General features: G+C 38.3%; 3 protein-coding genes and 2 pseudogenes across 10 annotated transcripts; 4 read left to right on the top strand and 1 right to left on the bottom strand.

Moving 5' to 3' along the window:
* The first annotated feature begins 18,272 nt into the window (after positions 1–18,272).
* LOC148777079 (neuropeptide Y receptor type 6-like) lies at positions 18,273–20,497 on the top strand (annotated as a pseudogene).
* A 32,311-nt stretch (positions 20,498–52,808) lies between these two features.
* MYOT (myotilin) lies at positions 52,809–121,805 on the top strand. Of its 4 annotated transcripts, none has more exons than XM_055429250.2 (17): positions 52,809–52,827; positions 90,620–90,692; positions 91,067–91,184; positions 91,849–91,911; positions 93,689–93,830; positions 95,092–95,115; positions 95,928–96,047; positions 96,150–96,390; positions 106,231–106,797; positions 110,950–111,124; positions 111,936–112,040; positions 114,916–114,962; positions 116,172–116,304; positions 117,792–117,999; positions 120,073–120,238; positions 120,734–120,867; positions 121,187–121,805. In XM_055429250.2, the coding sequence occupies exons 2-17, from the start codon at positions 90,685–90,687 to the stop codon at positions 121,357–121,359; spliced, it is 2,424 nt and encodes an 807-aa protein (XP_055285225.1). In that variant the 5' UTR covers positions 52,809–52,827; positions 90,620–90,684; the 3' UTR covers positions 121,360–121,805. The 4 variants fall into 4 exon arrangements, with proteins under 4 accessions (XP_055285225.1, XP_055285224.1, XP_088694774.1 ...); XM_055429249.2 differs by lacking the exon at positions 52,809–52,827 and adding an exon at positions 55,110–55,152; XM_088838648.1 differs by lacking the exons at positions 52,809–52,827; positions 90,620–90,692; positions 91,067–91,184; ... (3 more) ...; positions 95,928–96,047; positions 96,150–96,390 and adding an exon at positions 103,531–103,680.
* Positions 121,806–123,375: 1,570 nt separating this feature from the next.
* PKD2L2 (polycystin 2 like 2, transient receptor potential cation channel) lies at positions 123,376–174,397 on the top strand. The gene is made up of 14 exons (XM_088838647.1): positions 123,376–123,406; positions 124,083–124,184; positions 126,212–126,345; positions 126,895–127,151; positions 132,015–132,236; positions 134,942–135,170; positions 149,981–150,151; positions 151,154–151,335; positions 157,399–157,519; positions 158,542–158,643; positions 159,984–160,048; positions 160,671–160,725; positions 173,746–173,858; positions 174,301–174,397. Exons 1-14 carry the CDS (start codon positions 123,376–123,378, stop codon positions 174,395–174,397), a joined length of 1,881 nt encoding a protein of 626 aa, XP_088694773.1.
* A 2,904-nt stretch (positions 174,398–177,301) lies between these two features.
* Positions 177,302–260,212, bottom strand: FAM13B (family with sequence similarity 13 member B). 5 transcript variants are annotated; one of them, XM_055428736.2, is made up of 25 exons: positions 260,074–260,212; positions 249,422–249,588; positions 247,560–247,751; positions 246,929–247,141; positions 240,704–240,881; positions 240,256–240,397; positions 235,336–235,431; positions 232,645–232,805; positions 212,289–212,330; positions 211,394–211,549; positions 209,495–209,627; positions 198,074–198,138; positions 195,669–195,717; positions 195,121–195,268; positions 192,340–192,405; positions 190,733–190,943; positions 190,040–190,169; positions 188,619–188,700; positions 186,536–186,765; positions 183,934–184,017; positions 183,610–183,705; positions 181,450–181,533; positions 181,189–181,352; positions 180,453–180,554; positions 177,302–178,345 (listed from the first exon to the last, which is right to left on the bottom strand). In XM_055428736.2, the coding sequence occupies exons 3-25, from the start codon at positions 247,714–247,716 to the stop codon at positions 178,222–178,224; spliced, it is 2,913 nt and encodes a 970-aa protein (XP_055284711.1). In that variant the 5' UTR covers positions 247,717–247,751; positions 249,422–249,588; positions 260,074–260,212; the 3' UTR covers positions 177,302–178,221. The 5 variants fall into 5 exon arrangements, with proteins under 5 accessions (XP_055284711.1, XP_055284714.1, XP_055284712.1 ...); XM_055428739.2 differs by lacking the exon at positions 183,610–183,705; XM_055428737.2 differs by lacking the exon at positions 192,340–192,405.
* On the top strand, positions 254,213–260,215 carry LOC148777078 (uncharacterized; annotated as a pseudogene).
* Positions 260,216–288,358: the final 28,143 nt, after the last annotated feature.

Below are 288,358 nucleotides of genomic sequence, written 5' to 3'. Positions count from 1 at the left end.
TGGTGTGTTGGAGACAGAAGGCAAACAGGGTGGACTGAGAGGAAATAAGAAGTGAGTCAAAGAAGTTTTGTTGTTAAGGATTGCAGAGAAACAGGTTAATGCCATAGAGAGATGTGAAGTAAAGAGAGGGTTTGTTTTCATAAGATGGGAGATAATGCAGCATGTTTGTTGATGAGAATGAATCAATGTGGAAGGAGAAATTGACAGTGAAAGAGAGAAAATGTACTGTTGAATCAAAGTCCATGAGAAAGGGATGACTAAAAAGCACAAATGAAAAGGCTGGCATGCCTTCAGACTTCAACAGGGAGAAGGCAGACAGTCGAGGCACACATGTCAGTAGACTGTGAATACTGTTAAGAAGACAAGAGGTGTGCTGCTATTTTCTACATGAGGCCTGAAGCAAGGTGACCAACTTAGGGTAAGGATGTGAAAGTATATTACTTATACTGCTGTATAACAAAATTACTCCCCCAAACTTAGCAGCTCATGAGATCATGTCTTTCTTCCCACAGTTTCCTAGATTTGATCTTTACTTAGAAGCCAGTTCTTAAACTTAGAATCGTTTGCTTTTTGGAGATGCTAGAAATATTTTTAAGACCAGTAAGTCCTGGCTTCTTTCTGTTTAACCAGTTTTTCTTTAGCCTCTCTCTCTCAACATTTTACTATAAGCAACAAGAAGAAAACAAGAAACACCTTCAACAGTCTGCCTGGAAATTTTCCTTGGCTAAATTAACAAGTTATTTATGTAATTTGCTACCTTCCATATTAACACAGCTGACAGTGTTGATAAACTCTCTGCCTACATATATATGACCCTCTTTCCTTCATTTTCCACTGATATCTCCTTACATTTTAAGACTTCACCCGCAGTCTTCAGAAAGGCCATAATGCTTTTTCTAACAAACTAATCAAGACACTTCAACTATTAGTCTGTCCAGATTCTGCCTACTGCTTCCTAAACTACTTCCACAGTTTTAGGTAGAGGAATGGTACTTCCAGGTGCCAAGATCTGTATCAATTCCCTATGATGAATCACCTTAATTCTGCAGCTTAAAATGGCAAAATGTATTATCTCATAGTTTCCGTGAGTCAAGAATTTGTGAGGCACTGACCTGGGTGATCTGGGCTCAGGGTCTCACAAGAGGTTGTCATCAAGATGTCAGTCAGGGCTGGAGGACCTGCTTCCAGAGGAGCTCACTCACATCTATCATTGCCATAACACATTATCTCAAACCAAGTAGTTTAAAATAGCACAACTTATTATCTTACTGTCCTATAAGTCAAAACTAGACTAAAATTAAAGTGTTAGCTGGGCTGCATTCCCTTCTGAAGGCTCTAGAGGAGAAACTGTTTCCTTCTAGAGGCCCTTTACATTTCTTGGCTCATTCCCGTCTCTTCTGTCTCATTGGTGAGTCTGTTTCCTTTCACACTTCCATTTTTTCCTACTGCTTCTTTCACTGTCCTATCTATCTATCTATATCTTTCTCTCTCTCGCTTTGGCTTCTGACTACAACCAGCAAAGGAGCTCATATGATTAGACTGTTCCCACCCAAACAATTCAAAATAGTCTCCCTATCTCAAGGTCCTTAACCTTATCACATCTATAAAGTACTTCTTGCCATGTAAGGTAATGCATTCACAGGTCTAGGGATTAGGATGTGGATACAATTGGAGGGTCATTATTCTTCCTACCACAGGGCTACAGAGACAGAAGAGGAGAAGCACAGGGAGGAGTAAAGGAGGCCACACATTTGTACAGGTCATAAAGCCAACACTGATTTAATTAAAAGAGTCACTGAAGGAAAAATTTAACTTTGATTACTCAGTTTACTTAGCACTACATATGAGGTTGAAAATGCTAGATGCTGAAGCAGGGCAAGGTAAAATAAAGTAGGTAGAGAAGCTAAAAAATTCCACAGACAGACAAATTTCTGTGCCCTCAAACTACCGTTGAGATTTGGTGGTTTCAACAATTTACTGCTTCTCTTCAGTATATAACATGTTTTCAGTATAATAACTATTATGTTACATATTTTTCAGTATCATATGATATATATTCAATATTATTTCAAAATAGCTGAAATTCCTTATTTTCTCTCCAAATGCAATGTTCTATTCATACACCACCAGATGGCAGAGAAGAGCAAAGAATATATTCCCACATACCAAAAAAAAAAATTTTTCATATACTTGAAGAAGACCAGCCCTCAGCTAAAGATGGCAAACTCTTAACATCTTAGACTAGAAAAGCACCTTATTTTTTTAATGTTTTCATTATGGAAAATTTCAAACATACACAAAACAAGAAGCAGTGTAATAAATCTCCATGAATCATCAATTAGCTTCAAGAATTATCAACACATGGCCAATCTCATCTCATTTGTATCTGTTCCTTGTCCCCTTCTACTTTTTGTATACAGCAGGTCCTTGTTGGTTATTTATTTTAAATATAGCGGTGTATACACGTCAATCCCAAGCTCCCTAATTATCCCTCCCTACCAGGTAACCATAAGTTCGTTCTCTGTGAGTCTGTTTCTGTCTTATAAATAAGTTCCTTATATCTTTTTTTTTCAATATGGGTATCTTTTCTTTTTTAGATTCTACATATAAACAATATCATAAAATATTTCTCTTTGTGACTTGACTTCACTCAAGTTATGACTATCTCCAGGTCCATCTGTGGTGCTACAAATGGCATTATTTCATTATTTTTAGTGATTGAGTAACATTCATTGTATATATGTACTACAACTTCTTCATATATTCCTCTGTCAATGGACATTTAGGTTGCTACCATGTCCTGACTATTGTAAACAGTGCTGCAATGAACACTGGTGTACATATATCCTTTCAGATCATGTTTTTCTCCAGATATATGCCCAGGAGAGGGTTTGCAGGCTCATAAGGTAGCTCTACATTTAGTTTTTTAAGTAACCTCCCCACAATGGCTATACCAATTTACATTCGTACCAATAATGTAGGAAGGATCCCTTCTCTCCACACCCTCTCTAGTATTTCTTGTTTGTGGATTTTTTTGATGACAGCCATTCCAACCAGCGTGAGGTGATATCTCATTTTAATTTCGACTTGCATTTCTCTAATATTTAGTGACATTGAACATCTTTTCATGTGTCTCTTGGCCATCTGCATGTCTTCTTTGGAGAAATGTCTATTAAGGTTTTTTTGCCTATTTTTTGACTGGGTTGTTTGTTTGGATGATATTAAGTCTTATGAGCGGTTCATAAATTTTTACAGACTAATCCCTTGCCGGTCATATCATTTGCAAATATCTTCTCCCATTCTGTAGGTTGTCTTTTGGTTTTGTTTATGAAACTCTAATGTTTCCTTTGCTGGAAAAGCACCTTATTTTTAAAGGCTTGCAGAGACATGAGAATTTCACAATTTTCCTCTAAATGATATTTGGACAACCTGTTAAAAATGTGTATTAAGACAATATAACCAGGATGACCTCAGAATAGTTAGACAAGATCATAAGTTCAGAGAGAACTAAGAATCACAGTAGTTTAAAAAGAAGCTACTGAAAACAAAAAATAAAAGGTCAAAAACCAAAACCCCACTACTCTGGCTCTGACCTCTTTGAGAAAACCCAGTGGTTGCCTCCAGATGAATCCAGCTTGACTGGCTCTCAAATTCAACTTGTCCCACACTCAACTCACCCTCTTCCTTCCACATTCTCTCTTCCTCCTATCTCCTGTTTCAGCTAAGGATGCAATCAGAAATCCTCAGGTTATTACTTCCATAACCCTCACACTGTAAAGAATGGCTGTTATCCCTTTTTCTCCATCTACTGGTTTGGAATTAATGCACTGTTTTTATTTTTTTTAGTAGGTGTCCCAGAAATTACTGAATGCATATTTAACTTATCAGAAACAAAATTAATCTTATCTTTATCCTATTCTTAGGTGACATGAGGATCATTTAAAATGCATTATCACCCTCCTGGATGATATTATTGTTGTTACTGTTGTATATTTAAATTTTTTAACTTTACTGGGACATTATCCTTACTGTTTTGTATAATCAGTGCTCATTAGATTTACTTCTATGTTTGCCACCTTCATTTGTTCTTCTTCCCTTCTTAATCGCAGATCTTCCCTCAGCATCACTTTCCTTCTCTCTGAAGGGCACCTTTTATTTTTTTTTTTGTAGTTAATTTATTTTTTATTGGAGGCAAATTATTTTACAATATTATATTGGTTGGTTTTGCCATACATTGATATGAATTTGCCCCGGGTTTACATAAGTTCCCCCTCCTGAACCCTCCTCCCACCTCCCTCCTCCCTTTATCCTCCCTCTGGGTCATCCCCGCATGCCAGCCCCGAGCATCCTATAACATGCATCGACCCTGAACTAGTGATTCATTTCACATATGACAACATACGTGTTTCAATGCCATTCTCCCAAATCATCCCACCCTCACCCTCTCCCATAGAGTCCCAAAGACTGTTCTATACATCTGTGTCTCTTTTGCTAACTCGTATACAGGTTTATCATTTGCATCTTTCTAAATTCCATATATATGTGTTAGTATACTGTATTGGTGTTTTTCTTTCTGGCTTACTTCACTCTGTATAATAGGCTCCAGTTTCATCCACCTCATTAGAACTGGTTCAAATGTATGCTTTTTAATGGCTGAATAATACTCCATTGTGTATATGTACCAAAGCTTTCTTATCCATTCATCTGCAGATGGACATCTAGGTTGCTTCCATGTCCTGGCTATTATAAACAGTGCTGCAATGAACATTGGAGTACACGTGTCTCTTTCAATTCTGGTTTCCTCGGTGTGTATGCCCAGGAGTGTGATTGCTGGATCATATGGCAGCTCTCTTTCCAGTTTTTTGAGGAATCTCCACACTGTTCTCCATAGTGGCTGTACTAGTTTGCATTCCCACCAACAGTGTAAGAGGGTTCCTTTCTCTCCACATCCTCTCCAGCATTTATTGCATGTAGACTTTTGGATAGCAGCCATTCTGACTGGTGTGAAATGGTATCTCGTTGTGGTTTTGATTTGCATCTCTCTGATTATGAGGGATGTTGAGCATTTTTTCATGTGTTTGTTAGCCATCTTTGTGTCTTCTTTGGAGAAATTTCTGTTTAGTTCTTTGGCCCATTTTTTGATTGGGTCATTTATTTTTCTGGAATTGAGCTGCAGGAGCTGCTTGTATAATTTGGAGATTAATCCTTTATCAGTTGCTTCATTTGCTATTATTTTCTCCCATTCTGAAGGCTGTCTTTTCACCTTACTTATAGTTTCCTTTGCTGTGTAGAAGCTTTTGATTTTAATTAGGTCCCATTTGTTTATTTTTGCTTTTATTTCCAATATTCTTGGAGGTGGGTCATGGAGGATCCTGCTGTGATTTATGTCGGAGAGTGTTTTGCCTACGTTCTCCTCTAGGAGTTTTATAGTTTCTGGTCTTACATTTATCTCTCTAATCCATTTTGAGTTTATTTTGGTGTATGGTGTTAGGAAGTGTTCTAGTTTCATTCTTTTACAAGTGGCTGACCAGTTTTCCCAGCACCACTTGTTAAAGAGATTGTCTTTTCTCCATTTTATATTCTTGCCTCCTTTGTCAAAGATGAGGTGTCCATAGATGCGTGGATTTATCTCTGGGCTTTCTATTTTGTTCCATTGATCTATATTTCTGTCTTTATGCCAGTACCATACTGTCTTGATGACTGTGGCTTTGTAGTAGAGCCTGAAGTCCGGCAGGTTAATTCCCCCAGTTCCATTTTTCTTCCTCAAGATTGCTTTGGCTATTCGAGGTTTTTTGTATTTCCATACAAATTGTGAGATTATTTGTTCTAGTTCTGTGAAAAATATCTTTGGTAGCTTGATAGGGATTGCATTGAATGTATAAATTACTTTGGGTAGTATACTCATTTTTACAATATTTATTCTTCCAATCCATGAACATGGTATATTTCTCCATCTATTAGTGTCCTCTTTGATTGCTTTCAGTAGTGTTTTATAGTTTTCTATGTACAAGTCTTTTGTTTCCTTAGGTAGATATATTCCTAAGTATTTAATTCTTTTCGTTGCAACAGTGAATGGAATAGTTTCCTTAATTTCTCTTTCTATTTTCTCATTATTAGTGTATAGGAATGCAAGGGATTTCTGTGTGTTGATTTTATATCCTGCAACGTTACTGTAATCATTGATTAGCTCTAGTAGTTTTCTGGTAGAGTCTCTAGGGTTTTCTGTGTAGAGGATCATGTCATCAGCGAACAGTGAAAGTTTTACTTCTTCTTTTCCAATTTGTATTCCTTTTATGTCTTTTTCTGCTCTGATTGCTGTAGCCAAAACTTCCAGAACTATGTTGAATAGTTGAAGGGCACCTTTTAGAATTTCCAACTGTAAGCATACACTGTAGATGAACTCTTACCTTTAGTCTATCTGGAAAAAATGTCTTTCTTTTGCCTTCATTCTTGAAAGATAATTCTGTTTAGTATAAGTTCTAGACTGGCAGATATTTTATGTCAGTCCTTTAAAGATAACCATTTCATGGATAAAGAAGATAGGATACATGCAGACAGACAGACACAGATATATACATGCAGATACACACACAAAACAGAATACTACTCAGTCATAAGAAAGGTAAATTTTAACACATGCAACAACATGGATGGCCCTCAAGGGTATTATGTTAATTGAAAGTCAGATGAAGAAAGACAAATATTGTGTGATTTCACTCACATGCAGAATATAAAAAAACATACACACAAAATAAATAAACAAACCAAACAAAAATAAACAAGCAGATATAGAGAACAGGGCATCTGGTCCCATCACTTCATGGAAAACAGCTGGGGAAATAATGGAAACACCGACAGACTATTTTCTTGGGCTCCAAAATCACTGCAGATGGTGACTGCAGCCATGAAATTAAAAGACCCTTGCTCCTTGGAAGAAAAGCTATGACCAACCTACACAGCATATTAAAAGCAGAGACATTACTTTGCCTACAAAGGTCCATCTAGTCAAAGCTATGGTTTTTCCAATAGTCATGTATAGATGTGAGAGTTGGACTATAAAGAAAGCTGAGCACCGAAGAATTGATGCTTTTGAACTATGATGTTGGAGAAGACTCTTGAGAGTCCCTTGGATGGAAAGGAGATCCAACCAGTCCATCCTAAAGGAGATCATTCCTGGGTGTTCACTGGAAGGACTGATGTTGAAGCTGAAACTCCAATACTTTGGCCATCTGATGCGAAGAGCTGACTCATTGGAAAAGACCCTGATGCTGGGAAAGATTGAAGGCGGGAGGAGATGGGGACAACAGAGGATGAGATGGTTGGGTGGTATCATCGACTCAATGGACATGAGATTGAGCAAACACTGGGAGATAGTGAAGGACAGGGAAGCCTGACATGCTGCAGTCCATGGGGTTGCAAAGAGTCAGACATGACTGAGTGACTAATATGAACTGACATCAGGTATAGATGAGGCTCATTTGAATTAATAGTATACATTATCTGTTCCACCCTACCCCAATATATATACAACAGTGGAGCAGGGTCAGAATAATTGCAATGAATACTTCCATTCATTTGGAAAGAAGAAAGATGGAAAAAACAATTCTAAAATCCCCCTGGGCAGATGATTACAAGGGGTTCCTACTCTGGGGGAGGGTGGATATTTTTTGAATAGGTCCTGATTTCCATTATTGATTGTTCCACTCCCTAATCCATTGTTCACATGGCCCTTTGTTCTGTCCTTTGACAGAACATGCTTTTCAGTTATTCTTGATCACTGTAAAGACGGCATTGGAAAATATGCCCTCCTGTTGGAGAAGACTCTTGAGAGTCCCTTGAACTGCAAGGAGATCCAACCAGTTCATCCTAAAGATCAGTCCTCAGTGTTCATTGGAAGGACTGATGCTGAAACTGAAACTCCAATACTTTGGCCACCTGATGCGAAGAACTGACTCATTGGAAAAGACCCTGATGCTGGGAAAGATTGAGGGCAGGAGGAGAAGGGGATAACAGAGGATAAGATGGTTGGATGGCATCACCGACACAATGGACATGGGACTCTGGGAATTGGTGATGGACAGGGAGGCCTGGTGTGCTGCGGTTCATGGGGTTGCAAAGAGTTGGACACGACTGAGCGACTGAACTGAACTGAGGACTTAGCAGCTTTCTTTGCATGTTTCCTTCCTGTAGAATGTTGGGGCCAACAGTAGGAGACTGTTTTAATCCAGGCTGGTGGCACTTTGAATGTTACAGTTCTCTCACAAATGAGCTTGATATTTTTATTTACTTTAATCAGCTCCATATACTAATAGCCACATTCACAGCTGTTGTTTTTTTTAAAACAACCCCTCCTTCATTGGAATCCATTCAGATACCTGAGTCCATCAAGCTTCTATTCGGATAGACACATCTCCAATCTCTTTTTTAATTATTATTTTGTCCAACAATTAATAAAAAGGACTTGATAAACCTCACTTTAATCCATTCATAGGCTTTTAACAATGAGTATATGTTCACATCCTTGATATGATCCTTGCTTTAAAGGCCAAGCATTTTTAATCAAACTTTATCATTCAAAGGTCTTAAGTTTTATCTTTCACCAGATAGAAACAAACCTGCAAGTTTTGGATATCCTCCAAACCTGCAAGTTCTTAACATCTTTGCTCTCTTAATATACTCTCAAATTAAGAAATTAAATTCTTTTTGACCTGCAAATCAACCAATTCTTTTTCAAGCCTCTCTTTCTTGTCATATCTTATCAAATGCAAACAATAGTAACTGACACGTAAACACTGTTTTTCCCAAAAATCTTCCCACAAAGAAAACTATAGGCCCAGATGACTTCACCATCAGTGTCTACAAATATTCAAGTAAGAAATAAGCCTAATAACATACAAATTCTTTTAGAGACAAAAAACAGAGTATACTTTTTAAATTTATTTTATGAGACTAATATAACTTTGATACCAAATCCACTAAGAAGAGTAAGAAAAAGAACTTATAGGTAAGCTCACTGAAGAACATTTCTACCTAAACAAATATCACACAGAAAACTACAATGTATAAACAGGATATGGTATCACAATTAATTTGTGTTTATAGGAATTATACAGAATCAATCTAGCAACAGAATATCTATCTTATTACCCAAACAGAATAAAGGAGAAAAATATGATTATCTTAAAAATGACGAAAAATGTATTTGATTAAAGTTAATACCTATCCAAGATTTTTTTTAACTAAATCTCAGTGAACTGAGAAAAGAATTTTCTTATTCTGAAAAAGGCATTTCAGTTCAGTTCAGTTGCTCAGTCGTGTCCGACTCTTTGCAACCCCATGGACTGCAGTACGCCAGGCCTCCCTGTCCATCACCAACACCTGGACTTTGCTCAAACTCATGTCCATTGAGTCAGTGATGCCATCCAACCATCTCATCCTCTGTCATCCCCTTCTCCTCCCACCTTCAATCTTTCCCAGCATCAGGATCTTTTTCAATGAGTCAGTTTTTTTGCATCAGGTGGCCAAAGTATTGGAGTTTCAGCTTCAGCATCAGTCCTTCCAATGAATATTCAGGACTAATTTTCTTCAGGATGGACTGGTTCAATCTCCTTTCCATCCAAGGGACTCTCAAGAGTCTTCTCCAACATCATAGTTCAAAAGCATCAATTCTTCAGTGCTCAGCTTTCTTTATAGTCCAACTCTCACATCCATACATGACTACTGGAAAAACCATAGCTTTGACGAGATGGACCTTTGTTGGCAAAGTAATATCTCTGCTTTGTAATATGCTGTCTGGTTGGTCATAGCTTTTCTTCCAAGGAGCAAGGGTCTTTTAATTTCATGGCTGCAGTCACCATCTGCAGTGATTTTGCAGCCCAAAAAATAAAGTCTGTCACTGTTTCCATTGTTTCCCCATTTATTTGCCATGAAGTGTTGGGACCAGATGCCATGATCTTAGTTTTCTGAATATTGAGTTTTAAGCCAACTTTTTCCCCACTTCCCTTTCACTTTCATCAAGAGGCTCTTTAGTTCCTCTTCACTTTCTGCCATGAGGGTGGTGTCATCTGTATATCTGAGGTTAGTGATATTTCTCCTGTCAATCTTGATTCCAGCTTGTGCTTCATCCAGCCCAACATTTCATATGATGTACGCTGCATATAATTTAAATAAGCAGGGTGACAATATACAGCCTTGACGTACTCCTTTACCAATTTGGAACCAGTCTGTTGTTCCATGTCCAGTTCTAACTGTTGCTTCCTGACCTGCATACAGATTTCTCAAGAGGCAGGTCAGGTGGTCTGGTATGCCCATCTCTTGAAGAATTTTCCACAGTTTGTTGTGATCCACACAGTCAAAGGCTTTAGCGTAGTCAATAAAGCAGAAGTAGATCTTTTTCTGGAATTCTCTTGCTTATTCAATGATTCAACAGATGTTGTTAATTTGATCTCTGGTTCCTCTCCCTTTTCTAAATCCAGCTTGAAAATCTGGAAATTCCTGGTTCACGAACTGTTGAACGCTGGCTTGGAGGATTTTGAGCCTTACTTTGCTAGCTTTTGAGATGAGTGCAATTGTATGGTAATTTGAACATTTTTGGCAAAAACTTTCTTTGGGGTTGGAATGAAAACTGACCTTTTCCAGTCCTGTGGCCACTGCTGAGTTTTCCATATTTGCTGGCATATTGAGTGCAGCACTTTCACAGCATCATCTTTCAGGATTTGAAATAGCTCAACTGGAATTCCATCACTTCCACTAGTTTTGTTAGTAGAGATGCTTCCTAAGGCCCACTTGACTTCGCATTCCAGGATGTCTGGCTCTAGGTGAGTGATCACACCATCATGGTTATCTGGGTCATGAAGTTCTTTTTTGTATAGTTCTTCTGTGTATTCTTGCCACTTCTTCTTAATATCTTCTGCTTCTGTTGCTGCTGTTAGGTCTCCTTATTGCCAAATTTAGACTTAAATTGAAGAAAGTAGGGAAAACCACTAGACCATTCAGGTATGACCTAAATCAAATCCCTTACGATTATACAGTGGAAGTGAGAATTAGATTCAAAGGATTAGATCTTATAGACAGAGTGCCTGAAGAACTATGGATGGAGGTTAGTGACATTGCACAGGAGGCAGTGATCAAGACCATCCCCAAGAAAAAGAAATGCAAAGAGGCAAAATGTTTGTCTGAGGAGGCCTTACAAATAGCTGTGAAAAGAAGAGAAGCTAAAGGCAAGGGAGAAAGAGAAGATATATCCATTTGAATGCAGAGTTCCAAAGAATAGCAAGGAGAGATAAGAAAGCCTTCCTCAGTGATCAAAGCAAAGAAATAGAGGAAAACAGTAGAATGGGAAAGACAAGAGATCTCTTCAAGAAAATTAGAGATACCAAGGGAACATTTCATGCAAAGATGGGCACAACTAAGGACAGAAATGGTATGGACCTAACAATACAGAATAACTAAGCCAATTATACTTTTATAAGGCCATGAAAAGGTAAACTTTTGTTTCTTAGGCTTCTTTGGTTACTTAATACTGTACTTTGTTTTTAGGGAAAGCTCCAATATGTATCTTTATGAAGATTCTAGTTCTACTTATTTTCATGAAACACAAATAATCAATTTGATTGATTTTTAATAAATGAACAAAATAAACTAGAAATATTACTTTGTGTATGGTTTAGAAAGCAGAAGTCTCATTCCTGGCCCTGCTATTAACTATTAACTACGCAAGTTACTGGGTCTTGGTTGCCATGTTTGTAAAATCAGAACTAGAGTACAAGACTGCTGTTGAGATCAAAACAGTCCACTTTGTTGTCCATCAAATTCTTTTTTTTAAATTGTAATTTAAGTATAGTTTATTTACAATATTGTGTTAGTTTCAGGTATACATCAAAGGGATTCAGTCATATAAACATTTTTTCAGATTCTTTTCCATTATTGATTATAAGATATTGATTACTGTTCCCTGTGAAGTGAAGTCGCTCAGTTGTGTCTGACTCTTTGCGACCCTGTGGACTGTAGCCCACCAGGCTACTCCGTCCATGGGTTTCTCCAGGCAAGAATACTGGAGTGGGTTGCCATTTCCTTCTCCAGGGGATCTTCCCGACCCAGGGATCGAACCCAGGTCTCCTGCATTGCAGGCAGACGCTTTAACCTCTGAGCCACCAGGGAAGCCCAACCGTTCCCTGTACTATACAGTAAATCCTTGTTGCTTATACGTATTTATGTATAGTCGTTTTATTTGTTAATTCCATACACCTAATTTATCCCTCACCCTCTCCCTTTCCCCTCTGGTAACCATAATATTGTTTCCTACATCTGTGAGTCTGTTTCTGTTTTATATATAGATTCATTTGCATTATTTTTTAGATTCCAGACGTACATGATATTTATCTTTCTCTGTCTGACTTACTGCAGAGTATGATATTCTCTAGACTCATCCGTGTTGTTGCATATGACACTGTTTCATTTTTTTCTTATAGCTAAGTAACATTCCATTGTATATATGTACCACATCTTCTTAAACCAAGCGTTGATGGGCACTTGGGTTGTTTCCACTTCTAGGCTGCCATACGTAGTGCTGCTGTAAACACTGGAGTGAATGTATGTTTTCAAATTAAGAGTTTTTTTTTATCTTTTCTGGATATATGCCTAGGAATAGGATCGCTGGATAACATGGTAGCTCTATTGTTAGTTTAAGAAATCTCCATACTGTTTCCCAAAGTGGCTGTGCCAATTTACATTTCCACCAGTGTAGCAGGGTTCCACTTTCTCCACACCCTCTCCAGCACTTATTATTTGTAGACTTTTTGATGATGGGGCTTCCAGAGTAGCTCAACTGGTAAAGAATCCGCCTGCAATGTGGGAGACCTGGCTTTGATCCCTGAGTTGGGAAGATCCCCTGGAGGAGGGCGTGGCAACTCACTCTAGTATTCTTGCCTGGGGAGAATCCCCATAGACAGAGGAGCTTGGTGGGTTACAGTCCTTGGGGTCGCAAAGACTCAGACACAACTGTGTGACTAAGCACAGCACAGCACAGACTTTTTGATGATAACCAGTCTGACAAAAGTGAGGTCATACCTCATTTTGATTTTCATCTCTCTTATAATTAGTGATGTTGAGCATCTTTTCATAGCACTTAAATTCTTGAGTGAATAAATAAATGGGGTAGTACTTTAAAGGGGCTTCCCAGGTGGCACTAGTGGTAAAGAACCTACCTGCCAATGCAGGAGACATAAGAGACTCTGGTTCAATCCCTGGGTCAGGAAGATCTCCTAGAGGGGGGCATGGCAACACACTCTAGTATTCTTGCCTGGAGAATCCCCATGGACAAAGGAGCCTGGTGGGCTATGGGCCCTAGCATCACAAAGAGTCAGACATGACTGAAGCAACTTAGGATGCATGCATGCAATACTTTAAAATAATTAAGCCCTAAGCAAAATGTGAGATATTATTTGCATCAACACAGCCATAGAATCTATATTACTAGAGGCCTAAGGAAAAGGAGAGAGAATTCTTGTAGGATGATCCTGCCTTATTTTGGGACACTCATCTACATACTTAGAGGGTGAGGGTGTATAGTTTCACTTTGCCCAGAGACACAGACTCTTTGAAGTTACATAAGGAAATTTTTTAGTATAAAAGAAGTAGAAAATGTTCTACTCACCTGCTTTTAAAATTAAGAACAACAGATACAGAAATTCCTTCAAGAACTATAAAATAGGAGGTGGCAGAAAATAGTAGAAAGAACACGAAACTCTCCAAGAAGCAGGGGACTAAGACTGTGGTTCCTGATCTGCCAGTAATTAACTACAAAGTCACAACATCTGTCAAATTGGAGGTGTGTATTAAAATACCTATAGAGTTTCTTCTAGGTCAAAGCACAATAGCACCAAACGAAATATAAGAGATATTCTAAAATATGCTTTAGTTTTTCTCTGTTAAGGATAATTAAGGGAAAGGAGGAAACAGAGAACACAGTGAGGCAGATAGGCAGAAAGAAAGGAAGACAATTAGAGGTAAGGAGAAAACACACAGAGACCAAGGGGCAGACACACATAAACTACCCCTAACAACCCTCCTCAGCCAAAAATAGAGTTGTACCAATAGAGACAAAGACATAAACTAACAAAAAGACAATTTAATATAGAAATAAATATGCATATGGAGACTTTGACACCTTGAAACTTTTAAACACAAAACTACCAAAAAATGTGTAATGTAATGCTGTAATTTTGCATTTAAAGGCATAAATAGAGCCAGTTCAAGGCATGTGCTTCATGAGCATATCTAGATACAATCAAGCTGAAAGATTGAAAATTACCTATCTCGACCATATGTTACTCATATTTGGGGGCAAAATATCACTTGGTAATTTGAGATCTCACATCTTTGGGTCATTTCTAACCAAACAGGCCAAGATGACCCTGCCAAAAACAGAAGCATATTCCAAGAATTTTTTATGAATCAAGGCCCAGTATTACGTTGTTTCCAGATAGGCAAGATTTAAATGTTTTAACTTAGTAGTTACTGATTACATAAAGTGTAAATCCCACATTGCCATTCAAAGTCAACAATGGGGATTTACTTGTTAATCTTCTCTAAAGTGTGCAGAGGGCACTGGATAATATAACTCCAGCACTTCCCTTCGATTCCCTCCCAGATGAGGATCATCTGACCTCTTGGCCTTTCTGAGCTTCCAGCCTCTATAGGAATTTATAAACTGGAGAACTAATTTATACTTTGCAACTAATCATTATAGAGGAGAGTAGAGGGAGCTCTACTAAGTTTTAAACCTGCTGTTGCAGGGTGGTGAGTGATACTCATTCACTCAGCCCAGACAACCTAGATCAATAAGAATGGGCAACACAAAGGTTTCTGATGTTTATTCCCATCTCTACCAATCTGTTAGAAAACCTGCAAACTGTATGAATTTCCACATCTGTTAAGAGAAAACTATTATTCAGACCTAACTTTGTAAGGCGGTGCTAGTGGTAAAGAACCTGCCTTCCAATGCAGGAGACACAAGAGACACATTCAACCCCTAAGTTGGGAAGATCCCCTGGAGGAAGAAATGGCAGCCCACTCCAGTACTGTTGCCTGGAGAATCCCACCGACAGAGAAGCCTGGCAGGCTACAGTCCATAGGGTTGTACAGAGTTGGACACGACTGAATCAACTTAGCATGCACACAACTTCGCAAGAGTCATAGAAAGCTTTTCTTTATTATAGACAGTAACAGCTAGGAAGCACAAAACTTTGCTGGTTTTGTGAAATAAGCCATTTTTTAAAATCTGATTTGATACAAGCAACTCCTGAAGCTCAATTCCAGAAAAATAAACGACCCAATCAAAAAATGGGCCAAAGAACTAAACAGACAGTTCTCCGAAGAAGACATCCAGATGGCTAACAAACACATGAAAAGATGCTCAACATCACTCATTACCAGAGAAATGCAAATCAAAACTACAATTAGGTACCATCTCATGGCGTCAGAATGGCTGCTATCCAAAAATCTACAAACAATAAATGCTGGAGAGGGTGTGGAGAAAAGGGAACCCTCTTACACTGTTGGTGGGAATGCAAACTAGTACAGCCACTATGGAGAACAGTGTGGAGATTCCTTAAAAAACTGGAAATAGAACTGCCATATGATCCAACAACTGCACTCCTGGGCATACACACCAAGGAAACCAGAATTGAAAGAGACACATGTACCCTAATGTTCATCGCAGCACTGTTTATAATAGACAGGACATGGAAGCAACCTAGATGTCCATCAGCAGACGAATGAATAATAAAACTGTGGTACATATACGCAATGGAATATTACTCAGCCATTAAAAAGAATACATTTGAATCAGTTCTAATGAGGTGGATGAAACTGGAGCCTATTATACAGAGTGAAGTAAGCCAGAAAGAAAAACACCAATACAGTATACTAACACGTATATATGGAATTTAGAAAGATGGTAATGATAACCCTATATGCGAGACAGCAAAAGAGACACAGATGTACAGAACAGTCTTTTGGACTTTGCAGGAGAAGGCGAGGGTGGGATGATTTGTGAGAATAGCATTGAAACATGTATATTACCATATATGAAACAGATCGCCAGTCCAGGTTCGATGCATGAGACAGGGTGCTCAGGGCTGGTGCACTGGGATGATCCAGAGGGATGGGATGGGGAGGGTGGTGGGAGGAGGGTTCAGGATGGGGAACACATGTAAACCCATGGCTGATTCATGTCAGTGTATAGCAAAACCACTATAGTATTGTAAAGTAATTAGCCTCCAACTAAAATAAATAAATTAAAAAAAATAAAATCTCATTTGACAGATGAAGAAATTGAGGGTCAGAGACGGGGAGTGACTTGTCCAATATCTAAAAAAGCTAGTTAGCATGAGGACAAGTCTCCTGACAGAATAGTGCTCATTCTAGCATACCCATACGTATCTGTACATTGCCTATTTCTTTTTCATTGCTTTTCTCCTCCAAGCAAAGCTTGTTTGGTGGCAAGTAAACAATCAAAGTATTCTATTTCTCATTTATAGTTCTAGTCCACTGACTGTCATAAAGGGCTTGAATCTATCTTGACATTTCCCTTCAGCCAATATTTGTGAACTCTAATTCTATTGAACCCCTGAATCATCCAAGTCCTAAACTGCATTTCAAATACCTCTACTTACAAATTTTACTATTTCTACTTATCACCACAGCACATCTGAGCTGCAGATCAGCTCCTTGGGCCCTTCTATATCAAATATACTGTCTCTGTCAACACTTTATATTCATCTGTGGTTTCTCATTGTGGGTATCTATTGTTGAAACCACAACAGACACAAGTATTCTTGCAGTGATTTCTTTCCTTATAAGAATCTTCTAAGCCTTTGAACTCAGAAAGAATGTGAGAGCAGGCCAGGGTAATTTCAAACAGTAAACAAAAGTTTATTCTCTTTCACTCCTATTGCTCAGCTTTTAATCAATACCATTTATGTTGTTTTCTTCAAATTTCTAAATAATAAACCAAGATAAGGGGTATTTTTTTTCATTTGCTCTCTTTCAACATGTCCTCTTTGGGCCAGAAGTATCACCACTTGGAATGGCAGGGCATTCACCATGCCTATTGTGTATCCTAGGATGAATAATTCACTGAGTATGATCACCATAAGCTATGCTGAGCCATAAGATTAAGGACCCCCTTTCCTCTAGAAGTCAGAAAAAGAAGAGACCCAAAGGAAAAGAAACTAAAGGAATGCTTTCTTTTTAAAGTTAATTCTGAGTAATAGCTCACTAGGCACTACCTACCCTGCTTAATCTCTAGAATCTGAGTAATGTACCCAGGAACTGCTTGTGCCAAGTCTGGCTTCAGCCCCAGAAAATGAAAGAAAGAAAAAGAGGGGAAGGCATATGCTATTTCATAAGCAGGCATGGTCTCGGAGTCTAGCCCCCAGACTTAGGGATATAGATTAGCTCTAGGGAATGGAACTGACAAATTTTATTCTGCACACATATACTAAATACATACTACATACTCTATGATGGCCGTGAGCAACAAATTCAGTTGCATTATCTCATTTAAACCTCACAATGACTCAGAAAGACATTGTTTATCCTCATTTTACAGAGTTTAAAAATGTAGCCAGAAGGGTAATTCAGTTCAGTTCAGTTCAGTTCAGTTGCTCAGTCGTGTCCGACTCTCTCCGACCCCATGAATCACAGCACGCCAGGCCTCCCTGTCCCTCACCAACTCTCGGAGTTCACTTACAGACACCAAACAGTGATGCTCCAAGTAGAAATCAATTCCAAACATAGTACTCTGGCCTCCACAGCACACATATACAAAGAAAAAAAAAAAGACAGAAGGTGATACAGATGGAAAGATACCTTTGAGATACCTTATACAGTTAACAGAATGCTATCACATTCCTTTCCTCATTATCTCTAAAGGCTGTACTGTTGGGACAAATAAAACATCCTAAGATGAAAGAAAGGCAAGGATATCTCACTATTCTATTTCCTCTCAGGGACACTCTTCCACCTACAGAACTGTCCAGATTATTAAGAACTTGGATTAATTTTCTGGGTTCTGTTTAATTTTTTAAGATTCAAGAGCTTACTCAAGTCATTCATGCATTTCCATCAAGCAGACAAAGAGGAAGACTAAATCCTAATAACTATTCATAGGAAGATTCACAGCAAAGTTCTTTCTAAGAACTGATGGTCAAAATATCCAGCCATAATACAAGTAAGCTTAGAAAAGCTCTTCTTACAACCCTGACATGATGAAACTTTTCCTAAACTATCCAATCTAATAAAACCAATATAAAGAGCAACAACTCTGCATTTTTCTACTTTGAGCCCTGTAGGCTCCCTTTCCTAGCCTTGCTCCTATTACTCATAGTCTCTCTACAGTAGTCTTAATTGTGGACTTTTTTGGAAACCTCTCTCTCTCGTTACTATCATCTTTAAGAAGCAGAGAGAAGTTGAGAATGCCATCAACATAATGATCGCCAATCTCTCCCCCTCTGACATCATAGTATGTGTCATGTGTATCCCTTGTACTATCATCTACACTCTGATGGATCACTGGATATTTAGGGACCTCACAAGGAAAGTCACCTCCTATGTGCAGAGTGTCTCCATCTGTGTGTCCATATTCTCACTTGTGTTAATTGCTATTGGAAGATATCAGCTGACTATGAACCCCAGTTCCAGAAAAACATCTACTTCTGCTTCATTGACTACGCCAAAGCCTTTGACTGTGTGGATCACAATAAACTGTAGGAAACTCTGAAAGAGATGGGAATACCAGACCACCTGACCTGCCTCTTGAGAAACCTACATGCAGGTCAGGAAGCAACAGTTAGAACTGGACATGGAACAACAGACTGGTTTCAAATAGGAAAAGGAGTACGTCAAGGCTGTATATTGTCACCCTGCTTATTTAACTTATATGCAGAGTACATCATGAGAAACGCTGGGCTGGAAGAAGCACAAGCTGGAATCAAGATTGCTGGGAGAAACATCAATAACCTCAGATATGCAGATGACACCGCCCTCATGGCAGAAAGTGAAGAAGAATTAAATAGCCTCTTGATGAAAGCAAAAGAGGAGAGTGAAAAAGTTGGCGTAAAGCTCAACATTCAGAAAACTAAGATCATGGCATCCAGTCCCATCACTTCATGGCAAATAGAGGGGGAAACAGTGGATAACTTTATTTTGGGAGAGCTCCAAAATAACTGCAGATGGTGATTGTAGCCATGAAATTAAAAGACGCTTACTCCTTGGAAGGAAAGTTATGATCAATCTAGACAGCATATTAAAAAGCAGAGACATTACTTTGTCAACAAAGGTCCGTCTAGTCAAGGCTACGGTTTTTCCAGTAGTCATGTATGGATGTGAGAGTTGGACTATAGAGAAAGTTGAACGCTGAAGAATTGATGCTTTTGAACTGTGGTGTTGGAGAAGACTCTTGAGAGTCCCTTGGACTGCAAGGAGATCCAACCAGTCCATTCTAAAGGAGATCAATCCTGGGTGTTCATTAGAAGGACTGATGCTAAAGCTGAAACTCCAATACTTCAGCCACCTCATGCGACGAGTTGACTCACTGGAAAAGACTCTGATCTGGGAAGGATTGGGGGCGGGAGGAGACGGGGACGACAGAGAATGAGATGGCTGGATGGCATCACCGACTCAATGGACATGAGTTTGGGTAAACTCCAAGAGTTAGTAATGGACAGGGAGGCCTGGTGTGCTGTGGTTCGTGGGGTCGCAAAGAGTCAGACAGGAATGAGCGACTGAACTGAACTGATGAACTCCAGGGGCTGGAAAATCAGGGTAGCTCACACCTACTGGGATAGCACATTGATCTGGCTATTTTCCCTTCTATCTATTCGCTTCCTCCTATCCTTCTTCCTCACCAATGAGCCTTTCCAAAACTTCTCTCTTCCCACTGACCTCTACCCACACTGGGTTGCCTGTGTAGAGAACTAGCCCTCCAAAATGAACCAGCTCCTCTTTACCACCTCCCTGTTTATGCTGCAATATTGTGTCCCTTGAGCTTCATCCTTGTCTGCTACCTGAAAATTGTTACCTGTCTTCACAGGAGAAATGGGAAAATAGACAAGAAGAGAGAAAGTGAGAGCTGACTCAGGGAAAACAAGAGGATCAACGGGATGCTGATTTCTATTGTGGTAACCTTTGGGGTCTGCTGGTTTCTCTTGAACATTTTCAGTGTCATCTTTGACTGGTATCATGAGATCCAACGAGCTGCCACTATGACCTGGTATTTGTAGTATGCCACTTGATTGCTACGGCTTCTACATGTATAAATCCTCTCTTCTACGGCTTTCTCGACAAAAATTTCCAGAAGGACATGGTGTTCCTAATTCACCACTGCTGGTGCTTTGTACCTAAGAAAAGACATCAAAATATTGCCATCTCCTGTGTGCACACAGATGAATACAAGGGATCATTAAGATTAGCTCATACATCAACAAGTATATAAGATCTGGTAACACTTCATGCCATAGACCTTCTTATGTGGGAGATAGAGGGGTAATGACTGAAGCTGGGCAAGATGCCAAGGAAACCAGAACTAAAAAAAAAGAGTAACTTTATGCTAACCAGTTTTGCTTTAGGCCAGATCTATATGTCTCATATATCCACCCAATGCAAACATACACACACACACACACACACATACACACTCTCTCTCTCTCCCCACCCTATTCTCTTCAGAGAATAATAACTCACACATCCAGCTGTCATCACTTGTGGCAAAAAAATGACAGTAAGAAAGCAAGAGAGACCAGGAATACTGATGGCTGGGGAACAAAATTCCCAGATATTATTATTCAATGGAATATCCACAAAAGTTATTACTAATGATATGTCCACTAAAACAATGCTATATCTCCTTAGTGTTGAAGCAATTCCACTTTCAGAAATGGAAATTGTAACTTTTAACCATGTAACTATTTAATTAATTAGCAATGTCAGAAAGACTCATTATAATTTACTAATTAGCTAAATAACTGAGTTTGGATTGGAAGTTGAAGGAATGGTTGATTTCACTTAATATTTAAACTAAGTATTTTAAATACAATTAATTCACGTGCCTGAGTCAGAGTCTCTAGTTTATGGAAATAATACATTTTCTTCACTAACAATGCTATTAGTGCCACTCGAATTGGTCACAAACTCTTTAGCACTCCAATTATGCTTTAAAATAATTTATTAATGGCCAATGTAGATAGATCTTTCATTGAAAAATGACTTTTTATCTCTAACTCTTTATATATATTAAGTAGGGGTTATTACAACTCTATCATTGAGTCTGATGAACTTCATCAGTAACACACATAGTTAGCTCCAGATTTTTTAAAACCTCTTGCGTAGCTTATGATTTAAACATTTAAAAACTATCTCTCATCCCTACAGAGTCATTTATATTGGAGAATCGCTAGACTGTCTTCAGAAAGGATACTAAGCTACTGGTCAAATTAGCTCAGTGACTTTTACAAATGATGACCAGTTTCATCTCTTACTCAGATACATATTCCTTATACTTCCTTATACTATTAAACTTGGGGCTGCATCTTATTTGTATGTTAAAAATATAACACACAATATATTGTCCTCTTTCTTTTGAATAAAAGGTCATGTTTCTCTGAATAACTGTGATTTTTCTACCGTGTGTATAGTTTTTGTTTCCACATGCATGTTTGCTAAATTGCTAGTCATGTCCGACTCTTTGCAACCCTATGGACTGTAGCCCGCCAGGCTCCTCTATCCATGGGATTCTCCACGCAAGAATACTGGAGTGGGTTGTCATTTCCTCCTCCAGGGTATCTTCCTGACCCTCTTATGTCTCCTACATTGGCAAGTGGGTGCTTTACCACTGGTGCCACCTGGGAAGCCCTTTTGTTTTCACATTAGCCTCCATATTTTCCCTCCTGAAAAATTTTTTCTTTCTGTCTCCTCTACTTCCTTCTGTCTCTGTTTCTTCCCCCATCTAGCTTTTCCTTGTCTTCAGAATTTCTGGTCTCTCTGTTACATCATTTTGGGGAAAATGAACAAGAAAGCACAGAAGGAAAACCAGAGGAAATAAAATGTAACAGTATCACAGTACTGGGCTTTCCAGGTAACTCAGTGGTAAAGAATCCTCCTGCTAATGCAGGAGACACAGGTTCAACCTCTGGGTCAGGAAGATCCCCTAGAGAAGGAAATGGCAATCCTCTCCAGTATTCTTGCCTGGAGAAGAGGTGCCTGGTGGGGTTGCAAAGAGTCAGACACAACTGAGCACGCAAGCATACATGCATCACAGTATTAGCTACAAATAAAAGCTCTTATCTAAAAACCAACTTCAAACGCTGTCAGTTTAGAATCCTAAAAGTACAGATGCAGCTCCTTAACCCAGAAAACAGCTCTTCCTAGATATCATTTCTATCTCTTCTGACAAACAGTGGTTAAGACTATAATTAAGATCCAATGTGATATTTTACTTATAAAGATATGTTGAAACTAGTTTCCATTACTAAAAAGATTTAGACCAAGCCACTGAAAGCAGGAAAGGGCTTCACCCCCAAACTCTGATATCACCCTCTCCCTTCACCCAAACACAAACACCCTGGCTTCTCTAACCTTAGCACCCCATCCCAAGCACTCAAAAGAAATCTCCAGTCTGTTACTAAATATTATAGTGTCCATTTTGGCTCCATGATAAGAACAATTTCCTTCTCCTAAAAAGTCCATTCTATCTTTACTTTGGATATTTTCTTGAGCTTTAATGAAACAAAAGTCACTAACGATATCAATAGTAGTCTTTCTTATAATGCCATTTGCAGCAATGTGGATGAACCTGGAGACTATCATACTAAGTGAAGTAAGCCAGACAGAGAAAGGTAAATATTACATGACAGAAACACAGACTTAGAGAATGAATTTATGGTTACTAGGAGGAAAGGGAGTGGACAGATTAGGAGTTTGGGATTGACATGTACACATTACTCTATTTAAAATGATAAACCAATACAATAATGTAATTAGCCTCCAATTAAAATAAATAAATTAAAATATATATATATATATATAATTTCCAAAAAACAAAGAAAAATAAATAAATAAAATGATAACCAACAAGGACCTATTATATACCACAGGGAACTCGGCTCAATATTCTATAATAACCTAAATGGGAAAACAATTTGAAAAAGAATGGATCAGTATGGGTATAACTGAATCACTTTGCTGTACACCTGTAACTAACACATCATTGTTAATCAATTATACTCCAAAATAAAATGAATTTTAATTAAAAATAATAATAGTCTTTCTTTGGTTTATTTTTATCTCATAAAGTAGTAACTAGTTTTAATGCATGCCTTTACTTGTAAGGGACTTACACTTCTGACAAGTGGGAGAGCACAGGTCTATAAGTAGCTACTTAGGAAGATATAATGAGAATAAGACCAAGTGTTGTGGGGCCACAGTGGAGACAAAACATATTTTTGAGAGTAAACAAAGATTTCGGGAAAGTCCACCATACTGTTTCTGTAGTATTTGTGGACGGTATATACCAATTGGTCTTCGGTAGAACTACTTGGTGAATGAAATAAGACCTCCTTTTCTCATTTGCCTCTCCCCCGTTGCCAGATGTGCCTGTATTCTCCTTGCCATGAATCTATCTGAGACTGAAACTTGATGGTGTTTGCCTGATAGACATGCAAAAACAGTTCCCTCTAGCCAGTGCTCCAAGTATCTGTTCCTGTCTCCTGAACACAAATCATTTTGGATTGACAGTAATTTATCTTATCTTTAAAAGTTTCCAGAAAACATGACTATTAGTGGGATGTACATATCGGCCTACTGAATCAGAGCTGAATGACAAAATGCTAATACATCCTGCCAGAGTCCCATAGGTTTTCTGTCTGATTGCTTCTAAAGATCTCCCAGACAATTTCTAACAGAGAATCAACAACATAAATGATTCAACGTAAAGAACACCCAAATGTGGGTTTTTATACCCAACTGTGGGTGTAAAATATGGTGTATATTTTTCAACAATGGAAATGTAATATTCTGAAAAAGATGTAAATAAGCTGACAGAGCAACAAGCATGAGGCTTCATTTTTGTGTATGTATGAATATTTTCTCCCATTGTATAGGCTGCCTTTCCATCTTGTTGCTTTTAATATTTCATTTTTTAATAGTCATTACTTTTTATTTAATTTTTATTTTATACTGGAGTATAGTTGATTACAGAGGCTTCAATTTAAAGAAGCTGCTCCTTACTTGGTACTCACGAGGAACAGTATATAATTCATCAGCCCAGTAAAAAGTCAACCTCTCTTCCTATAAGCTTTGTTTTTGTAGAACAATAAATCAAAAAAATATATTAAGTCCTCACTATGTCTTTAGCAGTGTGTTAGGCACAGAATAAGTGTAAGACACAGCTTTAAGAGTTTACAATCTAGTTGAGGCTTTAAAGAGTTTACAATATACCAGAGGAGTAATTTCATGTCTTGGTTTTGAAGGCTTTCCTTATGGCCAGGTAGAAAACTGCCAAAACAAAAGCAAAGAGTAAATAAAGGCAGAGTTGATATCAAAGAAGGACTCATTTTATCTTTATACCCATAAGAGAGAATATGTGTGTGTGTGTGCTAAGTTGCTTCAGTTGTGTCAGACTCTTTGCAACCGCATGGACTGTAGCCTGCCAGGCTCTTCTGTCCATAGGATTCTCCAGGCAAGAATACTGGAGTGGATTGCTATGCCCTTCTCCAGGGGATCTTCCCTACCCAGGGATCAAATTTGCATCTCTTATGTCTTCTGCATTGGCAGGTGGGTTCTTTATCACTAGCACCATCTGGGAAGCCCTAAGTAAGAATATACTAGGGAAGAAAAGAGGAAGTATTCTAGAAGAGGGGTCAAGGAGAAGTATTCAAGACTAATGAGCCCAGGAATTCCTAAAATCCTCCCTGAAGTCACCTATGCAATAAATGTGCTCACGCAATAAACCAGAGAAATAAGAAGATGAGAATTTCCAGTGGGTTAAGGAAGGCACTTTCCCCTGTTTCTGTGCCCAAATCAAACTCCTTGTTGATGGTGGGATGGTATTTGTCCTGTGGGAGAAGTAAAAGGATGTGTGGTGCTGGTGACAGGAATGCATCCATCTTCCATCTGGTCACTGACCATTTCCTGTGATCCTCTATTTTTAGGTAGATAAATCTGTCCTTCTAGACTGTGAACTTTCAGAGACTTTGATCTACATTTTTTATTCCTTCTATACCGGCCCCACACTCAGAGTACTTAAGATAGGACTAGGCAAAAATAACAGACCCTGATGCTGGGAAAAACTGAAGGCAAAGGAGAAGGAGGTGGCAGAGGATGAGACGGTTAGATAGCATCACCAACTCAGTGGACATGAATTTGAGCAAACTCTGGGAGATAGTGGAGGACAGAGGAACCTGGCATGCTGTAGTCCATGGGGTCCCAAAGAGTCAGACATGACTCAGCAAACAACAGGCAAGGAAAAGCATTTAATATAGATTTTTTAAATTATTTCTTAAAATACAAGGTGGGCAGTCATTACTCACAAATTATTGAATGCCTGAATGTTCTCAAACCTACGTTTTATTAGTTATCCAATGAGAGTGTAAAGACATAAGCCTCATTACACAGACTATCGTAATATCAACAATCTGCAAAATCCCGAATGCTTTGGGTCTCAGTTGAAATGTTTTTGGAAAATCTTCTCTAGCCACCCGGGCCTGTGACAATCCCCTAGTCACTGCTTTCGCAGTACTCTATGTATAGAGAGCTACCATGCAGAATGATGAAGACCTGTTTGCATCTGAAGACATGAGCTTGCAGAAGGAAGAGACTGGGTCTTATTCACAGTAGGGGCTCTAGTACCAAGCATAGACTCTGGCACGAAGGAGGAGTTCAGTCAGTATTTGCAAACTGCAGATGTATTGACAGAATAAATCAGGGTGAAACAAACCTTTGCTTGGAAGTGGTGTGTGGACCTGAATACTAAGTGGAGCCTGTATTCCTGGAATTCAGTACTTAAAGAAACAGAATGTCAAACTTCTATCTGAAATACAAGAGCCAGTACTCAGAAAATCTGCACGAACAGGAGAATAAACATAAACATCATGGTTCCAGGGAAACCTCAAGGGCAAGGTGAGTTTTTATGGCCCACGTGTTACTTGTCTATACAAGTGGAATAAAAAGAATCAGCTAACTGAGAATGTCCTAAAGGTGGAAGAAAATGCCCTATTAACTTCCAATGAACTAAGATGGCAAAGTTCTTTGAGCAAACAGCTCTTAGAAATGAAAGGCCAGTCTTCCAGGGCAACCAGCCTCTAGGAGAGTGGGCCTCTTTATGACTCCACTAGAAGAAAAACCATACTCTCTATAAAAGGCCAAGGGAGGTCAGAACGTTGTCTTTTTCAATGAGCCACATTGTTTTTCTTCTCTGCTACTGCTAAGTTGCTTCAGTCGTGTCCGACTCTGTGCGACCCCACAGACAGCAGCCCACCAGGCTCCTCCATCCCTGGGATTCTCCAGGCAAGAATACTGGAGTGGGTTGCCATTTCCTTCTCCAATGCATGCATCCACGCTAAGTCGCTTCAGTTGTGTCCAACTCTGCGACCCCATGGACAGCAGCCCACCAGACTCCTCTGTCCATGGGATTCTCCAGGCAAGAATACTGGAGTGGGTTGCCATGTCCTTCTCTGTCTTCTTCTCTAAGGGAACATAAAACCCGAAAGCAAAAGTTATTGCATTACTGATTTGGAGGCAGTCTTTGTCATCCAGGGATCCCGGGAGATGCCCTCTGTTTTTATAACAGCAGCAGGAGTCCCTGACTCCTAGACAGTCACCAGTTAGTCATCTCCTGAAGATTCAAGTTTACACCTTTCTATTCCCTTCAAAGCTTCTCAATTTAAGAACAAAGACAGGGACTGCCCTTGTGGTCCAGTGGCTAAGAATCTGCTTTCCAAGGCAGGGGATGCAGGTTCAATCCCTGGTCAGGGACTAAGACCCCACACGCAACGGGGCAACTAAGCCCACGTGCCACAACTAAGACCAGGTGCAGCCAAAATGAACAGATAAACAAATATTTTTACAAAACAAATATTTTAATATGTGCATGTGTGTGCACACACATTTCTGAACAGCACTTAGAAAAATGTCTGAAAGGGAATACTCCAAAACGTTAACAGTGTTTGTCTCCAGGTGATAAGACTTTTGGGTGATCTATCTTCTTTAGTCCATCTTACCTTCTAACCTCCCTTTCCCTCTCTTTCTTTTGGCCAGTTTGCTTATCTATAATTTATAATAGTCTACTATGAATATACATTATTTGTATAATTTTTTCCAAATGGGTAAGAAAAGGTAAAAACCTTAAAAAAAACAACAACTAAGAATCCAAAGTAACTGTCCATGAGGCAGATGTGGTACAAGAAGTTAAGAGATATGGGCCTAGCTTGGAGTTTGGGCAAATTGCTTATCCTTTCTAAGTTTCAAGTTTCCTCATCTGTCAAACGCATCACTCATTGAATAAAAATTTAAGAAGCATCTACTAACTGATTAAATACAATAATGAGCAAGACTGACATAGTTCTCTACTCTCCTGGAATTTACGATCAAAGACAATACTTTTTTAAAAGGTAAATTGCGACAAGTGATGTAACAGACAAAATGTAACATTAAGAGGGCACTTAGCAGAAGGAACTAACTTCATCTAGGGCACAGTGATATAACCTATATCAAATCCCTTACGATTATATAGTGGAAGTGAGAAACAGATTTAAGGGACTAGATCTGATAGATAGATGCCTGATGACACTGTACAGGAGACAAGGATCAAGACCATCCCCATGGAAAGAAATGCAAAAAAGCAAAATGGCTGTCTGGGAGGCCTGACAAATAGTTGTGAAAAGAAGAGAAGTGAAAAGCAAAGGAGAAAAGGAAAGATATAAGCATCTGAATGCAGAGTTCCAAAGAATAGCAAGGAGAGATAAGAAAGCCTTCCTCAGTGATCAATACAAAGATATAGAGGAAAACAACAGAATAGGAAAGACTAGAGATCTCTTCAAGCAAATTAGAAATACCAAGGGAACATTTCACGCAAAGATGGGCTCAATAAAGGACAGAAATGACAGGGACCTAACAGCAGTAGAAGATATTAAGAAGAGGTGGCAAGAATACACAGAAGAACTATACAAAAAAGATCTTCACAACCAAGATAATCATGATGGTGTGATCATTCACCTAGAGCCAGACATCTTGGAATGTGAAGTCAAGTGGGCCTTAGAAAGCATCACTACGAACAAAGCTGGTGGAGGTGATCGAATTCCAGTTGAGCTATTTCAAATCCTGAAAGATGATGCTGTGAAAGTGCTGCACTCAGTATGCCAGCAAATTTGGAAAACTCAGCAGTGGCCACAGGACTGGAAAAGGTCAGTTTTCATTCCAATCCCAAAGAAAAACAATGCCAAAAAATGCTCAAACTACCACACAATTGCACTCATCTCACAAGCTAGTAAAGTCATGCTCAAAATTCTCCAAGCCAGGCTTCAGCAATACATGAACCGTGAACTTCCAGATGTTCAAGCTGGTTTTAGAAAAGGCAGAGGAACCAGAGATCGAATTGCCAACATCTGCTGGATCATGGAAAAAGCAAGAGAATTCCAGAAAAACATCTATTTCGGCTCTATCGACTATGCCAAAGCCTTTGACTGTGTGGATCACAATAAACTATGGAAAATTCTGAAGGAGATGGAAATACCAGACCACCTGACCTTTTTCTTGAGAAACTTATATGCAGGTCAGGAAGCAACAGTTAGAACTGGACATGGAACAACAGACTGGTTCCAAATGGGAAAAGGAGTATGTCAAGGCTGTATATTGTCACCCTGCTTATTTAACTTATATGCAGAGTACATCATAAGGAATGCTGGGCTGGAAGAAGCACAAGCTGGAATCAAGATTGCCAGGAGAAATATCAATAACCTCGGATATGCAGATGACACCACCCTTATGGCAGAAAGTGAAGAACTAAAAATCCTCTTGATGAAAGTGAAAGAGCAGAGTGAAAAAGTTGGCTTGAAGCTCAACATTCAGAAAACTAAGATCATTTCCACTCCATGGGAAATAGATGGGGAAACAGTGGAAACAGGGTCAGACTTTATTTTGGGGGCTCTAAAATCACTGCAGATGGTGACTGCAGCCATGAAATTAAAAGACGCTTTCTCCTTGGAAGGAAAGTTATGACCAACCTAGATAGCATATTAAAAAACAGAGACATTACTTTGTCAACAAAGGTCCGTCTAGTCAAGGCTATGGTTTTTCCAGTGGTCAGGTATGGATGTGAGAGTTGGACTAAGAAAGCTGATTGCCAAAGAATTGATGCTTTTGAACTGTGGGGCTGGAGAAGACTCTTAAGAGTCCCTTGGACTGCAAGGAGATCCAACCAGTCCATTCTAAAGGAGATCAGTCCTGTGTGTTCATTGGAAGGACTGATGCTGAAGCTGAAACTCCAATACTTTGGCCACCTCATGTGAAGAGCTGGAAAAGACTCTGATATTGGGAGGGATTGGGGGCAGAAGGAGAAGGGGAGGACAGAGAATGAGATGGCTGGATGGCATCACCGACTCTATAGAGATGAGTTTGAGTGATGGACATGAGTTTGGGAGTTGGTGATGGACAGGGAGACCTGGCGTGCTGTGATTCATGAGGTTGCAAAGAGTCGGACACAACTGAGCAACTGAATTGAACTGAACTGAACTGGGCACAATGGGAACAGGAAGTAGACAAGGGAATCTTCCTTGAAGAAATGTTAAAACTAAGATCCAAATGGTGATTAGGATTTAGCCAGGCAGGGATGAGGCTGGTTATGCTCTTAGTTGCTTTGTAATTCTGTGATTCTGTGTTCTAAGCTGTCCAGAGAGCCATTCTGTCTCTCCACTCATTAACTCACTTAATCCTCGCCCCCACCAAAAAAAAAACATTCTTGAAGGTAGATGTTACTCCAGTTTACAAATCAGGAAAGTGTTAAACAGTTGCCTAAAGTCACACAGTAGTAAATCGTTAACCTATCCAGCTTAAAATTTGATCATCTTTCATTCATCATTTAACTAGCATTTAATGAGTACCTGCCCAGTTCTCTGCCAGACATTAGTCATAAAGAAATGACTAAGATTGGGTCCCTACCCTTGAGGAATGCACTGTAAGCCAAACAATTACAACATGGTAAGAGTTTAGAAAGAGACAGAGTGGGACTGTGCCTTCTCATCAGGATCCAGTTCCCTAGCTCCCCAAGGACACTGAGAGGATACACAATCACTGACAAAGACTACAGATTGGAAATTTTGCAAAGCTGTAGCTGAAGCCTGGCATCCCTGACTGACACTGACCAGCAGCTCAGACTTCTATACCATTAGGCCTGGCCAGTCTGTTCATATGAAAATTTTCCAGGGGCATGGGTGTCCAAATGGTTCCCATGCACCTTACTACACAGAATTAGCATGCTCTCAGCATCTCAAACTGATGAGGAACTTCAGCAGTAGCATTAGGGGCTCCTAGAGAGAGACAAGTAGAAGCTAAATCATGTCAGCTGTAATCACAGAAAACTTCATCAAAGTTTTCAGGCAAATCCCCTGCTTAATATGTCTTCTTAAAAAAAAATACCCTTGCTCTCTGATTCCAGGGAGTTGAGAAAGAAATTACAAAACAGGATTTCAGAGCTGTTTCTAAAAGAGCTTCTGCAGGAGCTCTTAGAAACAGAAGTTAAATCTAACTTTGGAGCCTAATAAAATGCTGGGCATCTATCAATAATCTGTTAGAATGAGTCTGGGATATAACTCATAAGTCAATGATTCAGTGGAACCTAAACCTACAGTATTGTGTGGAGGGACTTCAATTCCTCCTCAGAGCAGTTGGTGGGAAACAGGTCACAGAGCTCAGATGCTTACTCATCCTCCTGAGAGGCCACAAGAAGTAGCTACTTGCTCATACATTCAAACTTAACAATAAAATTGTCTCTGATGTTGGTGGGACATGAACTGTCAAACAATGCCCCTGGAAGCCAGGATTTCTGAGACTCCCACCCCAACTCTTCCAAGGACTTATCTGTAGCCCTAAGCATGTCACTAACCCCACTGTGTCGCCTCAGTTCTGCCATCTATGGACAAAGATTCCTGCTGCCTTCCTTTCCACAAGAGATGTAGAGATGGCACTGGAATATTCACCTCCATGCTTCAGCCATTACTTGATGATATTGCTCCCAGGTGGAAAGGGATGGACGGGAAAGGGGAAACACATTATCAAAGCATAGTATAAAAAGTTTTGAGCCATCCAGGCCTGGGTTTGAATTCTGATCCTACCACTTACCAGCTGTGTGAAATGAGACAAGCTTTAACATCTCTGACCGTGGAGTTAAACATATAAGATAGAGAATAATTTCTGCCTTGTAAGACTGTTGTGAGGATTCAAGATAATACATTCATGGTTCCAGGCACAAATAGGGGCTGAAGAAATGGCTGAAAACTTAAAATTTCTGACACCTACTTAAACCTGGAGGAGGGCACTCTTCTACAAATTCACACCAGTCAGAATCAGCCCACAAATCAGAGAACTGGGCTAAAAAATCTATGGAGGAATCTAACTTCCTAAAGATGATGGGAGGAAAAAAAGCAAACCGTTCCACACTGCTTTCAGTATCCTTCCTCAACCCTGGACACATAGAAAGAGAATTTCCACCTTCACTAAGCCATGGCCTTGGTATCACTCTGACAAGCAAACTCTTGTCACTCCCTGAGACCTGGCTTCATATCCTGACAACAGAGTACTACAGGGAAAGGGCATGTAGGTTGTTGGAAGAAGGGGTTGCAAAATTTTAAATATGTGGTTTGGGAAGTTTTCACTGAGGTGACATTTGAAAAAGACTTGAAAGAAGTAAGGAAGTAAGACATGCAGATAGCTGAGTGAAGAGAGTCTAGGGAGAGAGCAGAATAAGTTGTAAGGGCCCTAAAGCAAGGAGGCCTGGCATGCTGTGATTCATGGGGTTGCAAAGAGTCGGACACGACTGAGTGACTGAACTGAACTGAACTGAACTGAAAGCAGGAGTACACCCGGTGGATTCAAGGACCAGCAAGAAGACTGAAGCAGAGTGAGCGAGGGGAGAATAATAGGAGTGTGAGGTCGGGGAAGAGAGGGCCTTCACGTGGGATCTTTAGGTGATACTCCTCTCTCAGGCCTCAGTTCTCCTGAAAAATTGCACAATGGCAATACTCAGGAACAGCATCCTGAGAAGGGTAAAGTAAAAAGACAGTAATAGTGAATAAACTAATAAACTGGGAATCAGAAGACTCGGGTTCTGGGTCTACATCTACTCTAACTGACAATGTGGCCTTGGGCAAGTCACTTCTGTAAGTCTGTTTTCTTATCTGTAAAATGGGATGATCTGGATTAACAGATTTTTTTTAATCTGAAAAAATTATATATAAAGTTACTTTTCAACAAATTGCTGGGACAACTGGATATTCATATGCAAAAAAGAACAGTGATTCAATACCTTGTTCCATATAAAAAGTCAAATTGATCGTAGACCTAAATGTAAAATGAAGTTCTAAAACTTACAGAAGAATACAAGGGCAAAAATTAAGAACCTAGGTCAGACAAAGATTTCTTAGATACAACACTAAAAACATGCTCCTTTAAAGAACAAATTGATAAACTAGACTGCATCAAAATTTAAAACTTCTGCTCTTGAAAGGCACCGATAAGAGAACGAAAAGGCAAGCCAAACTGGGAGAAAATATTTGCAAAGCACATATCTGATATAAGACTTTCTGCTGAAAATATACAAAGAACTCTCAAAATTCAATAACAGGAAGCAACCCAGTTTTACAAATGGGCATTAAAAACTGAAGAGACATTTCACCAGAGAAGATATATGGATGACAAATAAACACATGAAAAGATGCCCATGCTCATTAGTCATTAGGAAAATTTAAACGAAAGCCACATATACTAACACTACACATCTGTCAAAAGGGCTAAAATTAAAAAAAGAGACACAGAAAGAGCAGCAAGGATGTAGAGGAATTGAACGCTTACAAACTGCTGGTGGGATCTAAAATGTTAAACAGACAACTACCATTTAAAAGTTAAACAGACAACTACCATTTGATGCAGCCATTCCACTCCTAGGTGTTTACCTAATACGAATAAAAGCATTCATCCATGCAAAGATTAATACATGAATGTTCACAGCAGCTTTACATTAAATAGCCAAAAATCAGAAACAATCCAATGTCCAACAGATGAATAAACAAGCAAATGCAGTATATTTATATAACGGATACTACTTGGCAATAAAGAAGAATGAACAATTAATATAGGCTACAAGCAGAGATATTACTTTGCCAACAAAGGTACATCTAGTCAAGGCTATGGTTTTTCCCGTGGTCATGTATGGATGTGAGAGTTGGACTGTGAAGAAAGCTGATCGCCGAAGAATTGATGCTTTTGAACTGTGGTGTTGGAGAAGACTCTTGAGAGTCCCTTGTACCGCAAGGAGATCCAACCAGTCCATTCTAAGGGAGATCGATCCTGGGTGTTCATTGGAAGGACTGATGCTAAAGCTGAAACTGCAATACTTTGGCCACCTCATGCGACGAGTTGACTCACTGGAAAAGACTCTGATGCTGGGAAAGGTTGGGAGCGGGAGGAGAAGGGGACGACCGAGAATGAGATGGCTGGATGGCATCACCGACTCTGTGGACATGAGTTTGGGAGAACTCCGGGAGTTGGTGCTGGACAGGGAGGCCTGGCGTGCTGTGATTCATGGGGTCGCGGAGAGTCTGATACGACTGAGCAACTGAAATGAACTGAACTGAACTGAACAATACAGATGGATCTTAAAATAATTACAGTGAGTGAAAAAAGATACATCCTCCCCCCAAACAAAGAGTACCTACTGCATGCCATTTACATAAAACCATAGAGAATGCAAACTAAACTACACTGACAGCCAATCAGTCGTCATTTGAAGATACAGGATAGAAGGGAGGTTTTACACATGGAGACATGAGAAAACTTTGTGGGGAGATGAATATGTTAATTGTCTTGACTGCACTAATAGTTTCATAAACACACTGTGTCAAAACTTATCAAACTGCACACTTTAAATGTATGTATTGTATGTTAACATACCTCAAAAAAAATTGTAAGAACACAAAGTATTCACTCCATCTCAAGTCAGCAAACATTTATTAAGCATCTACTTTGTGGCAAGAACCATGCCAGGCACAGGACAGGGCAGAGACAAATGAAACCAGGTCCTCAAAGCACTTACAGCCTCCAGAGAGGAAGCTTGAAAGCAATTTCATGAACATACTGCACTGCCATCATCCTCTGCAGGAGGGGAGGAAGCAAGGGCAGTCTCTGATAATGTGAAGAACCAAAAGGTAAAGCGTGGATCAGAGTTAACTCTCTTCACTCTCTCTCTCTAGAATTCTCAACCCCAAAATTGGGAACATTCTTCTACACTCCTTCATCTCAGAACTTTGGAACATTAGGGCTGAAACAATCTACTGGGAGTAATGAAGCTCAAGGAAGGAAGTGACTTGTTGTCTACTACAAAGTTTGTCAGTGGCAGAACTTAATTGAGCACACTGACCCCTGACTTCTGTTGAGAAATATTTTTGGAGTAAACTGCGTTATAACAATATTGATTCCCTACCTAAGCTGACTTTAGTGATTAATGATTGAGGATTCTTAAATTCACACAGAAACTTCACAAGAAACCGAGCTGGATGAGCTGGTTTATTCCTCCATTGTGAGCCTTCAAAGCAATTCTGTGAACACCAGGGTCAGAGCCACTGGAAATTCTGCTGACCATGAATTTAAGTGTCAAAGCTTCCAGATCAGCTTTCTCCTGCTCAGGCACCACTCACAGCCTTCTCAGGAGAAGGTCTCCATAGGTAAGCTAAGAGGTGGACATGGGAAAACCTGTGCAGATAGCGTAACACCCATGGAGATGATGAACAGATTGTACAGACCTCTTAGTTCATCCCTTCTTCCTTCTTCTCCTTCACCTCTCCATCTGAAACATAGTTCTACAACTCTTTCACCCCACACCCTAGGGGTGAATCCAAGCTTCTGCTAAGGCCAAAGAAAGAAGAGAAGAACAAGGAGAGAAATGTACAGGAAGAATATATTTGTCAAGACAGGCTTGCATATGCTGCATGTGCAAGCTCAGTTGCTCAGTCACGTCCAACTTTTTGCGACCCCATGAACTGTAGCCCACCACGCTCCTCTGTCCATGGGATTCTCCAGGCAAGAATACTAGGTGGGTTGCCATTTCTTTCTCCAGAGGATCTTTCACATATAAGTAAAAATAAATACCATTTTATTGAATGCCTATTCTCTTTTTAGAAAACCTTTACATACACTAATTTAATCACTACAATAACCCTGTATGGTGGTAGTGTTAATAAAAAGAACAGTGATAACTAATACTTTCCAAACTGTTGATTATGTGCCATGCATGGTTGTAGATAATAATTTATTAGTCATTAATCATTATAAAATCCATGACTAGGGCTTTTCATTTTACTATTATCCTCATTTTAATAGACGATATAATGGAGGTGAGTGCATGCTCAGTTTCTCAGTCACATCCAACTTATTGCAATCCCATGGACTATACCTTACCAGGCTTCTCTGTCCATGGAATCATCCTGGCAAGAATACTGGAGTGGGTACACAGAGATTAAAGAACTTGTCCAAAGTTACATAGCTAATAAGGTAGATATTATTATATCTATTGTACAGATAAGAAAATTGAGACTTAATGAAAATTGCCTATAAAGGTAACTAATTGGGGCAGGCTTTGAATCAATACCTGTGAGACTCTTAATCTACATTACTTTGTTCTACCTCTCTGCCAACTTTATGTGGATTTTCTGCGTACAGAGAATGCCCTTTATAGGTAGCAACTGGTTAAGGCTGACTTCCCTCATTCTTGCCTTTTTCCATAACTCAGAGGATACTGAGAACTGTCTTTTAACATATGGCTCTGAGGAGAATATAACTGGGAAGGCAAGCCTAACATGACAGCCCATAGACTGAAATGTATCCTTTAAAATGATTTTCTTTCTTTCTCCAGAGGCGTTATGTGTCGTAGTCCTTCAAGCATGCGTACCTGAGAGTTTCTAAGGCCTACCTTTCAGATAGTTGGGGATTCCTAAAACAGGTGCTTATGGCAACACTTCTTTCAAAGATTTTTTCAAATGTTTGCTACCGAAAGATTTCCTATTTCCCTTTACCTCAGAAAGTGCTCAAAATTCTCACCACTTGGAGAAACAAAAGTTGCTTTGAGCCTCCCAAAACACCTAGGAAATATCTACATTCATAAAGAGACTGAACCCACAGGAAGAAACTGGGACTGAAGTTTTCACTCTTCAATAAACTGATCATTTATTTCATCTTGGACAAGTTATTTCCCTCTCTATGCCTCAGTTTCCTCCTCTGCAAAATGAGCAGCTGGATTAGATGGTTTTCCAGGTCCACTAGAGCTGACTCTAGGATGAAAATTAAAGTGAGTTTGGAGTCTACAGCAGTGCCACCCCTAGCAGGCATGGGGGTGGGGAAACAGTTGTATGAAAGCCCAAAGCCCAGAACAGATTTGCAACCATTAACTGAAACCTATTAGGGCTGGTTTAACTTCAACAAGGAGGAAGGAAAGTGCCCTGGGATTTCGCTTTAAGAATGCAAGTCAGGGAACTCCCTGGTGGTCCAGTGGTTAGTATGCTGTGCTTCCACTGCAGGAGCCATGGGTTTCATCCCTGGTCACACACATGTGTGGCCAAGAACAAAAAAATTTTAAAAAGAGATACAAGTCCTCTGAGAAATTATTTAATATGGACTTGAAGGATTTAGTGGAGTTAGGAATTTAGGCAGTGATAAAGGAATAAATCCTCTTCTTCATCTTTGCAGAAAAGGGCAAAGCAGCATCCAAATCTTTCCTTTCTTTCCCCTTTGCTAAGGATAGGCGCTAAGACAGGCTCCTTCTGCCACCTTGTGGCACATTGGACAGCTCAGAAAGATTTACTCAATCTGGATTCCTTAGTGTAAAATGCCCTCAAGAAACCATGTCTTCTTTCTCCTTTACAATTACACAGAGCTTGATAACCTACAAAATACTTTCAACCCTATGATTAACTTTATTCCCCCAGTAACTATGTGCAGTGACAGGAAGGAGGTATAACACCACTTTACCAGACAATGTGATTTACCTGGAGTCACAGTAATTGGCAGTCAAGACTTGAACACACATCTCCTGACTCTAAATGAGGCAATTCATTCACTACTATGTAGGGGCAGGGATGAAACAGGTTTAGGTATGTTCTGTGCTAAGTCACGTCAGTTGTGTCCAACTCTTTGCAACTCTGTGGACTATAACCTGCCAGGCTCTTTTGTCCATGGGATTCTCCAGGCAAGAACACTGGAGTGGGCTGTCATCCTTCTCCAGAGGGGATCTTCCCAGCCCAAGGAGGACTGAACTCTTATGTCTCCTGCATTGGCAGGCAGGTTTTTTTAAAACCACTAACACCATCCAGGGAGTGGCGATGAAACAGTTTTAGGTTTTGAGAGAGAGAGAGAGGCTTGGGAAAAGGAAAGTTCAATTTCTTCTGCAGATACAGCTGGCCAAAGGCTACAATCAGGCTGCATGTCTACAGAAAAACGCAAGCAAATAAGACTGGATTCCTGTCTTCCTTTCCGGTTTTCACATGCTTGTTAACATCTCTAGCCTCTCCAGTTGGCCTCCCTCCTTCTGCTCCCCAACCCCAGGCTAGACATTGGGGCTCAAGACTTATTTATAGCTAAATGCTCAGTACCAAATAGATCCCAGGCAAGGGAGCCACAACATCCAGAAATGACAAAGAACTACTGTCTCTGGGTTAGACTAATAAAATTTGTGACTCAGATAAAATCTCCTTGTAAGTTTTCATGGGAAGCCCAGTTGGCTTGTCTCATAAGGATGTCATGCTCGCTGAAAGCTGAGGAGCGATGCTCGGGTTATATGATTTACCAGTTGGCATATAGGAATGGCCTAAAATTAATCTGAGTTTCCAGTTACTTCAAGGAAACCATAACTTTTTTATATGGAATTATAAAGCCCAGTGCCTAAACCTTACACTACCATAGGCATTCTTTTAGGTTCATTCATTCTTTCACTTCCAAAGTGAATAGAGCACATTCACCAAGTGAGTAGGGCACTGTGATAATCCTTTGATTAAGACTTTGTTGCCTAGTGATGAACAGAGGAAAATAAGGAAAAAAAATTATAAATGCATGTGAGATATAAATATTAAGTACATAGGGGTTAAAAAGAAAAAATAAAATTCCTTTGGCTTGGTTGTTAGGCGGTTAGGGGCAATAAAAAGTGGATAAAGAATAATTTTACAGATACAGAACACAAAAACATTTGCAGTCTGGCCTTTACAAACCTTCCCTGCCCTCTCTCCAGCTATAACTTTGTTCTTACCCTATCATATTCTGAACGTAAATTATTTTCAGTAATTTAAGGATTAGGGTTTAGGCTTTGGAATCAGATAGATCTGGGTTCTAATCCCATCTCTGGCACATTAGACAACCTCGGGCAAGGCTGGAACTTTCCCAACCTCAGCTTCCTTATTTGCAGAATAGATATTATAATATTGAGCTAGCCAAAAACTTTGGGTTTTTCCAAGCATCATATTGGAGAAGGAAATGGCAACCCACTCTAGTATTCTTGCCTGGATAATTCCACGGACAGGGAGCCTGGCAGGCTGCAGTCCATGAGGTCGAAAAGAGTCAAACATGACTGAGCAACTTTCACAAGCATCTTAACCTGAATGAACTTTTTTTCCAAACCAATAATCCTCATTTTAAACAGTTTTTGTAAGAGTCACCTGATATAATGCATGCAAAGGACCTAGCTTTGTGCCTGACAAACAGTAGAAACATAGCAAACAGCAATCAACATTGTTAGTTATTTCTGTGCTTTTGATCTTGTTTTCTTTGCCCGAGATTCTCCTCATCTTCTCAACTGTTTTACCCCTATTTCTCCTTTAGATCCATCACAAAAGTCTATTTTCTTGAGTGCCCCAGATCCTGCTAGCTGTACCTCACTGAGGTGAACCTTCATTCATACCTACCTGACTATTTCTGTGAAGTCAACCTGTTATTGTTCAGTGGTTCAGTCATGTCTGATCTTTGCAACCCCATGAATTACAGCACACCAGGCTTCCCTGTCCTTCACTATCTTCCAGAGTTTGCTCAAACTCATGTCCATTGAGTTAGTGATGCCATCCAACCATCTCATCCTCTGTCACCCCCTTCTCTTCCTACCCTCAATCTTTCCCAGCATCAAGGTCTTTTCCAAAGAGTTGGCTCTTTGTGTCAGGTGGCCAAAGTATTGGAGCTTCAGCTTCAGCATCAGTCCTTCCAATGAATATTCAGGACTGATTTCCTTAGGTTTGACTGATTTGATTTCCTTGCAGTCCAAGGGACTCTCAAGAGTCTTCTCCAGCACCACAGTTCTCAAGCATCAGTTCTTCAGTGCTCAGCCTTCTTTATGGTCCAACTTTCACATTGGTACAGGACTACTGGAAAAACCACAGCTTTGACTATATGATGTCAACCTGTGTTTGTTTACGTCTGTCTTTCACGTATATGAGGCTCCAGAGGGCAGGAGCTAGGTCTGATTCATTATACCCTAGCACCTAGCATAACATATGACTCACGGTGCCACTAGAGAAATTATTGTTAAATAAATAAGATTATATTTGAACTGGACCTTAAACAGATAAGTAAGAATTAAAGCATATTTCTGAAAGGACTTTTAAATGTGAATATTAACCTATTAATGTTGTACACTAAACCACTGGAACCAACTAGAACTGAGCATCAAGCATTATCCTTAAGATAGGCTGACAGGACCAAAGTGGGTCAAAATTTCATTAGTTAAGGCTGAGGTGGCTGCAAAGATGAATAGAAGAAGCCTGGAGCCCAGGGGGATGCTCAAGAAACAGGTGCAGGACTTCCCCAGGTAGCCAAGGGCAGTTTGGGGGTCTTTAATGGAAGATATCAAGAAGAGGTAGCAAAAACACACAGAACTGTACAAAAAAAGGTTTTAATGACTCAGGTAACTACAAGGTGTGATCACTCACCCAGAGCCAGACATCCTGCAGTGTGAAGTCAACTGGACCTTAGCAAGCATTACTATGAACAAAGATAACAGAGGTAATGGAACTACAGCTGAGTTATTTCAAATTCTAAACGATGATGCTATTAAAAGTGCTGCACTCAATGTGCCAGCAAATTTAGAAAACTCAGCAGTGGCCACAGGACTGGAAAAGGTCAGTTTTCATTCTAATCCCAAAGAAGGGCAATGCCAAAGAATGTTCAAACTACTGCACAATTGTGCTCATTTCACATGCTAGCAAGGTCATGCTCAAAACCCTTCAAGCTAGGCTTCAGCAGTACATGAACTGAGAAATTCAGTACAAGCTTAATTTAGAAAAGGCAGAGGAACCAGAGATCAAATTGCCATCATCCATTGGATCATAGAAAAAGCAAGGGAATTCCAGAAAACATCTATTTTCACTTTATTAACTATGCTAAAGCCTTTGACCATGTGGATCATAATAAACTGTGGAAAATTCTTCAAGAGATCAATTAAATATCTCTGGTTTAATTGGGACTGGTTAAACATTGGGAAAGAAGTACATCAAGGCTGTATATTGTCACCCTACTAATTTAACTTATATGCAGAGTCAGTTCAGTTCAGTTTAGTCACTCAGTCGTATCTGACTCTCCGCGACCCCATGAATCACAGCACGCCAGGCCTCCCTGTCCATCACCAACTCCCGGAGTACACTCAAACTCATGTCCACAGAGTCGGTGATGCCATCCAGCCATCTCATTCTCCGTCGTCCCCTTCTCCTCCCGCTCCCAACCTTTCCCAGCATCAGAGTCTTTTCCAGTGAGTCAACTCATTGCATGAGGTGGCCAAAGTATTGCAGTTTCAGCTTTAGCATCAGTCCTTCCAATGAACATCCAGGATCGATCTCCCTTAGAATGGACTGGTTGGATCTCCTTGTGGTACAAGGGACTCTCGAGAGTCTTCTCCAACACCACAGTTCAAAAGCATCAATTCTTCGGCGATCAGCTTTCTTCACAGTCCAACTCTCACATCCATACATGACCACGGGAAAAACCATAGCCTTGACTAGACGGACCTTGGTTGGCAAAGTAATGTCTCTGCTTTTTAATATGCTATCTAGGTAGGTCATAACTTTCCTTCCAAGGAGTAAGCGTCTTTTAATTTCATGCCTGCAATCAGCATCTGCAGTGATTTTGGAGCCCAAAAAAATAAAAATTGCCAGGCTGGATGAAGCTCAAACTGGAATCAAAATTGCCAGGAGAAATATCAATAACCTCAGATACGCAGATGACACCACCCTAATGAAGAAAATGAAGACGAACCAAAGAGCCTCTTGATGAAGGTGAAAGAGGAGAATGAAAAAGCTGACTTAAAACTCACCATTCAAAAAACTAAGGTCATGGCATCTGGTCCCATCACTTCATGGCAAACAGATGGGGAAAAAACGCAAACCAGTGACAGACTTTATCTTCTTGGACTCCAAAATCACTGCAGATGGTGACTGCAGCCATGAAATTAAAAGACACTTGCTCCTTGAAAGAAAAGTTATGACAAACCTAGACAGCATATTAAAAGGAAGAGACATCACTTAGCTAACAAAGGTCCTTATAGTCAAAGCTACAGTTTTCCCAGCAGTCATGTACCGATGTAAGAGTTGGACCGTAAACAAGGCTGAGCACCAAAAAACTGATGCTTCAAACTGTGGTGGAGAAGACTCTTGAGAGTCCCTTGGATGACAAGGAGATCAAACCAGTCAATCCTAAAGGAAATCAATCCTGTATATTCACTGGAAGGACTGATGCTGAAGCTGAAGCTCCAATACTTTAGCCACCTGATGGGAAGAGCTGACTCACTGAAAAAGACCCTGATGCTGGGAAAGATTGAAGGCAGGAGGAGAAAGGGACGACACAGGATGAAATGATTAGATGGCATCACTGACTCAACGGACATGAATTTGATCAAGCTCCAGGAGATGGTAAAGGACAGGGAAGCCTGGCGTGCTGCAGTCCAAAGGCCACAAAAAGTTGGACTGAGCAACAGAACAACAACGACAAGTAAAAGAGGGAATGGAGTCCTCTTTAAGAGTGGATAAGAGATTCAAGGATGAAAAGAAGAGGATTCAACTACCAATTTATAAGAAATGCAGAAAACAAAGGAACATATTAAACTACAGAAATGCAATCAACAAAATAAAAATTGCAGGAAACTATAGGAGAGTTTTTTCAACAACATGAATTATAAGATCATTTAAAAGGGGGAAGGAAAGCTATAGATTAAATGAGACTTAAAATAAAAAGCAGAGACATTACTTTGCCAACCAAGGTCCGTCTAGTCAAGGCAATGGTTTTTCCCGTGGTCATGTATGGATGTGAGAGTTGGACTGTGAAGAAAGCTGATCACCGAAGAATTGATGCTTTTGAACTGTGGTGCTGGAGAAGACTCTTGAGAGTCCCTTATACTGCAAGGAGATCCAACCAGTCCATTCTAAAGGAGATCAATCCTGGATGTTCATTGGAGGGACTGATGCTAAAGCTGAAACTGCAATACTTTGGCCACCTCATGCGACGAGTTGACTCACTGGAAAAGACCCTGATGCTGGGAAAGGTTGGGGGCGGGAGGAGAAGGGGACAACGGAGAATGAGATGGCTGGATGGCATCACCGACTCTGTGGACATGAGTTTGAGTGTACTCCGGGAGTTGGTGATGGACAGGGAGGCCTGGCGTGCTGTAATTCATGGGGTCGCGGAGAGTCGGACACAATTGAGCGACTGAACTGAACTGAACTGAACTGAAAAAGTACATCAAAGTACTGTAATGTGTAAACCTTATTTGGATACTGATTCAAGCAAACAAACTGTAAGAAAAAATTATAACACTTTAGAGACAATTGGAAATGTGAATTCAGACAAGATAGTTTCAAATTTTGGTTTGCAAAATATTACCAATTTTGTAATTTAAATATTTTTATATTTAAATAATTATAAAAATATTTTATAGTTAAAATACTAATAATTTTGGTTCACCTAAATTATTAAATATAGATAATGGTATTATGATTATGCTCTCTGAATGACTTGTCTTTTAGAGAAACATTCTGGTGTATTTACAGATGAAATAATATAATCTTTAGTATTTGCCTCAAATCAATACAGTAGAGGGTAGGAGAGTAAAAATACAGATGAAATAATATTGATCATGAATAGGTAACTGAAGAGGCTGATTAATATATCTGTTTAGATTTTCTATTACAAAAGAATTACAAAATTTTTTAAGACATAAAATTGAGATACAAGTTCTAAATCTGGCTCTCACATCATTCTGTTCTACACCTACAGACCAATCTTTTCTCTCTGGGCTTTAATTTTCTCTGCAAAATATGAAATGTAAAATCCATTCCAATATACTTTCCATATATCCACTTATGAGCTATGTGACATGAGAAAGTTCTTTAATCTTTTTACACCTCAGTTTCCTTATCTGTAAAAAGTGATGAAAATAAGTAGCTGGTGTTTGGGACTACTGTGTTAGTTAAATTACTCTGTTAAAGCCCTCATCATGGTGCTTGGCACAAAATAAGCACTGAATAAATATCATTTATCATTATTATTACATCTATCGCTGCATCTAAGAAATACCAATAGAAGAGTTCTATTTTTTTAATGAAAAGACTTTATAGTTTACTATTCCCTTACCCTTACTCTCTATCTCCTTTCTTTGGGACGAAGGCAGGAAGATCTGAAACTTCCCCTCAAAAATCTTTGCAAAAATGTGTCCACTATCACAAGCCAGGAAAGAAAGAGTTTGGCTCTCCTTCTCAGAGTCACTGCTCTGGGTCTGGAAAAACAGAAGCGTCACTTTCATCATTTTCAGAATATAGTATGCAGCTGTTCTTCTGGTATGCCACACATCCTGAGGTTGCTCCCAAGGGCTAAAAACAGAGTTCAAGCGATTAGCCCAGTGCAGCCAACATCATTCTTTTTCAAAGTGGCCACATTTCAAATATAATGAGCACTTTGAATGTACCCCTTTTCTAACAAACAGTTGGTCTTCCCCACCAGACTATGAGCTCCTGGAGGGCAGGACTGTGTCTAGCTTATAGCTTATGCTCCTAGCATAACACCTGGGACAGAGGAAGTACTCAACAAATATTTGCTGAATGAAAGGATTAACTGTTTGTTCTTTAGTTTTATTTAGTGTGGGGCAGGAATGGGAAAGAAAAATAGATAAGCACACAAAGAAATAATTGTTGGAAAAATCTGTTTTTGTCAGGGTAACTTGTTCACAACTTCGAATTCTTTTCTTCTCCTTATTTCCCACTACTTCCCACTATGCATCTTTTTAAACTTTCCTCCACCTCCATAAACTACCAAATACACCCTGAATATTCTTCCTCCAGAGCAATTTTCATGCTGTTCCCTCCATCTGTTAATATTTCTCTCTTTCCATCTCTTTCTCTCATTCTAATCTTAATATAATATATACAGCCTTCAAGATTTGGCTCCATATCTCCCCTCCCAAGAGTCTTTTCTAAATCACTATAGCTTAAAGGGGTATCTTCTTGACTTCCTTTAACACTTCAGATTTAGCTTCAGGCACTCGTGACATTATATCATATGCTGTGGTTAGCTGTATAGGTTTCATAACATTTACAAGATTGAGGGAAAGAGTCATCTTGGAATTTCTTCAGCATCTAACATAGTGTTTTGTACACAACAGGTATGTGATGGGCGTTTAGTGAATTTACTGGTTAAACTTTGCAGAATAAGTAATATGATCATTTGATCCAATTTAAAGTATAAAACAAGTATATAAATAAAACAAGGCTTTAAGTAAGCCTTTTGTCTATAAGATCTTTTTCCTAAAAAGTTAACACATTGTTTTGGAAGTTTGGTACTCTTTTATTATCTGTTTTATTAGGCAATATCCTCTGTTTTTAGAAACCAAAGGAAAAGTGTCATATAGCATATACATTTATATATTTTTAATCAATTGATTTTTTTTAAATTCACATTATTAAAAAATAATAATTTCACATTTTATTCAAATCCCAGGATAAGGTAGTATCAAAAACTCAAGATTGAGAATCATTAAACAACTGTATAAACCTGGCTAGGCCGTCGTTTTTCCCAACTATCATCCCTAATCTTCTGCTGTTGTTCAGTCACTAAGTTGTGTTCAACTCTTTGTGACCTCATGGACTACAGCACTCCAGGCTCCTCTGTCCTTCACTATCTCCTGGAGTTTGCTCAAATTCACTCCACTGAGTTGGTGATGCTATCTAACCATTTTATCTTCTGTCGCCCCCTTCTCCTTTTGCCTTCAATCTTTCCCAGCATCAAGTCTTTTCCAGTGAGTTGGCTCTCTATATCAGGTGGCTAAAGTATTGGAGCTTCAGCATCAGTCCTTCCAATGAAAATTCAGGGTTAATTTCCTTTATAACTGACTGGTTTGATCTCCTTGCAGTCCAAGGACCAAGCTACTTCTCAGCAAAGTTATAAGACACAAAGGAAAGGAGAGCATTGAGAAGCTATATAAAATACTGAATATCTGTAGGCTATTATGCTTCTCAGAAGTGGCCACAGGACTGGAAAAGGTCAGTTTTCATTCCAATCCCAAAGAAAGGCAATGCCAAAGATTGTTCAAACTACTGCACAACTGCACTCATCTCACACGCTAGCAAAGTAATGCTCAAAATTCTCCAAGCCAGGCTTCAACATTATGTGAACCAAGAACTTCCAGATGTTCAAGCTGGATTTAGAAAAGGCAGAGGAAATAGAGATCAAATGGCCAACATCTATTGGATCATAGAAAAAAGCAAGAGTTCCAGAAAAACATCTACTTCTGCTTTATTGACTACACCAAAGCCTTAGACTGTGTGGATCACAACAAACTGCGGAAAATTCTTCAAGAGATGGGAACCACCTGACCTACCTCCTGAGAAATTTGTATGCAGGTCAAGAAGCAACAGTTAGAACTGGACATGGAACAACGGACTGGTTCCAAATTGGGAAAGGAGTACGTCAAGGCTGTATATTGTCACCCTGCTTATTTAACTTAAATGCAGAATACACCGTATGAAATGCTGGGCTGGATGAAGCTCAAGCTGGAATCAAGATGCCAAGAGATATATCAATAACCTCAGATATGCAGATGACACCACCCTAATGTAGAAGGTGAAGAGGAACTAAAGAACCTCTTGATGAAAGTGAAAGAGGAGAGTGAAAAAGTTGGCTTAAAACTCAACATTCAAAAAACTAAGACCATGGCATCCAGTCCCATCACTTCATGGCAAATAGATGAGGAAACAATGGAAACAGTGAGAGACTTTATTTTCTTGGGCTCCAAAATCACTGCAGATGATGACTTCAGCCATGAAATTAAAAGACACTTGCTCCTTGGAAGAAAACCCACGAAAAACCTAATCAGCATATTAGAAAGCAGAGACATTACTTTGCTGACGAAGGTCAATCTAGTCAAAGCTATGGTTTTTCCAGTAGTCATGTACTGATGTGAGAGTTGGACCATAAAGAAAGCTGAGCGCTGGAGAACTGATGTTTTTGAACTGTGGCGTTGGAGCAAACTCTTGAGAGTCCCTGGAACAGAAAGGATATCAAACCAGTCAATCCCAAAGGAAACCAACCATGAATATTCATTGGAAAGATTAATGCTAAAGCTTAAGCTCCAATACTTTGGTCACCCAATGTGAAGAACGGACTCATTGGAAAAGACCCTGATGCTGGGAAAGATTGAAGGAGGGAGGAGAAGAGGATGACAGAGGATAAGATGGTTGGATGGCATCACCAACTCTATGGACATGAGTTTGAGCAAGCTCCGGGAGTTGGTGATGGACAGGGAAGTCTGGCATGCTGCAGTCCAAGGGGTAGAAAAGAGTCCGGACATGACTGAATGACTGAACTGAAATGAACTGATTATGTTTCTCAAAGGTAAGGGTTAAGATAGAAACAAATCCTATCTTAAAGGGTAAGTTGAGGCTTCCTTGTTACTTGGATAGTTGCCTTATTTTCTCTTCTAGATGATACACTCTGCCACTGCCATCATATATCTATCACTTTGTTGCCCTTTCCCTTTTTTCACTCCTTGTTCATTAAAGATTAAGGTATATACACCAATTACATTCCCCACTACCCCTATCCTCAGGAAACAAGTTCATTGTTGCCTTATCAGTGCCATTTCTTAAAGTTATCATAGTTTATTGCAGGAGCACACTTAGATTATCTAGGTCCATTTTTCACATGAGAAATCCAAAATCTAGAAAGAGTATATAATTTATTCAAGTGAGTGTCAAAATCCATAATAGAATCTCATTTTCTTAATTCCCAGTTCTCAACATTACACCCAACAAATGTCTGAGCACACAAATGGCTATTAATAAATATCTTCTTGAACTGAAATGAATTATTGCTTCCTCTATGCTTGACAAAAATACCTGGTCACCCTGTGAATCTGGAAGGAAGAGGTGAAAGTGAGGCTCTGATTACTATGGCTTAAAAGGCAACTTGCTATAGATTCTGGAGTGGGCTGCCTGAGTTCTGATTTAGGCTCCACCACTGCCCATCTGTATGAGCTTGGGAAAACTGCTTTACATTTCTTAGTCTCAGCCTCCTCATTTGTAAAATGAAGGTAATCACAGAAACTACCTCAAAGGGTTGTTTATTAATTCAATGACATTTGTTGAAAACCTGCTCTGTAACAGGTACTCTGTTAGATGCTCTTAGAAGCATGGACAAGAAAAATGAGAATCAACTCTTAGAAGCTAATAGTCTACCAGGATTAAGTTATATAAGCTACATAAAATACCTAGTAGAGAGTCTGGTACCCAATAAATAGTCAACAAATGTTAGTCATTGTTACGGTTATTATTTAAAATATACTACTTATCCACATTTTAAAAGCAAATTAGCAAATAAATCTTACAAAGAGACGGCTCCAAGCAACACTTTAATGCATGAAACAGCTCACATGGTGGTGTTTCACAAGGACAGACATTATCACCATGGCAACATTTCTCTGAGTTTCTGAAGAGCTCTTGCTTGGTACTGTGAAGGTTCAGGTATGGTTTATGAAAATACCCTATAAAGAGCATCATGTGGGGAGTGGAAAAATCCTCTCTAATTTTGTACAAAAATGATAACTTTCTCTATAGAATCATTAATAAATTTACTGTATAAAATCTTAAATTAAAAAAGCGTAAATTAAGGGATAATTACTTACATTGCAGTGGGAGTTAGCAAAGATTTCTTTTTAATAGCCAGCTTACCTATCATATTCAAAACATGATGTTGTTGTTCAGAATTAACAAGAACATGAAAAGATATGCAATATCTTTGGTCTTTAGGGAAATCAAACTCAAAATCACAATGAGATACCACTTCATACCCAGTAGGGTGGCAATGACTTTAAAAATGGAAAATAACAAGGGCCATTGAGGGTGTGGGGAAATTGGAACTCTCATACAATGCTGGTAGGAATGTAAAATAGTTCAGTCTCCATGGAAAACAATTTGGAGGTTCCTCAAAAAGCTAAACACATAATTACCATATGATGTTACACTGTTGCTCCATGATACATACCCCAAAGAATTGTAAACAGATGCTTAAACAAGTAGATGGTCATGTATATTCACAGTACCTCTATTCACAATAGACAAAAGCATAGAAATAGCCTAGATGTTTATCAATAAACATATGGACAAACAAACTGTGGTATATTCATACAATGGAATATTATTCAGTCATAAAAAGGAATAGATTATAGATATATGCTACAACATGGATTGTTGCTTGTCTTAGTTGCTAAGTAATGTCTGATTCTGTGACCCCATGTACTGCAGCACACCTTCTTTGCTATCTCCTAGAATTTGCTCTAACTCAGGTCTACTGAGTCAGTGATGCTATCCAACCATCTCATCCTCTGTTGCCCCTTTCTCCTGCCTTCTTTCCCAGCATAGGGTCTTTTCCAATAAGTTGGCTATTCACATAAGGTGGCCAAAGTACCGGAGCTTCAGCATCAGTCCTTCCAATGAATATTCAGGATTGATTTCCTTTAGGATCAGTTGGTTTGACCTCGGTGCTATCCAACAGACTCAAGAATCTTCTCCAGCACCACAATTTGAAATTATCAATTCTTCGGCACTCAGCCAACTCTCGCATCCATACATGACTACTGGAAAAACCATAACTTTCATTATATGGACAGTGTGGATAGATTTCCAGAATACTATGCCAAGTGAAAGAAGTCAGATACAAAAGGTCACATAATGTATGATTACGCTCATATTAAATATACACAATGTATAAATCCATAGACACAGAATGCAGATTTGTAATTTCCAGGGGTAAAGGGGAGGGAAAAGTGGGGGGAAACAGTTTAATAGATAAGGTGTTCTATCAATACTTGGAATGATGGAATGTTGTGGAACTAGATAGAGGTGTGGTTGTACAACACTGTGAATGCACTAAATGTCACTGAATTGTTCATTTTTAAATGGTTAGTGTTAAACATTCTAAAAAAGAAAATAAAGTTATTTTATGTTACATGAAATTCATTTCAGTGAGGTTTTTTAAAGATGTTATCCAAGTGGCCTTTAAACATAAAAATGTGACCAAAAAAAAGTTATAAGTGATAGCTTGGCCATCTCAGAAACCCATTTAAACAGAGCCTACATCTATTCACAGGAAAGGAAGGAACAGAGAGCCTTTACTAAAATCCTAGTTCCTTCCTATTGAAGAATAATTATTTAAGGTAAAATTATGACTTTCAGATAAATATAAAATTAATATATGTCAAAGACTTTATTTAACTAAATAATTAAATACAGAATCATAAAATGTAAAAAACTGGTTCTAGAGATAGCCAGAAATGCTTAAATTAATTTGTTAATTAGCAAAACTAGTCCCTTGGAGGGAGTGGTCAACTGCACCTTCCACAAAGCAAAATTGGTTTACTTTTTTATAAACAAGAATAATTTACATTACTCTCAGTTTTCTACAACTTCATAGAGTTTAAAACAGTTCAAAGGCATTGAAAAGTACAAATCACTACAGGATCAAATAACCTGGAAGAAGCTACAGTCAATGCATAGCTTTCTAAAGGATTCTCAGTAATTTTTTTTTACAAATTTCACAATTTTTCCTGACATTCTTCTGGCATTCAAGGTAATTCACTACTTTGGCAAATGGTTTCTCTTCTTTGGACTTGAGGTCCTTGTCTGGTTTTTGAAAGTTTTTTAAAGAGGAGCTGGCTTGGATGACCTGAAGCTTGCCTTGATCTTTGACAGCCTGAGAAGAACCAGTTTCCAGGGGCCAGATGCTGAGTCACATATTCCTACAGCTAACAGAGCCTTTAAAGCCATCAGCACCCATGATTACATCACATAAATTTCTTCCCTTCTGATGGGACATGCCATCCCTTGATGAGGGAGACCATATTTCTAATGAATCATTCCAAAACAATTTGCCTTTTTGCACTACTACTGGAAATAGGATTATACTGAATTCCTCTAGCTTCTGTCAACCAAAAAGCATCATTTAATTTTTAAACAACTTAATAAAACTAGACAGAGAAGTAGTCTAGAACTGTGAAAAGAAAAGAAGGTAGTTGACCTACATGAGATATTGGCTCAAAAAATACTGGCTCAAAAAATACTGGCTGAATTGAATGGCTTTGGAAATTTTATACCCTGCATGTGGAGTTGCGATCAACTGCACTTACTAGTTTACTGTACTGTACTACAGTACTGTTGCATTATTTACTTTTGGATTCCTTACTCAGGGACTCTAAGGACTGAACTTGGGATTCACTTAGTTTACTGTAAATGCAGCATGACATCTATGTTTCTTCCTTTTGTTAGCTCTTCCATAGCATTCTTTAGCTGCTCAGTACTGGGCACATAGCAGCTCCTCAAGAAAGCTTGCATTTAATCGTAATTTATGACAGAGTGAAAAAGTCTATACTTATCACAGAGCTCTTCAGCTTATTCATGATAACAAGCAGTTTCTCCATTTATTGGATCTAAACTCTTTATATTATATTTTAGGTGTATTGATCAATCCAGCACAATCAAAACATATCTACAAACAGCATGTAAAACAGAAGTCTTAAGCTTCAAAGAAAAAATGTGCTGTTCCACATACCACCTCAAAAAGATCTACAACCCCTACATAGATCCTCCACCAAAGTCAATACTGAAATTAATATTACATTTCTGAAATCAGTAAAATTGTAATCCTGACCCAAGCAACTGTAAGCTATCTCCTGTCTTCTGGATTGAGAGGAAGGGCAGCTTGAATTTCCTTGAAATGCCAATACCAAAATTCTTTACATTCCAGCTAAAAATGCTTCGCTCACCATGAGACTTTGGCTTCTGCCCTGTCTTTTATACCCTGGTTTCCATTTAGATTTGATGTATAACTATCAGTGGTTAACTCAGGGTCACATATTCTGCAGTCTTCTGTTGCAAGGATGGGTACTCCCCAGTGTGATTAATAGAAAGCTGGGGCTGCACCAGATACAGTGGAATAGGGAGACCCTTCCACAGTCCTTACAGTTGATACCCTAGCCTCTCTTCTGACAGCTGTCATTCCAGTTTATGCCCCTCCTTGCCAGAGAGCAGGGATCTACCTCAAACAAGCCCAGCCGCGAGGGGCTCTTCCTGTGAGGACATCAGAAGAAAAGCAGACAGACAACGTGGAGGCTGTGAGTACCTTTGAAACCAAGGCTGCTGGTTGGCTGGGTTTTTTCATATCATAGTGATCCTACAGATGAGGAAAATGAAATATTTCTAATTCCTTGGGCTCAGGACATGGGGAATACAATCCCCATGCTTTTATCCCCATGCTTTTAATTTATAGAAGTCAGTACAGTGACTTTCCACCTCAATTCACCGGACCAAATACATCCACTCACTCACTCACTCATACACTTGTCAAAGAACACTTGCCTAAAATTTATTATTAAATCACTAAGAAAAACACAGGAGAGAGTTCAAAGATATACTGGAACTCAACATTTCCTGGCTCCAAACATCTGGAGCTGCTAAAGTCCCTGCACTTTCCAGCTGTCCTCTTGGTCAGATGTACCTTTTCAGTGCCAGGTCAAGGGCATGGCATACCAGAGAAAGAACAGCCCTTTCATCGCATCAGTGTTACCTGGCCCTTCACTCTACTCTGAAGAAGCCAGGCAGAATTTGAAGAAAGGTCTGCAAAAATGCTGCTGGTGACTTTAAGACTGGAAATAACAACTAGCAGGGTGAAAGGTGAAGAGAGGCAGTACTGACATAGCCAGAGGAAAGGAAGAGGGTTTTGTGGAGGAAAGGAAAAAAAGAGTAATGAATGGACAACAGTGAATAGCTGGTCTCCACCTGGGATGGCACTTTTTAAAGCTCAGTTCAAAATGTCTAGCACAAACACCTGCCTGCAAAGGATCCTTGGAGGCAGCTTAACTAAAATGTCTATAATATATATTATGCTAAATGCAGGGAAATGGGTAGACAGACATCAGCATTACTGAATATCTATTTCATCTCTCCTTCCAGCCCACAGATTTAGTCAAAAACCTAAGGAAACCAAAGGAATTTGTTTTTGTGTACTTGGGTGTGTGGTTGATTTTTCTCTCTCACTTTTCTGCCATATTTTTCAAGTTTTCTAAAATTAAAATGCATTTTTATAGAAACATTCAAATATATTATTTTATAAAAATAGAACAAATCTCCAGGCTTGGAGAAAGGGCCCTGGGTCAGACTGCACTTTGCTGAGTAGACCAAGAAATTCCAGAGCTCCCAGGACTCTTAATACCAATCATTGCCAATGTCTCAATCTGTTGGCTTTTCTAAATCTAATAGTTAATAAGGGGATAATAACATCTGCCTTCCTTAAAGACTTGTTCTGAAGGTCACAAGACAAATGCGTGAAAGTGTTTCTTGAGTATCAAGTACTTAATGAGTGTGAGACAGTATTATTCCAGTATTACTCCAAAAAGACAACTTTCTATAAAATGAAAAAAGAATAGGGATAAATATAAAGAAGGTAGTGATTTACATGAATTTCCCCTCCATTTGAGTTCAAACAAAATCCACAGAGGAATTCTGACCAGGAAAGCTCTCTCCTCAAGACATCTGAAGCAACAACAGAAAGAGAAATTCAGCATCAAGAATCTATTCCATGTCAGGTAACTTGATGATTATGAAACCTTCCAGTCCTAGGATTGAATATGTGAGAGGTCTTCCCACTTTGCAGCCCTGGTGGACTCTGACCCCTTGGGGGAAACACTGAAAACCAACTGACACGGAAGAGACCTAGCAAAGTTATATTTGAAACTGGAAGAGATTGAGCGATTTCCCCTGAGACTGGCCCTGAGTTTGTTTCGAGTTCTCACCCTGAGGTATTTAGCTCTCTCCCACGGGAGTTGGAGAAACTAATTAATTAAGTCTGACAAGAAGCAGCAATAAGTACAGGGCTGCAGACTTTTCCTGACACTAGTCCATGGTCAAATGTTTCTCATTCTGGCTCCTATTTCCAGTGCACATTAGAATAGATGATGTCAACACCAGCCGAGAAGACAAGTTATCTCAATACTCAAACCCTGGCAGGAGAATCTGTGCCCTGACTTATTTTTAGCGCTTTTCTACCTTAGTAATCCATTCAGCTAAAGAAAAGCTAGTAATGGGACTGTTCTCTGAGCTCACCACCCTTATTTATCCCTTAGCAATTAGCAAGACATTTAATCACCTGGGGAGAATCTATTAGTAGTGTGGGGTCCCATCACTCGCAGATTTTTAGAGGCCACAGAGGATTATTACCCTAACCCAAGTGGAAATGTGGGCCTCACTATCTCACTGGTAGCAATTTTTACTCAGAGGAGAAAGACACAAAAGAAAGGAAGCTAACAAAAACAGATATGGATAGCCTATCATTTTTATCAGCAGGGTGGAAGATGGCGTGAAAAGAAAGAATTGTGTTTTACCTTTAATGAAATGTTAGAACTTAAACCAGTGCACACATTCTCCCTATCTTAAATTTCAAATTGGACTGTTGTCAGGAGTTCACAATGAGTAGTTAGTGCCTGTTTACCAAGATGCAGAAAGCAAAGCATCAAAGATTAATAAGCACTTTCCACATTTTTGCATTTGGATTTAACCCCAAATATTTAACTTTATTTCAATCTCATACAGCTTGTGAGGACAGATTTATCCAACACCAGCTGTCCTCATATTTAAAAGCTGCTCCACAAAGACAAATTTAGAATCAAGGAAGGATCATATTCCTCAGCAAGAATTCTGCTCTATGCCCTACTGATGCCCTGAGCCACAAATGACAAACCAAATACCAACATTATTGTTTTTCTTGGACATTTCTTTAGAAGCCACAATGTGGCAGAAACAGCATACACCACACAAGGCATGAGCCCTAAACTCAGAATTGTCCCCATGGGTATAAATTTATTCCCAAGGTTATTTCTCACCAAAGTGGGAGGAAGGTATGTATTGTTTTGACAGAGCAGGGAATGAAGTCACCTATTACACATACCCACCCCCTTACTTTTTCTTTTCTTTTCTTGAGCTTTCCACTCCAGGAATTTTCCAAACTTGCACAAGGCTCAAGTTAGATTGAAGTCTGGGTAAGATACAACTGTTCATTAAATCAAACAGAAAGATTAAATGTCATCGTCTTGACATTAGATATGTACTATGACAACATATTACATTAAAAAAATAATGAAAAATAATCTCAAGATTCTAAAAGATCATTAAATATTCTCTTTGAATGAAGTCTAACTGTAAAAGTATAGCTGTAAAAATACATTAATCATTAATGTTCTATGTGCAATTTGTATGTCTTATGTCGCTCAGTTGTGCCCGACTCTTTGCTACCCCATGGACTGCAGCCCGCCAGGCTCCTCTATCCTTGGGGATTCTCCAGGTAAGAATACTGGAGTAGGTTGCCATGCACTCCTCCAGGGGAATCTTCCCAACCCAGGGATAGAACCCAGGTCTCCCACACTGCAGGGGGATTCTTTACCGATTAAGCCACCAGGGAAGTCCATGTGCAATTTGGAAGATCATATTTCTCAACAGGCATTTTACAGGAGTAAAAAGCAAAAGTGACTAATAAACACACAAAAGATACACAACCTCATTCAAGATTAAAGAAATGCAGGTTTCCAAAATGATAAGATGTCAAATTATAAGGATTGTAAGGAATGATTCTCAAATAACTACTAAGAATGTATCATTTTAGAAAAGGGGAATTTGGCCATAACTATTAAACTTCGAGGAGATCCAACCAGTCCATCCTAAAGGAGATCAGTGCTGGGTGTTCATTGGAAGGATTCATGGTAAAGCTGAAACTCCAATACTTTGGCCACCTCATGCAAAGAGTTGACTCACTGGAAAAGACTCTGGTGCTGGGAGGGATTGGGGGCAGGAGGAGAAGGGGACGACAGAGGATGAGATGGCTGGATGGCATCACCGACTCGATGCACATGAATTGAGTGAACTCCGGGAGTTGGTGATGGACAGGGAGGCCTGGTGTGCTGCGATTCATGGGGTCACAGAGTCGGACACGACTGAGCGACTGAACTGAACTGATTAAACTTCAAAATGCATATTTTTCCCCTGTAATTCCACTGCTATAGGTAAACTTACAAAAGCATTCAAAGGTGTATTTATAAAGATGCTCACTTAAGTATTGTTTTTAACAATCCAGATATTCTTCAACAGGGAAATGATTACATTAACTATTATAAACCATATAAAAATTCTATCTAGGAATTCAGAAGAAATGTATTAGATTTTTGTTTGCTATTATCAAATGATGACCCAGATATACTAAGTGGAAAGGCAAAGTGTAGAATACTATAAAAAGTATGATTGCATTTATGAAAAAATAAAATTATATATATATATATATATATAGCTGTTTGAATGTATAATTACATATATAAGGGCTTCCCGGTGGCTCAGACGGTAAAGAATCCACCTACAATGCGGGAGACCTGGGTTTGATCCCTGGGTTGGGAAGATGCCCTGGAGAAGGGCATGACAACCCACTCCAGCGTTCTTGCCTGAAGAATCCCCACAGACAGAGGAGTCTATCAGACTACAGTGCATGGGGTCGCAAAGAGTCAGACACAATTAAGCACAGTACAGCACATAAAGGATATAAAAAACTGTTAAAAATAGAAATTAGAGACTAGAAGGGGTCAGCTTTTTTAATTTTTATTTTTTATTGAAATATATGTGATTTACAGTATTTCAGGTGTACAGCAAAGTGATTTAGCTTCTTTTTCAGATTCTTTTCCATTGTAGGTCAGTATAAGATATTGAATATAGTTCCCTGTGCTATACAGTAGGTCCTTGTTGTTTATTTATTTTATGTATAATAATGTATGTATAATCACAAATTCCAAATTTATCCCTCCCCCCACTTTCCTTTTTGGCAACCATAAGTTTGTTTTCCATGTCTGTGAGTCTATTTCTCTTTTATAAATAAGTTCATTTGGATTACTATTTTAGATTTCACATATAAATGATATCACATGGTATTTGTCTTTCTCTGTCTTACTTCACTTGGTGGACTTACTTCACTTAGTATGATAATCTGTAGATCTATTCATGTTGCTGCACATGGCATTATTTTGTTCTTTAATGACTAAGTAATAGTCAGTTATATTTATACACACCACATCTTTTTCCATTCCTCTGTTGACACTTTAGTTGTTTCCATGTCTTGGCTGTTGCAAGTAGAGATGCAATGAACATTGGAGTGCATGTACCTTTCTAATTAGAGTTTTCATCTTTTCTGGATATATGCCCAAGAGTGGGATTACTGGATCATATGGCAGTTCTACTTTATTATTTTTTGAGGAACCTCCATACTGTTTTCCATAGTGGATGCACCAACTAACATTCCCACTAAGAGTGTAGGAGGGTTTGCTTTTCTCCACACCCTTTCCAGCATTTATTTGTAGACTTTTTGATGATGGGCTTTCTGATTGGTGTGAGATGATACCTCATTGTGGTTTTGATTTGCATTTCTCTAATAATTAGCAATGTTAAACATCTTTTCATGTGCCTTTTGGCCATCTGTATGTCTTCTTTGGCGAAATGTCTATTTGGATCTTCTGCCCATTTTTTAATTGAGCTGTTTGGATTTTCATATTGAGTTGCATGAGCTGTTTGTATTTAGAAATTAATCCCTTGTTAGTTCCATTATTTGCAAATATGTTCTCTCATTGTGTAGGTTGTCTTTTTATACTATTATGGTTTCCTTTGCTGTACTGAAGCTTCTAAGTTCAATTAGGTCCCATTTGGTTATTTTTGGTTTTGTTTCCATTACTCTAGGAGATGTATCCAAAAAATATATATTTCTGTGATTTATGTCAAAGAATGTCCTGTCCGAGTTTTTCTCTAGAAGTTTTACAGTATCCAGTCTTACATTTAGGTCTTTTACCTGTTTTGAGTTTATTTTTGTATATAGTGTTAGTTGTTGTTGCTGTTCTGTCACATCCAACTCTTTGCAACTCCGTGGACTACAGCACAACAGGCTTCCTTGTCCTTCTCCATCTACCGGAGTTTGCTCAAACTCATGTCCATTGAGTCAGTGATGCCTTCCAACCATCTCATCCTCCGGCGTCCCCTTCTCCTCCTGCCCTCAATCTTTCCCAGCATCAGGTTTTTTTTCACTGACTCAGCTCTTCGCATCAGGTGGCCAAAATACTGGAGCTTCAGCTTCAGCATCAGTCCTTCCAAAGAATATTCAGGACTAATTTCCTTAAGGATTTACTGGCTTGATCTCCTTGCAGTCCATGGGACTCTCAAGAGTCTTCTTGAACACCACAGTTCAAAAGCATCGATTCTTTAGCGCTCAGCTTTCTTAATGGTCCAACTCTCACATACACACATGACTACTGGAAAAACTATAGCTTTGACTAGATGGATCTTTGTTGGTAAAGTAATGTCTCTGCTTTTTAATACGCTATCTAGGTTGGTCATAACTTTTCTTCCAAGGAGTAAGCATCTTTTAACTTCATGGCAGTCACCACCTGCAGTGATTTTGGAGCCCAAAAATATAAAGTCTGTCACCGTTTCCATTGTTTTCCCATCTTCTCTGCCATGAAATGATAGGGCTGGATGTAATTTTCACAATATTGATTCTTCTTACCCAGGAACATGAAATCTCTCTCCATCTGTTTTATGTCATCTTTGATTTCTTTCATTAGTGTCTTATCATTTTCTGTGTACAGTTCTTTTGTCTCCTTAGGTAAGATTATTCCTAGATATTTAATTCTTTTTGTTGTAATGGTGAATGAGATTGATTCCTTAATTTCTCTTTCTGATTTTTCATTGTTGGTATACAGAAATGCAAGTGATTTCTGTGTATTGATTTTGTATCCTGCAACTTTGCTAAATTCATTGATTAGCTCCAGTAATTTTCTGATACTATCTTTAGGGTTTTCTACGAACAGTATCATGGCATCTGCAAACAGTGACAGCTTTACTTCTTCTTTTCTGATTTGGATTCCTTTTATTTCTTTTTCTTCTCTAGTTTGCTGTAGCTAGGACTTCCAGAACAATGTTGAATAACAGTGGTGAAAGTGGACACCTTTGTGTTGTTCCTGATCTTAGGGGGAATGCTTTCAGTTTTTCACCATCGAGAATGTTTGCTGTAGGCTTATCATATATGGCCTTTACTATGTTGAGGTAGGTTCCTGCTATACCCATTTTTTGAAGAGTTTTAACTGTGAAGAAAGCTGATCGCTGAAGAATCGATGCTTTTGAACTGTGGTGTTGGAGAAGACTCTTGAGAGTCCCTTATACTGCAAGGAGATCCAACCAGTCCATTCTAAAGGAGATCAATCCTGGATGTTCATTGGAGGGACTGATGCTAAAGCTGAAACTGCAATACTTTGGCCACCTCATGCGACGAGTTGACTCACTGGAAAAGACTCTGATGCTGGGAAAGGTTGGGGGCGGGAGGAGAAGGGGACGACAGAGAATGAGATGGCTGGATGGCATCACTGACTCTGTGGACATGAGTTTGAGTGTACTCCAGGAGTTGGTGATGGACAGGGAGGCCTGGCGTGCTGTGATTCATGGGGTCGCGGAGAGTCAGACACGACTGAGCGACTGAACTGAACTGAACTGACTGAATCATAAATGGGTGATGAATTTTTTCAAAGGCTTTTTCTGCATCTATTGAGATTATCAAATGGTTTTTATCTTTCAATTTGTTAATATGGTGTATCACATTGATTGATTTGCATATATTGAAGAATCCTTGCATCCCTGGAATAAACCCAACTTTATCAGCTTTTTGATGTGTTGCTGAATTATGTTTGCTAAAATTTTGTTGAGGATTTTTGCATCTATGTTCATCAGTGATATTGGCCTGTAGTTTGTGTGTGTGTGTGTTGTCTTTGTCTGATTTTGGTATCAGGGTGATGAGACCACCTTTTCTTCACTGTATATTCTTGCCTCCTTTGCCACAGATTTATTGACCAAAAGTGCGTGGGTCTTTTGCCATCCTGTTTCGTTGATCTATATGTCTGCTTTTGTATCAGTACCATGCTGTTTTAATTACTGTAGTTTCAAGCATCAGTTCTTTGATGCTCAGCCTTCTTTATGGTCTAACTCATATCCTGTACATGACTACTGGAAAAACCATAGGGTACCTGATTCCTCCAGCTCCATTCTTTCTCAAGATTGTTTCAGCTATCAGGGGTCTTTTGTGTTTTCATACAAATTTTAAAAATATTTGTTTCAGTTCTGTGAAAGACACCATTGGTAATTTTGTAGGGATTGTGCTGAATCTGTGGACTACCATGGGTAGAATGGTCATTTTAACAGTACTGATTCTTCCAATCCAAGAACATGGTATATCTTTCCATCTGTTTGTGTGGTCTTCAGTTTCTTTCATCAGCATCTTATAGTTTTCAGAGTACAGGTCTTTTGCCTCCTTAGGTAGGTTTGCTGCTGCTAAGTCACTTCAGTCATGTCCGACTCTGTGTGACCCCATAGACGGAAGCCCACCAGGCTCCCCCTTCCCTGGGATTCTCCAGGCAAGAACACTGGAGTGGGTTGCCATTTCCTTCTCCAATGTGTGAAAGTGAAAAGGGAAAGTGAAGTCGCTCAGTCGTGTCTGACCCTTAGCGACCCCACGGACTGCAGCCTACCAGGCTCCTCCATCCATGGGATTTTCTAGGCAAGAGTACTGGAGTGGCTTGCCATTGCCTTCTCTGTAGGTAGGTTTAGTCCTAGATATTTTATCCTTTTTGATTCAATGGTAAATGGGATTGTTTCCTTAATTTCTCTTTCTGCTATTTTGTTGTTAGAGTACAGAGATGCAACAGATTTCTGTATATTAATTCTGTATTCTGTAATTAATTTTACCAAATTAACTGATGATAGTTTGTTTTCTGGTGGTGCTTTAGGATTTTCTTTGTATAGTATCATGTCATCTGCAAAGAGTGACAGTTTTACTTCTTCCTTTCCAATCTGGATTCCTTTTATTTCCTTTTCTTCCCTGATTGCTGTGGCTAAGACTTCCAAAACTATGTTGAATAGAAGTGTAAGAGTGGCAATTCTTCTCTTGTTCCTGGTCTTAGAGGGAATTCTTTCAGCTTTTCATCACTGAGTATGATGTTAGCTATGAGATTATCACATAAGGGTTTTATTATGTTGAGTCAAGTATCTTCTATGCCCACTATCTGGAGTTTTTCTTTTTAATAATAAATGAATATTGAATTTTATCCAAAGCATTTTCTTAATCTACTGAGATGATCACATGGTTTTTATTCTTCAGTTTGTTAATGTGGTATATCACATTGATTAATTTCTGGATACTGAAAATCCCTCACATCCCTGGGATAAATCCCACTTGATCATGGTGTATAATCCTTTTACTCTATTGTTGGAATTGTTTGCTAGTATTTTGTTGAGGATTTTGGGCATCTATGTTCATCAGTGATACTGGCCTATAATTTTCTTTTTTGTGATGGTTTTGTCTAGTTTTGGTATCAGACTGACGGTGGCCTCATAGAATGAGTTTGGACGTGTTCCTTCCTCTGAATTTTTTTGGAATATCTTCAGAAGGATACGTATTAACTCTTGTCTAAATGTTTGTTAGAATTCACCTGTGAGACCATCTGGCCTTGACTTCTATTCGCTGTGAGGTTTTAAGTTACTGGTTCAACTTCAGTACTGGTGATTGGTCTGTTCATGTTTTCTATTTCTTTCTGATTAAATCTTGGGAGACTGAAACTTTCTAAGAATTTGTCCATTTCTCCTAGGATGTCCATTTTATCGGCATACAGTTGATCACAGAAGTCATTTATGATTCTTTGTATTTCTGTGGTGACAGTTATAACTTCTCCTTTTTCATTTCTGCTTTTATTGATTTGGCTTCTCTCCTTTTTTTCATAATAAGTCTCATTAAGGTTTATCAATTTTGTTTATTTTTTCAAAGAATCAGCTTTTAGTTTCATTGATCTTTTCTATTGTTTTTTCAATCTCTATTTATTTCTGCTCTTATCTTTTTGAGTTCTTTCCTTTTAATAACTTTGGGTTTTGTTTGTTCTTCTTCCTCTAGTAGGTTTAAGGAGGAAAGGATCAACTTTTGTTTTTCTTTTTATACCTTCTATACTCTGAATTTTTAGAGTTTTTGCCCTAAGCATCTACTACTTTTATCATTTTAAATCTTTTGGCACTCATAGGTTTGTTTCAATTCTCTGAAAGATTCAGTTGCATAGAATATCCCAAGTTCCTAAAAATACTTTAGGAATCAAAATAATTAAGTTATACTCAGGGTAATTTTGGAAAACTCAGCAGTGGCCACAGGACTGGAAAAGGTCAGTTTTCATTCCAATCCCAAAGAAAGACAATGCCAAAGAATGCTCAAACTACCGCACAATTGCACTCATCTCACACACTAGTAAAGTCATGCTCAAAATTCTCCAAGCCAGGCTTCAACAATACATGAACCATGAACTTTCAGATGTTCAAGCTGGTTTTAGAAAAGGCAGAGGAACCAGAGATCAAATGCCAACATCCGCTGGATCATGGAAAAAGCAAGAGAGTTCCAGAAAAACATTTACTTCGGCTTTATTGACTATGTCAAAGCCTTTGACTGTGTGGATCACAGCAAACTGTGGAAAATTCTGAAGGAGATGGAAATACCAGACCACCTGATCTGCCTCTTGAGAAACCTGTATGCAGGTCAGGAAGCAACAGTTAGAACTGGACCTGGAACAACAGACTGGTTCCAAATAGGAAAAGGAGTGCGTCAAGGCTGTATATTGTCACCTTGCTTATTTAACTTATATGCAGAGTACATCATGAGAAATGCTGGGCTGGAAGAAGCACAAGCTGGAATCAAGATTGCCGGGAGAAATATCAGTAACCTCAGACATGCAGATAACACCACCCTTATGGCAGAAAGTGAAAAAGAACTAAAGCGTCTCTTGATGAAAGTGAAAGAGGAGAGTGAAAAGGTTGGCTTGAAGCTCAACATTCAGAAAACTAAGATCATGGCATTTGGTCCCATCACTTCATGGCAAATAGAGGGGGAAACAGTGGCTGATTTTATTTTGGGGGGCTCCAAAATCACTGCAGATGGTGACTGTAGCCATGAAATTAAAAGATGCTTATTCCTTGGAAGGAAAGTTACGATCAACCTAGACAGCATATTAAATAGCAGAGACATTTGCCAACAAAGGTCCGTCTAGTCAAGGCTATGGTTTTTCCAGTAGTCATGTATGGATGTGAAAGTTGGACTATAAAGCTAAGCACCAAAGAATTGATGCTCTTGAACTGTGGTGTTGGAGAAGACTCTTGAGAGTCCCTTGGACTGCAAGGAGATCCAACCAGTCCATCCTAAAGGAGATCAGTCCTGGGTGTTCATTGGAAGGATTGATGTTGAAGTTGAAACTCCAATACTTTGGCCACCTGATACGAAGAGCTGACTCATTTGAAAAGACCCTGATGCTGGGAAAGATTGAGGGCAGGAAGAGAAGGTTTCGACAGAGGATGAGATGGTTGGATGGCATCACCGACTCAATGGACATGGGTTTAGGAAGACTCCGGCAGTTGGTGATGGATAGGGAGGCCTGGCGTGCTGCAATTCATGGGGTCGCAAAGAGTCGGACACAACTGAGCGACTGAACTAAACTGAACTGAACAGGGTAGTTTTAGCACCTCGCCTTTCCAGGTATCTCAGTGGTAAAGAATCCGCCTGCCATACAGATGCATGTTGGATCCCTGAGTCAGGAAGATCCCCTGGAGATGGAAATGGCAATCCACTCCAGGATTCTTGCGTGAGAAATACCATAGACAGAGGAACCTGGTAGATACAGTCCATGAGTCACAAAGAGTCGGACATGACTTAGAGACTAAAACAACGCATTTTCATGTATCCTACTTCTCTGAAAATTGGTTATTCCTATAGCTTGGTAGAATTGGTCAGAATTTCATTCACTTTCTAGGACAGATAACAAAGAGGAAATTGTGTTCATATAACCCTTATATTTTGAAAATGGATTTGACCCTCCAGGTTATATTTATGCCTTGTTGTCATTTCAATGATTAGGAAAGATTTACTATCACACAATCTAATTTCAGGCGAATATTAAGTATAACAATACTTTGAGCACATTAAATCACCAAAGACATTCATAAAGGGACCTATGATCTCAGGTTCAAGAATCCAAGGAGGTAACACTGAATAAATGGCAGGAAAGCATGTTCTGATGTGGGAGAGCACTCTGTAGATTATAAAATGTAATATAAATTTAGACAGTAGAATGTCAGAATATTTTGTTGGGGCTGCTGGCTAACCTGATTTCACCAAGCCTTAGGCTGGACATAGGATAATTACTCGAATTTTACTGCAGAGAAAATCCCACCACAGATGTAGGCTGATGTGGCAATTTTAATTTCCTTTTGGAAGACCCTATAGGATGGATTCTCTATAATATTTCTTTTCAGTATATGTGTGTGTGTGTGTGTGTGTGTGGTTTTTTAATGGACATCAGGTACATAACACATAATAACTCATATTTTGAAACTATGAATTAACATACATGATACTCTTCTACTTTATCTTATTTACTGGTTCATTTGCTTAATGTTATAAACCCTTTATTCAACCCAAGAACTGGAACAAAACCAATAACTTACAATATCTATGTGCTCCTCCCCTATCTCTTCCCTTCACTGTTTCTCAATTGTTACCATTATCATATTTTTGTGTGTATTACATCTTTACTTTTTAAATAGTCCTATCAAGGTATATTACTGTACCTTAAATTAAAATAGGAAAATTAAGCAGAATAAATTTATTCATCCATTAATAGTATAATGAATTTGACGAAGGGCAGGATTCTGCATTAGACATTATGAGAGATATACAAACACCTGAGAAAGCAAAGCACTGTACCTGGCACTCAATATATGTTTTGCTGAATTGTATCAAGCAAAAAATTTACCAAGTGCATATAACATGGCTGCATTCTTAAATAAAGAAGGGATTGTCAGGGATCTCTTGAATTTGGACAAAGAGATCTATGATCCAAACAACTTCCCAGGGCCAGTTTTTATGCAAGTAGCTTCCTTTTTGCCAATCTCCTCCATTTTTCTTTCTGCAATCTTCTTCATCTAGCATTAAAGGGCCAGGAGTTGAGTCTCTGCTACTTGATACCCAATAAGAAACTTTTACCCCATCTGTTCTATACATGATGACAGATAAATCTCCCTTAAGTCCTATCAGGTCACTCTATACCCAGTACAGACCTGCAATGATTCCTTAGCTCATTATGTGATCTAAAACCTTCCCCTGACATTCAAGGCTCTGAGGGATTTGATACAAACCAATCCTTCCAACTTTCTGTCTCCTGTCAAAATGACTTACTTATATTTCTTATGAATGCCTCACACTTTAACCAATGTTAAGACGCTGTGCCCTGCTATTTGTCAAAATGTGGTCTATGGATCAACAGAATCAGTTGTATCTGGGAGCTTGTGAGAAAAGCACCATTTCAGGTCCCCACCCAAACCTACTGAATTTGAATCTGCATTTTAGCAAGATTTTCAGGTGATGCATATGCACATTAAACTTTGAGAACCACTGTAAAATTATAAAGTGCTTTCCTCTGGTGCTTAAGGAACTGTTATCATCATTATTTATTTCCCTACAGAACATGTATGCACCTAGAAAGCAAAGGGTTATCTAAATTATGTTATCCAATTATGCTGTCCAGCCCTCAGAAACAAAGGACTACATTGGATTGACTAATTTGGTGTCAGTTCTGCAGCTAAAAAGGTAACTAGAATCATCTTCCTTCACTCTATTGTCTGACAAACCAGACCCAACATGAACAACACACCCACACAAACACACAAGAACATACACACATAGGGTCTTCTGTTAATAGGATTTTTAGCAGAAGAGAAAATTGCAAAAGAAAGGGATGTCAGGGACTTCCCTGGTGGTTTAGTGGCTTGGAACGTGCTCCCAATGTGGGGGACCTGGGTTTGTTCCCTGGTCAGAGAACTAGATCCCACATTCCACAACTAAGACTGGCGCAGTCAAATAAATTTAAAAAAAAATTTTTTTTAAAGAAAGAAAGATATGTTAAAGCCTGACATGAGTATTAAAATTGTTTTGAGATCAATTAGTCACTGTTCAGTTCAGTTCAGTTCAGTCGCTCAGTCGTGTCCGACTCTTTGCGACCCCATGAAAGTCCCCTTTAAACTAAAACTGAGCGGCTAGATTTACTTGATGTACTTACAGTCATGGTCAATAGTCTATGATTCCAGAGGACAACACTTTTGCAGTCCCAGAAGTGACTGTGGGGACCAAGGACAGCCCTGAGATTAAGTCTGAAGCTGCAAAGCCTGGCTTCCTGTCTCGGTCCTCTCTAAACCCCAGCTTCCTTATAAGCTCCTCGAAAAGCATCTGCTCTACACACGTGTCTACTGTCTTGACACTTTCATCTCCTGACATTTCTAACTGCGCTTGCCTCCATAAGCTCATCACTGTCAACACTTCTCCTACTCTCTACTCAGCTTCTTGGTCTCTCACAGGGTTCAACATTGCCAAGGGGACAACAAGCTAATTAAACTGTGCTAAAATAAGGAAGTTAGGGAAGAAATATGTCCTGATTAACCTATGCTAATCACCTTTGCCCCTTCCCCTTGTGCATTCTTTGGTAACTTTCTTTGTTTTTATTTTTTACTGAAGCATATTGAATCACAATGTTGTGTTAATTACTGTTGTATAGCAAAGTGACTCAAATATTTGTGTCATATTTTAAATTCCACACATAAGTGATATCATATGGTATTTCTCTTTCTTACTTCACTAAGTATGATAATCTCTAGTTGCATTGATGTTGCTGCAAATGGCACTATCTTGTTCTTTTTATGGCTGAGTAGTATTTCACTGTATATATGTACAACGTCTTCTTTTACTTCAAAAGATTTCATATTAATTGCACAACATCTTCTTTATCCATGCATCTGTCAATGAACATTTATAATAGGTTGTTTTCATGCCTTGGCTATTGTGAAAAATGCTGCTATGAACATGGGATGCAATTGTCTTTTTAGATTAGAGTTTTGTCTAGATATATGCACAGGAGTGGGATTGATATGGTAATTCTATTTTTAGTTTTCTGAGGAGCCTCCATACTGTTTTCCACAGTGGCTGCATCAACTTACATTCCCATCAACAGTGTACGAGGGTTCCCTTTTCTCCACACCCACATTTAATGATGGCCATTCTGATCGGCATGAGGTGGTACCTCACTGTAGTTTTAATTTGCATTTCTCTAATAATTAGCAGTGTTGAGGATCTTTTCATGTTCCTATTGGCCATCTACATTTCTTCTTTGGAGAAATGTCTCTTTAGTGCTTCTGCCCAATTTTTGATTGGGTTGTTTTTTTGTTGCTGAGTTGTATCTGTATATTTTGGAAATTAAGCCTTTATGGTTGCATTGTTTGCAAACATTTTTGATAACTTTCTTGCGAGAACTGACCTGGGGTATCATTATACCATATTCTGGGGCAAGGGCTGGACCTAGTGAGAATTTGTCCTTTGGGTCTCAATATTTTTATTTATTGAACACACTTTCAGCTCTGCCTCTGCCAAGCTCTCTGATATGGATCTTTGGAGTTTTGACCCAAAGCTATTTCATATCTCCCAAATGAAATCAATACAGTTACCATACAACTCTCTCACACTTTGGAATAAGTTTTTTATACACCACCCAGTTTGATTAATCTCAACACCACATCTAACTTCTTATATATCTAAGCATATATATATATATATATATATATCTTATATAGCTAAGATTTCTTATATATCTTATTTATTCTAATAAACAAGACCACTGTCAGAGTTAAGTTTCTGACTCAGTGTCCTGTATATGAGAAGATTATTACTGGACATCTCTGTTCATATGCTTATAAGATCCCTCCTAAACCCAAAGTTATATAGATACAGTAAGCAAGACAGTGGGGGTATTAGAAAAGAGACAGAAACACAGAAGAGAAAATCATGAAATAGATTCATACAAGTAAAACAAACCTGAATTTTGACAACGGCTAGGCTTTTCATTGGAACCTAGGTCCCCTTTCCTCCTATTTCTCAAGAAGTACACAGGTCAAGAAAGTATATTTCATATAGTAGAGGTTAAAGCTCACTGCTCTAGAAAAGGACTGTGTTGATTTTATTCCTGACTTCACTGCTTATCAGCTATGTGAGTTTGGGCAACATGTATAACCTCTTTAAGCTTACGTTTCCTAATATATAAAATGGAATAATATGTCTATATCTTGGGATTTTTGTAGGAGTGAATGAAATAATGTGTATAATGTGATTAGTACAGTGCTAGTGATCAATCTCATTTTAAGTTGTTAAAATCAGTCTCAGAGAGGACTACTGTATGTGATCTGGTTTGGTCGGTTGTTTGTTTTTTTTTTCCTCTAATTTGCAAAGCCAGCTTAATGCTACAGATTCTCCTCTCTAGGACTCTTTTAGTTACACATAGCTCTAGCACATGCCGCTGTCCATGTGGTGGGTAACCTGACTCCCAGCTAAGGACAGTATGTGGTCTTAACTGTCCTTGTGCAACCAACATTCCTCTTGGCAATAACTCTGCATCTGTGTGATGAGGGCAAACAGAAATGGAAGAGCCTTTTTTAAAAACCGAGCATGATCTTATAACATAAAAACTTATGTACTTAAGCCACTGGTATCAAAGAGGACAAACATCCTCTTTCTATTTTAGGCTAAATACCAAAGGAAATAAAAATTTTAGGATTAAATATCAGTCTCTTATCAATTTAGCAGGATGTGAAAGACATTAGAAGGAATCTAATCTCCCCCACCTCTAAGATGACTCGACAAATGGTCTGTCTGCTTCAGAGTGTCACCCCTGGAGAGGGTGTCATTTGTGTTAAAGTAATGGCTCTTCCTGTTTAAAGACAAATGGAGGACTGGAATGTCTTCACAGAGAAATCTGTGTCTTTGTGTGAACCAGTCTATCAAAGGATTGGTATAAAACAAGTCAGTGTTGATGTGCCTTGATGGTGTGATAACTTTGGAAGTCTAAAGGAAAAAAAAATTAAAAGTGTGTACAAGAAAGGGTTATACTCTCTGACATAAATTACAGCAAGATCCTCTATGACCTACCTCCCAGAGTAATGGAAATAAAAGCAAAAATAAACAAATGGGACCTAATTAAACTTAAAAGCTGTTGCACAACAAAGGAAACTATAAGCAAGGTGAAACAAGGCAGCCTTCAGAACGGGAGAAAATAATAGCAAACAAAGCAACTGACAAAGAATTAATCTCCAGTGTATACAAGCAGCTCACACAGCTCAATTCCAGAAAAATAAACGACCCAATCAAAAAATGGGCCAAAGAACTAAGCAGACAATTCTCCAACGAAGACATACAGATGGCTAACAAACACATGAAAAGATGCTCAACATCACTCATTTTCAGAGAAATGCAAATCAAAACCACAATGAGGTATCATCTCATGCTGGTTAGAATGGCTGTCATCAAAAAGTCTACAAACAATAAATGTTGGAGAGGGTGTGGAGAAAAGGGAACCCTCTTACACTGTTGGTGGGAATGCAAATTAGTACAGCCATTATAGAGAACAGTGTGGAGATTCCTTAAAAAACTGGAAATAGAACTGTCATACGACGCAGCAATCCCACTGCTGGGCATACACACCAACGAAACCAGAATTGAAAGAGGCACATGTATCCCAATGTTCATCACAGCACTGTTTACAATAACTAGGACATGGAAGCAACCTAGATGTCCATTGGCAGACGAAAGGATAAGGAAGTTGTGGCACATATACACAATGGAATATTCAGTTCAGTTCAGTTCAGTCGCTCAGTCGTGTCTGACTCTCCGCGACCCCATGAATCACAGCATGCCAGGCCTCCCTGTGTATTATTCAGCTATAAAAAAAAAAATAACACATCTGAGTCAGTTCTAATGAAGTGGATGAATGTGGACCCTGTTTTACAGAGTGAAGAAAGTCAGAAAGAGAAACACCAATACAGTATATTAATGCAAATATATGGAATTTAGAAAGACAGTAATGATGACCCTATATGCAAGACACAGATGTAAAGAACATTAGATTTAAAGAGACACAGATGTAAAGAACAGACTTTTGGACTATGTGGGAGAAGGTGAGGGTGGGATGATTTGAGGGAATAGCATTGAAACAAGTATATTACCGCATGTAAAACAGATGCCCAGTGCAAATTCGATGCATGAAGGAGGGCACTCAAAGTCAGTGCTCTGGAATAACCCCAACCAGAGGTATAGGGTGGGGAGGAGGTGGGAGGGGGATTCAGGATGGGAGGACACATGTACACTCGTGGCTGATTCATGTTGATGTATGGCAAAAACCACCACAATATTGTAAAGTAATTAGCCTCCAATTAAAATAAATAATTTTTTTAAAAACAGAAAGGTTCTGGGGGTGAGGAGAGTCTGTAAAATACAAATTTTGTCAATCTGCCAAAGCTGGATTGAAAGTTGCTGTTTACCAGACAGTAAAACTCTTAACTCTCGGCAACAATCTCTGACCAGCAATCACTGCAGGTGCTGGAGAATGAGACCAGAAGTATTCTCCTAGAGTCTAGGTTTCTGTCACCACTGAGAACTTCAGTTTCAGTATTTTATCCTCAAATAAGAGAAAAAATGTCAAGTCCAATCTTTAGCTAAATTTGAAAATTCTCTAACAAAGTAAAAAGTGGTTTGCCATATAATTCAAACCAAATATCTGTTTATCTTAGTATTTGAGCCCTAAGGTCTGAATATTTTGTATAGAAGAACTCTATAAACTGGGTCTTTTAAAACTGGTTCCTATACCACCATAAATAAGGGTCCAAAAAATAAAAACAAAACCAATTTTTTCTTTAAAAGAGAGATATTCTTAGAATACTTGCTCTTAGAGCCCTAAGCCTCCATGTGAGAAATCCAACTACCCTGAGGTCACTATGCTATGAAAAGCCCAAGCTGTACAGAAAGGCTCAGCCCAAGAGGAAAAGATATCACGTGGACAGAGAGAGAGAGGCCAACTATCACCAGGATGCCAGACTTGTGAGTGAAGGAACCATCTTGCAGACATGTTCTCTCAAGGCCCAGCTGCCCGAGTTGAAAACACATGGATCAGAGATTAACTGCCCAGTTGATGCTTCTTCAATTCCTGACCTAAAACATCAAGTCACAGTAGAGAGATCGTATGCCCCAAAAGAACACCTCAGTGAGCAAGTTGCAAGATAAGTCCCAGTTGTTTCCAAGCCCATTTAGGGTCTCAGCATCAGGGGGAGGAAGTAGTAACATTCCTAACACATGATCAGGCATCCTATTCTTTGATGGAGAAGCAGTCTGAGAAAGGCCATGAGCAATGTGGACCTTGACAATAGGAAAACAAGTATGGTGCAGATATCCAAATAGAAACCTGTATGCTAGTTATGTATGCTAGTTGGGATCTTCCCAACCTAGAATTCAAAGCCACGTCTCCTGCACTGGCAGGTAGATTCTTTACCACTGCACCACCTGGTAAGTAGAACTAGCATGTAACAGTTATTCTTTAAAACAGCTTTATATCAAAATACCATTTAGCCACTGGAGAAACCATGAGAACCAGGACAGTGAATATTTTACTTTAACATGAAAAAAACGTAATTGATAATCTCTTTGGCACTATATAAAATAGAGAAATTTGACAAAACATTAGGAAGAGGTAAAACACTGAATGTGATTAAGTAAAATTTCCAGTCATCTAGAAAATAACAACCCACTCTTAACATTAGTGTGTTGAAAATAAAAAGAAGAGATTTATTTTTCTAGAAAGCAAGAGAAGGGTAATTTCCTAGTGATCTAGTGGTTAGGACTCAGTACTTTCACTGCCATGACCCTGTTGCCCTGGTTGGGGAACTAAGCTTCTGAAAACCATGTGGTGCAGCCAAAATAAACAAATAAACTGATACAAAAAATAAATACAAAGGATTCTTCCCTGGTGGCACAGTGGAAAAGAATCAGCCTTCCAATGCAAGGGACATATATTTGATCCCTGGTCTGGGAAGACCCCACATGCTGTGGAGCAACTAAACCTGTGTACCACAACTACTCTAGAGCCTGTGAGCTGCAACTACTGAGCCTGCATGCTGCAGCTACTAAAGCTCTAGCACCTACAGACAGCTCTGCAACAAGAGAAGCCACCACAATGAGAAGCCTGCTCACCACAACCAAGAACAGCCCCCCACTTGCAACTAGAGAAAGCCCACACTCAGCAATGAAGACCCAGCACAGCCAAAATTAATAAATACAGTGTAAAAATACATACAGTCATGCAAACAAAGCAACAAAGAGAGAACAAAAGACAAAGAAACAGCCAAACACAAAGACAGTATGATAAATGATCAAGAGATCTGGAAAAATAAAAACCCACTGTTACTGAGGAATGGTCTAGATCAACTGGGGAGGAAATGATATGGTGCATTTTTAGAATTTCCTATGTACCTCCTCAGAGAAGCCAGAACAGCCATCATCAAAAAATCCACAAACAATAAACGCTGGAGAGGATGTGGAGAAAAGAGAATTGTCCTACACTGTTGATGAGAATGTAAATTGGTACAGCCACTATGGAGAACAATATGGAGGCTCCTTAAAAAACTAAAAATAGAGCTACCATATGACCCTGCAATCCCATTCCTGGGTATATATCCAGAGGAAAACATGATCCAAAAAGAAATCTGCAACCCACTGTTCATTGTAGTGCTGTCTACAATAGCTAAGACATGGAAGCAACCTAAATGTCCATCAACAGAGGAATGAATAAAAAAGATGCGGTACATATATACAACGGAATATTACTCAGCCATAAAAAAGAATGAAGTTAATGTCATTTGCCACAACATGGGTGGACCAAGAGAGTGTCAAATTGAGTGAAATAAGTCAGACAGAGAAGGATAAATATCATTACTAATATGGCATCCCTTATATGTGGAATCTAAAAAGAAATAATACAAATGAACTTGCTTACAAAAGATAAACAGACTCACAGACTTCAAGAACAAGTTATGGTTGCCAGGGGGAAGGATGAGGAGAATGGATAGTTAGGGAGTTTGGGATGGTCATGTACACACTGCTGCTGCTGCTGCTGCTAAGTCGCTTCAGTCGTGTCCGACTCTGTGCGACCCCACAGACGGCAGCCCATCAGGCTCCCCCGTCCCTGGGATTCTCCAGGCAAGAACACTGGAGTACTACATTTTAAATGGATAACTAACAAGTACCTACTTTATACCACAAAGAAGTCTGCTCAATGTTATGTGGGAGCCTAGATGGGAGCAGGATTTAGGGGAGATTGGATACATGTATATATATATGGCTGAGTCCCTTCATTGTTCACCTGAAACTGTCATAGCATTGTTTGTTAATCAGCTATACACCCAAATAAAATTTAAAAAAAAAGAATTTCCTGTGTACCAGAATATCCTCAGGAACTTTTCAAAACCATCACCAAAATAGTCAGTTTATGTCAAATACTATCCTCTCTGCAAACAGCTTAAATATGTTCATATGTCAAATTCATTTTTGCAGAGACTAACAACAGTGGGCCACAGAGCACAGAAGCTCTAGACTTGTTCAAAAATGACAGAAATCATTAAACACACAATTCACAACACCTTTTCTGACTTAACTCGTGTATCTCCTTCCTCAACTATTTTGCCTCCCTCATTGTGCATGAAAAATACATGTCTTCCACAATAGTTGTTCCTTTGTGGACAATTCATACTAATTATCATTCTGTAAATAAAGGTAACTTATTATTTAAAATACATACTAAATCATAAAACAGGCAAACAAAAAAACTGGAAATTCAAACTCATCCATCAAATATCTTAAATAACATTTTAAAAGAATGCACCAAATTTAGCTTATTGTGTGAATTTTCACTAAGTATTCCCACTAAGGTGACACTTTGAAGCGTTTGAAACATTTTATGTTGCTAACCTGCCTGACCTCCCTTCTCTTTCCTCAATTTTTGCCTAATTGTAGCTACTATCAGATTCTTTCACTGTGTACTTTTAAACAAACCTGATGTTCTACTTCTCAGACCACTGAACTTACATTACATCCAAGAAGCTAGTCTAACTCTGCAGACATCCTACTCAGGCAGTGTTATGAGAATCTCATCATTGTTCCTGATCTCTATGTATCTTGTCATCTTTCCAGGGTAAGACTGCCAAGGTCTTGGACTCTTCATTTGGTGGAGTCTAATTCTGTTCTCTTTACAAAGAGCTAGGGTTACACTCAGCAAAGGTTACCATTTACGTGAGACGTGAAGCCTGCTAGCATAACTCATTACCAAACTGAAATCCCTAGCTATTTTTTCTCTCAAGGACATCCTCAGTGCTACCTAAAATCAAGAAGGAACACTTCAGGACAGGTCACACATAGGGCCCACACATATTCTGAATCCACCATATCATTTTGACAACTCTAGAGTTTAGTATTATTTCACAGAAGTTGGGCAAAAGGGTTTTTCTCCCTGAAAACCTCCTTTTCTATCTCCTAGAGGAAAATACATGAGTATCAAATGTAATGACTTCAGTGGGTTTAGCAAGAGAAGAGTGAGCTTTCTTTTAGAAATATTCCTTTTCTGGAAGGAAGAGGGGTGGTTCTCATGCTTGGTTTGGTTTTATAACTTACCCAAATGAGTTCTGAAAGATCTATTTGCATAAATAAATCACATTTTAAGCTGCTACCTCGGAGAAGGCAATGCAAGCCACTCCAGTACTCTTGCCTAGAAAATCCCATGGATGGAGGAGCCTGGTAGGCTGCAGTCCATGGGGTCGCTACGAGTCAGACATGACTGAGCGACTTCACTTTCACTTTTCACTTTCACACATTGGAGAAGGAAATGGCAACCCACTCCAGTGTTCTTGCCTGGCGAATCCCAGGGACGGGGAGCCTGGTGGGCTGCTGTCTATGGGGTCGCACAGAGTCGGACACGACTGAAGTGACTTAGTGGCAGCAGCAGCAAGCTGTTACCTAAAGCACAGCTCATCTTTCAAACTTCTACATTCTGGAATGGCAATCTAAGCCCCAGTCCTAAGTGCTGACTGCTTTTGTCTTTAGTGCCAATATTCATTTTTTTTCCCCTCATCTTCTGATGGAATTTCATCTATTCCAATAAATATGAAAATCAGAGATTTTAAAAGATCAAATTTTTAAAAATAAATTTATTTTATTGGAGGCTAATTACTTTACAATATTGTAGTGGGTTTTGCCATACATTGACATGAATCAGTCATGGGTGTACATGTGTTCCACATCCTGAACCCCCCTTCCACCTCCCTCCCCATTCCATCCCTCTGGGTCATCCCAGTGCACCAGCCCTGAGCACCCTGTCTCATGCATCGAACCTGGACTGGCGATCTGTTTCACATATGGTAATATACATGTTTCAATGCTATTCTCTTAAATCATCCCACCCTCGCCTTCTCCCACAGAGTCCAAAAGTCTGTTCTTTACATCTGTGTCTCTCATCATTATTATCTTTCTAAATTCCATATATATGCATTAATATACTGTATTGGTGTTTTTCTTTCTTACTTCACTGTATATAATAGGCTCCAGTTTCATCTACCTCATTAGAACTGATTCAAATGCATTCTTTTTACTAGCTGAGTAATATCCATTGTGTATATGTACCACAGCTTTCTTATCCATTCATCTGCTGATGGACATCTAGGTTGTTTCCATGTCCTAGCTATTGTAAACAGTGCTGTGATGAACATTGGGGTACATGTGTCTCTTTTGATTCTGGTTTCATTGGTGTGTATGCCCAGCAGTGGGATTGCTGGGTCATATGGCAGTTCTATTTCCAGTTTTTTGATGAATCTCCACACTGTTCTCCATAGTGGCTGTACTAGTTTGCATTCCCACCAACAGTGTAAGAGGGTTCCCTTTTCTCCACACCCTCTCCAGCATTTACTGTTTGTAGATTTTTGGATAGCAGCCATTCTGACAGCCGTGAGATGGTACCTCATTGTGGTTTTGATTTGCATTTCTCTGATAATGAGTGATGTTGAGCATCTTTTCATGTGTTTGTTAGCCATCTGTATGTCTTCTTTGGAGAACTATCTGTTTAGTTCTTTGGCCCATTTTTTGATTGGGTCGTTGGTTTTTCTGGAATTGAGATGCATGATCTGCTTGTATATATTGGAGATTAATTCTTTGTCAGTTGCTTTGTTTGCTATTATTTTCTCCCATTCTGAAGGCTGTCTTGTTTCACCTTGCTTATAGTTTCCTTCGTTGTGCAAAAACTTTTAAGCTTAATTAGGTTCCATTTGTTTATTTTTGCTTTTATTTCCATTACTCTGGGAGGTGGGTCATAGAGGATCCTGCTGTGATCAAATTTCTAAAATATTTTGAAAATGCAAATACACCTAGAAGAAACCTTCCCACTTCTTATTAGATATGTGATAACCAAGACTCCAAAGGGTCTTGGCGTAGGAAATGGCAACCCACTCCAGTATCCTTGCCTGGAAAATTTCATGGACAGAGGAGCCTGGTGGGCTACAGTCCATGGGATCGCAAAGAGGCGGACACGACTGAGTGCACGTGCACATGCATATACCAGAGAGTCTTGTCCAAGGCATGTAACTAAGTAATGATAGATCTAGGACCAAAATCCAGATTTCCTCAATCCTGAATTAGTGCTCTCTCTCCCACTCTACCTGGTGTCTCTATATTTTTATCCATTTCCATATCGTCTTCAGACACAGATGGTTTAATTCATGCTAACCAATAGTATATCCCAAAGTAAGATTCAGGACATCTCATGGCTCTATTAGTTATCACTGTCTCCTTCTATCAGCTGGAAGATCACAGACAGAAGATGGGAAATCCTGCCTGGCCTCTTCACGCCACTGATGAAATGACAGTACAGGCTGTCTAGTGCCTGTGCATGAAGTTTCATTGTTCATGCTTAGAACAAGAAGCATCTGAGATGTTGGGGGGGCCTTCCCTTTATAAGAACTGGATTTTCTCTTTTTTCTCATTAGCCAGGGAGCATAGGACAATTTGAAGGTGGGCAAAAACTTGAATTTCATTCACCACCAGAACTATTTTGCTGATGTTTTCTAGCTTTTACTTCAAAATATGCCAAGAGGCTTAAACGAAATTCTAGCCTTTTGAACCAGTTCAGTTCAGTTCAGTCGCTCAGTCGTGTCCGACTCTTTGCAACCCCATGAATCACAGCACGCCAGGCCTCCCTGTCCATCACCAACTCCCAGAGTTCACTCAAACTCATGTCCATCGAGTCAGTGATGCCATCCAGCCATCTCATTCTTTGTCGTCCCCATATCCTCCCACCCCCAATCCCTACCAGCATCAGACTCTTTTCCAGTGAGTCAACTCGTCGCATGAGGTGGCCAAAGTATGACCTTTTATTTATAAGGTATGTTTCTTCCAAGAAGTCCCAAATGTTTCTTACACTTTCTCTTAATTCTTCTCTTCCCATGAGGGGAAACATTTCATTTTTATCTTCCTGCCACAGCCAGAGTTTCTCTGCTGTTTCTAGGGTTTCTTTCCAGGGTCTGATACTTAAAGGTTAGAATCTCCAGAAGTCACAAACATTTTCAACTGATATCTCAGCCAAGATTGCTAACAAATGTGTTCATTCAACAAATATTTATTGAGTGTCTATGTGCCTGGCGCTATTGTAGGTGCTAGGGATACAAGAGTAAACAAAACAGACTCTAACACACAAATTAAAAAGATGGTTTCCATTACCCAGTGAATTCCGAACCAAAAAAATGCTCTATTCTGTTAAAAAAAAAAAAAATCACTACCATCTCAACTACTCAGACTAATATCCACAGTTTTACATTTATCCGGTAATATAGAGTTCATTTGCTGCAGGCCTATATGGATTGCATTAGAAAACATGAAATTTGGATTCTAATCCTGACTCTTCCACCAACAGATTGAATGATCTTCCACAAATACATAACCTCTATGACCCTTAGAGTTTTGTTTTCTGAAGATGTTAGACAAGATTTCCCATGTCTTAGTCTGCAAGTCTGTGATGGGTTAACTTCACCTAAGATGACTATATTCCATTTTTTTTAATTGGGATATAGTTGATTTACAATGTTTTACTAGTTTCTGCTGTATAGCAAAGTGAGTCGGTTATATACAAACATATATCCACTCTATTTAGATTCTATTTCCATATAGGTCATTGCAGAGTATTTAACAGAATTCCATGTGCTACACAATAAGTTCTTACTAGTTATCTATTTTATATATAATAGCATGTATATGTTAATTCCAGCCTCCCAATGTATTCCTTCCTCCCCCTTTCCCCTTGGTAACCATAAGGTTTATCAAAATCTGTGACTCAATTCTGTTATATAAATAGGTTCATTTGTACCACTTTTTTAGATTCCATATAAGTGATATTATATGATATTTGTCTTTCTGACTTACTTAACTCAATATGAAAATCTCTAGGGCCCATCTATGTCTCACGGTCCCATCTATGTCTCACAAATGGCATTAGTTCATTCTATTTTATGACTGAGTAATATTCTACTGTGTATATGTACCACATATTCTTTATCTATTCCTTCATCAGTGGACACTGAAGTTGCTTCCATGTCCTAGCTACTGTGAATGGTGCTGCTATGAACACAGGGATGCATGTATCCTTTCAAATTATGGGTTTTTCCAGATATATGCCCAGGAGTGGGATTGTTGGATATAGTAGCTCTATTTTTAGTTTTCTAATGAATCTCCATACTGCTCTCCATAGTGGCTATACCAATTATTATTCCAACCAACAGTACAGAGGTTTCCCTTTTCTGGAAGAGGAGGAATCTTTCTATATCAACTGCTTTTATTTGTGGAGTAGCATTGAGGGAAATAACACAAACTAACGCACACCTCCTAGGACGACTGTTAACAGCATCTGCTTATGCAATAATCTATAAAATCAATCAGCTCCATGCCTATTATGTGTTCAACACTGGACTAGATACTTTGGGGATGGGAGACACACGGAAAGACGCCTGATCTTAGGGAACCTGATGTAAGATGAAAGTACACAACAGTAAAGAACTGGAAACAAAAGTGTATTATAGGAGCTCCCTTGTGGGCTACTGGATAGGATTCTAGGTTTTCACTGCTGTGGCCCCAGATTAATCCCTGGTTGGGAACTGAGATCCTGCAAGTCACATGGCACAGCCAAAATAACAAACACAGAAGTGCACTATTAATATAAGGATTGTAAGTTCACAAGAGAAGAAAAATCAAAGACAACTATATTCAAACCCTCTGAGGAAAGGTGGAACTCTCCCTGGATCTACATATAGCAATCACCATAACAATAATGATGATGTCCAACATATGGACATCACCAGATGGTCAACACCGAAATCAGATTGATTATATTCTTTGCAGCCAAAGATGGAGAAGCTCTATACAGTCAGCAAAAACAAGTCTGGGAGCTGACTGTGGCTCAGATCATGAACTCCTTATTGCCAAATTCAGACCGAAATTGAAGAAAGTGGAGAAAAACACTAGACCATTCAGGTATGACCTAAATCAAATCCCTTATGACTGTACAGTGGAAGTGAGAAACAGATTTAAGGGATTAGATCTGATAGAGTGCCTGACGAACTACGGATGGAGGTATGTGACACTGTACATGAGACAGGGATCAAGACCATCCCCAAGAAAAAGAAATGCAAAAAAGCAAATGGTTGCCTGAGGAAGCCTTACAAATAGCTGTGAAAAGATGGGAAGCAAAAAGCAAAGGAGAAAAGGAAAGATATACCTATTTGAATGCAGAGTTCCAAAGAATAGCAAGGAGAGATAAGAAAGCTTCATCAGTGATCAGTGCAAAGAAATAGAGGAAAACAGTAGAATGGGAAATATTAGAGAAACTTAGAGATACCAAGGGAACATTTCATGCAAAGATGGGCTCAATAAAGACAGAAATGGCAGGGACCTAACAGAAGCAGAAGATATTAAGAAGAGGTGGCAAGAATACACAGAAGAACTATACAAAAAAGATCTTCACGACCCAGATAATCACAATGGTGTGATCACTCACCTAGGGTCAGACATCCTGGAATGTGAAGTCAAGTGGGCCTTAGGAAGCATCACTACAAATAAAGCTAGTGGAGGTGATGGAATTCCAGTTGAGCTATTTCAAATCCTGAAAGATGACGCTGTGAAACTACTGCACACAATATGCCAGCAAATATGGAAAACTCAGCAGTGGCCACAGGACTGGAAAAGGTCAGTTTTTATTCCAATCCCAAAGAAAGGCAATACCAAAGAATGCTCAAACTACCACACAATTGCACTCATCTCACACACTTGTAAAGTCATGCTCAAAATTCTCCAGCCAGGCTTCAACAGTACATGAACCATGAACTTCCAGATGTTCAAGCTGGTTTTAGAAAAGGCAGAGGAACCAGAGATCAAATTGCCAACATCCGATGGATAATCAAAACAGCAAGAGAGTTCCAGGAAAACATCTATTTCTGCTTTATTGACTATGCCAAAGCCATTGACTATGTGGATCTCAACAAACTGGAAAATTCTGAAAGAGATGGGCATACCATACCACCTGACCTGCCTCTTGAGAAACCTGTATGCAGGTCAAGAAGCAACAGTTAGAACTGGACATGGATCAACAGACTGGTTCCAAATAGAAAAAGGAGTATGTTAAGGCTGTATATTGTCACCCTGCTTATTTAACTTATATGCAGAGTACATCATAGGAGACGCTGGGCTGGAGGAAGCACACACTGGAATCAAGATTGCCGGGAGAAATATCACTAACCTCAGATATGCAGATGACACCACCCTTATGGCAGAAAGTGAAGAGGAACTCAAAAGCCTCTTGATGAAAGTGAAAGAGAAGAGTGAAAAAGTTGGCTTGAAGCTCAACATTCAGAAAACAAAGATCATGGCATCTGGTCCCATCACTTCATGGGAAATAGATGGGGAAACAGTGGAAACAGTGACTGACTTTATTTTTCTGGGCTCCAAAATCACTGCAGATGGTGATTGCAGCCATGGAATTAAAAGATGCTTATTCCTTGGAAGTTATGACCAAACTAGACAGCATATTAAAAAGCAGAGACGTTACTTTGCCAACAAAAGTCCGTCTAGTCAAGGCTATGGTTTTTCCAGTGGTCATGTATGGATGTGAGAGTTGGACTATAAAGAAAGCTGAGCACCGAAGAATTGATGCTTTTGAACTGTGGTGTTGGAGAAGACTCCTGAGAGTCCCTTGGACTGCAAGGAGATCCAACAGTCCATCCTAAAGGAGATCAGTCCTGGGTGTTCATTGGAAGGACTGATGTTGAAGCTGAAACTCCAATACTTTGGTCACTTGATCCGAACAGCTGACTCTTTGGAAAAAAAACCCTGATGCTGAGAAAGATTGAGGGCAGGAGGAGAAGGGGACGACAAAGGATGAGATGGCTGGATGGCATCACTGACTTGATGGACATGGGTTTGGGTGGACTCCGGGGGCTGGTGATGGACAGAGAGACCTGGTATGCTGCAGTTCATGGGGTTGCAAAGAGTCGGACATGACTGAGTGACTGAACTGAACTGACTGATCACAATAAAAATAGCATCTAACATTTATTGAGTGATTGATGTGTGGCACAAATATGACTTCAGTGCTTTTGTAGGCTATCTCATTTTTCCTGAAAACAACCCTAGAAATAAACACTACTATTGTGCCTGTTTTACAGATTGGGAAACTGAGGCTTATAGAGAAAATAGAGGTAAACCTAATATACCTAATAAATGGTAAATCCAGGCAATCTGATCCTAGAGCATTCCATATCACTGAATGGTTATTTCCCCACACAGGAGATAAAGAGAAAAGGACAGTATTGGCACAACAGTTCAGTTCAGTCACTTAGTCATATCCGACTCTGCGACCCCATGGACTGCAGCACACCAGGTCTCCCTGTCCATCACCAATTCCCAGAGTTTACTCAAATCATGTCCATTGAGTTAATGATGCCATCTAACCATCTCATCCTCTGTTGTCCCCGTCTCCTCCTGCCCTCAATCTTTCCCAGCATCAGGGTCTTTTCAAATGAGTCAATTCTTTCTTCGCATCAGGTGGCCAAAGTACTGCAGTTTCAGCTTCAGCATCAGTCCTTCCAATGAATATTCAGGACTGAATTCCTTTAGGATGGACTGGTTGGATCTTGGATCTCTGTGCTCTCCAAGGGACTCTCAAGAGTCTACTCCAGCACCACAGTCCAATGTCCACAGTCAATTCTTCGGCACTCAGCTTTCTTTGTAGTCCAACTCACATCCATACATGACTACTGGAAAAACAATAGCCTTGACGAGACAGTCCTTAGTTGGCAAAGTAATGTCTCTGCTTTTTAGCATGCTGTCCAGGTTGGTCATAACTTTTCTTCCAAGGAGCAAGCATTTTTTAATTTCATGGCTGTAGTCACCATCTGCAGTGACTTTGTAGTGCAAACAAATAAAGTCTCTCACTGTTTCCACTGTTTCCCCATCTATTTCCCATGAAGTGATGGGACCAGATGCCATGATCTTTGTTTTCTGAATGTTGAGCTTTAAACCAACTTTTTCACTCTCCTCTTTCACTTTCATCAAGAGGTTCTTTAGTTCCTCTTCACTTTCTACCATAAGGGTGGTGTCATCTGCATATCTGAGGTTAGTGATATTTCTCCCGGCAATCTTGATTCCAGCGTGTGCTTCCTCCAGCCCAGCATTTCCCATGATGTACTCTGCATATAAGTTAAAAAAGCAGGGTGACAATATGCAGCCTTGATGTACTCCTTTCCTGATTTGGAACCAGTCTGCTGTTCCATGTCCAGTTCTAACTGTTGCTTCCTGACTTGCATACAGATTTCTCAAGAGGCAGGTCAGGTGGTCTGGTATGCCCATCTCTTTCAGAATTTTCCAGTTTGTTGAGATCCACACAGTCAATAGCTTTGGCATAGTCAATAAAGCAGAAATAGATGTTTTCCTGGAACTCTTTTGCTTTTTAGATGATCCAACGGATGTTGGAAATTTGATCTCTTGTTCCTCTGACTTTTCTAAAACCAGCTTGAACATCTGGAAGTTCATGGTTCATGTACTGTTGAAGCCTGGCTTAGAGAATTTTAAGCATGACTTTACTAGCGTGTGAGATGAGTGCAATTGTATGGTAGTTTGAGCATTCTTCGGCATTGCCTTTCTTTGGGATTGGAATGAAAACTGATCTTTTCCAGTCCTGTGGCCACTGCTGAGTTTTCCAAATTTGCTGGCATATTGAGTGCAGCACTTTCACAGCAGCATCTTTCAAGATTTGAAATAGCTCAACTGGAATTCCATCACCTCCACTAACTTTGCTTGTAGTGATGCTTCCTAAGGCCCACTTGACTTCTCATTCCAGGATGTCTGACCCTAGGTGAGTGATCACACAATTGTGATTATCTGGGTCGTGAAGATCTTTTTTGTATAGTTCTTCTGTGTATTCTTGCCACCTCTTCTTAATATCTTCTGCTTCTGTTAGGTCCATACTATTTCTGTCCTTTATTGTGCCCATCTTTGCATGAAATATTTTCTTAGTATCTCTAATTTTCTTGAAGAGAGCTCTAGTCTTTCCCATTCTATTGCTTTCCTCTATTTCTTTGCACTGATCACTGAGGAAGGCTTTCTTATCTCCTGCTATTCTTTGGAACTCTGCATTCAAATAGGTATATCTTTCCTTTTCTCCTTTGCCTTTAGCTTCTCTTCTTTTCACAGCTATTTGTAAGACCTATTGAGACAACCATTTTGCTTTTTTACATTTCTTTTTCTTGGGGATGGTCTTGATCCCTGCCTCCTGTACAATGTCACGAACCTCCGTCCATAATTCATCAGGCACTCTGTCTATCAGATCTAATCCCTTGAATCTATATCTCACTTCCACTGTATAATCATAAGGTATTTGATTTAGGCTATACCTGAATGGTCCAGTGGTTTTCCCTACTTTCTTCAATTTAAATCTGAATTTTGCAGTAAGGAGTTCTTGATTATACCAGTCAAGCTCCTGTCTCCTTTGAAGTCGTAGCACTTATTACCAGCAGCCTGTGGGGTGATTACATGCTGTTTTGTGATGTCGCTGGCATTATTAAGTATCTTATGTCTTGTGGTATTACTAAGATGTTGTTGCTGTTGTTCAGTTGCTAAGTCATCCCCAGCTCTTTGCAACACCATGGGCTCTAGCACACCAGGCTCCTCTGTCTTCTACTATCTCCCAGAGTTTGCACAAATTCATGCCCAGTGAGTTAGTGATGCTATCTAACCCTCTCAACCTCTGTCACCCACTTCTTTTGCCTTCAATCTTTTCCAGCATCAGGGTCTTTTCCAATGAGTTGGCTCTTCGCATTAGGCAGCCAAAGTATTGGAGCTTCAGCAACAGTCCTTCCAGTGAATATTCAAGGTTAATTTCCCTTAGGATTGACTGGTTTGATTATCTTGCAATCCAAGACGAAAGTCTTCCCCAGCACCACAATTCAAAAGCATCAATTCTTCAGCTCTCAGCCTTCTTTATGTTCTACCTCCCACATTCGTACATGACTATGGATAGAAAAACCATAGCTTTGACTATATGGACCTTTGTCAGCAAAATGATGTCTCTGCTTTTTAACACACTGTCTAGGTTTGACATAGCTTTCCTTCCAAAGAGCAAGCATCTTTTAATTTCATGGCTGCAGTCACAGTCCACAGTGATTCTAGAGCCCAAGAAAATAAAATCTGTCGCGGCTTCCACTTTTCTCCTTCTATTTGCCATGAAGTGAGGGGACTGGATGTTATGATCTTAGTTTTTTGAATGCTGAGTTTCAAGCCAGCTTTTCACTCTCTTCTTTTACCCTCATCAAGAGGCTTTTTACTTCCTCTTCTGCCATTAGCATAGTATCATCTACATATCTGAGGTTGATGACATTTCTCCTGGCAATCTTGATTCCAGCTTGTGATTCATCCAGTCCAAGATTTTATATGATGTACTCTGCATACAAATTAAATTACTAAGACAGCACCTATATTATTATTACCGTGTATCTTTTGCAGTACTGAGCTATTCATATACTTTTATTGTGCCAGCTAATTCTAAACTCCTTTGTATTGCTCCTGGGGTCTTCAGTTCAGTTCAATCGCTCAGTCGTGTCCGACTCTTTGCAACCCCATGAATCACAGCACACCAGGCCTTCCTGTCCATCACCAACTCCCAGAGTTCACTCAAACTCATGTCCATCGAGTCAGTGATGCCATCCAGCCATCTCATTCTCCGTCGTCCCCATCTCCTCCCACCCCCAATTCCTCCCAGCATCAGTCTTTTCCAGTGAGTCAACTCATCGCATGAGGTGGCCAAAGTATTGGAGTTTCAGCTTTAACATCAGTCCTTCCAACCTGGGGTCTTGGCTAATTCAAAAGTTTGAGTGTTTGTGAAACTTTCCTTCATTAGAAAAATGACCCAAATCAAATAAATACAGCTAACACTGTTTGATTCTACCCTACTTAGAGAGTCTATAAGTACAGACTCTTTTTGTGCCCAGTTTTGGACATAAAGGTAATTTGTGTGTGTTTGCAATCCCTTTAGCCCTTATACACTCATAGAATTAAAGCTATCTTCTGAACAACCAAATAAAAATTCTATTTGTTCTTTGAAAATTAAAAAACAACTAACTCAGTTAAAAAGTAGTTCCAGTTCACAGATTTATTTTAATTTTACAAATTTATTATATAAATAAATAGAAAAGAATTTATTATATATAAATAGAAAGGAATAGACATAATATATATGTAAATTTTAAGTAACAATAAAATGCACACTCTGAAGCCATTATCCATCAGAGGAAATATAACATGAAAGAGTAAATCTTTTATATCATCAAAAATTTTAAGTAAATTAACTCTAAAATGATTATTTATTAACTATAAAATGATTATAAAACTTTAAGATGACAAAGTGGGTTTTAAGACTAAAAAAAGACATCAACTATTACAGTATTATATCATGATATCAGGAGATTAGGGGCTTCACTGGTGGCTCAGTGGTAAAGAATCTGCCTACCAATGCAGGAGACATGGGTTCAATCCCTGGTCTGGGAAGATCCCACATGTCAGAGAGAAACTAAGCCCGTGTACCTCAACCATTGAGCCTGTGTTCTAGAGCCTGGGAGCCACAATTACTAAGCCACAACTTTTGAAGCCCACGCACTCAAGAGCCCAACAAGAGAAGCCACCACAATGATAAGCCCACACACCTCAAACAGAGAGTAGCCCCTGCTCTCCACAACTAGAGAAAAGCCAGCACAGCAGCAAAGACTCAGCATGGCCAAAAATAAATGAATAAATGATGATTTTTAAAAGGAGATTAGATAAATCTAATCCTAATGATGGTAACAAATACTTCTGCAAAAGACTTTTTTAAGTATGAACTATATTATGTCCACCTCTTCTTAATATCTTCTGCTTCTGTTAGGTCCATACCATTTCTGTCCTTTATCGAGCCCATCTTTGCACGAAATGTTCCCTTGGTATCTCTAATTTTCTTGAAGAGATCTCTTGTTTTTCCTATTCTGTTGTTTTCCTCTATTTCTTTGCATTGATCACTGAAGAAGTCTTTCTTATCTCTCCTTGCTATTCTTTGGAACTCTGCATTCAGGTGCTTCTATCTTTCCTTTTCTCCTTTGCTTTTCGCTTCCCTTCTTTACACAGCTATTTGTAAGGCCTCCTCAGACAGCCATTTTGCTTTTTTGCATTTCTTTTCCATGGGGATGGTCTTGGTCCCTGTCTCCTGTACAATGTCACGAACCTCCGTCCAGAGTTCATCAGGCACTCTATCAATCAGATCTAGTCCCTTAAATCTATTTCTCACTTCCACTGTATAATCATAAGGGATTTGATTTAGGTCATATCTGAATGGTCTAGTGGTTTTCCCTTCTTTCTTCAATTTAAGTCTGAATTTGGCAATAAGGAGTTCATGATCTGAGCCACAGTCAGCTCCTGGTCTTGTTTTCGCTAACTGTATACAACTTCTCCATCTTTGGCTGCAAAGAATATAATCAATCTGATTTCGGTGTTGACCATCTGGTGGTGTCCATGTGTAGAGTCTTCTCTTGTGTTGTTGGAAGAGGGTGTTTGCTATGACCAGTGCGTTCTCTTGACAAAACTCTATTAGCCTTTGCCCTGCTTCATTTCGTGCTCCAAGGCCAAATTTGCCTGTTACTCCAGGTGTTTCTTGACTTCATACTTTTGCATTCCAGTCCCCTATAATGAAAAAGACATCGTTTTTGGGTGTTAGTTCTAAAAGGTCTTGTAGGTCTTCATAGAACCGTTCAACTTATTTAACTTATATGCAGAGTACATCATGAGGAACGCTGGGCTGGAAGAAGCACAAGCTGGAATCAAGATTGCTGGGAGAAATATCAATAACCTCAGATATGCAGATGACACTACCCTTATGGCAGAAAGTGAAGAGGAACTCAAAAGCCTCTTGATGAAAGTGAAAGAGGAGAGTGAAAAGGTTGGCTTGAAGCTCAACATTCAGAAAACAAAGATCATGGCATCTGGTCCCATCACTTCATGGGAAATAGATGGAAAAACAGTGGAAACAGTGTCAGACTTTATTTTCTTGGGCTCCAAAATCACTGCAGATGCTGATTGCAGCCATGAAATTAAAAGACGCTTACTCCTTGGAAGGAAAGTTATAACCAACCTAGATAGTATATTAAAAAGCAGAGACATTACTTTGCCAACCAAGGTCCATCTAGTCAAAGCTATGGTTTTTCCCGTGGTCATGTATGGATGTGAGAGTTGGACTGTGAAGAAAGCTATCGTCGAAGAATTGATGTTTTTGAACTGTGGTGCTGGAGAAGACTCTTGAGAGTCCCTTGGACTGCAAGGAGATCCAACCAGTCCATTCTAAAGGAGATCAATCCTGGGTGTTCATTGGAAGGATTGATGCTAAAGCTGAAACTGCAATACTTTGGCCACCTCATGCGACGAATTGACTCACTGGAAAAGACTCTGATGCTGGGAAAGTTTGGGAGCGGGAGGAGAAGGGGACGACCGAGAATGAGATGGCTGGATGGCATCACCGACTCTGTGGACATGAGTTTGAGTGAACTCTGGGAGTTGGTGATGGACAGGGAGGCCTGGCGTGCTGTGATTCATGGGGTCGCAAAGAGTCGGACACGACTGAGCAACTGAACTGAACTGACTGATATTATGTTCATTAAAGAATTGTAGTGTAAAGTGACTATATAGCCTGGACTTTTGGAATAGTTACAATTTCACCCCATTTCCATAAACCAGTGGCTTTCTGAAAATTAAAATATTTTGTTATTCAAGCTGGTCTACATCTTCCAATGTACCTCTTCTATCAAGAAATAAAGGTTCTTGTGGGGTCATGCGATCTATGCTGGTGTAGGTAAATAATCAGCATAGACAAAATGAAAAAAAGAAAAGCATCAGGTTACAGATTTAGAAGATTCTGTCTCTAGTCGCTGTTGAATTACTGGTTTTCATGCAGTCAGCATTAGACTTTCAGGTAGCTAATACAGAGGGAAATATAACCAATATTAAGATCTACAGTATCTATGAGGAAAAACTAAACCAGTTGCACAGGAGAAGCCCAATTATTCCTGATTCTAAGAACTGAGATGTATTTCTCTACTAAGAATTCACAGAGATAATATGATCATTTACATCCCCTCCATATAGTAAACACAGCAAAGTTTCAAAGGGTTTTGTTTTCAATTGAGTTACAAGTGATGTAGAATATTATATAAGTTACATGGCAACCCACTCCAGTATTCTTGCCTGGAGAATCCCACGGACAGAGGAGCCTAGAAGGCTACAGTCTATGGGGGTCACAAGAGCTGGATACAACTTAACGACTAAACTACTACAGGTATACAATATAGTGACACAATTTTTAAAGCTTATACTCCATTAATAGTCATTGTAAACATTGACTACATTCTTTGTGTTGTACTATATATCCTTATAGTTTATTTTATACATGTTAGTTTGTATCTCTTCAGTTCAGTTCAGTTCAGTCGCTCAGTCGTGTACGACTCTTTGCGACCCCATGAATCACAGCACGCCAGGCCTTCCTGTCCATCACCAACTCCCGGAGTTCACTCAAACTCATGTCCATTGAGTCGGTGATACCATCCAACCATCTCATTCTCTGTCGTCCCCTTCTCCTCCGACCCCCAATCCTTCCCAGCATCAGTCTTTTCCAGTGAGTCAACTCGTCACATGAGGTGGCCAAAGTGTTGCAGTTTCAGCTTTAGCATCAGTCCTTCCAATGAACACCCAGGATTGATCTCCTTTAGAATGGACTGGTTGGATCTCCTTGCAGTCCAAGGGACTCTCAAGAGTCTTCTCCAGCACCACAGTTCAAAAGCATCAATTCTTCGACGATAGCTTTCTTCACAGTCCAACTCTCACATCCATACATGACCACAGGAAAAACCATAGCCTTGACTAGATGGACCTTTGTTGGCAAAGTAATGTCTCTGCTTTTTAATATACTATCTAGGTTTTTCATAACTTTCCTTAATTCCCTATTATTATATTGCCCCTCCCCCCGCCCTCTCCTCACTGGCAATCACTAGTTTGGTCTCTATATCTGTAAGTCTGCTTCCTTTTTGTTATATTCACTAGTTTTCTATAGCTTTTAAATTCCACATATAAGTGATACCATACAGTATTTGTCTTTCTCTGTCTGAATTTATTTCACTTAGCACAATATCCTCCAAGTCCATCCATGTTGTTGCAAATGGCAAAATTTCATTCCTTTCTATGGCTGAGTATTCCATATATATATCATTATCCATTCATCCGTTGATGGACACTTTGATTGCTTACCTATCTTGGCAACTGTAAATAATGCTGCTGTGTACACTGGAGTGCATGTATCTTTTCAAATTAGTGTTTTTGTTTTTTCCAAACACATATCCAGCAGTGGATATTCCTGAGTCATATGGTAGTTAGTTCTATTTTTGGTTTTTTGAGGAATCTCCATACGATTTTCCGTAGTATACCCTGCCAACAAGGTGTAAAGATTCCTTTTTCTTCACATCCTTGCCAACATTTGTTATTTGGGTTCTTTTGATGATAGCCATCCTGACAGGTATGAAATGATATCTCATTGTGGTTTTGATTTGCATTGGCCTGATGATTAGTAACATTGAGCATCTTTTCCTGTGCCTGTTAGCCATCTGTGTTTCCTCTTTGGAAAAATATCTATTCAGGTCTTCTGCTAATTTTTCAATCGAGTTGTTTTATTGATGAGCTGTATGAGCTTCCTATATATTTTGAATATTAACCCCTCATCAGTCATATCAGTTGCAAACATTTTCTACCATTTACTAGGTTGTCTTTTTGTTTCATCAACCATTTTCTTTGCTGTGTGAAAGTTTTTAAGTTTAATTAGGTTCAATGGATTTCTTATCATAACAAATATGCTGAGGACTTCAAACCAAAATGCAAATTCAGGGATACCAATATATGCCCTCTGAAATGACATTTTTGGGAAATAAGTCAGCAGTTCTTCTGGGTACAAGCATCATAACTTCATAAAGGTAAACATCTGGAATTTTTACACTGCAAATATTAAAATAGTTCCATCCTTAGTCAAGAATTCAGATGTTTTGGATTGATCTGCTATTTGTAATTAATTTGCTGGTCCTAGTATGAATATAATATACTTGAACTACATTTCATTAAATTCCCATCAGATTTAGATAGAATTTCTTTTTTCCCTTTCTTATAGGTAAGTACCCAGAGAAGTAAGAAAACGTTTTTTCTCTGGGATTATGCTTGGCATATGTGACAGAAATGTCAGAGTAAGTACAAAATGTGAATGTGCATTTGTCATGTATGACTATAGGGGGAATTTTAGTTTTAAAAAAATACACCAATCAATTTATCAACTTTCCAAAGTGCAGTGTGGTTATTTGTTTTGGAAGTTTTTTCTTCTGCAATTTAAGTGTTCAGTAAGAGCCCACTGATTATTGGACTAAGAAAAAGGAAATCTAAACCAAAACGACTAGGAGCCATAATCTACTAATACTTAAAGAGAAAACACTTGAATTATTATGCAAACCAAAGAAAAATAAGAATTAAAGGTAAAAATGTCACATATTCAGTATATTCTCATGTATTCAGTGAGGCATTTGTATCAAAGCCACCTCTAATCTTTCTAATGTTTCCCCCACAGGATAAAGAAGAAAACCACTAGAGTGTCTCTGACCATCAGTTCCCCTGTCAATGAAACCTCTAACATCAGATCAAGTTATTCTACCTTAGTTCAACCACTGTGTATTGACCCCCAGAGGGTAGGTTCAACTTTAAAAGCTTTCTGAGGGGTTTCAGTAATGGAGACACAGGCCCAGAGAGGAAGGAGTCAATGCAGCTTCTTGAAAAGTATACACAGGAAAAGCTTCCAGCTGTATGAGCTCAGAAGGAACAAGAAAGAAATCTATGGGTCTCAGAAATAACTCCCTGGTAGTTCTGTGGGTTGGCCATTTGTCTGTGTGCCAGACCATAAGGGACAGTTGGTTTCTAGGAGCTCAGTCCCATAATAGAATATTCCAACTATCTAAGGAATGAATTCCCTTGTAATTAAAAAAGGAGAGGGGGATGCTTTTCAAAAACCTAAAAGATACAAAAACAACTGTAAGGAGGAAGGAAAAAATCTAGTCAGTAAAACTTAGAAGTTCTTTAAACCTTTAATGTACAGTCTCTAAATAATCACCAATACTCATTTCTCAAATATAATCACCTAGTGTTGTATCTCAACTAATGGAATGCTGGAGGAGAGAGGAAAAAGGGGTGGCATTGGAGCAGATATCCAAACTGACATTTAATTTAGGAATATCATCCCTTTCATAAAGTAAATTTATAGTGTGGGTGGTAGCAGTTAGGCCATGGCCACCATTCAACTAAGGTTTCAGAGCCTTGACAATATGGATGACAGTGTCTCTTCTGTTTCCTAACCAGATGCAGAGTCCCTGCAACAGCCTGTTGGGATCCACTTGTGTTGGAGCCCCTGTGTTTACCAAGGTAATCTATGCACAGTGCATAATGGAGTTTGGATTTTATAGACAAATGGTAGGGTTTATCAAAGGTGTAAGAAGAAGAAAAGAGAAAACTAGAAAGGACCTCAGGGATTACAATTCTTTATATATGAGAAAACTGAGTCCCAGAAAGCATGAAATTATTGTTCAGTGTCACAGGGCAATTCATCGTTCATCCTATGCTCTTTAGACTTTTGCTCATGTCAATCCTCCAGCTCTGGAAGGCAATTCTTAGATGGTTCTCTCCAAGCAGACGATGCTCTGCTTGACCTCAAGGTTCAATTCATCACATTCTCTTAACTGGCCACAAGATGCCCTTCTGAAGAAGTCAACAAGCAAAACCATATCTATTTCTGGCTTGGGTCACAGTCAGAGATCAGGATTTAGATGCCTCCTCGATCATTCACTAGAAACAGCAGGATTCAATCAGCTAAGTCAAACCAAGCTAAGGTTGCTAACTTCTGCAGGCTCTCTGTCTCCTGGTTTTCAAACCTAACAGAACTGGAACTGTTGCCACTGCTGGCCTAAGGTATGAGAAGTACAGCTGGAACTTACCCAGATACAGGATGGGAGACACAGGAAACAACGTCATCATGAGGAAAGAGCACTACTATCAGTTCTGGAAGCCCACTTTCAGCAGATGCTATCAGGCACAAGTCTCCTCTCCTGCTGCATTCCTTCCTTGTAATATGCAGCCCTGGACATCAGGCTCAAGGGCTGGGCTGGTGATCATTATGTCTTACCTAGGTCTCACCAGGCAGAAGGACCTCAGGTCCTCTCTCTTTGGTCTGAGGGCCAAGTTATAATCTGAAATGTGATTCTAGATTCCAGAGGACCATAGAGCTGAGAATAGGAGAGGAGAGAGATTAGGACTTAGGGGGTAAACTTACCACAAATGTCACTTTTTCATGTATGAATTGTGAGACTGTACTAGCTGTTGTTCCGTTCCGTTCCATTCAGTCGCTCAGTCGTGTCCGACTCTTTGCGCCCCCGTGGACTGTAGCCTACCAGGCTTCTCCATCCATGGGATTCTCCAGGCAAGAATACTGGAGTGGGTTACCATTTCCTTCTCCAGGGGATCTTCCCGACCCAGGGATCAAACCCAGGTCTCCCGCATTGGAGGCAGACACTTTAACCTCTGAGCCACCAGGGAAGCCTTTTATATATCAATATAACTCTTCATTCTTTAAAGAAAGTTTTCAGATTATGCCTCTGAAATGAGCCTCAAAACCTCAAGTTTGCTGAGCATTTTGCTAGCCCTATTTCACAGACAAAGAACAGGAGTTCCACAAAGGTTAAAAGTCTTCCAAGTTCCTATGATGAGCTTCAACCCCCTAGTGGAAAAGTGATTTTGGCCCAGTTCCTCTAAGTCATGATTCAGAATCATTAACAAGTTACAATACTTCCCATGCTGCTCAACCAGTAATAAAGATTAAATCTGTAACTTCATAGGTACTCAATAAAAAAAAAAACACAAAAAAGTGAATACTTCTCAACTAATCGGTTTTCTATTTTGAAAAGCAGTTCTTGGGGAAAAGAGTAAAAGCTTTCTCATTAAACACAACTCCACGAAATTGAGATAAAAACTTAAAGCTGACTATAAAGCACAAAAGATGCCCAGCAAGCTCCTTATTTTGATTAAGGTATAATCAGTTGTCAATAATTATGATGAAAAGCATGCATACTTACTGCAACTGACCCCAAATCACTGTATATGGTGAAACAGTTTCTTCCATTCTGTTATGTCTGTGTTTGCTCTCCAGCATCTTCAAGATATCTATACAACCAGAGGTCAGTTTGTCGTGTTTGAATGCCGAGTCCAGGCCACAGCCACAGTTCAAGTTCACTGGTACAGAGAGAAAGAGCAGATAGCCGACTCAGATGACTTCCGAATTCTGAGAAAAAGTACAGTGATAAGCTTTATAATTTACTTTTCATTCCAATTTACCGTGAAATCTAATTCATGTTTTAACATTTAATAACTGATTTGTTACAGGTTGAGAGATTGCTACTGCTAAACAATTACTTAAATACAAATAATTCCACAACATAAACAACCAAAAAAGAAAAGACAGCTGCTTTGTTCTGATGAAATAATAGCTTTAATAGCTGTAAAAAAAACTAGTCTGTTTTCACAGATTAATCTTAATTATCTTTCCAATGAGTTCTTGGCATACAAACAAGAAAATAAATGTGATAATAAACATATTTTTTAAAGAGTAACACAAATGAAAACTGATGCATAGCTTTCTAAAACTTTACAGTTTAAGTTTCCTGTGTGTGCATGCTAAGTCACTTCAGTCATGTCTGACATGCTAAACGCTGAGTTCATAAACAATTTCTCATTTAATCCTCTCATCAGTATTTTGAGGTATGTGCTATCATCTCCATTTTATAAGCAAGAAAACTGAAATTAGAAAAGCTAAACACCTTGCCGAAGGTCACAAGGCTAGTAAGTGCAATAGTCAAGGTTCAAGCCCAAGATATTTCTTGCACTAAGTGAAGAAAATATACTCACTTAAATATTAATTCAAAACAACTGAACATTTGCACATCACATTTAGGAAAAAACACCTCTATTATGCCACATGGTATTTCTTTTAAAAGCCACATGTATTGTATTTTTTGAAAGTAATAAAATTTATTACAATAAATATTAAAAAATATAAAATCTAGAAGAAACATAAAGTTACATTCTTACCACCCAGAGAAAACTATTATTAACCTTTTGTGTATTTTTCTGCAGTAATACTACAGTATTTTTATAATATTCAACTTTAATTAGAGAGAGTAAAAGAAAAGGATTTTCTTGGGAGAAAAAGGACACCTCAGGATTAGTGTCTCAGCAACAGTTTACATTCAGAGAAGAGATATAGCTGTTCCTACACATTAGAGATGAATAACTAAGGCCCAGAGAAGTAATTTTCACAAAGTCACAGAGCAAGCTAGCTGTAGAACAGGACTGAAATACGGTTTTTCTAGCTCTAACACCCTGCCAAGTATTCATTCCAAACCTTTTCTGAGTTTCTACAGAATTTACAGTCTGTGATGCAAGATTTCAATCAATCTTGTACTTGTTTCAAGTTATTTCTTGCATACACATGGCACCTTCTCTCAACTAAACTGCCATCATTTAAATTCTCTATTCTCTTGTTTTTTCTTTCAGAAGCTTGTTTATCATCCATTCCTGGTAAGCACAATTTTTCAACATCTTGATAATAAATAATTAAACCAAATAAGCATCAGAATACTTTGTCTCCTACACCACTTTTGCCTTCAGAAACAGTTTTGAGGCTACCTTATGCCAACTCTTCTACAATGAAAGAAGCAAGAAAACTGGGATTTATCAGTATATTTGCTCGTTTATTCATTCACTCAACATTTACTAGATACAGGCAATGGCCAGGCTCCATTCATGGCACTGAGGATTCCCTGTCCTCACAGGGCATTAATTCTTCCTCTAATTCCATTTGATGTCCTCTTATTCCATGTGTGCCTCGTGAGCAACACACAGAGGCAGAAAGAAGGTGTCCTGACATCAAACATCTAAATTGTTGGCTGTCCAAGAAGTACATGTGATGGCCACCACACAGTGGCCATCACTATCCTACCATCAAGTCTAATTACCACAGCAATAACAACATCTAGGTCAATTCAGAAAATCGTCCTTATAGGACCTTTATGCTAAGCACTAAAGCTACAGAAATCTAGAATTCAAGAGGTAAAGTGTAATACCTGCTTTTGAGAAGCTGATAGTCTGGTAGAGAAAACAGATGTGTCTAAAAAGTAGGTGTTAGGGACCACACTGGGGTTACTTTAGGTTTTTAGGATTTATCTTCATGAGTCCACTCAAAGACAAAAATCTAATCAGAGGGATTTTTTTTTAATATCAGGAATACACTATTTATTCCCAATACCTACTCCCCCTGATATCCTCCCACACTGTTCGTTAATTTGGGGCATTTAAATACTCTGCTCAAGTTGAATCTCTCCCCTTTCCAGAGGAAGTGTGCACCTTAATTATCACAGAAGCATTTCCTGAAGATTCTGGAGACTTTAAGTGCATTGCAGAAAATGAGGCTGGGACTGCAGTCTCCACAGCAAGACTCTTTGTTTCTCCAGGTAATTACTCCTCGGGATCACCCTGCTCAAATTCGGCCCTGAGCCAAGAGGAAGATTCTCTCTGTTTCTATCTGAACTTTGGTGACTAATTCTATTTTTCAGAAGGAAAAGTGGAAAAATCAGCGGGTTCTCGAAAGTCACCCACAAGAAAATTTCCTCCAAAACTGGTCTCCTTTCCCTGGAGCAGTGACATTCACACAAAGGATAAAAATCCAGACAATACTCCAATAAACCTTTTGCCAACTATTCCTGAAACAGCCAGTCACAATGAACATGAGATCCAGGTTCCAAAGGAGGAGTTCTGCACCATCAATGAAAATTCCTCTGAGCTACAACCACAATGGTAAGGGCAGACAGACCTAACATTCACCCAACAAATATTCTTGGCTCTATATAAAGAACAGTGAACATGACAAAGCTCCTGCCCTCGGCAAGCTAGAAATGGATGAGTCACTTTACCTCTGTCATTTCTCCATCATGCATTTCACCAACGGAAATATTAAGTCATGTAAGTTTTAGAAATAGTAAGAAGTAATAAGTCTTAGATACATATTTAAGGGTTTGCTACAGAGACTTGTTGGGAAAAAACAACAACACTGAAGTGGCAAAAGTTTCTGAAGAATGGAGTCTTTTCCCAAATTAGAATTCACTGTCCTATCTCAATACAAATAGGTAAAACATTTTGTGATACAGATTTCTACATGGTTAGGCTTAGAATACAGACATAATTGTCCTTGCATATAAAGGACAAAAGTATAAATGGAAAGATACATCAGTATGTCAATTTGCCAAGCAGGCTGTACATTTAAAACAACACAATCCACCACTATCCCCAGCCCCCAAACACAAACCTCAAACCAAAATACTGATTTTTTTAAAACCTAAAAACTGATACTTAAAAGTCATTGGAGACTAACAGACCTGGAACAATGTGTGAAATACATAGTAAGAATTCAATAAATAGGAACTGTTACCTCACTGCATTGTCTTTTTACCAAGGTCAGTTTTATCTCCACCAACAGCCTATAACTGTGAATTCTCAGTTGGTCTCCTGGAATCCCCTTAGCTTAATGGGATCACTAGTCGTCTGGGCAGTAGCTACCCCTATAAATAGATTCCTCACGGATTAAGGAAGAATGGGTTGTGGAAAAATAAATAAGACCACAATTTATTCAACAAACATTTATTAAGCACACTGTATGTGTTTGTCAGTTTCTGTGCCTCGGTAAAATGGCCAATACTCACATCCATAGTTTTTCTCCATAAGTACCTGTGTTTATCAGTGAGCCTTTAGGACTTAAAAAGGCCTTGAATTTACTATTAGTATCTTTCATATAAGACTACTATCTTTTTCATTAACAAAATCATTTGTGGGGACAATTATCAGGTAAAAGTTCCATGAATGTTAGCAGGTTTTTACTGAATGTCTACCAAGAGCTATACTCTCCTAGACAAGATAAATAAGAAATAAAGAGTTCCTTCCTCAGAAAAAAACCTAGTTGAAGAGACACATTATACCACAAAATAGTCCACTGTAGGATTTCTTGTTTCATTTGAGTCTCTGCAACACTGATTTAGTAAAATAGATACTATCTTTGTTTTTCACTTAATTATTAAAGTTCAGAGATATGTAGTAGAGTCAGTACTTACACTCAGGTCTCCAAAATAGATAATAAAAAGGTTAATGTGTCTAGAAAGCTGCAGAGCATTAACCAAATTAATACTATCATTTGTACTGTCTGACTCCAAATCCAGTGGAGTATCCATCATTATTTCTTGAGAAGAATAAGACGGAGTCCACTGCTCCAAGGCGATTCCCTTTTGCTATATGTTTATGCAGAACTTCAAAAATCACAGTGATTAATGCATAACCTGAAAATGAATAAAACATTCTTCATTCTTTTGTCCTTTCAATTTCAATATGACATTTTCATTCTCAGTTGATATAGCTGAGAAGGATAGAAATTAGCCTCATCACACACATCTGACCTCTGAAGAAGGTCAGAAGTTCAAAGCACCATTTTTACAATCACATATATACTTCACATTTTAAACAACAAGAGATGAATGAGTGACAGTTAAACAGCTACCCACTGATGATGAGGCAAGAAGGAATTTCCTGGACATGTAGCAGGAAATATTTCAGTAGGAAACATCTGCAACAGTAGGAAGTTACATACATCTTGTGAAGTATTAGAATGATTTACTAGAGGCCCTTACTGTTAATTTAGAGACAGAAATGGGAAAGCTGTCTTTAGTGGGTAGGCTGGAATATGGTTCACCCACCAGACATCTTAATTCTTTCAGTTTTAGGATGATTTTTCTCAAATAAACACCAAATCATTCAAACAGCCATATTTGTGAGAAAACATAAAACACCATTTTAAAAAAGCACACCAAATATTAAAAGTCAGAAAAACAGATTCATGGCAAATTACTGAATATAGACCCTTAACTTTTGAGAATGGTGTTATAAAAGATCTTATCTACCTTTCCAAAACCATCTCTTGATCCCCTAATTGTGGCAAGAACCTTAGCCTCAATGTACCATGGAGCTACCACACTGTAATGGAAGTTTATCTTACAAAGGTCAAAGGAAAAGAAGAGGAAAAGTGTAAATGATAAAGAATAAATAAAAACTAAAATTCTTCCTCAACTATGGAACATATAGAATCTGCCCTTGGCAAAATTGGGGATTTAAGTTTGTCCTGGGCATCTACCACGCTTGGCTGGGAGGGCATATCTCAATCAAACTCTGTTCTTGGGGAGAATCAAGTATCAGTCATATATATCACATTTAAAGTGCCTAGAATAGGGTCTTGTGCAAACTAAAAGCTATATGTGCCTGTTATTCTTGTTATTTTTATTGTCACTTGCACTTACATTTTAAGTCTAATTTGGATTGAAAGCTTTGCCCATATTAATGTAAACTGAAATATCAGTGAGCAGAAGTGGAGAAATATTTTGGGTGATTCCTTATAATAAGACTTACAATCAGACTCCTTAAAATAAGTAAGCAAATGCCTATTCATCAAGTCCAGCATGCTTTTTCTACTAAGTAATGCTTTTTCTACTAAGGTAGCAGTCACCAAACTTTCTCTGAACACCAAAGGAAGGTACACCTACATGGTCAGCTATGAAGAATTTTAAGTGGCTCCTTTGTGCTCAATTATCTGTTTGTTGACCCTGATGTGCATGGCAATTACATCACGGCTGGAGTATCCATGAGGGTTGTTGTTCAGTCACTCAATCATGTCTGACGCTTTGTGACCCCATGGACTGCAACACACCAGGCTTCCCTGTCCATCACCATCTCCCGGAGCTTGCTCAAACTCATGTCCATTGAATCAGTGATGCCATCCAAATATCTCTTCTTCTGTTGTCCCTTCTCCTCTTGCCCTCAATCCTTTCCAGCATCAGGGCCTTTTCTTAGACCATGAGGAAGGGGAATAAATAATTATGTTTTAAACAATAGAACCATACCAAAGCTAAAGCCACTAAATATGGATAATTCCAATCGATTAGCCTGATCCTCATGTCACCTACCCCTCTCTACCACCTCTTGTCGATCTGAAGCTTTCTTCCTAATTATATACTTCTCTGCACACACACACACAAATGAAAACATAAAAGGCTAAGATGGTCTCCTTGGTGAAAAGAGAAAGGAAATTGTGTAACTATAAAGAGTAAGGGTGTTAGTTCTAAAAGGTCTTGTAGGTCTTCAGAGAACCGTTCAACTTCGGCTTCTTCAGTATTACTGGTGGGGGCATAGGCTTGGATCACTGTAATATTGAATGATTTGCCTTGGAAACAAACAGACATCATTCTGTCGTTTTTGAGATTGCATCCAAGTACTGCATTTTGGACTCTTCTGTTGACCATGATGGCTACTCCTCTTCTAAGGGATTCCTGCCCACAGTAGTAGATATAATGGTCATCTGAGCTAAATTCACCCATTCCAGTCCATTTTAGTTCACTGATTCCTAGAATGTCAACGTTCACTCTTGCCATCTCCTGTTTGACCACTTCCATCTGCCTTGATCATGGACCTAACATTCCAGGTTGCTATGCAATATTGCTCTTTACAGCATCAGACTTTGCTTCTATCACCAGTCACATCCACAACTGGGTATTGTTTTTGCTTTGGCTCTATCCCTTCATTCTTTCTGGAGTTATTTCTCCACTGATCTCCACTAGCACATTGGGCACCTACTGACCTGGGGAGTTCCTCATCAGTATCCTATCATTTTGACTTCTCATACTGTTCATGGGGTTCTCAAAGCAAGAATACTGAAGTGGTTTGCCATTCCCTTCTCCAGCGGACCACATTCTGTCACCCAAAAAAGATGTCCTTTTCATTATAGGGGACTGGAATGCAAAAGTAGGAAGTCAAGAAACACCTGCAATAACAGGCAAATTTGGCCTTGGAGCACGGAATGAAGCAGGACAAAGGCTAATAGAGTTTTGCCAAGAGAACACACTGGTCATAGCAAACACCCTCTTCCAACAACACAAGAAAAGACTCTACACATGGACATCACCAGATGGTCAACATCAAAATCAGATTGATTATATTCTTTGCAGCCAAAGATGGAGAAGCTCTATACAGTTAGCAAAAACAAGACCAGGAGCTGACTGTGGCTCAGATCATGAACTCCTTATTGCCAAATTCAGACTTAAATTGAAGAAAGAAGGGAAAACCACTAGACCATTCAGATATGACCTAAATCAAATCCCTTATGATTATACAGTGGAAGTAAGAAATAGATTTAAGGAACTAGATCTAATAGAGTGCCTGATGAACTATGGATGGAGGTTCATGACACTGTACAGGAGACAGGGATCAAGACCATCCCCATGGAAAAGAAATGCAAAAAAGCAAAATGGCTGTCTGAGGAGGCCTTACAAATAGCTGTGAAAAGAAGAGAAGCAAAAAGCAAAGGAGAAAAGGAAAGATATAAGCATCTGAATGCAGAGTTCCAAAGAATAGCAAGGAGAAATAAGAAAGGCTTCCTCAGTGATCAATGCAAAGAAACAGAGGAAAACAATAGAAAAGGAAAGACTAGAGATATCTTCAAGAAAATTAGAGATTCCAAGGGAACATTTCATGCAAAAATGGGCTCGATAAAGGACAGAAATGGTATGGACCTAACAGAAGCAGAAGATATTAAGAAGAGGTGGCAAGAATACACAGAACTGTACAAAAAAGATCTTCACAACCAAGATAATCACGATGTTGTCATCACTCACCTAGAGCCAGACATCCTGGAATGTGAAGTCAAGTGGGCCTTAGGAAGCAACACTACGAACAAAGGTAGGGGACGTGATGGAATTCCAATTGAGCTATTTCAAATCCTGAAAGATGATGCTGTGAAAGTGTTGCACTCAATATGCCAGCAAATTTGGAAAACTCATAAGTGGCCACAGGACTGGAAAAGGTCAGTTTTCATTCCAATCCCAAAGAAAGGCAATGCCAAAGAACGCTCAAACTACTGCACAATTGCACTCATCTCACACGTTAGTAAAGTCATACTCAAAATTCTCCAAGCCAGGCTTCAGCAATACATGAACCGTGAACTTCCAGATGTTCAAGCTGGTTTTAGAAAAGGCAGAGGAACCAGAGATCAAATTGCCAACATCTGCTGGATCATGGAAAAAGCAAGAAAGTTCCAGAAAAACATCTATTACTGCTTTATTGACTATGCCAAAGCCTTTGACTGTGTGGATCACAATAAACTGTGGAAAATTCTGAAAAGATAGGCATACCAGACCACCTGACCTGCCTCTTGAGAAACTTATATGTCAGGAAGCAACAGTTAGAACTGGACATGGAACAACAGACTGGTTCCAAATAGGAAAAGGAGTACATCAAGGCTGTATATTGTCACCTTGCTTATTTAACTTATATGCAGAGCACATCATGAGGAATGCTGGGCTGGAAGAAGCACAAGCTGGAATCAAGATTGCCGGGAGAAATATCAATAACCTCAGATATGCAGATGACACTACCCTTATGGCAGAAAGTGAAGAGGAACTAAAAAGCCTCTTGATGAAAGTGAAAGAGGAGAGTGAAAAAGTTGGCTTAAAGCTCAACATTCAGAAAACTAAGATCATGGCATCTGGTCCCATCACTTCATGGGAAATAGATGAGGAAACAGTGGAAACAGGGTCAGACTTTATTTTGGGGGGCTGCAAAATCACTGCAGATGGTAACTGCAGCCATGAAATTAAAAGACGCTTACTCCTTGGAAGGAAACTTATGACCAAACTAGACAGCATATTAAAAAGCAGAGACATTACTTTGCCAACCAAGGTCTGTCTAGTCAAGGCTATGGTTTTTCCCGTGGTCATGTATGGATGTGAGAGTTGGACTGTGAAGAAAGCTGAGCTCCGAAGAATTGATGCTTTTGAACTGTGGTGTTGGAGAAGACTCTTGAGAGTCCCTTGGACTGCAAGGAGATCCAACCAGTCCATTCTAAAGGAGATCAATCCTGGGTGTTCATTGGAAGGACTGATGAAACTCCAATACTTTGGCCACCTCATGCAAAGAGTTGACTCACTGGAAAAGACTCTGATGCTGGTAGGGATTGAGGGCAGGCGGAGAAGGGGACGACAGAGAATGAGATGGCTGGATGGAATCACCGACGTGATGGAGGTGAGTTTGAGTGAACTCTGGGAGTTGGTGATGGACAGGGAGGCCTGGCATGCTGTGATTCATGGGGTCGTGGAGAGTCGGACACGACTGAGCGACTGAACTGAACTAAAGGATTAAGGGAGATAAAGAGAGCTACAGGACAGAGACTTAATTGTAAACACTGCTTGATAGACAATTTCTTAAGTGTTTCAACTCTTTTAGAATAAAAGTATAAGGGTATAAGGTCAATAAACGTATAAGATCAAGGATCTGTATGCCATACAGATTCAGAGAACTTTCTATACAGACCAAATCGTGTTTTTCCACTTCCCCACCTTCCCAGTGATATGGCACCATCATTCTGCTCTCTTGCCTTTGCCTAGACACACTCCCTCTCTTGAAACAAACTGCTTGAATCCCACTCCACCCCTCCTTCCATTTGGCAAGAGAGGAAAAAAAGAGGTCTTCCGATGAATAGCTATCTAACAGAAATCAATCTGAAGCCCATTCATCAGTGGTCTTATTTCTGGAGAAGTCTTAGTAGTCAGAATGTCAGTCTTAGAATACTATTTCCCTTTCAGTCCTTTTTTCAACAAGGAAGATCAAAGCTCCCATCACAAAAAAAGCAAATGAGTTTTCTCTACACTTTTTCCCATTTCTCAGTTCTTTGCTGTCCCCCCTACATGAGCTTGCTAAAGCTCCTAGTCAAAGTTCACATCTAAAATAAAGAGACTTGCAAGAGAAGCTCATGTAATCCCACTCCTTAAATATCACTAAGACATCTGAGATATTGTTTAGATCATGGACTCTTACTTTGACATGCCAGCATAGGTAGATGGACAGGCAAGCACATCAGATGTCACTGCTTGGCAGCTGATAAAAGTCAGTGGTGCTATAATACTAAGCACAGAGCCACTAGATTAGTCTGCGAGGGAAGGGGATGCCTCTTCCTTCCCTTTAGTAGTAGGTTTAACCCAGCTGGCACTCTCTGGAACTCGGGTAAGTCCCTTCTTTATTCCTGCTTCAGTTTTGGGTTTTGTTTTTGTTTTTTGTCCAAATCAGAACAGTATATAAAAGATGATCTTCAAATAAAAGTTCAAAAGCCACAAGATCATAATAGCACTATACAAAGATTTGAAAAGAATGAGATCTGCTCATTCCACTGAAACTGTAAGGCATTAAAAAAGGTAGAAGGAAAGATAGTTGTGTGTCATTATTTTTCAATCATCAGTTTTCTTTGAAAAAAGAACACCTGGCCTAACTGTAACTGTACAATGTTGTAAAGATTCAAAATATCCTCAGTTTCCTATTTAAGTTTGTGGTATATTAGAGATAGGGGGGAAAGTTAAGATTTTTCTAAACAGGAGAGTTAATAGAACTTTATTCATAAAATCTCTGAAATTTATTTAACATTATTTGAAATAAAATGATACTGTCATAAAACAGAAGGATTATAGAACTGATTGTTGAACAGTAACTACAAACACGAAGAAAAACCTTCTGGCGTTATCTGCATGAACATCTGTACAAAATTTTCTTCAGACATGAAAATGAAATGTTGCAAAGAACATATTTTTAATTGAATTTTTAAAAAATAAAAAGTAATTGTTAACTATGTAAGCTGATATCAAAATGTACAAGACAGTTGACATTCTAAAAATACATGTAAAGAAAAACAGGGAACTCTCTGGAAAATATCTACTGGTTATTTGTTTAACAATTTATTCCTTGCTATTTGAAATTAATCTGAATGACCCAAAAAGGAATTTAAAATCAAACACTGGATTCAATTCTGCAATGGAGTAAACCCATAGTATAAAACGACTTGCCTTGAAATAGTCTCTTTTTTTAAGAGTATCTAATTAAAGCCTCCTTTTGGATGTTTTTCTCCAGTAATTTCAAGGCTTAATATAGTTAATTGCTAAAATGCACCCTAGTTGAACGTGATTGTGTTCATAAACTCAAAATTAAGAAATGTATGACTTTTTAAGTGTCTTTTTTCAATAGAATCTTTCTCTTCTTTAGTTGCATTTTTGTTCTTTCCTAAAACTGTTTAATTCCAAACTATACATACAACCTGAGAATCAAGTTGATGGGTTTAGAAATTTTTCATTAAAAATGATGCTTTATTCAAGAGAGGACATTAAATAATCATAAGACTATGATTCAATGATGACAATTTGGTTAATTTTACTAGCTAAAAGTTTGATTTATCATTACCTCAGTGTTGGTTTATACTATATGAAGGAAACTAAGCATATTCTGAACTAAATTACTTGATATTTTGAATAAAGACAGAATCAAAGTTAAAACAATTTATGGGGCTAGTCTTTTTGTGTAAAGTTATATATATAGTCCTTCCCAGATTTGCCATACTAATGGAAAAAATCAGGTGAAAATATTTCTTTGAGGCTGATTTTAGTGGCAAATGATTCATCAAAGGAAAAATGGGGGCCTACTGTCAAAAGTCAGGAGTGCCAATGCAGAGTTAAGTAAGAGAAATGGCAACCATCTTTTCTTGGAAAAGTATAGGCTAGCTTCAAAGCTGCCTTACTTCCTTCTGTACATCCTGTTTGCCATTTCAAAAGAAAAAATAATACAGGAATGAAAGCAATTTCAAAATTTACTCTAAAATACATACTAAACACAAAAATAATTTAAAGTGAAACCAAATAATTAAGAGAACAGCAAGACCAATAACTAGATAAAAAAATAAAAAAATAACAAAACTACAAAGGGTTCTGGAATACAGTAACTTATATACATACAGAGAGATACATGAATGCAGTCACTCCTTAATTATCATCTAGTTTGCTACTATGGTCAATTGGGAATCAAGGGGAGAAAAAGAGGCAGTGAATTATAAGGTAAAACGAAATCCACTCATCGTTGACAACAGTGAAGTACAGATGTTTGCTCTACTTTGTGAAATTGTAAGAGGATGAAGGAGCAAATATGGACAGTAATGTTCTTTAGAAAAGAAGCACACTGCTCGCCTTGATTCACCACGTCATTCATCACAGATCACCAAGGCATGAATTAATGGTGCATCAGAAGAGCTGTCCATTGGTATTGATGAGCAATGGGAAGAATTCAAACTGAATAGAAGCTAATATATTTAACTGCTAATAATTTAAAATCAGTAACTCTCTGTGGCTAATGAAACTGCAGGCTTTGGTCAAAAGCTAAATATGAAATAAAATTATCACACTGAGCAACATCACAAATTTTCTTTTCATAAACAAACACTTGGCGAACTCAAAATCAAAAATTTTCCTACATCTTGAAGCCCCCAGGTGTGCTTGAAGAATCACCCAGAGGCAAACAAACACTAATGAATTATTTTTTCTTATTCTCAAGTGGAAGTCATTTGTGCAAAGACAATGTATAAAGGAATGGAAAGTCTATAAGCCAGAAAAGTTCCACCTTGAGATGACTTTGAAAGCACATAAGCATTAAGGGAAAAAAAAAGCACATAAACTCCTAAAGATCTTAAACAGTACAATTTTTATGCAAATACTGTAACTGAATCACTTTCTTCTTTTGAAGGAACAATATTCTTCAAGAGAAGGCCACTCCATCAAAGCCAGGAGCACTGTATTCCCAGGATCTCAACAAGGAGGCACAGACCAAGGTCGCTTCTGATTCACTGCAACCTTCTGTAATTCCAGGCTTGCAGACCCAGATTCAGGACCCCACCCCTTCAGGAGCAAGTCATTACAATAATAAGTTGCCTTCAACTTCCATAAACCAGCTAAACATGTTTAACTACGAACGTCCAAAACACTTCATCCAATCCCAAAATCCATGTGGCTCCAGACTTCAGCCTCCCGGACCGGAAATCTCCAGCTACTCTAGCCAGACCAAACAGTCTTCCATTACCATCCAACCCCGCCAGTGCACAGAGCAAAGATATTCTGCCTCCTCAACAGTGAGCTCTCACATCACTATGTCCTCCTCTGCTTTCCCTGCTTCTCCTCAGCAGCTTGCTGGCTCCAACCCAGGCCAAAGGGTTACAGCTACTTATAACCAGTCTCCAGCCAGCTTCCTCAGCTCCATATTACCATCACAGCCTGATTACAGCAGCAGTAAAATCCCTTCCATGGTGGACTCCAAGTAAGTGAGCTTAAAAGAAAAAAAAAATATATATATATATACACACACACACACACACACACATATATATATAGAAAAAGAGAGAGAGAGACATAGTTAGATATAACTGTGAATCCTGGGTGCTAGTATTTGGGCGAGAAGGGGGATGGGTTATGTACGTCATTCTTCACTATCTAAAAAGTCAATGTGACCTCATGGTCTCATTCCATATTTCTCCTGGAACACCTCGAACCAGGGTACTGGCAATAAGTCATCTGATCCATTCTCCAGTGTCCAGGTTGAGTTAAACCCAAATCACCTATTACTTCATATTATACAATTACTTACCTATTATTTTCCATCTTCAAAAAAAGATTTCTAACATACCCAAGAACAGTGAACTATTTCCCCAGCTTTAAGCTCCTCATGCTGTAAATTTGATCACTCTGGTTCTAAGCTTAGCTGAGGTGAACACCTGTCTGCTCTTCTTCAGATAGGATTTCCTCTCACGTAAGCAGAGGCTATTAAGTTTCTTCTCAGTTTTAGTCTTTTCTTACTATCCGTCTTCCCCTCTGATCCTGAATATCCACTTGGCTGAAAAGAAAATATGAGATCCAGACACTAAAGTATGTGAATTCTCCCGATGATCAGAAAAAAAGGCTTGTATAGATAAAGGTTCATGACCTTAAAGTTTCGAAGATCATTAAAACCACACTTTGTTCCAACTGGTCAGACCAATCTAAATACAGGGAAGAATACCTGGAGACTTATGCAAGCATGTACTATTTCCACAGCCCTGAAACTGTCCGAGGAGAAACTGATATGAAGAAGGACATAGTGGTTGTGCTTTTTTTAAAACATGAACTAAATACTTTGTGCTTATGCAAACTTTGGGCTATCAGTTTTCCTATTCCTCTGCTGGCTAAAACGTCAAGAGAATTAAATCAGAGGCATCTGAAAAACTGTTTTGTTGGTTATAGGCTTATCAACAGATATGCTGAAATTCTTGCTAATTTCTCTCCATTTTCTCTAGAGGCTAATTTTCCAAGAGATTCCAATTGTTAGTGGTCTAACCATAGCAAATCAACTTGCAAAGAAAATTTTTCAATATTTTTAAAAATAAAAACCAAGAAAGCCAAACACATCTGTTAGAATCCTGCAGATACTAGGTAGAAACATCTGAAATGGCTGATAAAAATTTTTACCTACAAAAAGGCAGTCTCACAGGTTTGGCCGAATAATTTTAAAACATGCCTTCAGGAATTAAGAGCCCTCTCCTCCTCTTCCATCCCAAATTCCCATTATACTCATTATCACACATTGTAGATTTTTCTTAGTTACATTTTACCCAGATAATCTTTTCCCATCTAGCTTTCAATTATTTCTAAATTTCCTGTATAAGCATATTTAAATCTAAAATAACCTTTTCTGACTACTATATCCTTCTCAGTAAAGTCTTTAATCCTATTCCAAATTCCTGTCCAGAAAAGAAGGCCATCAAATAAATACTAGTGAGCCATGACCATGTACTTAGTTCCGTGCATAGAACTAAACAGAGGAAAAAAGGATGAAATGGGGAGGATGAGAAATAAAGCATAGAAGGACCCCAAACTAGAGATCAAAGATCCAGCTTTAGCTGTTCCATTTTCAGCAATCATAGATAACTCTTTTAATCTTCCCACAGCCACTTGATACCCATTCAGTGTCCAGCTGTACAGGGTGGAAAGCTCTGGCCCTTTGAACATTTGTGCACAACTCCCTCATTGTTATGTTGAGCTTAAGTTTGCCCTGTCTTCTAAAATAATTCCTTGGATTCTTACCTAGAGAAGTTTGAAAGCTTTAGTTAGCTTTTCATCAGTAACCCTTAAGCAAACGTTTCATACATCTGCTCGAACGAACAGACTGGAAATTTAGAGGAACTCTTTAAGTACTCCTTTCAAAAAGCTTGCTGTGTGACATTCAGCATGACTACCTTACCTGCTAGGTGATTCAGTATGTTGATCTATAACAAAAGTAAGGATTTGGGTGATTAATGTTAGGGGGAGAAAATCCTATAAAGCACTGTGCAAGTATAACGTTAGTTTCTAATTATGAACAGATAGCAAGTCCTAACCCTTAAACCATATAAAAAGGTAATAATGCAGTTATTCAGTGAACAAAGTGACTGAAGTTACATAAATACATATAAGTAACTCTCAGCCTTGGTTTTACCAGTACTTTAGGATTTCACAGACATATTACACTATAATATGACAGCATGACAAAATTATTATTTAATGCTAACTCACTTTACCAAACACATGTAACTTTTTAAAAAATGGTAGGCTAGCTCAAAAAACAAAAAACAAAACAGGCAGACTATTCTAACTTCATACATTTGAAGAAATAGATCTATAAAACCAAGGGAATTTTTAACACTTTGACCTGGGAATTCAATCTTAGAACAAAACCACCTTATTAATTATTTAAACACTTTGTTTGGCTATTTACTTCACTGAACAAATCAGACTTTAGTTGAGGATTGATATAGGCAATCCTGAATATCTGGAATACAACAAGGGAAAACATACATATTCAACTTTCAATAGAGTATGTTGAATACAATGAAAAATATTCATTCATTGAATTAATAGTATCGCCTCACTATTTTGAAAGCCTCAGGTTAGTAGATATAAATAACACAACAGTGAGTAATAAAACATCTTTTTTCCCTCAGTATATTTACAATCTAGAGATTACTAACGAAGTCCCCAAAGTCTGCAAAAATTAAAACTCTGGCTCCACTCAGAGGAAATATATTTCCCCTTAGCTGACAAGTTCTTTTAATGATCCTTGAGAATTTTTGAACACGAACATATCAGAGAACGGACCAAGACTTCCTCATCTGGATATCTGGAAAATGCTTATTATGATAATGGCAAAATATTCAGAGGGCAGTGGCCCATTTTCCCACATAATATAATATCTATTACACTAAACGGGTATAAGCTAGCACCAGCAGCGCCCTAAGTAAATAAACTAGGTAAAATATGAATAAACCCTGTTAAAAGCATGAGCTACCTAACAGATCTAAAAATACAGGACTCCCTAAACACCACCCGTGCCCTCTATCAGAATCAGCAGGGAAACTCTGAGAGGTGCAAGGACATCTTAGAATAAAATTTAGGATTGGAATTTGAAATAAGGATTTAAACCAAGCTCTTCAAATGCCATTCAAACTTGTTTTTTTCCAGACCCCCCTTTTTTCTCAGTTTACATTTCTTTCTCCTTCCTCCTCTAATCATCTCTTTCTCTAAAAATCACTTTAGCAACATTAAAGAAACTATTACTTTAGAAGTTGTTATGTAGTGCCATACTTGGATTATCTAGAATATGAAATTAATAAGAAGTAGAAATTAAAGTGGAAAAGGAAATGGCAACCCACTCCAGTGTTCTTGCCTGGAGAATCCCAAGGACGGGGGAGCCTGGTGGGCTTCTGTCTGTGGGGTCACACAGAGTCGGACACGACTGAAGTGACTTAGCAGCAGTAGCAGCAGAAATTAAAGCCAGAGATTATATAAACTGTAAATTCAATTCAAAGCAAGAGAATATTCATTGAACACCAGTAGTCATGCCGGTAAATGTTTAACAATCAGCTCTGGAGGAAGGTGGTAATTGTGGTACTAACCAATTTCCCTAGTGTATGTACTCCCACCAATCAATTTCAGACTTTCAACATGAGATCACAGTGAGTTGGGAAGAGACACTAAAAATCATTCTCTTAGCCCATATGAGTCAGCTCCAGTACGCTAATGCTTACTATCCAACCATAAATCAAACTTAGGAAATTCAACTGGAATATTGGAAGAACCCTCACATTGCCACTTACCGGACTCACTCTTACTTCTTTAGGGAAGATCTTCAGGGAAAAACATTCTTCTTATGTCTAATCTAAATTGCTTCTCTTGCTACTTAATTTTCATTTGCAAAGACAAAAAGAAAAGAAAAACAGCTAGTAACCATTCCTATAAAATTCTTCTTGACTGTTAGTAAGGCAATTGGTATTTTAATAACACCAGCAATACAAAGTGGTAAATTCAACCTACCTAAAGGTGACTGACAAAAAGATGCCAATTCTATTTTACCACTTCTTAAAGATCTTCTTTTTTAAAAATCTTTTTTTTCTTTTTAAAGCTATCAACAACCCTCAGTAAGCCAACCTGTAAATGTTAAGTCATCCCAAAATGCAAATACTAAGCTCACACCGAGGACTCCTGACCATGAAATACAAGGATCAAAAGAAGCTCTTATTCAAGATTTGGAGAGAAAGTTAAAATGCAAGGACAGCCTTCTTCACAATGGAAACCAAGTAAGCAAGACGCCTATTTTGTATAAAAAGACAATAGAACTATAAAATCTAATCTCAGTAAGAAAGTTGTTTCTGTCTCAAAGAGCTATGTCCGTATAATCAGCAAGGGATAGGATTATCTAAAAAGAGGGAATATTTGGATCCTATTCTGTATTTCTCTGCATGAAATCCCTTCTAGGAGTTCAGTAGTGAAAGAATGAAGCAAATGGAAAAAAAAAAAATTCAAATTTTGTTTTAAGCGTTGTCCTTCCATAAAAATGTCTGATGACCAAATAACTAATGGGAAATACTGTCAACCTGACTTCTTCATGTACTTTGGTATATACTATTGATGGAAAACAGCTACAATTCTTATTTTGCACATTGTATTATTAGTCACTGATATCTTAAACAGTACTGCTATGTGCCTTTAATCCACTATTGGATTGGCCAAAAAAATTTGTTCAGGCTTTTTGAAAGAAAGAAAAAAAACACATGAGTTTGAGTAAACTCAGGAAGATAGTGAAGGACAGAGAAGCCTGGTGTGCTGTAGTTCATGGTATCACAAAGCATCAGACATGACTTAGCAACTGAACAACAACAAAGCTTGTCTTTCCTAGGAGAAAAAAGAAAACAGAGATGAATATTTACAGATGAAAGAAGTGGAAACACTCTGAATGAAAGAAAATGCTTTCTTAAAAATACAGTATCTATCATTCAATAGCCATAATTATATTTCTTTGTTATAATTCTTGGTGGTTTTAAGGTAAAGTCATATAAACAACTTTTATTAAATCTCATTACTATCTCCTTTATGATTCTTTCTTTAAAGCGGCTAACATATGAGGAAAAGATGGCTCGCAGATTGCTAGGACCACAGAATGCAGCTGCCGTGTTTCAAGGTCAAAATGACAGTGAGGCACAAGATTCAGCCCAGGTACATTAAACTAATCTTTATCTAACTGGAGCGCTTTTCTTTCATGTGATTTATAGAGGTATGCTTTTCTAAATATTTATAACTAGCATTTGAAGCAAAAGTCAATTACTTCCATGCTGCATTATATATAAAAAAGGACAGGCCATGACTGGTTGAATACATACACAAGAATTTTTAACTTAACCCTATTTTCTGGTGGTTCTAACATCTGCTTATGAAATGTTACAAAGTCAAAACATCAGAAGGCTAATGGTGTCACTTTTCATCTGTACATTTAGGGGTCAGTTAGACCTAGGACTCTCCCTACAATGTCTACATGGACAGAAAATTTATGAGTTGTAATTCTTTAACAGGACGGAAGTTAAAACTCTAAAGAAAGTAATTGCAACCTTTTCTCATAAGCTGTTTATCATTTCAAAGTTTTAAAATAAACTCGTGTACTCATGAAACATCTAATTCCTTTGACATGTTCCATGTATTTTGAAATGCTTATTAAAACAAAACAGACAACAAAAACCTTATAAATAATGGCTCCAGGATTAACAAAACCATCCTTTATAAGAAGGGATTAACTTTATGGAGAAAATAAAGTGAATATTCCACAGGCATGTTCCTGACCAATTATATTTCAACAAGTTAACCTCAAAGAGAAGCATACTGCTGGAGAGGCAGAATGAACAGCTATGTTTCCTGTCTTCCTTCTGTAGTTATCTCTTAGTCCTTCCTAAAAAGTCCACAAAAACTGGGAGCAAAAGGGATGAAATCAGGCATTCAAGAATTCCAACCTCCCCAAAAGCATCATTCCAAAATATAAGAGGAAAATAAGATTGTTTCCATTAAATGTGACTGTGTGTTAATCACTCAATTGTGTCCCACTCTTTGTGACCCTACAGACTGTAGCCCACCAGGCTCCTTTGTCCATGGAATTCTCCAGGCAAGAACACTGGAGTGGGTAGCCATTCCCTTCTCCAGGGGATCTTCCCAACTCAGGGATTGAACCCCTGATCTCCCACATTGCAGGTAGACTATTCATGCAGGAGATCCAGGTTCAATCCCTAGATCAGGATGATCTCCTGGAGAAGGGAATGGCTACCCATTCTAGTATTCTTGCCTGGAGAATTCCATGGACAGAGGAGCCTGGTGGGTTACAGTCCATGGGGTCACAAAGAGTCAGACAGTACTGAGTAACTAACACTTTCACTTTTTCACCAAATGTGACTAGATCTACTAAAAAGGACAGAGTGGGGTCCATCTAGCATAGCAAGTAACAAGAACCTGAAAATAGAACTTAAATCTCTCCTAGCTACTAAACAGTTCACATGCTCGTTTATTCAACTAATTTATATGAACCGTCTACTGTGTGTTAGGCTCTGGAGTTGGAATAGGAGATTAAAGCAAGAATAAGACATAAATATATATCTATAAGAAGAAATAACTCAAAGTAACATTATATTGGTGATGGTTTATCTTACAAATTCAATGTATGATTTCAAGGGCGAGGATGTATTGTTTTTCTCATTAGTTCTTCAAAAACTTTAAAATGAAGATGATAGTACCAAGAAAAGAGATAGCAGCAAAATATGTTATGAAATCAGAAAAGAAAAATCTTACACTTCAAATAGTCTACTTAAATAATACAAAATGTCATCAACCTATTGGGCTGGCCAAAAAGTTCTTTTGGGTTTTCCCTAAGATGTTATGGAAAACCCCAAATGAACTTTTTGGCCAGTGTAATACATATACCCAAAAATATCATACCTATGAATACAAATCTATATATATATTCAAACCACTATAGGAAAAAGTAAAAAACTTAATTTGGATATTATGATTTTAAATGGATTTTTTAACCAAAAAATTCATTGATTGCTCTTTTTAATATTTTATTTTTAATTGAAGGAGAATTGCTTTACAATATTGTGTTGGTTTCTGCCACACTGATTGTTCTTTTGACATTTTGCTTAGAGAAACTCTAAGCCTCACCAACAATTATTACAGTTATAAGAATTTTGTTTTAGAATGACAAAATACAAACAAAATTAAAGTTCATCCCAAAATAAATTATCTGTATTTATTTGCTATGTTGGTATACAGATGTTTTTCATATGTCCAGGTAAGGATTATATTTTCTACTTCTTTGTATCTCTCACTATACCAAGCACAATGAAATATAAGAAACAGGTATACAATATCTTACCAATTAATTATAATATTCATCAATTCCTGATTTCATCCTCAAATATGAATAACTTTCTAGTGCTCAGATATAAATCCTAAAAGATGGTTGCTTAAATTAAATACGTCCTTATTAAGCAAGAAGTAAAATTGTTTTCCAAAAGCTATTCATAGCTCTACACATAGCTTCCAGAGTGTCCATCAAGATTTTGTGCCCTGAGCTAAAAAGAAAAGTATTTTCCAGTCTAATACATGTTTATTGCTGTTGGTGCCACTTATGAGTAGTAGGCATAATACCCTGTTATCTGCTGCAAACACAAGTGACTTCATGACTATTACTGTTTTACCAAAGGACAGTCTGTACTATGTGCTCCCATTTCAAATACATCAGGGGGATTCATCATCCTTTGACATAAAAAATAGTCATTTGAAAAATGAACCACCATCAATTCAAAGTTTAGTTAATTTTCATAAACCATATCTACTGAATAGTCTTAATTCTATAGATTTCTTGCTAGAATACTAGAAGGTTAGTATACCATATTTTAAATGCCTAACAGCTAAATATATAGAACTATCTATAACAATACAAACACAACCACAACAGAAATGTTCCTGTCAACTACAACTACTAAATTCTGCTTAATTTAAAGCTAACAGTGGCATGTTAACATTATCACTTTGTTTTAATTTCAAACAGCACAATATAGAACATGCACGACTGCAAGTTCCTACATCACAAGTAAGGTAAAAAAATGTTTTTAATTTTAAAGAAGTATGTATTTTGCTACCTAAAATGTGTTCATATTTTTTTAAATGTAATATTTACAAAATCCTCAAGTTTCTTACAAACCTTTTATAAAAAAAGTGTCACCAGAGGGAATAGCGGGTTGGTGGGCGGATAAATTAGGAGTTTAGGATAACACATACACACTTCTAGGTACAAAATAGATAAACAAAAAGGACCTATTGTACAGCATAGGGAACTATATTCAATGTCCTGTAATAATCTATAATGGAAAAGAATCTGAAAAAGATATATCTGTATATAGCTGAATCACTTTGCTATATACCTGAAGCTAACACAACACTGTAAATTAACTATGCTTAGATGGTAAAGAAACTGCCCACAGTGCGAGACCCAAGTTCAATCCCTGGGTTGGGAAGATCCCCTGGAAAAGGGAATGGCAATCCATCCCAGTATTCTTGCCTGGAGAATCCCATGGACAGAGGAGACAGGCGAGCTACAGTCCATGGGGTCACAGAGTCAGACACGACTGAGTGACTAACACACACAAAAAAAGTATGACTATAAAAAAGAAAATAATGTTTATACTGCTTAGGAACCAATAGAGAAAAACAATGTGAATTTTCTAACGTCCAAGATGACAATAAAAAATTTTATCTGTTAATTATCACAACTGAGACATTTTTTAAATGTCTTAGTCAAATAAATCAGGACCATATTTCCATACTAAACCTTCTCATAATGAAAACCCAATCCTAATTATACAATCTTTGCATGTGACTAGAATTGTCCGTGCATTTTAATAGATTAGTTTCTTCATCAATTCATGGCACTGAAAAAAAAGAAACAAAGATGTATCATTTGTACCAGATGTTTCTAAATTGCTGCTGCTGCTAAGTCACTTCAGTCGTGTCCGACTCTGTGTGACCCCATAGACGGAAGCCCACCAGGCTCCCCCATCCCTGGGATTCTCCAGGCAAGAACACTGGAGTGGGTTGCCATTTCCTTCTCCAAATTGCTACCATTTCTAATAGTCATCAAATATGCCACAGATAAATACAGTTCTGCAGCCTTCTCCATTGTTACTACACTATCAGATCAAACAGCATAGCCTCTGGGGTTTCAAATGTGATGGCTAAATTATATTTGCATGAAAGGAAGAGCAATGACAGTTCTTCTGCATAGTGATTATTAAAATGTTTTTGTAGAAGCAGATCATCTTCAAGGGGAGACGTGAATGATCAGGATGCAATCCAGGAGAAATTTTACCCACCTCGTTTCATTCAAGTACCAGAGAACATGTCAATTGAAGAAGGAAGATTCTGCAGGATGGACTTCAAAGTAAGAAAACAGTTCAAAAATATTGGAGAAAAATTACAATGGTATACTAAGTTTTGAAAAATGTCTCCTCCTCTTCATAGCTTTCTATACAAAAATATTGGAGAAAAATTAACAATGGGATACTAAGTTTTGAAAAATGTCTCCTCCTCTTCACAGCTTTCTACACAGCCTGACAAGTATGTATGTATGTGTGTGTGTTAGTCACTCAATCGTGTCCGACTCTTTGCCACCCGATGGACTGTAACCCACCAGGTTCCTCTGTCCATGGAATTCTCCAGGCAAGAATACTGGAGTGGGTAGCCATTCCCTTCTCCAGGGGATCTTCCTGGCCCAGGGACTGAACCTGAGTCTCCAGCATTGCAGGCAGACTTTTTACCATCTGAGCCATCAAGGAAGCCCAAGTAGTGTGTATAGTGAATAAGAACACTATACATAAGTTTACCTGGGTTAGAATCCTGGTCCTGCCACTTTCCAGCTGTGTAACCTGAGACAAATCATTTAATATCACTACCCTTTTGTTTCCCCTGTAAAATGGGAATAAAAATTGTACCAATGTCATAAAGCTATTTGAAGATAAACTGAGTAAATAGGTATAAGGTACTTACAATAGTGCCAAACACCTAATACCCTATATAAGTGAAGCTTTCATAACAATAGGATTTCCTAAGTAAAATGCCTCTTCAAGAAATTCAAGCTGCCCTGCCCTCTCTTGGCCTAGAAGAATTCTTCAGGCTAAAATAACTTATTAGAAAGGCCTACATTTTTATTATCATCATTTTGGAGAACTTCTTCTTCATAAAATATTTTTCCAGAATCCTTATGAGTGAAATTCAGTGTACAGATTTGACTGTTAAGGCTTATATGAAAACACTTAACAAAATGTCATTCACACACCAGAACTATAGCTCAAGAACATTCCGTTTTGGAAAGGTTATTAATTAGATTAGCAAGATTCATATATACGTGCCTCTAGGACTTCATTCGGCTAGGACTGGAGAACGAAATGGCAACCAACTCCAGTATTCTTGCCTGGAGAATCCCACAGACGGAGGAGCCTGGTGGGCTACAGTCCACAGGATCGCAAAGAGTCAGACATGACTGAGCAACTTCACTTTCACTTCACTTTCAGGACTTCATTTGCACTTTCCATTAGCCAGAAAATCCATATAACTTCCATATTCCTTGTGGAAACCAATATAACATAAATTAATGTCCTTAATATAGTAATTAAGAGATCTTAAGGAGCCGGAGGTTGTATATGAAAGAGCTAGATGTTGTTTGAGATAGTCTGAAAATACTATATTTCAAGGATAATCATTTTTACTATTTTGTTAAAAATTATTGAAAGAAAATATCTTTCAAGATTGTACTTTGCATTTTTAATCACAAACCCACTCAGATACCGAATTGTTAAAATTCATAAATGGACAAAGGGGTTGCAGTGATCTGTAATTTAAAATTCTATCATCTTGTATTTTCCTTTCTAGGTGAGTGGGCTACCAGCTCCTGATGTGTCATGGTATCTAAATGGACGACCAGTTCAATCAGATGATTTTCACAAAATGATAGTGTCTGAGAAGGGTTTTCATTCACTCATCTTTGAAGTGGTCAGAGCTTCAGATGCAGGGGCTTATGCATGTGTTGCCAAGAACAGAGCAGGAGAAGCCACCTTTACTGTGCAGCTGGATGTCCTGGGTAAGCTTTCAAAGAGATACCAGAGAGCTCCTTAAAAACATGTCAAATCAAAAAATAAACTGTTGAAAAAGACTTTACATTTAAGGTTAATGTCTATACTACAGAATATAGTAGAACATCAATTTTTATATAAAAGCCAAAGTGGGCACAGGTTGAGGGAAACTCAAAGAAACTAGAATGACAGATCTACCACTAAAGCTTTTCTGGAAGAGAAATAAGGTAACATTTCAGACAGACCACAGAAGGTAGTATACTCTAGTTACATTTTTAGACAAACTGTATTTGTAGATTAAACATTAAAATGAAAAATTTTAAACTAATATTTTTCTGGTCTATAGTCTAAAATCGGAGAAGGCAATGGCAAGCCACTCCAGTACTCTTGCCTAGAAAATCCCATGGACAGAGGAGCCTGGTGGGCTACAGTCCATGGGGTCGCTACTAGTCGGACAAGACTGAGCAACTTCACTTTCACACGTTGGAGAAGGAAATGGCAACCCACTCCAGTGTTCTTGCCTGGAGAATCCCAGGGATGGCAGAGCCTAGTGGGCTGCCATCCATGGGGTCGCACAGAGTCGGACACGACTGAAGTGACTTAGCAGTAGCAGCATAGTCTAAAATAATCAATCTGTTTCACATTTTCACAGGTTGTTATAATCACACATAGTTTAAAATTGAAGACTGTTAACTTTTAGCCTTAGGCTATGCACTTTTTACCAGAAACTAGTCTTTAATTCGGAGAAGTCAATGGCACCCCACTCCAGTACTCTTCCCTGGAAAATCCCATGGACGGAGGAGCCTGGTAGGCTGCAGTCCATGGGGTCGTGAAGAGTCGGACACGACTAAGCAACTTCACTTTCACTTTTCACTTTCACACATTGGAGAAGAAAATGGCAACCCACTTCAGTGTTCTTGCCTGGAGAATCCCAGGGATGGGGGAGCCTGGTGGGCTGCTGTCTATGGGGTCGCACAGAGTCAGACACGACTGAAGGGACACAGGAGCAGCAGTCTTTAATTATGACAAAAATATACTGACTTGCTTTAGAAAAAAAGTAGAATAAAATTCATGTCTCAAACTTGTTTTTAGTAGTTTTCATAAAATTAATGCCCTGTTTTAAAATATTACAATTTAACTGCTTTAAATATATCACATTTGTAATGACTTAAGATATACTGCATCAGAGATATTTTGATATCATTCACTGTTTATTATATAAAAGCTTGATTAAGTTAAAGGATGGGCAATCCTGAATTTGTATTCTATCCAGATGAATGAAAAAGCTGTAAGATTATTCTATGATATAATAAGGGACCTCAGACTAAGGGAAAAACTAGTAATCTGGGAATTTTAAACACACACATACCACACACAAAATTCAAGGGATTACACTTAGGGCAAAACCTTTCTATGCCAATAGCTATGTTAGAGCTGAAAAAGACTTCAGCTGGCATTCATCCAATCTCCTCATTTCTCCTTCAGAAAAGCTAGGGTTATAGTATTATAGTACCAATTACTCTTTTCCCTCAGGTATTTGAAGAAAAGTAAAGACATAATAATTACTGGCATTTGTATATTATTTTATAGTTTACAAAGTGCTTCTTCATTCATAACTGCAACTGATCCTCACATAATTTTGTTCAGTGTGGGCACAGCAGTCACTATTACTTGGGTATCACTTTATAATAAATAAAATTTAGTCTCAGAGAAACTAAACAAAATTTTCCACAATGTGCATGGCTGGTGGGGCAAACAGAATTTGGACCCAAGTTGTTGGTTCTCTTTCGATCACTCAGTCTGATTCCCTATAGGTAAGATGATGACAACATAACTTAGATTCTTCAAATGAAACATGAATATAAAGTCAATTCATCATTACATTGCTGTTTTAGAATTATAAATAGTATACAATATACAACAGTATTGCATACTACTTTAAAGCTGAAACATAAACCTTCCATTCCTGTTGTTAGTACTTTCTAAAACTTTTATATCAGCATACAAACTTCATTAATACTTTGGTTTGACTTAATATTTTTATAATATTTCAAATACATGAATTTTTTATTAATATGTAGCAAAAGAACACAGAAGAGCACCAATGTTCATCTACAAACCACAGAGTAAAAAAGTTTTTGAGGGAGAATCAGTGAAGCTAGAATGCCAAATCTCGGCTATACCTCCACCAAGGCTTTTCTGGAAAAGAAATAATGAAATGGTACAATTCAACACTGATCGAATAAGGTAGGATAAGTATTTCGAGAGTTAGTTACACTAACTATAGTGTACTTGGGTGAATCCAGTTATCCTTTGAAATGCATTATAAATGGCATGCATTTGTGACCTCAATTTGTCTAATTTTAAAAGCATATATAAATGAAACTAACACAATACTGTAAATCAACTATACTTCAATTTTTAAAAATATATAGAAATATGATAAGCCTCACTAAGCTAGATTCCACTAATCAGAAATTTAGCAATTAAAGTAGGCTAGGATTTACCCTTTTTACTAACAATAAAAGAAGATGACTCAAGGAAATAGATGATACAAACAAGATTAGGGGGATGTTTAATTCAAGAAAAGCAGTAGTTATGCAATGACTGGCTACAGACTCAGAATTTCCAAATGCTTTTTTTCTTCTTACTAGTATGACTCTGTAGGTCAGAGACATCATAAGTAAACTCTCACAGAAAAACTAATTCCTTTATTTTCAACTTGTAATTATCTCTTTCCAGTTTATATCATGATAACTCTGGAAGAGTTACTTTGTTGATAAAAGATGTAAACAAGAAAGATGCTGGATGGTATACTGTGTCTGCAGTTAATGAAGCTGGAGTGACCACATGTAACACAAGATTAGATGTTACAGGTATGTCACACTCTTATAAAGTGCTCTGTCAAGTGTTATAAAGAACTTAACTGAGAGTTAGTAAGAAACAAATTCCAGCATAGTGTAAAATCTGAGGGATTCTTCTCATACATAGTCAAGTGCTATGTCAAGTGTTATAAAGAACTTAACTGAGAGTTAGTAAGAAACACAAATTCCAGCATAGTATAAAATCTGAGGGATTCTTCTCATACATAGTCAGTTTTCTATTTTTTCTTTTCCTGTCTGATAAGGACTACCTAGTGCAACCCATGTGTTTAAAACAAGCTTTCTAAATTAACTTTTATTTGATTTATTTCAGCCCGTCCAAACCAAACTCTTCCAGCTCCTAAACAGTTACGTGTCCGACCAACTTTCAGCAAATATTTAGCACTTAACGGGAAAGGTCTGAATGTGAAACAAGCTTTTAACCCTGAAGGAGAGTTTCAGCGGCTGGCAGCTCAATCTGGACTCTATGAAAGTGAAGAACTTTAACCACTCTACCAACACTGGAAAACACAACAACTATACTATCAATAATATATTCAATTAAATTTTTGAAATAAATCCATAGCTGTATTAACAGATTATGGCTTTAATTAGGTAACACAACTAATATATATTTATAATACATTTATCCTTTGATTCCTGCACATTCTATTTACCTCTCTGGTTTGTGAAGCCTACAGAAAATCTGGATTTGTAATTGTAGAAGATCTTTAACAAATGTGAGGTTTTAACATTTAAGTCATACACACACTTACAGGTTATAAATTAATATCAACATTTTAAACACATCTAATGCTTAATAAGATTTACTGATACTGCTTTCTAAATACTGTTTTATCTGTTTTTTCTGATGGGACTACTAACATGGTATAGATTATCTGAGTGTTCCTTAGTTTTATGTCAAAACAGAATAAAATTTCAAATATTTAAAACAGACTGTCTCCTCTTCACAAAAGTCGAGATCTTTACAATAAAACTTCTGGTTTATTGCAAAACTTATGAATAACAAGCTCCAGAAGGGCAACAATACTATATCTCAGAACAGTTTATCTTGGTGACGCTCACAGCTCAGTTTATTCCTCCTGATACAAAACTAGACTTTTTATGTTTGCACCTCAAAGGCAACCACAATAACTTAAAGCATGATATTATCTCTCCTGAAATTGTGGTTTTGTTTTAACCAAATAGGTTTCTAATTTTTCAAGATCATTGAGCTCAATGGATTAAAAATAGTCTGCAGTCCTCTGCCTAATTCTTATAGGTCATATAAATTTGAATACTTAACATGGGAGGGAGGTTTCCTCCTCCATTTCTAGTTCAGATAACCTATTACTTTAGAAAACATAGTTTTGCCAGCCTCTGAGAGTCCCAGTCCAGGAAAGGGCAAATCCAGTACATCTTTAAGTTAGGCCAGTAGCCCTTTTTCTCTCAGGTCTCTACTCCACTGGCTGCTGGCCTTCTACTAGACCTCTCCTATTCCTTTTATCATTGATAGTCTTTGACCCCTGCTGCTGTGTGGCCTAGTTTTCCTTTTTACCTGACATGAAACAGCATTTATCAACATTATTCTATATCTCTTTCAGAGGAATAACAAAAAGTGGCTTTATTTTTTACTTTCAAAACAGCTTGATGGGTTTCTCAGCTGGCTAACCTGGGGCTTTTTAGTTTATTCCTTTTTATTTTCGTTTTCACCAACATGAGAATCCCCTGCAGTCTCACATTCTGGCAGGCTTGCGGATGCCTTAATTTACAGTCAAATTTGGTTTTTTCTAACTATTGCTAGTTTACAAATCTCATGTTTGCAAAGCTTCTGTGTCAGATATGAGTCTGGGCTCTCAAGAACTACTGTCTCGTCCTACCGTTTTACATCATCACTGCTAAACAGATTCCCCCCGCCCCCATATATATATTTCAACGTTCTCTTCAGCCATATTGGGTGGAAAGCGGGGTGGAAGCTATTTCTAGCAACAGCTCTCAATTAGTAATAATTGGTTTCTGAAAGCTACAGCGGCAAAGTGGGGTCTCCGTCACAATTTCAGGTCTTGGCGTTGAGCAAACCTTGCCCCAACGCGACTTTGGTATGTAATTTATTCTCCTCAGTCTCTTGAAGTCTAATAGAAGGACAAAACACCTACTTTTCAGGAAGGGGCAGTATGAAGACTAAACAAGCCAACAGATATTAAAGAGTCAAGAAAAAGTAGCCCATTATAATTAGTTACTACGATTTTTATGATTATGCCCAGGCCTAACGCCAGGTTTGCCCTAGAAATCGACAACACGCAGGAGACAAATGCCGCCACGCGTAGGCCGGCCTCCTGCCTCACGCCAAGCCAGTCCACGCAGCCCTCAGTGCGCACGCGCATTAGTATCTTCAAGCCTCGCCTGCGCGCGTTGTCAGAGGACTTGCTCAGGCACACAATCTAGGGGCGCACGTGCACAAGAGAATCGCGCAGGCTCTGAAGGCCTAAGAAGGCGAAACGGGCGTCGTGGTCCAAGTCGGCAATGGCTGAGGCTTCCCGGTGGCACCTAGGCGGTGAGGGGCGCTCCTAGGGAGTGGGTGGGGCAGGGCGGAACTGGCAATTCGAAATACCCTGCAAGAAAATTTGTAACCCCGCATGATTTCTGATGAGAGATATAATCTCCAGATCGTTACCCTTCACAGCCTCTTCTTGAGAATCGGAGAGGTTCATTGTGTGTGACAGGAAAAGTGAAGCCTCAAGGAGACATCTCGCCACTTGCCGGAAGCTGGATCTGGGTGCAGCCACTTGCTGTATACTGGCCTTCGCTGAGCCAGCCTTAGAAGGCCTTTGTTGATCGAGGGAGTAGCAACCTTAGCAGAATCCCAGGCAGAGTCCTTTTTCCTCCCTCAACAGGAGCCAGCCATCCCAAGCAGTGTTGACGGATGGCAATAAACGATTAGGGACAGATGAGGGGGTTTTGTTTGGTTTGTATTTTGCTTTTTCAGTTTAAAACAAGACTGGTGAGGAAACATCCGGGTTATAAAATTCATTATGAACAGTCATAAAATGATTGCCTATTATCACCATGGGAAAATGTTACTAATTATTCCTTCTTCATAAAAGTGAGAATAAAAACATAACCAGAAGCTGTTGGAGCTTTCCTTCACAGTGTAAAATTGCTGTGTTTTTCCATCCCTATGATTTACATACATTATAAATTAAGGAAAATTTTTCTTTTATGTCTCACAGGAACTCCGAAACATAAACTGCGTTACAGAGAGGACGTAGAAATTAGAACCACACTTCAGGAGTTGTTACTCTACTCTATTTTTTTAATAAACTTATGTATATGTAAGTACACAGATGTCGATGAAGACACTGTTTGAACTAAAGTTATCTGCAGATGAAAAATAACATGGGTTTTTTGGAAAAAAAAAAATAGGCTTTCAGACTACTGAAAGCTCTCAAAAAATAGTGACACATTTTAAACACTTTAAATTCATTTAGATCGACACTATGTCCATTTCTTAAGGGGCACAACTTAAAGTCACAGATGTAATAAAAAGCTTTCATAGTCAACTTTGGTTGAATCAATTATTCCTGTTGGCAGTTCTATCTTGAATATAATTATTCCCTTGAGTTGCCAATTCTTGATTTCTTTTAGAGCCATACAGATACAGCAGCTTCACCCTAGTCAGACTACAAATGGGTCAGACAACAAATAAGGCCTAAGAAGTTAGTCTTGATGTCTACTTTGATCTTTTCCCTAGCATGTTACACAGTTAATAGTAAAATATGCTAGTTCTGAGTTACAAGAGATACAAATCAGTGCAAATCTTTAGGGTGGACCAGGAAAATATCTCAACCTACATTCCTCCTGTGAGTTAATAGCATGATCAGTATTAAAGAGCATTTTGTCTTTATAGCACCCAGTGGTGGCTCAGAGGTTAAAGCGTCTGTCTCCAATGCGGGAGACCCGGGTTCAATCCCTGGGTCGGGAAGATCCCCTGGAGCAGGAAATGGTAACCCACTCCAGTATTCTTGCCTGGAGAATCCCATGGACGGAGAAGCCTGGTAGGCTACAGTCCACGGGGTCGCAAAGAATCGGACACAACTGAGCGACTGAACGGAACGGATACAGTAGATGTGAGGTCACTGGCTGGACTTATGGTATGGCAGTTATTGGGCTGGCAAAAAAGTTCATTCAGGTTTTTCTGTAAGATGGTATGGTAAAACCCATACAAACTTTTTGGCCAACCCAGTATTTATCAGTTAACTAATTAATTGGTATGTGGGAGTGAGCTTGAGTCAGATATTGATTAAAAAACAGCTTTAATCATCTCATAAGTTATCTTAGATTAGTTTTTAAATGCTTATTACAGAACATTTGGGAAGTAGAAAATATTTAAAATCAATCACATTACTCAGGGATATTAAAAAAAACCACCTTTTTATAATTAGGAAGAATGCAAAACAAATCTCCAACAGGATTTTTAAAATATTTTTTGTGTATATAATGACATTGGAGAAGGAAATGGCAACCCACTCCAGTATCCTTGCCTGGAAAATCTCATGGGCAGAGGAGCCTGGTGGGCTGCAGTCCAGGGGGCTGCAGAGTCGGGCACAACTGAGCGACTAACACTAACTAATGACATAATATGCAACATTAGAATGGCACAGGTTCATGTTTGCCATGGAATAATGTTGAAGATGTATTATTACTAAAAATAAAGGTCTGCTAGCAAAAAATATTTAGTCTATACCTTGATCTAATAGTCCATGGGATGGCAAAGAGTCAGACACAACTGAGCGACTAACACTTTCACTGATCTAAAACCTACCCACCTACCCCTGGAAAGTGTGAGAAAGAATACTAGTTAATGTTCTTTTCAATCTTATCATGTGCCAAAACATAGTTTTAAGTGTTCCACCTGAACTATCTCACTTCTTAAAACATTAGAAGATATCCCTATGGTGGGACTCAAACCATTCTGTTTGATTTTAAAGTTCATATCCTTAACTACTCACTATATTGTGTTGCATACTCCCAGTGTTAGAAAAAAGCCAATTTGCATGATAGTATGTAAAATGTAGTCTCAGTTTTGTAAAAATAAAGTTGTCTTCTCTATACTGTGTATGCATTTAGAAAAATCTGAAGTATATATGCCAAACTGAACTCTTAAGTAGTGGGTTAAAGGAAAGTTCTTCCCGTTTTGTACTTTTCTATTTTATTTTTTTTATTATTACTTTTATAGTTAGCAAAATAAAATTGAATTTTCAAAACAAAATTAGGAACAAATTACAAGTACATTTTTAATCCTGATAAAAACTTGAGTTTTTTTAACATAAATTTTAAAATAAAAAATTCTTTTCCTTAGTGACTTTTGGGATGGTAAACCCACATATGTATTACTTAAACAAAGTTATGTCATCTCTATTTTTGGACACATCTGTGGCTGGTGAAGAAAGAACCAACTTTAAGTCTATTCGCAGCGTAACTGACTTTTGGAAGGTAAGGTGTGATTGGATGAAATAGTTTTAGGTATTCCATAAAAAAGCCTTTGGCATACATCATAGGGACTTTGATACTTATTTATTGAAGGAATGAATAAAAATAAGTGTCATTTCTTCAAACTATTATAATCAACCAGTGTTTATTGAGAACCTGTGTTCTCAGTGTGATATAGTTCTTACAACTTTAAAATTGTATATGGTGAAAATTACTGTTAAAAATTCCTTGAATTGCCAGCAAATTCTTTGCCAATGTTGTGGTGAAGGGTTTTCAGTATACCCCTCGGAGAAGAAAGGTTATAGAAATGAGTTAATACTTGTTAAGTGCTTAGAACAGTACATAGAAAGTACTCAGTAAATGTTAACCATCTTCATTATAATCAACATCATCTACCATTACCATTATTAATGGTGGCCTGGCTAATAATTTTCATACTTGTCCTCAAAATCACTGATTTTTATATTGTTATGGATAACATTATGAATGTAGATTCTGTTCACAGTTGATATGAAAATATTTTTCCCATAACATGTATTTTTCTATATGAAGTTTATGGAAGGACCCCTTTTGGATGGTCTGTACTGGGACTCATGGTACAATAAAGAGAAACTGTATGATTTAAAGAACAGCAGTCGCATCTACTATGAGAACATACTTTTAGGACTCCCTAGAGTCCGTCAACTAAAAGTCCGCAATGGCACATGCGAGGTCCATTCATTCTTTCGGTCTTTGATGGACGAATGTTATGACAAATACACTTCTAAAAATGAAGATATGGCTGATTTTGGCCTTAAACAAGATACTGAGTAAGTAGTGTAAAATTACACATAACTTTCGTAGCACTTAGCATTGTATCTTCAAACAACTGTGAAAATATATTTATTTTACAAATGATACCAACAGGGAGCTGGCACGTAAGGAGACTCTTTCAATACTAGTATCAAAGGAAGACTCAGAGATGCAGTGTTAAGAAAAGGAAGAGTAAACATGTTAAATTTTTGTTTACCATAGGACACAAAGTGGGTTTTTTTCCCCCAGCGTGGTAGATGAAGTGTTCAGTTCAGTCGCTCAGTCGTGTCCGACTCTTTGCGACCCCATGAACCACAGCACACCAGGCCTCCCTGTCCATTACCAACTCCTGGAGTCCACCCAAACCCATGTCTATCGAGTCAGTGATGCCATCCAACCATCCCATCCTCTGTCGTCCACTTCTCCTCCTGCCCTCAATCTTTCCCAGCATCAGGGTCTTTTCCATTGAGTCAGCTCTTCGCATCAGGTGGCCAAAGTGTTGGAGTTTCAGCTTCAACATCAGTCCTTCCAGTTAACACCCAGGACTGATCTCCTTTAGGATGGACTGGTTGGATGTCCTTGCAGTCCAAGGGACTCTCAAGAGTCTTCTCCAACACCACAGTTTAAGAGCATCAATTCTTCGGCGCTCAGCTTTCTTCACAGTCCAACTCTCACATCCATACATGACCACTGGAAAAAGCATAGCCTTGACTAGACGGACCTTTGTTGGCAAAGTAATGTCTCTGCTTTTTAATATGCTATCTAGGTTGGTCATAACTTTCCTTCCAAGGAGTAAGCTTGGCTGCAGTCACCATCTGCAGTGATTTTAGAGCCCAGAAAAATAAAGTCTGACACTGTTTCCACTGTTTCCCCATCTATTTCCCATGAAGTGATGGGACTGGATGGCTTGATCTTAGTTTTCTGAATGCTGAGCTTTAAGCCAACTTTTTCACTCTCCTCTTTCACTTTCATCAAGAGGCTCTTTAGTTGTTTTTCACTTTCTGCCATAAGGGTGGTGTCATCTGCATATCTGAGGTTAGTGATATCTCTCCCAGCAATCTTGATTCCAGCTTGTGCTTCCTCCAGCCCAGTGTTTCTCATGATGTACTCTGCATATAAGTTAAATAAGCAGGGTGACAATATACAGCCTTGACGTATTCCTTTTCCTATTTGGAACCAGTCTGTTGTTCCATGTCCAGTTCTAACTGTTGCTTCCTGACCTGCATATAGGTTTCTCAAGAGGCAGGTCAGTTGGTCTGGTATGCCTATCTCTTTCAGAATTATCCACAGTTTATTGTAATCCACACAGTCAAAGGCTTTGGCATAGTTAATAAAGCAGAAATAGATGTTTTTCTGGAACTCATACTGAACATAAGGCAAAGTGTCCATTTTTGCTTTTATAATACTCAGTCAGCTTCTCTGGCTCTGGCAAGATGCCATTATACACATCCCAAATGCTTTTTGGGATTCCTAGGGAGTGTCTCCGGAGAAGGCAATGGCAAGCCACTCCAGTACTCTTGCCTAGAAAATCCGATGGAGGAGCCTGGTAGGCTGCAGTCCATGGGGTTGCTAAGGGTCGGACATGACTGAGTGACTTCACTTTCACTTTTCACTTTCACACATTGGAGAAGGAAATGGCAACCCACTCCAGTGTTCTTGCCTGGAGAATCCCAGGGATGGGGGAACCTGGTGGGCTTCTGTCTATGGGGTCACACAGAGTTGGACACGACTGAAGTGACTTAGCAGCAGTAGCAGCAGGGAGTGTCTCTGAAGTACTCTGCTGCTTTCTCACTCTGGCTTACTTCAGTGATATCTTGTAATATTTCCAGTAGGGCTTCCCTGGTAGCTCAGCTGGTAAAAAATCCACCTGCAATGCAGGAGACCTGGTTCGATCCCTGGGTTGGGAAGATACCCTGGAGGGGGCATGGCAACCCACTCCAGTACTTTTCCCAAGGATAGAGGAGCCTGACAGGCTACAGTCCATGACATCACAAAAAATCGGACAGAACTGAGTGACTCAGCACAGCACAGCATCTTGAAAAGGGGCAGTTAGGTTTACAGACACTGCGTCGGATGATGCCTGCCAAAGATATGTTGGCCATTGTTCTCCAAAGTGGCTGTGGTTAATATTAGTATAGACTCACGTCTACACTTTATATTGAAAATGTAAAAGCCCAATGCCACTGACACTACCTACCCTTGACACAGAAGGTGCTGGTATCATTGCATTTAAGGTCATATGAAATCATAGAGGCAAAGGATCTTTTTTAGAATTTGATATTTAACAAAGTGAGGCAAACATTTACAAAGGTCCACACTTTCCTGCTCATAATTTCCATTCCACAAGCAACCACTTTTAGTTGTTTCTTCTTGTATATACTTCATATTTCTAAATAGTATGCGTATACTGCTATTAATTGGTTTTATAGTTTTGTATATCTATCGTCTCTGTCACAGAAAGTATGTGTCATATATCCTTCTTATACCACTTCCTCCTCCAACAAACTTCCTATTCCTCTTTAGTTCAGTTCAGTTCAGTTCAGTCACTCAGTCGTGTCCGACTCTCTGTGACCCCATGAATCACAGCACGCCAGGCCTCCCTGTCCATCATCAACTCCCGAAGTTCACTCAAACTCATGTCCACAGAGTCGGTGATGCCACCCAGCCATCTCATTCTCTGTTGTCCCCTTCTCCTCCCGCCCCCAAACTTTCCCAGCATCAGAGTCTTTTCCAGTGAGTCAACTCGTTGCATGAGGTGGCCAAAGTATTGCAGTTTCAGCTTTAGCATCAGTCCTTCCAATGAACACCCAGGATTGATCTCCTTTAGAATGGACTGGTTGGATCTCCTTGCAGTCCAAGGGACTCTCAAGAGTCTTCTCCAGCACCACAGTTCAAAAGCATCAATTCTTCGGCGATCAGCTTTCTTCACAGTCCAACTCTCACATCCATACATGACCACGGGAAAAACCATAGCCTTGACTAGACGGACCTTTGTTGGCAAAGTAATGTCTCTGCTTATTAATATACTATCAAGGTTGGCCATAACTTTCCTTCCAAGGTGTAAGCGTCTTTTAATTTCATGGCTGCAATCAGCATCTGCAGTGATTTTGGAGCCCCCAAAAATAAAGTCTGACACTGTTTCCACTGTTTTTCCATCTCTTTCCCATGAAGTGATGGGACCAGATGCCATGATCTTTGTTTTCTGAATGTTGAGCTTCAAGCCAACCTTTTCACTCTCCTCTTTCACTTTCATCAAGAGGCTTTTTAGTTCCTCTTCATTTTCTGCCATAAGCCTATGGTTATACCATAATTTTTGTTAATCATTAGTCAATGTTTATTTTATATTTATATAAATATAAATACAGTGACTCCATTTCCCTTCTTGCGTAGTTTCCCCAGTATCCCTAGGACTGATCATTGCTTTGTAGGTTAACTTATTTTCTCTCTGTATGAGTTTTGGGCGTTCTTGAGGACCACAATGTGCTTGTATAATTCTCTTGTTTTGTATGTAAATTCTTAAGTATGGTGACACATTCTCTTAAATATTATACTGATATAATAGTATAATAGTACTACACACTATTTCCCTTTCAATAAAAAATTATGAGATAAGTCAATTATTTAATTACACGTTTTAATTTGATCTCAAGACTAACTGGTTAGGTATTCTTACATTGCAAATTATAACAACTACAAATAATATACATTCCAAAATTAACATGGATTTAGACTTTTAATATGTATCATTTCCTAACAACCAAAATATGAATCAATTTGTGTTTGTCTTTCTAAAATGTAACATTCATTAATTAAAACCAATATTAAAAATTGGAAGTAGGAGAGGGTTAGCATAACAAACGTTGTTTCATTTTAACAATCATGTGGAAAACGTGCAAACATACAACTATGGAATTTTCATTAAATGAGTATTTTTTCTTAGTGTTATCAATTTTATCTTCTCTGGTGAAAGCAAACATGGTATTACTAATAGGAAAACAAGTTTAAGCAGAGCATCTTTGGATAATTTTTCAAATCTGGGGAGACTAAATAGGAACTGAAATGAAAAATCAAAGCTTAATTTTTTTATATCCCATAACTAAGTTCACTGGGCTTCCTGAACTGCTCTGCCTGCAATGCAGGAGACACAGGAGACATGGGTTTGATCCCTGAGACAGGAAGATACCCTGGAGGAGGAAATGGCAACCAATCCAGTATTCTTGCCTAGAGAATTCCATGGACAGAGGAGCCTGACAGGCTATAGTCCAAAGGGTCACAGAGTCGGACACAACTGAACACACACAGGCACACACACACAGATAACTTAAAAGTAGAGAGAATGGAAACAAAATTTACTTATATAGATTTTACTTCGTGTACTTTCATTAAAATAAGATACCTATATAACAACATAGACATTTTAACAAAGTTTTTATTTATTGGACATTTATAAATGGTATATGATTGTTAGAAGACAAACTGTAAAGCATCTTTTTCCCCCACACTGAGACAGATATTTCTGAATTAAAACCCTGGATATTCTTGTCCTCCTCGAAGACTGAAGATATGATAAGACAACAGGGACATGTTAATGAAAAAAATTCATCATTGTTTTATAGATTTCAAGTTCCTGAGGAAACGGATTAAATTTATTTTTTCTCATAGCACTTGTATTGTCCACAATAAGCACTAAAAAATGAAAACATATGCAACCTTAATCCTTTTAGTTTAATCCTTAACTCACCCCCTTGCTTCAAAATTACTGTAGTGCTTATGAACTTAGTACTACTTTTTTAAAACTACTTTTGAACCAAAAGTTAACTTAAAATCTTATTCTCGGTCAAGCTTTCTCATCTCTCCATTATTCTTTTTATGCCTAACAGATGGAAGTACTCTTCTCCTGGTATGAACTCCCCTTGGCACTGGGGATTTGTTGGTGTTTACCAAAATGGGGGGTATATATTCACTTTATCAAAATCAAAATCTGAAACCCTAAACAAGTTCATTAACCTCCGAATGAACAGCTGGATCACAAGAGGGACTAGAGTTATTTTTATTGATTTTTCAGTATACAATGCTAATGTAAATCTATTTTGCATAATCAGGTGAGTGACTCAAGACCTCTTATTAGTATATTGAATTTAAAAGGCATCCAGAGCCCTTGTTAGAGTTTCCAGTTTGTGCATGTTTGTACTGAGATTAAAATCATAAGCTCCAATATAAATATAATGTAGTTCCTTCAATAATGATGAAGAAAAAGCAACATCATATTCATTGTTTTACTGTTTCAGGATATATTGTAGAACATGAAGAATTACATACAGTAGGTTAGTTTTATATTACTTAAGAATATATAGCCTTATTTCTTGTCATTCTGCAGCTGGACAAATCTAACATTTAGCCCTAATGATTTCTTCCTTTAAATCAGATCATTCAAATCTGTTGGTTTCCTTTCACAATGAGCTTCTTTATTAAGTTACTAATTTTTGTCTCAAGAATGAACAATTTAAGATTCAAACAATATATAACAACAGCCAACATCCTAGACATGATTATAGCCAATGGTGATTTGCAAATGGCCCCAATTCTTCACATCTTTGCCATGTAAACTTGTAGTACCCTGTCACCCAGGGCAGGGTGCAATACTCCAGTACTAGATACTAGGCTCAACCATGTGACTTTCTTTGGTCAATGGAATGTCAGCATATATGATAAAAGCAAGGGCCTCCCAAGTGGCACTAGTGGTAAAGAACCCGCCTGCCAATGCAGGAGATATAAGAGATATGGGTTTGATCCCTGGGTCAGAAAGATCTGCTGGAGGAAGGCATAGCAACCCACTCCAGTATCCTTGTTTGGAGAATCCCATGGACAGAGGAACCTGGCAGGCTACAGTCCATACGGTCACAAAAAGAGTTTGACACAACTGAAGTGATTTAGCACACATACACACATGATACAAGCAGAAATTTGAAAGGGGTTTGTACATTAAAACTTTCTCTCTTGCACTTATGCTATTGCATGAAAATAACATGCCAAGCCTAACCCGTTGAACCCAAGAAAAGAATGAGAGACACCCCCTATCACGAGGAGGAGAAGGAAACAGACAAAGAGAAAAAAAATTATTACAGTAGGTCTGATTATCTTAGATAATCTGCCTAACCTGGACCATACTATTTGGCTTAGGCTGAGGACTGGCAAAGCAAATAGCATTACTGTGATTGAATCTGCGTGGGGATTGAATTGGCTTCTAAGCCATCTGGGAATGGGTGAATGCCTGAGACAATTAAGGTTCTGTTAGAAAGCAGGAATATGATAATGAATACTGGACAGGTAAACACTAGTGTCCACTGAGTCTTAGTAAGCCACTTTTTTCTCTTGAGTTTTACATTTTTCTTCCGAATGGAATATGGAATCAGCCTTTATTCTGATTGGGGCACTCGGCCCTTGTGCAACAGTGATAGTGAAAGATAGTCACAGCCTTTAAAATGTATAAAAATGAAGGCAAATGAATTACTGTCAGCAGCATGTTATAGTATTTTCTTTCAGGGAATCAGCTTCTTACCAACAGTATTTACCTTTCCCAATAGTCCTGGTAGGGATAAAGTAAAGAATACAGTTTACTCCAATGTCCTAAATAAGAATAGAAACAATGGGGTAATTGGCTTACAGTCATACAAAGAACTCCTTGTAGCACTACATTAAGTCCATATTTTCTGTCTCTAGGTTTCGTGCTTATTTTATTTATATTTTAAAATGCTTTTTAGAAATTTCAGATTTTGAAACTTTTAACTGGTAGTATAATCAATAGTTGTATGGGAGCATATTGCTTACACTATGACCTTATCCACTTATTTTCCTTTTGTACACATATCTGGCAAACTAAATGCTCATCATTGTTTGCTTTTTGTTTACTAGTCTAGTCTACACTTCAGGTCAAAATACTGAGTTTCTTTCACTTCACTCACTTGCTCAAATTTGTGCACCAACTATATGCAAGGTGAAAAAAAATCCTGTTTTCTATTTTTTAACTGGTTGTTTTGTTCTTGATTTTGGTGAGGTATTTTTGGGGTTGAGGGGGGCAGCACCTTATTCCAAGTACCAATAAGATTTGCTAACATCTTCAGGTAGGAATAATTACATTATGAATTTGTGATAGAGATCCTGGTTCCTTAAATTACTGCCAATTCTTACTTGCCTGCAGTTATGGAAAAAAACAGGAATACAGGGAATTACCTAAAAATCTTTTTATATTTGGTACTGGAGTAATTTAATACTTCTACTTGCATATAGATCTTCGTATCCAAAATCCAGTGCCTAAAGTTAAAGAGAAAACACTGGCTTTGGTATAGTATGTTATCTCGAGATTTAGAAGCAAGAAGTATCTCTGATAAGCTAAAGGGGGAGAGTATATTTCCATCCTCTGAAATACTTGGGGAGTCCTGAATAATAACAGTAACTAACAGTACAGCATGTTCTTGAACATCACCCCTCATTCGGTGGGGATAAATTAGCAGCCCAGTTACGAATGAGCAATCAAAACAGAGTAAAATGAATGTAAAGTCACATCTTTCTTTCTCATTTACACTGGTCTTTGACCACTGTGAATTTTCAGAGCACCAAAAAAAAAAGGGGAGCATTAAAAAAGAAGTAAATCCGTAAGAATTTTTTGAGCCTGTTACCCTGAGAAAACATACTTTGTACAAAATAACTATTAAAGTATACAACATCACTGATGGGAAATTTCAGTTGAGTTAGGTACTGAAATATAAATTCTTGAAATGCAGTTACTTTCACAAACCTCATTTTACAGATTGGTGGCAGAATTCCCTGCAACTGGAGGAATACTTACTTCATGGCAATTCTACTCTGTGAAGCTCCTCAGATACGTTAGCTTCTATGATTATTTTATTGCTTCCTGTGAAATCATATTTTGTATTTTTATTATTGTCTTCACAATACAAGAAATCAAAAAACTGAAAGAATTTAAATTTGCCTATTTCAAAAGTATTTGGAACTGGCTAGAATTATTACTTTTGGTGGTAAGTATATTTTCAGATATGGTTGATAGAAATCATATCTGAACCCACAAATGAGGGAGCTGTAAAAAAAAAATTCTATTCATCTGGGATTTATTCTAAAAGCTGTAAGTATCAACCATAAAATGAACTGTCAAAGTAGATATTAATGGTGTGCCTCCAAAAGGGAGAAGTCTTTTTTTCTCTGATTTGGTCCTTGTGAGGACTAGCATAAACCTAGAGGAATAGGTGATTCCATAGGTATTGTGATTTAATTGGCACAGTTAAGTCTCCCTATTCCCACCCAAAAATATGTGTTCCTTACAGGAATGTGTTGAAAATAAAGATAATTTGGGGGCAAGGTCCTTTAAAATGTATTCTTCTACATTGCCTAAATCTGCTATCCTGAATTTTTAAATAGGTAAAAGACAAGCCTAGGCAGAATACTGAAGGTGGGGATAAGGTTTGAGAAGCCAGTGGGGGTAGCTTGTAGGGACAGAGGCGCCACCAGGATTGGGGGAAAAGTCCTTGAAAGAAGCTCTGAAGACTGCCAGTTCTTATAACTAGAAAATACTAAAATAAACGTAGAGGGCAGAGCGACAAACTGTAAGATTATGGTTTTAGGAACAATGAGCAAATATTCAGGCTTATGCAATCTGATCTTTCAGTCTTATTGGCCCTTCAGTTCAGTTCAGTTCAGTCGCTCAGTCGTGTCCGACTCTCTGCGACCCCATGAATCACAGCACGCGAGGCCTCCCTGTCCATCACCAACTCCCGGAGTTCACTCAAACTCATGTCCATAGAGTCGGTGATGCCACCCAGCCATCTCATTCTCTGTCGTCCCCTTCTCCTCCCGCCCCCAACCTTTCCCAGCATCAGAGTCTTTTCCAGTGAGTCAACTCGTCGCATGAGGTGGCCAAAGTATTGCAGTTTCAGCTTTAGCATCAATCCTTCCAATGAACACCCAGGATTGATCTCCTTTAGAATGGACTGGTTGGATCTCCTTGCAGTCCAAGGGACTCTCAAGAGTCTTCTCCAGCACCATAGTTCAAAAGCATCAATTCTTCAGCGATCAGCTTTCTTCACAGTCCAACTCTCACATCCATACATGACCACAGAAAAAACCATAGTCTTGACTAGACGGACCTTTGTTGGCAAAGTAATGTCTCTGCTTTTTAATATACTATCTAGGTTGGTCATAACTTTCCTTCCAAGGAGTTCAGTTCAGTTCAGTTCAGTCGCTCAGTCGTGTCCGACTCTCTGCGACCCCATGAATCACAGCACGCCAGGCCTCCCTGTCCATCACCAACTCCCGGAGTTCACTCAAACTCATGTCCACAGAGTCAGTGATGCCATCCAGCCATCTCATTCTCTGTCGTCCCCTTCTCCTCTCGCTCCAACCTCTCCCAGCATCAGAGTCTTTTCCAGTGAGTCAACTCGTCACATGAGGTGGCCAAAGTATTGCAGTTTCAGCTTTAGCATCAGTCCTTCCAATGAACACCCAGGATTAATCTCCTTTAGAATGGACTGGTTGGATCTCCTTGCAGTAGTAAGCGTCTTTTAATTTCATGGCTGCAATCAGCATCTGCAGTGATTTTGGAGCCCAAGAAAATAAAGTCTGACACTGTTTCCACTGTTTTTCCATCTATTTCCCATGAAGTGATGGGATCAGATGCCATGATCTTTGTTTTCTGAATGTTGAGCTTCAAGCCAACCTTTTCATTCTCCTCTTTCACTTTCATCAAGAGGCTTTTGAGTTCCTCTTCACTTTCTGCCATAAGGGTAGTGTCATCTGCATATCTGAGGTTATTGATATTTCTCCTAGCAATCTTGATTCCAGCTGGTGCTTCTTCCAGCCCAGCATTCCTCATGATGTACTCTGCATATAAGTTAAATAAGCAAGGTGACAATATACAGCCTTGACGTACTCCTTTTTCTATTTGGAACCAGTCTGTTGTTCCATGTCCAGTTCTAACTGTTGCTTCCTGACATATAGGTTTCTCAAGAGGCAGGTCAGGTGGTCTGGTATTCCCATCTCTTTCAGAATTTTCCACAGTTTATTGTGATCCACACAGTCAAAGGCTATGGCATAGTCAATAAAGCAGAAATAGATGTTTTTCTGGAACTCTCTTGCTTTCTCCATGATCCAGCGGATGTTGGCAATTTGATCTCTGGTGCCTCTGCCTTTTCTAAAACTTGCTTGAACATCTGGAGAAGCTCTATACAGTTAGCAAAAACAAGACCAGGAGCTGACTGTGGCTCAGATCGTGAACTCCTTATTGCCAAATTCAGACTGAAATTGAAGAAAGTAGGGAAAACCACTAGACCATTCAGATATGACCTAAATCAAATCCCTTATGATTATACAGTGGAAGTGAGAAATAGATTTAAGGGTCTAGATCTGATAGATAGAGTGCCTGATGAACTCTGGATGGAGGTTCGTGACATTGTACGGGAGACAGGGACCAAGACCATCGCCATGGAAAAGAAATGCAAAAAAGCAAAATGGCTATCTGAGGAGGCCTTACAATTAGCTGTGAAAAGAAGAGAAGCGAAAAGCAAAGGAGAAAAGGAAAGATAGAGGCATCTGAATGCAGAGTTCCAAAGAATAGCAAGGAGAGAGAAGAAAGCCTTCCTCAGTGATCAATGCAAAGAAATAGAGGAAAACAACAGAATAGGAAAAACAAGAGATCTCTTCAAGAAAATTAGAGATTCCAAGGGAACATTTCATGCAAAGATGGGCTCGATAAAGGACAGAAATGGTACAGACCTAACAGAAACAGAAGATATTAAGAAGAGGTGGCAAGAATACACAGAAGAACTAAACATAAAAGATCTTCACGACCAAGATAGTCACGTTAACGTGATCACTGACCTAGAGTCAGACATCTTGGAATGTGAAGTCAAGTGGGCCTTAGAAAGCATCACTACGAACAAAGCTAGTGGAGGTGATGGAATTCCAGTTGAGCTATTTCAAATCTTGAAAGATGATGCTGTCAAAGTGCTGCACTCAATATGCCAGCAAATTTGGAAAACTCAGCAGTGGCCACAGGACTGGAAAAGGTCAGTCTTCATTCCAATCCCAAAGAAAGGCAATGCCAAAGAATGCTCAAACTACCGCACAATTGCACTCATCTCACACACTAGTAAAGTCAGGCTCAAAATTCTCCAAGCCAGGCTTCAGCAATATGTGAACCATGAACTCCCAGATGTTCAAGCAGGTTTTATTGGCCCTTAGTTATAGTCAATTGAGTGTGTGTGTCTGTGTATTTGTGTGTATATATAAATATATGTTTATATATTTTAGCCTGACAGTGACAAGACAGGTCCAGGTCACCTGTTCCCAATGGCAGAAATTCACAAACTTGCCAGGCCTTCTACCTGGTGTATGTGTATGTGTGTATGTGTGTGTATACCATTATATAAAATTTGTTTCCCAAAACCAAATTGAAAGATTTTCTGGTACCCCTCCATAATGCTTAACATAGGGCATAAGCATTAAATGTTTAACTGAGTATTTTAGGGAAGAGAAGTCAAAGGAAATTTTTCATAATAGTTATAATAGTCATATAGCTTTATAATAATAAAAGATAATCTGGTCCTAAAATCCTCTCCTAAAAGAATTGTTAGACACAGCCACCAGCCCAGAGCTGGATCAGGTGAGTGCAATTGCACACCCCCTGCTCCAGAATCCTCCAGAGTCAGGTGAAGTGTGCTGCATGGGGTATTTGTAAACTCTGGAATAAAGCCAGGCAGAAAGTATTAGATCATGATGTCCCAGCATGGCCCTTCACTATTCAGCCCCAACACAAACACCACTTTACCTGGACTGCACCTGGAAAGAGCTGCAACCAAATCTGCCTTCCTCCAGTCCCACCTTGGAGAAGGAAATGGCAACCCACTCCAGTGTTCCCTGGAGAATCCCAGGGACGGGGGAGCCTGGTGGGCTTCCATCTATGGGGTCGCACAGAGTCGGACATGACTGAAGCGACTTAGCAGCAGTAGCAGTGACAGTCCCACCTGGTGGTTTCCAACCTGCCCAGACAAGCCATAAACCACTGAATCCCAAATGATGACAGCATTCTTCCATGTTCCATTATTTCAGAACTAGTTTGGAGAAATCAAGCCCTGAGCCTTTGGAGTGGGAGCACTGACTCCAAGATCCTAGACTACCAGAGAACTAACCCTAGGGAGTATCAAATAATGAGAACTCACACAAAGGAAACCACTTGAATACAAGACCCAGAATCACCCAACCACTAGTAGCACCCCATGCAGGACGCCTCATCTAAACAACAAACAAAAATACAAACCTAATCATCAGCAGACAAGATTACCACCTCACTCAGACTTGCCCATCAGAGGAAAAACAAACAAACAAACTGAGCACAAATCTCACCCTATATGAAGCTTATACAAACCACTGGACCAACCTTGGGAGGGCACAAACCAAAAGGAAGAAAGAATTCAACCTTGAAGCCTGGGAAAAGGAGCCCTCAAAATAAGTTTAAAAAAAATAATGAAAAGGCAGAGAAATACTACACAAAAGAAGGAACAAACTAGAAACACGGAAGTCCAAATAAATGAAGAGGAAATAGGCAAACTACCTGAAAAAGAATTCAGAATAATAATAATAGTCAAGATGATCAAAAACCTTGAAAACAGAATGAAGAAAATGCAAGAATCAATTAACAAAGACCTAGAAGAATTAAAGAATAAACATACAGAGACACACAATTACTGAAATTAAAAACACTCTAGAAGCAATCAATAGCAGAGTATCTGAAGCAGAATAATGAATCAGTGAGCTGAAGATAAAATGGTTGAAATAACTTCTGAAGAACAGAATAAAATAAAAAGAATGAAAAGAACTGAGGATAGTCTCAGAGACCTCTGGGACAATACCAAACTCACCAACATTCAAATTATAGGGGTCCCAGAAGAAGAAGAGAAAAAGAAAGGGTATGAGAAAAATTTTGAAGAGATTATAGTTGAAATTTCCCCAACATGGAACAGGAAATAATGAAGTCCAAGAGGCACAGAGAGTCCCATACAGGATAAACCCAAGGAGAAACAGGCCAAGACACATACTAATCAAACTAACAAAGACTAAACACACAAAGAATATTAAAAGCAGCAAGGGAAAAGCAACAAGTAACATACAAGGGAAACCCCATATGCTTTCAGCAGAAACTCTGCAGGCCTGAAGGGAATGGCAGGATATATTTAAAGTACTGAAAGGGAAAAATCTACAACCAAGATTACTAAACCCGGCAAGGATCTCATTCAAAATTGATGAAGAAATAAAAAGCTTTTCAGACAAGTAAACGTTAAGAGAATTCAGTACCACCAAACCAGCTTTACAACAAATATTAAAAGAACATATATAGTCAAGAAATACAAGAGAAGAAAAAAGATCTGCAAAATCAACCCCAAACAATTAAGAAAATGGCAGTAGGAACGTATTTATCAATAATTGCTTTAAATGTAAATGGATTAAATGCTCTAACCAAAAGACACAGACTGGCTGAATGGATACAAAAACAAGACCCATATATATGTTGTCTACAAGAAACCCACTTCAGATCTAAAGACATATACAGACTGAAAGTGAGAGGATGGAAAAATATAGTCCATGCAAATGGGAAGCAAAAGAAAGCTGGAGTAGAAATCCTCATATCAGACAAAATAGACCTTAAAATAAAGAAGATTACAAGAGGTAAGGAAGGACACTACATAATGATCAAGGGGTCAATCCAAGAGGAAGACATAACAACTGTAAATATCTATGCACCCAACATAGGAGCACTCAATACATAAGACAATCACTAACAGACATAAAAGGAGAAACTGATAGTAACACAATAATAGTATGAGACTCTGAACACCCCACTCACACCAATGGACAGATCATCAAAACAGAAAACTAATAAGGAAACACAAGTCTTAAATGATACATTAGATGAGATGATCTCATTGATAACCTCAGGACATTCCATCCAAATGCAGAAGAATACACCTTCTTCTCAAGTGCACATGAAACATTCTCCAGGATAGACCATATCTTGGGTCACAAATCAAACCTCAGTAAATTTAAGAAAACTGAAATCACATCAAGCATCTTCTCTGACCACAATGCTATAAGACTAGATATCAATTACAAAAAAAAAAAAAAACTGTAAGAAACACAAACCCATGGAGATTAAAAAAATGTTTCTAAATAACCAACAGGTTACTGAAGAAATCAAAAGGGAAATAAAAAAAATACTAGAAACAAATGACAATGAAAACATGACAACTCAAAACCTATGGGATGTAGCAAAAGCAGTTCTAAGAAGGAAGTTTATAGAAATACAATCCTACCTCAAAAAACAAGAAAAACATTGAAAAGACAACCTAACTTGACACATAAAACAACTGGAAAAAAATCAGTAGAAGGAAATAAATCATAAAGATCTGAGCAGAAATAAATGAAAAAGAAGTGAAAGAAACAATAGTAAAGATTAATAAAACTAAAAGCTGGTTCTTTGAGAAGAGAAACAAAATTGATAAACCTTTAGCCAGACTCATCAAGAAAAAAAGAGAGAAGAATCAAATCAACAAAATTAGAAATGAAAAAGGAGAGATTACAACAGACAATGCAGAAATACAAAAGATTATAAGGAACTATTATGAAAAACTATATGGCAATAAAATGGAATGTGGAAGAAATGGGCAGATTCTTAGAAAAGTTCAATCTTCCAAGACTGAACCAGGAAGAAATAAAGGTTATGAACAACCCAATTACAAGCACTGAAATTGAAGCTGTGATCAAAAATTTCCCAGAAAACAAAAGCCTAGGATCAGATGGCTTCACAGGAGAATTCTATCAAATATTTAGAGAGGAGCTAATGCCTATCCTTCTAAAACTCCTTCAAAAAATTGCAGAGGAAGGAACACTTCCAAACTCATTCTACAAGGCCACCATCACCCTGATAAGAAAACCAATGACAACACACAAAAAAGAAAACTACAGGCCAATATCACTGATGAACATAAATGCAGAATTCCTCAAGAAAATTTTAGCAAACAGAATTCAGCAACACATCAAAAAGCTGATACACCATGATCAAGTTAGGCTTATTCCAGGGATGCAAGGATTCTTCAATATACGCAAATCAAATGTGATACAACATATTAACAAACTGAAAGATTAATAACCATATGATAATCTCAAAAGATGCAGAAAAAGCCTTTGACAAAATTCAACACCCATTTATGATTCAGTTCAGTTCAGTCGCTCAGTCATGTCCGACTCTTTGCGACCCCATGAATCACAGAACGCCAGGCCTCCCTGTCCATCACCAACTCCCGGAGTTCACTCAAACTCATGTCCACAGAGTCAGTGATGCCATCCAGCCATCTCATTCTCTGTCGTCCCCTTCTCCTCCCACTCCCAATCCCTCCCAGCATCAGAGTCTTTTCCAGTGAGTCAACTCGTCGCATGAGGTGGCCAAAATATTGCAGTTTCAGCTTTAGCATCAGTCCTTCCAATGAACACCCAGGACTGATCTCCTTTAGAATGGACTGGTTGGATCTCCTTGCAGTCCAAGTGATTCTCAAGAGTCTTCTCCAACACCACAGTTCAAAAGCATCAATTCTTCGGCGATCAGCTTTCTTCACAGTCCAACTCTCACATCCATACATGACCACGGGAAAAACCATAGCCTTGACTAGACGGACCTTTCTTGGCAAAGTAATGTCTCTGCTTTTTAATACACTATCCAGGTTGGTCATAACCTTCCTTCCAAGGAGTAAGCGTCTTTTAATTTCATGGCTGCAATCAGCATCTGCAGTGATTTTGGAGCCCAAAAAAATAAAGTCTGACACTGTTTCCACTGTTTCCCCATCTATTTCCCATCAAGTGATGGGACCAGATGCCATGACCCTTGTTTTCTGAATGTTGAGCTTCAAGCCAACCTTTTCACTCTCCTCTTTCACTTTCATCAAAATGGTAAAGAGTCTGCCTGCAGTGTGGGAGACCCAGGTTCGGTCCCTGGGTTGGGAAGATCCCCTGGAGAAGGAAATGGCAACCCACTCCAGTATTCTTGCCTGGAAAATCCCATGGATAGAGGAGCCTGGCAGCTACAGTCCATGGGGTTGCAAAGAGTTGGACATTTATGATTAAAACTCTTCAAATAATGGGCATAGAAGGAACCTACCTCAACATAGTAAAGGTCATATATATGATAAGCCTACTGCAAACATTATTCTCAATGGTGAAAAACTGAAATCATTCCCCCTAAGATCAGGAACAACACAGGTTGTCTACTTTCACCACTATTATTCAACATAGTTCTGGAAGTCCTAGCTATAGCAATCAGAGAAGAAAAAGAAATAAAAGGGATCCAGATCAGAAAAGAAGTAAAGCTCTCACTGTTTGCAGATGACATGATACTGCACATAGAAAACCCTAAAGATAGTATCAGAAAATTACTAGAGCTAATCAATGAATTAGCAAATTTGCATGATACAAAATCAAACACAGAAATCACTTGCATTTCTATATACCAACAATGAAAAATCAGAAAGAGAAATTAAGGAATCAATCCCATTTGCCATTGCAACAAAAAGAAATATCTAGGAATAAACTTACCTAAGGAGAAAAAAGAACTGTACACAGAAAATTATAAGACACTAATGAAAGAAATCAAAGATGACATAAACAGATGGAGAGATATTCCATGTTCTTGGGTAGGAAGAATCAATGCTGTGAAAATGACTATACTACCAAATGCAAACTACAGATTCAATGCGATCCCTATCAATTTACCAACATTTTTTACAGAACTAGAACAAAAAATTTTACAATTCATATGGAAACACAAAAGACCCAAAATAGCCAAAGAAGTCTTGAAAAAGAAGAATGGAGCTAGAGGAATCAACATTCCTGACCTCAGATTATACTACAAAGCTACAGTCACCAAGACAGTATGGTACTGGCACAAAAACAGAAATATAGACCAATGGAACAAGATAGAAAGCCCAGAAATAAACCCATGCACCTATGGGTATCTTAGTTTTGAGAAAGGAGGCAAGAATATACAATGGGGCAAGACATCCTCTTCAATAAATGGTGCTGGGAAAACTGGACAGCTACATGTAAAAGAATGAAATTAGAACACTTCCTAACACCATATGCAACAATAAGCTCAAAATGGATTAAAGACCTACATGTAAGACCAGAAACTATAAAACTCTTAGAGAAAAACATAGGCAGAACAGTCAATGACATAAATCAAAGCAAGATCCTCTATGACCCACCTCATAGAGTAATGGAAATAAAAACAAAAGTAAACAAGTGGGACCTGATTAAACTTAAACGCATTTGCACAGCAAAGGAAACCATAAGCAAGGTGAAAAGACAACCCTAGAATGGGAGAAAATAATAGCAAATGAAACAACTGACAAAGGATTAATTTCCAAAATATACAAGCAGCTCATACAACACAATGCCAGAAGAACAACCCACCCAATCAAAAAGTGGGAGAAAGACGTAAATAGACATTTCTCCAAAGAAGACATACAGATGGCTAACAAACACATGAAAAGGTGCTCAACATTGCTCATTATTAGAGAAATGCAAATCAAAATTACAGTGAGATATCACCTCACACCAGTCAGAATGACCATCATCAAAAAGTCTACAAACAATAAATGCTGGAGAGGGTGTGGAGAAAAGGGAACACTCCTGCACTGTTAGTGGGAATGTAAATTGATACAGCCACTATGGAATACGGTATGGAGATTCCTTATAAAAACTAGGAATAAAACCACCATATGACCCAGTAATCCTACTCCTAGGCATATACCCTGAGGAAACCAAAATTGAAAATTGTATCCTATTGTTCATTGCAGCACTATTTACAATAGCTAGAACATGGAAGCAACCTAGATGTCCATTGACAGATGAATGAATAAAAAAGCTGTGGTATATATACACAATGGAATATTACTAAGCCTTAAAAAGAAACACATTTGAGTCAGTTCTGTTGAAGTGGATGAACCTAGAACCTATTATACAGAGTGAAGTGAGTCAGAAAGAGAAAGATAAATATCATATTCTAACACATATATACAGAATCTAGAAAATGGGACTGAAGAATTTATTTACAGGGCAGCAATGGAGAAATAGACATAGAGAATAGACCTATGGACATGGGGAGAGGGGAGGAGAGGGTGAGATGTATGGAAAGAGTAATGTGGAAACTTACATTACCATATGGAAATTAGATAGCCAACGAGAATTTGCTGTATGGCTAAGGAAACTCAAACAAGGGCTCTGTATTAACCTAGAGGAGTGAGATGGGGAGGGAGGTGTGAGGGAGTTTCAAAAGGGTGGGGATAGATGTATACCACTGGAGAAGGGAATGGCAAACCACTTCAGTATTCTTGCTGTGAGGACCCCATGAACAGTATGAAAAGGCAAAAAGATAGGACACTGAAAGATGAACTCCCCAGGTCGGTAGGTGCCCAATAGGCTACTGGAGATCAGTGGAGAAATAACTCCAGAAAGAATGAGACGGAGCCAAAGCAGAAACAACACGCAGTTGTGGATGTGACTGGTGATGGAAGTAAAATCCAATGCTGTAAAGAGCAACACTGCATAGGAACCTGGAATGTGCAAATTGGAAGTGGTCAAACAGGAGATGGTAAGAATGAACATTGACATTTTAAAAATCAGCGAACTAAAATGGACTGGAATGGGTGAATTTAAATCAGATGACCATTATATCTACTACTGTGGGCAAAAATCCCTTAGAAGAAATGGAGTGGCCCTCATAGTCAACAAAAGAGTCCGAAATGCAGTACTTGGATGCAATCTCAAAACCGACAGCATGATCTCTGTTTGTTTCCAAGGCAAACCATTCAATACCACGGTAATCCAAGTCTATGCCCCAACCAGTAGTGCTTAAGAAGCTGAAGTTGAACGGTTCCATGAAGACCTACAAGACCTTCTAGAACTAACACCCAAAAAAGATGTCCTTTTCATTATAGGGAACTGGAATGCAAAAGTAGGAAGTCAAGAAACACCTGGAGTAACAGGCAAATTTGGCCTTGGGAATACAGAATGAAACAGGGCAAAGGCTAATCGAGCTTTGCCAAGAGAATGCACTGGTCATAGCAAACACCCTCTTCCAACAACACAAGGGAAGACTCTGCACATGGATATCACCAGATGGTCAACATCAAAATCAGGTTGATTATATTCTTTGCAGCCAAAGATGGAGAAGCTCAATACAGTCAGCAAAAACAAGACCAGGAGCTGACTGGCTCAGATCATGAACTCCTTATTGCCAAATTCAGATTTAAATTCAAGAAAGTAGGGAAATCCACTAGACCATTCAGATATGACCTAAATCAAATCCTTTATGATTACACAACACAAGTGAGAAACAGATTCAAGGGATTAGGTCTGACAGAGTGCCTGAAGTACTATGGATGGAAGTTCGACCTTATACAGGAGACAGGGATCAAGAGCATCCCCAAGAAAAAGAAATGCAAAAAGGCAAAATGGTTGTCTGAGGAGGTCTTACATATAGCTGTGAAAAGAAGAGACATGAAAGGCGAAGGAGAAAAGGAAATCTATACCCATTTGAATGCAAAGTTCCAAAGAATAGCAAGGAGAGATAAGCCTTCCTCAGTGATCAATGCAAAGAAATAGAGGAAAGCAATAGAATGGGAAAGACTAGAGATCTCTTCAAGAAAATTAGAGATTCGAAGGGAACATTTCACACAAAGATGGGCACAATAAAGGACAGAAATGGTACGGACGTAACAGAAGCAGAAGATATTAAGAAGAGGTGGCAAGAATACACAGAAGAACTAAACAAAAATGATCTTCATGACTCAGATAATCACAATGGTGTGGTCACTCACCTAGAGCCAGACATCCTGGAATGCAAAGTCAAGTGAGCCTTAGGAAGCATCACTAAGAACAAAGGTAGTGGAGGTGATGGAACTCCAGTTGAGCTATTTCGAATCCTAAAAGATGATGCTGTGAAAGTGCTGCACTCAATATGCCAGCAAATTTGGAAAACTCAGCAGTGGCCACAGGACTGGAAAAGGTCAGTCTTCATTCCAATCCCAAAGAAAGGCAATGCCAAAGAATGCTCAAACTACTGCACAATTGCACCCATCCCACACGCTAGCAAAGTAATGCTCAAAATCCTCCAAGCCAGGCCTCAACAGTACATGAACCGTGAACTTCCATGTTCAACCTGGATTTTAAAAAGGCAGAGGAACCAGAGATCAAATGGCCAACATCTGCTGGATCATCAAAAAAGCAAGAGTTCCAGAAAAACATTTACATCTGCTTTATTGACTATGCCAAAGCCTTTGACTGTGTGGATCACAACAAACTGTGGGAAATTCTTCAAGAGATGGGAATACCAGACCACCTGACCTGCCTCCTGAGAAATTTGTATGCAGGTCAGGAAGCAACAGTTAAAAGTGGACATGGAACAACAGACTGGTTCCAAATCGGGAAAGGAGTATGTCAAGGTTGTATACTGTCACCATGTTTATTTAACTTATATGCAGAGTACATCAGGAGAAACACTGGGCTGGAGGAAGCACAAACTGGAATCAAGATGGCCAGGAAAAATATCAATAATCTCAGATATGCAGATGACATCACACTAATTGCAGAAAGCAAAGGACTAAAGAGCCTCTTGATGAAAGAGGAGACTGAAAAAGTTGGCTTAAAACTCAACATTCAGAAACTAAGATCATAGCATCTGGTCCCATCACTTCATGGCAAATAAATGGGGAAGCAATGGAAACAGTGAGAGACTTTATTTTTGGGGGGGTTCCAAAATCACTGCAGATGGTGACTGCAGCCATGCTATGACCAACCTAGACAGCATATTAAAAAGCAGACATTACCTTGCCAACAAAAGTCCATCTAGTCAGAGCTATAGTTTTTTCAGTAGTCATGTATGGATGTCAGAGTTGGACTGTAAAGAAAGCTGAGCACCGAAGAATTGATGCTTTTGAATTGTGGTGTTGGAGATGACTCATGAGAGTCCCTTGGACTGCAAGGAGATCCAACCAGTCCATCCTAAAGAAAATCAGTCCTGAATATTCATTGGAAGGACTGATGCTAAAGCTGAAGCTCTGATACTTTGGCCACCTGATGCAAAAAACTGACTCATTGGAAAAGACCCTGATGCTGGGAAAGATTGAAGGCGGGAGGAAAGGGGACGACAGAAGATGAGATGGTTGGATGGCATCACTGACTCAATGTACATGAGTCTGAGTAAACTCCAGGAGTTGGTGATGGGCAGGGAGGCCTGGCGTACTGCAGTCCATGTGGTTGCAAAGAGTCGGACTGAGGGACTGAACTGAACTGATATACCCTATGGCTGATTCTTTTTAAGGTTTGACAGAAAACAACAAAAGTCTGTAAAGCAATTATCCTTCAATAAAAAATTAATTAATTTTTTTAAAAAGAGTTGTTAAAGAGTCCTAAAAGAAGTTTTTTTTTGAAATGTAAAAAAATTTTTCTTAAGAGTGAAAAATATTAAACTCTTAGATATCATGTAGTTACATGGAGCAAAAATTCCTATAAGCTAACAGACTGGTTCCAAATAGGAAAAGGTGTACGTCAAGGTTGTATATTGTCACCCTGCTTATTTAACTTATATGCAGAGTACATCATGAGGAACGCTGGGCTGGAAGAAGCACAAGCTGGAATCAAGATTGCTGGGAGAAATATCAATAATCTCAGATATGCAGATGACACTACCCTTATGGCAGAAAGTGAAGAGGAACTCAAAAGCCTCTTGATGAAAGTGAAAGAGGAGAGTGAAAAGGTTGGCTTGAAGCTCAACATTCAGAAAACAAAGATCATGGCATCTGGTCCCATCACTTCATGGGAAATAGATGGAAAAACAGTGGAAACAGTGTCAGACTTTATTTTTTTGGGCTCCAAAATCACTGCAGATGCTGATTGCAGCCATGAAATTAAAAGACGCTTGCTCCTTGGAAGGAAAGTTATGACCAACCTTGACAGTATATTAAAAAGCAGAGACATTACTTTGCCAACCAAGGTCCGTCTAGTCAAGGCTATGGTTTTTCCCGTGGTCATATATGAGAGTTGGACTGTGAAGAAAGCTGATCGCCGAAGAATCGATGCTTTTGAACTGTGGTGCTGGAGAAGACTCTTGAGAGTCCCTTATACTGCAAGGAGATCCAACCAGTCCATTCTAAAGGAGATCAATCCTGGGTGTTCATTGGAGGGACTGATGCTAAAGCTGAAACTGCAATACTTTGGCCACCTCATGCGGCGAGTTGATTCACTGGAAAAGACTCTGATGCTGGGAAAGGTTGGGAGCGGGAGGAGAAGGGGACGACCGAGAATGAGATGGCTGGATGGCATCACCGACTCTGTGGACATGAGTTTGAGTGTACTCCAGGAGTTGGTGATAGACAGGGAGGCCTGGCGTGCTGTGATTCATGGGGTCGCGGAGAGTCGGACACGACTGAGCGACTGAACTGAACTGAACTGAACTGAATCAGAATTATACAGTCATTTTATATATTTGTGTTTTATGCCTCAAAGAAACAAAAAGGCATATAGATTTGCCAATATATATCCAATATTTTGTTACTTTTATGATAATTTGCTACCTTAAACTTCTAAAATTGAGGCTTACTTTAATTTATATAAAAGCCTATGTCTTATCCCTTCCTTTTGGTTGAACTTTGGATGAAGTTTTTCATGTATTTGTTTATAGGCTACAGATTTAGAGGTAGAAATGATATCTAACTCTTCTTATTTTCCCATTCAGTTATGTTTTTCGACTGTTTTCTTCAGCTCATATTCTAATATGCAAATTTATCGCATGCTTGGACAACTGTTAAGAAATACTGAAAAATATTCAGACTTCTATTTTCTTGCATACTGGCACATTTATTACAACAACATAATTGCCATAACCATCTTCTTTGCATGGATAAAGGTATTTGTATTTTATCAGATATAACAGATTCAGTTCAGTCGCTCAGTCGTTTGCAACCCAATGAATCGCTGCACACCAGGCCTCCCTGTCCATCACCAACTCCTGGAGTTTACCCAAACTCAAGTCCATCAAGTCGGTGATGCCATCCAGCCATCTCATCCTCTGTCGTCATCCCCTTCTCCTCCTGTCCCCAGTCCCTCCCAGCATCAGGGTCTTTTCCAATTAATCAACTCTTCACAGGATGGGGTCAAAGTATTGGAGTTTCAGCTTCAGCATAACAGATTAGATATGTTTTATTACATCAGATAAGGGCCTTCCCTGGTAGCTCAGATGGTAAAGAGTCTGCCTGCAGTGTGGGAGACCCAGGTTCGGTCCCTGGGTTGGGAAGATCCTCTGGAGAAGGAAATGGTAACCCACTCCAGTATTCTTGCCTGGAAAATCCCATGGATAGAGGAGCCTGGCAGCTACAGTCCATGGGGTTGCAGAGTTGGACATGACTGAGCGACTTCACTTTATTACATTCAGTTCAGTTCAGTCGCTCAGTCGTGACCGACTCTTTGTGACCCCATGAATCACAGCACGCCAGGCCTCCCTGTCCATCACCAACTCCCAGAGTTCACTCAAACTCATGTCCATTGAGTCCCTGATGCCATCCAGCCATCTCATTCTCTGTCATCCCCTTCTCCTCCCACCCCCAACCCTTCCCAGCATCAGAGTCTTTTCCAGTGAGTCAACTCTTCGCATGAGGTGGCCAAAGTACTGGAGTTTCATTAGATAATAAGAACTCAAACTACAAAGTTATGAAAAAAAAAAAGATACTCTTAACTATACACTAATTTTTAAAGTAGTTTGGCTTTGTGATGATTGCTGGCAAATCCTCAAACATCCTTGATAATCACTAAGCATCTCTTTTAAATTGAAGCAGATTTCTTCTGAAATTAACTTACTCTAAGTAAGTATAATCTTTAGTATTCTATTTCAATTAATTTTGTTCTTTTTCAGATATTCAAATTCATAAGCTTTAACAAAACAATGTCTCAGCTGTCATCAACCTTGTCACGATGTATCAAAGACATAATAGGATTTGCTATCATGTTTTTTATAATATTCTTTGCTTACGCTCAGTTAGGATTTCTTGTTTTTGGATCACAGGTTGACGACTTTTCCACTTTTCAAAATGCCATGTAAGCTCTTAGTATAAATGTAATTATATTTTCCAGTTTATAACAAAAAATCATGAAAATGCCTATAAGTAGTGACATAAGCTTTAATAAATTTTAAAATGGTTTGATATTTTCACTGATGGCTAAATATCTGTTATACTCAAAGTGCAGTTAGGCATTGAAAGATCCAAATTGATGCTGTTATCCACTCTTCACATGTTACTAGGTCAAGTTAGAAAAATAATTTTTACTTTTCTAGAAGTGAAAATTTTATCTAAGTTTAAAAATATTGGCTCCATGTCTCCAAAGTATCTATTCTCTGAGCAAAAGAAAGTGTTTTCTTTCGAGGGCATCTTTAGAATCCTTTCATTGATATTGACTTGATCATCCTTTGCTGATCTGGCAAACCTGAATTTTAAAAATAGCTTTATACACATAAAGCAATTAGCAGATAACTAAATTAGGTAGAATGCCTAGAAAAGTATTCAGGCTCTTCTTTAGAAGTAATTTTAATAAATTGACTTCTATTTTTGAGTAGGTAAAACAAGGTGTATCTTTGCGACCCCATGGACTGTAGCCTACCAGGCTTCTCCGTCCATGGGATTTTCCAGGCAAGGGTACTGGAGTGGGTTGCCATTTCCTTCATATATATATATATATGATTGTCTAAAACAGGGGTCCCCAACCTCCTGGACCTAAAGCCTGATGATCTGAGGTGGAGCTGATGTAATTGATAATAGAAACAAAGTGCACAATAAATGTAATGTGCTTAAATCATCTTGAAGCCATCCCTGCTTCTGAAGTCCATGGAATTGTCTTCCACGAAACCGGTCCCTGGTTGCAAATACTTTGGGGTCTGCTGGTCTAAAATATCAGGTCTCAAAAATGTGTTCTGTACAATCAAGACTAAGATTGTCTAGGGGAAATAGTTTCATATTTAAGAAAGTTTAGGAAATTTTGCATCACTCTTGGAAATTTGTAGTCCATGGTAACATGGCTCAAGAAAAACTGTACTACTTTCTTCAGAATTCCTCAAATTTGTCCATGGTCCTTTTACTCAATTGGGGGTAAATTTTAGTGCAGTCCATGGGATCACACAAAGAGTCAGACATGACTGAGCGACTGAACTTAGTCAGAAAAATTTCATTATCCACATGTAAATAATTGAATTACCACTGTTTGAAATTTAATAACATTTTTTCCTGAAATAATCCTTTACTAAACAAGAGGATAGAATTCTACTTTCTACCTCTGCCACTAGCTATTTAATTTTTCTAGATCTTAATTACTTTATCTGTAAATGAATCGGCTAAACTAAATCACTCCCAGAGGTCCCTTCCAACTACAAATGAGAAGTCTAGTTAGTTTACCCTGAGTCAATGTTTACAGTTTCAACAACTTCTTGGTCCCTTCCTAGGATCATAAGTAATAAAACTAATTAATATTGGACATTAAATATGAGTGTAATAATCTACAGAACCTTGGAAATGTGTCTTACCTTGGATAATGGGAGGAAAGAAAGTATAAGACACAAATTAAGCAGACAGAAAAGTTTGGAATGGATTAATGAGGGAAATTCTGCTTTTGGCAATGATGTGTAAGGCTATTCAAATCAATCTCTTCACAATTTATGAGTGTCCAAAATCAGAAAGCAAGAACCTAGAAGTAGCTCCAGCATCCAAAGCTATTTCTCTCTGAAGGCTTTTTTAAAGCAGATAAAGATTTTAAGCTGTTATAAAATTTACCATCTTAACCACTTTTAAAGCCATTTCTCAGAGTGAAGTACATTTGTATTGTTCAATCACCACCATCATTCACCTCCAGAAATCTACCTTACAAAACTGAAACTCTCATATTCATTAAACAGGAATTCTCCACTTCTCCCCCTACTCCAGCCCCTGCAACCATCATTGTACTTTTTGTCTCTGATTTTGATTATTTTAGGTAATTCTCATAAAATCATACATTATTTAATTTATTCCACTTAGCATAATATCATCAACAATGTTGTAGAATGTCAGGATTTCCTTCCTTTTTGAGGCTGAATAATATTCCACTGTGTGTGTGTATTACACACACACCACATTTTGCTTATCCAATAAACTGTCAATGAACTTGAGCTGCTTCCATGTTTTCATTCTTCTGAATAATGCTACTGTGAGAACATGGTATATAAATCGCTTTGAGATCCTACTTTGAGTTCTTTTGGGTATATACCCAGAAGTAGAATTGTTAGATCATATGGTAGTTCTATTTTGAATTTTCTGAGGAACTGCTATACTGTTGTCCACAGTGGACACTGCATTTTACATTTCTTCTAACAGTGCATAGATGTTTCAATTTCTCCACAGCCTTATCAAAAATTATTTTGTTTTGATGATAGCCACCCTAATGGGTGTGAGGTATGGTATCTCATTGTGTTTTGGATTTGCATTTCTCTAGTGATTAGCAATAATGAGCATCTTTTCATATGCTTATGCATATGTTGGTCCACTTGATCATGTCTCATAAGACCCTTAAGGCTCTGTTCACTTTTTCTGTAAACTCTTCTCTGTTTCTCAGAGTCAGTCATTTCAATGGCCCTATCTTCAAATTCACTAATTTTTTTTTTTTCTGCCTGCAAATCTACCTTTGAATCCCTCTAATGAATTTTCATTTGTTATTGTACTTTGCAACTCTGGAATTTCTTTTTGGTTTGAGGTTTTCTTTTTCTGGTATTTCCATTTTGTTCATACTTAGTTTTCTTGACTTTCTCCAATTTCTTTTAGTTCTTTGAGCATCTTTAAAATGGTTAGGTCTAGTACATGTGGTCTTACTCAAGGGTAGTTTCTGTTGATTCACTTTTTCCCTTTGAATAGGCCATACTCCCGTTTCTTTGTATGCCTTGTCATTTTTTTGTTGAAAACTAGACATTTAAGTTTAACAATGTGATAATTTTGGAAATCAACTAATTTCCCTTCCCCAGGGCCTGCTATGTTTTCTGTTGTTTTTCATTGTTAGCTGTCTCCATGCTGCGGATCAGCCTGAGGTGTAAACTTAAAGGTCTTCTCAAGTCTTTTCTGAGCCTGTGCCATTCCCTGGGCATGCATGGTGATTTTCTAATTTCCTCCACATATGCAGGGGCTATTTTGTTTGTTTGTTTTAGTGTCCTAGTCTTTAATGTCTGGTTCCCAAAGGGAAGAAAGAAAAAAAAGAAGAAGGAAAGGGCATTGGGCCTCTCAATCCCAAGGACATTGCTTCAGCCAGAGAGGGAGGGACTTGCAACCAATGTAATGAGATACCTGCCTCTGTCATCAGCAGCAGCAGTCAGAACACAGACCCCTGATGTCTGCACAACCCAATCCTTCTTGCCCACCCTGGCTCTCACAAGCCATGCACAAGCCATGCACAGGAATACATGCAGGGCCACCTGCCATGGGCTGAGGGATTGGAAGTGCGTGTGCACACGCACTCATGCTCACTCCGTCACTCAGTCATGTCCAACTCTTTACGACCCCATGTACTACCAGGCTCCTCTGTCCATGGAATTTTCCTGGCAAGAATATTGGAGTGGGTTGCCAATTTCTCCCCCAGGGTTATCTTCCCAACTTAGGGATCAAATCAGAGTCTCCTGCATTGGGAGATGGATTCTCTACCACTGAGTCACCTGGGAAGCCCAGGAGGTGGGTAGCTGCTGTCAAACTAAAAGTTTAGATTCACCCAAATTGTCCAGTCCTTTCCTAGATGTTGCAAGCCTTCAACAGACTCTACAGTTCATTTCAAATGTTACATCAGATTGTGCCAGTGAGACTGTTGTCACAGTGGTGAGACAGAGTCCTAGTGCTCCTTACTCCGTCTTCCCCAAAATCTCCACCGTGAAGGCATTTTTGCTGATCCAGAGGAAACAGTTAAGAAATTGTGTTCCTAGTTACTTCTCAAGGAGGCGACGAAGAGAAACCCAGAGCCTTTGTGTGTGTGTTGGAAAGTGGGGTAGGGAGAGAAGTGCAGTGTCTGATAACCTCGCCACACATAAATCAGGGATCTGAAGTGCTACAGCCTCAAGTTAAAAATAAATCCCTCAGTGACTTTAAGTTGGGGTTTAATCACCTAAGTATCCAGGGAACCTCATTATCTTGAACTTGGTTTAAGATAGCCCCAAGCTAGAATGTCTATATACACCTGCAGACACATATATAAATCTCTCTGGAGAACGGTATCTTCATTCCAAGTCCTTCAAGTATAATTTTCTGCTCATGGTCAAAGATAACCTCGTATTAAAAGGAGGAAAAAAAGTAAGTAAAATACAACGGACAACAGAAACAGACTCAAAGACTTCAAATATAGTAATAATAATATATTTAGAGAAATAAAACACAAGTCAGAAAATATCTTTAGAGAACAGGATAGTGTAAAAACAGGATAGTGTAAAAAGTGACATATTTGAAAAAGTATCAAATACTTATCATTTCTTAAATACAACCTAAGCATTAAAAAAAATAATATTAAAAACACTTAAACAGAACCTCATATTCTCCTATGCCAGAGAGAAAAAAGTTTGATTTGCTGAGAAACTTTGGTCTCCTAATTCAGCATTTCTCTGTCTTATGTAAAAAGCATTTCAATCCAGTATTAGAAACTAGATAAACACTTTACATATGATTTAGTCAGGTCTCAGGTTCCAAGGATGAAATTCCAAAAAATTCTTGAGTCCTAGGACTCCAAATAGCTGATTTCTTTGAATACTTTTCTTCCTTTATTGTACACAGTGCTATGGTTCCCTTTATGTGATTGGCTTAAAAAACAAGAAACATTCTTTTTCAGTCCTTTGACTGACTAATCATGCAAAGTGTCTGTTGTTCAGTCACTAAGTTGTGTCCAACTCTTTGGAACCCCATGGACTATCACACTCCAGGCTTCCCTGGCTTTCACTGAGTTTGCTCAAACTCATGTTCACTGAGTCAGTGATGCCATCCAATTATCTCATCCTCTGTCGTCCCTTCTCCTGCCTTCAATCTGTCCCAGCATCAGGGTCTTTTCTAATGAGTTGGCTCTTCGCATTAGGTGGCCAAAGTATTGGAGTTTCAGCTTCAGTCCTTCCAACGAATATTCAGGGTTGATTTCCTTTAGGACTGACTGGTTTTATCTCCCTGCAGTCCAAGGGACTGTCTAGAGTCGTCTCCATTACCACAATTGGAAAGCATCAATCCTTTGGCCTTCTTTATGGTCCAACTCTCACATCTGTACATGACTACTGGAAAAATGATAGTAAAGTGTCTACACACTAGTAAAAACTCCTTTCCAAGTTTCCCCTTAAAATATATATGTATTAATAAATATATTACATTTTTATAATTTTTAACGTATCTCTGGTATGTCTGGCAATACCACTGCAAATTAATGATGAGAAAAAAAGACTTCAGTTTATAAAATCCTAATTCTACCTCTACTACTACTATGTTCATTCGAAGCCTTAGTTTCTTAATATTTCCATCTGTAAAATTAATAAAATGAAGCTTTATAATATTTTCAATGCTATTTCACATCAAAGCCAAGTTTTTATATTTATTGGAGAAAATAAAACAAAACTCAGGCTCATGTTTGAGGATCATTACCAGCACTTGCTTGAGACTTGACAAGTGATAAATTGTTGGCATCCTTATTACTTCAGTAGAGGAGAAGCAGAAACTAAGCATGTCATTGATAAAAGAAGTTGTAGGGTTCTCGAGTCCACGTCTAAGTTGAAAGTCACTTTTTGGAAAGGTCAAAGTGTCCTAAGTTTTATAAGGACCCAGGAATGGCTAAGGAGATAACTGTCAAGACAAGATGGTAAGCAGGAATCTCAAGGTTCAAATCTTGGAAGTGAACACTGGGTTCACACTGGTTAAATAAACTGAAGCCCATCATTTCCTAAACTATCTGTTCAGCTATTAAGTCTTCCTTCAGGGGAATTTTCTACATCCGGTTTTATGCTAACAAAACTAAAGCCAGAAAGCACATACCATATGCAGTTATGTATTTTTCCTAGAAACATTAGTAACCGTTAGTTGTCATGTATGTATGAAGAGATACAATATTTTCTAATGCTTTTCTTTATCCCCATAAAAGATTCACGCAATTTCGTATTGTTCTTGGAGATTTTAATTTTGCTGGCATTCAGCAAGCCAATCGTATCTTGGGACCCATTTACTTCATCACTTTCATCTTTTTCGTGTTCTTTGTCCTGCTGGTAAGAAAGATCGAATATACTCCCTTTTTTGCTTTTATTTTTCAAAATAAAAAATATAATTACTAATTTAGAAGAAATTACAGTATCACTGCTTAGCTGTCAGAACACTTACATTTATTAAGAATGGTGTAGATTTCTAGTAATCCAGCAAGTCTGTGATTTTAAGTTGTCCAACGGAGGATGTGACCATAATAGTTACCATTTGCGTGTTTACTGTGTGCAAAGAGTTGCTAAATCTTTTACATATATAACTTGAACGTCCCAGGTCTCTCCAGCCTGGGATATTTCACACCAGGAAGTATGAATCAGGTCATTCCTATTCTGCCCATCACAACAGCTTTTGGCCCTTATGGCTGAAAGCTCACACCTTTGTCATTTTTATGAGTCCCCAGAATTTATGAGTCTCTCACATGTGCTCAGGACAAACCTATCTGGCCTTCCTATTCAAGGAACTTGCTTTTCTACTCAAAGCACTGCTACTGTCCTCCATGAAAACACCAGTTATACCCTGATGGTGGGAAGGAGTCCTCAAAGCAACAGATCTGGGCCATGGTGAAATGTGGAGAGGTGGGCTTGAGATTAAGAATACTCTCTCCACAATTCTGTTTGTGTTAATCTGGACACTGGTAGTTTTAAGAGCCCTAGTAAAATTAAGCATTTAAACAACTCTACAGAATTTTAAAGAAAAAAAAAAAACACCCTATGAACATATTATTCTAAGTTTTCTTCTGATATCTAACATTAATAAATTTCTATATATTAACCAGTTTATATGCACTATTTTACATTCTGCTTTTCCCATTTATCATAAACATACTTGCCCATATCCACACACAAATATTTCCCATTCCACTACATTTTTTTTCATTTTTTTATATATAGTCTGCATAGCCATCTCTTACTGAGCACATAGGTTACTTTTAAAATTTAAATTTAATTTTACAAATCCCAGCACTTGTCAAAGCCATTAACTTTTAAACTAAATTTTTACTGAAATACTTCATTTGACTATTTCTCCCCAGAACATGTTCTTGGCAATAATTAATGATACCTATTCTGAAGTGAAAGCTGACTATTCAATAGGCAGAAGGCCAGATTTTCAACTTGGTAAAATGATTAAAAAGGTACGTATGTCAAATTCTTCTCCTAATCAGAATTATGAGGCCAGTCTTGTTTGGTTTATACCCCAAGTGGTAGTGCAGGGAGGGGTTTTAGGTTTTTGCTTTGGTCTAGTGTTACTCATATTTGTACTGTTTCACTACCAGGAGAAATGTCCTCTGGCTTTAAAAATGTGACCAAAAAGTATTTCAGAGTTCAGTATATCAAAAAGCTATTGAGCACTAAACGCAAAGCACTATTTTCTGTATGGTAATATCTTATCTGTTCTAGCCTCTTTCCTTGCCAGCCCAGTTTGGATCATGTCACTTCTCTGCTCAAAATTCTTCAAAGTTTCCCTGGGCTTGTCAAAATTAAGTCTGAATTCTTTATTCAAACATTCAAGGGCCTTCCCTAGTCTCAAAGTTTCAATGTATCTTTATTCATTATCACTTAAGTATACAGTTTTTACCTTCTACGCTTCCATTTACAGCACTGCATGTGCCAGCTAATATTTTGAGCACATGGTTGCTCTCATTGTGTCCTCTGGGCCTCTGCTCATGTCACTTCTTGACTCTGCAGGAATATTCCCTCTGCTCTCTCACTGACATTCTATTCTCCCTGTCAGAGAGGAATCTTCCTTGTCCTCTCAACATGTATTATGAATTGTAGCAGAGTCAAGTGTATACCATTCCGTCTACCTCTGCACATCCTCAGCTCTAACCATAGCATTTCACATAGAAAAAGTCCTATTAGCTGTGGGGTTAAGGGGGACTTAAGAACTCTGTCCAAGAACTTATCTGTGAAAGTAATCTATTAATAAGTTCCCCAAGGAGATTCTCATGTGGCTCAGCTGGTAAAGAATCCGCCCGCAATGCGGGAGACCTGGGTTCGATCCCTGGGTTGGGAAGATCCCCTGGAGAAGGGAAAGGCTACCCACTCCAGTATTCTGGTCTAGAGAATTCCATGGACTATAGTCCATGGGGTAGCAAAGAGTCAAACACGACTGAGTGACTTTCACCTCACTTCACTTCATTTCAGTGAGCTTAACTGTGGGCTTTTATCTTTTATCTCTTGATTATGACATTGGTTATGTGCACTAAAGTATTAATATCATCAATGCAATAAACAATAGTATTTTTAAAAGATTTTCCCCCAAATTCAAGCGTAATGCCAACTTTTTCACCAGAGGCAGAAACTTTAAGTACTGACAAGGTGAAAGAAAGATAACCATAGTATTTGCCTCTCCATTTCTTAGGGCAGCAAGCCCCTAAAAGTAAGCATTCCCTCTTTCCTTTACCTTAGTCAAAAATTAAAAATACAGAATATATTTCTTATGAACTTTTAAACTATTTTAAATTATGCCCAGAGTTACAACAATGCTCTCCAAAAACTCAAACTAAAAAAACCTGAAACAGATGAAGACAAGAAACGGTAAGATGACTTTTCTTCCATTTTTAACTTAGCATTTTAAAGCTCTATATTAGAAACTTACAATGAGAGTAAGGTTTTGATTATAAAACAACAACCATTCGATGTGCTGATTCTAAATAAGTTGTCAAGACACCCAGTAGCACCTCATAATTTCTGAGTGTCATGAAACTAATTTAAAATTAATATAAAGCATGCCATGCCACTCAGAGAAAGCTTCAACAGATAGTAACAGGATTTAACAGCTTTAATAGGAAAGTAATGTTTCTCTTAAAAAGGTAAGAAATTATTTTAGTACATGCACATTAATACATGTTTTTAGCTACTGAAGTAAAGAAATTTTTACACAAAATATTTAAGAATATACTTACATTTATTGCATCATTTTGGTGTCAAAATACTTCCCAAATACAGATCTCTGGAAGTGGGACATAATATAAACATGTTTTTACAGCTAGAGATATGATACTCTAGAGAACTTATTAATGACAACATTGTCTAAATAATTAATGTTATCAGAAAGAACAGAAATGTAATTCATCCTTAATATAGATCTGGTAGTATTTTATACTGTCATTTTCCTTTTTACTATCATATGCCTCTGTTTTTTATTTCATATTCTCAGTACAGAAAACAAAGATTTGGTTGAAAAAGCCAGAAGAGAAGGTTTTGATGAAAAAGTAAGACTTTAATTTTCTCATAAATAAGTGATAGCTTTATTAGAAAAAGTTTTTATTAAGAATTGAATGATTTGCTTTCTTCAGAGCAGTAGTTGCTACCTCCAGATCTTTCCCAGGATCTAGATCCTTTTTTATTTAGGACAAATTGTTTGGATTCCAGATATTCCTTCTCTCTTATCGCTGGCTCTTTGCCAGATACCCTCATCCCATAGCTGTACCCTTCACTGTGGGATTAGTACACAGTTTAGTGAGTATATTCTATTGAGATGATTATGTAATCATTCTCTTATAATCATTAATGTGATGAATCACTTTAATGATTTTTCCTGTATTTCTAAGTTGTAACATATATATTCAACAAATGACTAAACATATATGTTTACTAAATATTAAGCAAATCTTCACATACCACTACCACCCAAGTGAAAAAATAGAATACTGCTCTACTTCTGGATGCTTCCCACTCTCCAATATACTGAGAAAGAGAACAGCAAGATTGAGAGATTAGAATAAGCAAACAAGTATGTATACTGCTAGAGTGCGGGTTCTCATTATCAGACAATGGAATTGCATAAATAGAAGGGTCGAAGGTTAAAATGAACGTTGTGTTGGATTAGAATCGCAGGAGTGTGTGTCTGTGTGTGAATGTATCTTCTAGTTCTGTACACTGAGAAAGCTAGAGTGACATCCTAGTAGCAATGACACAAGTGTCCAGACCTTGGGTTTCCAAATACCATTCTCCTCTAAAAGGAACCAGTGCTCTTTGGAAATACAGCTAATTCCAGGACTGGAAAGTATAGGTGCTTTATACTATATACTCCACATAGAATGATGGCGATTTCATAGAAGGACACAAAAAGTCAATGTGAAGGGGGCTCCCACTGGCCAAGTCTGGGACTATTTAAGCACTGTAATGAATTTTAATTTAAACCCATGGAATAAAAGAGGATTCCATGAGTCCACACTGATCTAAATATTTATGTGAATAAAAGTCTGAGGAAGAAGAGTACATTTCCATACCTCTCCACAAAATACTTACTACCAAAAGAAAAGGAATAACATTAGGGTAGAGAAGTCTAGAATCAGTACCATTAACAGTACCAGAACTAAAATCACACATCACCTGATAGAACACTAAGAGAACACATAGTCTCTTCTGTAAAATTTTCATCAGAGATGCATAACATGACAAAACACTACACAAAAGAAACTGAGGGACATTTCTACAAAATACTGGCCTATATTCTTCATAAGTGTCAAGGTCATGAAAGTCAAGGTAAAGCTGAGGATCTACACCAGACTGAGATTTAAAAATGGGTAAATACAGTGCATAATCATGGACTGGATCCTTTTACTATAAAGGGCATCATTGGAACAACTGGTGAATTTGAATGGGGAACTGAGGATTTAGATGGTAATAATCCATCACTATTAATTTTCTGATTCTGATGATTATACTGTGTGCATAAAGGAGAATGTCCTTCTATGAGGAAAATACACACTGAAGTATTCAGAGACAATAAGGCATTCAGGTTGGCAACGTTAAATACTTAAAAGGATAAAAAGTATGTGTGTTGTTCTTACAACTTTTCTATAAGTTTTTCTTTTAAAAAACAAAACTATAATTCAATAAGCCATTTCTGAAATAAAAGACAATATAAACTTTTAAAAGACATCTACTGTGTACCTGGGAAAAATTACCTAAAATGAACATGAGACTTATCCAAGTAAAACTTAGATTTACTTAGAAATCTAAGAAAATTAGATTAGCATATCATTCAGCACCATAAATCAACAAAACACCTATAATATATGCAACGAAAGAAAATGTAAGCCAAGGTTTTTTATATCCAGCAAAGCTGTGCTTCAAGTAGAAAGGCTCAAACAGTTTTGAAATGTAAAAACTTGGGGAATACCACTGTATTCCTGAGGATTCTACATGAGGATCATCTTCAGTCAAACAAGAGATGATTGAGATATTTTAGAAAAAGAAGCGAGAAGATACAACATAGAAAAAGCTGACTACTTATTTCATATGTAAGAGCTAAAACACTGAAGAATTATCATTTAGAGTTAATAACGAAAAAGAAGAAACTTTACATATTTAAGAGTATAGTAGTAAATAAGATATTGTTTTATTAATTTTAAAACACATTTTTCCATATTTTAATATCTCTGAAATTAAGCTATACCTTATAATTGATAACATGCCATATTTTAGCTGGCAGCAATATTTTTCCTAAATAGCACATAGAATGGTGTAACGGGTTTTCCAACAGACTCCATCTCTTAGATACAACAAAATATGGTAATATGATTAAATATACCTAGGAAGTACAGAGGAAAGAAATGAAGAGGAAGAAATTGCAACCCAATTTTTGTTGAACTTCTTTGGTTCTTGTGGAGGGAACTAAAACAAGAAAGGGAAGACCTAGGAAGTATGAAAAGATACACGACCACAAAAACAAAAATACATGTATTCCTAAAAGGAAGCAGTACCAAAACTGAAGATATATCACATGGTAAGACTTTAAATATACCTTAAAACAATATAACTGTGACCAGATATATCTGATATATCAGTAAAGACAAATAAGCTTAATTTACTTTACAAGAAAATGTTTTCAGATTGAATCACAGAGCAACACCTAATTCTATGTTACAGCCTAAAATATATACCTAAAAAAGTGACTTAGAAAAGCATGAGCCAAGGTAAAAAGGTAAGCAAAATTATGAGCAAATACAACTTAAAATAAGTCAAGGTAGAATTCTAAACCAAAAGTTCTAAATGAGACAAAGGGCACTTTATAAGGCTAAGATCAACTTTAATAGTCATGATTATCTACACACCAAATAATACGGCATCAACTTCCATAAAGACTACTAGACTTAAGAAAATGAAAAACACTTAAGAATGCACTAAAAGCAGAGAACAGATCAAGGAAAAAAAATGAAAGGATTTAAAAATATATGTAATGAATAAAGTGATCGTACAGTAATGTATTAACCTGTGTACTTTCAGAAGTTACACCTGGTTTTTTTCAAAAATCCACTCATGAAAATACATATTTTGGGCCACAGAGAAAACCTCAATAAATTGAAAATAATATTTATCAAAAGTGAGCCCAAAAGAAACTTTTAAATCCATTCTATACAAGAAATAAAGTCATCAAAGAACTACTTCTAAAGTAACGGAGAAGGAACAAGATGGCGGAGGAATAGGATGGCGAGACCACTCTCTCCCCCACAAATTCATCAAAAGAACATTTGAACGCGGAGTAAAGTCCACAAAACAACTTCTGAATGCTGGCAGAGGACATCAGGCACCCAGAAAAGCAGCCCATTGTCTTCGAAAGGAGGTAGGAAAAAACATAAAAGATAAAAAGAGAGACAAAAGAGGTAAGGACGGAGCTCCGTCCCAGGAAGGGAGGCTTTAAAAAGAGAGAAGTTTCCAAACACCAGGAAACACTCTCACTGACGAGTCTGTGGCGAGCCTTGGAACCTCAGAGGGCCACATAACTGGGAGGAAAAAGAAAGAAATAATTAAAGCCCACAGATTACCCGCCAAATGGTAATTCCCAGCGGAGAAGCAGCACAGATGCCTGCACAGGCCATTAGCAAGCGAGAGCTGGGCAGGGAGGAGCTGGCTGAACTGCTTAGAGAGAGGACTGGGCTTGAATGCCGCGAGAACAATCTGACAGAACTACCTGGGGATAGCAAAGCAGACTGGGATAGCTTCCCCACAAAAAGGCGGAAAGCTCTAACCTAAGACTCCGCCAGCCCTGCTCACAGAACAAAGGGCTGAGCAGAGCGAGCCAGCTGCGGTCGGCCCATCCCCCATCCCCCCCCCCCCCCGCCCGAGACAGGCAAGGGAGGGCAGCCAGAGCCAGAGGGGGCAACCGCGGCCCCAGAAAGGCATCCGATACAAACTGCAGGTAGGCTTGTTGCTAATCAAGACTTCTTGGGCTCTGTGATATCCACCTGAGAAAGTGCACCGCTTGGACACCCAGAAAACCGAGTGGCAGGGACTGGGGAGGCGATAAGTAGCAGCAAACGCACTCGCCAAACACCTGGTCACCTAAGCTGCTCCGACAAGGGAAGGCACAAAACACAGACCCAGCCAAGTCTGAGCCTTAGTGGAGTACCCAAGAAACTGAACTTGAGACGCTCAGACCTGGGAAGTGCATACAACCCAGCGCCGGCCTCTGACAGTTCCTGGCAGAGCAACCTAAAGCCTGTGCAGAACGGACTGGGACAACACACACGCTGTGAGCGTCTCAGTGTGGCGGAGACGCTGCGAGCACTCCCCACAGACACCAGAGATATTTGTCTGCAGCGTTCCTCCCTTCCCAGAACAGGACTGAACAACTGAGCCTTAAAAAGTGTCCACCCGCCCCCTAGTATCAGGGTGGAAATTAGACACTGAAGAGACCAGCAAACAGAAGCTAAAACAGAGGGAACCACCTTGGAAATGACAGACAGAGAAGTCTGGAGACTACTCGAAGAATAAGACCAAAAACCAGAGGCAAGAGGCTTAAGCATGAATCCTGAGAACACCAGAGAACTCCTGACTCCAGGGAACATTAATCGGTAGGAGCTCATCAAACGCCTCCATACCTACACTAAAACCAAGCACCACCCAAGGGTCAACAAGTTCCAGAGCAAGACATACCACGCAAATTCTCCAGCAACACAGGAAAATAGCCCTGAGTTTCAATATACAGGCTGCCAAAAGTCACTCCAAAGCCACTGACATCTCATAACTCATTACTGGACACTACATTGCACTCCAGAGAGAAGAAATACAGCTCCACCCACCAGAACACCGACACAAGCTTCCCTAACCAGGGAACCTTGACAAGTCACCCATCCAACCCCACACACAGCGAAGAAACTACATAATAAAGAGAACTCCACAAACGGCCAGAAGAGGGAAAGGCTACCCCAAGCAAAGCAATATAAGCAAGATGAAGAGGCAGAGAAATACCCAGCAAGTAAAGGAACAAGATAAATGCCCACCAACACAAACAAAAGAGGAAGAGATAGGGAATCTACCTGATAAAGAATTTTGAATTTTGATGGTGAAAATGATTCAAAATCTTGAAAGCAAAATGGAGTTACAGATAAATAACCTGGAGAAAAGGATTGAGAAGATGGAAGAAAGGTTTAAAAAGAACTTAGAGGAAATAAAAAAGAGTCAATATACAATGAATAATGCAATAGATGAGATCAGAAACACTCTGGAGGGAACAAACAGTAGAATAACAGAGGCAGAAGACAGGATAAGCGAGCTAGAAGATAGAATTGTAGAAATAAATGAAACAGAGAGGAAAAAATAATTAAAAGAAATGAGGACAATATTAGAGACCTCTGGGACAATGTTAAATGCTCCAACATTTGAATCATAGGAGTCCCAGAAGAAGACAAAAAGAAAGACCATGAGAGAATACTTGAGGAGATAATAGTTGAAACCTTCCCTAAACTGGGGAAAGAAATAATCACCCAAGTCCAAGAAACCCAGAGAGTCGCCAACAGAATAAACCCAAGGCGAAATACTCCAAGACACATATTAATCAAATTAACAAAGATCAAACACAAAGAACAAATATTAAAAGCAGCAAGGGAAAAGCAGCAAATAACACACAAGGGGATTCCCATAAGGATAACAGCTGATCTTTCAATAGAAACTCTTCAGGCCAGGAGGGAATGGCAGGGCATACTTAAAGTGATGAAAGAAAATAACCTACAGCCCAGATTACTGTACCCAGCAAGGATCTCATTCAAATATGAAGGAGAAATCTAAAGCTTTACAGACAAGCAAAAGCTGAGAGAATTCAGCATTACCAAACCAGCTCTTCAACAAATGCTAAAGGATCTTTTCTAGACAGGAAACACAGAAAGGGTGTATAAATTCGAACCCAAAGCAATAAAGAAAATGGCAATGGGATCATACTTATCAATAATTACCTTAAACGTAAATGGGTTGAATGCCCCAACCAAAAGACAAAGGCTGGCTGAATGGATACAAAAACAAGAACCCCATATATGTTGTCTACAAGAGACCCACCTCAAAACGAGGGACACATACACACTGAAAGTGAAGGGCTGAAAAAAGATATTCCATGCAAATAGAGACGAAAATAAAGCAGGGGTAGCAATACTCATATCAGATAAAATAGACTTTAAAACAAAGGCTGTGAGAAGAGACAATGAAGGAAACTACATAATGATCAAAGGATCAATCCAAGAAGAAGATATAACAATTATAAATATTTATGCACCCAACATAGGAGCACCGCAATATGTAAGACAATTACTAACAAGTATGAAAGGGGAAATTAACAACAAAGCAATAATAGTGGGAGATTTTAATACCCCACTTACATCTATGGATAGATCAACTAAACAGAAAATTAACAAGGAAACACAAACTTTAAATGATACAATAGACCAGTTAGACCTAATAGATCTCTATAGGACATTTCACCCCAAAACAATGAATTTCACCTTTTTCTCAAGCGCACACGGAACCTTTTCCAGGATAGATCACATCCTGGGCCATAAATCTAGCATTGGTAAATTCAAAAAAATTGAAATCATTCCAAGCATCTTTTCTGACCACAATGCAGTAAGATTAGATCTCAATTACGGGAGAAAAACCATTAAAACTGCCAACATGTGGAGGCTGAGCAACACGCTGCTGAATAATGAACAAATCATAGAAGAAATCAAAATATGCATAGAAATGAATGAAAATGAAAACACAGCAACCCAAAACCTCTGGGACACTGTAAAAGCAGTGTTAAGGGGGAAGTTCATAGCAATACATGCACACCTCAAGAAACAAGAAAAAAGTCAACTAAATAACCTAACCCTACATCAAAAGAAACTAGAAGAGGAAGAAATGAAGAACCCCAGGGTTAGTAGAAGGAAAGAAATCATAAAAATTAGGGCAGAGATAAATGCAAAAGAAACAAAAGAGACCATAGCAAAAATCAACAAAGCCAAAAGCTCGTTCTTTGAGAGGGTAAATAAAATTGACAAACCACTAGCCAGACTCATCAAGAAACAAAAGGAGAAGAACCAAATCAATAAAATTAGAAATGAAAATGGAGAGATCACAACTGACAACACAGAAATACAAAGGATTATTAGAGAATACTATCAGCAATTATATGGCAAAAAAATGAACAACTCGGAAGAAATGGACAAATTCCTAGAAAAGTACAACTTTCTAAAACTGAACCAGGAAGAAATAGAAAATCTGAACAGACCCATCACAAGCACGGAACTAGACGCTGTAATCAGAAATCTTCCAGCAAACAAAAGCCCAGGTCCAGTCGGCTTCACAGCTGAATTCTACCAAAAATTTAAAGAGCTAACACCTGTTCTACTCAAACTCTTCCAGAAAATTGATGAGGAAGGGAAACTTCCAAACTCATTCTATGAGGCCACCATCACCCTAATCCCAAAACCTGGTAAAGATCCCACAGAAAAAGAAAACTACAGGCCAATATCACTGATGAACATAGATGCAAAAATCCTTAACAAAATTCTAGCAATCAGAATCCAACAACACATTAAGAAGATCATACACATCATGACCAAGTGGGCTTTATCCCAGGAATGCAAGGATTCTTCAATATCCACAAATCAATCAACATAATACACCACATTAACAAACTGAAAAATAAAAATCATATGATTATCTCAATAGATGCAGAGAAAGCCTTTGACAAAATTCAACATCCATTTATGATAAAAACCCTCCAGAAAGTGGGAATTGAAGGGACATATCTCAACATAATAAAAGCGATATATGACAAACCCACAGCAAACATTATCCTCAACGGTGAAAAACTGAAAGCATTTCCCCTAAAGTCAGGAACAAGACAAGGGTGCTCACTCTCACCAATACTATTCAACATAGTTCTGGAAGTTTTGACTACGGCAATCAGAGCAGAAAAAGACATAAAAGGAATACAAATTGGAAAAGAAGAAGTAAAACTTTCACTGTTAGCTGATGACATGATCCTCTACACAGAAAACCCTTAAGACTCTACCAGAAAACTACTAGAGCTAATCAATGAATACAGTAAAGTTTCAGGATATAAAATCAACAAGCAGAAATCCCTTGCATTCCTATACACTAATGAGAAAATAGAGAAATTAAGGAAACTATTCCATTCACTGTTGCAACGAAAAGAATTAAATACTTAGGAATATATCTACCTAAGGAAACAAAAGACTTGTACATAGAAAACTATAAAACACTAGTGAAAGTAATCAAAGAGGACACTAATAGATGGAGAAATATACCGTGTTTGTGGATTGGAAGAATAAATATTGTAAAAATGAGTATACTACCCAAAGTAATTTATACATTCAATGCAATCCCTATCAAGCTACCAACAATATTTTTCACAGAACTAGAACAAATAATCAAACAGTTTGTATGGAAATGCAAAAAACCTCGAATAGCCAAAGCAATCTTGAGGAAGAAAAATGGAACTGGGGGAATTAACCTGCCGGACTTCAGGCTCTACTACAAAGCCACAGTCATCAAGACAGTATGGTACTGGCATAAAGACAGAAATATAGATCAATGGAACAAAATAGAAACCCCAGAGATAAATCCACACACCTATGGACACCTTATCTTTGACAAAGGAGGTAAGAATATAAAATGGAGAAAAGACAGTCTCTTTAACAAGTGGTGCTGGGAAAACTGGTCAGCCACTTGTAAAAGAATGAAACTAGAACACTTCCTAACACCATACACAAAAATAAACTCAAAATGGATTAGAGAGATAAATGTAAGACCAGAAACTATAAAACTCCTAGAGGAGAACGTAGGCAAAACACTCTCTGACATAAATCACAGCAGGATCCTCCAAGACCCACCTCCCAGACTATTGGAAATAAAAGCAAAAATAAACAAATGGGACCTAATTAAAATTAAAAGCTTCTGCACAGCAAAGGTAACTATAAGCAGGGTGAAAAGACAGACTTCAGAATGGGAGAAAATAATAGCAAATGAAGCAACTGATAAAGGATTAATCTCCAAAATATACAAGCAGCTCCTGCAGCTCAATTCCAGAAAAATAAATGACCCAATCAAAATATGGGCCAAAGAACTAAACAGACATTTCTCCAAAGAAGACATACAGATGGCTAACAAACACATGAAAAAATGTTCAACATCCCTCATAATCAGAGAAATGCAAATCAAAACCACAACGAGATACCATTTCACACCAGTCAGAATGGCTGCTATCCAAAAGTCTACATGCAGTAAATGCTGGAGAGGGTGTGAAGAGAAGGGAACCATCTTACACTGTTGGTGGGAATCCAAGCTAGTACAGCCACTATGGAGAACAGTGTGGAGATTCCTCAAAAAACTGGAAATAGAACTGCCATATGATCCAGCAATCGCACTCCTGGGCATACACACCGAGGAAACCCAGAAGTGAAAGAGACACATGTACTCCAATGTTCATTGCAGCACTGTTTATAATAACGAGGACATGGAAGGAACCTAGATGTCCATCTGCAGACGAATGGATAAGAAAGCTTTGGTACATATACACAATGGAGTATTACTCAGCCATTAAAAAGAATGCATTTGAACCAGTTCTAATGAGGTAGATGAAACTAGAGCCTATTATACAGAGTGAAGTAAGCCAGAAAGAAAAACACCAATACAATATACTAACGCATATATATGGAATTTAGAAAGATGCAAATGATAACCCTGTATAAGAGACAGCAAAAGAGACACAGATGTATAAAACAGTCTTTGGGACTCTGTGGGAGAGGGTGAGGGTGGGATGGTTTGGGAGAATGGCATTGAAACATGTATATTATATGTGAAACGAATCGCCAGTTCAGGGTCAATGCATGTTACAGGATGCTCGGGGCTGGTATGCGGGGATGACCCAGAGGGAGGATAAGGGGAGGAGGGAAGTGGGAGGGGGGTTTGGGAGGGGGAACTCAATGTATGGCAAAACCAGCTAATATTGTAAAATAATTAGCCTCCAATAAAAAAAAATAAAAAAATAAAAAATAAAGTAACTCAGGCCCAGATGGTTTCACAAGGGAATTTTACCCAATTTTCCAGGAATAAATAATTTCAAGCTATTTGAATTGTTCTAGAGCAAAGAGAAAACTGAAAACTTCCAAAGTACTTTTATAAAGCAACTATATAGTGATTCTAAGAACTGGAAAAGGTTGTATTCCTCAAAAAACAAAACAGAAAAAGAAAATATCACAAAAAAGCAAAAATCCTAGACAAAGTATTAGCAAACAGAATCCAACAGAATACAATATGACTCAGATAGGGTTTATTTTAAGAATGTAAAGATGATTTAAAACTATATAATCAACTAATTAACATAATTCATTCTATTTATAAATCAAAAAAGGAAAATTACATTATTATTTTCCATAGATGCTGGATATTTGATAAGATTCAACATCAATTTTGAGGAGGAAAACGAAACAGGAATCAAAGGACTCTTACTTGACATGATAAAAACAAATTTACCTCACCCCAAAGCTAGCACCTTACCTAACAGGGAAACACTGGACATGTCAAGGACAAGACAAAGATGTATTAAAAGGATCAGTCAAAAGAATTAAGCAGGAAAATTACACGAGGAGTACAAGAGTTGAAAAGGGAAAAGTAAAAACTACCTCTATTTGAGATATGATTCTCTTTTTCAGGTATACAATGAACTGGAAAATTATGACAAAAAGATTAAGTAGTAGGAAAAAATAATTTATATAAATACAGTCATCATGTCATATATGCAAACATCAATCAGTTCACTAAATATTATAATAGAAGAATCTATAATAGCAACAAAATAGAAAATGCCCAGGGATTAATTTTAAAACATTTAAAACCAAGATAAGAAAAAATTGAAAACATTCCTTAAAAAAAAAATACACCTGACCAAATGACATACTACATGTATGAGTGAGGACCTAGTCAGGAAAATGGAAATGATACTATGTATTTCAAACAGAGAAAATTATAGAGAATTGGTTCCACAGGTACTGGAAGATAGAAACAGTAAAAACACTGAAGCAATTCATAAATAATAACTGTAGGAGGATACTACCACTCCCAGGGCTAAAGTTACAAAAGGTGGGTTTATCAGAACCTAGGAGTTGGTGATGGACAGGGAGGCCTGGCGTGCTGTGATTCATGGGGTCGCGGAGAGTCGGACACGACTGAGCGACTGAACTGAACTGAACTGAACTGAAGACACTTAAGAAAGGGCCTGGAGCCGTTGCTCAGACCTCTGAGGTCGCCTCCATCCCACCTCTGCTGCTCCGGATACTTCTTAGGGAGTGTGATGAATCTGCTTCTGGAGAAGCCAAAAGAAGCTGGACCATTAGTTACTGCTGGAGGTAACTATCACTTGCAGAAAGCAATGCTGATAGAAAGGAAACAAGAACCTTCTCCCTGCCATCATCCAATAAGGCTGCTGCTGCTGCTGCTAAGTCACTTCAGTCGTGTCCGACTCTGTGTGACCCCATAGACAGAAGCCCACCAGGCTCCCCCATCCCTGGGACTCTCCAGGCAAGAACACTGGAGTGGGTTGCCATTTCCTTCTCCAATGTGTGAAAGTGAAAAGTGAAAGTGAAGTCGCTCAGTCGTGTCCAACCCTTAGCGACCGCACGGACTGCAGCCTACCAGGCTCCTCCATTCATGGGATTTTCTAGGCAAGAGTACTGGAGTGGCTTGTCATTGCTTTCTCCAGACCCAATAAGGCAGAACCTAATAAATCCGGCAGCAAGAGAGTCTGGGGAATGAGGTTTACAAAGCCTGAGACCCAGCATCAAAGCGTATAAAAGAGCATATGTAAAAGTGTAAGAGGGCAAATTTTCAGTTGAGAGATATTAGATAGATGGTCAGCCCAATTCACCCCTTTGGCAATTTAGTACACGCTTGAACTTCCATAAAATGACAATATTTCTAGTTTCCATCTAATAAGACGGAACTATCCTATATACAAATGAAAGCACTCTTTTATTTTTTCCCCAGAAGGGGAGAAGCAAAGTACCAAGAGTAACTGTGGCCATCTCTGGATGACGTTAAGATCTTTTCAACTCGGATCACAATTCCTTAAGAACTCAATGTGTATACTAAACGAGTTTATTTTTAGACATGGAAGTATTAAGAGGCACTGTTAAGAATTCCCTGGCTTCCAAACACAGTCTTCTCTGAGCCCATTTTGTGGCAACACCAATTTCTCCTTGGTAACTGGGATGAGTCACCTCAGTCACTTCTTTGCCTGTTCATTCAGTAGCCTGAGGAATCCCAAATAGCCAGGTGGTGATCTCAAACTCAAGTCAACTATGTCCCTTGGTGGAGGTACACTATTTATAGGGGTCTGTTTCTTTGGACTGTCTTAGTTACCAACCAGTCATCAGTTAGGGTACAGTCCGAAAAAAAGAAACATGTTAGGTAGTTCAAAAAGGGAGGTTACATCACAGAATTCATTTCTGAGCATGAGAGGACTGCAAGAACCACTGTGGAACACCAAATTAATCCACAAACAATTCTAAGAAGCAGTTACCACCTACAGGGAAGAGGTAGAGTGACTAGAACCTAGGAGCTTGTGCAAATGCCCCCACCTAGTTGCTGCTCTATGAGGAAATGTATTATTTATCTATGAATGTCAAGGAAAGCTTCACAGAAAAGTGATGGTTGAGATGGGTTTTCTGAAGTATGTATATTTCACCAGGAAGTGAAATGGGAATAAGCCAATATTCATAATTTTAAAAACCCCTAACCCTGCTAAACAGTTTTAACACCAAGTTCTCTTGGTGACTCTGCTTATGCATAAACCTCAAAACCAGGCAGGGCAAAAAGTCAGAGCGGTTCAAAAATCACAGCCCTGGAGAGTAAAGTATAAGATTCTCAACCCTGTGATGCTTATGCGCCATAGGCCTGAAATAGAGAAAAATATAAAGGTTGCAGCATACGTTTTTCCTCTAACTTTACAGGAGATTCAAAGTGCAGAGCAGATGAAAAAATGGAAAGAGAGGCTTGAGAAAAAGTATTATTCTACAGAAATTCAAGATGACTACCAGACTGTCACTCAACAAGAATTCCGAGAGTAAGCATTTGTTCTAATCAGGGTACTGTGGAGTATCATGATATGAGGACTGGGGACATCCCACAATTTTCCTGAACCCAGAATCTTATTAAGATACCACATTTTCTCCCAGGTTTTTTTACCCAATTTTAAAGTAACAGAGAAAGCATAAGACTCCATTTATTTAAATGGAAGGTGAGAGTAAGACCAATTGCTTTTGTCCTTATATCTCTAAATAACAGGAAATGCCATTTATACTTGACATACATAGTAAATAAATACTGTGCTCCACACATGTTTAGAATATCAGATCTGTAACTGGCCATACTAGGCATGTTTTGGAAGCTTGAAATACTATCCTCCCACTCAAAGTATTTCACAATAGGCGCTAACAACCTACTGTCTCCTTAGGTACAAAAATGTTACTGACTCATTTTCTATCTCCTTCTAAATTATCCTCTAGCCTCTTTTTATATGCTGTGGAGCTGGAGAAAGAATTACACTATGTCAGTTTAAAACTAAACCGAGTGATGAGGAAGGTTTCGGCTCTACAATACTGAAAAAAAGTGGAGGTGAGAATCTGTGATACAATCATGGCCCATTTCTAACAATTTATTCCTGAACTGAGTTAATTCCTAAATTTGTCCCCATTCTGGGTACATTTTAAAAGCACAAAACTAGGTACCATCAAACTTTCATCAGGGTCAATGATAATCATCAAATTACTTCTAGGAATGGGACACAATATACAATCTATGCATATTACAAGCCTCCACAATACATACACACAGGTACAGGTAAAGACTTTTATAATGAGATTTATTATTAAATTCTAGGAATGAAAATGCAAAGTATAAAATAATATTGCTTTTAGTTCTTGGGGCAGATCTCTAAGTAAATGGTTAAGTAAGTAAAGACACTTTTCACAGTGTTACACAGAGTATAAGAACTGCTGGTAGGTATTCTCATCACACACCATGTTCTAACTTCTTGGGCCAATAAACGTTTAGAATCCTAGAAAACCATTATGTAAGACCACAGGTAAAATAATCTCACCTCCATTCTTCCTAGTTGAAAGTCTCCTGGAAAAAGGCAAAGTGTAGAACAAACTTCCCAACCACCTACAGAAATTTCACTAATACCTTCAAATGATAAATTCATCTAGACAGTTTCTAAAGTAACACATTTGAAAGTTCGCAAAAGTGCTTCCTCAATTACTTTATAAAGCAAAATATCCTTGAAAAAGAAAATAAAAGAGCCATGCAGGAGCTTTAGGGTTATAAAAACACAAGTTATGTTTGGAAAGTATAAATGAGGGTGCTGCAAAAGCCCTGTTTGGATGGTTGGGAAATTGTGAATGGCTGGCAGTTGGGAAACTGCAAGGAAACTTTTCTAATAGAGGTTATATAAGCCCTCCTAGCGGAGAGGGCAATGGCAAGCCACTCCAGTACTCTTGCCTAGAGAATCCCATGAATGGAGGAGCCTGGTAGGCTGCAATCCGTGGGGTCGCTATGGGTCGGACACGACTGAGCGACTTCACTTTCACTTTTCACTTTCACACATTGGAGAAGGAAATGGCAACCCACTCCACTGTTCTTGCCTGGAGAATCCCAGGGACGGGGGAGCCTGGTGGGCTTCTGTCTATGGGGTCACACAGAGTCGGACAGGACTGAAGTGACTTAGCAGCAGCAGCAGCAAGCCCTCCTAGAAGAGCCACATGTTCTCTTAACCTAAGCAACATTATTTGACCATAAACTCCCACGTTTGTGCTCAACAGTCCCTGGACTGTAAAACTCAAATAAAGGAATTGTTAAATATACTCCTTCCTCAAACCAAGCTCTTCTCTTAGACACTGTATTTCAAATTTTCTTCATAAGATAACTGACTGCAACAAGAAATGAGGACTATTCTCTCTGCATCTTCTCCCTAGATTTCCAAAGAGAATCAACAACATGGCTCCTCTTTGTCTGGCCACTCCCTAGAGCTATAGCCAGTCACATGGCTTAATAACCCCGCAGTCTCTTCACATGGTCTCTGGCTGGGGTAATTCAAACAGAGCCTGAGAACATTAAGACAAGGGAACACCTGAGGTTTCTATTTTTTCTTTTTTAATATCTAGTGAAAAAAACAGGAAACATTTACAGAGACTTAGAACATTAAAGTTCTTTTATTACAAAAGTCTATACAATGAAGTGCCAGACACAGCAATGCAATGATACTTACAGTCATATATATATATCTATATATTATTTGTATATAGATATACAGCTTTTACTTGTACCAAAGTAAAATTATCACAAACAGCCTAATTCTACCACTTACTGCTGAACTATGACACACAATACTATCACATAGCATGCGTGCTGCTATGCTTTTTATCTATTCTACTCACAGCCAAACATTAACAGTGAATAACCAACATCATGAAGCAGCTGTTAATTCTAAAATGAAACCAGTCAGGCCAATGACTTATAAAAATATGGTACTAATATAGATTTAGCATTATAAAGAAGGAATATATTATTTAAAACATTTAAATAGTGCATATGGACATTTTTGCATGTGGTATATAAAATAAAACATTCATATAAAACAATACACAGTGTACATTAAATAAGAAGTTTGGATATACTCCTATCTGGAGACTAAAAGACATTAACTAAATGCACACTGCATGATGAATTCAAAATCAAAGTGATAACATCTTTTGGTGTTTTCAATTTCACGATTCTAGGTGTATATTATGAAGAACTAAGCTGTATCAAAAGGAAACCACATGAAAAGGGCTGGATTTAGTGCTTTATTCCCCAACGTGTTCACTACCAAGGAACATTCCCTCCCCCCAAAATAGGCATTGCACACACAGGTGAAATGTGAAGTACTAGAAATGCTACCTATTATCAAGCTACTTCATGTGCTATGTAATAGTGCCAGAAGTCTGAGGTTCATGCTTCCCTCACCTTATTAAAGGATGTTGCAAAAGTCCGTTTTTATATGAAATTATGAATATTAGCTAGTTAAGAAAACCATGCATGAGTCACTGCATGCAAAACATGGGCACAAAGTGAGACACACATCAATCCAAAAAAGCACCAGGAAAAGAATTAACACTTAGATTAAGCCCGATCAGAATATGCTGTTAATGACTATTACATTGTTAGCACAAATAAAGTCACTATTCTGTGAAATTAATTAGCAGAATAATACCAGGAAAGAACCTGAAGAAAAGCCATGCAAACCCAAAGAAAAAAAGATATGCTTAGAGTGTATGACAAGGGGCATACCACAATAATCACATAGCCAGGTGCTTTAAATAGCACGTGACTGAGCAAATCCCTTTAGAGGATATTTTATTTATGGAATTTGCTAAAAAAGAAAAAAAAATGATGCACCCCCCCAAAGATACAAGAAAAAGTGCAGTGGTATAGCCCTTGTTAAGAATATATTCACTTCAGGCATAATGATTCTTTTGCCAATTTAAGCCCATTTTATTGAACACACAAATCTGAGCACCATCAGTTCCTACATGCTGACATGGCTATTTTCTCACATTATCTGGAGGTGGGTAAGGGGAAAAAAACGCAGGATCTAATCCAGACAAATCACATCATCACCAACTGATAAACTGCAACTGAGGAAACAAAGAGTAACTTAAGTCCCAAAGGCAGCATGTGATATAATTCAGTTCTGTGTGTCATGCGTGGTGTGTATTTTCACTACACTAATAAGCAAGGTCACTTTTTGGTCTAGCCATTGTTATCTTCATTCAGGAGCTGTGTGACCACTGAACTGCAAAATTTTGCTAACATACTATGGATGACAAAGCGTCACTTTGGGCATTTAACAGAAATATGTTCCATTGTAGGACTTGAAATTTCAGTTGATTTGGTTTTTTAAGAAAACATAGAACATAGTTGCATATGTGCACATTTATAGGCTTTTCTTTCAAATTTTCAGTCATTCTGTAAGAAAAAGGCAACCGAAGAAGAATTCAATGTGAAGATTTTCCTCTCAATTTTCTTGAGTAATGAGAAACAAAATAATAAAGTTGGTAATAACAAAAAGCTTCTATCTTCAAAGTTCTTAAAGTTGAAAAGATAAAATATCAGTCTTTTAATAACACGATGTATCTGCAGTACAAAACAATGAAGAAAAGTGGATGCTTGCTAAAGGTAGAGAGGACAGTCTGCGGTTAATATGGAACATCGCACTCCCTAGGTAAGGGCTACTTACCCTCCCATCACTTCTCTAGTGGCACCACCAGCAAGTATAAAATGAAACTCTCTTGAGTGCCTGACAGAATGAACTTAAGTACCAGCCAAGTACACATGATGATAGCTTCAGGGAATACAACTGGTTTTATGATGTTTTCAAGGACCATATTTTATATGGATTTTGAAGAATCTTGTTTGCTGATAAGAACTTCAAGAAGCCTAAGCTTGGCTTTAATTTTCTTGTACTCCCTGTACTCCTCAAGCACTGGAACACGATCCTCTTTCTGGGCATTCCTAGGAGAGAAAATAAAACTTAGAGATCATATGGAAAATAAAATTCCAAAAGTTGTCATAATGTGAGACAGAATATTACCCAATATAAGCTCAAATAAAAAACTGCTCTGCAAGAAACAAAGATTATTGGACTATTTCCCTTCAACCCAACAGAATATTCCTAAAACACTTCGAATTCTAATTATTGACACAGATAATATTCATTAATGTGTTTGGATATAATGTGTTGACACATTAATGGATATTATTAGTATCAATAATAATTGGAGGTTATTCAGTTCAGTCGCTCAGTCGTGTGATAATCAAATATTTTAATAAGACATGCATTGCTAGACTCTGTCAGGTCTGTAAGTGTATTGTAAGTTCTAGAGAATTACAGTGAGTCATTTCATATATTACTTAACTCTGGCTTCAGTAAATTAAGATGTAAAACATCTTACTGGTAGCAAAAAAGTCATCTTTCTCACTTTATATTAGGGATCCAATGCAATTCAGTTTAATAATCAGGTAAAACATTGCACTATCCTAATTATAAGCAAAGGTTTTTTTCCCAATAAGTCAAAGAATTAGAAAGCACTTGGAAAATGCACTTGAGATTTTTTTTTTTTAAACCATATATGCCACCCTACACAGAAGACTCTCAAATACAGTAGTTTCCTCTTATCCGTGGGGATACATTCCAAGACCCCTGTGGATGCCCGAAACCAAATCCTATATATATACTTTACATTCATACCTATAATAAATTTTAATTTATAAATACACAAGAAGAGATTAATAACTATAATAATAAAACAGAATAACTATAACAATACACTCTAATAAAAGTTATGCAAATATGTCTCTCTCAAACATCTTATTGTACAAGTTTAATGCCTTTTTCATATTATTAATAACTAAACATTTATCATGCATTGGGCCATAACTTTTACAGTCTGAGGTATGATAGTAAAATTAGTACGAATTTCTTTTTCCTTCTTCACAATTTCATGGATAGATTTGTTCTTACTATAGTTCTTAGCAACCTCAGCATATGATTATTTTTTTTCCTTCACTGATTGAGTTAAGAATTTTCTTTTCCTTTTTCTTTCCCTCTTTTCACCCCTCTTTTCACTTGAAGTACTCTATGGCTTCTCTTTGGCATATCCGAATTGCTAACATATCTACTCTTATGCTTTGGGACACATTAAATTAAATAATGATTAATTGAATACAAGAACTGAGATACTGTGATGGCTAACCTGATAAACGAGATGGATACTGAGTGACTAAGGGGCAGGATACGTTGGTCAAAAGGATGATTCATGTCTTGGGTAGGCCAGGACAAGATTTCATTACACTACTCAGAACAGTTCACGATTTATACTTTATGAATTGTTCATTTCTAGAACATTCCATTTAATATTTCTGGACTACAGTTAATCATGGTGTAACTCAAACAGACACAAAACTGATGTGGGAGAACTACTAGAGAAATGGCTTGGTAAGATCATCTGGTAACATGGAAAAACTCTTCTGAGGCCTGAGATAAATTAATTGTCATTTCTGGCCACAATCTGAATTAGAATGTATTTTCCTTACTTTTAAGAAAGTCCCACTGGGTCAACTGTGTATTACCCAGTTAGATAAAGGCACTGGCCATACTGTATTATAGGAGCCCCAAGACTGCCACACTAATACACACCTTGGAAGTATGTGTCCTAGAATGAGACAACACACAGCCTAAGCAGTCATGGTGTCAGTAGAAGAATCCAAACTAATTGAGAATAACACAAACATTTGGGACCCTTTCTAAAAGGAGATCTCATTCAGAAACACTTCCAAAAGGGTAAAGATACTGAATTAAGGAACTTAACTGACACTCAACCACGCCTCTCTAGGACAATACTGATATATTTTGTCAGATTTTGTTTACTCCAGCTCTAGCTTTTTCTTTCCATTAACAGCACGGCTGCAAGGAATAAAGGAAGGTTTTTTACTTTTATTTTCAATGCTAGCATCCTTATATGCACAATTTATTTCTATTCTTATCTATTTATTTCAACATATGGGCAGGACATGTGACTTAAGAAGAAAGAGGATTAAATTTTGTGATGCTCAAACAAACCTTCCATTTTGTTGATAAAATGCTTCTTCAAAGTCCCGTAGTGTTTTACGTAGTTTCTTTTTTTCAGCTCTGGCTTTCCAAAGTTGTTCCAGTAATTCAGGCCTAAAATTGAAACGGGAAGAAAATATTTGAAAGGGTACTTTAAATTCATCATGTTCTTAACAGTGTTTATAACCCTGGCTGCAAAATCAACTCAGCTGGTGAGCTTCTGGAATAACAAATATCTAAGGACAGGGAGGCCTGGCGTGCTGTGAATCATGGGGTCGCAAAGAGTCGGACACGACTCAGCAACTGAACTGAACTGAACTGAAGATTCACCTTGGAGCAATTAAATCAGAATAGCTGCTTGTAGGGCTCAGCATAAGTACTTAAAAACAAAACAACTTCCCACATGATCCTAAAGTGATGCCAGGGCTAAGAATTAGAATCCAAGGCCGCATCAGGTAAAGAAACTGACAGAGCATAAACTAACAGATAACTCTCAGCTGGTTCCAGCACTTTGTCATACAGCAAACATAGGACTTTAGTTTAATTTTTATCACACACTAATTTTCAATTCAGAAAATGTGAATGACAACACATTTTGTAAAGCACACTTTATAAAATCATTTTATTTCTTGAGCACTGTATTCATTCTCTCCAAGTATTCAATTATTTAACACTGAAATTTCTTTGCGTATAAATTTTTGAGTATTTCTTACATTAACAGGCTAAAATCACAAACCAGCATACATACATAGAAGCTGCTCGAGTACTTGACAATCGGAGATCTAGAGCCAGTTTTTCCTGATTTTCTTCAACATCAGATTCTGAGTTTTCCAATGATGACTGTGCCTGTACAGCAGTTTTCAAGATATCACTTAACTCAGAGGACAGACAAACACCATCTTCTTCTTCTTCCTGAATATATATATATGCAAACAGAGAATCAAACATGCCATAGTTTCAGCTTTTCCTTTAGGAAAGAGATCACAGAATGATTTCTCTTAAGGATTACCTTGATTTCTTCAAAAAAATGTGCAGTTTCTCCCTCTATGATTGGCTGTAACATCTGACCTCTTCGCTTGGTGGATGGAGATCCCTGTGACAATAAACATACAAATGGGCTACATTTTGAGTATTCCAGGAAGATTCACTTCACTATCACAGATAAAATCAAGTATAACAGACCTTAACCTTTATCTTCAAAATCCTAACCATATGCTTTAAAAGTTTTTAGGAATTTCTGACTATATTTTTGCTTTTTACTGGTTATGTATGCATTAAGAGTGATAAATGATAATTTATGACTAGGTAATTCTAAAGAGCTCATTCAATAAATGCTTTTAAAATTCTAACTAATGAAGTGTTACTGATAATTTAATTGGGAGCATTTTTTCTTTTTAACAGAGCTATCAACTTTCTTGGTCTGAGGACCCCTTATATTTCTTTTAAAAAAAATAACAGTTCATTAAGATGTAATTCATATATCATAAAATTCACTCTTTTATGGTATACAATGTAGTGGTTTTTAGTATATTCACAAAGTTGTGCAACCATCACCACTATCTGTTTTTAGAACATTTCATCACCTTAAACGGAAACTGTACTCATTAGCCCTCTCTCCCTAGCCCATGGCAAACAACAATCTATTTTCTGTCTCAATGGGCTGGTCTATTCTAGAGATTTCATACAAATGGAATCATATACTAAGTGGCCTTTGTGTCCAGCTTTTTTCACTTAGCCTAAGTGTTTTTCAAGATTTATCCATGTTATAGTGTGTACCAGTACTTCATCCCTTTGCATGGCAAATAATATTCCACCATACAGATATACCTCATCATATTTATCAGTTGGCTGCACATATGGACGGTTTTTTACACTTTAGCTATTATGAAAAATGCTACTTTTAAGACATGCCTACAAATTTTTATGTGGACAAATGTTTTAAACTCTCTTGGGTATATCCAAGGAAGAGAACTGCTGTGTTATATAGTAACTCAATGTTTAAACTTTTGAGAAACTGCCAGCACCACTTGTTGGAAAAACGATTCTCTCCTATTGTCCTGGCTTAACTTTAAGACTCCAAATTTCTCTTTATGATAGTCAAATTTAGGAGTCCATAAGATCTAGACATGCTTCCTATAGACTCAGTTTTTAAAGGCAAACCTGTGGAATTCTAAGGTGATTTTCATAAATAAATTCAAAGACTACTTATACTATTATGGAATTATGAAAACGTCAGTGACACACAGAAACACTTTGTAATCAAAAGATAAAATCAGTATTAAATAAACTAACTATGTGTGAAAAGAGTATAAACTATACATGATTCACTGTTCAAAGAAAACTGCTTATATCCAAATAAACTTCTGTTGAGTGACTGCCAACTAAAAAATGGCCAGTTTAAGAAAGAATGTTTTTGTAAGGGCTAAATGTCAAAGCCTAAAGGGAACCCCAATTCAAGAGGCCATCAACATAAAAACGGCCAGCACGTTTAATCAAACTATAAGCTCCAAACAATGAATTCCCTGATGCAGAATGGGCTACATGCTGTATTCTATTTGAGCCTGAGACACAGCTAGAGTCCTACCATCTAATGGTTAACTTGGAGATAGCACTCAATATGCACGTAAGTTATTAAAAGTTTTGTTTTTTGTTTTTCTTAAAAAAAATGCACATATATATGAATATATAGTATTATTTTAATAGACTTTTTCATTTAAAAAGATGAAAAAATCAGTTTATATTATTGCGCAGTTAAGGGAACTGATGGGCATCACAAGAGTGATGTATTTTCAAAGATTTGAATTTAAATTGAAAGAAATTAGGCAAGGGTCTGAAATAAGAGTTTTTAATTCTATAAGCAGATAACCCTGGGCACATCACTCCTGAGTCTCAATTTCATCACCTGAGGCTACCATCCTCTATTTGTTGTAACTTAACTTGTCAGGACTTAATAACATAATCATAGATTAAAATGCCTGTAAGAGTGCCTGGGAGATAGTAGTAAGCACTTATTAATTTCCTATTATTTTAAAAGCAGTAACCTCACGTTACATACACAATCCTTGTTACCTTGGCTGTGTATTTCTCCAATATACTACCAGATGGATTTTTTTGGAAAGAGTAGGTCTTGGTAAAATGAACTGGATAAATACTCGCATGTTTTACTTACAAGGACAGGAATGATGCTAGCTCTTGTCAGCATCTGTTTTACAAGTCTGTATCTATCATAGAGAGGTTTAACAATATGCCTTTCTTCCCTGGTCACCTGAAGCAAGAAAAACGGAAATCACCTAGTCATCTGAAATCTAAAATTTCTAAAATGTTAGGCAATATGACTTTCCCGCCAATTTTTTAAAAGTTATTTTAAATAAGCAGGCAATCATCCAGATGGAGGAAACAATGCTCTATGAAACAGCTCGAAGATGTGGGCCACAAAAATGATTCATGTTCTTTAAGACAGAAAATCAAATCTTTCCATCAAGAGAAACATTACCGGCCTTCCATGTTGACTTTCGTAATAAAGAAGACTTTTCTGGAGAGAAGTTTTCTCTTCTACCAAATGATCTTTTGTCATTTTCTAGAATATATATAAAAAAAAAACAACAACCTCCCATTAGCTACATCATTCCATTCAGCAATGTAAGTAATCTGGTGAAAGGATCAGCCCATTACTCTAGCTTAGGTTAATAAGAACACATCTTTTTCTTATGGATTTGTAGGCAACATTTTTCAGTCTCCTGGAGAATCTGGTCTAGTAACTAGGTACCAATTCCCTTTGGTGGTTTGATTTATATTTTATCTGAATAAGTTATAAACACAAGAGCTTAGTGACCTTGGGTTAGTTACCTTCTTTTTGTTCAATATCCTAATCTGTAAATGGGGATAACGTTACCTATCTCATAGGGCTCCCCTTGTGGCTCAGCTGATAAAGAAACTGCCTGCAATGTGGGAAATCTGGGGTCAATCCCTGGGTTGGGAATATAGCCTGGAAAAGGGAAAGGCTACCCAATCCATTATTCAGGCCTAGAGAATTCCATGGACTATATAGCCCATGGGGTCTCCAAGAGTCGGACACGACTGAGCGACTTTCACCTCTTTCACTTTCACCTATCTCACAGAATTCTGCTGCTGCTGCTGCTAAGTTGCTTCAGTCGTGTCCGACTCTGTGCGACCCCATAGACGGCAGCCCACCAGGCTCCCCCATCCCTGGGATTCTCCAGGCAAGAACACTGGAGTGGGTTGCCATTTCCTTCTCCAATGCATGAAAGTGAAAAGTGAAAGTCAAGTCGCTCAGTCATGTCCGACTCTTAGTGACCCCATGGACTGCAGCCTACCAGGCTCCTCCGTCCATGGGATTTTCCAGGCCAGAGTACTGCAGTGGGGTGCCATTGCCTTCTCCCACAGAATTCTAATGAGGACTAAACAAGTTAATACATTGTAAAGGCATTTACACAGTGCCTTCTCAGCACACAATATAACAAAATAAATGCCTATTATATTATTTAATTTTGTACATAATCTTTATTAGCATTATAATTTTGTTGTGTGTGAACACATATTCAAAATGCATGCATACACAAGTATAGATCTTATATAACTTGGCATTTCTCCTAAACTATTAAGAAAATTTGGTACTAGTATAGTGGAAAGCTCCTGAAAAGAGCTCAACAATATCGATTTGTGACCCTAGACTTCTACGCTATGATTTCTGCTCCCCTTCACCTGGCATTTTTTTAATACTGAAAATAAGATACTCTTCTGACATCTTTTAGTACTCCAATGGTAGTAGGCAGGAGCCCCAAATTTATTTGCCCATAACCCCCTCTCCCTCTGTTCCACAGCATGATCTTTAACATACCAATGAACCAATGTTCCACAGACTATACTTTAATCCAAACAAACTTTCCAGTTACTCTCTGTTGTTGTTTAGCCGCTAAGCCATGTCTGACTCTCTGGCGACCCCATGGACTGTAACCCACCAGGCTCCTCTGTCCATGGGATTTTCCAGGCAAGAATACTGGAGTGGGTTGCCAAGTCCTCCTCCACGGATATTCCCAACCCAGGGATCGAACCCACGTCTTCTGCATTGCAGGTAGATTCTTTATCACTGAGCCACCACAGAAGCCTTCCAGCTACTACCAGGAGTGGTTAAAACGACCCTGTTTACCACCAGAATGAAAATAAGAGGTTAAAAAAAAAAAATTCAGAGGACACGTACTTTCTATAACAAGCATTTTATATCAAGTACATTCAGTAAAGGATAGCTGAGTGTAGACTTTGTAAAACACTGATTTCAACCTCAAGTTTGAATCTTAAACCTAGGAGAATGAATCTGAATAAAGCTAATCCAATCAAAATCATTTACAGGAAAGCGGGTAGGGAGGAGAGGAGGTTGGTATAACATAAAAGCAAAACCTAGAAAAACTGGGGAGGGCAGCTACTAGAATTTCTAAGCCAGCTCTGTTTGAAGGGATAAAGACTTTAAAATTGAGACCATGAGGTGCACTCTGTTGTCGAGAGGGTGCACATCAGGATTCATCACTACCTGACAAAAGTCCACCTGAAGCAATCTACCTCTGCACTCTCTCAGCAAACTTCATCTGATAAATGATCTTGGCTGCCAAGTGCCTTGACCAGGACTGCCCTCGGCATAGGTTATACTGAGTAATGGTTCATCACAAAAATGCACTGTCAATCCTCATAGCCATACTGTGTTATTTTAATGGACATAATCACAGTCACATGGCTACTGAAGGGATTCACTGGAAGAACGCACAGTCAGGAACTGGGATAAGCTAAGAGTTTAATACATGCAACTACTAAGATACAAGGCCAAGATTCAAACTCGGGTATATCAAACACACTCATCTTGCTAACTGCTTCCAATGTAAGTGAACAGATCACATTCAAGTTTTTTTAGTTTTATTACTTATGATTCAGGCACTTCTGTTGTGCTGATAAAAACATTTTTCTTAACTGCAAACTTGTTGACTCAGGGCAGCAGATTACCTAGACATCATTATGCCTCTATCATAATTATTTTATTTCAATGATTCTAAAGGCTAGTCTGGGCAAAAATCATAGCTCAAGATTACTTTGATATCTTCTGGAAGACACCTCTCGACACGTTTTTCTTTCAGTCTTTTCAGAATAAGTTCAACTGTAGCTTCCTTAGATGGCTTCTTCTCCTTATGTATGACCTTGGAGTCATCTTCATTCTCTTCATCTTCATGGTCTAGAGAAGAGCCAAAGCTTTTTGGAAGAGTGTTACTACGTGGACGTGTCTGAGGTACAAATTCTCCATCAGAGGTTTTGTGTTTTGCATCTACATTTTAAAACCAAGAGGATAAATCAGTACTACTGATTTTAGATAAGATGCAACTAAATCAAAAGAGACGCAAGACATACAAGAGCAAAGTATACATTGACAACACACAGGTTCAGGTATTTCAAGGTCACATGAAATATTTAAATTATATATATACCAGGAGACCTGTACGATTTTTCTTTCAACCAATATTCATAGAATGCCTACTAGAGTAAGATGATCTGATGAGCATAACAGCAGTAAACAAACAGACATGGTCTCTGTTGTCATATATTCAGGAAGTAAAAAAAACTAGGTAATCAGATTCATAAAATAATTTCAATGAGTGCTAAGTGCTATAAAGAAGATAAAACAGAATGATGTCACAATGTTAAAGAGACATGCTTTTTGAAAGAGCAACTCCTTTGGATGGAACTGACAAAGCGGCCTTTCTGAGATGGTGACATCCTAGCTGAACATGGAATAAAAAGGTACTAACCTAGTACAGAAGAACATGAATTAAAAAGGAACTAACCTAGTATAGAAGATTTAGGGGAAGAGAATATCTGCTCAGTTGAGGCAACAGTCAAGCCAATGTTCTTAAACCATGACATATTTTAAAAAACAGAAAATAAGGAAAAGTGATAAAATGGGGGAAAGGGCAGAGTATAAATAGCCTTCAAAGCCAGCAAAGGGTTTGAACTTTGTTCTAAGTGGAAAAGGAAGCCCATTGAAGAGCTATAAACAAGATAGTACATAGTTTTTTAATAAAAAATAATTCTGGATGCAGAGACTGCACTTACTGTAGGACAGTAAGAGTGAAAGAAAACTGGGGAATTAGGAGGCTAATAATTTAATGACACTCATTAGCAATACAATCAAAGTAGTGATTTTCACTGATGGTTGGAAACTGGTGTTAAATGAGAAAATTTTTTACAGAATTGTAAAGGAAAATTCTAAATAAGTAGGAGAACTTAATTAACCACAAGAATGTAAATAACTCAAATGACAACAGGGACTCTGTCTTGTTCACTGCTACAACCCCAGATGTCTTCAAGTACTTGGTACTTACAGACATTAAGATTTTTGTTTTATAAATTCAAATGAGTAAACCAAATGTGATGCTCCATCTTATACACCCACACTTGGTACAGATTCATTCTTTAAGTATTAACGATCATTAAAAAGCATGTTCACTAAATACCCACAAAGTAAATGTATCTTCCGTTCCGTCACTCAGTCGTGTCCGACTCTATGCGACCCCGTGGACTGTAGCCTACCAGGCTTCTCCGTCCATGGGATTCTCCAGGCAAGAATACTGGAGTGGGTTACCGTTTCCCTCTCCACAGGATCTTCCCGACCCAGGGATCGAACCCGGGTCTCCCGCATTGGTGGCAGACGCTTTAACCTCTGAGCCACCAGGGAATGTATCTTAGCAACTGCTATACTAGGCTGACATCCAGTAACACAAGACCCAGTTTTTGATTCAACACAAGTTACAATTTAGTCTTTGTAGTATAAATGACTGATGATTAGATAGTCTCAGTCTTAGATGAAATACCCATCAAAATTCTTAATACCTACCCAAACTCAAAACTGCTTAATATTTGAAATATTCATATAAACTTCACAATACAATACCATCTAGAGCACCCATCAAAGACTCTCACTAATAAAAGAGGAGGGAAGACATTTGGAGGAATACAATCTAGTATTTTAACTGTGATTATAACCAGTAAAAGAACAAGAGAACTTTTATTCTGCCAGTGTTCAAGATTTAAAGTTATCAAAAATTATAACTATAATGCTCAGATATTATTATAAAGAAAATTTTTAAATGCAATTATATTGAAAAATGGCCCATTTTATACCTTTAATTTGCTTTCGCAGTTTGGTGAGCTCTGTCATCCATTTTAATACCTTTGGATTAGCTGCTATATCACTGTAGGAGGGCTAAAAAGTCAGAAAAACAGAATCACAGATTACGCACTCATCAACCCATCTGTGCTAAGTCCCTCTCTGGGAATTGCCTTTGCCCACATGAGCTGCCTGGCCCAAGGTTACAACCCCCTCCTCCGGAGTAGCTCACATCCATGACTGGCTGCTGCTCCTGCTGTTAAGTCGCTTCATCGTGTCTGACTCTGTGCGACCCCATAGATAGTAGCCCACCAGGCTCCCCTGTCCCTGGGATTCTCCAGGCAAGAACACTGGAGTGGGTTGCCATTTCCTTCTCCAATGCGTGAAAGTGAAGTCGCTCAGTTGTGTCCGACTCTTACCGACCCCACAGACTGCAGCCTACCAGGCTCCTCCGTCCATGGGGTTTTTCCACGCCAGAGTACTGGAGTGGGGTGCCACTGCCTTCTCCGCCTTTCAGTTGCAATTCTCTCTAAACACTCCCTTGGAAATGGCATGCACCAAATCTCTCAGAATGCCTCCCAGATAATCCAACCTACAACTCTACGACTATAAATCTACTCAGACTGACACTGTTCCTTCATAAAGATAATGTTTTTAAGAAATTTGTTAATATCTCAGTAAAATTAATAAATGAGATTCTAGAAAAAAAGAAACAATCATTAAAATCTTTGTGGGTATTCAACGTGGGGTTTTTTGTTATTGTTGGGGTGTGTTTTGGGGTTTTTTTTGCAGCATGCAGTGTGGCATGCAGGATCACAGTCCCCTCACCAGGAATGGAACCCTCACCCTCCCCTGCATGGAAGTGTGGAGGATTAACCACTGGACTGCAGGGAAATCCCAAAGGTTATTTTAATTTCTGCTCAAATAGTATTTGACAGTGTTCACAGCAAAGATTTCACTCATTCTTCATTTATCTTACTTTAAGTACACAGGGCAAGATATTAAGTAAAGCTCTCTCAGAGGAGGGTCTAGCAACTGGTAGAAAGCAGATCTGACTAAACGTCTTCTGACAAGTATATAAGACTTTTCCTACTTCACATGTTCCAACGATTAAATATCTCACCCCTTCACCTCCACCTCCCCTGGCTACCTGTGGTTTTTGAGGGAGCAGAAATAGCATTAATATAATTTGTCAATGTAAAGTATTTGCCTTAAAATTCAACAAGCTCTTTTTCAACAGAAATACAAAAATTCAGTGGTACAATGGCAAGAATACTGTCCGGAAGCAGAAGGCTAAGAAACTATATAATCTCAGATCTGTATGAGCACTTTTTCCAGACATCTTAGATTAGTTCTCTCTCCCAGGAAAGAGATGGGAGAATGTCCTCTAAGTTCCAACAGATCTACTTTACAATGGACAGTGCTACAAACTTACCTTGCCGTTTCTTTCCCTTTCAAATTGTTCCTCAAATTGTCTGATTTTTTTCTGAAGTTTCTTGACTAATTGATATGGTGTTCTGTCTTCTCTTTTTTCATCTTTTGAACTAAAGGATGATCTTCGAATCCTGAATTAAAACAAAAGGTGAACACTGTTAGTTAAATTTTCAAGTTATCAACACCATCTCTCCTATCACCCTGATAAAACATCATACTATTATCAAGAAGTAAATTTTTTAAGTGCAATTAAACCCCTAACACTGAAGGACAGGTGGTAAAAAGAAACTTGAACTTCCCTAGAGACCACAAAAAGCTAACACAGTAGCAATGAAAACAATCTGGAATCATTCAAAAGGCATTTGGGCAAATGCAGAAAAGAAACAAAGACACCAAGAAGCTTAGAGCTCTTCTGGTGTCCAAACTGCAAAAGAAATGTTCTAATTTTCAGGATCAATTTCAGTCATGAATGAATAAATAAATACATCACGGAAAGATGTCTATTAGAGAGCAAACCTTAATAGACGCTCAATGAACTCAGAATTTAGGGGCACTCAAAATAATAAACCATAAAAGCATGCTTCATGAAATTGGGAAGAAAGTTTTCAACTATAGGCCTAGAGAATTAAAATCTCTCAAAGGACCTGGGTATGCAATAGGATCCACTGCCCATAAGAACATAAATACCACTTACCTTGCAAAAGAAAGTGCTTTAGATGAGGAATCCAACATTTCCGGATCATGTAAGAAACGCTGGCTTTGCCCAAAATCTAAACTCCGATGTGATAATACTGGAGGACAGTCTTCTTCCAGGGGGTGATGATTCATTCTTCCAGCTTGTGGAGATAGCTGAGCTTCTCCAGACTCAGAGTCTTCCTGCCAAGACTTAAAAGCAGGAAATGGCTCTGGAAAACAAACACAAAGAATAGTACCATGGGTCTCTTGGTTCTGTATGAAAAAAAGTCACACAGTATCAGCTATATGTTCTTTAAACCATATCATTCTGTAGTGGTTCATATAATATTTATGGGATCCTAGGATCTTCATATAGCTTACAGTTTAAAATTGTGAGCTTCACTTTTTACTTCAGTTCTAATTTCACATAAGGAGTTACACTTTAAATTTCTGAACCCAGTCACAAAGCAAGAAGGGACACTGTCAAGCTCTTCAAAATTATACTAAATGCTATTTTTCCAGTAAGGAAAAGTCTTCATTTATAAACAGTAAACATTTAACAGTCCTTAATTGAGAATTTAACTAAGCCAAATGCTGCCAGATGAATAAATTGTCCCTGTCAACTGACTATGTCAAGAAGTGGAAGCTATTCCCCATGCTGTTCAGAATACTCAGCAAATGGAGCTCTTGGACTCCAACAAAAGAACTGTTACATTTATAAACAAGCAGCTAATTCACCTGACAATACCTGGACTCTAACATTAAACAGAGGTGGTTATTTTCTACTACAGGATTCCTGTGTATAATACATATTTTAATAATTAAACCCAAAAGTATTAACAAGACAAAATTTAATAGCAGTACTCCTTCTTAAGCACATTTATGTTATTGGAGTTATCCTGTAAGTTCTCAAACGAAGCCGTGTTGAGGTATCTGATGTCTCTGCACAAATAGGCTTGATTACATACAGAACACATACAGATAAACACACAACCCACAAATATACTCCAAATACAAAATTATCTTCAAGTATCCCTTGATTTGGGGAGGGGATCGGGACTTTTCCATCTATGCATTAACTTAATATATGACTGTAGCATAAATTTTTGATGCTATGGCTTTTAACAGCAAAAACGAGTTAAATATTTTAGGATGCAAAAACTGGCTTGACAGTGTCAAAGGGCAAGAATGATTTTTTTTTTCACACAATACCTATGAACTGCCACTAATTCAGTTTAAGTTTATGCATTAGCAACTTAAAGCACTACATTTTTTCAGGATAATTAAGAACATAATCAACTTAGTTTTTAAAGCCCAGATCAATCTGATAACTAAAAATTGGGTACATAGCGTGCAATCCCATAATAAACCCAGCAATAAAGTGATTTTCAAAGCAACCCTTGTACCTGCTTCCCAGAAAATAAGTAACTGGTAATAAACATTTTATGAGAAATCTCCTGTTTTAAGAAAAGAGGGAACTAACAAAAAACAGTACTTTCTGGGTATCATTTTTAACCCAGAACAGTTTTCCTAATATTTGGGGACAGCAGGAGAAGGGCTAATAAAAAAGCAAACAAAGTGAACCATAAAAGGCAAAAAAGCTAAACTATGGTGAACCATACTTACCCTCCCCATCTCTCTGCAGATGCATTGTTTTGAAATCAATGAGGGGAAAAGTGATAGGGCATGACGCTAATAAAATGGAAAAAATGGCAAAAAATACTAAAGTGAACACACAGCACAGTCAGAACAAACCATACACATAACTAACACAAAGCCAAAGATACCAAAAACATTTCCCTAAAACCAGTTAGGCATTCTACTCAAAAACTTTATTCAAAGAAATTACTACTAACCAAACTTTAAAAACAAACACAAACATACATTTCCATTTCAGCAAGCAAGGCAAAAAAATTGAAGTAGTGCTGTTCTATTAAAACTCAAACATAAAACTGAAGAAATGGAAACTTAATCAGATACTGTGGAAGCTTTTCAGTGGAAGCTTTGTGGAACAATTTGACAGAAAAATATTTCCCTTAGTTTGCTCTGCAAAAAGATTCTATTGTTATCTCATACAAGAGTCAGCAGGAAAGAATCTGAAGTAAAGATGTCCACTTCCATTAAAAACCAAGACCTTTGGATGGCTACAAATGCATCCTGGTGGCAGACATGTGCTACCCACTCGGTAACTGCATTTTGCTGACTACCCTTGGAACAATACCAAAAACCAAAACCCACATACTTAGGAAGAATGAGATGGTCCTCCATTTGAAGTCACCCTACTTCTCTGTTAGGAGTCATTTCAAACAAGGTACATCTCTTATTCCAAGGTATGCAGACCTAAAGTAATTTGGTTTCTTGAGGAAGACTATTATTTTAGAATATCCTAAACTCCCAGTTATGAAAAATCAGTCTCTGTATTGTGGGCACAAGTGGAAAGAACAACATGGTCTGCTAACAGCCACTCTCCCAAGCACATGCAGAGTTCATGGCTGAGAAGTTCACTCAGGTGTCGACTGCTGTTGGCTCTCTGAAAGTCACTGACCCATATTCCTGGAAAAGCCAGGAGGAGGTCTATGTGGACTCATCACAGCTGTTGAGCCAGGGCAGCTCAGACACTGAAAATCAGGGATCAGGAGTACACAGTGACCTTCCTTTCCCTACCACCACAATATGTAAACAGTGGATTCCAACAAGGCAACAAAAGAGAGCCTAGCATCAGGCTCTCTTTCGGGAAGCCCTCAGAAAGCTGAAGCTGGACAGAGAATGTCCTATCTCCTCAGACAATGGAAAACAAATGGTCTTCTATGCTTAAAACTTAAGATCAGGACCCTCAGGCCAAGGACTATAAAGGGCTATTTATCTGCATCCTCCAAAAAGCGGCAGCATTAAATACTCTGTCAGAAGCACAGCTTCATCTTTCAGAGACTCCTTTCCTAACTTACAGCTCAAAGGATGCTGATGACCACCACTCCTTCTCAGTAACTACGACAGGATGAGTAACTTAAAGGGACATTTGATCTTCATTGCCACCAGAATGCTAATAAATCCCTAACCCTGGGGAGCATCTTCATAAATCCCAAACATCCTGAATAACCCAGAACAAAGTAAATGGAAGATAACTTCCTGATTTAGTCTAAGTTATGACACATAATACACCGCTGGGCATGCCAAACATCTACACCAAAAAGGGAGGAGTGGGGGTTGAAAGACAACAGTAAAGACTGGCAGAATGACTTGGTTGGGGCTTTTAAAATATTGCCTATGCCTTAAAAATAAATAAAAATGCTCCAACTGTGATCAGGTGTGTAGACTTGAGGTGGCAAAAGGAAGTACATGATATTGGCATTGCAATTCCTCGTTATTGCCACTGTATGTCATTGGCTACCTTGCCAAAAATGAGATTACAAAGGGATCTTCATTCAAGTAACAAATATGTAACTTTAAGATTTCTGAGTGGTCTCCTTATCTCTTCACATAGGAAAGGGTATGATCCAGGATCCCCTGGATCCAAATATGCTTCTTATTTCTACTCCTCAACTGCAACATTTTATTTGAAAGTTTACAAATACATAGCAAAGTTTTTAGAGAATTTTACAAAGGACATCCATATACCAATCCCCTAGATTCTACTACTAACATTTCACTATACTTGCTTCATAACATTTCCATTCCATTTACCATCTTGTTTTCTTCATGGATTTCAAAGTAAACAGTAGATATTCATATACTCCTCCATAAACCCTTCTGCATGCTGATCATTCACTGAAGTTTGGTATTTATTTACAGTTTTTGCTCCTTTTGATTAAAAAAAAACTTACATACAATGAAATGAAGGTCTTAAATACACATCTGCTGAGTTCTAACCCATGTGGTTTTGCCTTTTTAAGTTAAAATTAAAATTTCTCTTCTTTGTTAAACTTGTTAGGACCCTGGTCCCATACCTTCAAAACCTAACAGAGATAAAGGGACACAGTACAATATTTGCTTACAAATACCTCTGAAGATAATTTCTTTTTAAATGTATTTCTGATGATTATAAAGAAAAGGTAGCTGTATTCTAGGCTCTCTATTTAAAGTGGTGAGATCCCTAAACCCTAACATACTGGACTTTCAAAAACTGAGAGATAGCACCTGGTTTAACAATTTACAAAAGCCTACCCTTGATTTTATTTTATGTTTTAACATCCATCCTCAGAGCTAATGGATCAGACAAGAATTAATTCAAATGAGATAACTGCCCCATAATTTCATTAGTGCATCTGAGTAAAAATAGTCACTCACTCATATGAATCAAATAAAAATGAATAAGGTTGCTCAGAAAAGGGCAGTAATCTCATTACTGCCTTGGGTAATTTCAGTTACAAATAACATTATCATGAAAGTAATGTGTGTGGGTAAAATTACCTTCCCATTTATCACCATCAGAAACATTCTTCAGATCTAAAAGTGGAATTTGGACACATGCTGCTTCCCCTTGAACACCAACACTTTGACTTCCTGGCACTTCTGATTCAGTGTTGGCATTCAAATCACATATCTTGCTACTAGAATCCTGTATTTTAAAATAAAGAATACATTTCACAAACAAGAAACTTTCCACGCCCTATTTAAATAAAACCAGCTTATGTTCTTGGGTGGTCCTCATTAGTTTACTGTGCCTACATAGGCAACTGTCCCATTTCCACCATTCAAGACAAAGTTTGGATCCCAAACTGAGGAAATTGTTTTCATAATCAAGTTTCTTGCAATCAAAAGTGGCAAATTAGAAAACAAACCAAAAACCAAAAGTGACAAATCAAGTTGCTGCTTGATTACAAAATAACTGGTAAGAGTATTTGTATTTAAATCTCCTTTAAACCTATTAAACCAAAGAGTCAAAGGCCAGATACAATAACTGGTGTAGATTAAACCTAGTCAAACTTTAAAGAACCATAAAGAAAAGTAATTCTTACCAGAATCAAGGGTGACAATTTATCACTGTCAAATGACAAATATTCTTTCCTAAAAATCAAGTAAAGTTATTAGTCTTTTAAGAGTAAATTGGTTACTATCACTGCATATTTCTTATCTAGATTCCTCTCTTCCTCATACAGTTAGCATTTACAGTGTGAGAAAAGAAAATGACAACTGCACATATGCCCAGTCTTTGGAGCCTTATATCTGAAAAACACACACTACTGAAAATATCCAGAGAATCAGTTCATGTTCAGAAAAATTAAGTACATTCACCACTCCCTTACACATCTACTCCCCAAAACGAAAAATACTTTAAAAGGGAAAATATAATCCATAATAAACAAAAAACAAAAGAAATGAATATATAATGGAAAAGATTTTATAAAATAAGTAATAGTTTTAACCAACTGACTTCATTCTTCCATACTCTGAGACATCTTTTTCCATTTAAAGATTTTTTTAAAGGTATAGCTATGTCCTAAATTTTAAATCTGATGGTATTCTATTACAATCAAAACAAAGTTACTACTTCTAAACCTCTCCTTCTTCAAAATATAATGGTAACACATAAAAAGGAAATTTTATAAAATTTCAATTCATTTATTTCCCTATAAAAACTAATCCCTATCTAGAACAAATGTAAAGCAAGCTGTCACAAATCATCTTTACCTACTTGACCTCAACAGAATATCTAGTATCACAGTAAGTTACCAATATGCTGACTGTAGGAATGTTCTCCTCCCCAAAGACACTGTGGCAATGCAATCTACAGTGATACTCAGAGGTGCTGCTCCTCCCCTGCCATAAAAGTGTTCACTCAGAAGACAGGTCTTGATCTAAATGTGCCAAGTCAGCTCCTCATATATATATAATTACCTTATCCACTGAACATGGAAAACAAACTAAATTCCCTGGCAAGCAAAGGCCCTCTTTTGCTTAGAGTGGGAACAAACGGGGGAATTCTAGCCTAACAGATTGAAAGACCTAATCATCTAAATTTGAGAAACATGAGGGTCAAGCAAGCAAAATGTAATCTATCTAACCAAGAAAATCTTTTGGTCTAAAAAGCAGCTTGCTAATCTATACATAAGTTGAGGAGGAAAGAGCTTTCTCAGAAAAGCTTGAGTCCTCACTAGATGGATCCTTATTGTTCTATCAAATCCAGATGTCATCATTTTGGGGATGCCTGTTAATGCTGTTAATCTTTTATCTTCAGCCCATAGCTCCAATATTCCCTGGGCTGGAAGAGGATCATTCCTGCCTCCTGAAAGGAAGCACAAGGAGCTGCTGTAAGCAGGAAATCTGTGGACCTTCAGTGTAGGGGGATGCTCCAGAGACATGGCTCCAAAGAATTTACTTGCCCTCAGAGTACAGGTTTTCTACTCACAATTAAGAGACATAACAACATTAATGAAAGTTTACCCTTGCCAACAGGCTACCACCTAATCAGTAACGTTGTACGGGATTTCTCAGTATTTATACTCTAGTCTGCAACTTCATTACTGGTGTGTTTTCAGAAGATCAAACCGTCACTCTTAAGAAAATTATCCACACATTTTAGCAATGTCTTAACGAATTATAAAAAGAGTAACGACATCCAAAACTTTAAAACATTCTAGAAAGCTTCTGTTCAAAGGGACTCTATCAAGTATCTATGGGGACTACATATAGTTAAAAGACTTATTGCCTAGGGAATGCCCCCTTCCATTACTGCAAGCCAGGGACACAAACAAGCACTAACTGCGTAGGACTGTACTGGGACCCACAAAGGAACTGGAATAGGAGCGAAAACATCCCTATATGTTTGCTGAGGCAAATATGTTACAATCTTTCAGTGAGTTGTCCACAGTTGCAAGACTTATGAATTAACTCACTGAAGCATGTATTCAGAGTACAATAAACTCCCAAATTGTTCTACTAAGTGTTTCCAAGAAGGCAGTGTTTAATTTCTGAATGTCTTCCAATTTACAACACCTGTCTTAACCTGTATCTACTCTGAATATTTATGGACATTTAATATGCATTATGCTGCTGCTGCTGCTCAGTAGCTCAGTCATATCTGACTCTTTGTGACCCCATGGACTGGAGCCCACCAGGCTCCTCTGTCCATGGGATTTCCCAGGCAAGAATACTGGAGTGGGTTCCCATTTCCTTCTCCAGGGGATCTTCCCAACCCAGGGGTCCAAACTGAGTATCCTGTTGGTGGATTCTTTACCACTGAGCCTTCTGGGAAGCTCCAATATGCTTTATACTTATCATCAAAATAAGATGTTTGGTTTTGTTTGCCCACCTAAAATATATGTTGCAACAGAAAGCTTCATCTAAAAAATTCACCCCAGAATCTGTAAAGAACTCCAATTTTCAAAATGAATAATTAGTAACAACAAGAAAAAATGCTTACCTCTCAAGACAGTCATCTTCACCATCACCATGGTCACTGCATGGCTCTAACAATATACCTACACACTGACAAAAAGAACACCATTTATTAATGGAGTTCCCATCCCCTGAAAGTTGACAAGTTTCCAATCTAAATTAGCATATTAGATTATAAGTCAGTCAAATGTCCTCCTTTTAACTACTACTTATAATAGTCTGTAGGTGTTAACGTTCCTTTTTAGAGAGTAATTTACCTTCCTCAGAACTAGAGTTGTGCGTATGGGGGTACGTGTGTATAAAATGAGGACCCGGTATTTCTTGCTACCCTACTGGGCAATAGCTACTGCTACTACTATCACATTCTTTTTCCTTCCTTAGAATTTTCTCCTCTAAAAATGATAGTCTGCTACTTCTCTTTCTTGTCAGCAATGAACATACAAGTTGGTTAACTTCCTAGCAGGTAACAGAGGAGTCACATAGTTCACCAGATCCCTTTATGACACATATTTGAAATAACAACTCTGAAACTCAAAAGCACATGAGAATGCTCCCTAATTTTCCAATGGGCTTAGAGATACCATTCCATGCCTACTCCTCCCTAAAATAAATACCTATCAAGTCTAATACAAATGTTCTGTGCATTACTTCAAACTATGTAAACCTTTTAGTGTTTTTGATGATCACCTCAGAAATCAACAAGATTTGATCTTCCTAGATTCTTAAGAAACTACTACTTGTGTAGTTTTGTTTAATGTGAAAGACAGTCTGTAAAAAGTTATTAAAATACTCTTTTTGAACTATGTATCTCTGTGAAGCTAACTAGCCTCATGCACTTGAAACAAAAGCATCTATAGCAACAGAGAGAATGCAGAAACACCTATGAGAATCCAGCTGACTTCTATGTCAGACAGTAGCAAGATCTTTAAGTATATGTAACAATACCATGCCTCAAAGTAACTTCTTTTAAAAATAGTTGCTTTTTATTAAGAATAAAAAAGCAATCTTATTTATGTTACCTTGAGTGAGCTTATTATGTTAAGTGAATTAACAGACATTTTAATTGCTCAGTTTTAATTTCTAATACACTAAATACTGATAGACACACCTAGGTACACAAAAGTTTTTTTGAGTCTACAAGCAATAAATGCTGGAGAGGGTGTGGAGAAAAGGGAACATTCTTACACTGTTGGTGGGTATGCAAACTAGTACGGCCACTACGGAGAACAGTGTGGAGATTCCTTAAAAAATTGGAAATAGAACTGCCATATGACCCAGCAATCCCACTGCTGGGCATACACACCGAGGAAACCAGAATCAAAAGAGACACATGAACCCCAATGTTCATCGCAGCACTGTTTATAATAGCCAGGACATGGAAGCAACCTAGATGTCCATCAGCAGATGAATGGATATGAAAGCTGTGGTACATATACACAATGGAATATTACTCAGTCATTAAACAGAATACATTTGAATCAGTTCAAATGAGGTGGATGAAACTGGAGCCTATTATACAGAGTGAAGTAAGCCAGAAAGAAAAACACCAATACAGTACAATAACACATATATATATGGAATTTAGAAAGAAGGTAACAAGTATGCGAGACAGCAAAAGAGACACAGATGTACTGAACAGTCTTTTGGACTCTGTGGGAGAGGGCGAGGGTAGGATGATATGGGAGAATGGCATTGAAACATGTAAAATATCATATGTGAAACGAATCACCAGTCCAGGTTTGATGCATGATACAGGGTGCTTGGGGCTGGTGCACTGGGATGACCCAGAGGGATCGGGAGGGAGGTGGGAAGGGGGTTCAGGATGGGGAATACATGTACACTCATGGTGGATTCAAGTCAATGTATGGCAAAACCAATACAAGATTGTAAAGTAAAATAAATTTTAAAGTTTTTTGGGATCCTCAATAATTTTCTTGAGTATAAAGAGGTCCTTTGGACCCAAAGTGTATAGAACCACTGATCTAAAAATCAGACTTCAACAACCTTCATGCTCTGGAATATAGCTTTACATTCTTAAATATGAGGGTTTCAGGAACCATGAAAAACCATTACACAGATTCAATATTTAAAATGAGCCTTTTTGTTTTACTTCACCAAATTCAAGTCCCAGTTCTTTCCTTCTGATGAAAAATAAGACAGTAACAATCACTTACGTGCCTATCTTATGGTTGTTGTCAGAGAATCAAAAGAAACAGCTTATAAGAAAAACTATAAAGCTCTATTATAAAGCATACTATTACATGACCAACCCTAACTTGATCTATAATTCTTTATACTATGAAATAACTGAAATAAAATGACCATTGATATAACTAATATCCACATATCCTCCACCCAGATTTAGGTAACATAATTCTTAAATAGTGAAAAGTATTAAACAAGATCTCAATTAGGATAATATAAAAAAATGCAGTGACAGCAGGAAAAGCTTACAGCCCAGCAGTGGAGAAGACAGATGAAATTCAGAGTCAAGTGCAGAACTGTGCTCTACACAATATTTCAGGACAAAGAAAAATAAAAGTTTTCATTAGAGTCATATTAGAATACAGCCAGACTTCATTTAACATGCAGGGAATATGCAATACTTTCCTTAGAAACTAAAATATACTTCATCACTTAGAAAACTTTTACTTTCTCAGAATTCATTCCAGATAAAATATTCAATCCTTTATACCCAAGAGAAAAGCTCTTTTTTCTAAAATATCAGATGACAAAGCAGCCTGTGCTGTCTTCCCTCCCTTCTCCACAAACATCAGAGTCCTCATAAAGTACATCTAAGGCACTCTGGTCTCGATTGAGGAAAGCTAGAGCCCTTTGGTGAAAAAAGGTGGTGGCAATAGCAGCAACCATGGGAGAAGCAGCTACAGCACAACCATACTGCCAAGGTATTAGGGGCGCCAGGACTCACTGACAGGAGCTAATTAAAGACCAGTCATTTCCTTGGTCTCCATCCATTCCTTAGCCATCCACAGCTGATACTTCCACACAGCTTAGTCGCTCACTTTTCCATCTCCACTGACCAAGTTTGGCTCAAGTATGGCAGCTACTTCTTTTAGATAAGCTAACTATCCCCACTTTATTCTATACATTTTATCTGCTTATAAGAAAACCTACTAAAGCACTTTCAACCACCAGATGGCAGAAATAAAGCTACAGAACTTTAGAGTCTAAAGATATGGATTATCCAGAAAAACTTAAAACTGCTGTCTCCAACTTGATTTTATAGTTGAACAGATATAAAAACACACTGGAGCAAAATTCTGCTGTGTGTTAAGCGGAAAAAAAATTTTTAATTAACAACTTTCCATTTAAATGAGCTGCCAACTTATTATAATTTTCTGTCAGTTAGATTAAATGTGAAAGGTATGTACTCAGTCATGTCCAATTTTTTGCAACCCCATGGACTGTAACCCGCCAGGCTCTTCTACCCAGAGAATTTCCCAGGCAAGAGTACTGGAGTGGATTGCCATTTCCTACTCCAGAGGATCTTCCAGATTCAGAGATCAAACCGGTGTCTCTTATGTCTCCTGCATTGACAGCCAGATTCCTTACCACTGCGCCACCTGAGAAGCCCCATCAGTTAGGTTATGGAGACTTAAAAAAAAGTTTTAATTGAGGTATAGTTTATATACAATATTATATAAGTTTCATATATACATCATAATGATCCACAATTTTTAAAGGTTATATGATTGCAGCCATGAAATTAAAAGACGCTTACTCCTTAGAAGGAAAGTTATGACTGACCTAGATAGCACATTAAAAAGCAGAGACATTACTCTGCCAACAAAGGTCCGTCTAGTCAAGGCTATGGTTTTTCCCGTGGTCATGTATGGATGTGAGAGTTGGACTGCGAAGAAAGCTGAGTGCCGAAGAATTGATGCTCTTGAACTGTGGTGCTGGAAAAGACTCTTGCAAGTCGCTTGAACTGCAAGGAGATCCAACCAATCCATTCTAAAGGAGACCAGTCCTGGGTGTTCATTGGAAGGACTGATGCTAAAGCTGAAACTGCAATACTTTGGCCACCTCATGCGAAGAGCTGACTCATTGGAAAAGACCCTGATGCTGGGAGGGATTGGGGGCAGGAAGAGAAGGGGACGACAGAGAATGAGGTGGCTGGATGGCATCACCGACCCGATGGACATGAGTTTGAGTGAACTCCGGGAGTTGGTGTGGACAGGGAGGCCTGGCGTGCTGTGATTCATGGGGTTGCAAAGAGTCAGACATGACTGAGCGACTGAACTGAACTGAAAAATATATTAAATATTCTTCAATCGAGCCCAATTTCTTTCACTGAATTAATGTGGTCAAAACTGATGAGGTCTCCACAGCAGATGAACCATCAACAAAATGAAAAAATAACCTGCAGAATGGGAGAAAATACTTGCAAAATCATGTATTTGGATAAGGAGTTAATCTCCAAAATATATAAAGAACTCATAAAACTCAATAGCAAAAAAATGAATAATACAATTAAAAAAACGGGCAGAACATCTAAATAGACATTTTCCCAAAAACGAAGTACAGATGACCAACAAGTACATGAAAAGGTGCTCAACATCACTAACCATCAGGAAAATGCAAATCAAACCCACAGTGAGGTACTACTTCACACCCATTAGAATGGCTATCATCAAAAAGACAACACAAAGTAAGTGCCGGTGAGGATGTGGAAAAAAAGGAACCCTTGTGTTTTGGAGCTGGAAATGTCAATTGGTACAGCCACTAAGGAAAATGGTATGGAGGCTCCTCAAAGAATTAAAAATAGAACTACCATATGTTTACCAGCAATTCCATTTCTGGATATTTATGTGAAGGAAAGAAAAATGCTGCCTCAAAAAGATAGGTGCACCCCCATGTTTACTGCAGTATTATTTACAATAGTCAAGATACAGAAACAACTTAAATGTCCCTCAATAAACAGCTGAGTAATTTTCTACTGTGTGGGTGTGTATACATATATAACACACACGCATATACACACACACAATGGAATATTATTCAATCATTAAAAAAAACAGCATCCTGCCACTTGCAATAACATGGAGGGACCTTGAAGGCATTATGACTAAGTGAAATAAGTTAGACAAAGACAAATACCATATGATCTCACGTTTATGTGGAATTTTAAGATAAAGTCAAACATCTATATAGAAAACATATTTGGTGGTTGCCAGAGGTGAGGGTTGGTAGTGGGGAAAATGGGTGAAGGTAGTCAAAAGGTATAAACTTTCCAGTTATAAAATAAATAAGATATAGAACAATAATATATATCATCATAACTATAGTTAATAATACTATATTGTATATCTGAAAGCTGCTGAGAGTGATCTTAAAAGACTCATCACAAAAAAAAATTTTAACTGTGTGGTAACAGATACTAATAACTAGACTTATGATCATTTTACAATATATACATGTACTGAATGTTATGCACTTGAAACTAATGTAATACGTCAACTATACCTCAGTTTTTTTAATTTCAAAGAGAGACTGTTTTAAAAAGAGAGACTGACTTAAAAAACAACACATTATTGAATGATTGTTGCCTGTCAGAGGTATTGAGCATTTCTGTTTAAAAAAACAAAGTGGAGTCTCATAACAATTCCAGTCAATTGATAGCTATTTCTTCCTCTTGGTTGTCTGTTCAGTTCAGTCGCTCAGTCGTGTCCGACTCTCCGCGACCCCATGAATCACAGCACGCCAGGCCTCCCTGTCCATCACCAACTCCCAGAGTTCACTCAAACCCATGTCCATCGAGTCGGTGATGCCATCCAGCCAACTCATTCTCTGTCGTCCCCTTCTCCTCCCGCCCCCAACCTTTCCCAGCATCAGAGTCTTTTCCAGTGAATCAACTTGTCGCATGAGGTGGCCAAAGTATTGCAGTTTCAGCTTTAGCATCAGTCCTTCCAATGAACACCCAGGATTGATCTCCTTTAGAATGGACTGGTTAGATCTCCTTGCAGTACAAGGGACTCTCAAGAGTCTTCTCCAACACCACAGTTCAAAAGCATCAATTCTTCGGCGAACGGCTTTCTTCACAGTCCAAATCTCACATCCATACATGACCACGGGAAAAACCAAAGCCTTGACTAGACGGACCTTTGTTGGCAAAGTAATGTCTCTGCTTTTTAATATACTATCAAGGTTGGTCAGAACTTTCCTTCCAAGGAGCAAGCGTCTTTTAATTTCATGGCTGCAATCAACATCTGCAGTGATTTTGGAGCCCAAGAAAATAAAGTCTGACACTGTTTCCACTGTTTTTCCATCTATTTCCCATGAAGTGATGGGACCAGATGCCATGATCTTTGTTTTCTGAATGTTGAGCTTCAAGCCAACTTTTTCACTCTCCTCTTTCACTTTCATCAAGAGGCTTTGTAGTTCCTCTTCACTTTCTGCCATAAGGGTGGTGTCATCTGCATATCTGAGGTTATTGATATTTCTCCCGGCAATCTTGATTCCAGCTTGTGCTTCTTCCAGCCCAGCATTCCTCATGATGTGCTCTGCATATAAGTTAAATAAGCAAGGTGACAATATACAGCCTTGATGTACACCTTTTCCTATTTGGGACCAGTCTGTTGTTCCATGTACAGTTCTGACTGTTGCTTCCTGACCTGCATACAGGTTTCTCAAGAGGCAGGTCAGGTGGTCTGGGATTCCCATCTCTTTCAGAATTTTCCACAGTTTATTGTGATCCACACAGTCAAAGGCTTTGGCATAGTCGATAAAGCAGAAATTGATGTTTTTCTGGAACTCTCTTGCTTTCTCCATGATCCAGCAGATGTTGGCAATTTGATCTCTGGTGCCTCTGCCTTTTCTAAAACCTGCTTGAACATCTGGGAGTTCACGGTTCACATATTGCTGAAGCCTGGCTTGGAGAATTTTGAGCCTGACTTTACTAGCGTGTGAGATGAGTACAATTGTGCGGTAGTTTGAGCATTCTTTGGCATTACCTTTCTTTGGGATTGGAATGAAGACTGACCTTTTCCAGTCCTGCGGCCACTGCTGAGTTTTCCAAATTTGCTGGCATATTGAGTGCAGCACTTTCACAGCATCATCTTTCAGGATTTGAAATAGCTCAACTGGAATTCCATCACGTCCACTACCTTTGTTCGTAGTGATGCTTTCTAAGGCCCACTTGACTTCACATTCCAAGATGTCTGGCTCTAGGTCAATGATCACGTTATCATGACTATCTTGGTCGTGAAGATCTTTTTTGTACAGTTCTTCTGTGTATTCCTGCCACCTCTTCTTAATATCTTCTGCTTCTGTTAGGTCCATACCATTTCTGTCCTTTATCGAGCCCATCTTTGCATAAAATGTTCCCTTGGAATCTCTAATTTTCTTGAAGAGATCTCTTGTTTTTCCTATTCTGTTGTTTTCCTCTATTTCTTTGCATTGATCACTGAGGAAGGCTTTCTTCTCTCTCCTTGCTATTCTTTGGAACTCTGCATTCAGATGCTTATATCTTTCCTTTTCTCCTTTGCTTTTCACTTCTCTTCTTTTCACAGCTATTTGTAAGGCCTCCTCAGACAGCCATTTTGCTTTTTTGCATTTCTTTTCCATGGGGATGGTCTTGGTCCGTCTCCTGTACAATGTCACGAACCTCCGTCCAGAGTTCATCAGGCACTCTATCTATCAGATCTAGTTCCTTAAATCTATTTCTCACTTCCACTGTATAATTATAAGGGATTTGGTTTAGGTCATATCTGAATGGTCTAGTGGTTTTCCCTACTTTCTTCAATTTAAGTCTGAATTTGGCAATAAGGAGTTCACGATCTGAGCCACAGTCAGCTCCTGGTCTTGTTTTTGCTAACTGTATACAGCTTCTCCATCTTTGGCTGCAAAGAATATAATCAATCTGATTTCGGTTATCTGCGAGAGCTTCCCAGATACTTCTGGCCTTCACTTCTGAAAGGAGGTACTTAAATTCCAGCAATTTCTCAGGGTTCAGAAGATATAAATAATCGCAAATTTGGCAGGGTGCCAGCCATGAAGGTCTGCTAATCCAGAAATGAATTAATTTTATGAGAAATCTGGGCTTCCCCAGTGTCTCACCAGTAAAGAATTCACCTATACTGTGGGAGCCACAGGAGACGTGGGTTCAATCCCTAGGTCAGGAACATCCTCTGCACGGAGACCCACTCCAGTATCCTTGCCTGGAAAATCCCATGGACAGAGGCTCCTGGTAGGCTACAGTCCACAGGGTCACAAAGAGTCAGATATGACTGAAGCATCTTGGCACAGCATGATATGAGAAATTTACTGATAACATCAGATATTTTGATATGAACTCAAATCAGGCTACTGATATACTGACAGTTTCCACCCTCAAACAGTACAGATTACTATACAACTTGTTATAACTAAAAACTTAAGAGATCAATCTTGTCATATCAATATAAAAATCCTTAAGATTTTCTACAGAATTCATTAGTACATTTAAAAAAAATACTAATTTGCAAAAGACCTGATATTTTATATCTGATAAGGGACTTACTCAAAATAATAAAGAAATTTTAAAACTCAGAAAACATCTCGATCAAAAAATGAACAAGAGACCTAAATTCAGCAAAGATATTCAGATGGCAAAATAAGCATATGAAAAGATGTTGAACACTATGTCATGAGGGAATTGTAAACTGTATCAATGAGATAACACTAGACACCTATTAGCATGGCCAAAATCCCAAACACTGGCAAGGATGTGTAGCAACAGAAACTCTCATTCACGGTTGATGAAGGAAAGAGAAACAGCCAAATTTATGCAAACATTTAGCTTATAATAAAGGTGTAGATTTTTTTTTTTAAACCTTGCCATGCAGCTTGTTAAGCATGTTAAGATGTTTATAAAATGTTTATAAGATCTTTATCAGGGCTTCCCTAGTGGTCCAGTGGTTCTTGGTGGTCCAGATTCAATCCCTGCTCCAGGAAGAGGCCACATGCTTCAGGGCAACTGAGCCCATGAACCCAGGCTCTAGAGCCTGAGAGCCACAACTACTGAGCCCACACATGGAATCTACTGAAGCCTGTGTGCCCTAGAATCCACACTCTGCAGCAAGAGAAGCCACCGCAATGAGAAACCTACACACCACAACTGGAGAGTAGTCCCCGCTTGCCATAACTAGAGAAAAGCCCACACAGCAACAAAGACCCCGTACAGCCAAAAATAAACAAATAAATGAGTCTTTAAAAAAAAAAAGATGTTTTAAGATATTAAGATGTTAAGATATTCAAGATTGCCAGGAGAACTATCAACAACCTCAGATACAGAGATACCACTTTAATGGCAGAATGTGAAGAGAACTAAATAGTCTCTTGATGAAGATGAGAGGAGAGTGAAAAAGCTGGCTTAAAACTCAACATTGAAAAAGCAAAGATCATGGCATTTGATTCCACTGCTTCATGGCAAATAGATAGAGGAAAAGTAGAAATGGTGACAGATTTCATTTTCTTCAGCTTCAAAATCACTGCAGATGGTGACTGCAGCCACAAAATTAAAAGACGCTTGCTCCTTGGAAGCAAAGGTATGACAAACCTAGACAGCGTATTAAAAAGCAGAGATATCACTTTACCAATAAAGGTCCATATAGTCAAAGCTATGATTTTTCCAGTAGTCATATATAGATGTGAGAGGTGGATGATAAAGAAGGCTGAGCACTGAAGAATTGATACTTTTGAATTGTGGTGTTGTAGTACTGTGGACTGCAAGGAAATCAAACCAGTCCATCCTAAAGGAAATCAACCCTGAATATCCATTGGAAGGACTAATGCTGAAGGTGAAGCTCCAATACTTCGGCCACCTGATATGAAGAGCCAACTCACTGGAAAAGACCCTGATGCTGGGAAAAGATTGAGAGCAAGAGAAGGGGACAACAGAGGATGAGATGATTGAATGGCATCACTGACTCAATGGATGTGAGCTTAAGCAAACTCAGGGAGACAGTGAAGGACAGGGAAGCCTGGTATGCTGCAGTCCATGGGGTTGCAAAGAGTTGGATACGACTTAGCGACTGAACAACAACAAAGATATTCAACATTGAGCAGAACGTCTAGGTATAGGAATCTGAAGTTAAGAGAGAGATCTGGACTAGAGTATAAACTTGGGAGCCTTTAGCTGATAGATAGTATTTAAAACCATTAGACTAAATGAGATTACCAATGGAGTAAATGAAAATTAGTGACTTGAGAAAACTGGGCCCTGGGCCATACTAAATTTCAGAACACAAAAAGTAATCAGCAAAGGGATACAACAGCCAGTCAAAAAAAACAACAGAGGAGTGAGATATCCTGAAAGCCAAGTGAAGAAAGTATATCAGTGGAGCAAAGAGACAAGAACAGAATCAATAACCACGAACAGATGAAAAGAGATTAATATAATATGCCAGTGAAAGAAAATAAGAATATTAGTTACATACGAGTCCAATAAAACTAAGTCCAGGAGCAGCTTAAATTCTGTGAAATGTTTTCCAGTTCATAAAACAGGTTTGTACTTTTACTTCTTTGGATATTTATAACAATACTCTAGAATGGGTATTACCTCCCACTTATATAAAGAAAAACAAAAAACAACTCAGAAAAGCTAGGTAACTAGTCAAAGTTATACTGCTATTAAGAGGCAAAGCCTAAACACAAATCTTTGATTCCTTACTATATATATGTTAGCATATGATTTAGAATGAAAACGTGCTGAAGAAAATTTCCTTATCCATTAAGTATCTTATTTTAAAAAATGCTAACAAAACTTTGAAACATGTCTTAGAAAAATGCTTTGCACACTCACTGAAATTATTTTTAAAATGTTATTATTAAAAATTGTTGACAGTGAAAATAATTTACTTCTTAAATGATGTCCATGGGTTTTCCATAATTATGAAAAGATTCCACATTCTTAAGAAAATATCTGGGACATACGTAGCTTTTAAAAAGAACAAATTCAACCACCAATCACCTCAGGTGACACTGTAATTTGTTTCCTTCCAGAAATGTATTTAAAAATAAGGTATTCTGCATCTACTTCTCTATTCAATGATAGTTCCTGATCTCCACTGAAAGAATGTATGTTCTTGGGACTTGGAATCAAGATAAACACATATATCAGCAAAGACAGTGAACTATGGCTTCTGTAGGAACACATGAAGCAATCAGAATTGTAATCTAGTACATACATGAGTCCCCACCCCCTGGGCCACGGTCTGTTAGGATCCTGGCCTGTGAGGATCACCTCACAGCAGAGGTGAGCGGCAGGTAGGCAAGCAAGCAATGCTTCATCTGCCACTGCTCTCATTACCACCTGAACCAGCAACCCCCACCAAATCCATGGAAAAACTGTCTTCCATGAAACTAGTCCCTAGTGCCAAAAAGGTGGGGGACTGTTGATCTAGTACACTTAACACAGAGATTTTTAAGTCTCTACATTTCTTACCTGGTTATTTTCTTCATCCTCAAATACAAAATCTTGCTGTATAACTTCACTGTCTAAATTAGTGCTAGCCACAGGTTCTGAACAGTCTCTGTTATGTTCACTGGCATTAATAATACCATCAGCAATATCAACCCTAGTAATGAAGATTAAAAAGTCAAATCAGGCCACATGTTGAATATGTAATGCCTTTAAAATAAATAAATAAAAGTAACAATCTGAAACTTTTCCTTGTGGTAGAAAACATATCTTTTTCATAAAGATCCAGTTTATTTAGCATCTCAAGTTAGATTATAAAGGGTTCAAAGTTTATTTCTGTCCTTCCATGGGACGTTGTGAGGAACTACCTTATTTATCATCCACTTTGAATATTTTCACAAGCAAATGAATGGCTTTAAAAATAATTTATGTGCCAAAGCAGTGATATTCCTTACAAATGCACATGCTAAATCATAATAACGACCTGTTTGCAGATTAAAACCCAAGTCTAGCACTGGGCAACAGTGTTCAACACCTTTTCAAGTACAACAGGAATAGCTTCCTACTGCAGATTTTTTCATCGTACATAATTTAGAATATGTAAAACACTGCAGGTTGTTTATAAAGATGATACCCCAACCAGACAATATGAGAATTCTACCATGAGAATATGAGTTATTTCTATAATAATATCTGAGCATAGACATAGGTTTTCAGGATTTCCAGCTAAGCCAAAAGGGCAAACTCCAAGAAATCTGCTTTTATTATATCCTTTGAAACATTTTTCTACTATTTCTACCATTTAGATACTGCTTCCTTCCTTCATATTCAACTCAAATACTTCCTACAGATCCATCTGTATAGTTCAAACAATGCCTTCAAAGAACACAAATCAGGTCCATCACATCGCTGCACAGGCTGGTGGTAATGCCATCCATGCAGATTATATGGCACACCTGTGATTGTACAATCCGGTATTCCATAAACATAGTCCCAGCATTGGTATTTATATCTACTAATTTCTCAGTTTCATTCCCTATGTGGTAGCTAGTCTGGTGTATTTGACATATTTTGCCTTTTAAAAATCTAATTCTTAACACAAAAACAAAATTCTACCTAGTCATCTATTTTTTTTTTTCCCTTCCTATGAATTCTCCAAATTTGGGTACATCTTTCTTAAGATCATGATCTATGCTGCTCTATAGATCTGTCCCCAAAACAAAAACTGACCAATGCAAACTATAAAAATCATCTGTGGACTCAGAAGAAAGCACCTCTAGGGCTGAGGTAACAGGAAAGGAGATGAAGCTTTCGTCACTTAAAGATAACAAGTCAGATGAAGAGTGGAGTAACATCGCACACCACACAGTACATAGGGTACTTATAACTTGCACAAATCCAATTATTAACAGCTAACCTAAAACAATAGAGTGTAGGGAAGGCAAAGCCTGGAGACAGGATAACAAGTTAAGTAGCAAAGGATGATTCCACTGACCAATTCATTCAGTGACCATGTGCACTAGGAGTGATGTCAATCTGCTGTCCTAGTACAATCTATCTAGAAAACTACATGCCATGGTGTGACCATCTGACCATCTGGAAAACAGAATACAGGTCTACTCTTTTTAAAGTTATTTTTCACATAACATAGATCCTAAAGGTAATTATGCCCGGTACTTCATCTGGTGTTCACAGACTTTGTTGGACTCAATGTCTACTATTTTAACAGAAGACTTATAAGATTTTTAATGTGAAGAAGTATATACAATTTATAAGCAAGAATATACAAAGTCACTTTTCACACTGATTTTCAGAAATGGTCAAGTAAGATCAGACACTATCATTAAAGAAAAAACTTTTTTAAAAGGTGAAACAATTTTATAATTCAATAAAAAATAGTTAAATGCTTTAAAAGTTTCTTACTGGTTATTAGATCCTTCCCCATCACAATTAACACTTCCTGCTTCATTATTACACACCAGACTTTGCTGCTGTAAGTTCTTAAGATCATGATCTATGCTTCTCTGCAGATCAAAAAGGTGCTGTTCCACAGCTGCTCTAATTGTTCTTTCTAAAATGCTATAAAACAGAACACATTTTAGTGAGAAGCAGTCACCCTAACTAGATTATTTGGTCACATAAACACAAACTTTAAAATGTACAACCAGTTAAAAAATATATACAATGGTAGTCAAATGAATAGGCTAGAGTGAAAAAAGAAATACAGAAAAGGAATACATGATAATTGCTTAAATTTTAAAATGAAATTTACCCAAATAGACATTACACAAACCAATCATGTCAATATTACTACAGATGCAGGAAAGATCACTTGTCCCAGTAACTCATTACTCCCTACGACATATAAAGCCATTTAAAAAGACTTCTCAGGGAATTCCCCAGTGGTCCAGTGGTTAGGACTCTGCATTTCCACTGCAAGGGGCACAGGTTCAATCCCTGGTTGGAGAACTAAGATTCCACATGCCATGCACCATAGCCAACATAAATAAAGCAGCCATTTGGGGGGAAGTGGGTAGGGCATGGAACCTTTACTTAAGAAAAAGCTCTATTGGCATTGTTCAGTCATTTCAGAAGACTAAAAAAATTCATCTGAAAAAAAGTTCATCTTTGTGTATCAGTGCAATGCATTCCTTCATTTGTTCTGACTAAAGTACATAAAATACTAACCAATTTCACTATCTTATGTACAATCTCTCCTCTAAAGTAAGTATTTACAATAAATACATGCTTTTAATTTCTACAGCTTATTAATATTTTTAAAAGCTTTTAAGCTGTCTTCTATAAATATACTACTTACTCTGCAGAGGCTGGTAAGACGCTGATGGGTGATGTATGGGCACTGTAATCAAAGAAAAAAATTAGCTGTAAAATTTTCAATACTAAATGACTACAAAATGTGGTAAAAACTCTACATTTACACTACCTTGATACACCCAGGAGAGCGTGCACTAAGTTTTATTTTTCTAATTTTCCAAAGAAACTCTTTTTCACAGAAGACCCTTAAAATACTTATTGTCTGTGAGTATTGGTTCATTTGTGTTGGGGGGGAGGGGTGTGCAACTATTTCATCTGGGGCTTACCTGGAAGAACACTGACCTATTCTAAGCCTGAAGGGAAAAAAACCTGACTTCTGGGCCAAACAAAGTATCCAACTAGAACAGTATGGAGGCCTCAATGCTGGCCTGTTCTGTGCCAAAAGTAATAGTACATGCTACTACTCAGAGGATATTCTCAAGCCACAAAACGAAAAGGCAAATTAGAAACAAAAATTCAGGCCACATCATTCACTGCGCTGGTAACAGATTTTCCTTAGCAAATTTTATACCACAGTACCTACTGATACCTATAAAAACATAGATAACAGACTCATTTTTACCACAGCTATCAAGCATACAACTTAAAACCCACAATGAGATAATTATACTACTAAAATACTGAAAATTAAAGTGTAGGTAAGGATGCTAAAGCTGAAACTGCAATACTTTGGCCACCTCATGCGACGAGTTGACTCCCTGGAAAAGACTCTGATGCTGGGAAAGGTTGGGGGCGGGAGGAGAAGGGGACGACGGAGAATGAGATGGCTGGATGGCATCACCGACTCTGTGGACATGAGTTTGAGTGTACTCCGGGAGTTGGTGATGGACAGGGAGGCCTGGCGTGCTGTAATTCATGGGGTCGCAGATAGTCGGACACGACTGAGCGACTGAACTGAACTGAACTGAACTGAAGGATGTGAAGCAAATAGAACACTCATAATGCTGGTGGGAATGTAAAATGTTCCAACCACCCTGGAAGCCAGTTGGGCAGCTTTCTTATAAAACCTACTATATACACAACAACCCAAAACCTATGGGACTCAGTAAAAGCAGTGCTAAGGGGAAGGTTCATAGCAATACAAGCTTACCTCAAGAAACAAGAGAAAAGTCAAATAAATAACCTAACTTTACACCTAAAGCAACTAGAAAAGGAAGAAATGAAGAACCCCACAGTTAGTAGAAGGAAAGAAACCATAAAAATTAGGGCAGGAATAAATGAAAAAGAAACAAAGGAGACCATAGCAAAAATCAACAAAGCTAAAAGCTGGTTCTTTGAGAAGATAAATAAAATAGACAAACCATTAGCCAGACTCATCAAGAAAAAAAAGGGAGAAGAATCAAATCAACAAAATCAGAAATGAAAATGGAGAAATCACAACAGACAACACAGAAATACAAAGGATCGTAAGAGACTACTATCAGCAATTATATGCCAATAAAATGGACAACCTGGAAGAAATGGACAAATTCATAGAAAAGTATAACTTTCCAAAACCGAACCAGGAAGAAATAGAAAATCTGAACAGACCCATCACAAGCACAGAAATCAAAACTGTAATCAGAAATCTTCCAGGAAACAAAAGCCCAGGACCAGACGGCTTCACAGCTGAATTCTATCAAATATTTAAAGAAAAGCTAACACCTATCCAACTCAAACTCTTCCAGAAAATTGCAGAGGAAGGTAAACTTCCAAACTCATTCTATGAGGCCACCATCACCCTAATACCAACACCAGACAAAGATGCCACAGAAAAAGAAAATTACAGGCCAATATCACTGATGAACATAGATGCAAAAATCCTTAACAAAATTCTAGCAAACAGAATCCAAAAACATATTAAAAAGATCACACATCATGACCAAGTGAGCTTTACCCCAGGGATGCAAGAATTCTTTAATATCTGCAAATCGATCAGTGTGATACACCACATTAACAAATTAAACCATAAAAACCATATGATTATCTCAATAGAAGCAGAGAAAGCCTTTGACAAAATTCAACATCTATTTATGATTAAAAAAAAAAACCCTCCAGAAAGCAGGAATAGAAGGAACATTCCTCAACATAATAAAAGCTATATATGATAAACCCACAGCAAACATTATCCTCAATGGTGAAAAACTGAAAGCATTTCCCCTAAAGTCAGGAAAAAGACAAGGGTGCCCACTCTCACCACTACTATTCAATATAGTTTTGGAACTTTTAGCCACAGAAATCAGAGAAGAAAAAGAAATAAAAGGAATCCAGATTGGAAAAGAAGAAGTAAAACTCTCATTGTTTGCAGATGACATGATCCTCTACATAGGAAACCCTAAAGACTCCACCAGAAAATTACTAGAGCTAATCAATGAATATAGTAAAGTTGCAGGATATAAAATCAACACACAGAAATCCCTTGCATTCCTATACACTAACAATGAGAAAACAGAAAGAGAAATTAAGGAAACAATACCATTCACCATTGCAATGAAAAGAATAAAATACTTAGGAATAAACCTACCTAAACAAAAGACCTATATATAGAAAACTATAAAACACTGATGAAACAAATCAAAGATGACACAAATAGATGGAGAAATATGCCATGTTCATGGATCAGAAGAATCAATATAGTGAAAATGAGTATACTACCCAAAGCAATCTATAGATTCAATGCAATCCCTATCAAGCTACCAATGGCATTTTTCAGAGAACTAGAACAAGTAATTTCACAATTTGTATGGAAATTAAAAAAACCTCGAATAGCCAAAACAATTTTGAGAAAGAAGAATGGAAATGGAAGAATCAACCTGCCTGACTTCAGACTATACTACAAAGCTACAGTCATCAAGACAGTATGGTACTGGAACAAAGAAATATAGATCAACGGAATAAAATAGAAAGCCCAGAGATAAATCCATGCACCTATGGATACCTTATCTTTGACAAAGGAGGCAAGAATATACAATGGAGAAAAGACAATCTCTTTAACAAGTGGTGCTGGGAAAATTGGCCAACCACTTGTAAAAGAATGAAACTAGAACACTTTCTAACACCATACACAAAAACAAACTCAAAATGGATTAAAGATCTAAACATAAGACCAGAAACTATAAAACTCCTAGAGGAAAACATAGGCAAAACACTCTCTGATATAAATCACAGCAGGATCTTCTATGACCCACCTCCCAGAGTAATGGAAATAAAAGCAAAAACAAACAAATGGGACCTAATTAAACTTAAAAGCTGTTGCACAATGAAGCAAACTATAAACAAGGTGAAAAGACAGCCCTTCAGAATGGGATAAAATAATAGCAAATGAAGCAACTAACAAAGAATTAATCTCCAGTATATACAAGCACCTCCTGCAGTTCAATTCCAGAAAAATAAACGACCCAATCAAAAAATGGGCCAAAGAACGAAACAGACAGTTCTCCAAAGAAGACATACAGATGGCTAACAAACACATGAAAAGATGCTCAACATCATTATCAGAGAAATGCAAATCAAAACCACAATGAGGTACCATCTCATGCCAGTCAGAATGGCTGCTATCAAAGTCTACAAACAATAAATGTTGGAGAGGGTGTGGAGAAAAAGGAACCCTCTTACACTGTTGGTGGGAATGCAAAGTAGTACAGCCACTATGGAGAACAGTGTGCAGATTCCTTAAAAAACTGGAAATAGAACTGTCATACAACCTAGCAATCCCACTGCTGGGCATACACACCGAGGAAACCAGAATTGAAAGAGACACGTGTACCCCAATGTTCATCGCAGCACTGTTTATAAAAGCCAGGACATGGAAGCAACCTAGATGTCCCTCGGCAGACAAATGGATATGAATGCTGTGGTACATATACACAATGGAATATTACTCAACCATTAAAAAGAATGCATTTGAATCAGTTCTGAGAGATGAAACTGGAGCCTATTATACAGAGTGAAGTAAGTCAGAAAGAAAAACACCAATACAGTATACTAACACACATATATGGAATTTAGAAAGATGCTAATGATGACCCTATATGCAAGACAGCAAAAGAGACACAGATGTAAAGAACAGTCTTTTGGACTCTGTGGGAGAGAGAAGGCAAGGGTGGGATCATTTGAGAGGGTAGTGTTGAAACACGTATATTAACATATTGTGAGGTGGATCGCTGGTCCAGGTTCAACGCATGAGACAGGGTGCTCAGGGCTGGTGCACTGGGCTGACCCTGGGGGATGGGATGGAGAGAGAGGTGGGAGGGGGGTTCTGGTTGGGGAACACATGTGTGCCTGTGGCTGGCTGATTCATGTCAATGTTTGGCAAAAACCACTACAACGTTGTAAAGTAATTAGCCTCCAATTAAAATTAATTAATTAACTAAAAAAAAAAAACCAACCTACTATGTGACCCAGCAATTGTACTTTTGGGTATTTACTCAAAAGAAATGAAAGTTTAAGTCCACACAAAGACTTCTATAAGCATAGCAGCTTTATTCAAAAGAGCCAAAAATAGTCATCAATCCCATTATAGGTTGATTGCATAAACAACCTATAGGTAAACACATAAACAAAATGTGGAATATCCCTACAATGGCATATACTTAGAATTTTTTTTAATAAAAGTCTTGAATAACTGACACATGCAATAACATGAATCTCAAAAAACATTATAAAAAGCAAAAGCCAGACACAAGAGTACCTACTCTATGAGATCCCATTTATATGAAATTCTAAAACAGGCAAAATTAATCTATGTAGTGATAGAATGCAGATCAGTAATTGCCTGGGGCCAGAAATTGCAGGGAGCAGGGGGAGAGCTATTATAAAGAAGCAAGGGAAGAGATAGAAACAGTCTCTATCTTGACTGCTATGGTTGTTAATACATCAATGGCGCATATGCTAAAGAATCTGCCTATAAAGCAAAAGATCCGGACTTGATCCCTGGGTCAAGAAGATCCAAGATCCTCTGGAAAAGGGAATGGCTATCCAATTCAGTATTCTTGCCTGGAGAATTCCATGGACAGAAGAGTCTGGCAGGCTACAGTCCATGGGATCGCAAAGAATCAGACATGACTGAGCAACTATCAGCACTAATGAAATGAATACATTTTATTGTGTGAAAAATACATCTCAGTAAAGTCAATTTTCTAAGGAAAAAAGTCAGTAAGAGGAAAAAACTAGTGTACAATAATCAAAGTTAGAGTGTCGCTACTGTGGGAGAAGACAGAGAGTGGTAGCACTTGAGAAGGGACAGAAGCAAGAACCCATGCTATGATTATACAAGTTGAGTTCATTCTGGTAATTCAATGACCTTATGATTTGTGAACTTTTCTGTATGCATGTGATTCCTTAATGAAAAGAATTATTTTTAAAAGTAAATTTAAATTAGTTTTATGAAAATACTCTGTAAAATGTGCCAACACAAACTCTAACCAACATGAGGAAGAAAGAAGATCTATCAGGTTAACATTATCAGGATTGTCTGTAGGAAACCAAATGAACACCATTTACCATTCATCTAATAATCTTCAGGTCTCCCTTAAACACATCAGTAGCAAACTGCACAACTGCTTTATCAGACAACACTAACCATTCTGGTTTGGCACACATAACCTCTCTAGTTTGAAAAAAGTTTTTTTTAACTGCCAATATTATGCTACTTTTCATGAATGAGTTCAGTTCAGTTCTGTTGATCAGTCGTGTCCGACTCTTTGTGACCCCATGGACTGCAGCAAACCAGGTTTTCCTGTCCTTCGCCATCTCCAGGACCCTGTTTAAACTCATGTCCGTAGAGTCAGTGATGCCATCCAACCATCTCATCCTCTGTCGTCCACTTTTCCTCCTGCCTTCAATCTTGCCCAGCATCAGGGTCTTTTCAAATGAGACTTCGCACCAGGCGGCCAAAGTACTGGAGCTTCAGCATCAGTCCTTCCAATGAATATTCAGGATTGATCTCCTTTAGGATTGACTGGCTGGATCTCCTTGCAGTCCAAGAGACTCTCAAGAGTCTTCTCCAACATCACAGTTCAAAACCATCAATTCTCGGTGCTCAGCCTTCTTTATGGTCCAACTCTCACATCCATACATGATTACTAGAAAAACCATAGCTCTGACTAGACAGACCTTTGTTGGCAAAGTAATGTCTCTGCTTTATAATATGCTGCCTAGGTTTGTCACAGCTCTTCTTCCAAAGAGCAAATGCCTTTTAATTTCATGGCTGCAGTCACCATCTGCAGTGATTTTGGAGCCCAAAAAAATAAAGTCTGACACTGTTTCCACTGTTTTTCCATCTATTTCCCATGAAGTGATGGGACCAGATGCCATGATCTTTGTTTTCTGAATGTTGAGCTTCAAGCCAACCTTTTCACTCTCCTCTTTCACTTTCATCAAGAGGCTTTTGAGTTCCTCTTAACTTCCTGCCGTAAGGGTGGTGTCACCTGAATATCTGAGGTTATTGTTATTTCTCCTGGCAATCTTGATTCCAGATTATCCTTCATCCAGCCCGGCATTTCACATGATGTACTTTGCATATAAGTTAAATATGAACAGTGGCATTGTACAGCCTTGACGTACTCCTTTTCCTATTTGGAACCAGTCCGTTGTTCCACATCCAGTTCTAACTGTTGCTTCTAAACCTGCATACAGATTTCTCAGAAGGCAGGTAAGGTGGACTGATATTCCCATCTCTTTCAGAATTTTCCACAGTTTGCTGTGATCCACACAGTCAAAGGCTTTTACGTAGTCAATAAAGCAGTAGATGCTTTTCTGGAACTCTCTTGCTTTTTCAGTGATCCAGTGGATGTTGGCAATTTGATCTCTGGTTCCTCTGCCTTTTTTTAAATCCAGCTTCAACATCTCAAAGCTCTTGGTTCACGTATTGTTGAAGCCTGGCTTGGAGAATTTTGAGCATGACTTTACTAGCATGTGAGATGAGTGCAACTGTGTTGTAGCTTGAACATTCTTTGGCATTGCTTTTCTTTGGGACTGGATTTAAAACTGACCTTTTCCAGTCCTATGACCACTGATAAGTGTTCCAAATTTGCTGCCATACTGACTGCAGCACTTTCATAGCATCATCTTTTAGGATCCGAAATAGCTCAGCTGGAATTCCTTCACCTCCAGAAGCTTTGTTCGTCGTGGTGCTTCCTAAGGCCCACTTGACTTCACATTCCAGGATGCCTGGCTCTAGGTGAGTGATCCCACCATCATGGTTATTTGGGTCATGAAGATCTTTTTAGTTCTTCTGTGTATTCCTGCCACCTCTTCTTAATCTCTTCCACTTCTGTTAGGTCCATACCATTTCTGTCCTTTATCGAGCCCATCTTTGCATGAAATGTTCCCTTGGTATCTCTAATTTTCTTGAAGAGATCTCTAGCCTTTCCCATTCTATCGTTTATTTCTTTGCATTGATCATTTATAGGAAGACTTTATCTCTCCTTGCTATTCTTTGGAACTCTGCATTCAGATGGGCCAATTGTAAGGCCTCCTCAGACAACCTTTTGCCTTTTTGCATTTTTTTTTCTTGGGGATGGTTTTGATCTCTGCCTCCTGTACAGTGTCATGAACCTTCATCCATTATTCTTTAGGCACTCTGTCTATCAGATCTAATCCCTTGAATCTATTATTCCTGAATGAATTATTTTTAGCAAAATGCTTTCATGCCGATACCCTCAAGTACCTAATTTTTTTTATATTTAAATGAAATCATTTCATCATTTTCATATCTGAAATCAGGAAAAGCTGGGGTGGGGGCGGTAATCACATATATGTGCACAAAGAACAGTGTAGTCATCAGTTTCTTCCTAGCAGTTTCAGATGAGCTGAAAGTTAGTGACTTTTGCAGAAAAAAATATATATATATGGCAAATTAAGCTTTCCCTAAAGAGTGTTTAAATGTCAACTAGGATATCAGATATTTTTCTGATATTCCACTACAATGATGTGTTGATTTTTCATTTTGATTATGAGCTGCTGTTTTATTATAAAAGTTAAATCTGATATATTTTCCTCAGTAAGATGAGCAGTCTCTAAGATAGTAAATTTGTGACCTATTTAGAAACATTCATTTCACTTTAAAAATACCTGTCATCCACTGACATGTTGATGTATGCTGATGTGAAGAAAATTTATAAATCTAACATCATTCTTGTCACCATTTGTGATTTCTGGTGAGCTCCTTCTTATTCTTAAAACAAATTCTCAGAAAGTTCTAATTCTCAACTACTTACTCCATCAATCTGTTACTAAAGCCGTGTGCCATGTTTTAATTTTCCTAGGGCTTACATTCCTGTATTTTTCCAAATTTGCCATTGTTAGCTATCTACTCATCCTCCCAGAAAGATTTTCTTCCTCTTTTTTTATTAATTAGGTTATCAATGGAATACTAGTGGATACGTGCATAATAGACACTTCACAAAGAATCAAATAAAAGATAAATAAAATATCACTCAATAAAATATCACTAATCATCAGGGAAATGCAAATCAAAACCACAAAGAGAAACTTCACACCTGTCAGTATGGCTATCATCAAAAATACAAATTATCCTTCAATAAAAAATAAATTAATTTTAAAAAAATACAAATTAACAAATGTCAGTGAGGATGTGGAGAAAAGGGAACCCAAGCATACTATTAGGGCTTCCCTGGTGGCTCAGTGGTAAAAAATCCGCCTGTCAATACAGGAGATGTGGGATCGATCCCTGTGTTGGCAAGATCCCCTGAAGAAGGAAATGGCAACCCACTCGAGTATTCCTGCCTGGGAAATCCCAGAAAGAGAGGAGCCTGGTGGGATACAGTCTATGAGAATGCCAAAGAGTTGAACACAACTAAGTGATTAAACAACAACAGCACACTGTTGGTGGCAATGTAAATTTGTGCAGCCACTATGGAAATAGTATGGAGGCTTCCAAAAAAAACTAAAAGTCAGAACCACCATATGACCCAGCAATTCCACTCCTGGGTACATATCCAAAAAAAAAAAACACTAATTTGAAAAGATACACAAACCCCAATATTCATAATAGCATTATCTATAATTGCCAAGATATGCAAGAAACCTAAAGGTTCATGAACAGATATGGATAAAGAAGATGTGGTATATGTATACATACATACATACATACACAAATATATATAATGGAATCCTACTTAGCCATAAAAAAAGAACAGAATTTTGCCATTTGCAGCACATTGATAGATTAGGAGAGCATTATGCTAAGTCAAATAGACAAAGACAAATACTATTATGATATCGCTTATATGTGGAATATAAAAAATAATACAAAAGTATATATATAAAATAAAAACAGACTCACAGACAGAAAACAAACTTATGGTTATGAAAGGGGAAAAGGGGAGAACAGAGGGATAAATTAGGAGTATGGGATTAACAGATACACAACCCTACATATAAAACAGACAACAAGGATTTACTGTATAGCACAGAGAACTATATTCAATATCTTGTAATAACCAGGAAAAAATCTGGACAAAAATATATATACATATAACTGAATCACTTTGCTGTACACTTGAAACACCATATTATAAATCAACTATATGTCAATAAAAAACTTTTTAAAATTTTACTATATTTGCATAATTATTTTTAAGAAATATCAGCAAATAAATATACAATGGACTAGGCTACACACAGTCAATGTATCATTTTTCAACTACTAATGTTCATAAAATTTGAGTACATAAATTATATGTGCAACCACATATCAAAACGCTTATATTTGATAAATGCTTTTATAATTATACACATACACTAATAAAAGATTAAAATATGGAAGCTTTTTTACTACCCCTTAAACAGGGATGTAATCCATGGATCTCTTAAAACAGACTCTCCTGAAGTGACGTTATTTTATTGGAGATTTGGACCCTATTCTAGACTTCAAATAACCACAAAACCAAAGTAAATGAGACAGTATAGTACTGGCACAAGAACAGACACATGGAATAGAAACAGACCCATGCCTGATTTAGAACAAAGGTGCCACTACAGAAAACAGGCAAAAAACAGTCTTTTCAAAAATGAATACTGCAACAATTTGGTATCTAGAATGAAAAAGGTAACTTGGCATCTGTCACACACTGCAGACAAATCAATCCCAGGTAGATTTCAGACCTAAACAAGGAAGGTGAAAGATACAACTTTTACAAGACAGAAGTATATAGCTAGGAAAAGACTTCTTAAACAGGGCACAAAAAGCATTAACCACAAAGGGAAAAGAATGGATAAAGAACATGTGGTACATGTATACATACATACACACATATATATAATGGAATCCTACTTAGCCATAAAATAAAGAACAGAATTCTGCCAGAATTTTTTATCTACAATTATAATTAGGAATTATTCATCAGGAGGCACAGTGTGAGAAGGAAAAGGTATAACACAATGAGAAAAATACATTTACAACCCTTATTTTTTAAGGGCTCCTAAAAAGAGCTCCTTTTTCAATAAGAAAGAAAACCCAATAAAAAATAGGAAACAGACTTGACCAGGCACCTCACAAATATGAAAAGGGGATTAATCTTATTAAAATGACAATGAAATACTCAATGTGAAGTAATGGGAATGCTCACACACTGTTAATGAGAATGTGAACTGGAGAAGCACCATGAAAAACAATTCAGCAGTAGTTACTTAAGTTTAAAGACAGTAAATGTGCATGCAAGTGAGTACCAGAAGATGTGTACAACAATGTACATAGCATGTTACTCACAATTGTCAAAAATAAAAGTAATCTAATTGCCCAGCAACAGTAAATTGAATCACTGTGGTGTAATCATATAATGGAATACTTTACACAGCAATGAAATGAATAAACCACAGTGACATGTGACCACATAGAGAAATCTCTCATAAGATGTTCAGTGAAAGAAGCTGGATCAAGAAAACATATATAGCAAGATATAATTTTCATGAAGGTCCAAAATATATAAAAAAGTGATTGCCATAAAAGGAAGGAGATCAGGATTGTGAGAGTTATTGGGGCGCTTTCAGTGTTTATTTCCAACTCTAGAATATTTGAATACTTGCTTTTTACTAACCTGTTTTGATATACATTTGTTTTACACCCATTTCTGTATGATTTCTTTCTCAGTTAAAAAAAACAAAAAGCTTTAAGAAAGGAGATTCCTCAGTACCTCTCCAAACCTGAGGTAGGACCTCAGAGTTTACATTTTTAAGAAGCATCCGTGATGATTCTTATCCATATTAATAAATGTAAGAAACACTGGCCAACAGCTATCTAGCCTCCCAAAAGATTAAACTTTAATCATATTTTCCACCTATCCAAAGAAGTCAAACAGAAAAAAAGTTCTAATGGTCTTAAATTTGGAGGGTAGCCAGAGGATTTCCTCTTTCAGTTTCCCATCCTTTTTAAATGCTACTGGAATTTAAATATACGTAAAAATATTCATCAGCAAGCCAGATTATTAGAATGAAAGTAAAGCTTCTTTGGCCCTGAAGAACAGGCAAGGACAATCAAATAAATAGCTATTTTCAGTAGGAACCTTCTCCCTACCCCAAAAAGCTACAGTAAACAAATCAAATACATAGATTTTGTACTGAATGAGTCAGATTGAGGCTACAAAGTTGACTGTAAAACTGTTCCAAATTCCTGAAGGGCAAAGGACTGAATTAGTTTTCATATTTCAAAGAATTTAATTATTCTTTATTTTCAGATTTTTGCCAAGTTCTGTGGGGAATAAAGTACTTATGTACAAACCAAAGCTAACACAAACCTATGGCTTAAAAAAAAAAAAAGATTTATCAATATGGCTATGCATCTGCAGAAGAAGCAAAATAATGTTAAGTAGGTGAATTCCGATTAATAAAGATACACAAAGAATAAATGCTGACAAATTCAAGGTCAAATTACTTAGGTACTATAGACAGATGCCATAAAGACCACTTAAAAATCTCTTTTCACTAAACCACCAGACAAGGAATATCAGACAAAAAGGACAAACAATAAATCACAAGGGTCACACGTATTTCAGGCTACAACTAAGTGTAACATTGAAGACTGTAGTGATTCTCTGACCTTTTTCTCCCTGCTGCTGTGAACTCTATTTTAAAATCTGCCTAGAATCACAGGACCTTCTTGAGAATATAAAATCAATCTTGCAGCCATTTATTCCAATTACTAATTTTTTGTAATCAAATACAATTATCATAGGGAACTACTACTATTTTAATTTCCCAACTGTAAATATTTAATATTACAAATAATATTTCAATCAAAGTATTGAAGCTCTGCTTCAATTAAATCTGATAAAACATCACTTTACCTGTGTAACAGAGCCTTGCAAGCCATTCTGAACACTGTGGCATCTCCTAACAAAAACATCAAGTAAAGCGACTTCAAATACCATAAACGATGGTGATGGGCTTACAAAAATTGCTGAGCAATCAGAGCTGCAGTCTAAACGGAAGCAGGCTGCAACATGAGGTCACTACTGACAAGGACCCAATCAACAGTCCACAAATTTTTTTCCCAAGTACTATGCAACTCGGTGGGAGGTAGGGAAAGAGGAGCAAAATTCTGAATCTGGCTTATTCTATAAAAATATTTAAGCATAACCTACTATAAAGCAGGAGAAAACGTCTGTTTTCATTAATCACTACTATATCAAGAGCAATAAATTATGACAAATATGACATTGCTAAAACAGATGAACGATAGAGAACTATTACTACTCATTATCCAAATCAGAAAGGCATTAATGGTTAATTTTTACAATCTAAAATTAGGATGATTTCCAGATAATTTATGCCAGAGCCCCTCTAAATGACTATTTCAAAAGCTACAGTTTTGGAAAGTAAATACATAAAACAAAAGCCACATATTCCTTTCCAATCAAAAGCAAAATCCATTTCTTCACTTTTCCCATCAATTTGGGAATACCTAAACCTATGAAAACAGTAAATTGAAAAGATTCCTCACTATTAGAAAGTTAGTAAGTTTTAACAACCACAAGTGTTTAAAATACCAAATGTATCATTTTCAGGGTAATAGGAAGGAGGAAGAGAACCTGTCTAGTTCTTATTATGCTCTTGAACTTCAAAAAATGTTTTACTTTAGCAATTTATCTTATTGACCCAAAGCGTAAATTTTACTTTTTTCCACCCAACATTTCTGATACTCCCACCCAAGTACATTTTCTTCCTCTTTTCACTTTGAAGTGGAACCTAGCTAGTGAAAATGTGATGAAATGATTACCAACTGAAATATTCTACAAATTGCTTATTTACTGGGCTTAAAGGAAAAAGTTACTATATTTCTTCTGAACTTATAATCAGCTGAAGGGACATTTCTTCAACAATAGAAAAGTGTTAGTTGCTAAGTTGTGTTCAATTTTTGCAACCCCAAGGACTGTAACCTGCCAGGCTCCTCTGTCCCTGGGATTTCAACATATAAGGTATCCACAGAATGAAGTGCAAACCAGTCTCAAACTCCTTAACCTGGAATTCTTCCTTAACCACTACATCTTCTTTCTTGCATTACACCTAAAATCAAACCATCATAAACTAATGAGCTCACAAAAATGAAGCCCTAGCAGCAACAGCACATGAAAAAGAGCATCAAACTTTTTATTCTTTATAAATTCCAAGTTTTAGCAAGGCATTAAAAGTACAGTTTTAAATGAACTTTATAATAATGCCAATTAGCTGGGTTTGTGATTTGTAGTTCTAGAAGCAATATAAATTAAAAGTTAACTAACCTCAAGCCAAAATAAACCTTTTCAATACAGTCTAGGAAGTAGACTGTGAAAAGCACAGTGAAAATAAAGAACTCTTTCAGAACTCTCTATTTTCTCTCTATTAAAAGATAAAGATTCCCCTAACATTTGCATATCTAAATAAAGCCAAGTAGTATATAAACGTGTGAATATAAAGCAATCATTTTACATCTACAGATACAACGCACTTTAGAAACAAGCTTGGGATTTCCTTGTACTTCATGGGTAAGACTGACCCTCGGAAGTAACCAAAACTTTTGTTTTTTGTGTAACCTAGGTTACCCATACCCTAAATCCCACCATTTTTTCCACTCTGCACTTGGCTCAATCTTAACAAAATATGGCTAATGGCAAACAATGTATAGAAATAACAGATGCACAAATAAGTCACTTAGTACAACCCATACACAAATATTTAAACCAAGTAGTAGATAATATTTAAACTGGTTCTGTAAGGGTGGTCTGTGAACCAAAGATCAAAACTGTTTTTTCATAACATTTCACTGTGCTGATATTTGCATGATGATGCAAAATCAATGGTAGAAGAACACTGCTTTGGGTCTTAGCATAAGTTCAGGCAAGTGGTACCAAACAAACCATGCCCAATGTATTCCTCATCACTACTCAGTTGCAATCTTTTTTTAAAAGGAGCAAGTCCTTGATGAAGAAGTAATACATATTATTAATTTTATCTCAGCCCTTGAATATACTTCTTTTTAATATGTGGTATGACAAATAGGAAGTACACACAAAGCAAATTCTGCTGCACAGCTTGGAACGATGCTTGTCTTGTTTGAGTTGAGAGCTTAACTTTTAGCATGGAACACTCATTTTTACTTGAAAGATAGACTGACAGATTATAGTTATTCCAATTTGAATATGTGGTAGAAATTTTCTCAAAAATGAGCAAGACTAACAGAACTAATAAAATTTGGGTTTTCCAGCAAAAATTAAAATTCTGGAAAATCTGGATCCTCCACCAGAAGCTTAATAGCATACTAATACTTAAAGATACTTTTGATATAATCAGTGGTGATATTAAAGAATATATATTTTTATATAATACAACAAATAGACATATATATATATCACTATTTGGAAGCTCTGAATAACTCAGTAAGGCAGTATTTTTCAAAATACCAATATACCATATTACAAAATCAAGCATGGCTAAAAGATTCTCTCAAAGTACAGGAGAGACCAACAGATCAGAGTATGAAAAATTCAGATATGCTTTTGGGTTCCACATTACAAATAACCTTTAATAAACTACAACATATTGGGTTTTGGTGTACTGTCAAAGAATAGTCACAATTATCTAAAAAGGCTATAAAAATTCTCTACCTTTTTCCAGCTACTTACTTACATAATGCTAGATTTTCTTCACATACTTCAACCAAAATAACAGATGGCAACCAATTAAATGCCAAAGAAAATGTGAGAATCTAGCTACCGTCTATCAACTTAGACATGAAAAAGATTTGTAAAAATGTAAACAATGCCACTAAAAAATTTCTCACTAAAGATTCTTGGAAGATTCTGAAAAAGTTACTTTTGATTAAAAAGTTTTACATTAACATATAATGAGTTCACTACTACTTTAAGAAATGTCTCAGTTTTGGTTCCCAAAAGAGTAAATGCCAATAGCTAAAACCCATTCTTCGTGGTCCACAAACTAAACCAAAAAGTCTGAGAATCAATGGCTTAAAACTAACAAAGGAGGAGAAATCTATCAACAACAACAACAAAACCTGTTAGATCATAAATAGCTGTATTTCAGCTACAAATACTAAGCATCTTTCAAAGTACAACTCAACAAAGAACACACCCAGCAGTTTATGCTGTTTTAATTTATAATATGGTAAATATCCAAAGGTATAAAATCAACATCAACAAAAGTCTCTGGAGTCCTTAATAATTTGTAAGAATATACATCATCTAAGACCAAAATGTTTAAGATGTTTAAGAATTGCCCAACTGTCACTTAAAGTTTATTTCCCTGAGGTTTCTAACGTATCTTTCCACAGAAATACAAAGTAGGCTATCGAATACTTTCATAAAGTATTTGTAAGCTACCTCAGAGGAAAACTCAAAGAGACAAAACTTTAATGGGCTTCACTGGTGGTCTACTGGTTAAGAATCCATCTGTCAATGCAGGGGACACAGGTTTGATCCCTGGTCCAGGAAGATCCCTCATGCCATAGAGCAACTAAGCCCATGGGCCACAACTACTGAGCCAGTGCTCTAGAGCCCTCGAACCACTACTACTGAGCCCACAGACCTCAACTACTAAGCCCACATGCCTAGAGTCCGTGCTCTGCATAAGAGAAGCCATTGCAATGAGAAGACTACACATCGCAATAAAGAGTAGCCCCCGCTCACAACTAGAGAAAGCCCATGTGCAGCAACAAAGATCCAGCAAAGTTAAAATACATAAATCTTAAGGAAAAAAAAAAGACACAAGACACTTAGTTAGCAAAAGTTCAATCACTAGTGCACCACAGTATCCATTAATTCCTTAAAATGAATTTATTAAGAGCTCCCTATTTTCTAGGTCCTGTGCATTCTAGGATATTTCTTGCCTACCTTTCTTTCATCAAAGGTGAATATATTTTTGTATTATGTATGGCTGTGTCCCTTCAATGTTCACCTGTGACTATCACAATATTGTTAATCAGCTATACCCCAATACAAAATTATTTTTAAAAATTTGTTTTAAGGTGAATGTATTCTTTGCCTTTATGCTCTCAACCAGCCAAAACTAAAATATTAGTGTATAAATACTAACTGAAATTTATAGGGATCAGCACTAAATCTAGAAGACGACTGTGACAGACACGTCTATTTGTGTTGCCTGATACCCCTACCCCTTTTCTTTTGGTATCAGCCTCATTTTTCTGGGACAAACTAGTTCTTCCCTCCATCCAACGCTCTTGATACACACATAAATGACTCACCTCTACCCTGGTTGGGGAATGCACACACTATCCAATTTATGCCAGATTCTCCCCCTGCTACCCGACAGGAATCCAATCTTGAGCAGAATTGATAGATGGAAGGAAGTAGTTTGAAATCTCAAAGCAACAGCCACACGCTGAAGAGATTCTTCCATGATCCTTTTATTACTAAATTCTCTAGAGCTCTCATGTTCTTCTCTCTGCTTTTCCTTTCAAATCTGGTACCTATCCAGCATTCTTCTAATAAATTATCTATTTTCTTTCCATTAGCCAAGATCTGTTTCTATGACTTGCAATTAAGGAATCCTGACTACCCTCAAATTTCCAATGACTCCATCTAAAAATGGCTGTGTTGGAGGGAAGGAGGATCCTCTACAAAGCTAGACAGATGATCCAAAAAAAGAAAGTATTAGCAGCATGCATTTCAAACAATATTTAACCTTGCTGGTAAACAAATAATATGCCTAATGAATTTACCTCTCTAAATGAGCACTATCCAAAAGAAACTGTTATAGTGATAGAATATTTTATTTAATTGTTCTAAGTTTACATTTAAATAACCACACGTAGCTAGTGGTTACATTATTGGAGAGCATAACTAAGAAAATAAAGAACACCAGTTTAAATCTATCGTTTTCAGGTGCTCAAGAAAATATTGCTAATGGTAATGAAAACTGAGACAAGTATTTTAAGCAGTCTGGAAATACTTATAAAAAGTCACAGAAAAATTTTCTCTTTTAGCCTAATGAATTTTCCAAATTTATTTGGAAAAAGTCAAAAGAAGGAGAAAAGGACCTAAGAACAAAAGCTGTAGAGTAAACTGGAATAACTCAAAGATCAGAAAAAAGAATTAAATTCATAACTAAGACATAGCTCAATACTTTAACATATAGCTTATAAGTATTTTCATATATATCTAACATACAATTAAGAATATCATGTAAACAGAAAAGTACAAACAAAAAATTTTGCCCCTATTATATAGGGGCAAAAAGGAGAACTGGAGGAGAAAATGGCAACCTACTCCAGTATTCTTGCCTGAGAAATTCCAAATTCCAAGGACAGAGGAGCTTGGCGGGCTACAGTCCATGGGGTCTTAAGAGTTGGACACGACTTAGCAACTAAACCACCATCCGTTCCGTTCCGTTCCGTCGCTCAGTCGTGTCCGACTCTATGCAACCCCGTGGACTGTAGCCTACCAGGCTTCTTCGTCCATGGGATTCTCCAGGCAAGAATACTGGAGTGGGTTACCGTTTCCTTCTCCAGGGGATCTTCCCGACCCAGGGATCGAACCCGGGTCTCCCGCATTGGAGGCAGACGCTTTAACCTCTGAGCCACCAGGGAAACCACCATCAAAAAGGTGAATAAACATGTTAATATACCAAAATTATCTTCATGTCTGAAGAAACTATAACTAATATAAAAATATAGGGTCCCAAAGAGAAATTTAATAGTAGTATTTAGAAGTACGGGCTTCCCTGGTAGCTCAGTGGTAAAGAATCCGCCTATAATAAAGGAGACGTGGGCTCTACCCCTGGGTTGGGAAGATCCCCTAGAGAAGGAAATGGCAACCTGCTCCAGTATTCTTGCCTGGGAAATATCATGTACAGAGGAGCCTGACGGGCTACAGTCTACAGGATCGCAAGAGTCAAACATGACCTAGCAACTAAACAAAAATGTAGAAGTATACACTTTAAACTACTTCATAATTTTTCTAGATGACACTGAATAATTCTTCCCTTAAATTACTAGTTATTTTTAAATGATATTTTGTCTCTTAAATAACTATTTAATTGAATTAATATTTAATTAAATAAATAATTAAATATTTTATTTAATCAAATTATTTTCTCTACTTTTTAAATCACTATTTTATTGAACACAAATTTAATGAAAAATATCTAGTGGCCTAAACAAGTAACCATCCCCCTAATTAGAAAACCATGGAGCTTTACAGAGAACTAGAACAGTCCGTGGGGTCGCTAAGGGTCGGACACGACTGAGCGACTTCACTTTCACTTTTGACTTTCACACATTGGAGAAGGAAATGGCAACCCACTCCAGTGTTCTTGCCTGGAGAATCCCAGGGACAGGGGAGCCTGGTGGGCTTCCGTCTATGCGGTCACACAGAGTCGGACACGACTGAAGTGACTTAGCAGCAACAGCAGCAGCAGCAGAACAGAATTTAGCAAACCTAGAGCTATGTATGCGGAGAAAGCAATGGCAAGCCACTCCAGTACTCTTGCCTAGAAAATCCCATGGATGGAGGAGCCTGGTGGGCTGCAGTCCGTGGGGTCGCTAAGGGTCGGACACGACTGAGCGACTTCGCTTTCACTTTTCACTTTCACACATTGCAGAAGGAAATGGCAACCCACTCCAGTGTTCTTGCCTGGAGAATCCCGGGGATGGGGGAGCCTGGTGGGCTTCCGTCTATGGGGTCACGCAGAGTCGGACACGACTGAAGTGACTTAGCAGCAGCAGCAGCAAACAAGTAACCATCCCCCTAATTAGAAAACCATGGAGCTTTACAGAGAACTAGAACAGAATTTAGCAAACCTAGAGCTATGTATGCGGAGAAGGAAATGGGAAGCCACTCCAGTACTCTTGCCTAGAAAATCCCATGGATGGAGGAGCCTGGTAGGCTGCAGTCCGTGGGATCACTATGAGTCGGACGTGACTGAGCGACTTCACTTTGACTTTTCACTTTCACACATTGGAGAAGGAAATGGCAACCCACTCCAGTGTTCTTGCCTGGAGAATCCCAGGGACGGCGGAGTCTGGTAGGCTGCCGTCTATGGGGTTGCACAGAGTTGGACACGACTGAAGCGACTTGGCAGCAGCAGCAGCAGCAGAGCTATGTATGCGGAAAAGGCAATGGCAAGCCACTCCAGTACTCTTGCCTACAAAATCCCATGGATGGAGGAGCCTGGTAGGCTGCAGTCCATGGGATCGCTATGAGTCAGACGTGACTGAGTGACTTCACTTTCACTTTTCACTTTCACACATTGGAGAAGGAAATTGCAACCCACTCCAGTGTTCTTGCCTGGAAAATCCCAGGGACAGGGGAGCCTGGTAGGCTGCCGTCTATGGGGTCGCACAGAGTCGGACACGACTGAAGTGACTTAGCAGCAGCAGAGCTATGTATGGGGCATTCTTGAATTCTCTAATGCTTCCCAAACATTGTGTCCAATGGTCCTACCTATATGCTACCATAGTTCCTCCAGCCTACCATCTTTAATAGCACTTTATACATGAAAGGATTGAAAGCACCATCTTAAAGAATCACAGAGTCCTCTCCTCAAAGCCTAGTTCAATCTAGTGCCTAGGAGTCAACTCAACCACTATATGTTTCTCTGGCAATTCTACTTTCAAAGGTTCTGAAATTTTACCCAACCCAACTAATACACTAATAATACAAAAACAAATAAACTTTAAGAGAAAATATATATAAGAAGTTATTTTTTTGGAAGGTATTAATAGCTGAAAACTCCTTAACCACTTTATTTTTTTTAAATGTTCTTAGTGTTCTTTTTCATATACAAACTAATCTTTCATATATCATTATAATCTGTGTAATTTAGTGCTTGTGTGAATTTATATCCAGAATGAAGTGCTCAAAAACTAGTCCTTTCAAATGAAATACTACCTTGTTGATGCTGTAACACTATTTGGTTCCAGGATGTTTTCAGTCATCCTTAATTGTACCACCTCTGGCATGTCATCTGATTTTCCTGCACCCTCTTCTGGAAGTTCTTCTATATGTTCCAGCTTTTCATCTTCCTCTTCTTCCTCAGAAAGTTCATTAACCTATAGAAATAAGAGGAAACAGAAAATTAAAATTTAATGAAACTGTTAACTGATATCTAAAACACACTATTCTAAGAAAAATTTAAACACAACTCATTTTCAGCTTCATTTCCTAAGACCAATTTCCCTTACAAAGTATCTGCCAACTTCTCCACATTAGAGTAAAATTTCAAACCAAATATAATATTTTAAAGCAGAAGGTAATGATTATATTAGTATATCACTAGGAATATAAATAAGACTGCAAACTATGAAAAAGCATGCACACTAGTTAATTAACATTTAAAAAGCTTCATTTCCTAACCAATCAGATTTGTAAATCCAAGAGCTACAACAAAGACTTCAAGTGACCTCTCCAATTTCCAAGTGCACGGAACAAGTGATTTCAATACAGAATAAGTGCGGGGGAAAAAAAGGGCACAGAAATTTTGCCTTAAGGTCTTCAGTTCAGTTCAGTTCAGTCGCTCAGTCGTGTCCGACTCTTTGCGACCCCATGAATCACAGCACACCAAGCCTCCCTATCCATCACCAACTCCCGGAGTTCACTCAAACTCATGTCCATCAAGTCAGTGATGCCATCCAGCCATCTCATTCTCTGTCGTCCCCTTCTCCTCCTGCCCCCAATCCTTCCCAGCATCAGACTCTTTTCCAGTGAGTCAGCTCGTCGCATGAGGTGGCCAAAGTATTGCAGTTTCAGCTTTAGCATCAGTCCTTCCAATGAACACCCAGGATTGATCTCCTTTAGAATGGACTGGTTGGATCTCCTTGCAGTCCAAGGGACTCTCAAGAGTCTTCTCCAGCACCACAGTTCAAAAGCATCAATTCTTCGGCGATCAGCTTTCTTCACAGTCCAACTCTCACATCCATACATGACCACTGGAAAAACCATAGCCTTGACTAGACGGACCTTGGTTGGTAAAGTAATGTCTCTGCTTTTTAATATACTATCTAGGTTGGTCATAACTTTCCTTCCGAGGAGTAAGCGTCTTTTAATTTCATGGCTGCAATCAGCATCCGCAGTGATTTTGGAGCCCGTTGGAATGTGAAGTCAAATGGGCCTTAAGGTCTTAGGTCTTAACTATGTTTTAGAAAATGACGGCTAACTTTTAAATGATTCAGATTCAACTTTTCATGAAGAAACTGGACCTTACAACAAGGAAAAACTCACTATTTTTACCATGAAGCACAACTCAAGGTTATAATTCTCTTTCTGGCAGGGGCTATAAAACATTTTCTATTATCAAATTGGCTACATAAGTAAATAATCATTCTAATTAAAAAGACATAAATATCTGAGAAGGAAAACCAACAAAATATTTTCAAATGAAAAACATTTATTAAGCTATCCCATAGAAGAAACTAGCCATAGTCATTACATTTTTTATAAATTAATACTAGTCATTAAAAACATTAAACAGTAAACATATATAGTTCTGTCCATTCTAGCCAAATGGGCTGACAATACCTAGAATAAATTTACTGCTACATGTAACACTGGTGTTTTTCCTGACAGGCAAATACAACAATTGCTACAAGAGTCTCGGAAACAAAAACTTGAATCAAATGAAAGGTAATTATACTTTGATACTCTACCAACTCCTAATCAACAAGTACTGAAAATCATTGGCCTAAGTGGTTATTGGAGGAGGGCATGGCAACCCACTCCAGTATTCTTGCCTGGAGAATCCCTTGGACAAAGGAGACTGGCAGGCTACAGTTCATGGGGTCGCAAAGAGTCGAACACCAATGAGCGACTAACACACAAACAGAAGTGATTAACTGAGAAGTTAGATTTATACACAAAGGTGAAAATTTCAAATGACAGGTCAGTTTTTAAACTGGATGAAATGGAAAGTTGCTGTTTCTTTATGTATTTAATAAATTACTTAAAATCAAGAATGTATTTAATTAGTATCTACTTGATAATCCAAGGAAGAAAAAAACTGGCAAGAAAATACTGTTCTCAGGTTTAAGTACAAGAGTAGCAGACTACAAAAAAAAAAAAAAGTAAGGTGACTAAGGGAGAATATTCACTACACACATTTTTGGTTCAGAAGTACTGCAATTTTAATGTTACATCACTGGTTTTAAAATCAGTTTGTCTACAATCAATAGCTCTTTCCATTAAAACTTTACACTCAATTATAATGAATATATATTTGATTCAATAAGCTTTATGTAAATTAATAGATATTTCCTAATATTTTCACCAGTAACCATCAAGTGATAGGACACAAACACAATCTATTGCCTATGGGGTTTTCTTCTCACTCCCCCACCCCTCACCCCAGACCTTCTAGTGTAATTTCTTGCAGTAAAAACTCATTAAGTTGGTTTGGGTAAGAGTAAAAATTAGATAAAAATGCTCCATCACCCCACAACTTAGCTTCAAAAGTTCTTCGTGATCCTCTTCTTATCAACTTGACCTTCTGCTTATCAATACTCTATTCTGTTCATAAGTTATTCTGAATCTACCCTATATGGGCACCTGACTCAACTTCACTTATGGAAAACCCTCAGCCATACTTACATCTCTTCCTTCTTTGACTGCTGTAATTCCCTTCTCTAGGACCTCGTGAAATGCCTGCTCTCCAGACTCCAGCTTGTGGAGAACGCTGCTACCTGCCTTCTCAAACGTATAAAGAAACATAATTATCACCTACATCTTCAAACCACTCTACTGGATTTGCAATCATTTAAGGATCCCATACACAGAATCTGTTCTCTGACTCTGGGTCATTACTCAAACACTCCCTATTCAACATTTCCAATCAGATGAGACCTCTCATATACTATTAAAAAAAAAAAGTCTACTACCTTGAAAGGGACCTAATGGCCAAATACTTGCATTAATGGGACGAAACTCTAGAAGTAGAGAGTGCTAAATAAGCTTTGCTTTCTTCAAGTATCAAAATCAGGGGGAAAATCAATGCACTGCCAGGACAGGCCAGGTCTGCCCACCTCTTCATGTATGTGAATAACAAATTAGCAGCATTTACGTTATAACAACTTTAAAATGCAACCAAACGGTGCTGAGTTTGAGGAGATTTTACTTTCACTCAGTATCTGATCAATTCAGCTCCACAAGTCAAATATGAAAGATATGAAATCTACCTTAAAAAAGAAATTTCAGAAATCTGTACTATTGCAATCCAGTTATAATTCAAACTTTAAGAAAAATAGACAAGATAATAGATTCTGGTGATTAGCAACATGAGCCAAGACAAGTGATAATACCTTGCTATCTCTCAGAGCTCACTACGCTACCCTGTTTACTGAGCATATTCTGTTCAATATGCTAATATCCTCTTTTCTATTCACAGTCAAATCTGCAGAATTCAACATTATTTCCAGGTGTTAATTGACCACAACTATTTAATGTAAAGCACAATATATTTTGAGTCAGTTTTTACAGTGCTTAAAAAAATACAGAAATATAAATGCAATGTATGTGAGCTATGAATATATTTCAGTTTACATAAGAAAGCTGCAGGATAATAGAAATATCAGAGAATTACACCACAATGTAAAACATAATCAAGATATACCCTGCAGACTTTAGAATCAAGATATAAACATTAGATCAAATTGGCATCATCAGTTTCTTATAAGTCAAATCATCTCAGAAAAGTAGAAAATGAGTAACACAAATGTATGTACGTTGTTTCATTTTCAGCAACCATTAACTTTATTTAAAAAATTAACTGCTGAACTAAAATGAAAAGAAAGGTGGCACACAGAATCCCCCAAAGATGAGAGTTCATATGGATATCAAAAAGCATTAAACATTTAAGGCATATATATTTACTTGTCCTCTTCTTGTCATTTTCTTTTCAGCAAAAATAATTTTGAACAGCTGTGTCAGTTCTTTATTTTAATCAAGTTTCTTAAGTCACATACTGTATAGTTGGAAACCTAAAATATGCCAAAAGTTCCATGGAGCACTGTTTCAGGCTACAAATTCTTCTGACTTGATTTATCTCACAAATACATATATAACATATATATGTGTGTGTATATATATGTATTCATCCTTAGTTTATACATGGTAAATTATAATTTGACATCTGTTACTGTTTTCTTGGGCTTCCCTGGTAGCTCAGAGGTTAAAGCGTCTGCCTGCAATGCGGGGGACCTGGGTTCGATCCCTGGGTCTGGAAGATCCCCAGGAGAAGGAAATGGCAACCCACTCCAGTATTCTTGGCTGGAGAATCCCATGGACAGAGGAGCCTCGTGGGCTACAGTCCACGGGGTCGCAAAGAATCGGACACGACTGAGCGACCTCACTTTTTCACTCTTTTCTTAACAGTTTCTGATACTTGAAAAGAGGAGAGGAGAGGAAGAAAGGAAAGAAGAAGAGGAAGAGGGAAGGAAAGTCAGACAACAGTAAAAATGGTTACATGAAGAAAATATAAAAAATTTAAGGAACCGACCTATGGCCAACTAATCGATGACAAATGAAACAAGACTAAACAACGGAGAAAAGGCAAACTCTCCAATAAGTGGTGCTGAGAAAACCAGACAGCTACGTGTAAAAGAATGAAATTAGAACATTCTCTAACACCACACACAAAAATAAACTCAAAATGGATTAAAGACCTAAATATAAGACTATATACTATAAAATTCTTAGCGAAAAGCATAGGCAGAACACTCTCTGACACATTACAGCAATATCTTTTTGGCTTCATTTCTGAGGGTAAAAACAAAAATAAATGAGACCTAATTAGACTTAGCATAAACAAAACAAAAAGACAACCTACAGAATGGGGGGAAAAATACTTGCAACCAATGCAACTCACAAGGGATTAATTTCCAAAATATACAAATAGCTCATACAGTACAATAAAAAATAAAATAAAAACAATGGGCAGAAGATCTAAACAGATATTTCTCCGAAGAGGACATGTGGATGGCCAAAAGACACATGAAAAACTGTTCAACATCACTAATTATTAGAAAAATGCAAATCAAAACCACAATGAGGTATTAACCTCACTCCAGTCAGAATGGTCAGTATCAAAAAGTCTACAAAAATAAATGCGCGAGAGGGTGTGGAGAAAAAGCTACCCTCCTACACTCTTGGTGGGAATGTAAACTGGTGCAGCAACTATGGAAAACAGCATGGAGGTTCCTTACAAAACTAAAAACAGAGTCACATATGATCCAGCAGTCCCACTCTTGGGCATGTATCTGAAAAAGACAAAAACTCTAATTTGATAAAATACACGCACCCCAGTGTTCCCAGAAGCACTATTTACAACAGCCAAAATATGGAAGCAATCTAAATGTTCACTGACAAATGAATGGATAAAGAAGGTGTGACTGATACATATATACACATGTGACTGATACATACACACACACAATGGACTATTACTCAGCCATAAAAAAGAATGAAATAATACCATCTGCAGTAATATGGATGGACTTAAAGATTATGATACTAAGTGAAGTAAGCCTGAAAGAGAAAGACAAATATCATATGATATTGCTTATATGTGGAATCTTAAAAAAAAATAGATATTTATAAAACAGATCCATAGACATAGAAAACAAACTTATGGTTTCCAAAGGTGGTGGGGGGGAGTACATTAGGAGTTTGGGATAATTGTGCACCACTAATATATAGCACAGGAAACTATACTCAATACTTTGTAATCATTTATAAGAGAAAAGAACGTGAAAAAGGAGAAAAGAACCTGAAAAAGGATAGCTACATAACTGAATGTATAACATGTATAACTGGATCACTTATGTTGTACATCCGAAACTAACACAATGCTGTAAATTAACTAAACTTCACTTAAAAACACAAAACAAACCAACCTAAGGAAAGTATAATTTCCAATTATTAAAAGACTTATCTATAAAAGTTCACAACGTATAAAACCCTTTTAAATAAAAGCTGGGCTACCTAGGAAATAAAACTCCTAACTCACATAATCAAAGCCAACACCTATAAGAATGAATGAAAATCAGTATGATAAACACTCAAGAGATGTTGCTTTATAGTGTAAGAACAAATGAAGGGAAATAATCCACTGTCCATCAATAAACAGCATAACCATATAATTTACCATCTAAACTTGGATACATCTGAAAGTGAAAACGGGAGCTACTAATTTTTATTTATTATTTTATTATATTATTTTTTTATTATTTCTTTCTAGTAATTACATTAGAAAGCAGATATAGACTATGATGCCTCTGAGAAAACTAGCATGTGCTATCACCATTTGAAGTGGAAACAGATACTATGAATGAGATAAATTATATGTTACATTCATACAATAGAGAACTTACTCACACAGATTATTAAAAAAAAAAGACTACATTCTTTACATTCCAATAAAAGATCTCCAGGATACATTGTCAAATGATTAAAAAAGAACAATGTGTAGAATAGTACGTAAAGTATGCTACTTTCCTATTAAAAATACTAAGAAGAAATATTTACTTACATTTGCATAAAGAAATTCTGGAAAAACACATTAAAAAACCAATGAGAGGGAGAGGATGGGCACAGGTAAGAATAGGACATTTTACTATATATTTTACCTTATTTATTTTTAACCAGGTGAATTATTAGTTATTTTTAAAAAGGTAGCAGCCCCACCCCACACTCAAAATATAAATAACATTATAGGTTCTAATATAAAAATGTGCTTGACAAATCATTTCACTTAAGTACACAAGAAAAACTTCCAGACAGACCTAAAGCGTGAATTCTAAACCTGAGAAGTCTGGATTAATGTGGCTTTACAGTCAACAACAATTACTCAGAATCAATATTCTCACTTCGTAAAGAAGAAATGAATGAGGATCCTTTTATAGTCTCAACCATTAAAGCATAACAGTAACAATAAAATATACTGTTGAGAAATGGGTTTTAATATATTCAAGAGCCACAAAATTTAAAACATCTGCAACCTAAACTATTACTCTCCTGATGCTTCTCTAATGGGAATTAATATAATGGTTATACTGCTGCACTGACTTGCTATTTCAATCAAAAAATACATTTTTAAAGGTTTGTGTCAACTTTATATTCCACCTTTCCCTCTACCTTCTAATTCTCAACCTTTGCCTACATTCCTCTATGCTAGGAACTTCTTTGCAAAAACAAAAACACACTACTCTTACAAAATAAACAATGCTTAATTTATAAAAGAAAAACACAAGAAAATCCACAAAAGCTCTAGCCTATCTCTGGTTTCAATTCCTTTTCCATATTACCCAAATTGACGACAAGAAGTTGTTCAGAAAAAAAAATCACATTCATATACTGCATGGAAATATCACCTATGATAATGTATAATAACCAAGAGAATTACATCCAGTTTAGTACTTAAAAATTTAATGTAAGTTTGGGCCAAGCCTTTAAGAGCATATTCTTTACCAAATGAAAAAAACCTCCCTCCAAGTAGAATATTTAAAATATTCTCACCTGTTCAGTAATTGAACTCAAATCATTAGATGAAAAATCTTCCTCTTCATTCTCAAAAAACTCATAGTAATTTTCCAGAAGTCCAGCCATTATCCTGCTTACTATTTCTTGTTCTTTCAGATCTTCCATATCTGTGTAAATACTAAGAATGAAAAGTCCAAACTGAATTGAAAGTCCTTAAATCCATCGCAGATAAAGTCTGGAGAAAACCAATGAGTCACTTTATAGACCTGAGGGATTTATGCCACCATTCTGTGCCTCAGTTTTCCCATCTGTAAAGCCAACCTAATTTGTACCTTGTTCACAGAAATGCTGGGAGGATTAATCAGATCTACTATAAAAAATAATGGTTCATCAAGCAAACTATGACCCTTGGGAGACAGTATAATGATTTTATTTCACAAATATAATGTTTTTTAATCAAACAAAAATTTGTGAAAAAACTTACTGGAAGACATCTGGACCAAAGACAGCAGCCAAAGAGTTTGCTGACCAAATTTCTTCATGATGTGATGCTACATTGGCTAAAAATCTACACAGGAACTTTAACAAACTGTAATTAACAGGTGGAAGCTGTTGCAAGAGGAACCTCAACTTTCTTCCAAATTCATCTTCATTATTATAATCTATAAAACATAATGACAGGGTTTTTTCTTAATGAAGTAAAAGCAAAGCTCAGATATTTTGCCAGATTCACATTACTCCACCTACATCACCAGTTTACTATAACAATTCAAAACCTCTTCACTTCCTCTACTAGAGGCCAAATGCCTTAGGGCTTTGCATTTCACTTATTAAGTGGAAGAACTGGAGAAGGAATGCAACCCCTCAACTGTTGGAGGATGTTTTCTTCATCTATTATTCACTGGCTCCAATCCTAGAGCTTATTTTTTTTAATTCTCAACATACTGTCTTTTGCATGACTGTACATGTGTTTCCAAATTAGTGCCAACTCTACGAAGTCAAAATGTTCTCGTCAATACCAGTCAACACCAACCACGAGTAAGCAAAAATGAGAAGCAATTTAACCAGCTAACAGTATCACATGAAAGAAAAAACAAGGAAGAAACAGTAAAAAACAGACTTTCTTCTTTTAACATTCTAAAAAGGACAATTAAATTCAGCAATATCAACAGAACTATCAATAAATTAGGATGCATTTCATTTAGAATTGCTGGCAATCCACTGGTTAAGACTCTAGGCTTCCAATGCAGGGGGTTCGCTCTCTGGTCAGGGAACTAAGATCCTACACGCTGAATGATGCAGCCAAAAAAAAACCCCAAATTCCTCTTCTTGGTTTACCAAGTGAATTTTCAACTACCAGAAGACAGGTCCTGTGTTTAGGTCAATGAGTTTTCATTAACAGAAATTAGGTCTGTATCAACCCACTGACTGGTGAAGGTCCCAAAGAGGAGAAGTAATTTCTCAGAGCTACCTCAAAATGAAGTAATTAATTGCTCTAAAAGGGAAAATTAACCCAATTATCTTTCATTCTGTACTTTTCTTGATGTCCTTAAAATTAATTTAAAAATAATTACTGGGGGAAAAAATTATTGGTAAAAGGTTATGACCATGATACCGGTCATCTCTACAAAATAACACAGCTCTAAGAAGTTAACAGAAACGACTATGGTCATATGAGTTTTACTTAAAATTTAAAATGCAACCAATAACAATTCTTCTACATTTCATAATATTATCAACTGCCCAGGTACTCTGTCTTTATAATTGGTTGGAACAGTCCCTGAATGAATGTTTTTTTGAATTTCTGTGACTATGAAAGTGCGAAAGTGTTAGTCTGTTAGTTGCTCAGTTGTGTCTAACTCTTTGCAACCCCATGCACTGCAGCCTGCCAGGCCCCTCTGTCCATGGAATTCTCCAGACAAGTATATTGCAGTGGGCAGTCACTCCCTTCTCCAAGGGATCTTCCTGACCCAGGAATCAAACCCACATCTCCCACACTGAAGGCAGATTCTTTACTGTCTGAGCCACCAAAATTTTTAACAACCTAAATGTAGCAGAAAAGGATTATTTAAGAAAAACCATGTATATCAACTCAAAAATATATGCATCAATTAATATTATCAATATGATGACTACATCAACACTGACAAATTCTACACAACATTCTCTTTAGCTACGTAACATACATTTGTATTTATTTTATCATTTAACTCTCCTTATGCCCCTTCAGAATTTTAGCTCTATGAAGACAATTTTGTTCACTTCTGCATTCCCAGAATCTAAAACAGTGCCTGGCACACAGTAGGGGGTTCAATAAAAATTAGTTGAAGAAGCTGAATAAATACACAATAACTGAAAAAAGATGTTGCACTACTAAAATATTTGACTTGACGGGGTCGTAAGGTTGTGGGCTACACTGGTTTTGCCTGAAATACTGTTTAACATGCTGCTTTACTTTTATTAGTTAACATTTCTAGTATTCAAAAAAGTATTCAAAAATATTTACATCTACCAGGTTGCTTCTAAAGTCTTCAAATAAGGCAGAGCAGCATGTGTGTGTGTATGTGTATTAAAATATATCTGCTTAAACTTTTTTTCCTTTTGAGCCTACTTCCTAGTTAAATGTGTGTGTCAAACACATATCTGCTTAAACATTTTTTCCTTTTAAGCCTGCTGCTGCTAAGTTGCTTCAGTTGTGTCCGACTCTGTGCAACCCCACAGACAGCAGCCCACCAGGCTCCCCTGTCCCTGGGATTCTCCAGGCAAGAACACTGGAGTGGGTTGCCTTTTCCTTCTCCAACGCATGAAAGTGAAAAGTGAAAGTGAAGTCACTCAGTCGTGTCCGACTCTTAGTGACCCCATGGACTGCAGCCCACCAGGCTCCTCCGTCCATGGGATTTTCCAGGCAAGAGTACCAGAGTGGGTTGCCATTTTAAGCCTGCTGCTAAGTCACTTCAGTCGTGTCCGACTCTGTGTGACCCCATCGACGGAAGGCCACCAGGCTACCCCGTCCCTGGGATTCTCCAGGCAAGGACACTGGAGTGGGTTGCCATTTCCTTCTCCAATGTGTGAAAGTGAAAAGTGAAAGTGAAGTCGCTCAGTCGTGTCCGACCCTTAGCAACCCCACGAACTGCAGTCTACCAGGCTCCTCCATCCATGGGATTTTCTAGGCAATAGTACTGGAGTGGCTTGCCATTGCTTTCTCCAATTTTAAGCCTACTACCTAGTTAAATCATAACCAGGAAAAATATATGTACATATCAAAGAAGATTCCCCTGACTAGAAAATCTTTTAAGCATTAACAGTTTTTTTTTTAATGTAACAACAAATCCACAGAACTGTGAATTGTGTTTTCTACCAAAATATGATGTATAAACAACTGGACAAGCTATCATGAGCTAAACCAATGGCTGATAACACTGACAATGAATGGAATGATTGTCATAACCTGGGGGAAAGGGGTACCAGTGGATCTAGTAGACAAGAGACCCGGAATTCTACTGAATATCTTAAAATTCAAGGATAGCCCCTATACTAAAGAATTACCTAGCCCAAAATATCAGGAGTACCAAGGTTGTGAAATACTGGTCTAAATTAAAGATCACACCACATCACACCACATCACTTTGCTGCCACAGAAAACGAAAACCACTCTTTAAAAAAAGAAAACACTAACTCAAATGCAACTGGAAAAATGCTTCCTCCGTGACCTTAAAAGCACTAATTTCATCTATTTGTGAACATCAATTAAAATATTAACTTAAGTTACCTACGATAAATGGAGAGTTTTGTACAGAGACCCAGACACCTTCCCAAATGAATGATTAAAGAATAAACAAATAGATTTTATTACAATAGAAATACAAGTATCACCTCAAGTACCGCCACACCTATCTGCATAGCTATTAAAGAAATGGGTGTCTTATATGGGTGCGTGTGCATGCATGTGGGTGTGTGCTAATGGTTATGTACATGGGCAACGGAGAATGGTGGTTTTCTGAAAACAGGCCAAAAGCATTTCTGCACATCTTAAATTCCTTCACAAGTGAATACTGACATAGAATAATTAGTAAGATATATACTGTAACTCCGGAGAAGGCAATGGCAAACCACTCCAGTACTCTTGCCTGGAAAATCCCATGGATGGAGGAGCCTGGTAGGCTGCACTCCATGGGGTCACTAAGGGTTGGACACAACTGAGCGACTTCACTTTCACTTTTCACTTTCACACATTGGAGAAGGAAATGGCAACCCACTCCAGTGTTCTTGCCTGAAGAATCCCAGGGACGGGGGAGCCTGGTGGGCTTCTGTCTGTGGGGTCACACAGAGTCGGACACGACTGAAGTGACTTAGCAGCAGCAGCATACTGTAACTCCATTAAGTAACACAGTACATGATACTGTCATACTTTAAAATGAGTAACAGTGAAAATGACAACCTCACTGACAAAACAGCTTCTGACTGGTAGCATCAGTGAGAGGCAGTAACTTTATTATCACTAAATCTTATTCCACTTATTCATTTATAACTTTTCAGTCAAAACTGAAAGGTTATCAGATTCTTAGAACAGACCTGTCTACAATTCTACAACACAGGGAAAATGGAATCCTATCATTATAAAAATAAAAATGAATGGCTCTAAAGACATAAAAAGAGCTCAAAAAACTCATAACACATCAGTTTCATTATATATATTTAATGAGTGCAAAAATGCTTATTAGGTGACTCAATATAAACATCTGAAAAAATTCCTACTTCCAAGAAAAGAAATTTGAAATAGATTCAGAAATTCAAAACAATATTTCTTGGGACAAAAAAAGAAAATTACACTTTGAAAAAAGATAATGATATTGATACTTTATTCTGAAACCTGTTCTTTGATCCAAATGGCATAATAAAGAAACAAAACTGAATCAGGCTAACCATTCCTGAATAAATCAAGTATAAAATGAGCTCTATCATCTAGCTGTATAGAGAAAAACATACGTAAGAGGATCATAAATTATCTTTGTATTGACTTTTAACACATAAATAAGAGGCATCTAATAACTTAGGCTTGCTTTTAAATTTAAAAAAATAATAATAAATTTAAGAAAAAATGGAAAAATACTCTCAAAAGGAAATCTTCCTCTTCTAACCATACACAACTTAAGGATATATACAAACAAAATGTCCAGCTCTCACAGCAAGTAGGGATTAAGGAAGCAGTTATAATTTCTTACTATCACTGAATTTCTCTAGAAGTTCCATTTCAAAAAATTAGAGAGATTCCACAATACAAAGAAAAGCCAGAAAAAATATACAGAGTGAAGTAAGCCAGAAAGAAAAACACCAATACAGTATACTAACACATATATATGGAATTTAGAAAGATGGTAATGATAACACTATATGCGAGACAGCAAAAGAGACACAGATGTAAAGAACAGACTTTTGGACTCTGTGGGAAAAGGTGAGGGTGGGATGATCTGAGAGAATAGCATTGAAACATGTATATTATCATATATGAAACAGATCGCCAGTCCAGGTTCGATGAATGAGACACGGTGCTCAGGGCTGGTACACTGGGATGACCCAGAGGTATGGGACGGGGAGGGAGGTGGGAGGGGGATTCAGGATGGGGAACACATGTACACCCAGGGCAGACTCATATCAATGTATGTCAAAAACCACTACAATATTGTAACGTAATTAGCCTCCAACTAAAATAAATAAATTTTTTTAAAAATCCAAAGAAATGTATAATACAGTTGATCCCTGAACAACACAGGGGTTGGGGTGACAACCCTCCACATCATTGAAAAGTCGTGTATAACGTTACAGCAAGTCCACCAAGTCCACAGTTCTGCATGTGTCGATTCAACCAACTGTAGATCACGTAGTACAAATTTATTGAAAAAATATGTAATTTCAAACCCATGTCGTTCAAGAGTCAACTGTATTACATGTCAACTTCATAAATTTTCCTGTGTCATGAAACATGTCACACTATTATATACACATGAATACCATCTGGCTCAAGAAACAGAAGCATCTCCTCGCTTCTTGGTTCTTTTACCTTTCTGCATATCTCTAGTTTTATTTTTCTTGTCCATCCCAGCTAAGCCCTACTTTTAGTCACCACCAAAAAACTAACCCAACAGAGACAAATGAATTTCTTTATTTGGTTTGCAATCTGATGTCCAATTTGGTATTTTATCATGGGGTAGCAAAGAATTGGACACAACTGAGAGACTTTTACTTTCCTTCAGGCAGGTGTCCAAGAACAAGTTTTAGGTATAGTCCAAACTTAGAATCAAAGCTGTCTTCTGGTTTTTGCTAGAATATTCAATCAAACCAAGGATAAACATAGTAACATCACCACTAACCAACATCACTGGCTATTATGGGACATTCTGCCACACATCTTTTGTTGTTGTTCCTTCTTTCTTTCTCTTTGTTCTTGTCTCCTGCTTTTCCTTCTTCTCATCTTGTATCTTAGGCTCACTAAGACTAATCATAAAAAGTAAACAGCACTATAGGAATCTAAGAGGCTGCCATTCCTTTAACTAGACAATACAGCCCCAAAGAGCATATGTATTCAAATGGGAACTTAAGAAATTATTCTCAAAACTACTATAATTACTGCTTACATGTCAAGATTTCTAAAAGATAAAGATTTTGAAATTAAATGTTAAGTGACTGATTGATAAGATTCAGGTTATGTTACCTTGAGAAAGTTGCATCAAGTGAATATGCAAACTGCCAGGGATAACAGGTTCAGGAAGTTCTTGAAGGAAAAACCTAAGAAGACTAATAGCTGAGGGAACATCTGCTTCCTTAACCAAATCCACCTCTTCTCCACTGTCGTATCTCTGCCGAAGCCACTCCACTGTCTCAGCATTTCCATTGACTTGAAAAAGTCCTTGTTGCTCCAGACCTCCTACATTAGTTCAAGGCAAAAATTAAGTAAGTTTCAACTACCATATATATTTATTCTCCAATGAACTTAAAATATTCATACTTTCAGAAAGCCATTCTTGTCTCCCCTGATTGGGCTGAACACGTTCAAATCACACACCTAAAAACACAAACTGCCCCTGTCTTGAGGGATATTCTACTTTATCCCACCCTCTTATATTTGTTAAAAAATATTATCATCCCTCCCACTAAAGTATGCTCTAAATCAGGCATACCTGAATATATGACTTTAAGTGAAAGACACACTAAAAAAAAAGAATTCAGTTTTCCTCACAATGTTTTGGACACTGAGTACCGAGGAAAAAAATAATCCAAGGTCAAAAAGGGTAAGTTGTGTCTATTAAAACAAAGGCTAGCCCTCAAAGTAAGGAAATATATACCATGTTCCTCAATATAGTCCACTACATGGCGGACTATGAACGGAACCTCATTGTCTGGATGTCCTCCCTGCTGCAGCTCATCAAGTGGAATTCCAAATATTTTGTTAGCAAGAACGGAGTTGCAGTTACTCAAGGAAGGGGAGGAGCTCTTCCTCATATCTTTTTTGCAGCCAGAAATCAAAGCTGTCTGTTCTGCCAAATGAAAGGAAAAAAAAAGACTATAATGATTAACTGGTGGCAATATGACTAAATACATTAAAGAAGAAGGCTTTGCACCTGTTTGTTATCTATTAAATATGTTCCAGTTACCAGGCCCATACTGTGTTCTACAACTGAAGCTCAATACAATCATCTAAGCATTTTCTCTACTATGGGAAGTCAGTTCTGAATGCTCGCTTTAGTGAAAGCTGCTCAGTCGTGTCTGACTCTTTGTGATTCCGTGGACTATACAGTCCATGGAATTCTCCAGGCCAGAATACTGGGATGGGTAGCCTTTCCCTTCTCCAGGGAATCCTGCCAACCTAGGGATCGAGCCCAGGTCTCCCACATTGCAGGCAGATTCTTTACCAGCTGAGTCACCAGGGTAGCCCAAGAACAGTGGCATGGGGTAGCCTATCCCTTCTCCAGCAGATCTTCCTGACCCAGGACTCAAACTGGGATCTCATGCACTGCAGGCAGATTCTTTACCAGCTGAGCCACCAGGGAAGCCAATACTAATGCCATGCCATGACTGCCTATCTATCAAACAATGGCAAAACTGATCACTGAACTTCACAAAGGATATTAATGTCTCAAAGACAAATTAAGGGGTAAATTTTGCACCAATAAGACCTTACTGAACAAGCTTAATAATGATACAAGTAAAAGATCAAACCTAATCATTTCTGGACTCTGGTATTTGAAGCTCATCTAACCACTCAATTCATAAGCAACCTAACAGGAGAGAATCTTTTTTTTTTAATGATAGGCTAATAAGAACAAGATTAACCAGTTCTTATTTCTACATGACAGAGCAGCCATAATGTTTTTATAAACAAAGGAAATTCTTCAGCTCTAGGCATCTATCTACCTTTAGTGAGAATGTTCTTTTATCAATCCTGCTGCTTTATAATTATTCAAAAGAAAAACTTCCACAGTCTTATCTAGCTCAGAAGAAATAAATTATTCATCTTAACTCTGTAGACTTGTGATCAATAAAGAATCAGTGGGCAAAAAAAATGTTTCCAATTTCTGAATCATCAAAGAACAAATAGTCTCAATAAATATTCATTTTCTAAAATAATCATTTATGGGAATTCCCTGGTGGTCCAGTGGTTACAACTCTGTGCTTTCATTGCTGAGGGTGTGGTTTCAATCCTTGGTCCGGAAACTAAGATCCCACAATCCATGTAGCATGGCCAAAGGAATAAAAAATAAAAACGAAATAAAAATTTATTACTTTATATGGATAAAGGAAAGAAAACCTTTTTCCAAAAGCTGATAATGAACAAAAGGACACCAACTGAGCTTTTTTCATCACCCCAGAGACACGCTACAAGAGAAAGATAAGAGCAAAACAAAAAAAAGCTCAATATTCTAAAAGTTTACACAAATAAATGTTTATATATATGTCCATATGTATAAAAGGTAAACCCACTGGAGAACAAATGAAACTTATATAAATAATAAAAATTAACTTAGGGACAGCAAAATGCCATAAATGTAAACAGTTTCAGACAAGCAAACTCCATTCTTTAACACATCTGATGTCAGCTAATAATTACAAAACCTGAAGTTAACAATTCAATAGAAGGAATAGGAAATTAATTCTAAAATCTCTTTGGATATATAAGCGTGGGATAATTACCATTGTGAAAACTTACCTTTGAGTACTTAAACACCTAAGTTTAAAAAATGGTTTCTGCACCAGCTACCCTCACTGAGCAAGCATTCTTTTGTCATTTATGGCTGTTTGAGATTATGGCAGAAGATCAGCCTATAGTTCCTCATTGAAGAAACGCAGAACTCGATCAGTACTTCAGCAGTTAATCTAGAAGAAAAAAAAAACAATTCTTTTAATTTCTTATAACATCTTTAACTGTGAGAAAAGACTAGAATAAGCAGTGAATCTATTCAGGAAGGCGCCTAAAACAAAAAGCATTCTTCTGCCTAAAAAAAATCTGTCTGAGACAGATTTCCCTGGTGGTCCAGTGGCTAAGACTGCAAACTCCCAATGCAGGGGGCCTGAATTCAGTCCCTGGTCAGGGAATTAGATCCCGCATGCCACAACTAAGACCCGATGCAGCCACATAGATAAACAATTTTTTAAAAAATCTGTCTGAGAACAAGAGGCAAAATCTTACACAAGGTTTCAAATTATGATGGCTAACCTGGGTATGAATCTTTCTGCTAAAGGTAAACAAACTCATTGCACAGGACAATCTTTGACAGCACACATCTTCAGGGATTACACCATTCTCATAGTACATTTTTCTTCAATGGATCCTTCATTTGTGCACGCGCACACACACACATCCACCCAGTTCTATTCCATCCTTACTCATATACTCAGAACTAAACATGGAAGCATTTTAGATCAGAGTGAAAGACACGAGTTTAAGCTTGGTACCACACTTACATACTTCACTCTGTATACAAGAAACATCTTGTTATCCACAATACAGTAGTTCGCACTTTCTAATTTGAAGAGGCAATAGTGCATGCTGGAAAAGAGTTTTCCAACCAGAACTAGAAAGCGCACATGCAACGTGTAAACACAGCACCAGAAAGGTGCATGTTCAAATATCAGCTCTGTAGATGTGATCCTGAACAGCTTCCATGTCACTAAGCCTTCAGTTCAGTTCAGTCGCTCAGTCGTGTCCGACTCTTTGCGACCCCATGAATCACAGCACGCCAGGCCTCCCTGTCCATCACCAGCTCCCGGAGTTCATTCAAACTCATGTCCATCCAGTCGGTGATGCCATCCAGCCATCTCATTCTTTGTCGTCCCCATCTCCTCCCACCTCCAATCCCTCCTAGCATCAGACTCTTTTCCAGTGAGTCAACTCGTCGCATGAGGTGGCCAAAGTATTGGAGTTTCAGCTTTAGCATCAGTCCTTCCAATGAACACCCAGGATTGATCTCCTCCAGAATGGACTGGTTGGATCTCCTTGCAGTCCAAGGGACTCTCAAGAGTCTTCTCCAGCACCACAGTTCAAAAGCATCAATTCTTTGGCGATCAGCTTTCTTCACAGTCCAACTCTCACATCCATACATAACCACGGGAAAAACCATAGCCTTGACTAGACGGACTTTTGTTGGCAAAGTAATGTCTCTGCTTTTTAATATGCTATCTAGGTTGGTCATAACTTTCCTTCCAAGGAGTAAGCGTCTTTTAATTTCATGGCTGCAATCACCATCTGCAGTGATTTTGGAGCCCAAGAAAATAAAGTCTGACACTGTTTCCACTGTTTCCCCATCTATTTCCCATGAAGTGATGGGACCAGATGCCATGATCTTCGTTTTCTGAATGTTGAGCTTCAAGCCAAACTTTTCACTCTCCTCTTTCACTTTCATCAAAAGGCTTTTGAATTCCTCTTCACTTTCTGCCATAAGGGTGGTGTCATCTGCATACCTGAGGTTATTGATATTTCTCCCAGCAATCTTGATTCCAGCTTGTGCTTCTTCCAGCCCAGCATTCCTCATGATTTACTGTGCATACGAGTTAAATAAGCAGGGTGACAATATACAACCTTGACGTACTCCTTTTCCTATTTGGAACCAGTCTGTTGTTCCATGTCCAGTTCTAACTGTTGCTTCCTGACCTGCATACAGGTTTCTCAAGAAGCAGGTCAGGTGGTCTGGTATTCCCATCTCTTTCAGAATGTTCCACAGTTGTTTCCTTTTATAAAAAATACCTACACACGTTACATTTTACTGAGAAAATCCATGCATGCATTAGAAAGAAAATAAATTTCTTTCTCTCCTTTACATACTGTTAAAAGGCCAGCTGTGGAAAGACAGAGGGCGGGGAAAACCTGTTTGGCAATGTGTTTAATATTTGGTCTCATTATCTTCTGTAAATTCTAAAAATCTATGTAAAATCTTCTAATAAGCTCAGTACACTGCAGGTCTCTACTCAAGAGGGTTTAGGTAAGCAGAGGAGTATTATTATACAGTGTGGTTTTCAAAAATGTGTTAATAGTAACATATACCTCCAGGAGGAACATTAAAAACGGAAGGGAAGGAAAACCACATTCCCACGACAAATGGTTAGTAGATGATTACTTCCAAAACATCCTGAAATGCCTGCTAAAACATGTAGTCTCTTACATGAAAAACAACTTCAAAGTTATATAAGATCTTTTAGAGAGATTAACTTCAGGGACAAGACGTCTAATAACCAACCAACCCTCCTCCGTGATTTCATAAAACTACAGTGAGCAATGAAATCAAGTATATTGTATATAACCACACTCGCCAAATAATGGTGCTAGATGCAACACATATATTTTACAAACTGCAACCCACTAAACAAGACATTTCACCTTGAGACAGCTCATTTACCCCTCTTTTATTCAAAGTATTCACCTAAAAACTCGTTGCCCCTAGAGAAAATCTGTTAGTAAATAGACTGGTTACTTTTGAGTAACTCTCAAAAAGGTTTCATGGCCACAGTCAATTATTTTATAATAATTTCAAAATTATTTTATAATAATTTCTACATGATTTCAAACTTTTAAATCAGAAGAAAAGTAAGGAAGACAAAGGGAGATAAAATCCCCTGTGACTAAGTCCCCTCATCTATTCTCCTTACTGATATCCTCAATTCTCAAATCTAACCTGAATTCCCTGCACAAAATTCCTCAATTGTTTTCCAATGCCTAGAGCCCTGGGCTCCAATTTTTCAATCAGGAAAAAGATTATGACCATACCTCTCATACATGTATGTGTATATCTAAGATAAAATATTGAATACCCTAAGATATTATGAACATAATAAACATACACTATAATAACATTTTTAAAGGTAATTCTCGAGCAGTTTAGTGGTCAGGGCTCTGCACTTCCACCCAAGAGGCATTAGTTTGATTCCTGATCAGGGAACTAGAATTCTACTTGCAGCACGACTCAGCAAAAGAAAAAAAAATTAACATTAAAAATAAACAGAAATGTAATTGTATTCCTCCACCTCCACACACATTTTAACAGATCATCCTGCCCATTCAAAGTGCCAGCACCTCACTTTTGAGACCAGCGACCTACAGCACTTGTTTCCTAACTTCATCTGGGGATGAGGAAGGGTTTATTCAATATACAGATATTCAGTATATAGCCACAACCCCAATCTAGCATCCATGAGAACCTGGCCTGGGCCTCTGTATGTTTAATCAGCTCTTTGAGTGACTGTAATACATACAAAGTTTTATGAACCTCTGACATACACCACAGACTGCAAACTCTTATTGCATGGCCTACAAGTACTTCACCTAAAATCCCCTTTCTTGACATTCCTCCACCTCACTCTACTCTCCAACAATATTTAACTACCTGAAATTCACAATCCACACCTACCAAGCTGTGCATGCATTCTGTTTTCTGTCTTGGAGCCCTAACTCAACACCATGACAAATTCCATCTTGTACATCAAACTTCCAATTCACCATCAAGTCTCAACTTTACTTCCTCTGTCAAACCCTCTGTGACTTCCTGAGGCAGACAGTTCTTCTCTTTTACTCCTATTGTGTTTCTTACCCTTTTAGCAATGATCCCATAGAATCTAAAAATATGTCTGTCTCTTTTTTTCAAGAGAGGACCTTGTAGGTAGCAACCCTGTCACTTCATCTTTGTATAGCCTCATAGAATCCCTAACACATAATTTAAAGTTTAAAATATACGTTGAATAAAGACATAAAGAAGAAGCATAAATAAGAACAACACTGGCTATTCAAAGTTAAGAAGATAAATAAAAACTGAACATCTCCTTAAGTGAGTAAAAACTAAATGAAACATCAAAAGTGGCTGCCATACCTCCTTCCAGCAATAATCAAAGATAATTAAATCAAGAAAGAAAAGCACTTTATAATAACTTTATAATATATAAAAATACAACAATTACTATGTTGTATATCTGAAACTAATAATACTGTAAATCAGCTATAATTTTTTAAAAGAATGAAAAGAAAGTCTGATTTATATCTATAAGCACTTCATACGTTATTTCTCATACCTAAAAAATGCTGATTTTTTATATAAAATGCACTATTCCCCTTTTACAGGTACTGAGCCTCAAGGCACTGAGCTAAACTTCAAAATTTGTAAATGATGATGCTAGAATGTGCTGCTGGATCTAACTCCAAATCTAATGGAAGTAATTTAAGTCTTAAGAAACTAGAACACTAAAATGAGCAGCATTATACAGACAAAAAGGTTTACTCTCACATCTACTTGGAAATAAGCCACAAATCTGATTCAAAAAGCCAAGGAAACCATAAGGTACCTGAAGTTAGTCCCCAAGATAGATGAAGAAACTTCCTCAAAGGATGACCTTTTAATATATTCATCAGTAGTCATATCGCGTTTTATAAAGTTCACATAACAGTACATGAAACACAGGTTAGAGTGCTGGAGTGATGTTTAATACTAAAGCATGAGAAAATGTGACACTTTAAATGATGTCTCCGCATGAAAGGGTAAGTCTGTAACGTGCTGGAGCAAGCTGGCTCCCCAAAAATTCCTTTACATGCACTCCAAGGTCACTGGTTACTATTTTAGCATGATTTTCTACTAAGTCAAAGTGAGTAAATGTTAAATTAGCTCTTCCGACTAAGTACCAACATGACCAAGCCTTTCAAAAAAACAAACAAAAAATAGCTCTACAATTTAGAAGATGACACAAAATATCTGAGAAAGCATATATGCATTAAAGAGAACACATTTTAGTCAATTATCATGCAGATGATATCAACTGTGACAAATGTTGACTCTTCAGGACTCCTCCATTCTAGTAACTTTTCACCTTTCATTTTCCTCCACTGAAAACATGCTCACCTTGGGCCTACTAATGAGTATAGTCTTAAGACTAGCATATCATTTCTTGCTGCTCTTTAATACCAAACTATAATACTTTTTTTTTTTTAACCATTGGAAGTAATTTCACAACTTGTTCTATCTAACCAAATGGATCCCTTGAGAGCAGAACATTTCTCTCTTTTTGCACAGACCTGTGTAAATATTGCTGGGGGGGTATGGGGCAAGAGTGTCATACAAACAAAAAAGCACTGATTATACTTGTTTCTTGTATGTCTTTTCCACTTTATTATGAACTTTGAGAGGAAAAAAAATATGATTTCAACTTTGTTTCCCAGGTTGTGAATATTATACAACAGCAGAACTCTAATACCTGAAATGATGCTATCATTTCTGGTATACTTTCCAGTTCACTATCCAACTGAATCTTCACAACCATCCCCTGTGAAATAAGCATAGTAGATTATCATTTTCTTTCTCAGAAGAATAACAAAAAAAAATTTCAGAGAGCTGAAGAAACTGATTTAAAGTCACTTGACTAGTGAGTAAGTCACCAAAACAGTGAGTAGAACTTAGTCTGCTGCCTTTTAGTTGATGCTCTTTTAGACAACAATGACTGCAGCCAACACTGAAAATACTGTCTGAAGTTTTACTGAAATGTATGAAATGATACTTCATAAAGGTAATTCATAAAGCAAATATTCTGTACTTGCTATTCAAAAATCATTATGCCAACACTTGTATATGTATCTTTTGAAATTATTAGTTTCAAAAGTGATTCTACAATGAACCACAATATAGTCTGCTTTTAACATAAAAATATTTTCTTATCTGATCCTAAATTTGAGCTCCTTCACTTTTCCAAATTTTTAATCCACTGTGTGTGTGTGTGTGTGTGTGGTGCTCAGTCGTGTCCAATTCTTTGTGATCCCATGGACTGTAGCATACCAGGCTCCTCTGTCCATGGAATTTTCCAGGCAAGAATACTGGAGCGGGTTGCCATTTCCTCCTCCAGGGAATCTTCGACTCAAGAGATCGAACCGCATCTTCTGAGTCTCCTGCATTGGGAGGTAGATTGACTGGTATCCAAAAAAGGACCTCCCCCTAGTCTTCCCCCCAAATATTAAGCACCTACTATGTCAATCAGCAAGTGATATGAGCTTTATTTTCACTTTTCCTTTTCAATTACATAGAACAACAGCCTGATATACAAAATCAAAAATACATATTTTAAGTAAACAATTCAAGTTTTTCCATTTTTCCATTTCAGAAAAGGGCAATAACTGAAACCAGACATACATTTATCTGAAAAATGCTTAAAACCAAAGAGAATAGAATTATTCTTTTATAATATACTGAAAAGAAAAAATATATATATACTGAAGAAAAAATATACTGAAGTTAGGTAAAAACTCAACCAAAAAGATTTAGGGTATTTACTTCTCTAGTAGAAATCTAATAAATTTCATTAAATTATCTTGTCAACCCACTGCACATCCCTCAACCTAAGGCTTTTATACATGCTGGTTCATTTACCCCAAACACTGTCCCTTACTTCCTCTTTCTCATCTTCCACTCTTACTCAAGTCTCACTCTTGGAGGGGGTTCTCCAACCCATCTAACCTAATGATATCCCCTGTTAATTTTCTTAGGGCACGTTATTCCTCAGCTCCAAAACATTCATCATAAGTTTTATTATATATCCTCTTCTGTATCTGTTTAGTCTCTTTCCCCCAAGAGAATACATAAGTTCCTTAGAGTCCACTGGTGGGTTGCTTTTTTAAAAAAAACAGCTTTATTAAGGTGTAATTTACATATCATAAAATTCACTCTTTTCAAGTTAATAATTCAATGTCTAGTAAATGTATGGTTATACAACTATCATCTGGTAACTGCTCTGGTTTTGCTCCTTCGTGTATCTTACATTTAGAAAAAGAAAAATAAATATCCAGTGAGTGAATAAATAAATCTGATAACGAATTATCCTTCATACCATTACAATTCATATCCATCTCGTGTACTATGTGATTATGAGTTGGTGCATTAAACCCACCTTTACAACATTCTATTTTAAAAATCCTTCATTATTCCCATTTCCAATCAAAGTCAGCTCTTCTATAAGGTCCCAAAGTGAACCACCCCACATACAAGCCTACTGCATCACCTGGAGAACATTGCTTCAGGTCAAGTTCATGTGTACATACTACACTTTCTTTTTCTCCACCGTAATCCCCTCCTCTGCTCCTAGCTATGTCAACAAAATATAAAGAAAGGAAAGTTCAAGAGCATTAACCCTACTCATTGGATAGGATAGGATCTTCATTTGATGCTTCACCTTTGTAATGCTGAGATTATAGAAGTTCTCCATCTTGATATATACCTAATTGATATCGTTTTAATACACTGACTTACTAAATAATTGGAAACCTTTTTCAGATGAAAAATCTCTTCGCTGTTTATCCATCCGTAAACAGAAATTTCCCGCCCTCCCCCCCCACCTTTTTTTTGGCCGTGTCTTGTGGCATGTAGGATGTTAGTTTCCCAACCAGGAATCAAACCAATGCCTCCTTCAGTGGAAGCACGGAGTCCTAATCACTGGACCACCAGGGAATTCCCCAATTTCTATTTTTTTAAATTTCAGTATTTCATTCATTTTTAAGAACCATTAAAGTTTTCAGATAAAAGATTTAAATCATTTACAAAATGACTTTTTCAAAGTAACTCAACAAGAAACAAACTCAATTTTTAAAATTAAGCAAAGGGCTTAAACATATTTCTCCAAAGATATACAGATGAAAAAATGTTCAGCATCAGTCTTATGGACATGCAAATCAAAACCACAATAAGATACCTGTTCACCCCCATTAGGATGGCTATTACCAAATAAACCAACAAACAAAGGGAAGTAACAACTGCTGAAGAGATAGAGAGAAATTGGAACCCTTGTGCATTGCTAAATGGGAATGTAAAATGGTGCAGCAGTCCTGGAAAACAGTTTAGATATTCCTCAAAAAGTTAAACACAGAATTATCAGCAACTTCACTCCTAGGTATTTACCTAAAATAATCAAATGCAAGGACTTAAACAGATACTTGTACACCAACATTCACAGCAGCATTACTCACAAAAGCCAAAAAGTAGAAACAATCCAAATACTCATCAAGAGATGAATGGATAAACAAAATGTTGTATATACACACGATGGAATACATTATCCAATCTTAAAAGGGAAAGAAATTCTGATACACACTACAATATGAATGAACCTCGAAAAGCATACTAAATGAAATATGCCAAACACAAAAAAAGGACAAATGCTATTTGATTCTACCTATATAAAGTACCTAGAACAGGCAAATTATAGAGACAGAAAGTAGAACAGCAGTTACCAGGGGCTAGAAGGAAGAGGGAATGGGGAATTACTGCCTTCACAGTTTTTTTGGAATGATGTGGCTCAGTCTATAATGTAAAGAATCAGCCTTCAATGCAGAAGCAGCAGGTTCGATCCCTGGGTTTGAAAGATCCCCTGGAGGAAACCCACTCCAGAATTCCTGCCAGGAAAATCCCATGAACAAAGGAGCCTGTAGGGCTACAGTCCATGGGGTCACAAACAACTGGACACAACTGAGCACCCATGAAGGCAATGGTTGTACAACATTAAGAATGTACTTAATGCCACTGAATTGTACACTTAAAAATGGTTAAAATGATAAATTTTAATCATACACATTTATCACAATTTTTTTCAAAATATAGCTACAATTTACATTATTATGTTCTCCAATATTAAAGTCAGGGTACAACGAAGAGGGAGGGGCTTTGGCAACCCACTCCAGTATTCCTGCCTCGGAAATTCCAAGGACAGAAGAGCCTGGTGGGCTACAGTCCATAAGGTTGAAAAAGAGTCAGACATGACTTAGCAACTAAACAAGGGAAGCCATGCACAGACTGAGGTTATTCATAGATAATAAAAATAGCTGTTTTATTGGTGGGGGGGAACTGACATGGCACAATACATTCATTTCAGTCATTATCTCTGTCCTAAAACAAACGGCATTCTAATAAAAACAATAAAGAGTAGGGAAAATTGTGTTCAGGAGGAAAGAGATATATAACAAAATTGTACTTTCTGATCAATTTTTTTGTGAACCTAAAACTTCTCTAAAAACAGCCTACTAATTTTTTAAATAAATAAAAATTTAAAGACATAGAAAATACGAGAATTCTATACTCATATTAATACCAAAAAATAAAACAGTACATAAGCAGTTTAAAACACATATACAATGTAACATTTACTTCACCTAAGGAAGAATTTTATGACATGATAAACCTTTCTACATCTTTCCCATGTTTAAGAAGTGTCCCAGATCCCTAACCGGTAACAATTAAATCGTTGAAAATACGGCCCAAATTTTAAAAGCAGCAGAGATTAAGAAAGAAGCTACCGACAGATATACAAATGAGAAGCAGTTCATTAATTCCATTCAACAAGTACGGGCATTTACTAAATGCACAGTACCTGAGAGACACCCAGGCCATCAAGTATTGCATGCAAGGTTACAAAAACGAAAGTTGAAGACACAGCCCCACATCAACCCAGAAAGTCAGTAATTCAATAACACCCTTTAATGTCCGCCTTTTAAGGTAAGTGCACCTCAGTTATTTAACGTTCATAATCTGCATTACTGAGGTCCCAGTTGCCATTTTTAGATTATCACCAACTTGAAAACAAGCTAAGTGCCCAATCTTAGGTACTTTTTTCATTGATTAGACGGCATAATGGGGAGCCGAATGAAATGTCAGTTTGGTTTTTAATTGACTTTTAATTGAAGCATACCAACTTCCCACTGGGCAAGTGTGTCAACTGACTGAATTTCCCATTACCTTATCTAAGAAACCAGGCGCCCTGAGACAGTGCTATATCCTCTCTAGCCTGGTCTATGCAGAGTGCATTCTAAACAAGTCCCCAGTGCACCAACAGCCCAATTTTGGCTATATTCTCTGAACGATTTAAGGAAGTAAGCAACCACTCATCTCACGTGATCTTAAAAAGGGGCGCAGTAGAGCCCGGATTAAACCATACTTTTTTTTCTGCATCAACTTCACTGCCCAGCACGAAGGAAAAGGGCAGGGAGGCGGCGCAGGTCCGGTGTGCAGGGGAGGCTAGCAAACAAGCGTGGGTAGCTGTGCCTTCCACTTAGGGGGAGCTAGGAGGTGAGAACGCACACCCGCTCACGCGCACTGCAGCGGCTGAAAATATCGAATCTGCCACACCCCCTGGAAGCCAGGGGCACAGCTTCACCGTATTTTGCTTGAGAAGAAAGGGGGCCCTCTCCACAGAATGCCGCACCTTTAGGGCTCTGCCCGGTCTCCCACGCACCACAAGGGGCAAAGCCCTAGAACCCAGCGAGTGGGACACGGCGCCGGGGGGCGGCAGAGGGGTGAGGGCCGCGGCTACCGGACCGGCGCATGCGCAGATAGGGGTACCCGCCCGTTCACCTACCCTTGGAACCGCGACGCCCCGTTCCCCGGCCGCGGCCGCTTCTCCAGGACCCGCGGCGACTGCAAGAGGGCGAGAACTGAGGCCCCAAGTGATTCCGCGACCGGCGAGCCTCTTCCTGTGGCGGCCACTGGCGGGAGGCTGAGGCGACGACTGTGGCTCGGGGCCAGCCCGGTAGGCGACCCCCGGGTGCCCCCGGCCGTGGCGGCGGCGGAGACGCGGAAGACGGGGCGGGAGCGGCCACGGAGGCAGCGACTGAGGCGCAGAGCCTCCCTAACAGCAAGCTGAGGAGAGCGGAGGGCGGAGGGCGCAGGGCGCAGGGCGGGCTGGGGCCGGGCCGGACGTGACGTAAGTGGGAGGGGCGGGGCGGGCCCGGGGGCGGGGGCGGGGCGAGTGCGCAGTGAGAGCTGGGAAGCCCCACAGATGCTGGGTGCAGTTCTGAAGTCTGTGCTCATAGAGCCCGGGTTGTGGGGTGAAGGGGGTTCCGTCACTCCAAATTTGGGCCCCTGAGTTAGAGCTGAGAAGCAGGGCGTGGACCCGAGGGAGGTGTCAGGGGGTCCTCAGTCTGGAGAGGTTGGAAAGAAGAGGAAAGTAGGGAGGGGACATAAGAGTCATGAAGGGCAAATTCCGCAGCCCGAGGTCACTCCTGGTCTCTGCAGAGGGAACATGCCACTTTGCAGGAAACCAGAAAAACCCGGGTACCCTTATCTAGGTGAGGAGCGCGGAGACTTAAACAGAAAATCTCCGGTTAGATTGAAGCGGTGACTCACGTTCTCTTTCTCAGCGATGGAGATTAAACTGGGGACTCTGTCCACCCCGACGCTTTCTCTTCACCCTTTAAGGACACGACCTAGACTCCAGAGATAATATAGATGCGTTTGGTGCCGAAAGCATCGGGGAATATGAAAGTCGAGAGACCATATGCTTACATACAGTTTCCTATACTGATCCAGAATTTGAGAGGCAAAGCTGAAAGGCATAAAGAATGAGCTCTCTGAACCTAGGGAATCTGGACTTGCTTGCATAGCCACCCAGACCGACCGTGCAGTTGCTTCCTTCATACCGCCCTCACAAAGGTATGAATATTCAGCCAGTCTCTCTCTCTCTCTTTTTTTTTTTTTTGCTTTAGTTTGTTAAGGGCTTTGAGTAAAACGCAGTTTTCTGCCTTTAGATTCCTTGATAGCGGGTAGGTAGATCCACGCCTGCACAAAGAACTCTGGGTGTCAGTAAAAATGTTGTTTAGTCGCTAAGTCGTGTCCAACTCTGCGACCCCATGCACTGTAGCCCACCAGGTTCCTCTGTCCATGGGATTTCCCAGGCAAGAATACTGGAGTGGGTTGCCATTTCCTTCTCCAGGGGATCTTCCTGACCCAGGGATCAAACCTGCATCTCCTGCATTGGCAGGTAGATTCTTTACCACTGAGCCATCTGGGAGGCCCCTGTGAAAATATAAACCACCACAATTCATTTTTACCCTACCTGCCTGAGCTGGAAGACAGAAACCCAGAAAATGTAAGAGAAGAAACCTCTTAGAACCTGGAAAAAGACTTGCCAAGAAAAAAAAAAGGAACGAAGGAAAAGAAAAATCACCATATGAGATGATCTGTAAATGTGTTACAGAGAACAGGGTGGCTCCCAAATTTCATCAGAGAGAGTAAAATAAACCATCTGTCACCTAAGTGTCACATGCCCAGTTGATGCTGTCATAAGAGAGGGGTGGGGTCCATAAAGAGTCTAGAACCTGCAGAATCTGAATAAGAATGTATTGTGGGCTCTCTGTTAACAGAACAGTTTAAAAAAACTTAGTTCAGATTCAGTCTCACTCAACAAATACTGAATGCTTATTATATTCTACTCTCTTAGAATACATCAGAAAATAAGAGCCCTGTCATTGAGTTTATATCCTAATAAACAAGTTAAAGATAACCTTTAAGAACACACAAAGACCCATGCTCTGATTCCACACTCATCAGGTAATCTTCCCATCACTCAGGAAATCTCAACTAAATCAACAAACTCAGTAAGAAGCAATTGTCCAAAGCACATGACTGGTACTAGTGATACTAGCAATACAGTTTTTCTCAGTATATTCACATCATGGTTCATAAATCAACTTCCATCCATTGGGTTGAATTATAAAGTTGTCTTATCCAAATTAAATCTTCAGAGCCTCATTAAGCCTGAGTAAAGTGAAATGTAAGTACCTGAATCTGCCAAACTGAGGACCAGGCAGATTCTGGTTTCAAAGCAGCCCAATCAAGATGCAGCCTATATGCATTCAATCTTGCATCTCTCTTTAAATATCTTAAATAGAAGCTTTACCTGTGATTCCATGACTGAAGAACAGGGGCAACATGATTGCTTCTAAAGCTTAATCATAAGTGAGTAAAAAATTCATAGGAGAGGAAATCATTAGAGTAAAAACCCTCCTGAACCTGCTCTGCCTATGCAACACAGGCTCTTGTTGACATAACTGACATTAATAGTTACATTACTTTGAGTATGAAACCCAAGACTGCAAGCTTCCAGATGACAGAGAGTCCCTTGCATTCATGTGCCCTACTCCCAAAGTATGGGCTGTCAACAAATGAACTGATTCAAAGACCATTTTTCCCATAAAACTCAAGAGCATATCCTTGGAAGATATCTTTTCCAGATCCTAGTTTACAACAAGTAATCAATATGTTCAACATACAGAGTTTAGGGGTATAACTTTAAAGAACAGAACAAAAAAGCTTTCTTTTTAAATTTCATCATCCCTTTAAACCTGTACAGTGGAGTCGATCTGTCATATACCTGACTCAGGTTCCATGAGTTCTGTGGTTCCTATTAGGAACAGAAAGTCCTATGGTCATTGAGTCACAGAAGAGTGAATCTTTTCCGTCTTAGGACAGCTGGCTCACTGCTTGCCCTGCAGAGGCGTTATGCCTGGTCTTTCTTGTTCTCTCCCAGCTTACCAACCAAGAAAGGGAAGAAGAAAGAGGAAAAGGTCGGGGAGCAGGAAAATCTCTAACTTTTACTTCCATGTGGTGGTTTCACACTCGGCCTGGCAGGTGATTAAAGCTGCCTTTTTTTCTAATGGATGCTTGACGGTTTTCAGAAACCACTACCATCTCCATTCTTTGGTGGTTATCATAGTAACCTTGATCTGAACAAAAGCATTTTATTCTGTCAGTTCTTCACTCTCTCTTTCCATCCCTAAGAATCTGGTAAAAGTGAATGTTAGTCACTCAGTCGTATCCAACTCTTTGGACCTATGCACTGTAGTCCGCCAGACTCCTCTGTCCATGGGATTCTCCAGGCAAGAATACTGGAGTGGGTAGCCATTCTCTTCTCCAAGGGATCTTCCCGACCCAGGAAGCGAACCTGGGTCTCCACATTGCAGGCAGATTCTTTACCATCTGAGCCACCATGGAAGCCCACCTCCAACTTCTTGTCTCTTGAAACTGTTTTTCTCAGTTAGAACCCTGTCAGATAGCATCTAAGGTAGTTCTTATACTGGCCCATTTGTAAGTGGCTCTGGGACCACCCCACATTGTGCAAGGTTATACACTTCTTACCCAAGGGAACGCCATTCACATCATCCTTGTGGATTCGTATATTTATTTTGACAATTTTCCAGTAGGTGGCAGTAAACTAATTTAGTTTGCTGCTACTGCTGCTAAGTCACTTCAGTCGTGTCCGACTCTGTGTGACCCCATAGACGGAAGCCCACCAGGCTCCCCCGTCCCTGGGATTCTCCAGGCAAGAACACTGGAGTGGGTTGCCATTTCCTTCTCCAACGTGTGAAAGTGAAGTCGCTCAGTCGTGTCCGACCTTTAGCGACCCCACGGACTGCAGCCTACCAGGCTCCTCCATCCATGGGATTTTCTAGGCAAGAGTACTGGAGTGGCTTGCCATTGCCTTCTCCGACTAAATTAGTGGGAGTATTTTCCATTCAAATAGAAGTAAAGTGTCTGGAGGAGGGCGGGGGGGTGGGGGGGGCTGGTTTCTGATGGTGCTATTTAGGCTAGTGCAACTTTGTATGGTCCACACCTGGTCCACATGAAGCTCTCATGCACTTCTTGCCCAAACAAACTTAGAAATATAGGCTAATTCCAGTGCAGTTTCAGCATTCCTCTTTGCTGCCAGAACAGCTGCCAGCCCAGCTATCAGCCCAGCCTGTCTCTTCTATTTTTCAGGCAGGAGACAACTACAAGTCTATCGTGCTTCCTTTAACTGCTAGAGATACATCTCAAGTACTTTGAGTAGTTCCAGTGAAGATCCCTCTCACTTAGCTTGAGGTAAGAGGCAGGCAGGCATCTATGCTAAGAATCGTAGCATACCAGCAACAGTCTCCAAAACAACACTCAGTAATTCTCACCTGACCTTTTATAACTTGTAAGTTTTTAGATTCATCTCATAATTTTGTCTGAATCCTCTCATTTCTAGGGATAGTCCATTTCAGAATTCACTTTAGAGTTTTTTTGGAGGGGGAGGAAGGAGGTTTTCTTTTCTGTAATACTTTGGTGAGAGCATGCTCAGTCATGCCTGACTCCTTGCAACCCCATGGACTGTAACCCACCAGGCTCCTCTGTCTGTGGGATTTTCCTGGCAAGAATACTGGAATGGGTTGCCATTTCCTACTCCCAAAGGATCCCAACCCAGGGATCAAACCCGTGTCTCCTGAGCCTCCTGCAATGGCAGGCAGATTCTTTACCACAAGGTCCAGTGCTTTGGTTAAAGCAGTAGTTCTCAACTGAGGATAATTTTTATGGCCATGTCTGAAGATGTTTTTGGTTGTCAAAACTCAGGAGGTACTCGGACTTATTTGGTGGTAGAATGGATAAGAATCCTCCTGCCAATGCAGGGGACATGGATTCGGTCCCCGGCCTGGGAAGATTCCACATGTTGTGAAGCAACTAAGTCCTTGCACCACAATCACTGAGCCCATGCTCTAGAGCTCATGCTCCCCAACAAGAAAAGTCACCCGAGAGTGAAGCCCATGCACCACAATAAAGAGTAGCCCCCACTCACTGCAGCCAGAGAAAGCATGGTAGTAGCAACAAAGACCCAGCACAACCAAAAGCAAATTAAATAAATTATTGGGGGAAAAAATACCTGGGAAGTACTTCTGGCATCCAGTGGATGGGGGTCAAGGATGCTGATGAACATCCTAACCACACACAGGACAGCCTTCTCCACAACAAAGAATCATCTGACTGATAACTTCAGATTTAATATCTTGTAACAAATAGAATGTCTACATTTGGCAGTCACTAACAGAGATGGTCGGAGAAGGCAATGGCAAGCTACTCCAGTACTCTTGCCTAGAAAATCACATGGACAGAGGAGCCTGGTGGGCTGCAGTCCATGGGGTCGCTACTAGTCGAACACAACTGAGCGAATTCACTTTCACTTTTCACTTTCACACACTGGAGAAGGAAATGGCAACCCACTCCAGTGTTCTTGCCTGGAGAATCCCAGGGATGGCAGAGCCTAGTCGGCTGCCGTCTATGGGGTCACACAGAGTTGGACATGACTGAAGCGACTTAGCAGCAGCAGCAGCAGCAACAGAGATGATATGGACCTAACAGAATCAGAAGATATTAAGAAGAGGTGGCAAGAATACACAGAAGAACTGTACAAAAAAGATCTTCACGACCAAGATAATCACAATGGCGTGATCACTCACCTAGAGCCAGACATCCTGGAATGTGAAATCAAGTGGGCCTTAGAAAGCATCACTACGAACAAAGCTAGTGGAGGTGATGGAATTCCAGTTGAGCTATTTCAAATCTTGAAAGATGATGCTGTGAAAGTGCTGCACTCAGTTCAGTTCAGTCGCTCAGTCGTGTCCGACTCTTTGCGACCTCATGAATCACAGCACACCAGGCCTCCCTGTCCATCTCCAACTCCCGGAGTTCACTCAAACTCATGTCCATAGAGTCGGTGATGCCATCCAGCCATCTCATTCTCTGTCATCCCCTTCTCCTCCTGCCCCCAATCCTTCCCAGCATTAGAATCTTCTCCAGTGAGTCAACTCGTTGCATGAGGTGGCCAAAGTATTGGAGTTTCAGCTTCAGCATCAGCCCTTCCAATGAACACCCAGGATTGATCTCCTTTAGAATGGACTGGTTGGATCTCCTTGCAGTACAAGGGACTCTCAATGCTGCACTCAATATGCCAGCAAATTTGGAAAACTCAGCAGTGGCCACAGGACTGTGAAAAGATCAGTTTTCATTCCAATCCCAAAGAAAGGCAATGCCAAAGAATGCTCAAACTACCACACAATTGCACTCATCTCACACGCTAGTAAAGTCATGCTCAAAATTCTCCAAGCCAGGCTTCAGCAATACGTGAACCGTGAACTTCCAGATGTTCAAGCTGGTTTTAGAAAGGGCAGAGGAATGAGAGATCAAATTGCCAACATCCGCTGGATCATGGAAAAAGCAAGAGAGTTCCAGAAAAACATCTATTTCTGCTTTATTGACTATGCCAAAGTCTTTGACTGTGTGGATCACAATAAACTGGAAAATTCTGAAAGAGATGGGAATCCCAGACCACCTGACCTGCCTCTTGAGAAACCTATATGTAGGTCAGGAAGCAACAGTTAGAACTGGACATGGAACAACAGACTGGTTCCAAATAGGAAAAGGAGTATGTCAAGGCTGTACATTGTCACCCTGCTTATTTAACTTATATGCAGAGTACATCATAAGGAACGCTGGGCTGGAAGAAGCACAAGCTGGAATCAAGATTGCCGGGAGAAATATCAATAAACTCAGATATGCAGATGACACCACCCTTATGGCAGAAAGTGAAGAGGAACTAAAAAGCCTCTTGATGAAAGTGAAAGAGGAGAGTGAAAAAGTTGGCTTAAAGCTCAACATTCAGAAAACTAAGATCATGGTATCTGGTCCCGTCACTTCATGGAAAATAAATGGGGAAATAGTGGAAACAGTGTCAGACTTTATTTTTGGGGGCTCCAAAATCACTGCAGATGGTGATTGCAGCCATGAAATTAAAAGACGCTTACTCCTTGGAAGGAAAGTTATGAAGGAAAGTTGTTAACCTAGATAGCATATTAAAAAGCAGAGACATTACTTTGCCAACCAAGGTCCATCTAGTCAAGGCTATGGTTTTTCCAGTGGTCATGTATGGATGTGAAAGTTGGACTGTAAAGAAAGCTGAGCACCGAAGAATTGATGCTTTTGAACTGTGGTGTTGGAGAAGACGCTTGAGAGTCCCTTGGACTGCAAGGAGATCCAACCAGTCCATTCTAAAGGAGATCAGTCCTGGGTGTTCATTAGAAGGACTGATGCTAAAGCTGAAACTCCAATACTTTGGCCACCTCATGCGACGAGTTGACTCACTGGAAAAGACTCTGATGCTGGGAGGGGTTGGAGGCAGGAGGAGAAGGGGACGACAGAGAATGAGATGGCTGGATGGCATCACCGACTCGATGGACGTGAGTTTGAGTGACCTTCGGGAGTTGGTGATGGACAGGGAGGCCTGGCGTGCTGTGATTCATGGGGTCACAAAGAGTCGGACACTACTGAGCAACTGAACTGAACTGAAGAGACTACTTTAAGATTATATTACTTTTTCTTCATTTCTCCTACAAATGCTTTACTTGTAGGTGTAGAGGTCATATATAACTAGTGTTAGAAACAGCATTTCAGATAGCTGTTTGGCCAAGATAAGAAGTGACTGTTATATTTCTAAGATTTCTTCTGAAGGTGAGGCCTGCCAGGAAAATTATTACTTGAGTTGAGATTTTTTTTTTTTAGTTATTTCTTTGCAAGATGACTTTTATAGCCCAAGGAAACAAACATTTTACCCAGCTGGTCTGATCAGAGGCTTTATGCTTCTCAGAAGTCAAGTCATGGGTTACATCCCTATAAAAGAAATATATTTCCTGCAACCCCAGACCATGTCCTAGATACTAAGGAAGACTTCAGCACGTGTGCCTCCCTAATGTCACCAGTGTCACTGAGATGAGACTTGAAGTCAGGGAGTAGCTCTCTGTAGTCACTTTACAACAGATACCCTTATGGTTCAAAGCAAACGCAAATGGTCTTCTTTCCTGCCCACCGTTCCAACCCTACCTTGATTAGTTTGATTAAATTAAGCTCTTTTAGATGTAGCAGGATGTTGAGCCCATCTCTTGTGCTATCAATAAGGAAACGTTCATTACTCAGGTGCCCTCCTCACCCTTACTGATCTCATCTTTGACCAAGGCTATTTGAGTACTAGCATATCAATTAACTTTTGTTCAGTCAAGGCTGCTATCATCTTTTTTAGTACAATGGTCTTAAGAAACTGAGCCACACTAGCCAGCAAGACCCAGAGAGACATGTCCAATCATCTTCTCCCCTGCCAATGATATTATTTAGAAATGGACACAACAAACATTGAATACTTACGAATGTTGGCCTTGGAATAACACCATTGAACTTGTAATAAGAAAACCTACATTTGAGTTCTAGCCCTGTCCTTACTAGTCATGTGACTCTGGTCAAGGTACTAAATAAACCTTAGAGCCCCATTGGTAGAACAGGAAGAAGAATACTGAAATAAATTGACATACACAAAAGTGTATACTACAGCTTTTTGACTCCTCTCTCCTATACTGTTTTCAGAGACCTAAAGAAGTATCTAGAAATGTTTTGCCACCATATCTGGGTTTTTATTGCCAGAAGTCACTAAATACTTGTCTGTTTATTTTTAAATGAAAACCAAGCACTATCCAAAACGCCCAAACTCTTGATACAGTTTTTACATCTTTTGTACCTTGAGAACTACAATAAATACAAGCACACCTTCTCTCTAATTAAAAGCGTATTTACAGTGCCCACTAATAGAATTAGACATCCATGTAGATAAGAATGAGAAGATACTTGCAGTTTTATGTGTGGGAACAACTACTGCACAGGGAGATGAGGTGGTAACTACCCTGACTCCCGCAGAGCAGTAACATGCCATCAAATTCAATCAAACTTGGCCAATTCATTCTTTTGTTCTTGACGCATTCATCTCTACTGGGAGAAAAAGAAAAGGCTAAACCTCTCCCCTCCCCACCATGAAAATTTAAATCCTCTGATAAAGAAACACTCACCATTAGAGAGTGGTATCGCTGGGTCGTCTAAAGAATACAGTGGCAGTCTGTCTGTGCCACTTTCCCCAAGACCACTGTGCCAGTGTGCAAGTATGCTTGTTCTTCATAAACAAAAAAAAAAAAAAATGTTACTAGCTGAAAAAAGAAGAAACTGTTCCAGGGTGTACAAATCCCACGCCAAATCCAAAATAATGGCAAATACTGTTCTGATCTTAGCAACCCAGAGTAACCTTTGTGCATTTATTTATTCACCACATATTTCCTGAGCAACTATTAAGGACCAGGCACTGTGCTGTGGGATACAACCATGATCTCTGCCCTGAAAAAGCTTCCTTTTACATATATCTGAAATAGAATGTTTTCAGAATAGAACCAAAGTTAACATGATGTTGATTTGAACTTCTGTATTCACTCACACAGCCACTGATGCCATCCAGTTTGGGGAGCTGGAACAATTGACAGTAACTCTCATCTCTGCCAAGTCCATATTTTTGGCCTGATATCTCAAGGTTCAGTATATGACAGTAGTATAAGTCACTGAGATCATCATCTGTAAGACTACATTGTTTTGGTTTCTTGATTAAATTCCTATAGTCAACTAGATTTTCTTTCCACAATTGGAACTTTTATTGTTTAAAAAGGAAAAAATAAATAATATTCCTTTCTCCTCTTCCCTCTCCCTACATCCACATAAAGAAAAGAAAAAAGACTGGGGCCTTTACAATACCAAGGGCCTTCTGCTGCCCCTTTAGCCAGAAATTCAAGTAGGAAGATCTTCCCATACTGTATACCCTACCTCTTCGTTAGAGGCCTTACATTTTTGAGCTTTCATGGAGAAGGGGGCGACAAAGAATGAGATGGCTGGATGGCATCACCGACTCGATGGACATGAGTTTGAGTGAACTCCGGGAGTTGGTGATGGACAGGGAGGCCTGGCATGCTGTGATTCATGGGGTCACAAAGAGTCGGACACGACTAAGTAACTGAACTGAACTGAACCATCTGACCAGCCTGACTCCTCAAACTCCTTTCATGAGGACCACACCTTCTGTGGCAAACTGAAGCCCAAATATTTGCACATTGCAATCAAACTACAACCACATATTTGTAGTTTACACCTGACTGCTCTTTTCCATTAAAGACAAGGGAATAAAAATTTGCCTTATACCCTTATTTTAGCCTTTCCTAGTAAGAGAGAAACTAAATTGTGTAAGCAGGGGAGAAGTGTTATAGTTGTTATACATGTATCTTATTATCCATATTAGAGTGTAGCACTGTCTGTATCCTAAATGTGTCTTACCAAAAACAACTATCGTAAAAATATTTGTTGAAAAAGGAATGGTCCTTGGTTTAACCAAATTTGTAATTTTAATAAAGTTTTATTATTTGTTTCTTCTTACTTGGTTTATATATGTTGTTTTCCTCTATTTGGAAAACTTTGATACTTCTTACTCATTGATACACTAACTGTATTAATTGAGCACCTGGTATGTGCCAAGTACTATGCTAAGTGCTGGAGATATAACAGTATACACACTGGACATGATTGATTCTTGCCTTGTGGTAAACCCTGTGTGATTATGCCCACTGCATGGCAGATTCCCATTTATTGTTTAATAAGCCTCAATTCAGTTTAAGTGTCCTTAGACGCTTGCTCCTTGGAAGGAAAGTTATGACCAACCTTGATAGTATATTAAAAAGCAGAGACATTACTTTGCCAACCAAGGTCCATCTAGTCAAGGCAATGGTTTCTCCCGTGGTCATGTATGGATGTGAGAGCTGGACTGTGAAGAAAGCTGATCGCCGGAGAATCGATGCTTTTGAACTGTGGTGTTGGAGAAGACTCTTGAGAGTCCCTTATACTGCAAGGAGATCCAACCAGTCCATTCTAAAGGAGATCAATCCTGGATGTTCATTGGAGGGACTGATGCTAAAGCTGAAACTCCAATACTTTGGCCACCTCATGCGACAAGTTGACTCACTGGAAAAGACTCTGATGCTGGGAAAGGTTGGGGGCGGAAGGAGAAGGGGACGACGGAGAATGAGATGGCTGGATGGCATCACCGACTCTGTGGACATGAGTTTGAGTGTACTCCGGGAGTTGGTGATGGACAGGGAGGCCTGGCGTGCTGTGATTCATGGGGTCACGGAGAGTCGGACACGACTGAGCGACTGAACTGAACTGAACTGAACTGAAGTGTCACTTTGAGCTTCCCTAGTGGCTCAGATGGTAAAGCATCTGCCTCCAATGCGGGAGACCCGGGTTCGATCCCTGGGTTGGGAAGGTCTCCTGGAGAAGGAATCAGGCAACCCACTCCAATACTCTTGCCTGGAGAATCCCACGGACGGAGGAGCCTGGTAGGCTACAGTCCATGGGGTTGCAAAGACTTGGACACAACTGAGCGACTTCACTTTCACTAAGTGTCACTTTACTTAGGCAACCTCTGTGACCTCATCTAGGTTGAGTAAAACATCCCCATTGTCCAGGCCCCATCATCTTACCCTTATATCACACTGGCAACCTCCCCTAAACTAACACCTCCACAAAATTGAAGAGCTACATCCTCGAGGGGAGATTAAGGGGAAAAAACCTGACTTAGTGCGGGAGACCTGGGTTTGATCCCTGGGTTGGAAAGCTCTCCTGGAGAAGGAAAAGGCTACCCACTTCAGTATTCTGGCCTGGAGATTTCCATACTGTATAGTCTGTGGGGTTGCAAAGAGTCGGACATGACTGAGCGACTTTCACTTTCACAGAAGGAAAGGGAAAGGATACTTGACTGTCTCCACTTTAACTGTGGATGGAATAGGAAAAAAGAAAACTCTCCTCTGGATATTCCTGAACAAGTTTGCAAGCATACTGTTGCGGGAGGTGGGGGTGAGAATTTCAAACTACCTGTGTGACCGAGAAAATCACCTCCCTTTGAGGACATAGCTCTTCAGTTTTGTGGAGATGTTAGTTTAGGGGAGGTTGCCAATGTGATATAAGGGCAAGATGACAGGGGCCTAGAGAATGCGGATGTGTTACTCAGCCTAGACGAGGTCACAGAGGCTGCGAAATCCATGAAATTCTTCAGGTCAGAATACTGGAGTGGGTAACCATTCTCTTCTCCAAGGGGTCTTCTCGACCCAGAAATTGAACCTGGGTCTCCTGCATTGCAGGCAGATTCTTTACTGTCTAAGCCACCAGGGAAGCCTCCATGTTATTCATAACAACTCCCTTTTCATCATCTCTGAGTTTATGCTAATTCGATGACTTACGGTGGGGCCCCTATAGCCTCAGGATGGGGCTGATGCCAGAAAGACCAAATGATTAAAGTGTTGGAACTTTCAACCCTACAGCTGACCTCCTGTGAGGGAGGGGAGCTGGAAATTAAGCTCTATAAAAACTCTTGAACAAGATTTGATGAAGTTCTGGTTTGGTGGATGCGTTAATGAGCTGGGATAGTGGTATACCACCAACTCCCCAGGAACAAAGTCTCTTAAGTTCAAGAGCCTTCTGGATCTCACCCTATGTACCTCATTTGGCTGTTCATTTGCATCCTTTAAAATATCCTTGATAAAAAACCAGTAATAGAAAATAAAGTGTTTCCCTGGTTTACGTGAGCCATTGCAAAAAATTATTAAACTTGAGAAGCAGGTCATGGGAACCACTCATTTGTAGCCAATTCAGACAAAAGTGTGGGTAACTTGAGGAGCCACTACTTGTGACTGGGATCTGAAGGGAGGTGAGCAATCTTGTGGGACTGAGCCTTTAACCTATGAAGTCTGTGTTAACTCCAGGTAGTGTTAATAGGATGCCCAGTTGATGTCTGCTGAGAACTGAAGAATTATTTTGTGCAGAGAACCCACATGTTTAGTGTCAAAAGTGTTAAGAGTAGAGAAAGTTTTTTCTTTATTAATATTTTTAAAGGAACTAAATGAAATAAAGATAATGAGGCAATAAGAAACTATCAAACTTGATCAGGCAGATTTGAAAAAGAGCCAAATGAACCTACGGAAATTTTTTTAAAAATGGCAGTTGAAATCAGAAACTCAAAGGACAACTTGACTATCAGATTTGACAGCTGAAGGAAGAATTTGTTTTCTGAAAGATCATGGGATCCAAAGAATATGTCTAAAGAATTTCAAGATATAACACAGAGAAGCAAAGAAATGGAAAATATAAGAAGTTGAGATGTGTGAAGGATAGGGTAAGATTCAACAAATGTCTAATTAAAATTCAAGAAGGAGATAATAGAGAGAATGGAGATAGGCAGTATTCAAAGAAATAAATGGCTGAACATTTTCCAGAATTGATGCTGCTGCTGCTGCTAAGTCACATCAGTCATGTCTGACTCTGTGCGACCCCATAGACAGCAGCCCACCAGGTTCCCATCCCTGGGATTCTCCAGGCAAGAGTACTGGAGTGGATTGCCATTTCCTTCTCCAGTGCATGAAAGTGAAAAGTGAAAGTGAAGTCGTTCAGTCACGTCCGACTCTTCATGACCCCATGGACTATAGCCTACCAGGCTCCTCCGTCCATGGGATTTCCCAGGCAAGAGTACTGCAGTGGGTTGCCATTGCCTTCTCTGGAATTGATGATAAATATTCTAAATTCTGAACGATGAAAAATTTCAATACCAAAAAATTTAAATGAAATGCATACTAAGTCACCTTATAGTGAAAATTCCTGATATCAGAGAAAGAGGGTATCTTAAAATTAAGCAGAAGAAAAGAAAAATTAATCTTCAGAGAAATGACATTTTGGCCAACAGCTGATTTTTCGATAGCAACAGCAGAAGTCAGAAGACATTGGAATATATCTTCAAAATATTAAAAGAAAATTGCCATCAACTCCAAATTCAGCGAAACAACATTTCAAGGATGAGAGCAAAACAAAAACATTTTCAGATAAACAATGTAAGAACTAAAAAAATAAAGTTCAGATTTAAAAAAAGAATTTACTACTAACAGATAGATGTTCATTAAAGGACATACCAAGGAAAGTAATCCCAGAAGGAAGCTCCAAAATGCAATGGTGACCAAAGAAAATTGTAAAAATTCTGAAAATCCAAACACTGGTTGTACAAAATATTAATAATAGTGATAATGTCTAAATTCAACTGTTACTGAATAATTGTACATATACTGGGAGGGGATGAAAGTTTGTGTTGTCTAGAGGAGGCTAAATGTATTAAGCTCATAATTTATTGAGTTAAATATGCATGTCAAAATTTCCATGTAACTAATAAATAAAACAGTATGTATAACTTCCAGGTGATTAGAGGTGATAAAATGAAATGGATGGAACTTGATTCAAAAAAAGGATACGTTTTAAAATTAGGACAAATAGTAAAAAAATTATAGAAACAAATCCAAATATTTGAGTATTTATAATTAATGTAAATATATTAAATTTTTAATTAAAAGGAAAAAATACATAAATATATATATTGGGTTAGTCAAAAATACATTTTAATTTTTCCATAAAATCTTACAGAAGACCCAAATGAACTTTTTAGCCAACCCAATATATCCACATACCTGTAATATGTACACATGCACACAGAAATATGTATAATATATATGAGCGCTGAAGAATTGATGTTTCTGAACTGTGGTGTTGGAGAAGACTCTTTGAGAGTCCCTTGGACTGCAAGGAGATCCAACCAGTCCATCCTAAAGGAGATCAGTCCTGGGTGTTCATTGGAAGGACTGATGTTGAAGCTGAAACTCCAGTTCTTTGGCCACCTGATGCAAAGAGCTGACTCATTTGAAAAGACCCTGATGCTGGGAAAGATTGAGGGCAGGAGGAGAAGGGAATGACAGAGGATGAGATGGTTAGATGGTGTCACCAACTCAATGGACATGACTTTGAGTAAACTCTGGGAGTTGGTGATGGACAGGGAGGCCTGGTGTGCTGCAGTTCATGGGTTCAGAGAATCAGACACAACTGAGCGACTGAACTGAACTGAACTAGTTTAATATACATGTACTCTAAACTTCATCAATGTCACTCATACCCAATAAAATATGTGCACAGAGGCATTAAAAGACATATAAAAATGTGCATATATGCATGTTTCATAATGGCAGAAAAATGGAAACTCAAGTAGCTGTCAGTGATAGAATAGTGAAAGATAGTTTCTGGTGTATTTATACCATATAATACTATACAACAATGAAAACAAACTACAGCTACAAGCAACAACATGACGAATTCCAGAAAAATAAGTGAAAAAAGCCAGATACAAACATACAGTATAAGATTTCATTTAACTAAATTCCAAAAGCAGGGAAAACTAAACTGTGGTTTTAAAATTTAGAATTTTGTTTAAGGAGTGAAATTTTTGGAGGAAGTAAAGAGTCAATGATTGGGAGAGGAGTCATAAGGAAATATTTTATGTCTTAATTTAGGAGGCGACTATATGCGTATATTTACTTAGAGACAATTTATTCAGCTGTCATGATTTTAATGCTTTTCTGTATGTAGTTTATACTTCAAAAATTTTTTAAATAAAAATTCAGTTCAGTTCAGTTCAGTCGCTCAATCGTGTCCGACTCTTTGCGGCCCCATGAATCACAGCACGCCAGGCCTCCCTGTCCATCACCAACTCCCGGAGTACACTCAAACTCATGTCCATCGAGTCGGTGATGCCATCCAGCCATCTCATTCTCTGTCGTCCCCGTCTCCTCCCACCCCCAATCCCTCCTAGCATCAGACTCTTTTCCAGTGAGTCAACTCGTCACATGAGGTGGCCAAAGTATTGCAGTTTCAGCTTTAGCATCAGTCCTTCCAATGAACACCCAGGATTGATCTCCTTTAGAATGGACTGGTTGGATCTCCTTGCAGTCCAAGGGACTCTCAAGAGTCTTCTCCAGCACCACAGTTCAAAAGCATCAATTCTTCGGCGATCAGCTTTCTTCACATTAGCTCCCTACATTTTTTTTAATTAAAGCTAGATGTAACTTTTTCCAAAAAGATAAAAACAATCATCATGCTTAAGGATACATACTGAGATGGAAAAAGTTTTTTTCAAAAAGAGGACCAGGACTTCCCTGGTGGTCCACTAGTTAAGAATCTGCCTGCCAATGCAGGGGACATGGGTTCAATCCCCGGTCTATGAAGATTCCACATGCTGCAGGGCAACTAAGCCCATGTGCCACAACTTCTGAGCCCAAGAGCGCAAACAATGAAGCCCAAGAACCCTAGTGCCCAGGCTCCACAACAAAAGAAGCCACCACAATGAGAAACCCACATAACACAGCTAGAGAATATCCCCCACTCGCCACAAACGCATAGCACCGAAGACCCAGCACAGAAAAAAACAAAGGCCAAAAAGTGATTAATGTAGAAGTCATGATAGTGGCTCCTTTGGAAGGGAGGAACAAGAATGAGTTGTCTGGGTTGTAAACAATGTTTTATTTCTCAATTTGAGTGGTAGTTACATGGGTGTTTGTAATAAATTATTATTAAGCTGTATATATCTTTGGGGCATTTTTATATGAATATTTCACAATAAAAACATTTTAAAACAACATTCAAAAAAGATAATTATACAAGAATGTCTTCACAATTCTTTAAAGACAAATTCTTCACCATAGAGAAAGGAGTAATAAATTCAACTACATTAAATTTAACCCCATAAAAAAGTGAAAACACAAGCCAAAGAACTGGAAAAGTTAATGACAAAGCATTCAACCCAAAAAGGAGTATTATAAAGAACTCCTAGAAATCAAATTTAAAATACAGACAATCCAATATAAAATTATACCAGAAGAAACCTTTTTTATAGGTTCTGCACATATAAGGAAATCTAAATGGTCAATAAATATGAGTAATATTTAATGATATAATAACCAGGGGAAAGCAAATTGAAATACAACTATACAGCCACAACAATACACCCACCAGAATGGCTGAAATTAGTAAGTTTGATAATACCAAGTGTTGGCAAGGACGTGGAGCAACAGAATCTGTCATTCACTAATAGGAGGAAAACAATTTAACATTATCCAGTAAAGTTGAAGACCAAAAAACTTTGACTCAGCATTTCTACTCCTAAATGCATACCCTGGATAACTGTGTGCACATAGGTACCAGAATATATATGCAAAAAATGTTCACAGCTATAGTGATTGTGATAGCCCCAAATGGAAACAACACAAAATAGCCAGAGAAGAATGGACAATGCAATGAAATACATACAGCAATGAAAAATGAATGAATCAGACTTAAACCTACAGATAACAACATGGCTGAATTTTATAATATATAAAGTAAATAAACCACAAAAGAAACACACAGTATGACTCTTTTACACAGTTTAAAATGAGAAGAACTGAACTACTGTATATTGTTTGGAGGTACGTACTTTGGTGGTAAACGTACAAAGAAAAGGCAAGCAACTTATTACCATAAAAGTGGGTAGTGGTTTATCTCTAAGAGGAGATGGTAAGGGATAAATAAGAATCACAAGGGAAACTTTGGGGAAGAGGTGTTGTCTATGTCCTATTTCTTGAACTGGGTGCTGGCTACATGTGTTTGCTTCAGAATTCTTTTCACATTGCACATTTATGGTTTCTGCTCTTTTTAAAATTTATTTACATGTATTCATTTTGCAACTTAAAAAGTTGGAAACAACAGGGAGCTTAACTGGTAGTGTCTGAATTACCTTACTTACTTTTCAAGTTCAGACTTAAAGGTATTGATAAAAGACCAGAGTTTAACATCCAGAGAGTACATTTAATGACATTTTGTGTCCAAACACTGCCAATATATCACAATAAGAGTATTTATTCTTTTCGCTTGTTCAGAAAACAACTCAGACAAATATGGAATGAGCTATTTGTAAAAAAAAAAAAAAACAAAAGAATAATAGTCTTTTAGATCGTGGGCAGAACAAGCATGTGACAACGGAGCACACCAAGATGGTTGTAGGAGGCAGATTAACAATGTCTCAAAGGTATTCACACTTTACTCCGTGGAACCTGTGAATATGTTAGGGTTCATGGCAAAGGAGAGAAAAGGCATCTAATCAACAGACTTAGAAATGTGGAGATTATCCTGGATTATCTGGGTCTTTACATTTAAATGGAAGAGGAAGGCAGAAGAGAGAGGCTGGAGTGATTAGATGTGGGACTGACTCAACTCACCATTGCTGGCTTTGAGGAGGAAGAGGGCCTTAAGCCAAGGAATTTGGGCAGCTTCTAGGAGCTAAGCAAGGCAAGGAAAATAACTGTCCTCTGCTTCTGCTTGTTTAGTTGCTCAGTCGCATCCAACTTTTTGTGACCCCATGGATTGTAGTCCACCAGGCTCCTCTGTCCATGGGATTCTCCAGGCAAGAATATTGTATTGGGTTGCCATGCCCTCCTCAGGGGGATCTTCCTGACCCAGGGATCTCCTGCTTGGTAGGCAGATTCTATACCACTGAGCCACCAAAGTCTAACTCTCCTCTAGAGACCCCTAGATTTTTTCCCTAGAGTCATGATTTTAGCCCAGCATGACCCAAGTTACACTTTTAGACCCACAGAACTGTAAGATAGTGGTTGGTTATTTTTAATTTTAGATTTACACAAAAAATTACAAAGACTGAACAGAGGGTTCTCAGCTCCTCTTATGATACTAGTTAATGCCTTTTAAAAAATACATATACTTGAGGACTTCCCTGGCTGTCCAGTGGGTGATACTGCACACTTCCACCACAGAGGGCACAGATTGATCCCTGTTTGGGGAAGTTCCACATGCCATGGAACTTTAGAGCAGATTTAGGTTCACAGCAAAATTGAGTGGAAGGTACAGAGACATACCATATACCCCCTGCCTCCACATATAAATTGTGCACTTTCCTGTTTTTCAATTTTCACTATGCAGGCATGCAGGATCCTGGTCCCCAGAATGGGATCAAACCCATGTTTCCTGCATTGGTAGCAGGGAGTCTTCAGTTCAGTTCAGTTCGGTTCAGTCGCTCAGTTGTGTCCGACTCTTTGTGACCCCATGAATCAGCACGCCAGGCCTCCCTGTCCATCACCAACTCCCGGAGTTCACTCAAACTCATGTCCATCGAGTCGGTGATGCTATCCATCCATCTGATTCTCTGTCGTCCCCGTCTCCTCCTGCCCCCAATCCCTCCTAGCATCAGAGTCTTTTCCAGTGAGTCAACTCATCGCAAATCTGGTCTGAAGTGTGTTGTTTTAAGCTACTATGCTTGTGACAATTTGTTAGAGCAATATGAAAAATGAATACAATGGCAAATGGAATTTTCAGGAGAAAAAGTAGAGAGGTGAATGACTTAGGGATACATACACCTATGCATGTGTGCTAAGTCACTTCAGTCATGTCCCACTCTTTGAGACCCTATTGACCATAGCCCACCAGGCTCCTCTGTCCATGGACTTCTCCAGGCAATAATCCTAGAGTGGGTTGCCATGCCCTCCTCCAGGGGATCTTCCCAACCTGGGGATTGAACCCTCGTCTCTTATGTCTGCTCCATTGGCAGGTGGGTTCTTTACCACTAGCACCACCTGGGAACTCCCACATGTACATATGGTAAAATGCTAAAGAAAAATAAGAGAATAACTACTCCGAAATTCAGTATAACTGTTGCTTCTAGTAGAGGATATGGAGCACACAGGTGGACCATCCCCCAGAACAGGCCTGCAGAAGCCTGCAAGTGGTCTCTTTGGGAACTAGAAAAAGGATCATCCTCTGTGGGTCCACAGCCTAGCAGCAGCAGAGCCTTTATACCCAAGGGAGAGGTCCCATCCTCCAGGAGGAATCTACCCCACCTTGGCAAAGACCTTTGTGCAGTGATCAGTTTGTACCACAGTTCTGGCAGCCCCACAATGGACCTTCCCAACTTTTATAATATTCTGCTTCTCAAGCTGGGTGAAGGTTTGCTGTTGTTCAGTCACTCAGTCATGTCCAACTCTTTGCAACCCCATGAACTGCAGCACGCCAGGCTTTCCTGTTCTTTACTGTCTCCTGAAGTTGGCTCAAACTCATGTTCATTGAGTCGGTGATGCCATCCAACCATCTCATCCTCTGTTGCCCCCTTTTCCTCCTGCCCTCAATCTTTCCCAGCATCAGGGTCTGTTCCAGTGAGTTGGCTCCGTTGTTGTGGTACATGGACTTAGTTGCTCCATGTGGGTTCTGCCCGGATCTGGGATCTAACCCATGTCTCCTACATTGTCAGGTGGATTCTTTACCACTGAGCCACCAGGGAAACCCCTCTTATCCTTATTTTAAATAAGATGTTTCATCCGTTTTCTCACCCAGGTATTGTACACAGTGGTAGGAACTAAACATGCAACCACAGTGAAATTAGTGGGCTCCAGTAATCCAAGAAAGCTCCCTAAGACCCGAAGAGAAATTTCATCATTAGGGAACTGGCATGCCTGACATGCTGATCTGTGAGGAAGCAGAAAGACAGATGAACTTGGAAGGTTCTGTGCCAGCCCAGGAGTCTTGGACTCCAAGGGGCTGAAGCTCTTCCAAAGAAGCCCAAGACCTTTCTTTGTTTCTTTTTATCTTTTCTTTTTTTAATAGAGAACCTTGAGTAGGACACAAGTTTCCTGAAACATGTCTCCTCATTCCCATGCAGTCCTACTGTCTTAAGAAAGGGTCACTTGGGTTCAGTGGTTCAACAATCCAAACCCCAAACCATAAAGAGGAAGTTTTGCTTCTTAAATACAAGTTCTGCCCATCCTTCCAGATTTAAGAAGTGCTTGACTCTACCCAACTCTAAAGTTGGATCTAAACAAGTACTCACCATGGGGCTGAGGGATGGTCTAATTCACACCACTGTCCTTTTTTAAAATAATTTTTTCAAATAAAAAATAATACATAGTTATTGGGAAAATTAAAAACATTTAGAAGACTATAAAGTAAAATTTTTTTCTTTGTTCCCTAATCTTACTTCCTTCCCTGAAGGTAAACCTTATGAAGTATATCCTCTCAGACCTCTTTTTACACATTTATTAAATACACACATTCCTTTTTCTTTACATAAATAAGATCATACTATAATATTCTATAATATATTTTATATATAAATATTTGCACATAATAGTCCATAGAAATTTGTCCATATTAGTAAATTTAAGCTGTTCCAGTTTTCTCTATAAAAACAATAGTGCAATAAAGATTTGTACACTCACGTGTATATTTGTATATAACAGATCCAAGAAACAAACTTGCTGAGATGAAGAGTAATGCATTTAAATTTTGATAGATATTACCAAAAGTACCTCAGAAGAGGTTTTATGAACATATAGGAAAATACTTATTTGCGTAAAATTTCACCAACAATGGATATTATATATATTCTTATTTTGGTCAATTTGATGAGCAAAAACAGTACTAGTGAGGTTGAAGTACTATATGCTTCCTACCCAGTTGTATTTCTTATTGAGTGAATTACCTATCCATTTACATTTCCTATTTTTCTGCTTGTAACTTCCTCATTTTGACCATAAGAGTATATATATTAAGTACTTGGCTATGTACCAGCCAGTGTACCAGGTGCTTTCAAATAAAATTTTTTCTTGAAATAACCCATTTTACAGATGAAGAGTATGAAAAACATGAAGAGGAAATTCAAACACTGGTCTTTTTTACTGGTCTCTTTTACTCTAAAGGCTACACGTTCTGCACTATATCACTATACCAAAAAGACTCATTTTACTGAAACATAGAAACCCCTAAGGGATGCAACTTACCCAAACACTCACAGTCTTGTATCTTGGATGATCACCTCAATTCAGATCACTGGTGGGTTTTTTCCTGGTCTTCCTGGAAAATTAAGTTGAAGACTGCCAAAAGGCTGTTCAAGCAAACATGTTAGGCTCAGCAGCCTGTTATCTGTGTCCTTAAGGATAAAGAACCCACAGGACAAGGGTTGAAGATAAATAAAATAGAAACACTAAGAAACATGGAGACCTTGGCCCCATTCCATCCATATCATAGTCAAAGCAGAGAGCTGATCGCCCTACAAGGCAGCCCTGGTATAATTTTCAGTCACCTCCCATGCCAAAACATTTTTAAAACTCTGAAGCTGAATGAACTATCAATCATAAGCATGAGTAGCAGGAAGTTTGAGGTGCTGTGCTTTATAAAATCAAGATGTTTATTTTCTAATCCTTTAATCAAATAATCTAGAATGAAAATTATCCCTAAGACTTTTGCCCCTTTTTTTCTTAGATGTGATTAACATGAGAACTACTATAGGAAATATGATTTTCTGATATTACTGTTCATACTGATACTGATCATAATCTTCTAAAGAAAAGAAGGTTGGGGTAAATTAAATCTAAGAAATTTCAACAATCCCTTCCTTCAAAAAACATTAATTAAATGTTTATCCAATGAATTGGTAGCAGTTTGAAACTGACCACAGGGAGACGCAGTAAACCATTCTTTCTCACTTTGTGTAGCTAAAAGTTGGCAATATCAAAAAAAAGAAAAAGAAAAAAACCTACATGTTAGACATTAGGCTGGGCACTGAATGTTTAGCAATGAATAGAGCATAGTTCCTATTCTTTTGGGAGCAGTAATCCTCTCCATTACCATGTTAACTTTCAAATGCATTAGCTGCTGTAAACATACCATAATTGCAAATTGAACCTGGACGTCTCCTACTTTTTATACTTCCTTTTCTTCCTGGTCTTTGTTCTCTGGGATAAATCTAATCTAGAGGGTTCAGTCTCTAACAAGATGGATAGTGGCTGGGGGTGGGAGGGGTGAGCAAGATAAGGAAAAGACCTTTATCCTGTGGATAAGGACGTGGGTGGAGTTAGTTTCAGGGTGTTTCAGAAAATATTATCAGAATCTTAAGTGCTGTCTCCACCCTTTTAAATACTTAGAGTGAACCTTTCACTCAAAAAATCTTCCCTGGAATTCAGATTGATACTCCTTTTTGAAGACTGTCAAAATGGGTCACAGAAAAAGAGCTACTTTCCCAGGATTAGATAACAAAATGGAGTAAAATTTCATTCCCTCTGACTCTAGAATCTTATTCCATGAAGCTCAAACACAAAGGGCAGAGGACTGATGCTTACATCAAAATTATGCTTCAAATCAGATTGATTACCCTCTCCACAGAGCTCTCCAAGTAATACATTTACCTTTGGAATGCTGTCATCCTCAGTTCTGAGAGTCCACAGAATGTGTTCTGATTCAATTCTCTTTTAGAAGTTTCTCCCCACTAATTTTTCCCCATGTGGTTTTAGGGTCCTATTCATGTGTACAGATGTCATCCTCTTAACCATTTACACCTGAAAAATTTCAGAGAGCTCAGCCATACTTGATATGCACGCCTTAGTCACTCAATCATATCCGACTTTTTGTGACCCCAAGGACTGTAGCCCACCAGGCCCCACTGTCCATGGAATACTCCAGGAAAGGATACTGGAGTGAGCTGCCATTCCCTTCTCTAGGAGATCTTCCCCACCCAGAGATCGAAGCCAGGTCTCCTGCATTGCAAATAGATGCTTTACCATCTGAGCCATCAGGGAAACCCAAGAGTGGTCTGTTTCTGGAGCTAAACATAGTAAAAGGCAACAGACAGAGGCTGTTTGTTTCCATGGCTGGAAAGAAGCTCCAGTTCCCCTAATCTCACCCTTCCAGCCTTGTTGGGGGAGCTAAAGAGGAAATCAGCCTGGCTCACAGACAACACTACTGCTCCCAAGCCTAAGAGCATTAAGAAGTGAAGCACTGCTGGGCTCCACAGTTGGTGTGTGACAAGCATTATGGGATATATTTGTCGCAGGAAGGGCTGACTTTTCTCTCAGCTCCTCACAGTCTAGCATCAGCCTCATCTCACTCACATTCTCATTGTTGAGAACTCTAGTCACTGACAGGATGGGGATAAAGGGCCAGACTAGGAGACACCCCTGTAGCCCCAGGTAAAAGAGCTAGCTCAAGTTGCAGGATATCTAACTGCTTGTGAAGGAGAACCTGAGATTTTCCCCAGTGGCTCTAAGCATTTCTGTAAGCATCATCTGTTTTCAGCAGCTCCCTGCACCAGCCATGCTACAGAAAGATTTAGTGGAGCCAAATGAATGGCCAGAGAAAAAAGCTCACATTATTCCTAAAACAAGCCAGCTTCACTTTTCAGCCTCTGGGAGTACACCAAGTAAGAAGAGCAACCAATCAAGTGTGGGTTGAAAGCATTACCTCATCAGGGTGAGCTCCCATTGGCTGAAATTACTATTGGTAAAGCTTTCACAGGAGTAAATTAACCCTTGTCAGGAACTCATACCCTACTGGGGACCCTTTTCCTTCCCTATTGCTTCTTATTTTTAAATTAAGAAAAGGGGTAGATGGGGAACAGAACTTTGCCTAACATGTTTCATAAGCATACATAGTTATTCAATGGTTATGAGAAGGTTTAGATCTTCTCTCCCCCAAAATTATTATTCAGTGCCTTTTGGACACACAAAAAAGGGAGGGGGGGCACCTGCAACGGATTGGTAAGAGAAAGTTGGAGAGGAGGCGGCAAAGAGAGTGAATTATCAGTCGTGTTCTGAACCTGAAAGGGAGCTGTCAGAGGGACAAAGAAACAGAATAATAAAAATTAAAACACCTTGGAGCAGACTGACAAGACACTGACTTGTTTTGCAACTTATTTTTAAAGTTATCCTCACAGCTATAATTTTCATTTTTAATGAAAACTGCCAAAAGTTATCCTGGTATTTTTGTTAAAGCAAATAAATATTAGTAGCGAAAGTTCTAGTTTGTGATTTAAATCCAGTAATAAATAAACCTCTCAGTAGACCTGTCTTCCCACTATCAAAATCCCATATTCGACAGAAACAAGAATAAAAGTTTATTTGTGCTTCAGAAACTGTTCGCATTTGGTGGTTAAAGGGAAAGGAAGGCACATCTAAGATTTGTTTCTATCACTTAAAAGTTAGCTGTCACCTAAGAACTGATCTACAAAGAATGCCATGAAAACAAGTCTAATTTCAAATATTGAGAGTTGACTATCTGAGAAGGGAGTTCTGTTCCCATATTATTGCTGCGTGTGTGTGCTCAGTCATGTCCAACTCTGCGACCCCTATGGAGTGTAGCCTACCAGGCTTCTCTGCCCATGGGATTTCTCAGGCAAGAAAACTGGAGTGGATTGCCATTTCCTCCTCCAGGGCATCTTCCCCACCAAGGGATTGAACTCTGGATGTTGCCTACATTGCAGGCTGAGCCAGGGGAAGCTCTCTAGGCAGAGACTGTTTGGGAACATAATTAAATCTTCTATTCTAAACTGATTTAAACTTAAAATTGAGGGACTATAAGGGGCAGATTTATTGTGGTGTTGTTTTCCTGGGGGCTTCAAAACAGCTATTTTTTTTAGTGAAGTAGTCTGAACCAGTGACTAGTTTACCATACCTATGATGTAATTCACACTCAAGATTTCTTCTGCTTTGTAGCCAGTCCTACTTTGAGCCCAGACCAGACTGTAATCAACAGGTTCCAAACATGTTGAAATCTGTGGCAATGTCTTCACACTGAAATTCTATAGCAGCAATTTAACCATGTTTAAAATGGGGCTAAAGATCAAAATCCTCTGGAGAGAATGGATTCTGATTCGGGGACAAATTATTCAAGTATAGGCCATGACGAGGACACAAAAGGACTCTGAAAAAAATGGTTATTTTCTTTGATAGTCATGTCTCAGGTGCCTTGAAAAACCTTTTATCTTTGACATCTTCACTCATTCAGCTGACCTTTAATCAGTGCCTTCTATGTGCTATTATTATAAAAATGTGTCAGCCCCTCTTGATTCAAGTTTGGCTCCCATCACTACTACATAAACTATAAAAGACAACTCAGTGTTCCTTTATGCAAGATTCCTTAATAATTTCTACTATCTATTGAGCACCTACTGTGTACCAAATACTTTTCCATACATCAGAGGTCCCAAACTTTCTCTTTTCCCAGAGCCCACAGAGTCTCAGGAAGCTTTCCACCATTCCCTTAGGCCAAAAGGAATACCTAACAGCTCCATTTACTAAATAATTCAATCAAAAGAAGCAAAGAAGCATTGATATGTTAATAATTAAGAAGTTGTTTGAAAAAAATATATGAAAATTGAAACTGTTGTCTATATTTTCTTCTTAAATAACCATATCTAGTTATTAATTAGCTGTGTGCACCTATTTCACACTGTCCAACTTCTTAATCAGATTGGACACCACCACCCTTATTTAGTGTTCCATGCTGATTTTTACATGGCACTTGATTTTTAACACACTGAAAACCCAGCTTTGTGAGGGTACAACATAAGACATCACAGAATGTAACCAATCTAATTTTTGAACTCTCTCTTCTGGTACCCAACATATATCACTGTATTTACCTTAGTTTTTTAAATATCCAAAGGTGGTACCCATATAAGTTCACTGCATAGCCTTAGGGTGCTTCAACATATAGTTTGGGAACCATGGACATACACCATTTCACATTTCTGCATTGCAGGTACTATTCCAGTTTTATAGATCTAGGAGTTGAGGCTGATTTACAAAGTTCACATAAGTAGTAGGTGGTGGTGCTGGGATCTAAACCTAGGTCTGCCTGACTCAAAACTCACATGCTCTTCCTGTTAGCTATGCTACCTCTCTCCTCTTTCACTACCTTTGAAGGATATTACAATCACAGACTATCAGAGCTAGAAGGAATCTCAGGGTTGACCTAGTCCCAGAACTCTGACTTTACAGATGACAAAGATGCACACTGCCTGAGCTTGAGCCCAGGCCTCCTGATGGAGAGCTCTCTCTATCCCATCAGGCTGATTCCCTAATAGATGAGTATAAGAGGAGGTGACAGTGAGTCCAAGACACATCTGCCGCATAAGAAGTTTGCATGTTGGGGTTCACATTTGGTCAGAAGCAAAGGACGTGCCCACCAAAGGTCAGAGGCTGTTGTTGGGAAAACAGGAGGTAACTCTTCCCGTCCTCCTGTCCATTTGGCAGCTGTAGAAGAAGCAGGGGAAATAGGAAATATCTTAATTTTGTCTCTGCTAGTGATACATTTTAAGAACAGGAAGCTCTGGATTCAATTTCTTTGTTAGTGCAAACATAAAACTATTTCCTGGCCAAGTGTTAATCCTCCCCTCTTTTGCATGCTCTTCTGGAATAGTCTCACACCCCTATAGAAACCAAAAACTGAAAGTACTTGTTTAGGAATGGATAGCAGGATCATGATGATGATAAAGATGATATTCAGCTAACACTTACTGGACTTGTACTATGTGCTCGAGGCCAGGAACACAGCTCCAACAGGAACTGTGTTGAGGGCTACCCTTATTATTTATCTTCTTCTAATATTTTAAAATAATTTATTGTAAAATATATACATAGAAAATGGCATAAAACACACACACATATATATGTATATATATATATATATATATATAGTTATACCACTACTAATAAAGCAAATATAACCATATCACCATCACTCAGATCAAAAAACAAATCACCACCTTGGAAGCTCTTCCTATCCTCACTTTCCTTTCTAGAGGTGAACTCTATCTTGACTTTTACAATCATCATTTCTTTATTTTTCTTTACAGATTTACCAACTGTTGACAGTCATAAGTAAAATGTGGTTTTGACTATTAACAGCTTCCCTCCAGGGCTCAGCCTCCCACTCCAGGCTCCCCTGTTATCACTAGGCTGCGGCTCAACACTTCTACTCAGACTGCCCTTCAAGTCTTCTTGGAATATCCTCTTCTTCCTGAATCCTTTATTCAATTCTGTCTTAAGGAACAGTGCATGGGAAGTCAAAAGTCAAAACTGCATGTCTGAAATGTCTTTATTGTAACCGATAGTTTGGCTCAGAATTGAGTTATAGTTTAGAAACTGATTTCTATGCAGTGTCTGAAGGCATTTCTCTATTGCCTCTTCTAATGTGCTTTTAAGACTTCTGATGTCATTCTTATTCCTGTCTCTTAGTGGATGCCCTGTGTTTCCCATCTAGAAGCTTTCAAGAGCTATTCTTTATGCCTGGTTCTGGAGTTTGGAAGTGATGGAAGCTGGGTAGCACTAACCAGATGCTCCTTCAGGAATACAGTTATTGCCCCAATTTCTGGGAATGCTGCCATGATCCTCAGCTTTCAGCCCTCTTTGGAGAATGCCTTGGCTGAAGAAAATGTCCAGGACCAGCCTGTATCAAATAACTGACAACACGGTCAGGGGAAGGGTGAAGGTCCA

The sequence above is a fragment of the Moschus berezovskii genome, chromosome 8 (assembly GCF_049115385.1).
Source record: "Moschus berezovskii isolate FMDL1 chromosome 8, NW_MosBer_1.0, whole genome shotgun sequence".
Taxonomy (NCBI): Eukaryota; Metazoa; Chordata; class Mammalia; order Artiodactyla; family Moschidae; genus Moschus; species Moschus berezovskii.
This window is presented reverse-complemented; position numbering and strand designations above follow the sequence as displayed.

What these genes read in the sequence shown, in the direction of transcription:
- MYOT (XM_055429250.2), top strand. An exon ending in TTGTTTATCATCCATTCCTG is followed by an intron (nt 95,116 to 95,927) that starts GTAAGCACAATT and finishes TCCCCTTTCCAG; the next exon opens with AGGAAGTGTGCACCTTAATT. An exon ending in TTCAACACTGATCGAATAAG is followed by an intron (nt 120,239 to 120,733) that starts GTAGGATAAGTA and finishes ATCTCTTTCCAG; the next exon opens with TTTATATCATGATAACTCTG.
- FAM13B (XM_055428736.2), bottom strand. Translation starts at nt 247,716, where the DNA reads ATGAGGAAGAGCTCCTCCCCTTCCTTGAGTAACTGCAACTCCGTTCTT. An exon ending in AGGATGAAGAAAATAACCAG is followed by an intron (nt 198,139 to 209,494) that starts GTAAGAAATGTA and finishes TCTTTTTGTCAG; the next exon opens with TGTGTAGGTATATTGTTAGA. An exon ending in AAAGTCAACATGGAAGGCCG is followed by an intron (nt 183,706 to 183,933) that starts GTAATGTTTCTC and finishes TTCTTGCTTCAG; the next exon opens with GTGACCAGGGAAGAAAGGCA.
- PKD2L2 (XM_088838647.1), top strand. Translation starts at nt 123,376, where the DNA reads ATGGCTGAGGCTTCCCGGTGGCACCTAGGCG. An exon ending in TCGTGTTCTTTGTCCTGCTG is followed by an intron (nt 157,520 to 158,541) that starts GTAAGAAAGATC and finishes ATTTCTCCCCAG; the next exon opens with AACATGTTCTTGGCAATAAT. An exon ending in GAGAAGGTTTTGATGAAAAA is followed by an intron (nt 160,726 to 173,745) that starts GTAAGACTTTAA and finishes CTAACTTTACAG; the next exon opens with GAGATTCAAAGTGCAGAGCA.